Source organism: Cloeon dipterum, chromosome X, assembly GCF_949628265.1.
Source record: "Cloeon dipterum chromosome X, ieCloDipt1.1, whole genome shotgun sequence".
In the NCBI taxonomy this organism is placed as follows: Eukaryota; Metazoa; Arthropoda; class Insecta; order Ephemeroptera; family Baetidae; genus Cloeon; species Cloeon dipterum.
Genome location: NC_088790.1, coordinates 30,002,080 through 30,246,344, shown reverse-complemented (window position 1 = coordinate 30,246,344; position 244,265 = coordinate 30,002,080). Strand labels below are relative to the sequence as shown.

Here is a 244,265-nt window from a genome sequence, read left to right as displayed (position 1 = left end):
ATATATTTTAGTTTTAAAGAGAAAATTAATTACAAACCCGAAACAAATTAGACTAATTTTTTAAATTTAAATTCAGCCTAACTGAAATGGTTTGTTGACGATTTTAAATGTTTAAATAATTTAATTCCAGCCCTGAAAGTTGAATTAAAAAAGGGCAATAATTTATTTTCCAATCAAAATTTAATTAAAACAATTTTTTAAATTGAAGTCGGCAACAATTTTAATTTGAAATAAATTATTTTGAAGAGATATAATCACGATTTAATGGTTTACTGGATTATAAATAGACATTGTCAATAACGAGATTGCGATAGACGGCGGAGTAAAGCGCTGAAGAAGACGGAAAAGAAAGAGATCGCATCAAGAGCCGCGTGCGCAGATAGTTTTCCGCTCAACTCAGCAGCTCTTACGGCAGGTCCATGGTGCTATTTTATATTATTTTTCACGCGCCGGGGAGAACTCTTGCGTTATTTGTCCGTGATTTATGGCTCGTCATCCCTCGGCCAATTAATCATCTGCGCGTCGATCCCCTCCAGGGAGCAGCTAGGAAAATAAAAGGGTTGAAATTCAGTCAGTCAGTCAGTCAGGGTGCGTGGGGATGCTGGGCGGCGGGCCCGGCTGAGCAAGAGCAAGAGCAGCAGCAGCGGAGGAGGAGGACGAGGGGGAGGGGGAGGAGGCGTCGGAGAAGCACACGAGGAGCAGCGGCCTTTCGTCGTTCACGTTCAGTGTGGCACCAGCAATCAAAGCACGAGCATCGCCAAGCACCCGAAAAAGCATCCCCGGCACCAACATGTCATTCCTCAAGTCCATCTGGCGCGGATCTTCCAAGCACAAAAGTGAGTACTTTTTATTTCTGATTACGAGACGTAACGATGGGTTAAATTTTTCAATTTAAAAATAAAATAGGAAAATTATTATATCTGAAGTTGGAATTTACGGGAAAATTGAGAAATACTAATAACAAAATCGATCAAGCGCTGGTTCTATTAAAATATTTCAAAATGACTCGTTCCATTTTGAGATTTAATACCCTTCAAAATTAGGTTAATGGTTTAAAAATTAAATTTATAACTTGTTTAGTTAATTTAGGAGAATCAGGATCAAGGCTTCAAAAATGATCTTTTAAAATAAAATTATAATTTACATTTTAAACAGTTTTCTTAAATTTTTATATATTTTTTTATGTTGATTTTCTTGTCCAAAATTATTAATGGCAGAACAATTAAGAAACAAAACTAAAAATTATAAACTCGTCTCCAAAAATTTGAAATTATCTTAAGCTTTAGAGCACTTGGTGCTACTAAGAATGCACATTAAATGTAAAACACAATTAAGTTTTTAATAAACGAGACGATTTGTCCCAAAATCGACTCATGTTTTAGCTACAGAAGAATTAAAATCCATTTTAAAACTATTTAAATTCAACAATTTAAATGACTGCTCTATTAAAAAAAATCATGGACAAAATAATCAAATTTTTCATTTTTCCACTTTTAATTTAAAACATTAATCGATTTTTTTTCTTAGATTTTATAAATGGAAAATAATTTCATTTTTAAAATACTCAGAACGCTACTGTACCAATTTTTCTACCGTCCGAATTTGGCCCACATAAATTAAAAAACCACAAAAGCGATGTAAATTTTGAATGAACAATTGGCAAACTTATTTACTGTTAATGCGGGATAACTTTAAAAAATTTTCTTAATGCGGAAAATGTACCAACCAACGCAGAGAGCATGAAGTGAGCATCATGCCGCTTTTAACCTAATTATGATGTGGCTTCTGTTCGCATCAGATCGATTAGGCGGAATCTTAATAACATTAATTTGACGACTTTTTACTGCCCTTAATTGGGCGTACAAAAACCAGACGCTTTTCACGCCCGGCGTAAACAATTTTTTAGCGCTACTAATTACAGACGGAATTTAAGACAAACAGTCCAAATTGGAGTAGAAATAATATTTCCTCTGAAACAATTTACGTCTCAAATTCCTGCGAGACGCAGACAGACGCATCATCTGCGAGTGTTTATTTTTGCGTCTCCGCGAGATGTATTTAATTGAGCGACCTTTCGAGTCAAGAGGTTAACGCTTGCTGGCCTGATTTCGTGCCCGAGATTTTGACCCTCTATCCCAACGTGAATGGCAATGTCAAATGACGGTCTTTTGATTTCCTGCGGGTGCAATGCCAGATTTGCGCACCCGACCGGCCAATTATTGATTTTTATTTATGCCTTTTCGCATTCGTCGAGGATGAATAAATCTCCTCGGGCTCGTAAATAATCTAGGGTGGCTGCTATGGGCTGGGCCTCGTTTTTCTCCTCCATCTGCACCCGCGATTGAATTTCCAGCACTCGACAGGCACGTGAGTCTCGCTGCTTGATTCTGAGAAAGACGTGTATCGCGTTCTCAATCAGTGAAATTGATACGCTAGCTTGCAAAGTTGTGATATGGGAAAGATTTCAAACAAAATCACGACAGAAAAATTTAGATTCAATGGATTTTTACCAGCGGGGGCCGGATGTGCGATAAAATTGGTCGCACTGCGCAGATCCAAGATGGCGTCTGAATGTGGGAAACAATGGATTGCCGTACGAGTGTCAAGAGTTTGTTTTTACGATCCAAAAGACACAATTAGTTAAGAGTAATGCAAATTATTGACCAAAACTTGCTTCTTTTCGCGCATTTTCACGTGACAATTATTTCGCGCCATTTTTTTTATCTGCGCGTAGCACAAATCTGGCCCCCGCTGATTTTTACGATGATTTTTCCCTTGATTTTTATTCTTCTTATCGTTATCTCTCTAACGGTGCGCACAGAAGATTTTTTGCTAGTTTTTGCAATTGTGTGACGCTGCTCAACGATTTGGTGGTTTAAAAGCGAATTTTATTATTTTTGCACGCCAATCTTTGAACGTGAAATATTTTAAATAATTAATGCCTGCATTCCTGACATTATTTTTATTGAAAAATTATCATTTAGTTAAAATTTTCCTCTACGGATCTAAAATAAATTGTTTTATTCAAACTTTCATCATTTAAAATTTTTTAAACACCTGAAATTTTAATTAAATTAAGTAAATTGAAATATCTGAGTCAAGTTTTCTATGCTTCACGATCATTACCATTTTTAAAATGAGCATTTAAATAAAAAACCGAATTAAAGCATTCTTTTAAATAAATTAATTATGAGCGAAACAAATGCGTGGTAAACCATCAGTCAAAACCAAACAATAACCTTCCTATTTAGGATGTGTTTTCCTTGGTGCTTAACCGTTTCCAGAATTTGTCAACTTTTTCCTTGTTATTCAAACCAACAACGTATATTATATTATGTTTATTTATTTTTTTATTGCGGTTGGGAGAGCGTGTAATGCAAAACCGCATTGTAAGTAGCCCTTGCAGTGTCAAATGCTCGAAAAGTGTGTCTCCTTTCTTTCTCTCACTCACTTGACGTTATATTTTTCTGCTGCGTTATCGCGTGGAGAGTGCGCGGAGACTGTGGAGAGTGCCATGCGGTTGTTTATGCGCGCACGCGATTTATTTGCTCTGCCGGCGACCAAGTTTCCTTGCACGGAACACACTCACACACACACTCTGGCATAAATGTATGCTAATGATGGATTTTTCCTCTCTTTCTCGCTCCGCTCCGCTCCGCACCGACATGATTTATTTATCAACCACTCTCCCGCAACGAACGAACGCGCTCCCACGACCACAACAGGTAGCGAAAATCTCTACTTTGTAGTGAAAATGTGCAGCTTTGGTTCAATATTTGAACATGACGATAATAATTGCAATGTTTCGTAATGTGCTTTTATTTTTGTAGCCTCCTGGGGAGTGCACACACACTCGCGCGCGGCGTGATTTTTGAATGAAAGCGCGCAGCATTGACCCATAAATTTTGCGCGCAAGGGGCCGTTAATGAGGGCCATAATTGTTTGTAAACGGCCGTAAAACTTGAAACCAGCATTATTGGCACTTAATAAACAGGCCGGCGAGGCTCGTGCAATCGCGCATGCAAATTATTTTAATTTGCATGCAGTGAGCTGTAAAATTCGGATCAAATTTAATTTTTTCCTGCAAAACGATGAGATATTTTAAGCTCGAGGAAAGCGTGAGAGGAAATAATCTATTTTTGTGTGAATTGTAGACTCTTTATTCCCGGAATAATTATTTTGTTTGCTTAAGTGGAGCATTTTTTTGTTTTAAATTATTTATTAGCTGAGAAAAAGAAATGTTTTTGTCATGGAGTAGAATTCATTATTTGTTTTCTTACCAAGTAGTCTTACTCTTTTGATTGGACGCTGTTGAGTTTTCGGCTTTTGGCTGGCTGCTCAAGAGAGCGTAGTTAAGAGCAAACAAGACCGCGAAGAGCAGTTCCAATACCGAGAAGAGAGCGTATTTCCAACTAATCTTAGCCCACCAGTCGATGAGTCGAGGCCACTGAAAGAAATGAGCTCAATGATATTTACTCAACTTTTATTCCATCCACTACACGAGCGAAATATCAGATTATTAAAAAATAATCTGAAATAAATTGCACAAAAAGGATTACATTAGGAATTTTTTATTTTACGAAAATATGGCTTTTGGTTCATGGATTGACTCTGTACAAACCCGTTCAGGCCATCTAACCAAAATAAAATTACCAATGCGCGACCAATCAAAATGAGAGAAGATAATTTTTCTTTTCACTTTTTTACCGGGGGCCTGGTTGCGATTTTCCGCCGGTCAGAAGTCAATTTAGCGTCGAAATTTATATGGTTGTTTCAATATTGACCCATTTTGAAGCTGCGCAGTAAACATATGCTCATCTTAAGCATGCGCAGTATGTTCAGATCGCTTCTCCATCTCACAGAGAGGCTGAAACTCATCACTGCGCATGCGTGATCCAAATTAAAACCTTCTGCGCAGTCGTAATTCCCACCGGGGTCCGGATTGCGATCTGTGTTGGTTCCCGCCGGTCAGAAGTGAATATGGCGTCGAAATAATGGAGGCCAATCGGGAGACAGTCTAGCGGCTAATCAGAAGCTTTGAAAAAGAGGCGTGCTGACCTAATAATTTCATTCCTGCGTATTTTGTTACATTTCTATCAGCCTGTTGTGCCATCTAACGGTCGATTCGCCAATATCCATTGTGTTAAATCTATTTTCATGATATTTTACGTTTTTAACTTCCCGCAGTACTCTACCAGACGCCATTATTTCTGCGCGTCGCTTCACTTAAAAAAATTAATTTTTAAATTCCCAGCATATTTTCTCTGTAGAGCTGGGAGCAATTTTAATTAGAATTAATTTGAAGCACGCCAGGCCCTCTGTAAGCAATTTCCGTGCTCTTGTGGCTGGATGGTGGCCAGGCATTTGCATATCAAGTCCGCTCTTTAGCTTTAGCTTTAGCAGCGGCCAGAAGCTTACTCTCGGCATTTGGTATGCAAACAATCGCGCGGAGATCGGAGCACCCTTTCCGCGTGTATAATCATCTTTCGAATGAAATTAAAACCTCTTGGCACACAGAGAGAAAAGAAGAAAGAGAGCACACAGGGTCGGGAGAGTGAAGTGGCGCGGTGCGAAATGCACCCTCTCGGCGGGCGCGGGGGTGCGATAACGCGCATTCCGTGTGAAGTGGTGGCGGGGAATTTTGAATGAGGCCTGGCAGGCAGGCGGGCAACCCTGATCCCGAGCAGGAGTCATTGACGGGGTGCGCATGGGTTTGGTCTTCGCCCTGTCTGCGGTCGCCATGGCAACGCGAAATTGGATCGAAGTAGCGAATGCACACGTTGACTGAGAGAGAGAGAGCGGCCCATTTTATATTATTTTCCTCCTCGCCTCCGCCTCCACCGCCGCAGCCGCCTCCACTGCCCCCTCAGCCTATAAATACAGCAGCGACAAATAATAGGCAATGAATGAATTTTTCCCCCGCGCGTCTGTCGAGAAAAGGAGACGAAAATTACGCCCCGATGCTCGAGTGCCTCGCTGATTTACTTCTTTTTCTCTCGCGCGCGCGAACGAGAAGGGTTTCTCATTCCGCCTGCTTTCATACGCTCGTCGGAGCGCGGAAAAGCGTTTTCTGTTTTCGGCCCTCTTGATAATAATGACCTTTGCTTGCGGCGCGTCAAAAGTTGGTCCACAAAGGCACGTTCGTGGAATTTGCATAATGCGGTGCGTGCAATTTGAGCTTTGCGCTTCGAGGGTGCGTGTTTTGTGCAAATTTGCGAAATTGCAAGGCCGGCATTCCTTCGCTGCCAGTTTCAAAGCAATTTCCGAACCATTTCAAAGGTCTCATTTTCTTGCCGCTAAGAGTTTCTTGCGTAAGCCTATTTTTTCTCCAGTTCAAGCCGAAGATTTGAATATTTTTTAGTTATTTTGTGAAATATTTGCATTGTTGCTAAATTTTGTTGCAAATTGGGAATTGGGGTTTGGAATTTTTTTCGTGATATAATCCTTAAATCAGGTTACAATTTAATGTTGGTCAGTTTTAGCTTAATGTTACACAATATTAATTAAATAATGTATATAGTGTCCGTCCAGAAACCTCGAGTATTAATAGTCATAAATATTAAATTAATAACTGGTTGTACAGAATATATTTTAAATTCAGGATTCGCAATATTATATTAGCAAACACACGATTCTTTAAAATTATATTTTTAACTACTGTATTGTATAACAGAATCAAAAAAATTTATTTATTTAATTTAATAAATCAAAAGGTATTAAAATTTTCAGGAAGTAAAGTATCTGTTTTTTTCTTGCCTTAGTTTTCAAAATATTGTCGGTCTAAATATCTCTTCGTCTCAACACCGTAAATAATTGATTGCGATTCATTTGATCTGAGTTCTTTAAACAAATAAAATTTCGAGAAATAATTTTTGGACGATCTTTTTTATTTTGTTCTTCAATCTCCATTTTTACATATGTCTGTTTTCTAAGGAAATGTCTCCTTTTTCCTTTCAAAATCCTTTTCGTAATTTGGTTAAGTTTCAAGTTGCAAAGGACTGAAAGAGATCGGTTTACTTATTGTTGAACAAAAAGATAAAACTCATTTTGTTCTCCTGAAAAGTTCCAATTAAATGCAATGAAACTCCGACGCAAAAGTTTTGGAGAGCAGTTAGTTGGACAAGTTAGTTGAAAACAGTTGGCGTGAACGCAGACTCGACAACAACTATACTGTATCCAGCAGGAAATTTCCGTGATGAAACTCAATCAACACCCGGGTGCGTCCAGGCGAAAACTGATGAATCGATCGGGCAAAAAGGGACCTGTGACATATCGCGGTCGGTGCGCGGTCGGTAGACCCAATTACGTAATTAAAGCAGCAGCGACATCAACCCACGGGCTTTTAATAAACACACAGCAGCCATGGGTGTGCGTGCATTCCGGACCGCTTTTAAAGTGGAGCTGTACTGAAAAATCCTGGAGGGCAAATTTTATCTTAAATTGAGTCCCTGAAAATTGGGAAAGAGGATTTTTTTTATTAAATTTTGCATATTAATAAAGCATATTGTAAACTCACGATTTATATAGTCAGAATGTTGATTGTTTCTAGTAATTAGAAAAATCAATAAAATTAAAATTACTTTTTAAAAAAACTTACAAAGAAAACAAAAATATTTTTTTATTTTTTAGAGTAGCTGAATTGTTGTTGCATTTAATAACATTTTTTACATTGTAAGGATAAGATCGGTTAATTTCAACACTCAATTTGAACTTTATGTGTACAAAACTTAAGAATGTTTTCGTAAATTCAAGATTTCAAAAATTTTAACAATTTTTAACATCACGTCAGAATTAATGGCTACCACAATTATTTCAAAGACTGGTTTCAGGATTGTTATTTGGCAGTTTTGGCATTTTATTTGAGCTCTACAGTGGTTAAAACCTTTTAAAAGACACCAAATTCGATGAAATTGGAAATTTTCGAAATTTTTAATCTCAGGGTCCCGTCAGGTACAGACCCTGAAGGTTGAATTAAACCTTTATGGGTCCATCCTAGGCCTTCTTGGTGTTTTTAAGCAAATTAAATGCGAAAAATTATAATAAACGAACGATAGGCAAAATGCGCATGCGCGGTCGAGCAGGTTTTTTAATTTTCAAATTCGAATTGCAGCAAAACTATCGCAATTGCACCTTTGAAACTTGGTGCGCATGTGCAGAATTCCACGGGCTACATTTCAGCCTTGAACCCCGAAAAAATCTGAGGGTGCTATCATCCCTTAATTTTGAATTTTTGAAAAAAGGTCGCAAAAGGTGACCTTGACCTTCGACCTTCGAATTTTTTGTAAATTAAAAAGTGGTTCAGGATCGAAAACTAGGTTAAGCAGTGAAAATTTCAAGGTGATACCTCAACCCAGTCAAGAGTTACAATTTATTAGAATTTGACTTTCGGATTTTACCGAATAAACAGGAAACGCCCCTTTCCCGAGCTTCAAACCTGGAATTAACACTATCACTTCAAGCAAATTTAATTTCCACATGGTCGTCGCGTCAAATCGGTCTCCAAATTCGCGGAGAACTGCTTCCAGAGTTAAAATTTTCCTCATTTCCCCAAGCACAACGCAAAATATGCACATTCTTAATTGTTGGCTGCTAGAATCCACTTTAATAACGAGCCGGTGATGAGAGCAGGAGAGCAAAGCGCAGCAGCCGTATCCACACCACACGCTTTATTGATCAGCGCTCTGCTCACTCAGCGTAGCGTGAAACTGGCTGTGTTTAGGCTCATGTTTGTAGCTGGAACGCGCGCAGAATAACTAAATTTGGTGTGTGTCTCGCTGGTATCGCCGCCGCCACCGCCGCCGAAAAGCTTTGATTCGAGAGCACGCCGCTCCCTCGCGACGCCCTTTTTGCAGTCTGCATCCCTTGCAGGCCGGAGCGGAAAATTGCCTCTTGCCTGGCGACAAATTGCATTTCGGCTTCGGCAAAATGTGCTGCTGCTGGAGGAGCTGGATAGGAGCTGTTTCCGCTTCAGTAGCAATTCTCTACGTTTCTGATGACAGGATTATAAATAGTGCCTGGCAAATTGCACCACTCACTTTTTCTTTCCTCTCTGATCTTCCTTGTCGAGTCGGAAACATCAAACGGGAGCAGTATATTTGCGATTTTTTTTTATTTTGCGACTGATAAAAAATATGCATATTTTTATTTTTAACACGTTTATTAGCTTTAAAAAATAAGGTATGGTAAGCCTAATCAAATTAACCCCAAATTTGATGACAAGGTTATTTTTTTAATTAAAATTTGGGATTTTTTTTAAAGTGCTTTAAACGTTGTCTCATTAGAAGCGTGGGATATTTTTGTTTTGTTTCTTGAAAGAGTAGGAAAACATGTTTTTCTCAATGAATGTATTTTCCTCATTCAGCTCTTGAATTAATTGTTTTTTATTAATTTATTATTTTCGTATTTTAATATATTTTTATAATTGATAAGGTAATAATTTTCCTTGCCAGTATTCAATTTTTTTAGTTCAAAAAGGAAATAAATATTACGTGACATTCAAATTAAACCAAATTACCTCAATATAGTTATATACTACATATGATATTAGTCCGACTAAATTAATTAATTTGTTAAACGCTATATTCGTGCAACACACTATTTAATCAATAATTTATTAGTTTTTACAAGTGTTAGCCACTTACACAGTTGTTTCACCCTAAATTTTTATTACTGCTCAAGAAAATTGTTAATAAATCCACTTAAAAAGGATTAATACAGAAAAATCGTGGAAGATCCTTGTTGACAAAATGCATGAATATTCAGTCGAAGCCAAAACTGTAATTTTTTTTATAAAAGTGGCAGAAAAGTTAGCTTGTTTATCAAATAGTGTCAGTTTCAACCTGGAAAACGTTGCCGAGGGTATATGTGAGGGAGCAAATAGCTTCAAAACACTTTTTCAATGTACAAATAAATATCCATTCAAAATTATACAGGTGGTCAAGGATTTGCCATCCATGAAATGGTCCGACACAAAGGACGTAAAGGAATTTCAAGAGAGTAAACATGTTTTGCTCTTTGAGGAGATTATTTTGAGCAGGTGAAAAACGCGATCAATTGTCGTATCATGAGAGGATTACTAAATACAGTCGAATGAGCAATAAAGTGTTTGGAAATTTCCACTGGGGTTGGTACTATATTAAAGGGATTCACAATAGATGAGGACTGTCTCCTTACTTGAAATCCTATTTTATATCACAACAAAGAGCTTCCTTAAAACGCTGTTGGACAGATCTCGACCAGAGGAATCGAAATCTGCCAAGAAAATGTGCTCAAGCGCTGGAAATTTTTATTAGAACAAATTGTTTATTAAATTGTCATCCTGTCTCGAGATCCAATTTAAATTTTATTCTAGTCTCACAAGCAAAATAAATAAATTCAAAATTCACTAAAAGCTCAGGAGAAGCTTTGGCAAGTGTATTTTTCTCCTTGGTGCACATCAAAGAAGCTCATTCTTGCATGATGCAGATTGCAACTTTGTTTGAAGATATCCAAGTCAGGTCACACGTGACGCTGAATGCATATAAATATCGCTTTCTGTGTGCACATTATTCAAACATTCGAGTATATAGTCACATTTATTTATGTGTGTCACTCGGTAAACAAATCATGCACCGACGAGCAGGCAGCCGCACGGGTGGCGGAACTCGCGGATGCACTACTATAACTATATAGAGCTCTTTACTCTTTTCATGCAAGATTAGATCTCGAGGCAAACAAAGGAACTTGTTAGTTGGGCTAATAATATTGCGACGGCAGCTGTTGTACCTCGAGGAGCTGCCGCCGCCGCTGCCGCCGCCGCCGAGGAGAAAAGTTGCTTATTTAGCCAGACACCGGGAAAATTGATTAAAGCAGCCGGGCTTGCTGCGCTACACCGTCTCCTCCTCTTCCTGTGCCGCGCCGAACGCTTTCATTGAGTAATAACTTGTTGTAATTACGCCCTAAAAGCTTTATGGAAGCAGAATTTTTAAAAGAGACAGCAATATTCGTTTGAACGGATTTTGTCAAAGGCAAACTTTGCCTTTTGGAAGAAGAAGGATAAATCGGTTTTATAAATGGGTGAGCAATGTCTACTTTATATGAAAAAAAAAACATTTATTTACTTTGCTGGAAGTAGAATTTCTCTCAAAGACTTCAACGAGACGGAATAGTATTAAGTTATCTAGTTTTTTGTAATTTTGTGCACCAATTTGATCAAGAATAATTATTTACCCTTGGATATGTTCTGCAAAATTGGCACAATATTTCAATATTGTTCTATGAAAATTAGGAAAGAGCTTAAATTTACCCAGGTTGCCGTTTAAATTTTTGAAAAAATCGGTAACAAAATTTGCAAGCAAATCAAGCAGCACCGTCTCAGTTTTAAAAATAAGGAATTAGGGAAATTAAAAAGGAAAATCGTGGAAAATGCTTGTTGCCAATGCATGAAAAGATCCCTTAGGATTAATTTGAAGCCAAAATTGAGCTAAGTAGCATTGTAAATATTTGAGAAAAGTGGCTGCAAAGTTAGAACTGTCTCCTTACGTGAAATCCTATTTTATTTCACTAAAAAAGAGTTTCCCTAAAAAGTTTCACACGCTGTTGGACAGATCTCGACGAGAGGAATCAAAATCTGCCTAGAAAATGTGGTCTAGCGCTGGAAATTTTGGAGAAAATTGGAAACAAATTGTTTATTGACCCGCCACTTTAAAAAAATAAACGAAAAATAATCTCCAATTTATTTTCCCTTGCCAAGATTGAAATACTGCCCTGCATTATCAATCTTGTTGACGTGCCGGCCGGCCGGTGAGCGGAGATTTGCCTTTCAAATTAAATTTTTCCGATGAAAAGCGCTTGCTCGTTATTTTCACACAAAACGCGGTCATCAGCAGGAGCGCGAGCAGCAGCTGCTGCTACAGTATATTATTCTTTCACACCGTGTTATAAGAGGCCGAGATTCTTTTTCCGCGCTGCTCGCTCAAGCCATCACGTTGATGAGGACGAGTCTGAAAAATTCATTCCTTTCAGACACGCTGGAGGCAAGCGTTTTTCCACTCTCATATCGTCATAGAAAATATTTATATATATACCAAGCGCTAGAAATTTTGTTTTGTTTATTTTTCACCACGCAGGCAAGGGAATAAAAAAAACTCATTTGCGGGTGGTTAATTTTTTAAAAAGGCGCACAATGGAAAAGCGCTGAAATGTGCATCGTAAAAATTTTTCAGCTTTGTTACGTTTTTTTTTGTTCATTTTAATGCATGCTCGCTCTCGGTAAACAAAGCAATTTGTTTGTGCCTAAAAACAAACAATAAACATGTTTTGTTCTAAATTCTAAATATTTTTTTTTTTTGATCGGCTCATTAATATAGAGAGCAGCTTTTAAAGTGGAATGATAGTAGTTTTTATTTAAAAAATTATTATTGCATGAAATTTTAATCGTAATTGACAGTTTTTTCATAAACTTCTTACCAAAAGTGCCCGAAAATCCATTTTTTTACTACCGGTTACGCCCACTTTTTAGCAAAGGAAATTAATTAATTGCTTCCGGGGTGAGGAAAATTTTGAAAATTTAATAGTGAGAAGATAAAAAATAGTACTTTTGAGTCTTGAAAGCTATTTTTTATTTTTTCAAAAATTGCAGATTTTCTAAAGGGGTGTGTGTTTGGCCTGATTAAAATTCAGCAGTTGATCGTAGCGTCAAAAACTGCCTAAATTCAGAAAGCTGATTAAATTTCCAGTTTTTTTCCTACAGAGCAAAATTTTCTAAAATTTACAATTTTCGCACAAATTTCATCTGAAAATTTAAACTGGACGTTAGAGAACCTTTAAAATTTTTCGGGAAGAATAAAAATACCCAAAATTAAGTTAATTTATTCGAAAATCTTATTTTTCGTTTTGATTCTTGATAAAATCCGTCCAATCTAAATTTCCACGGTAATTCGCACGAGCTTAGTTTAAATTAAGATAAATCCAGCGAAATTCACACGTCTTGAAAAGCGTCCCTGGGCGAAAATATAAGCATGCTAATTACCGCCATTAAATGCGGGCCGTAATTTTGGCTTTACGAGCACGCGGCTTTAAATATTAGATAACGTTTGCCCCGGCGGTATCAACGGTTCGTCGGCGGCCGAGCTAGTTGTGCATGAAAAAGCCACAAAGCCCGCACGGCGCGCCTGATTAAAATGCACAGCATTCATTTATTTATGAAGGCGCATGTCCAACACCTGCACACCGTTAATTAGACTTTTCGCCAGCTGCTGCATGTGCAAAGCAAAGCAAAACAAACAAACAAACAGGCTGCTTTCGCAAACATTCTCGTCAGTCACAATCTGTAATTTGCAACACGTGCCGCCGCCGTGCGAGATTTTAATTGAGTTGCAAAACTGCTTCTTCTGCATGCGCATTCGGAAATGTGCGAAAGCAGGTATTCGTTTCAAAACGTGCCAACACGCATTATCTTATTCATCTTCTCCTCGTGGCGCGCGCATATAATTTGTGCGAATAAATTGAGCGTTTCTTCACACTTGACTGGCTGTGTGCCCGCGCGTATTGTTTTCTTGAGTTACAGAGAGCAGGAAAACGTGTTTTGCTCAACACACAATGCAATGCAATGCATTCCTCATTCCTGACTCTCGAGACAGCTCTTCCGCGAGGAAATGCTTTTAATTATGACATTTAACTTGTTTAAACTATTCAAATTTTGAGATAATTTAATTTTAAATAAAACAATTTTATTCTTTTGGAAATAAATGAAACCAAGCTTCATTTCTGTTGCTTTAAAGTGGAATGATACAGGGCAACAATTGAAAATTATTTAAATTGTTGGATGCCAAAAAAACAATTTGTTCAACAATTTGCAATAATAAAAAATGACCTTCCTACAGTAAAAATTCAAATTTTGCCAATTTTCTCAAAATTTACAGTGCTTGAACATATTTTCTTGGCATATTCCGATTCCTCTCGTTGAGATCTGTCCAACGGTATGCCACTTATTGGGGAAACTCTTGGTTTTGAAATTAAATCGGATTTCAAGTAAGGAGACAGCCCTTACCATTTGAAAAGCACGCTAACTTTCCAGCCAATTTTCTCAAAAAATTACAGCGCTTCTCAGGTCAATTTAGGCTTAAACTGAATCCTAAGGGGCGAGTTTATGCATTGGCAACAAGCATATTCCAGGCTTTTGCAGTATCATTGCTTTTTAATTTCTAAAAAACGAGAAAAGAAATTAAAACAACAATGTAAAGTAACAAAAATAAAGCCTAATTTTATTTATTTTAATTCATATAAACACAACCTTGAGTGGCCGATTATTTCAAAAATTGTATTTATTATTTAATCGATTTAATGCACTAACTTACTTTTATTTTATGTAAATTTATAATTTTAGATTTTAGATTTGACAAAAGATAAATTTTACCTTACCTTGATTTTTTTCTTATTTAATTTCTTTTAAAAAGGAAATAAATAAAACGGGAGATTTAAACAAACATAATCATGTAGAGCAAAAATTTGCAGTTACATAGAGATAAGTGCCCTGTTTTTCCAATGAATTTCCATATGTATTTAGACACCCTTCCAAATTATCCAAGTGAAAAATATTTATAATTCGAGAAAAACGTTCTGCTGATTACGCAAGGGGTGGAACCAACCCTCGTTTTGCGCAGGCAAATCATTTTGCGCGAGTTTGAGTCGCAAATAAGGGCCCCAGCTCGTCCTCACATCAGCAACACGAGTGGCAATCCGTCAAAACAATCTGCTGGTCGTGATGTGCATGCGTGACGAATTAACAAACACTATAGCATATAATATTACGTAACGCGCGTACCCTTCGCGATTTGGATTCATATTCATATTCATATAGGTGAAGACGCGCACGCCAGCCTAGCCAATGCATAATTCATCTCAAAAAATAAATGCAAAAAGCTCGATCTCCACTTCTCATGTCAGCAGTAGCGGAGAAAGTGAAGTGCACGAAAACGAGTTTTCTCTTTCTTATTAACAACTTACTGCAGTTTGCGTAGACGCTTTACATCGGAGAATTGGACTGGTGCTTCAATTGAGTGTGTAATGAAAGCGAGAATCAAAGGGCAAAGTCGTGTAAGTGTGTGTCAGTGAGTGAGTGAGAACCCTTTGGCGAGGAGACGACTTACTTTCATTACTGTCGCCAGCGAAATGTGAATTTTCATACAAAGCGCCCGCCTTGTCCTTGCTTATATTCTTGAAAGGCCTCCTTTTGAGATAAATGGGGAAATAGGAGCATTCGCTTTAGGAAAAAAAGAATTTAAAGGAGTTGTGCGTTAAATTTAATTTAATTTAAAAATTAAGAGCGCAAGAGAAAGGGTAAAAATTAAAATAAGGAAAATTAGGGGGCGTGTCTAGTTAAGAATATTTTTTACCACTCAATTTTTACCAATTTCTTGCGCAAGAAATGCAAGTAATTATTTTATTCCATTTTCCCCCTTGCAAAAATCTAAAATTTGCGGCCAGAGTGGTCAAAATTTCCTCTACTGAACAGATTTTTTCTTTTAAATTGCCGTTTTCTGCCTCAACTTCTCCAAAAATTTATCTCTGACAATTTTTCAAGTCGAGGTCATGAGCTAATAATTATAAAATATTGAAAACTGAGGTGCAAACATTTTCTCCAAGAAACTGGTTAAATAAAAAACTCTCTTTTTACCGCTTTTTGCAACCCTGTTGAAAGTTTAGAAAGAGTTTTAAATTAAAAGCGTTGCTTACGCAATTTAACAGAAAAAAACCCACATTTTAATTAACTAGAAAAGAGCGAGAGAGAGAGACGTATATATTTTCATCAAAAGAGCAGACGTAAATTATAAAGCTGCTGCTTTTTTGCTGTCAAGAATAATCACAAACAAATTAGTCCTTTTCGTTTTCATCTCATATTCAGACGCTTTTATTACAAACTTGCAACTGAATTTTGTAGCAAAAATCGTCTGTCTCTTTCTCTCTTTCTCTCTGCAGACGCTCGGGGCTGCTTTTGTGCGCTCTCGCTAGCTTTGCCTCCCACGCTCACTCGCTCTTTTGAGGCGAATTCAGAATTAAAAAAAGCGTTTTCGCCGCAGTAGAGGCGTGTAATTTGCATGATAATGAAAATGGTACAAAGGAGGCGAGTGCGTGCGCCAACGGCCCAGATGCGATACGCATTATATTCATCAATAACAATTTGGCCGCTGCGTATCGCTATCCACCCCGAGTTTCGTAATCCCACCACGCGGAATAATGAGCTAATTTAATCTCCTTTTGATGAAACTTCATCTATTATATATTATTTTATTACTTTGGAGTATTTAAAGACCGTCTTTGACGAGGTTTCTGTGCACACCAATCGATTCCTGAGGTCCAGCGGGACGTGCGAACATTTTTTCCCGCCAAAACATTATGAATGCGACAACTGCGCATGCGTCAGAGGTGGCTAGATCTGCCAAAGAAGTCATTCCTACAGGCGATCTCTCTGCAAGTGCTCAAACCAGCTCTGACGCATGCGCAGTCCTCGCATATATCCGTTCATATATTTTTGGCGGGAAAAAAATTCGCACGTCTCGCTGGACTTTTTTAACGAAAAAAAACATCCAATTTACCTAATTCGACCCTCAGGAATCGATTGGTGTGCTCAGAAACTTCGTCATTTGAAAAACTGTCCGAAAATCTGAAAAACGGAACAAAAATCGTTATAATTTCCTACTATATTCAGTTTAAAACTGCAGTAAATGCCTCTTTACCCAAAATTTTCATTTCTGTGCCAGGAAATAAGCCAATCATTTCAATTTCCCATCCTCTCTAGCAGCTGTTGCAACACAAAATTTGCAAATATGCAAATTATTTCTACCCCGACGGCGTTTAAAAAATAAATTAAATCAACCACACGTGTTCGATTGCTTTATTTATTCCCGTTTTGCTTGATGGTGTTCATTAAACAATTATGCACCTTGCTGAGCAATTTACACGGCCAATTAGCGATGGCTGAACAAGTTGCTTTAATCACTTCGCCATTGAGCGAGCGAGCGAACGACCTATAAAAATCGCACTCGTCTGGCTATAATTACACACGCATTTTGAGGGCATTATTATTACAACTTCTTATTCTGCTGCGATGGGGTTACGGGCTGCATATATGAAATTGCGAGTTCCTTAAATTTCCCACGGCCAGATGGCGTAGCACGTTTTTACGATGTTTCCAGCCGTAAGGGAGTTCGTGACTGTGGTCATAATTAATATTTGGGACGAGCCCTGTGCACTTTAGGCCCTTGGAAATTGTAACCGTGTAGTATGACGTCAATCTGAACACGAGTTTCAGCTTTATGGAGCAAAGGGTCGTTCGAAAATTTATGATATTACATATTTTTATGATATGTAGGTGGTAATTTCTAAAGTTTAAATATACCGACTCGTTTTGGCCATATATAATGATTAAATTTTACATTTTAGTGGATTTCCCCGCAAAAAGCTTTATTGCATATACAGATTTGGTCGTAAGGATAAAAAATATAGATAGGTAGCGGTGTAAATTTTCGAGAAAATCGGCCTTAAAGTTAGCATTGTTTCAAATGGAGAATTCTCAAAGGAATTTTGCAATCGTGATTTTCACTGAATTTCTTCATTTCCTCCAAGAAAGACTCACACTGTCAAATAGATCTCAATTAGAGGATTCCAAATCACGTGAGAAAACATGGTCAAACGCTGGAAATTTTGCAGAAAACTGGCAAAAACCATTTGATTGGTCAACAGAGGGGGGCGTGGCACGCTCTTTCCCGCTGTAATAATTTTTCTGTGATGATTCCCGAATATATTAACTTAATTTTGGGCATTTTTATTTTTCCCTAAATATTTTTAAAGGTAATTTGACGGCAAAAACTAAATCCTTTTGTTTAAAAAGGGCGTATAAGAAGAAAAATTAAAAAAATTGGAATTTGGAGCACTTTCGGTCAGCATTAAATGAAAAAAATTGGACAATTAGGGTTAAATTTTCATGTTATATATTTTTTAAATTAAAAAATCCCTATTATTCCTCTTTAAATTTCAGAAATGCGGAAAAACAAACGAATTCTTCTTTCAAATGATCAGTATTTATATATAAAAATTTTTTGAAACCTAAAATTCATATTTCTTCCGAAAGGGTTTGTGAAACTCGGATAATTCAAATATTTGTCGAGTGTTTTAGCCGGAAACTTTGCAATATCAGTCTGAAAAATTGTCCACAACATAAAATCACTTTTTCGGCAGAAATAAAAAAGTCAATTCCGCAGTCAGTTGATGGACGACGGGAAACGATTGAAGTTAAACAAAAACGGACCAAATTTCCAATAACAGAGATACAAAATTACGTAAAATAAAGCGAGCGAGGCATGAAATATTTGATGATGTGCCCGAGCGGCAATAACCGAAATTGAATCTGCTTTCATTGGCGGAGTGCGAGACTGCGAGGCGAAGGCAAATTTGCCGTGCATAACGACCCGCGCCGGGCCAAATGGGCTGGAAAGGCAAAAAAAATATTATACATAGAACAACGCGGACAAAGTGCAGAGGCGCTTTTCGGGGAGAACATCTCGGCCCCAAATGGCTCTCAGGGCAAATGTAAACACATAAAAGTCGGCGATAAAAGTGCAGGGTGCAGTGCAAGCGGGCGTATCGATTCGAGAGCGTCGTTTCGGATCCTCTCTCTCTCTCTCTCGCTCCCCCGAGCCCAGCCGGAGAACAATGACGCACGGATTTGCATTCCATATGTACTCCGTGTGTTAGTTATTATTTGTTCGGACGCTACATGGCGCCGAGCCAAGTTGGAGCGGCGCCAGTTCGAATTTTATTCACATCCAATCAAGTCCGAAACGACCCCAAGAGATAAATAGAAAGAGCCACGTGAGAGAGATGTGCGGATTTTTCATCTGCCAGTGTCAGAGACTGTGAGTAATGAAACTCGGCCATGAAATATTAAAATATACTGGCCAACCCCTTATCCGTCTTCATGACGTGCCCGCCGAGATTTGCCTTGCAAATTTAATTTTCTGATGGAAAAACAGGAAACTGGGTTATGAAGACTACGAGCGAGGATAAAATTTACGTAAAATATTTCTTGGAGAAGGATTTATTTTAATGCCGTTTATTTTTAGAGAAAATCGTTAAAAAGAACGGAATAAAAATTATATAGGCTTTACTGCTTTGATTTTTTTCTCTCTGGAAAAAAATTAAACTTTTCAACCCGAACTTTTTGTCCTCAATTTTATTTTTATCCTTGGAAGGGTACGAAAAACGTGAAAAAATCGTATTATTTTCAAGACTAGCATTTTCCGTTGCGATCTGTGTTGGTTTCCCGCCGGTCAGAAGTAAATACGGCGTCGAAATTTATAGTTTTTTTAATATTCACCCATTTTGAAGTTGCGCAGTAAATTTGTGCGCATCTTAAACATGCGCAGTATGTTCAGATCGCTTCTCCATCTCACAGGAAGGCTAAAACTCATCACTGCGCATGCGTGACCCAAATTAAAACCTTCTGCGCAGTCGTAATTCCCACCAGGGGCCTGGGTTGCGATCTGTGTTGGTTCCCGCCGGGCAGAATTCAATATGGCGTCGAAAGAATGGAGGTCAATCCAGTCGGCCAATCAGAAGCGTCGAAAAAGGGGCGTGCCGACCTAATAATTTCGTTCCCGCGTTTTTTGTTACATTTCCATCAGCCTGATGTGCCATCTAATGGTCGATTCGCTAATTACTGGCTGTTCCAATTTTATTTTACGTTTGTTGGATAAATAATTTGACTTTTCTGCCAGAAAACCGACTAATTGGAGTTTAAAAATGTAGGACAAAATTAAAAGTGAACAGACAATTCGAGGTCTAGGTCAAAACAATATAAATCTTTAAATAAATTGCTTGTTTTTGGAACGGAAGGAGGAATTTGTATATCTACCACATCGAATTGAGTAAATGGCCGGCCTTGCAAAGGCTGTTTCACGAGCAGAGTGAAATCTTATTTGCCAGGCTTTCGAGACTATTACGTATTCAAACGGTTGATGGACAAGGGTTTCCGCTCATTACAATTTCCAATGAAATTCCACGCGAGGCCGGACAGTTAACGCGCCGCTGCAGCCTCGAATTACGCCAGATCAACTTTTTGCGCTTTGTGCTCCGTTTTCAGTGAGAGAAATTGAGACGCGAGAGAGGAACAGGTCCACGCATAGTAGTAGCGATGAGATAAAAGTGGAAAATCAGCGTGCGTCCCCCGCGAGCGAGGCTGATTGAATGCATAAATAATCAGAACACGTGGCTGCGGCAGCGGCGGCTGCGGCAGTGCTTTCGGAAACAATGAAAAAGCACCAAATTTATTCTGCTAGCTGCGCTCTCGTGTTTCCAGGCACTGATTTCGAGGGATTATTTATGCGCATAAATTTATACACGAGAAATAACACATGCAGCGAAAGAAAAATGATACTTTCCGCCGGCTGACACTTTTGTGACTCAGCTTTGAATGCGTATGTCTTTTGGCAAATCGCTCGAGTTGTCTCTGAAATAGACTCGACTTGACAAAGACTTCTGCATTTGGTAAACTTGAAAGAGAAGCGATGTATATCGATCCCACTGCGTTTATTTTCGGGTAAAAATATATTCCGTGATTCACAGCAGCAGCTAGAGCGATAAAAAAGGTGCAAAAGCCTGACACACCGACAGTCAAGAGTGAAATATATTGCAGCTTTTCGCCGTAAAATACAGTTTAAATCGATGGCTATAAATAGTATATTCAACGCTTTATTTTCACACCAGTTAATTAAGGTTTAAAAAGCCTTTCATCGATTTACAATCGTGCAGAGAGAATTGTGGCTTTATATTCCCAATTTTTTATTTTATTTGAGATGGAAACTTTTTAAAATTCACTTTACAAATTGGTTTGAAATGCGCTAAATTGCTCCACTCGTTTTAAAAAGTGCTGCAAACTCCCCATTTAATTGTTTTTCGGCCTTTTTCATTATTCGACCTTAAAAATGGTTATATTTTGCAAAAAACAAATCAGATTTCGAACATTTATGTATTTTAATTTAATTTATTTCATTTAAAACCCCTCATTTTGGGCATTCGCGCTGACTTTAAACATTTTAAGGATTTTAAGCTTTATATTTGTTTCGGAAAAATGCACAAAATCTCGGAAACGTAGCAAAATACGGAAAAATGAGGCTTTTAAGGGTTCTTTTCATCTATCTTTTCTTTAAAAATTTGAAATAAATTATACAGCCCCCAAAAATTTTTATTTAGACAAAATGAAAAGCTTAAATAAACTCACTTGAATCGTTTTAGCTGAAATGTAAAATTATTGAATTTTTCAAAACTATTCAACTTTCACAACGTACTCATCAGTTAGAAAATCAGTTTAAGAGCAGTCTGATAATACATATTTTTTTGAATTGCTTGCGTGTGTAATTATTTCTTTTTCTGTTTTAATATCAATCCAGATTATCAAACTAATAATTTAAATGCAAATTTAGACGATTTTGGGATTTTAAGACAGTTTTAAATTAAATTAAGTTGGTAAAAACACACTGAAACTAATGATTTCAAACTAAAAAATGAAGAAATTTCATTATGTGGCAGTGGAAAAACTTTAAAAAACATTTAGAAAATAATCTCTCGATTTAGGCCTTCGGATTCACCCTCTGCGTTTCTATCAGCGGCTGATTTTGCGTCGTTTTCGAGTATGTATCCTGCTAATACCAGGGGCCAAACCACTAAATCGGAGGCTCTCGAGGATTAGTGCCCTCTGAGCGGCCTCGTCGGCAAGAATTTGGCAACGGTTCACTAGAGTCTCCCGGGAAATGCGCCAAATTAGAAGAGCAAAATACCCAAAGTTGAGAGGTGCGTTGACCTGCGATCTTTTCTTTATAAAATCCATTAAATCGATGGAAAATCACCGGCTCTTCACGTGTGCACGCCATGTGCAGGTGCCATTTATTTTGAGCGTTGGCTGAAATTCCGAATTCCGACATTCCGAGCCAAGCAGACAAGGTCGCTCACGTGTCAAAAGCGTGGCTCGTATACACTATATAGTGAGCTGTTTCAAGATCAAACGTACGCAAATTTCCTCACCGGTGCCAAAACTTCGAGAGAATAATAAACAAAATATGCGCTGACCTCGTTGATAATGCATTTCCATTTCCCTCTGCTGACGCACGGAATTAATTTATTAATATTTTTCTGATTTATGGGAAAAAAAGGTCAAGTGCAAGGCGCACGCTTTTTGATAACACGAACGCGTCACCAAATGTTTACAAACATTGCCGTTGGAGAAAAGGGGAAAATAAAAAGTCTCGGCTTTTGTTTTGTGGTGAAATTTCATCTCTATCTGCTCTTTGCTCCACACGCAAAAGACTTTTATGGCAGAGCAAGATCACTAGGTCAAGCTGACGCCGAGAAAGAATATTTTAATTTGTGCAGACGCAGTTTGCAATAATTGTTTTCTGCGTAGGCGAAATGAAATAAAAAATAAAATTGCGAAACACTTAACAATAACAATACCATTTTGTGTTTAAATTTAGAAATAAACTAAACGTACTGCGCATCTTAAGCATGTTAAGTATGTTCAGATCGCTTTAAAATCTGACAGGGAGGCTCGAATTTATCACTGCGCATGCTTGGCCCAAATTAAAACCTTCTGCGCAGTCGTAATTCCCACTGGGGTCCAGGTTGCGATCTGTGTTGGTTCCCGCCGGTCAGAAGTCAATATGGCGTCGAAATAATGGTGGACAATCAGGAGACAGTCTAGCGGCCAATCAGAAGCGTCGAAAAAGAGGCGTGCCGACCTGATAATTTCTTTCCCGCGTATTTTGTTACATTTAAATTGGCCTAATGTGCCATCTAACGGTTGATTCGCCAATTAACGGACTAATCAGCTGTTAGTAAAGAAATAAAAACAAAAATATTCACTGTGCAGAAGCTATTTTGTAAGCCAATTTCATTTTACGTTTGTTTTCTGCGTATAGGCGAAATGAAATAAAAAATAAAATTGCGAAACACTTAACAATACCAATACCATTATTATTTTGTGTCTAAATTTAGAAATAATCCATAAACTGATCGGCTTATTCTCAAGTGTGTGTGTGTGCCTTGTTTCCAGAGCTCTCCGAGGACTTTGTGCTTGGCAAGCAAGAAGCAGAGTCGAACACGAACCTCGAAGGTGTCTCGTTCGACGTCAAATATCTGGGCAGCACCTTGGTCGAGACCCCGAACGGCGAGGGCTCCACCGCCGAGGCCATAAAAACCGTCATCACCATGGTGAGCGCTTGTACTTTCCTCCCCGGAAAATCGCGATTTTTATTTTTGACGTGCTCCAATAATTGAGATGGATTGTTTCCGCTCGCTCAGCAAAAACACTCACATCGACAACAATAATTGCTTATTTCGCGTGCGTCAGTTATTTCGCAAGTGAAGTGAAGCAGTGAAGTGCTCTGTGCTCTGCAGAGCGCCAGCAGGCAAATCAATTACCCACTGAAACGTGTTGTTTGCCAATTTCACAGAAGGAACCAATTACGCACTATGCGCTTCGTCTCTCGCGCAAAACACTCTCTTGGCGGTTGATAATTAAGCGAGACACGAGGAAAAGCACCCAAATAAATTCTCGCTGTTTGCCATTTCACGCTTGAGCCGATTATAAAGAGCAACAAAAAGACGCATTTGCTAAAACGTGTTCACACGTTCTTATTTTTTGCTGATTGTGAGTGAGCAATACGAACAGAAACAGATTTTTGTACTTATTTTTCTGTTAAAGACTAGTTTTTTCTCAATTTTTAATGACAAATAGAAAGCGAAAGAATAAAAAAGTCTTTTAAACAATTAATTCTTTAAAAATTTTCGTTTTCCCGATAATTAGCCTTTGCGTTTAAATAATCTTTTCATTTTATTTTTCAACTTAAAGGCTACAAATTATTTTTTTCATAAAGGAATGGGTTTCAAATTTGGCCTATTCCAAGTTAAAAAATAAAATTCCATTAAGCTTAGACGGTATCCAAAATTATATTATTTAATGATTATTTTGAGAACGCTTCTATAATAATTTATAATTAAAGCGAGGGTATTGAGCTACACTCATCAAGCTCAATCGAATTAACGCATTAATTTAGTTCATCGGTTTAAATCAAAGGTCATTACGGGTCAATTTCTGGACATTTCGGCTGTTATTCCTAATCATACGTGTTTATATCAACAAATTTGGCGTAGAACTCTCTTAAAGACCGCCTTTGACGAAGTTTCTGAGCACATCAATCGATTCTTGAGGGTCGAATTAGGTAAAGTGGACATTTTTCCCACTCAAATAATGCAGCGCGACGCGCGAACTTTTTTTCCCGCCAAAACAACATGAATTCGAGAAGTGCGCATGCGTGAGAGCTGGCTGGATGTGACAATGAAGTCATCCATACAGGTGGTCTCAATGCAAGAAGTGCTAAAATCAGCTCTCACTCATGCGCACTTCTCGCTCTCATATTGTTTTAGCGGGAAAAAAAGTTCGCACGTCACGCTGCACTTTCTGGTCAGGAAAAATATCCATTTTACCTAATTCGACCTTCAGGAATCGATTGGTGAGCTCAGAAACTTCGTCAAAGACTGTCTTTAAATTAACATTTGAAAATCATTTAATAAAATTTTTAATTTTGCATTCTTTAAAATTCAAGCTCAATTTACCAAGGAAATAAATCCAGCAAATTACTGATATTTAATTATATTAGTTTTATTTCTTAAGGTACAGTTTATTTTTATTCAGTTCTTTTTTTAAATTCCACTCTCTGCTCTTTAGAAATAATTTATTCCTACTAAATTTCTGCGTGTTTTTAATCATTAAACTTCTGGCGGTTCCCATTCATCCTTTCAAATAAATTAAAAAATAAAACCTATAAATCCCAATTTCTTTTGTTTTCAGGCGAAGGCGAGTGGCAAAAAGCTGCCAAGGGTGAGCCTGACGGTCGGCCTAAACGGCATCAGAATGGTGGACAACGCCACCGACGAGATCCACTTGGACGTGTCAATTTACAGGTGAGCCGCGTATAAGCAGAACATAATTAGTTTCAACTAACTTTGCATTTCGCAGGATATCCTATTGTTCGGCCGACGCCACTTATGACCACGTATTCGCTTTCATCGCCACCAACAGCAACGAGACAATGGAATGCCATGCTTTCCTCTGCCCCAAAAGAAAAGTGGTATGGGTCGCGCGCGAAAGACAATTAAATTGTTTTTATTTTGTTATATTCGAATTGCAGGCGCAGGCAGTCACCTTGACCATTGCACAGTCGTTCACCATGGCTTACGAACTGTGGCAGATTTCGCAAACAAAACACGACTCGCTGCCGGAGAAGACGGACAATAACTCTGACGATAGGCAGAACGAGGACGACCCAATCAAAGGTATATACAATTCAATGCAATTTTCGCTCTGATCACCCAATCAATTTCTATTCAGAAATGGTCAAAATCGAGGCCATCCCGAAGAGTCGCAGCCATAGTCTTCTGATTGACCTTTCATCCGAGGTGCCCTCCTGCGCCGAACCTGCAAACTGGGTGAGTTTTTTTTCTCAACAACGCGTCAAAAAGTATCATAGAATGTGTTCCGATCGATTCCTGAGGGTCAAAATAGGCGGGGAAGTTAATTTTTGCGGTTTAAAAACGTTTTGTGACGTGCGAGAAGCAAAACGCACGTTGTTTTGGCGCGCAAAACGTTTGAATCCTTTGGTTGCTCTACTGCGTAAGCTGCCAATGCCAAGCACGAAGCATGGCTGTGACGTCAGAGGGGAGACGCATGCGCAATAGTGACCAAAAAAGATTCAAACGTTTTGCGCGCCAAAGCAACGTGCGTTTTACTTTGCGCCTCTGCTCGCACGTCACAAAACGTTTTACAACCAGAAAAATTATTTATCCCACCTATTTCGACCCTCAGGAATCGATTGGAACAAACGAAAATGTGTTTCAGTAGGTCCTTAAATTTATAGTACAAGAAAAATGCAAAAAATTAGTTTTTTTGTAATAAAGATGTATTTTTTTCCCTAAAAATTGCTCCTATGTGTGTGTGAACCAAATTTAACGCAAAACCGATTTTGTGGTTCTAGGTGTGCTTCGAGGAGGACGAATTCGAGAACCTGAACTCGAGTTTCGCGCGTCTGGCGGCGAGCCGGAGCAGCTCGTCGAACACGCCGGTGAGCACCCCTTTGAACCCTCCTCCGCGCTCCATCAGCCTGGACCCGTCGCCGTCGTCGGCCGGCACCAAGAACCCGTGGAACGAGCAGCACAACAGTATTGACCTGTTTTGCTCATGACAGAAACGCGCTCAGTGGACCGACTTCAGCTGAATTTGAGGAGGAACTATTCATGTTTTATTTCGGAAAGAAGTCAGCAATGCGTTTATTTTTACTCGCGAGTGTTTCAAATTTTATTCAGAGTTAGCGGAAGTTTCTTTTGAAATTTCGGAAAGATGGAAAGAAGTGTTGTATATACATATCCACCGGCACACATTTCTATATATTGTATCTAGCGGAGACAACTTTTAGAGAAAGATCAAATTAATACAATTATATTTCATCGTGTTGTATATAAATGTGTAAAATTCGACCACTGCGAAATGCGGAACCAACAATTTGAATCTACAGTAACACCAACATTCCTACGTCTATTTTACGGAATTTAATTGGAATAAAACAAAACAAAAATCTCGTAGTCGATGGGTAAATAAGAGAAAGGGTAAAAATTAAAATAAGGAAAATTAGGGGGCGTGTCTAGTTAAGAATATTTTTTACCACTCAATTTTTACCAATTTCTTGCGCAAGAAATGCAAGTAATTATTTTATTCCATTTTCCCCCTTGCAAAAATCTAAAATTTGCGGCCAGAGTGGTCAAAATTTCCTCTACTGAACAGATTTTTTCTTTTAAATTGCCGTTTTCTGCCTCAACTTCTCCAAAAATTTATCTCTGACAATTTTTCAAGTCGAGGTCATGAGCTAATAATTATAAAATATTGAAAACTGAGGTGCAAACATTTTCTCCAAGAAACTGGTTAAATAAAAAACTCTCTTTTTACCGCTTTTTGCAACCCTGTTGAAAGTTTAGAAAGAGTTTTAAATTAAAAGCGTTGCTTACGCAATTTAACAGAAAAAAACCCACATTTTAATTAACTAGAAAAGAGCGAGAGAGAGAGACGTATATATTTTCATCAAAAGAGCAGACGTAAATTATAAAGCTGCTGCTTTTTTGCTGTCAAGAATAATCACAAACAAATTAGTCCTTTTCGTTTTCATCTCATATTCAGACGCTTTTATTACAAACTTGCAACTGAATTTTGTAGCAAAAATCGTCTGTCTCTTTCTCTCTTTCTCTCTGCAGACGCTCGGGGCTGCTTTTGTGCGCTCTCGCTAGCTTTGCCTCCCACGCTCACTCGCTCTTTTGAGGCGAATTCAGAATTAAAAAAAGCGTTTTCGCCGCAGTAGAGGCGTGTAATTTGCATGATAATGAAAATGGTACAAAGGAGGCGAGTGCGTGCGCCAACGGCCCAGATGCGATACGCATTATATTCATCAATAACAATTTGGCCGCTGCGTATCGCTATCCACCCCGAGTTTCGTAATCCCACCACGCGGAATAATGAGCTAATTTAATCTCCTTTTGATGAAACTTCATCTATTATATATTATTTTATTACTTTGGAGTATTTAAAGACCGTCTTTGACGAGGTTTCTGTGCACACCAATCGATTCCTGAGGTCCAGCGGGACGTGCGAACATTTTTTCCCGCCAAAACATTATGAATGCGACAACTGCGCATGCGTCAGAGGTGGCTAGATCTGCCAAAGAAGTCATTCCTACAGGCGATCTCTCTGCAAGTGCTCAAACCAGCTCTGACGCATGCGCAGTCCTCGCATATATCCGTTCATATATTTTTGGCGGGAAAAAAATTCGCACGTCTCGCTGGACTTTTTTAACGAAAAAAAACATCCAATTTACCTAATTCGACCCTCAGGAATCGATTGGTGTGCTCAGAAACTTCGTCATTTGAAAAACTGTCCGAAAATCTGAAAAACGGAACAAAAATCGTTATAATTTCCTACTATATTCAGTTTAAAACTGCAGTAAATGCCTCTTTACCCAAAATTTTCATTTCTGTGCCAGGAAATAAGCCAATCATTTCAATTTCCCATCCTCTCTAGCAGCTGTTGCAACACAAAATTTGCAAATATGCAAATTATTTCTACCCCGACGGCGTTTAAAAAATAAATTAAATCAACCACACGTGTTCGATTGCTTTATTTATTCCCGTTTTGCTTGATGGTGTTCATTAAACAATTATGCACCTTGCTGAGCAATTTACACGGCCAATTAGCGATGGCTGAACAAGTTGCTTTAATCACTTCGCCATTGAGCGAGCGAGCGAACGACCTATAAAAATCGCACTCGTCTGGCTATAATTACACACGCATTTTGAGGGCATTATTATTACAACTTCTTATTCTGCTGCGATGGGGTTACGGGCTGCATATATGAAATTGCGAGTTCCTTAAATTTCCCACGGCCAGATGGCGTAGCACGTTTTTACGATGTTTCCAGCCGTAAGGGAGTTCGTGACTGTGGTCATAATTAATATTTGGGACGAGCCCTGTGCACTTTAGGCCCTTGGAAATTGTAACCGTGTAGTATGACGTCAATCTGAACACGAGTTTCAGCTTTATGGAGCAAAGGGTCGTTCGAAAATTTATGATATTACATATTTTTATGATATGTAGGTGGTAATTTCTAAAGTTTAAATATACCGACTCGTTTTGGCCATATATAATGATTAAATTTTACATTTTAGTGGATTTCCCCGCAAAAAGCTTTATTGCATATACAGATTTGGTCGTAAGGATAAAAAATATAGATAGGTAGCGGTGTAAATTTTCGAGAAAATCGGCCTTAAAGTTAGCATTGTTTCAAATGGAGAATTCTCAAAGGAATTTTGCAATCGTGATTTTCACTGAATTTCTTCATTTCCTCCAAGAAAGACTCACACTGTCAAATAGATCTCAATTAGAGGATTCCAAATCACGTGAGAAAACATGGTCAAACGCTGGAAATTTTGCAGAAAACTGGCAAAAACCATTTGATTGGTCAACAGAGGGGGGCGTGGCACGCTCTTTCCCGCTGTAATAATTTTTCTGTGATGATTCCCGAATATATTAACTTAATTTTGGGCATTTTTATTTTTCCCTAAATATTTTTAAAGGTAATTTGACGGCAAAAACTAAATCCTTTTGTTTAAAAAGGGCGTATAAGAAGAAAAATTAAAAAAATTGGAATTTGGAGCACTTTCGGTCAGCATTAAATGAAAAAAATTGGACAATTAGGGTTAAATTTTCATGTTATATATTTTTTAAATTAAAAAATCCCTATTATTCCTCTTTAAATTTCAGAAATGCGGAAAAACAAACGAATTCTTCTTTCAAATGATCAGTATTTATATATAAAAATTTTTTGAAACCTAAAATTCATATTTCTTCCGAAAGGGTTTGTGAAACTCGGATAATTCAAATATTTGTCGAGTGTTTTAGCCGGAAACTTTGCAATATCAGTCTGAAAAATTGTCCACAACATAAAATCACTTTTTCGGCAGAAATAAAAAAGTCAATTCCGCAGTCAGTTGATGGACGACGGGAAACGATTGAAGTTAAACAAAAACGGACCAAATTTCCAATAACAGAGATACAAAATTACGTAAAATAAAGCGAGCGAGGCATGAAATATTTGATGATGTGCCCGAGCGGCAATAACCGAAATTGAATCTGCTTTCATTGGCGGAGTGCGAGACTGCGAGGCGAAGGCAAATTTGCCGTGCATAACGACCCGCGCCGGGCCAAATGGGCTGGAAAGGCAAAAAAAATATTATACATAGAACAACGCGGACAAAGTGCAGAGGCGCTTTTCGGGGAGAACATCTCGGCCCCAAATGGCTCTCAGGGCAAATGTAAACACATAAAAGTCGGCGATAAAAGTGCAGGGTGCAGTGCAAGCGGGCGTATCGATTCGAGAGCGTCGTTTCGGATCCTCTCTCTCTCTCTCTCGCTCCCCCGAGCCCAGCCGGAGAACAATGACGCACGGATTTGCATTCCATATGTACTCCGTGTGTTAGTTATTATTTGTTCGGACGCTACATGGCGCCGAGCCAAGTTGGAGCGGCGCCAGTTCGAATTTTATTCACATCCAATCAAGTCCGAAACGACCCCAAGAGATAAATAGAAAGAGCCACGTGAGAGAGATGTGCGGATTTTTCATCTGCCAGTGTCAGAGACTGTGAGTAATGAAACTCGGCCATGAAATATTAAAATATACTGGCCAACCCCTTATCCGTCTTCATGACGTGCCCGCCGAGATTTGCCTTGCAAATTTAATTTTCTGATGGAAAAACAGGAAACTGGGTTATGAAGACTACGAGCGAGGATAAAATTTACGTAAAATATTTCTTGGAGAAGGATTTATTTTAATGCCGTTTATTTTTAGAGAAAATCGTTAAAAAGAACGGAATAAAAATTATATAGGCTTTACTGCTTTGATTTTTTTCTCTCTGGAAAAAAATTAAACTTTTCAACCCGAACTTTTTGTCCTCAATTTTATTTTTATCCTTGGAAGGGTACGAAAAACGTGAAAAAATCGTATTATTTTCAAGACTAGCATTTTCCGTTGCGATCTGTGTTGGTTTCCCGCCGGTCAGAAGTAAATACGGCGTCGAAATTTATAGTTTTTTTAATATTCACCCATTTTGAAGTTGCGCAGTAAATTTGTGCGCATCTTAAACATGCGCAGTATGTTCAGATCGCTTCTCCATCTCACAGGAAGGCTAAAACTCATCACTGCGCATGCGTGACCCAAATTAAAACCTTCTGCGCAGTCGTAATTCCCACCAGGGGCCTGGGTTGCGATCTGTGTTGGTTCCCGCCGGGCAGAATTCAATATGGCGTCGAAAGAATGGAGGTCAATCCAGTCGGCCAATCAGAAGCGTCGAAAAAGGGGCGTGCCGACCTAATAATTTCGTTCCCGCGTTTTTTGTTACATTTCCATCAGCCTGATGTGCCATCTAATGGTCGATTCGCTAATTACTGGCTGTTCCAATTTTATTTTACGTTTGTTGGATAAATAATTTGACTTTTCTGCCAGAAAACCGACTAATTGGAGTTTAAAAATGTAGGACAAAATTAAAAGTGAACAGACAATTCGAGGTCTAGGTCAAAACAATATAAATCTTTAAATAAATTGCTTGTTTTTGGAACGGAAGGAGGAATTTGTATATCTACCACATCGAATTGAGTAAATGGCCGGCCTTGCAAAGGCTGTTTCACGAGCAGAGTGAAATCTTATTTGCCAGGCTTTCGAGACTATTACGTATTCAAACGGTTGATGGACAAGGGTTTCCGCTCATTACAATTTCCAATGAAATTCCACGCGAGGCCGGACAGTTAACGCGCCGCTGCAGCCTCGAATTACGCCAGATCAACTTTTTGCGCTTTGTGCTCCGTTTTCAGTGAGAGAAATTGAGACGCGAGAGAGGAACAGGTCCACGCATAGTAGTAGCGATGAGATAAAAGTGGAAAATCAGCGTGCGTCCCCCGCGAGCGAGGCTGATTGAATGCATAAATAATCAGAACACGTGGCTGCGGCAGCGGCGGCTGCGGCAGTGCTTTCGGAAACAATGAAAAAGCACCAAATTTATTCTGCTAGCTGCGCTCTCGTGTTTCCAGGCACTGATTTCGAGGGATTATTTATGCGCATAAATTTATACACGAGAAATAACACATGCAGCGAAAGAAAAATGATACTTTCCGCCGGCTGACACTTTTGTGACTCAGCTTTGAATGCGTATGTCTTTTGGCAAATCGCTCGAGTTGTCTCTGAAATAGACTCGACTTGACAAAGACTTCTGCATTTGGTAAACTTGAAAGAGAAGCGATGTATATCGATCCCACTGCGTTTATTTTCGGGTAAAAATATATTCCGTGATTCACAGCAGCAGCTAGAGCGATAAAAAAGGTGCAAAAGCCTGACACACCGACAGTCAAGAGTGAAATATATTGCAGCTTTTCGCCGTAAAATACAGTTTAAATCGATGGCTATAAATAGTATATTCAACGCTTTATTTTCACACCAGTTAATTAAGGTTTAAAAAGCCTTTCATCGATTTACAATCGTGCAGAGAGAATTGTGGCTTTATATTCCCAATTTTTTATTTTATTTGAGATGGAAACTTTTTAAAATTCACTTTACAAATTGGTTTGAAATGCGCTAAATTGCTCCACTCGTTTTAAAAAGTGCTGCAAACTCCCCATTTAATTGTTTTTCGGCCTTTTTCATTATTCGACCTTAAAAATGGTTATATTTTGCAAAAAACAAATCAGATTTCGAACATTTATGTATTTTAATTTAATTTATTTCATTTAAAACCCCTCATTTTGGGCATTCGCGCTGACTTTAAACATTTTAAGGATTTTAAGCTTTATATTTGTTTCGGAAAAATGCACAAAATCTCGGAAACGTAGCAAAATACGGAAAAATGAGGCTTTTAAGGGTTCTTTTCATCTATCTTTTCTTTAAAAATTTGAAATAAATTATACAGCCCCCAAAAATTTTTATTTAGACAAAATGAAAAGCTTAAATAAACTCACTTGAATCGTTTTAGCTGAAATGTAAAATTATTGAATTTTTCAAAACTATTCAACTTTCACAACGTACTCATCAGTTAGAAAATCAGTTTAAGAGCAGTCTGATAATACATATTTTTTTGAATTGCTTGCGTGTGTAATTATTTCTTTTTCTGTTTTAATATCAATCCAGATTATCAAACTAATAATTTAAATGCAAATTTAGACGATTTTGGGATTTTAAGACAGTTTTAAATTAAATTAAGTTGGTAAAAACACACTGAAACTAATGATTTCAAACTAAAAAATGAAGAAATTTCATTATGTGGCAGTGGAAAAACTTTAAAAAACATTTAGAAAATAATCTCTCGATTTAGGCCTTCGGATTCACCCTCTGCGTTTCTATCAGCGGCTGATTTTGCGTCGTTTTCGAGTATGTATCCTGCTAATACCAGGGGCCAAACCACTAAATCGGAGGCTCTCGAGGATTAGTGCCCTCTGAGCGGCCTCGTCGGCAAGAATTTGGCAACGGTTCACTAGAGTCTCCCGGGAAATGCGCCAAATTAGAAGAGCAAAATACCCAAAGTTGAGAGGTGCGTTGACCTGCGATCTTTTCTTTATAAAATCCATTAAATCGATGGAAAATCACCGGCTCTTCACGTGTGCACGCCATGTGCAGGTGCCATTTATTTTGAGCGTTGGCTGAAATTCCGAATTCCGACATTCCGAGCCAAGCAGACAAGGTCGCTCACGTGTCAAAAGCGTGGCTCGTATACACTATATAGTGAGCTGTTTCAAGATCAAACGTACGCAAATTTCCTCACCGGTGCCAAAACTTCGAGAGAATAATAAACAAAATATGCGCTGACCTCGTTGATAATGCATTTCCATTTCCCTCTGCTGACGCACGGAATTAATTTATTAATATTTTTCTGATTTATGGGAAAAAAAGGTCAAGTGCAAGGCGCACGCTTTTTGATAACACGAACGCGTCACCAAATGTTTACAAACATTGCCGTTGGAGAAAAGGGGAAAATAAAAAGTCTCGGCTTTTGTTTTGTGGTGAAATTTCATCTCTATCTGCTCTTTGCTCCACACGCAAAAGACTTTTATGGCAGAGCAAGATCACTAGGTCAAGCTGACGCCGAGAAAGAATATTTTAATTTGTGCAGACGCAGTTTGCAATAATTGTTTTCTGCGTAGGCGAAATGAAATAAAAAATAAAATTGCGAAACACTTAACAATAACAATACCATTTTGTGTTTAAATTTAGAAATAAACTAAACGTACTGCGCATCTTAAGCATGTTAAGTATGTTCAGATCGCTTTAAAATCTGACAGGGAGGCTCGAATTTATCACTGCGCATGCTTGGCCCAAATTAAAACCTTCTGCGCAGTCGTAATTCCCACTGGGGTCCAGGTTGCGATCTGTGTTGGTTCCCGCCGGTCAGAAGTCAATATGGCGTCGAAATAATGGTGGACAATCAGGAGACAGTCTAGCGGCCAATCAGAAGCGTCGAAAAAGAGGCGTGCCGACCTGATAATTTCTTTCCCGCGTATTTTGTTACATTTAAATTGGCCTAATGTGCCATCTAACGGTTGATTCGCCAATTAACGGACTAATCAGCTGTTAGTAAAGAAATAAAAACAAAAATATTCACTGTGCAGAAGCTATTTTGTAAGCCAATTTCATTTTACGTTTGTTTTCTGCGTATAGGCGAAATGAAATAAAAAATAAAATTGCGAAACACTTAACAATACCAATACCATTATTATTTTGTGTCTAAATTTAGAAATAATCCATAAACTGATCGGCTTATTCTCAAGTGTGTGTGTGTGCCTTGTTTCCAGAGCTCTCCGAGGACTTTGTGCTTGGCAAGCAAGAAGCAGAGTCGAACACGAACCTCGAAGGTGTCTCGTTCGACGTCAAATATCTGGGCAGCACCTTGGTCGAGACCCCGAACGGCGAGGGCTCCACCGCCGAGGCCATAAAAACCGTCATCACCATGGTGAGCGCTTGTACTTTCCTCCCCGGAAAATCGCGATTTTTATTTTTGACGTGCTCCAATAATTGAGATGGATTGTTTCCGCTCGCTCAGCAAAAACACTCACATCGACAACAATAATTGCTTATTTCGCGTGCGTCAGTTATTTCGCAAGTGAAGTGAAGCAGTGAAGTGCTCTGTGCTCTGCAGAGCGCCAGCAGGCAAATCAATTACCCACTGAAACGTGTTGTTTGCCAATTTCACAGAAGGAACCAATTACGCACTATGCGCTTCGTCTCTCGCGCAAAACACTCTCTTGGCGGTTGATAATTAAGCGAGACACGAGGAAAAGCACCCAAATAAATTCTCGCTGTTTGCCATTTCACGCTTGAGCCGATTATAAAGAGCAACAAAAAGACGCATTTGCTAAAACGTGTTCACACGTTCTTATTTTTTGCTGATTGTGAGTGAGCAATACGAACAGAAACAGATTTTTGTACTTATTTTTCTGTTAAAGACTAGTTTTTTCTCAATTTTTAATGACAAATAGAAAGCGAAAGAATAAAAAAGTCTTTTAAACAATTAATTCTTTAAAAATTTTCGTTTTCCCGATAATTAGCCTTTGCGTTTAAATAATCTTTTCATTTTATTTTTCAACTTAAAGGCTACAAATTATTTTTTTCATAAAGGAATGGGTTTCAAATTTGGCCTATTCCAAGTTAAAAAATAAAATTCCATTAAGCTTAGACGGTATCCAAAATTATATTATTTAATGATTATTTTGAGAACGCTTCTATAATAATTTATAATTAAAGCGAGGGTATTGAGCTACACTCATCAAGCTCAATCGAATTAACGCATTAATTTAGTTCATCGGTTTAAATCAAAGGTCATTACGGGTCAATTTCTGGACATTTCGGCTGTTATTCCTAATCATACGTGTTTATATCAACAAATTTGGCGTAGAACTCTCTTAAAGACCGCCTTTGACGAAGTTTCTGAGCACATCAATCGATTCTTGAGGGTCGAATTAGGTAAAGTGGACATTTTTCCCACTCAAATAATGCAGCGCGACGCGCGAACTTTTTTTCCCGCCAAAACAACATGAATTCGAGAAGTGCGCATGCGTGAGAGCTGGCTGGATGTGACAATGAAGTCATCCATACAGGTGGTCTCAATGCAAGAAGTGCTAAAATCAGCTCTCACTCATGCGCACTTCTCGCTCTCATATTGTTTTAGCGGGAAAAAAAGTTCGCACGTCACGCTGCACTTTCTGGTCAGGAAAAATATCCATTTTACCTAATTCGACCTTCAGGAATCGATTGGTGAGCTCAGAAACTTCGTCAAAGACTGTCTTTAAATTAACATTTGAAAATCATTTAATAAAATTTTTAATTTTGCATTCTTTAAAATTCAAGCTCAATTTACCAAGGAAATAAATCCAGCAAATTACTGATATTTAATTATATTAGTTTTATTTCTTAAGGTACAGTTTATTTTTATTCAGTTCTTTTTTTAAATTCCACTCTCTGCTCTTTAGAAATAATTTATTCCTACTAAATTTCTGCGTGTTTTTAATCATTAAACTTCTGGCGGTTCCCATTCATCCTTTCAAATAAATTAAAAAATAAAACCTATAAATCCCAATTTCTTTTGTTTTCAGGCGAAGGCGAGTGGCAAAAAGCTGCCAAGGGTGAGCCTGACGGTCGGCCTAAACGGCATCAGAATGGTGGACAACGCCACCGACGAGATCCACTTGGACGTGTCAATTTACAGGTGAGCCGCGTATAAGCAGAACATAATTAGTTTCAACTAACTTTGCATTTCGCAGGATATCCTATTGTTCGGCCGACGCCACTTATGACCACGTATTCGCTTTCATCGCCACCAACAGCAACGAGACAATGGAATGCCATGCTTTCCTCTGCCCCAAAAGAAAAGTGGTATGGGTCGCGCGCGAAAGACAATTAAATTGTTTTTATTTTGTTATATTCGAATTGCAGGCGCAGGCAGTCACCTTGACCATTGCACAGTCGTTCACCATGGCTTACGAACTGTGGCAGATTTCGCAAACAAAACACGACTCGCTGCCGGAGAAGACGGACAATAACTCTGACGATAGGCAGAACGAGGACGACCCAATCAAAGGTATATACAATTCAATGCAATTTTCGCTCTGATCACCCAATCAATTTCTATTCAGAAATGGTCAAAATCGAGGCCATCCCGAAGAGTCGCAGCCATAGTCTTCTGATTGACCTTTCATCCGAGGTGCCCTCCTGCGCCGAACCTGCAAACTGGGTGAGTTTTTTTTCTCAACAACGCGTCAAAAAGTATCATAGAATGTGTTCCGATCGATTCCTGAGGGTCAAAATAGGCGGGGAAGTTAATTTTTGCGGTTTAAAAACGTTTTGTGACGTGCGAGAAGCAAAACGCACGTTGTTTTGGCGCGCAAAACGTTTGAATCCTTTGGTTGCTCTACTGCGTAAGCTGCCAATGCCAAGCACGAAGCATGGCTGTGACGTCAGAGGGGAGACGCATGCGCAATAGTGACCAAAAAAGATTCAAACGTTTTGCGCGCCAAAGCAACGTGCGTTTTACTTTGCGCCTCTGCTCGCACGTCACAAAACGTTTTACAACCAGAAAAATTATTTATCCCACCTATTTCGACCCTCAGGAATCGATTGGAACAAACGAAAATGTGTTTCAGTAGGTCCTTAAATTTATAGTACAAGAAAAATGCAAAAAATTAGTTTTTTTGTAATAAAGATGTATTTTTTTCCCTAAAAATTGCTCCTATGTGTGTGTGAACCAAATTTAACGCAAAACCGATTTTGTGGTTCTAGGTGTGCTTCGAGGAGGACGAATTCGAGAACCTGAACTCGAGTTTCGCGCGTCTGGCGGCGAGCCGGAGCAGCTCGTCGAACACGCCGGTGAGCACCCCTTTGAACCCTCCTCCGCGCTCCATCAGCCTGGACCCGTCGCCGTCGTCGGCCGGCACCAAGAACCCGTGGAACGAGCAGCACAACAGTATTGACCTGTTTTGCTCATGACAGAAACGCGCTCAGTGGACCGACTTCAGCTGAATTTGAGGAGGAACTATTCATGTTTTATTTCGGAAAGAAGTCAGCAATGCGTTTATTTTTACTCGCGAGTGTTTCAAATTTTATTCAGAGTTAGCGGAAGTTTCTTTTGAAATTTCGGAAAGATGGAAAGAAGTGTTGTATATACATATCCACCGGCACACATTTCTATATATTGTATCTAGCGGAGACAACTTTTAGAGAAAGATCAAATTAATACAATTATATTTCATCGTGTTGTATATAAATGTGTAAAATTCGACCACTGCGAAATGCGGAACCAACAATTTGAATCTACAGTAACACCAACATTCCTACGTCTATTTTACGGAATTTAATTGGAATAAAACAAAACAAAAATCTCGTAGTCGATGGGTAAATAAATTATTATTGTAATAACATGGTACTATTAATCTTTTATGTGTGATAATAAAAACTAGGAATCTTTTGATCCATATAAATCAAACCACGGGTCGTTTCATTTCAGATTTTTTCCATGAACTTTATTCGTATCAGTAATAATTTTCAATATAAAGCACAGCATCAATCAATTTAATAAAAACAGTTGTTGTTTGTATAGTAATAGTGTGTATGTGTGTGTGTATTTATTATTAAGTATTTATTTTATTTTTCCGTCACGGAACCCACGAAGCAATGCATTCACACGAATGTATAGAAGAATTTTGGTAACTCACCTCGTGAATGTACATTTTTTTGTGTTAGTTATAATATTTCTGAAAATCAATTTATCGAAAACAACTGCTTATAATAAGGACACTTCAAAAAGGACCGTTCAACTTTTTTGCTCTCTTAATTCGAGTTGTAAATATTTTGTTGCTTACGAGTTAAAAAATTCCTTCAAACAACTAAATAATTATGTAAATCAGTTCCATGCAATATATATAAATATACGAGATCAATCAAATGCATTGAGTATACAATCCATATTAAAAAGGGACAAAACAGCCCGAGAGTATAATTATTCTTCTCTTAATGCATAGCGGAGGGTCATACAAATAAGCTGAAAATCATCTCATTATTATAATTGTTCTGCTTTCTTGATCTCGTTTCGAAGCAGATATAATATATAATGCGGTTTCAGAGATAGATAGAGAGAAAGAGATTCCGGGTTAAGTAGTATGACACGGAGATAATTAGTTGGAGCAAAGCAAAACTTAAATTGCTTCGCTTATTCAATAGTAGTAGGAAAGTTTGAAAGAGAGAAAGGCGAAACAGGCCTTGTTGTGTAAAGGGTAAAGTTTTTGGTTGGCATTTATATATATTTTTAATTGATTTCGAGAGAATATCATGTAAACGTCGTAAAATTCCCTTATCAAGAGTCAAAAACCATGCAATACGCTGGGATATATAGTATATATAGTAATTTGTTTCAAGAGGAGAGCAAAGCCACAACGGTAGCAATAATTATAATTTCAAATAGTTTCGTCAACAGTGACTTATTTTCCAGAAGTACATATACGTACAAATCGAGATATATATTTTAATTGTTATTATATTGCCGTGTTTTTTTTTTATAAGTGAGAGCTGGCTTTTAGATTCAATTTTGAACTCGCATGGTCGTGTACAATTCAATTGGCTAATGTTTTGCAAAAATCGTTGGTTTTTAAGGTAGCACCACTGCTCATTTAATTGAAAGTTTTGGCAGCCTCCACTTTCAATTCTAGCCAAAATCTGAAAAATTTACAAATCTGAATCATGTGCCATATAAACAGTAGGTCAAATGATAGATGATGAAGACTTCAAACAGGAAATTCAAGAAGAGGCAGCGGGGGCCAGATTCGTGCGACGCGCAGGTATGGCGTCCGGTGGAATATGGCGCGAAAAAACGGTCACGAACTAAGTTTTCGTTAATATTGTGACATAATTTGCATTACTCTCAACTAATTGTGTCTTTTGGATCGTGAAAACAAACTCTTGACACTCGTGCGGCATTCCAAAGAGAGCTTTTTCTTTCCCTCATTCGGACGCCATCTTGGATCTGTGCAGTGCGAACCAATTTTATCGCACATCTGGACCCCACTGGATTTCTATTGCTCAAATAGTTCATACCGCGGGAAAAAGTCCGATATCTAACTAGAATTAGTCCAGTGGTAAAATTCTCCGGTCTCAACCGTGGCAACACTCGATTCTGACCACAGTCACGAGATCAGCGTGACGTTAGCTTCAAAATGAGCCCCATGATGCGAGTCTGGACAATTTTACCGTTGGACTATTGCTACAAAGTGGCAACTTGGGAGATCGGACTTTTTACCGCGGGAAGTAGAAGTCGGTTAGAAAAATGCTATAAAAAGTGTTGCAGAATCGATTTCTAGGTTTCTCAAAAGGGGTTGAGTCATAATTTCTGCATAAAATTGGATTATAAATTACCAAAAAACCGGAACTTTTTATAGTTCTGCATCCTAAAAATTGAAAATTAGGATTACTTCTAGTAAAAACTGAACAATTTCAAATTATTTGGAGAAATCAACCTTCTGATTGGAAAATTTCCCCCAAAACTGACAAATCAACACTGGCACAAAGTTCTGGCGGTGGAAGTTACGCAACAAAAATTGAGATTTAATTATTAATTATTATTTTTTAGTAAGTAATTGTGTCAATCGCAGGATAAGAGTAAAGCGCAACAGTATTATTTTGTATATAATGATTAGTGGAAGAAATGTTTATAGCAACGCGAGAGGGATAATATTATATTTTTTGCAGGGAGATAGTCGTGAGAGATCGAAGAGATGATGCTTTTGCGGTGGTGGCCCCTTATTTTCTCGTGTTTGCAAGCCCGCCCGGCAGGCAAGTATCACAAGTTGTATAACTGCGCTAAAATTAGGCGCCCGCCCGCCCGCTCGCACGGAAAGCAGAGATTGAACGGGATTATGGAGGACAAGCACGATTCGCTCAACCAAAATGAATGGCCTTCTCCAATGTGCGCGTCCGTCGTCCGAAAACGAGTTTTGATTCGTACAGAGAAGCTCGATTCAGATATATTTATATTATTATTATTTAGATACATTTTAGCAAAACATTGACTTGCTGATACGGTTTAAGACTGCACTAAAAACGTGTTATACGTTTTATATATTGACTTGAATTTATCTAAAGCCGCACGATTTAGCCAACCTCCACACTCGAATCGAGAAGGATATTTTTTATATTCGCCTTTCGGATTATTTTACTTTTGGCGAATTATCCTTATTAACAATTCCTCTACCCAGGGTTGCAAAAACGAGTTGTTTTCTTGTCATTTCTTCTAAATTAAAAAGTACAAGAAATTAACTATGACTAGAATTGCATTCGAGTTAAAAAAATATGCAATCAGGGAAAATATCGGGAACAATAAATTAAATCATTTAAAAGCCTAGATTTGCTTTTCTAGACACCTATTATATTTAATCCTAACTCATCATAAAATATTGTCAACGCAATTCACAGGTTGCAGAAACCCTCAGTGTTTGAAGCCGCCAAAAGATGGCGCCACCGTAAATTTAAGTAATAAATTTAATTTTAAGGATATTTCGCTGCGATTTCAGTCTTAATCCTGCCAATGTGCATTCTTCACTTAATTTGCTTTCTCTTGACGAGCTGAAATCCAAAATCGATTCAGCCAATCGCCGTAGAATCGTGAAAACCCATTATTTGAAATAAAAAATATTTTCCAACGAATCTACGGCGAATGGCTGGACTGATTTTAGTTTTCAACACGTCAAAAGAAAGAATATTAATTGAAGAATGCACAGTGGCAGGATTAAGACTGAAATCGCAGCGGAAATGCCTTAAAATTAAATTTATCACTTAAGTATTCGGTGGCGCCATCTGTTGGCCGCTTGGATCACCAGCTTACGCAACTGGTGAATTGAAAGAAATTTTAACAGTTTACAAATCTGGCAACCCTGCCGTTTCTAAATCAAATTCTCCAGCGCGTGCGTGACTGTTGTTGTTGTTTTAAATGGAAGAATTCAAGGTTTGATTAAATCTGCTACTTTTTTGGCTGTCAACGTCTGATTCGACTGCTGACTGGTTGCGTCGCGTCGGCCCACCAGTTGTGCGTGTTGTCAGCAAACATTTACATAAATTTTGGACTGCCAAGAAAATAAGGGGCAGACCTGGCGTTATTTTAAAATTTTCCTCCTCACATTATGAAATATTTGTGTGTGTGTAGTAATAATAATTATTATTATTAATTTATAATTATAGCTCTCTTTCTTTTTGTGTATATATATTAAAAATCACACTCTTTGAATTGATGAAACTGCATCTCGAAGAACGAACCGTATAGGAACTGATCATAAAAAAGCAGTCGCACGAAAGGGAACGCAATCGAATCGAATCTAATTTTTTTTAGTCAGGGAGAGAAAAAGCAGGAGAGAGAAATTAGTTGGCGCTCGTCGGCACTTTGTAGAACTTCTTGACAAACTCAGTGAGGCTGAAGACCTCTCCGCAGCCCTTTCTGGTGTCCATGCTGATGAAAGAGTCCAGGTTCATTTTGTCCGGGCCGCCGGTCTGGACGAGGGGCCACGAGGGCGGCGGCTTGCTCCAGCTGCCGTCGGGCCGGCGCATGTGGCTGCGGTCCGAGGAGAAGGTCTGCAGGTAGACGCTGGCCGGGAGGACGCGGAAGTAGCGGTAGTAGGCCGGCTTCAGGATCTGGTCGGTGCGGAACGTCTCGGTCACGTACTTGTGGAAGTAGGTGGGGAAGGGCAGCTGCGAGTCGAGGTCGTAGACGACGCACCGCTCGTCCGGCTGGTACAGCAGTATCACGTGGTAGTCCCAGAAGACCAGTTTCTCCTCCTCGCGTCCGGCCTTCTGCCGCCACAAAGGCACCATGCGCGCCTCGTTGGACACGAACACCACGTGGCAGCGGGACAGTTCGGACGGGTGCTGCTGCCGCACCAGCTGGCACAGCTGCCACACGTTCTCCTCGCAGTAGCACGACGCGTACGGACACACGGCCGCCGCCGGCAGCACGGCCACCAGCGCCGCCTTCTTCGGCTCGCTCGAGGCCATCGACGATGTGGGTCACCCTGCGCCTTCAAACACTGGTAGGTAGCTCGCGCTCAATACGCTGCTGCTGCTGCTGCACGCATCCTGCAAAAGGGCGGGAGTGTCCGTTGAGTCCGTGCAGCCAGTTGGACAGACAAGAATTTTCTTTTTTCAAAATAATGGCACACTTACGCGAACGGAAGCGGATCGAGGCTATTTCTACGGCTACAGAGACTAATTCGCGGTGTGCCTTAGGCCAGCTTTTTACATATTTACTCGAGCACCGTCCTGCAGCACAGATCTGTTTGGCTCTTTCCGCGCATTGTATTGACTTTTGCACTGCTGCCAACCGCACCAACCCCAACTAATGGTTAATCAAAGAACGGTAGAACTGGGAAACAACCAGGACATGTGGAGACGCCAAATTGTTTTGGAATGCAAATTAAATTTATTCAGACTTGCTAGCGTCAAGAACTCAGCTTATGAGTAGGCGTGTCTGGTATGTTGCATCAACAATGGTAAAAATTCTTCAGGCTATTTAATCAGACTAAATTCAGTTCAAATCCATCCAATGAATTAAAAAATCATTTTATTTAACTTTGTTAAAAACTCTGAACCATCGCAATCCCTTTACTGACGAGTTCCTACTCTTTTTGTCTTAACAGAGAATAATTTTTTATAAATCATATTAATGTCATGTTCAGTTCCGTTGGCAGCACTGCTTGAGCACCAATAAAAAGGGGAACTCTGCATGACTGCAATCGTGTACTAATGCTGGCGCACTGGCGGTGACCCAATTTCTCGCCAGAGCGGAGCGGAAAATTTATCAGATGGTTGAATAAATTGCGCAAACAAGCGTGCATGAGACCTTTTCATTTATAATTCATTACACGTGAGGTGAATAAATTAATTAAGTTTAAATAGGAGTGCGAAAAAACGTTTTTCTGCTCGAGGAAAAATTTATTTCGACACGAAAACTAATAAATATCACTTCCTTTTTTTCTTTCTACCCCTTTGCTTGCCCGAGCCTGGACTTGTTGACTGCTGAGTTGGCAGAGCTTTCTTCGGCGCACTTTAAATTGATTTAAGAGTAATTTTTGGTAAAAATTTAAACAGAAAATTACCTTTTCCCCCTTCCTGCTGATGCGGCACCCTGCTTCTTTGGCTGGGACAAGTGTTCCTGGACCAAATCAGCGAGTTTTCCCTCGTGTGCCAGCATCGTGAGGAATGTGCAGATGAATTCATCGTAATTGTGCGTCCTTCTACCATCATCAACCTACAACCGGAATTAATTAATAAATAATTTACAATAAATTTTAAATGAGCTACCTTATATTTCCTTCTTTTCTCGGTCTCCTCCTTGATATTCTGTTCGCACTGCTGGATGCCATGGTCCAGATTTTTCAGCAGCACCAGCAGATCTTTCGGCGCGAAAGTGTGCGGGCCAAAGAGTGTCGGGTACTTGGCCACCAGTTTCGGATCCACTTTGGTCATCAGGTTGTCTTTGCTGCCGGCCTCGCTGTCGTTGCTGTCAGATGGCCCAGCTTCTGGATCTTCCATTTTGGCGGCCTTCAACTCTAAACAGCCATCCGACGTCTCACTTATGCCTCTTTTCCCTAAAAACATGTTGATTTTTATTAAAAATTTTAAAATGAGGAGGATTAGTCTCTGTGTAATTATGCTGAGTTTCTATCAGAATTTAAAATTTATTTTTTTAAATCGTAGCTAAGAATAAAAATCGAACTAATATTTAAAAAACGCCACTGGTCTGTCGACGTGGCGAAATTGAGCAAAAAAATCGTCGGCGCTAGAGTAAACGCAACAAGCAGTCCTCAGGTCACACGACCTGATGAAGGTCGGTGACAGGCAATGATGAAAAATCGTCACCTAGTGTCGGCAAATGTGCTCGAAATTACTGAACAAAACATGAACAACCGGCCTGGGAGCGGATTTCAGGTCAGGGTACCCTGAAAAAAGGTCTTTTGGGTACCCCAGGTCGAAGCCCCGTCCAAGACCTGGCCAATGAGGGGTCGTGGTAGACGATCAGACAAATGGCCGAATTTAAACAAAAATAAAACAATTTTCGCATCGTCATTGCCGCGTCGTGCAGCCCAAAAAAAGAACAAAATTAAAATTAATTTTTCCACGAGTGCGAAGAATCTGAAAATCGGTTTCCAGACCGGAAGCAGTCCTGCACGTGCAATGGAGCCGGTAAAATCCTTCAAATTTGCTCTTTTTGGAAAAAAAATTGCGAAATTTCGATTTTCCATTATATCATTACAGAGAAAGTGCAAAAATCACGTTTTTTCAAAGTTCAAAATCCATCTCTTCCTCGAATTTTATCGGATCGGCTCGTATTCTGTCTTAAGACGATTCCAGATAAATTTAGCGATAATTGAATAGCAATTTTTTCGAAATTTTGCCCTGGACCGGATTTATGGCCGGCAGAAGTTGCGGATGTCGAAAAAAAACGCTAAAATCCGCTTCTAAATAATATCAACGGCTCAATCAAAGTTGATACAAATCGCACAAAATGTATTTTATTAGATGCCTAGCTGAGATGGCTAGGCGGCACATCTGGGAAAAATCTGATCAAATTTAGTTTTTAAAATTTCAACTTTTTCGAAAAAAATCAATAAATTGTCCGACTTGGAAAATCGCACGCTCTACCGAGGGGCATCGATTGGTCCAGGAAAAGGCATCGTTGGGCCCCAAAAAGAACATACAAAAAAGCAAAAATTATAATAACTAGAAATAGTTTAATTTAAAAAAATCAAAAAAATTTTAGACTGTCAGTTAATTTGTCTATTTACATTTAATTTAAAATTTTTAATATTTTCATGGAAAAATACTCATCAAAACTTGATAATCTCAAAGAAAATGGAATAACTAAAATTATAAACTCAATTTCAGAGGCATAAATAAGATTTCTCTTAAATATCTTACAAAGCAGGATCAATTTACTTGGCACTGGTGAGTTCATCGAGCCCGCAGAACCGATATCAGAAGAGGCATCAGTGCTCGAAGCTGGAGATGTTTGAACAGTCAGCGGAGTGCTAAAATCTATTGATTTGTGAGATTCAGAATCACCTTTCTCGGCTTCTGGAAAATAGGGATTATTAAATGGAGTGCAAACCTCTTCTAGCAGTCCTGCTAAGAGTACCTTTCGAGGCCCGACCACCTTTCGAAGGTTTACTTTTGTCTGCATTTTGCTTGGCTTCGCTCACTAACGTTTTCAACGCGTCCAAAACAATTTGTCTGGGACCAAATAGTTAAATTACTTAATTCACTTAAAAACTAGCCCTTACCTATTTGTCTTCAACATTTCCAATTTGTTATTGAGAGCGATCCTTTTGTCGGGAACAACGGCCATCAAATTAAACCTAATATCCTTGCACTGCTCTCCGTTTGCAATGCCGAGTCGCTCTGTAATGACTCTCCTAAATTTCTCTGTCCAGTCTTCATTTTCACCCCAAGGTCCTATCAATTCACAAAATGAGAAAATTAAATAATACAATTTGCTTGTTTTCAAACCGTGGTCAATTGGATAAGGTTTTAATCCATCCAGTTCAAAAAGTTTTCCATCTATCGGGACGTAGCTGACGAAGTGGAACGCTTCGCCGGTAAATCGACCAGTGCTGACGCTCGAGGACTTGTCGTTCAAACGCCTGGCCTCAGGAATTGCGTGAGAGTTGTGTGCTCTTGCTAGCTCGGGCACGTTCCCAATCGCATACCCCTGATTGATTTTTTAGCCAAATTATTTGGAACTAAATTGATCAGAGTTGCAATTCGTTAAGAATTTTAGACTGATGATTTTTTTTTTAAATAAATGCTGAAATGTTATTTGTTTTTAGTTGCTTTTTGTTGAAGCGAATTCGCCAAAACAGCAGAAGGAAGTACAGCCACGCCGCAATCAGGTCGTAAATTGATTTTCATTCTTGAAACAAACCTTATTCTCTGGGCTCATTCCAGCAGTGTGCTCCTTGAGTCTGCTGATTGTGGAGCCAAGGCTGAGGTTGTTATAGTTCATTAAAACTGAAAGAAGAGCGTGGGTGGCACAGCTGTTTGGAACCATCTGAAGATATACAAAAAATTATATCATTTATATTTATTTTAATTAGGAATTTACCTGTTGAGCGAAAAAGATTTTATTGACGGCTTCGTCATCTCGCACGAATGTTTCCGCCTCCTCGACGATTTTCCTGCGGGATCGCCTCTCCTCGATCCACCGGAAGAGGAAGATAAATCCGTAGACAGGACCTTCGATGGGTCTTTGCACGTCGTAAATTTCTTCAACTTGCACGCCTTTCACGCCAAAATCCTCCAGCAATAGCGTGAATAAACCTGCAAAAAGCAATTTTTGAGAATTTTTTTATTTATTCTGAAAAAATTAAATTAAATGCGATACCATTCCAGGTTTTCTAGTGAGAGAAAAATGTCTAGATAATTTTTTACGCCTTTTTTGGGACCTACTTTCAAAGGAATTTAATTTTTAAATTTTCCCTGTTTTCATCTCTTTATTTTAATTCATCCAGTTGCGATTTATTCAACGGAGTTCGCGAATTACGAGTAAAATTCACTTCAGGTGCAACAAATGTTGGTTTTCTACAAAGAAAAACATTTCTAAAAGCATGACAATTTAAACGGTACACTAGCAAAATTTTTAGCAAATAATTATTCTCAGAATTTAAAATTCGCAGTGCACAAAAATGAACGAAATCGCACTGAAATATGAATATTTTTCTTTCCAAAACCGCCTGTCCAGGTTCCATTTTGAATTGGCAACAGGAAAAGGATGCTCTGATGATTTTACCAGGATCACTCTCCAGCTCCAACCAGCCCTCCGTCAATTCGTGGATGTTGACCGGCATCCTTGTTTTCGTCCTAATATCCAGACATTAAAAAAGTAGTAGCAAATCTGCCTCCGGCCAGTATGACCGTCTTTCTTAACGAAATAGAAATGAAATTCTTGCCAAAATGACAAGCGAGTTTCAGTTCTGTTTCAGTTCAGTTTGTTTACATACATAATTCGCATCTCGCATCTCTGCTGGCGCGTTTTTCGAGGACGCCGCCGCAGCGCTGGGAGCGCTGGCGTGCAACCAAAATAAATACATACGTCAAAAGGGGGCGTGTCGCTTTTTAGATCCCGTTTTGATCGACTCGCGGACTCGCAGGAGATCCAAACTTTCGAATTTCGGTCGATTCGAGGGCCGCAGCGAGCCGATTCGGCGGCATTTTGATGCGTTTTCGGCGGGAGTAGCAGCGCAGCAGCACGATGCCCAAGGAGAACGCGTCCAAAGTGTTCCGCCTCAAGTGGGACAACCACCTGCAGAACCTGAGCTGCCTGTTCGACGCGCTGCTCGAGGAGCAGAAGTTCGTGGACGTGACCCTGTGCTGCGACGGCGGCATGCTCAGGGCGCACAAGGTCATCCTGTCCTCGTGCAGCCCCTTCTTCGACGTGCTGCTGAGGGAGCACCCGGCCAACAACCCCATCATCGTGATGAACGACGTGCCCGTCGCCGAGATGAAGAAGGTGCTCGAGTACATGTACAAAGGCGAGCTGAACGTCGTGCAGGACGAGATCGAGTCGTTCGTCGAGACGGCCACCATGCTCGCCGTGCGCGGACTGTCCGACAAGCTGCTCAGCAAGGGCAAGCCGGACTCCAGCGTCGACCTCGAGGAACCCGTGGACTACGAGCCGGACGTCGAGGACATGGACGACAAGGACGACGACACGCCGCCAGGACTGGAACTCTTCTCAAACGACGACTTGAACGGACTGGAAATTCTGCCCATACCCAACTCGTACGCCAGCTCCAGCCTGAGCACGGATTCCAAGGACTCGACTTCGAATAACCTCCTCGTTTCATTGTTACAGGTTTGTTTTTATTATGTAAATTTAGAAGAGTTTTAAATATTTGTTTGTGTTTTCCAGGGTAATCCGGACGTGACGCTATCGAAAAAGCCCTCATCTCACAAATCGATTAATATGAAGCCCTCGGACGTTTTGTCCACCTCGATGATTGAGCAACTGATGGTGGACGTGAAACCTGAACCCTTCGGACTGGACACTACGGCAGACTTATTAGGATTCCAAGCACTGCATCACTTAGACGGACCGTTTGATGACGACGATGACCCGGCGAATATATCAGTAAAAATTATAAACATGCCCAATTTTTAATTTAATTTTATTGATTTGCGTGGCTTATGTCGAGGAACAGATGGTCGAGTCCCGAAAAGGGACGTCGGCATTGGAAAAATCGCGAAAAGTTACCCAGGGACCGATCTCAGGGTGGGGGCACCCTGATAAAGGTCTTCAGGTGGTAGGGCTCGGTGAGACCTTTCATTTGAGACTTCGTGACGTAAAATCCATCAATCCATTGAATTTAAACAAAAATAAAACCCACAAGAACATTACGAGAAAACCGCAAAAAAATATTTTTAATTTTTGTATGGGCGCGAGAAATTTAAAATTTGGTTTCCAGGCCGGCGTCAAACGTACGCGTTGGGTGAAATAGGTGGGAATGCATTTTAAGTCCCCTTGTAGAATAAAAATAGCAGATTTTACATAAATCGGATATTAAAAAAATCGTACTATTTCGAAAAACGGTCTGATTTAGGAAAACTGCACACGGGAGGACGTGCCCCACCAAGGGGCATCGACTGGTGCAAGAATATTCGGCCTCTGGCCCTCAGGACCCCCGCTGGGCCCCGAAAACCACAATTTTGTAATGTCCAAATCATGATTTTACATTTAAAAAAATCAATTACTCGGCTCCTATGGGTCGCAGAGGCGAAACCCAGTGTTGGTTGGACTCGTGGTAAAATTCTGCGTTGAATGAACCCTGAAGCGACCCCTGTGCGTCCCCTCTGGCCCAAAAGCCCCTCTTTCTGATTTTTATTTTATTTACAATTTGAACTAATTCCAGCTGGACCAGGACGTGAAGATCATGCAACCGCAGCAGGACTCATCCTCAGAGTTCCGGCCGTTCAAGTGCGACTTTTGCCACCTGGCGTTCTTCAGGTCGGCGCACCTGAAGCGGCACCGGCGGCTGCACACGGGCGAGAAGCCGTACGAGTGCGAGTTGTGCGGCAAGAGCTTCGCGCGCCAGGACAAACTGAAGCAGCACGTTTTGCGGCATGGCCCGACCGGCGCCGCCGTGCTGCAAAACAAAATCGCGGCCAAACTCAAAGTACCTGCAGCCAGCTCATCGGTGCGGCCAGTGCGCAGCATCGCCCCCAGACCCTCCTCCGACGGCGGCTTCCTCGCCGCGCCGGGCTCTTCCTCCTCCTCGGCGGCGGCGGCGGTGGCAGGGCAGCCGCAGGCCGCGACCGAAAGACTGCTCAGGTCGGTGCAGGACCTCGGCGAGTGCACCATCCAGCCTTGCCCGCCGCAGGCCCGCCAGTGACTCGGAACGCGTAGTGCGTGTTAATAGACTTTGACGACTGTTTTTTGGGCCCTCCGACCAAATTCAACCAGCTGTCCTGATTTTTCGATTTATTTATTTTTTTTTTAGTCCAAGGCTGAATTTTGTTCCCACCTGATGGTCAGTGAATGATTTTGTTCCTGTCAATTTCATAATTTTTCTGCAATAGAAGTAAATTACTTACGTAAATAAAATTTAATTATTTTAAATTCTTTAAAAAATGCTTAAGCAAAAGGGCTTACAATTAGTGGCCAAAGCCGCCGAAAAATGGCGCCTGAGGTTAATTTTTATTTAAGGGCGCCTTTGCTGCGATTTAAAAGTCGATCCCTCACTCGTTTAAATAATTTTTTTTTATTTTCTGAACATTAAAAGAAATAATTTTATAATTATTTCAAGGACTAAATGCGCAGCAGCAGAATTGAGTCTGGAATTGCTGGGGAATTACCTTTAAATTTAAATAAACCGCTGGTGCCTTCTTTCGGGGGCTCCGAACACTCTTTTTGAATCCACCAATTGATGGCGCCAGTGGTATCTTTCGATTTTAATTAGCTTTCCGCTGTGATTTAAGACTCAATCCTGCTGCCGTGCTTTCTCCTTCAAGAATTATTTCTTTAGACGTGCTGAAAACAAAAATTCAGTCCAGCCATTCGCTGTAGAAAAGTTGGAAAAGATAATTTTATATCAAAAAATAGTTTTTCACGATTCTACGGCGATTGGCTCAACCGATTTTGGTTTTCGGCACGTCTAAAGAACACTTAGTAAGTGAAGAATGCACAGTAGCTAAGACTGAGAGTGAAATCGCAGCGGAAGTACCTTAAAATTAAATTTATTACGAACTTAAATGATGGCGCCATCTGTTGGTGGCTTCAAACACGATTAGGCTTTCTCAATTGGTGATTTTTTATAATTTATTTTTTCAACCTACTGTCTTCTGTGACCAGTGGCCAAATTTAAAAATAAAAAATACCAACAAACCCAGGAAAAAAGTTCCCTTCAAAAACCTGAAATATTTATTTATTTATTTATTTTGTAACTTTCGGTTAAATTAAATTACCTGGTCTCCTTTGCGTTAGAAGGCAGGATTAAATCTGAAAATGGGCGGTGGTTACATTTGAAAAGCTCTGATTGTGAGAAATAAAATTTCAGCACAAATTGACGAAGTAGTATTTAAATTATTTTGTTGGATTTATTTATACTCGGGACAATTTTACAAATCTCAAGTAAATAATATTCTGATCGGAGGCCCTACCCTTTTCTTCCATGTGGCGAGTGAAATAAATGGGACTTGCAAGGTTTTGTTACTGTGTACTAGTCTGACGGCGTCACTGCCTTCCATTCGAAGTTGTTCGGTTTTGATCTTCATTCAGACAAAAAGGACGTGTCGACGAACGCGAGTTTTTTCTCAAATATATTCTAGCAGCCGAGCTTGTGTCTTGGACGTTGTGAAAGACTTTGGTATGTACATAATCATGAGGTAATACATATTGTGATTTACGTGGTTTTAAGTTCTTGTTGCATTTTGCAAGTTTTAAAGGAAAATACTCTCGTGGACCTGTTTGCCGTTTGTAAAATCTAAGCTTAGCCATTCTAATTTTAGTTGTTATTATTATGATCCAACTCATATCAATAATTAACGCGCCCGTCACTTGCTATCTACTTATTTTTGTAAATAACCACAGAAAAGATCCGCGTGTACATACTCAAATTTAATTCACTTCGGGGATGTTACCGCTCTTTTGATGTTTACAAAACCATTGCAATAGGATCGGCAGGTGTTAAATAAAAATTCAATTATGCCATACAAAAAACCCTTTTTTTACAACGACCCTCGCATTTTGTGCCAAACGCCAATGTACCTGATTTTGAACAGGCATAAATTGTTTTTATTTTATAATGTGGTTGGAATTTATGACAAAAATAGGCTGTTTACTATACTGAAACACTGTTTAGATTTTATTTTAAATTGGTCGAAGAATTTAAAACTCAAGGGGGAGAAGAGTTTTTTTAGAATACTTGAATCATTTTACTTTGTTACCTCCCTGATTTTATCCATTTTTTGCTAAAATTCAGTTGAAGCTATTTGTAGTTGAAACTATTTTTAAAAAAGCCTTCAATTTTGGAAAACTGCGAAGAGTCCAATTAGGGTCTTTTCCGAAAGATTTTAACTTCACCGTTCTAATGGCCCGACAAGCATAACTTGCAGATCGAGCCAATATAGAACCCGTCAGGCGTCTTAAAAGTGGCTACTTATTGGAATTTCATGATATCAATCCTTTAGGACTACCCTGACGCCAGGTTTCGATTTCTTACTTGTTCTAGATGGTCTCTTCTGACTTTAGGGGTGACTTCTAGCATTTACCTAGTGTCAGAATCAACCTAATAGGCAATTCTAGTCCCGTACTTTGTAGAAATCCCAAGAGGAAGAGGTTTTTCTCAAATATAATTGAATTTCATAAATTAAAAAAACGTACAAATTTTAAAATGCAAAAATACTTAGTGGTTCTAGCTTGATTGCAGCTTCAGATATCCCATGGGCCCGTCGTTCCAGATTTCACCCTGCTCAATACTCGGGACAAATCCTTTTGCGAAATTCGGACCATCTCCTCATGATCACCATCAACATATCAAAAACTAAAATAGCATGAATCTCTCCAGAAAACACCAAGAGATGAGAAAGAATTATTTTCAAGTCAGTCCACCGTTCTTTTGAATGAAAATATTTTAATTTTCTAAATTTAATGGTTTTTAGATGCTGACGGAAAAACACTATATCAACAGATCAAATAAAATTCAATTGGACACGAAAAACCTTAATTATTTGAGTTTGTTAAATTTCCTAATAAATTAGAAACAAATTAGAAGTGGTTCGGAATGCTCAAATTAAAATCACACAGGTTACTTATAATTAAAGAGTGAATATATTTATTGCTCCTTAAGTTCGCGCAATCTTCGGACAGCGGAGCGAACAGAAACTGCAGCAGTGGTGCTGTATACCCATGCTCCTCCGGCCACAGTCCTCTTGCACCTCCTGCAAGACCAGATTCCCACGCAAGACCTTTTCATGGCATCCTAAAAAAAACAATCAATTTTAATAATCAAATATTAAAATTTCATATCATTTTCAAAAATATGAGCAAGAATATTTAATTTCTGTGACCAGTTTAAATCAAAACAACATGATTTTGGGTTGATATAAATTGCAACCCTTGAATTTGGCATTGTTTCAGCACTTAATTTGATTGACAGCACTGGCCAAGCAGTTTATTATCAAAATTGTTCGTTGGTTAAGTTTAAAATAAGTTGCTGGAAGTGTTTACATACCTTGCCACAGAAAGAGCAGGTGTACTTAGAGTGCTGAGTAATTTCCATCTTCTTGACGGATTTACGCAGCGAGGCACCATATCTGGTGCCGTATTTTCCGCACACTCCAACCTTCTTGGTTCTCTTAGCCTGAAAATTAAGATCAAATTGAGTTAAAAATACCTAAAACGTGTTCCGGCATTGTGATGTCAATGACAACAATGCTGGCTCGAAAGGAGCGAAATTGTTGGCGAGTTTTCCAATGGAAATAAGACGCAAGCGGTTCGACAACGAGTATAAATCGACGCCAAAAATATTAAATAACAGAATTATAGCGAAATTATAGCATTATCGAGTGATTAAACAAGGATGATTGGGAATAAAAATTCTGGTACGTACCATGTTTGAGCTGTACACAACGTCTTCACACGAGAAGGAGTGGGAAGTGGGAGGGGCACAGCGGCAGCAGAGCAGAAGCAAGAAACAAATGACTGCCGAATCCAGCTTGGCTACTTGCACAATATTCTTTAGTTTCAGGTAGCTTTCTAGCAGATAATTCAGCAAAATTAATCACAATTTTACTTTTAGCTTCGCATTTTGTTGAAAAACAACGTATGAAGCAAAATTTAGGAATTTTTTACAGCGCCAGTGACTTGATTTAAGCGGTAGAATTTGAACGGCAATGGCGGGATTCAAGCACCGCAAGTCAAGTCGTGCAGCTGGCCGGCAAGCGTGCTATTGCTGTTGTGCTGTTGGAGCTGTTTCTGTGAAAAATATACTCCAAATGATTACTTCAGTCAAATTTTTTCCAGTTTTACGATGCAAACAAAATATTTTAACTCCCTTTCACACGAAAAATGTATAAATAAAATAAATTCAATAAAATTTATAAAACTACGCAATTTTAATGTATTTATTTTGCAATTTCTAATTATTTGGAAAATAGTTGAACAGCTTAAATAAATCATTTCTGGTAACAAACGGTACAAAAAAGTAATTAAATAAATATACGAAATAATTTAATAAAAAAACATAAGCAAAGTAGGCTGATTTCCAACTAACATTTTTAAAAAATTTAAATTATAAAACCAAACGACTTGTCGCTTTTCCAATTTGATCCTATTTATGTTAGCTATTTATTGTGTAGTAGAACGATCTAAAAGAAGGTGGCACTGGGTATGTGCGAATTATTTTGTTTTTCAATTAACTCAAAGGGGCGTAGTCCTCATTTTGGCAGGACCCAAGCGCTGGCCGGAGATACCCAGCAGGCAACAAATAATTATATTGATTAAAAATTCGGCAAAAAATAACGGTTAAATTACGATTTATTTACATATAGCAAACAATGATTTAGTGAAATGAGTGAAACATGAAAGTCTAAAGCTGTGCTTGTACTTGGACCGGAAATAAGTGGTGATACGCGATTACAGTTCGCATCCTCATTAAAAGTCACACTCTGCTTTTCGAAAGAGAGATGAAAGCAAGTATTTTCGCCTTTTTGCTGTTCATTGGCCAGTCATCAGCTAAAGATTTCTGCAATGAAAAACTCCGAACATATGTGACGGAAGCCGAGGAACTGATAAACGGCACACTCTTGACCACCGATGGCGAACAATATCCCAAAGGCACCTTTTGGAAAGAGGAAGAAGGATTCTGGTGGGCCTGTCCCTGCCTGCTACACCCCTGCATACGAGTTTGCGATCATGGTAAGAAACAATAACAATAATTTTTTTCTTTTTTTCAGAAAAATGACAAAAATATAAATTTATGGCAGGGTGCACACTTTAATTTTTAATCAAATCAGCGGGGGCGAGATTCGTGCGACGCGCAGATATGGCGTCCGGTGGGTGGAGTATGGCGCGAATAAACGGTCACGTGAAAATGCGCGAAAAGAAGCAAGTTTTGGTCATTTTTGTGACGCATAATTTGCATTAATCCTAACTAATTGTGCCTTTTGGATCGTAAAAACAAACTCTTGACACTCGCCACGGCAATCCAAAGAGAGCTTTTTGTTTCCCACATTCACACGCCATCTTGCATCTGCGCAGTGAAAAACCAATTTTATCGCACATCTGGCCTCCGCTGCTCGAATTTACATTACAATTAGTTTTCGCCAATAAATGCAAGATATTTTCCAAACATCTAACTTTCCTTTCACCAAAATCGACCGCAAAAAATAATGAACAATAAATAGAGAGATTAAATTCAATTTTTCTACGATTTATATGACTTTTTAATTTCAGCATTCGCAACAGAAATCTTTCAAGTTTTATTAGAAGACGCGCCTGCGCCTATCCCGTGGGATGAAATCTATTATGCAAATAAAACTGCGTCCAGAGGGAGATTCAAATACGTACACGAGGCGGTGTGTGAAGACATTGCATATTTTTTAGACAAAGGTACATTCAAAATACTTGATAATGGAGAACTGGAGTTAGAGGGCCAAGAACAAAATTTGGATGCCACGCATTACTGTGTTCACCATGTGGTATGATAGAATAATTAACCAAAATTAGATTGCATGTTACGTATTATTTTTAATACTAAATTGCAGGAGGAAAATGCTGCTCATGTAATCCATTGCATAGAACCAGAGGAATATCATCCACCTTTGAAGTTCAACCTGTATCCTCCATTTTTCATACTGAGCTCAATTTTTCTGCTTTTGACCATCTTGGCATTGGTCCTCACCCCAGAAATCAAGTCGTTTCACTCAAAGTGTGTGGTCTGTCACTCTGCCTGTCTGGTGGTTGCTTTCATCGCCTTGACACTAAATTATCTGCACGGCAACCCTGATGAGAGAGTGCTATGTGTTACGATCGGTGAGAAATAATAAAAAAGGACAATTTTTTATCTGCCTAATATAATGATTTTTTAGGATACACTGCACTTTATTCGTTCCATGCCTCCGTGTTTTGGCTAAACTCTTTGTGTGTTGACATCTTCCTTATTTTCAAAGGGTTCTAATTAAAAGGAAAACTATAAATTCCCGATTTCTCTAGCTCTAAGACTTTACAGGGTCGTTCGCACTCGAGGTGGTACTCGCTTTGTGAAGTTTACGGTCTACTCGCTTGGAGCTCCGATGGCCATTACGATTGTTGCTCTGATTTTCAATCTGATAAATGACGAAGACTCAATATTCAACTCGAGATTGGGAGAAAACTCATGCTGGATGGAGGGTAATCGATTTTTTTTCACAATCTTTCACACTAATAATAAAAACTTATATATAGATGGCAGTTACGCCCTGTGGATGTTCTTTCTGGGACCAACTCTAATGCTGCTGATGGCTAACTTGGCCTTATTATTGTTTACCGCTAGTGCCTTTAACGTGACTCGCACGGAGCCGGAATCGGTGCGCGCCTTGAAGAAAACCATGCAACAGCAAGATTCCAATGTCCATAATATGCAACCCCGATGGTTGTACGTCAAATTATCAGTACTGGTCGGCTTTCCCTGGATCATTGAGGTCCTTCACCCTATTGTCGGTGGTGCCGACGCGTACTGGTATATCCCGGATGTTCTCAACGCCTCCAGGGGCGCTTTTGTCTTTTTTCTCTGCGTGGTACAAAATGAGGAAGTTATGAAAAGCTTAAGGGGCACATTTTGGAAGCAGCGAGGCGATGGAAGTTTGGAAGCTAATACCAGTAGTTCGGAACCTGCAAAATTGGCTGCAACTCAAGTTTAAAGAACGTCTTTGACGAATTTTCTGAGCATACCATTTCGATTCTGGATATTTTCCCGACCAAAATGTGCAGAAGCACGACGACGTGTGAATTAATCAGTTGTTGTTACCTTTTCTCACTATTTTTTTCCTATAAAAAAGTCGTTCATGTGATGATAATGTGCAATGCGACTTTTGTATATGTTTTTAGAGTGAGAATTAACCGAATATACAAACAAACCCTCTACACTCCACACTCTCCGAGAATATCACTGCAGAATCCACAATAAAACTGATGCTTTTAAAAACAAGTATTCCTTTGGAGTTAGTTGCACCCTTGAGAGGTAGTTGACTGATTGTGAGGGCAATAAGTTTCGGCCTTTTTTCACGCGACAAATTGCAAAACAACGTAATATCGAACAACACAAAATATCTGTCAAAAACGCTTAGCAACGCTCATATTTCACGAGAAAAAGGCGGAATTAACAGAAAAAATAAGCTTTGTAACCAATGTGTATACAAAGGGACTGCTTTATTTCGCGACAAAAAATGATATTCTTTAGCCTGTAAAATGATTTCCCACGTCTCTCTAACAATAAGACTGACTTTTAACATTCAATTTCGTCAACATCGCCTGCAAGCAGTTTTTGTTAAGCGCAATGGGAGAATTTGAACAGAAGTCGAGTTCAGGGTGGTATATAAGCGCACAAATGAGATTCTCTTTCGTTGCAACGACGCGAGTCAAATCGGAATTGGGAGGGTGGCGGCGAACTGGCGAGAGCGAAAGTTGCTGGCTTGTACCTTTAAACATGCGTGAAGAATTGATTGCACGCGCCGGGACGGCTCTATGTCTGACGTTTTCAATAAAAGAGCTGTGAGGGCTGTGAGGGGGAAGGAATACAAGCTGGTCATTTTTCTTGGCTTGTATTTATTTATTTTTTTTTGCCCGTGAGCACACAATTTAGGCAGTTTACTAACAACTATCAAAAGGTGAATTTAAATCAGACCAAACACAGACCCATTTAAAAAATCTGCAATATTTGAACAAATTAAAAATAACTTTCAAGACTCAAAAGTACTTATTTTTATCTTCTCACTATTAAATTTTCATTATTTTTCTTCCCACGGAAGCAATTAATTTCCTTTTTTGCTCAAAAAAGAGGGCGTAACCGGTAAAATTCAAAGAATTGAATTTTGAGACAATTTTAATCAGAAGTATATTATGCAAAAATGGTCGTTTTCTCAAAATAAAATTTTTAAAACAAAAAATCACTGATCATTCCGCTTAAATTTAACAACTGCTCAACGAGGGTAAAAGTGAAAAGTCTTGTAATTTATTCCCTTCTTAAGAAAAGTATGGAAGGAAACCAACAAGTATAAAGAAAGGAGGCGTCCCGCGCGCAGGCCTTTGTGCTATTCGTGTGGCGGACACATGCACTATACACACACACGCGCGCGTTTGTTTTGTTGCGTATTCTTGGTCGCGAGCGCGCGGGGCGAGAGAGCAGCAGAGAGCACAGTGTCTTTCTTGTTGGACGAGGAAGCGGACGGACGGCGGGCACACATCGCTCTCTGAGGAATGAACTGTGCTGGCGTTTCCACTCACGCGGCTCTCTGCTCTTGCCAATTCGCCAACTTCTGCGAAAAGCAACACACCCTTCTCTTTCGCCCTTACCTGTGAGTTAAAATTAACAATTTTTATTTATTTATTTATAATTCACTGTTGTCACCTTCACGCGTTTATCGCTGCCGTGCTTGCCGAATTTTATCGTTCGCTTTAAATTTATCTTAAAATGCTCGCGACAAAATTTTCTCGCTGTCCTTGCGGCCGGCCAAAAAGGGCAGCAGGAAGTACACAGAGCGGATTAGTACAGCATTATATGCCTTTTAAATTTAAATTGTTCTTGACATTTTTAAACTAGAAAGATTAAAAAATATGCTTGACTTCCGCTGATTAATTTTTCTATTTAAATTTATTTTTTATCTCGTTTAAAAGCCATTTATCAGGAAGTAAATGAAACCACGTGAAAATCTAAAAATAAAATTCGAATAAATTGATTTGGTATTCAGATCTTGCACGCAAACAATTTAATTAATCTCTCACCCCCTTGCTGATTGTGAGAGGGTGCAAAAATTGCGTGTGTTCGTGTGTCTGAAGGGTTCCATGATTATAAAAGGCTGCAGCGGCGCATTTTAGCGGTCAATAACCCGGCACAAAAGCAACCCTCGCCCAACAAAGCAGCGTCTGTATATTATGGAAAGCGATTTGTGCTGCGCGGCGAAAAAAGCGAAAAAAGCAGGTTGTGCGCCAATCGACGCGTTTCACAACAAAACAGATGAGAATTAATCTGAAACACTCGCGCAACCGCAAATAAAACTTCCATTGATGAATTGAATTTTGTTTTAAAATAAAATACTTTTAATTTTTTATTAAAAATATAAAAATATTGATTTAACTTTCTTATTTTTAGCATTTATGTTAACTTATATTAAAATTCTTAGAAATAAATAAATTTTTGACTCCATTGCTTCTCACGTTAACAAATAATTTAAAAAATTATGTATGTTCAGGGGTTATATTTTTAATTTTCTATATTCATTCAGTTAAAAGTTAATTTAATTAACGTGAAGTCCTTGTCATAGAAATAAAATTTTAAAAAATTAGAGAAGTAAATTTATGGCTTGATAGCACTTTGGCGTGGCTGGAGATGTGGCAAGCGAATAACGAACCCTTCAAAGGTGCTGAAATTTCGCATCCGTTTGCCATAAAACCGGGATTGGCAAACAAGAAAAGAAACGGCCGCTTTTTTCATATTGTAGATACGAGAAATTTGGGTGAGAACGCCGACTCTTTCACACTTGGCGATTGTCAACGCTAAATTTATTTACTTTGTCGATTCTAAGCACTCGTGAATCATGGCTCTCGTGACGCGTTAGACATTTTATTTCCGAGAAAAATTCTAAAATGACAAAACTATACGCAATTTAATTGTTTCCCTTGGTTTTTTTCTTATATAAATATTATTTTTAAATGAAATCATCCACTTATTTTTTACTGTCGGATTTTTTTTTAATTTTTCCAAGAAAACAATTGGAACGATTCAGAAGACATTTTCCTGTTTAGATTATAAAATAGGAAGGACATTTATTTTACTCTTTCATTTTCGTGGAAATATTTGCTCTCCAAAGGATAATCACACCGAATAAACTACTTTATCATCATCATCAGTGTGCCAAAATTGTGGCATCATTCATAAAATAAACTCGCGGCAGATAAGAGAGTCGCGGGCTTTCAAATATTTGCTAGAAAGGGATAGTCTTAATATACAAGAAGTAGACAAGTTGCAAACCGCAGCTTGCGTCGGGAAGCGGTCGGGGCTTCAAAGCTTGAGCGTAAAATTTATCTCACTGCAACATACACTCTCGTTTTTACAAATTAATTCCGAGGTTTTGCTCTACTCCTGAACCCGAATTTCGTAAATAAGCAATGATTAGGCAATTTGTTAAAATTAAAGAAACTTAACATGAAAAGTTTACAAAGAGTGTAATTGAATTAATGAATCTGTGCAGCTAGTCAAGTCATTACAGGGCATAATTTATTTTATTTTAAAATTGTTTAAAAATTGCTAACCCAACAGAAAAAGTAAAATTGAATTGCAAATACTGTAAAATTAAACTAAAAATAATAAATGATATGTATTAATTTTAAAATGCAAATTATTGTTTACAAAAAACAATTTTTAATATTTACAAAACAATTAAAATTTGAATATTAACTCTGTGGCATTGGCGCACAGCATTTAATTTAAAAGAGATCGTACCAGATTATCGAAAGTCAGTTAAAATAACGGCCAAGAAGGTATAGTAGTAGTTGTTATTTTTCGCCGGCCGGCGGCGATGCTCCCTCGCATTTTGCAAAAACAGCTGCCCTCCGCATGCGTCTGGTCTGCTGGCTGCTCGGGTGTCGCGAAAGAAGCCATGCATCAATTCGCCTTTTTTGTTTCCACCTCTAATTTTTCTTTCTCTCCCTGCCGTTGCCTCCGCGCGCACACGACAGGAAGTACGAAAAGCTGTATGTCGGTTTTGTTTTCTGCATTTTATGAATTCGCGACCTGCTGCAGGTCGACTCCCCTTCGCAATGGCTTTTATACATGTATTATGAATACAAATGGGAGAGAGAGAGAGACAGGTGTTTTCGTTTCTTGCTCGCGCCTGTCTGCGTAAAAAAAACATGCAGCTTGATCGTTTAATGATAATCGTTCGCGTCCTGACCTGTACAATATAACGGCGCGCCAACTGTCGGTTTTGTTTGACCTATTTTTTTCATTTTCTATCGAAAATATGCTATCAAATTATGAGAAATCGATAGTGGAATAATATTTTATTTACTTTGTCGAGTTCAAAGAGGATTGACTGAAAAATCCTGGAAAATACTTGTTGCCACTGCATGAACTCATCCCTTAAGATTCAGTTGAAGCCAAAATTGAGCTAAGAAATAGTGAAATTTTTTAGAAAAGTGGCTACAAAGTTATCAATGTCTCCTTACTTGAAATCTCATTTTATTTCTTAAAAAAGAGTTTCTCTAAAAGCTTTCACACGCTGTTGGACAGATCTCGACCAGAGGAATCGAAATCTGCAAAGAAAATGTGGTCTAGCGCTGGAAATTTTGCAGAAAATGAAAACAATTTGAATTGTTGCAAATTTTAGAACAAATTTTACATAGATCAACTGCTTGTTGCAACCAACAATTCAAAAAAATTTCAATTGTCACCCTGTATCGATCCACTCAATTGAATATTTTGTTAAAAAATAAACAAGCACTTTAACTTTAATTATCTAACATGAAAAACAAATGAAACGCGCATCATTCGACGCTGAATAGTCTGCAGATTCTTCAAAGTTTAATAGTTCGCATACGACTCAGGCAAGATTTAAATCAGTTTGAGTTAACTTTTTACATTTTATCATATAAAGGGATTTAAATTTTTACTAAAACACATTGAAGCAATTCTTGAAGCGGTATTACTGGATTTCCAACCAATTATGTGATCAGCAAACAGCACGGAAAACTAAAAAAAATCGAAAATTTTGAAATAAAATATATTGCAACGTACTTTTTTAATGTAAAAAATAAAATAAATGTGTGTCACAAGTAATAGGAGCAGAGAATTTTATAATAAAAATAAATCAGAATATAGCCCAGCAATTTTGTTTAATTTTTAAAATAATTACAAGTGTCGCAGGTGGAAAACCGCTTTGAACGAAACACTAGGCACATTTCAAGATTAAGTAAAAAGTTTCCCACCGCTTCTACAACTTTTCATGTTTTCAAATTTGTTTACAAAAAATGTATCAGGCTGGTTGCGTGGCAGTATTTTTTTGGAACCTGAAGAACTACTGTCAACACGACTCTCAATAAAATCTTTATTATCTTTTTGTTTCATATTCTATACAATCTGGGTATTTTGAAGGAGCAAAATCTAACCTTTATTTTTATCTGTAATACAATGCTACGCAAAAAGTGGTGGACTGTTAGGGAAAGATGTTATTAGGCAGACAAGAAAGGATCAGATAACCTTTTGTGCAATATTGTGCAGCCTTTACACGTGAAATAGACGCAGTTAAATGATCCAGGGGCGCGCGTCACACTAGAAAGCACCTCAACGCAGGGTGCACGCAATCCAATATGACAAAGAGTGTCGCGTTCCATCCTCAATCTGCCGCTATACCTGCGATTTGATAACTACACTTCTATTTATTTATTTTTTCCCTCGTAGAAAAACGGTATCTATTTGTTGTGGAATAAAAGGATCAACCGGAGCAAAAATAAACCGCTAAATATTTCAGGGGATTATAACGCAAAAAAAGCAGTAAGTGTCCATAGATCTTGATAAAAGTTTGTTGTGAATGCAGTTGCCTCAACATTCCAACGTTGATCCTTCAAATACCTGATTATTGTCTATTTATCAGGGGTTCAAAGGTAATTATTATATGTTTTTATCAAATAAATGTTAACTGATTTAAAGTTTTTTAGGTTCCAAAATTGACCAATTGGAAGGTCGCAATAAGTAATCAGGGTTGAAATGTTCATATAAATCACCACAAAATATATCAATTTGATACTGTCAAAATGGGTTTGATTAATTAGAAAATAAACTTTTAAAAAATGGCGTTATCATTTTTCTGGTCGAAGGAATAGCTCCCGTAATTTATGGTTTATGAGGTTCACATCTCCATAAATTAAACAAATTTTAAACAAATTTAAAAACGCCATAAATTCCTGAAAGTGATAAAATTTTATTTAACTTTATATTTTTGGAATCTGCTCAGATATAGATTAAAGTGGAATGATGCAGGGCAACAATTGAAAATTATTTGAATTGTTGGATTTTATATCGATAAACAATTGGTTCAACAATTTGCAATAATGAAAAAGGACCTTCCTAAACTTAAAATTAAAATTTTGCCAATTTTCTCCAAAATTTAGAGTGCTTGAACATATTTTCTTGGCATATTCCGATTCCTCTCGTCGAGATCTGTCCAACGGTGTTTGCCACTTATTGGGGAAACTCTTGGTTTTGAAATTAAATCGGATTTCAAGTAAGGAGACAGCCATTACCATTTGAAAAGCACGCTAACTTTCCAGCCAATTTTCTCGAAAAATCACAGACCTTCTTAGGTCAATTTAGGCTTTAACTGAATCCTAAGGGACGAGTTTATGCATTGGCAACAAGCATTTTCCAGGATTTTCCAGTATCATTCCTCTTTAACCAAATGATATGGAGTTTTATTTTTGTGCTTATCACCATAAAATCAAGCATAATTTTGACTATTTAAGTTTTTCTTTAATTTGTAATACTACTTTTCCGGTAAATTGGGAAGAGGGCATTTTTTTTAAAAGGAGACTTTCGGAATTCCTTAACACCTGAAGCAAAATTTGTATACTCCTCCTTCAATTAATTTTTATTTTCAACACACATTCATTTTACTACAATTTTAAGTGCTTTCCAGGGCACAAAATAAGATGTGTCGATAACGGTTACTTTTATAAAATCTCGGTTGCGGGTCATCGTATACAATAGAACCCATTTTTCCCTTGAAATACTGCCGCTAGCGCCTGAAAATGAACGTCTGTCTGGAGGGCAGATGTTTTCCGAAAGGTTGCAACCGAATAAAAGACTCTCAAGGGGTGACAAACAGTATCCGCTCTCACGCCCGCGTCGCGTACTCGTCAAAGGTCTAACCTGTAGAAAGCAAGGTGCTCCGCTACAATTTGAACCGCTTGATTGCGCGTATTGTAGGCGCGCGGATCGCGCCTTTTTGCCAACTTTCCCAGCATAGGCGTGCTGCCCAGCTGTAGATTCAAGGTGATCGTTCAATTGTGACAACAAGTTTGTTGTTAACGGAAATAACACAGCTGTTGAACCCTTTAAAATTTGTTTTTCTAGCAATGGAAGTTGAATGTGGCCCGTACTTTAAATCGTGTTGTTTAGGGAATGGAGTGTGGGAATATCGGTGATTTTTTGTTCCGTAACATAAGCCAAATTCATTTTAAAAAAATTGGTCAATTAATTGACGAGGCAATAATTTATGCATAAATTATATGAATTTTAAAAATTAAATTATTTAGGAAAGCTTAATTTTTAACAATTAAATATTATTAATTTTTTCAGGTAGCAAATTTATAAATTTAAATTATTTTGATGGAGCGGCTACAAAATTTTTAAAGATTTGCAGTACGAGCAATAATATTACAACGAAACAAGCATCTCTTTCATACCTTACGTGCCCATAAGTAGGGGTTTTTATACAAAAATAAACATATATTTCATTTTTATCTTGCAAGAAACACAACAAATACCATAAAAAATTACAGCCACTAAAGGAAACCGCGTATTTACCACCCATGAAGTCCAGGTTTGTCCTTCAGCGTGGAACTTGGACGGCCTAGAAGCTAACAGCACTTTACTGTCACACACGTAAATTAAAAATTTATTTATATGTTTACAATCTGGGGTGCGTTCACGGAGCAAAAGGACCAGGTTTTCCTTTTCCCCTAGCTGATTTATGACACGATTTTATTTTGTTGGTTTTCCAATAGAAAATATAATTCTATACAAACGACGCAACCTCCTTTAGGCTAAACTTGGTCAATTTTTTCTGGTCGTGCTGTTGACAAAAGACAAACAATGTAGTTTTGTTCTCTTTTTATCGATAGCCATGCATGCAAAGATTGGAAACTTTGGTCTTCTCTTGTGGCGTCGTCAAGCAGCATTTTCAGAGAGAGGGTTGACGGAAGGTCGCGTTTTCAATTCAAATTCTTCCCTTTTTAATTATGAGGAGAGACGCGTGCCAACGGTAAATTTTTATAGAATTTTTATTGCCGTGGGAATTTCTGAGAAGGAGATTTTGATACCGCAAAAGCCCAGAAAATAATTATTGCTGCTAAAATGCACTAATAATTAATCCCTAAATTGAGCTGAAAATTTTTTTTAGAAGAGTGGTTGCTTTTGAATTGGTGAGAACCGTCTCCCTACTTGAAATTCTATTTTATTTCACAAAAAAGAATTTCCATCGGTAACAATAAGTGTCAGACACCATTGGATAGATAATCAAAGTGGTTTGAGCAACGATTGAAAATTGGCATCAATAAAAAAAATTGTTCCACAATTCGCAACAATAAAAAAGGACCTTTTGCTAGAGTTAAAAATCTATTTTTCAAAATTTCCAGCACTTGAGCGTATTTTCTTGGCAGATTTCGATTCCTCTCGCCGAGATCTGTGCAACAGCGTGTGAAATATTGTAAGGAAACTCTTTGTTGTGAAAAAAATAGGATTTCAAGTGAGGAGACAGTCCTCACCATTTGCAGCCACTTTTAAAAAACATGTACAATATGCTATTTGGGTCAATTTTGGCTTTCATGCATTTGCAACAAAAGCATTTTCCTGGATTTTCCACTATCAATCCTCTTTAAACACTCTAAAATTGAATAGTTTGATTAAATAAATGATTAAAAACTACTGATTTTGAAAAATTGTCTCTAGAATAATAAAATTTCTGATTGGAATCGTCTAAATGCGATCTAAAAGCTTCTTCTCTTTAAAAACACACATTCTACCAAAGACTGTTTAAAGCACCCAGCAACCTTTCTGAATATAATTTTGAAATATGAGACAGTTTATTTAATTACTAATTTTATAGTGAGTCAGTCATTGCAATAAAACATGAAAAGTACATAAGTACGCATTACATCACCCTATTTCGTTATTGCAACGCGGATAAAATTGTGATATTTTTACAATTCTTGTGAATCACGTTCACAGGATAAGCGTCATTTGATACAAATATTTACGTTTAGACTTTATACCACCCATGCAGGGGCCGGGTTGCGATCTGTGTTTGTTCTAACCTGCCAGAAGTCAATATAGCGTCGAAATTTAGAGTTGTTTAAATATTTGCCTATTTTGAAGCTGCGCAGTAAACTTGTGTGCATCTTAAGCATGCGTAGAATATTCAAATTGCTTCTTCATCTCACAGGGAGGCTGAAACTCATCACTGCGCATGCGTGACTGAAATTAAAACCTTCTGCGCAGTCGTAATTCCCACCGGGGGTCCAGGTTGCGATCTGTGTTAGATTCCGCCGGTCAGAAGTGAATAATGGCGTCGAAATAATGGAGGTCAATCCAGTTGGCCGATCAGAAGCTTCGAAAAAGAGGCGTGCCGACCTAATAATTTCTTTCCCGCGTATTTTGTTACATTTCCATCAGCCTGATGTGCCATCTAACTGTTGATTCGCCAATTACCGGGTTAATCAGTTGTTTGTAAAGAAATAACAACAAAAATATTCATTGTGCGGACCGGTATTTTCATGAGACATATTTTACAATTTCATTTTACGCGTTTGTAGCTTTCCCTGCGTACTATAACACACGTAGAGCGTAAATCCCGCCCCCATGTGACTTCAACAATACGTTTTTCTTTTACCGTTGTTGCAGGTGGTTGACAAAGAAAAGTTCCGTTGGACACGATCAGGGTGGCTTTCAGACAAAAAATTCTTTACATCCCTTCAAAAAACTACCCGATTTTAAAGAAAAAAATGTTTAACGGTACACAAGACTTACGACACTCTCAGCTTTTTCTTTCATTTGTTAAAAAAAATTCGGCTGACCTTTGAAGAGTAATATATATTAAGTATTGCTCCATCGGGCATGCTTGGCTTCTGGAGCATTAACTGAAGGTGCAGGTCGCGCACTGCTTTTTCCCCTTCTGGAGCGAGGACTGCTCGTGAACCGTGAAAAATTATTTACGGCCCTGGATGAGATAATAAAACGAGAGGGAAATCTCGCAGATGCTGGCCAACCCTTTCGGAAGAAGTTTCCCTTTCCTGTGAAACGCATCCTCACGTCAATGCGTTGACAGCTTTTTATTATTCTTAATTTACGATTCAGGCGACTCGATAGTCGACACACTGACGCCGCCGGCGCATTTCCGGCACTCGCCGCGCACTGGAAATGCAAATTAATCATGCATATTTACGCAAACAAGATACGACACTGGAATCGTTAAATTTTCTGGAGCTGGGTTTTATTTTTATTTCGAGGCGCGCAGTGATATGCAAAGAAGCCATAGGAAATTGGCTCGGTTTGTTTTGTAATCTCATTTATTTGGCCAATTGACACAGATAATTAAGGCTTCTGAATATCTGCACGCATTCGTTCAAACTAGAATTACGCTTAAAGTGGAATGATACAGGGCAACAATTGAAAATTATTTAAATTGTTGGATGCCTTAAACAATTGACCGATAAACAATTTGTTCAACAATTTGCAATACTAAAAAATGACCTTCCTACAATAAAAATTCAAATTTTGCCAATTTTCTCCAAAATTTCGAGTGCTTGAACATATTTTCTTGGCATATTCCGATTCCTCTCGTCGAGACCTGTCCAATTGTGTATGCCACTTATTGGGGAAACTCTTGCTTTTGAAATTAAATCGGATTTCAAGTAAGGAGACAGCCATTACCATTTAAAAAGCACGTTAACTTTCCAGCCAATTTTCACGAAAAATTACAGCGCTTGCTAGGTCAATTAAGGCTTTAACTGAATCCTAAGGGATGAGTTTATGCATTGGCAACAAGCAATTTCCAGGCTTTTCCAGTATCATTCCTCTTTAAATTTTTGGATGCCATAAACAATTGATCGATAAACAATTTGTTCAACAATTTGCAATAATAAAAAAGGACCTTCCTACAATAAAAATTCAAATTTTGCCAATTTTCTCATAAATGTACAGTGCTTGAAAATATTTTCTTGGAATATTCCGATCCCTCTCGTCGAGATCTGTCCAATTGTGTATGCCACTTATTGGGGAAACTCTTGGTTTTGAAATTAAATCGGATTTCAAGTAAGGAGACAGTCATTACCATTTGAAAAGCACGCTAATTTTCCAGCCAATTTTCTCAAAAAATTACAGCGCTTCTTAAGTCCATTTAGGCTTGAACTGAATCCTAAGGGACGAGTTTATTCATTGGCAACAAGCATTTTCCAGGCTTTTGCAGTATAATTCCTCTTTAAATAAAATATAATTTTAAGAAATGACTCAGCTTGAAGAAACATAATTTTTCTTTAATAAAAAATGGTTTAAAAAGATCCTTGCAAATTATTTAATATTTTTTCCGGAGAAAAAATGGGCAATTTTTATTTTATTGTTTTCAATTTTATTAATTGGCACGAAAAAAACGTTACAAGTCGAGCCAATTCATGACAAATTGTTGGTGCTCACTCAGCTGCTTCATTCGTAGTCTATATAAATTCAGTGTGCACAAAGATAATTACAATTAAATCAGTTGCATGACAACAATCATACCTTCTCTATTGTTCTTCGCTTAATTTTTGTCTCTCAGGTCTTTTTACTCACGCGAAACTTGGTTCCACAAAATCACAGTCTCGGTAATTGATTCGCCTTGATAAATAAGTTTTCAAAATATAAATAACTATATTTTTACAATTCACTTGATTTTGATTTTACTATAAGTTAAGAAAGTTTTAAAATATTGGAATTAAAAAAAATTAAGCCTCTCGTCAGCAACTTTAATTCAGGCCGTCAACTAATTTCTTAATCTTTTCTTTAATTTAGTATGGCATTTGATTTAATTTAAATATCAATTTTATTGCTAAGAAAATTGGAAAATTAAAGGCAAAGTTTTGCTTAAAAATTGTTAACCATTTTATTTGTTTAAAATATTGATCTTAATTCATTAGTAATTTAATTTCTCTCTCTAAAATTTGTGTTTAAGTCATAATTATATGCGATAAATAATTAAACAAAAACCCGTTGCAATTTTCAATTGAAAAATAAAAATACTTCTTAAATCTGTATACAGCCATATATATTAAAAAAACCTTGATTTTATCTTATAATATTGACCCGCAATAAATTTAAAAATTATTAATCCTAAAGGATGTTTGTGTCACACTTGGCAACTTTATTAGATATTAGACTTTTGATATCAATCTGCACCAAGAAGTGCAATCGGAGGAAAGAAAGAAAGTCTAACAATGCAACGTGCGAGACTTGAGAGAGGCGAATGACAGCATTATTTATTTCCTCTTATAATCCAAAAACCAAAGCGCGTCATCTGACGCGGCTTCGAGGGTCATCAACCGATCAAAGGACCACCTAGCCGGCGCTGACTTTATTTTTTTTTGTCCGCCTCGTCCTTGATTTATATATATTTCGTCCATTCAGCAACTTTTCTTAAAGCATGTAGCGGCTCCTCTTGTTTACTAACAAGTGGTGGTGGGTGGGTGGGAGGGTGGGTGCTGTTTGGGCGCCCGCACCCCGCACCCCCCACCCCACCCCCGCCGGCCACCCGGCTCGATCGATCTCGCGCGCGCGCCATCTTGGTACCCACCACCGGCCTTGGGGGTCGATATTGCCTGCCGCAACGGGGCTGTGCGCTGGCTCAGTCGGTGCTCGGCCACCGGACCGAGAGCAGCACTGGGCCACTGGACCAGCAAGCAGCGCCAGCCGCCGCACGCAACCTTTCGCAGGTACCGTCACACCCTGACAATCAATAATCTGCTCCACCTGATTTAATTTATTTGATTGATTTAAATGATTTGTTTTGAAGGGAAAGGGTTGGTGCCACGGGGGGAGAGTTGATTTGGGGTGAATATCGATCCGAATGCATTTCGGTGCATCTGGGCCACTGGTGCACCGGAGAATTTCTCGTGGGAAAATTAGAGATTGAACAATTCTACCACGGAATACCTTCTCAAAATGGAAAAATTTCCGGATTTTTCCAAATTAAAATATTTTTTTCTGGAATTTTCATGACGAATTGCCGAAAAGGCCATAAAGAAACAGATCGTTTCTAATATTTGACATCTAGAATAAAAATAACAGACAAATGATGATCAATTTTTAACGTGAGACTTTTTCATAAATTCATCAGCAGAGAGGAAAAGATAAATAACATCTGAAAACGCTAATAATCATTCTAAAAAACATCTGCAATTTTGAAGCGTTTTATATTTTTCCGAGTAAAATGTTGGCTATTATTTTGAAATATTGAGTTTTGGATGAATCACGTTTTATACCACAAGATGATGCATGCGGTTTTTTTTAATATTAAATTTAGCTGCTCTTGACACAAATATTAAATTCCCTGGACGTCAATGCAGTGTTGATATCCGCCACTCGTCAACAACCAACCTTCTTCTTTTAAGAAAAATTACCAGTTTACTTTTAATTTTATTCTATTATCTCTGACGCACTGATTTAAAATTTACTGCTGTTTTTTTTTTACCAAACCTTCGGGAATTCCGGCTGAAATTGACGATCTCATTCTGTCAGTAAAACATTAAAAGATAATTTTTTTTAAATTCATTTAAACTCTGAAATAAAATTTGGGAACAAGTTTTCTGGTCTGGAATTTGCTTATTGTAAGTAAAAAATGCGTTTGCGAGCACTACAGAGAGCGGCGCGAAAAGTACAAGTTGGTTATCCGGGTCCTCCCAAACGCCCGTTTTCATCAGTGGCTCGACTTCTCTTCGTCCTCACGCTTTTTAACTTTTTTTGTGACCTATTTTTCCTTAAATAATTACCTTCTCAATTTTTTTAGCTTTTGTCCATGTTTTGGTAATTTATTATGTTTTACGATGTAATATTTTATTAAAATATAGTAGCTGCGTTTATTTTTAATTTAATTTTAATTATTCTTAAATTAAATTGTTTTATTTTATTTTTCTATGTATCAATCTATTAGTGCAATTCAAAATCTTTTTTATTTTATAAATTGATCTTGCCAAATGTGGAATCATCGAATTTATCTTTGTATACCTAATAAATTTGTGTGTCCTTAGTGCAAAAATAGAAACGAAAAAAGAAATTTAAACTTGTATCACCTTCAAAAATAAGCACTGCATTAATACGCAATTGAAAATGCTTGGGTTACACTCCGCGGAAGGGATGACGACAGATGTATGACTTTTTCCTCCTACTTTTACAAGAAATGGCGTGATATATTCGATTTGACATTGAGATGTGCTCTCTTTGACACGTTACGCATCATTGTGGAGGAAAGCAAACGCGTCAAACTATTATTTAGCTACAATTAATGTAAAAATCTGTGCAATCAGATTGACAATATCTGTTAGCTCTGCAAACACGATCGGATTGAGCGAACCAACAATTATAAATTTGTAAAATCTTATCATAATTATTATTTGAGCTAATGAATCAGATTAAACGAAAGCATTTTAATTATCTGTTTTAATCAAAGCAAGAAAGAGGAAGCTTTCAAAGCGCTAACCGACTGTTTGCTTATCTTATCTCTTCATTTCCAACGGCGATGTGTCATTCCTTAACTTCCAGGTTGCATAATGTTGAGTCTTTTTCCTTAATCTGCTCTCTACTATTGATCTTTCTGCCCGCCGCGTTATTTCGAGAGTATATATTTGCTGATCTAAAAATATATCGCGCACTCCGCTCATCCTTTTATAGCCCAGGTGTACGTGTTGTCAAAAGGGGTTGAGCACAAGCAAACATCGCTTCCTCTCTGCTTTTACCCAAGATAACATTCACGCCAAATTACAAAATTTATCATCGCCGCACTCACACACTGATGGGGGTCACCGCAGGCTGTAACGGGAATCGGTGTAAATCAATTTAATACTTTCCAGCGGGGTCCAGATGTGCGATAAATTTAGTTCCCACTGCGCAGATCCAAGATGGCGTCTGAAGTGGGAAACAAAAAGCTCTCTTTGGATTGCCGTACGAGCGTCAAGAGTTTGTTTTTACGATCCAAAAGATAGAATTAGTACAATTAATGCAAATTGCGTCACAATATTGACCAAAACTTGCCTCTTTTCGCGCATTTTCACGTGCAACCGTTTTTCGCGCCATACTCAACCGGACGCCATAGCTGCGCGGCGCACGAATCTGGTCCCCGCTGATATTTTCAAATTTAATACAAATAAATCTATGAATTTTTTTTATTTCTGAAGTAACGTCTACAAGCAGGTCAAATTAATTAAAAAAATTGCAGAAATTTTTGGATGAATTTTAAAATAAATTTAAATCAGTTGGGGATGTTATTTTAAGATGATTTCATCCCTACTATTATTCATATTTTTATTTATCAATTTTTTAAAAATGGTATGTACGATTCTATTTTTTCCAACTTTGTCATCGCCAAATCTCGAGTTTGAGCCGTTAGAATCACAAAAACTGCACATCGTTGTCTCGTCTCAACCTCCCCTAGACAGCCGTTGGGTTTTGGGGGTGATCTGATCGCCCAAAAACTCAAATTTGCCTTTTAGCTTCCCACCAGAAATATAAATTATTACATTTTCACATCCTATGGTGGAATTTTGGGGTAGTTATTTAATTGAAATGTTGGATCAGTTTGTGTATAATAGTGGCAAAATTTTTATTGCTCTTCCAATGCACGGAGTGGAAGGGGTGGTAGTTGATGACCCTCAAAACCCTTCAGCTTTCTAGTAGGGGAGGTCGAGACGGTTTATTTTAAATATGAAAATTGATAAAAAAAAAATCGAGGGAAGAGAAATGATTGAAATTTGATCGCGATAAAAATCCATTTTCTGTAACTGCAACAAACTAATTTGAATGAGGAATTTCCCAAGAGCAAAATGGAACAGGCAAATTAAAAAAAAACAATTAGTTTAAAAAAATTACTTTTATTTTAATTTTGTATAATATTAAAATTATTTTTTTATCTAAACAATATTAAATTTATGCAAAATTGGTTGTTTAAATTTAAACAAATTTAAATTTTTGAATAGAACCTGCAAGTTTTAGTCTTTAATAAATTTATCATTAAATAGAGGAACAAATTAAATTCTTAAGTTATATATTTTCGAAAATGCATTAGAACCAATTATATTAAAATATAAATCATAGATATTTACAAGATGTTATAATAAAATTTATAATTTCTAACACATAAGGCAAAGAAGATAGTTTAGAAACAGAATATAAATAAGATAATTTGCCTTGGTCACGGAATCTGAATAAACCGCATAACGCGTGACAAAAAAGGTCCACATTGATCGGCAAAAAGTCAGTGATAAAGTCAATGAGCATAAAATGGCACGGCTGAGTTGTCGGTGTGGCAATTAAGCAACCACTGCCAATGCCAAGGTTCGCCCCGCGCCTCGCGCCTCGCGAGGGAGGAAGGCGCTCGAAATAAGTGGCCCTGAGTGAGAGAGGCGTCCAAGGTCAACCGTTTGACACAAACACACACGCCAGATTTTCGTTCGTTTGTGTATCGACAGTGGCATCAATAATTCACGCGCGTTGGCCGTAAAAGGCAGCGCGCGGCATTAACCTTAGGCAACCCGCACAATGCGAGGGTGCATTGGACTCCTGTGTTTCACAATTGGGAGATCTCGTTTGAATTTAAAATCCGTGCGCGCTGCGCGGCGGCTCTCTATTTATGGAAATGCTTTCGACCCCAAGATTGAGATCTGAAATAGCGTTGTATTTGGTCAGCCGGCGGCCGGCGACGCGTGTGACCGGCATTAATTTGCAGCGGCGGCGTGCTTCCCCCGGCGGTCATCTCTAATTTCGTCCTGCCCATACGCGGCCATCTGCCAGCTCGCGCGGGGATGGCGGAATATTTGGCAGGAAACTTCACTCGCAGCTGGAATGCCGCTTTGAAAAGAGCCAAAGTGGAGCGCCAACTGAAAATAGATTTAAAGCGCTGGCTGGTGCGAGACTGGCTGTTTCACTTCGCCAGCTGGTCCGGTTCCTCCGTTGCCTAATTATTTTAAGCGAAGGTATAAAACCAAACACACTCTCCCGGTGATCCACTTCATCCGGCAGATCATCCGATTGAATACGTTTCGAAATTGGGGTTTTGCATTAAAGAGAATTGATGGTGAATTTTCCGCAAAATAGTTCAACACATATTCAAATTAGGTTCTGAGGATCATGTAGAGTTAAAAAAATTCATAGGTAGCCGTGTGAATTTTCGAGAAAATCGGTCTCAAAGTTATCATTATTTTAAATGGAGAATTCGCAATGGAATTTTTCAATCACAATTTTCCCTGAATTTTCGGATTTCCCCAAAGAAAGACTCACACCGTCAGATAGATCTCGATCAGAGGATTCCAAATCATGGGAGAAAACGTGGTCAAGCGCTGGAAATTTCGGAGAAAACTGCCAAAAACCATCTGATTGGTCAATAGAAGGGGGCGTGGCACGCACTTTCCCGCTTTGGTACACGAGGCGGCATTTAAAATGAATAAAAATTATTTTTCTGCGATGATTCTCAAATAAATTTACTTAATTTTGGGTATTTTGATTCTTCCCGAAAAAAATTTAAAGGTTCTCTAACGGCCAGACGAATTTTGTGCGAAAATAGTAAATTTGAGAAAGATTTGCTTAATAGGAAAAAAGCTGGAAATTTAATCAGCTTTCTGAAAATAGGCAGTTTTTGACGCTACTTTCAACTGCTGAATTTTAATCAGGCAAAACACACCCCTTTCGAAAATCTGCAATTTTTGAAAAAATAAAAAGTAACTTTCAAGACTCAAAAGAACTATTTTTTATCTTCTCACTATTAAATATTCATAATTTTCTCACCCCGGAAGTGCTCAATTAATTTCCTTTGCTAAAAAAGAGGGCGTAACTGGTAAAATTCGAAAAATTGGATTTTTGGGGCACTTTAAAAAAAAGAAAATAAGTTTGACAGCGAATTTAGTGGTCGGTGTTTTCGCAAAAGCCGGTGTTACTCATTGTCAGTATTCAGCTGCAGCTCGTTCGCGCGGAGGGTGGTGTTAAATTTCACAAAAGTTGACGCACACACAGAACACAGAACACACCGCTCCTCCGTTTTACGCGCAAGCCGCGGCGATGCAAAAAAGAAAAAAGACAGCGCAGGTCTAGGGCAGTGGGCTTTGGTGCGTTCAATCCAGTTTCCACCCCGCCACGGGTTACTGACTCTTCTAAAAACAAAATCACGTGATCAGCAGCTTTCGCGTTCTCGCTGCTCGTCAAGCGAAGGCAACAACACACTGATTTAAACTGGATCTTTGCAGGAAAATACAGGGAATTTTTAATTAAAATTTGAAAAGCTTAAATTTTCACAGGCGATTTTTTTAATAAATTAAAAAAAAAATGAAATTAAAAGAGGATTGTTACTGCAAATTCCTGGAAAATCGTTGTTGCCAATGCATGAACTGATCCCTTAGGATTCAATTCAAACCAAAATTGACAAAATTAGCAGCGAAAATTTTTAAAAAAAGTGGCTGCAAAGTTATCACTGTCTCCTTTCTGGAAATCCTATTTTATTTCCCTAAAAAGAGTTTCTCTAAAAGGTTTCACACGCTGTTGGACAGATCTCGATGAGAGGAATCGAAATCTGCCAAGAAAATGTGCTCAAGCGATGGAAATTTTAGGGAAAATTTCAAAACATTTTGCAGTAACAAAATTCTAATTTTGATTATTGCAAGTTTTAAAAAAAATTGCAGCAATTTTCAAATTAAAACGAAACTTTTCAGAGCTAAAAATGCAAATATTTTCTTCACTGATGTCGTGAAATGCGAGCACCCAAGAGTCGGTGGTTGGTTGGTTCACTGAACTGCGTGCGTGCGTCTCTAATTTTAACTTGCGCGCCTTATTTTTAGAGCCCTCCGAAATCCTAAAAATGCACAGTTCAGCAATTTGGATTTGAGAAACAAACAAAAAAAAGCGTTCGACGCAGCGGTTTTTGTTTAATGACCGTCAGATGTGTCGCGTCGAATTTACATATGCGCGCGTTCCGCAGCATTAATGGCTCCTATGGGACGTGTGAATAATACAACTTTTCTCTCTCTCTCTCTCTCTCTCCTCCTTTGCCGCGCGAGAAGATGCTTGTTTTGTTTCAAAGCAGGCAGGCAGGCAGGCGTCTTGCTATTTGACGTCATGTTTTCTCGTGCAACATAATAAGCAGCCGCCAACGGCAAATTTTGCAAATTGTTTGCCACCGTCTTACTTAATCTTATCTCGCCGTAATTTAATTAGGAATTTGGATAACCTATTTTATTTTAAGGCGTTCGTTAGGCGGAGTTACTTACTTTTCTTGGCGAGCACACAAAAGATATCTAGTTTCCGACACAGGACAATGAGAGCAAGTGCTGAGAAATTAAGTGTTTAATGAAGATTACACTTTTGTAATGTTGACTCGTCCTTCTACTAAAATAAAACGTTGTTTTTCAATTTTTACCAGTTACTTCTTCAGTTTTCAAAAATTTTCTAATTATTTGCTCATGGCCTCGACTTGAAAAACTGTCAGAGATCAATTTTTGGAGAAATTTAGGCAATTTAAAAGAAAAAATCTGCACAGTAGAGGAAATTTTGCCCAGTCCGACCGCAAATTTAAGATTTCCACAGGGAAAATATGGAATAAATTAATTTCTTGCGCCAGAAATTGATACACAAGCGCTAAAAACCCTGAACGAGACGCCGATAAATAATTAAGAATGTCGTTTTTAAAGAAATTAATTATCCTTTCAAAGTTCATTTCTAATTTTATCTGTTTCATTAAAAAAATGATTTGGAAATAAGGTTTTCTATGTCATCTGGATGACTATTAATGATGAGAAATTTAGTTTCGAAAGTTTTGAAGCTGTTGTTTTTACCCCACTTTAGAAATTGAGATTTAAATATTCAATTCGCGCTAAGGATTTCATTTTAATCTAAAAATTAACCATTTTTCATGATTGAGATTTCTAGCTCTTTTTAATTTGCATTCATTGCACTCCACCATAAAAATACACGTAAAGCAGAACCTGTGGCGAACCTAGAAGAAATCCAATTAATTATAATTAAAACCATTGATAAAGCGAAAGCCTAGGCTTTTTATATAGAATTACAACTATAAAAATTCAGCAAACTATTAAAAACGTAATTGTAAACCCATTTTTAATGATCAAAATAACTATTTATTAAAATAATCAAGCATAAATAGTAAAATATTAAATTCAACTTATAGATTTAAAGAAATGAGTCAAGTGAAAAATATTTTCACAATGCAAGAAACTTGATGCAATTTCGTAAAAGCAGTTGACACGTATTGCCAGCTAATTTATAGTAAAACTGTATTTTTTTTTTAATTTCTTGGCTGAATATCTGGAGCTCGTTTGAAAGTTCAAATTCTCCGATACTTTCAATTAGAATGATGATAAATTTAAATACGAAAGATTTTAAGCTGTCTTGGTTGAATGGCTTTTTTGTGATTGGTTGTTTTTTCCCCATTTGGAAAATTGTGATTTAAATTTTTAGTTTGCGCTACGGATTTCATTCTAACTAAAGAGAAAACCCTGCTCTATGATAAATAGTTATTAAGATTTCCAGCTCTTTGTGTCTGTATGGTTAAATCATTAAATTCATTGCTATTACAAATATAACTGTAGCAAACGGAAGCTTGTGATATATAACTACTAAATAACTACTTAAATATTTTAATGAGTATAAAAGTAAAATAAAATAAAATTATTTTTAAATACATATCAATTACTATACAAAAAGCAGCGATTTTTGTAATTTTGATTTTATCTAAACTAAAAAAATACTCGTTTTTCAACATTTCCCCCTTTAAATAACTAAGAGTTTCACCATCCTGGGAATTTCTAGGCACTTTACATTCAATTAGGGCAAAACTTAAATCCTATACTTAAAAATAAATAAATTTTCGGCTAAATAAAAATAATATTAAATTCAATAATTACTAAAATAAGGCAAATCCAAAAAATGTGGCATCTCCCTCCGAAAATTCTCAAGTTTTTTGGTCATCAAATCATTCCAAATTAACAATCCTGCAATAATTCATCTCACACCTTCAGAAACGCCTAATTTTCAACTCGCGAAAAAACCAAACGAGTAGCAAATAAATAATAATACCAATTCAATTATAATTTAATCAGATACAGATCGGCAAATTCTATTGTTTTGTTTAGCATAAATAACAGTGGCTTTGTTGAGCATCACAAGAGGCGAGGAACGCGCGTTCAAAATGTTTGAGCAAGGCCTGCGAGTGAATAGGCCCCGGTATAAATTAGCATGCCTGCCGCGCGGCCTGCATAATAAAGGCTCTCGCGCGAGCAACACGCCGTAAATCAAATCAAGCAGTCAGGAGCACTTGAGATGCTGCGCCGAGATAAAGAAAAAAAATTGGACTGCCGTTCGCGCGCGCACACCAACATTTGTTCCGTTGGGCGACCCATGTTTTGTTTGTTAATTCTCTTCGTGTGTGGCGCAAGCCTTTGCGAAAGATCGACACACAAATTTTTGGAAAATAAAATAAAAGAGCACCGCGTGGCGTTAGAACTGATCGTTGAATGCAGGCGCCGACCCTGAGTCATCGATGCATTTCAGAAGCACGTCCACAATTTCACGTGCCACTGATGACGATTATACATATTGGGAATTCAAGCCTGCGATGATTGTGTCTGTTTAAATTAATCATACAAAATAAATAACGGAAGCATCGTCATTTACGTCAAAGGACATTTTTTTCATGAGATTGTAAATTTAATTTTAATTTTGTTACTGCTGAAATGTTTTGAAATTAAAAAATTATCTTAATTAAGACTGGATTAATTATTAATTTTTATTTCTAGTAATGAAAATTCCTTTTTTTATAAACATTGGCATTGTAGCATGAAATCCGTGCTCACATTTCAATTTAGAAATTAATAACACCATAAAGTAAGGTTCTTTCCTTTGATTTGATATTTTTTGACAAACGATGACAATTTCCCAATTGCATAGCTTTCGTTTTTTATTCCACTCCTCCGTAATTTAAAAGTACATATTTTACTTTTAAATTTTACACTGTCTTAGATTTTTGGAGTCTACTCAATAAGGAAAATTCTCCAACTTTTCAGCAGGGGCCAGACGTGCGATAAAATCGGTTCGCACTGCGCAGATCCAAGATGGCGTCTGAATGTGGAAAGCAAAAAACTCTCTGTGGATTGCCGTAAATTATACATTTTTTTGCATCCAACAATTCCAATAATTTTCCTTTTTAAATGGATTTAAAAGTTACCAACAATTTCATTAATATGCAATTATTTTCTAGAAAAATTCATAAAGCACTGTACATTTCACTTTCCGCCTTGTTTTAAATTTAAATTTCCGCTTTAAACCGAAGCATCGGATGTTTTGCTGCCGCATCTTTTCCTTTGGTTTAGCGGCTTTCTTTCTCGACCACACGACAACAGAGTTGAAACGCAATCCTATCTCGCATTTCCTTCGAAACTAGACGTCAAGTCACCATACCGAGATTTGCATGGCTGAAATCTGCATTTGCGAAATGACGTTCGTGTTTTCTGTCGTGAAACCCGAGTCGTTCTCTCGCTATTGTCACGCGCATTGCGTGCAAGGTCTCCTCATCCACACACGTAACACATCTCCAATCTCAAGTCCGAATTTACTCGCGAATCGTAGAGAAGAACAAGGAAAAGCGTGTAAATAATGCATGCATCGTGTACATCGTTAGAAAACAAACAATAGCGCGCGCGGTATGGCAGCACTCGATCAAGGCCGCTCGTTTCTATAAATGTATGATTTTCATCATTCAGTTTATTTCGTCTGGACAGGAAGCGAACCGGCACCGATCAATATTAATAGCAGATGTCTTTTGGCGTGAGATTTGCGATCTAAAGGGCTGGGATTTTTAGATGCTTTTCTTGTTAATTTAATTTAAAATGATTTGCCAATTTATTTCATTTTCTTTCAGGCTATAATATTCTGAAATATAAATTTCCCATCCCCAATTTCATGGAAAAATATAAGGCGATGTAAATTCGCCAAAATAAATATGAGCAGTTATTTGCGAGATTGGAGGTCGATTGGACGCGATTTTTCAGCGTAGAAATTTTTAGGTGGCAGTTATATTTGCTTAAAGTACTTGTTAATAGATGGTGAAATTCCAAATTTGAAGCTCGGGAATGGGGGCGTTCCCTATTTTTTCGGTATCTCAAAAATACCCGAAAAACGAATTGTGTTAATGAATTGTAAACTGCAACTCTTGACTGCATTGAGGTATCACCTTGAAATTTTCACTGCCCAACCTAGTTTTTGATCCTGAACAACTTTTGCATTTACAAAAAATTCGCAGGTCGAAGGTCAAGGTCACCTTTTGCGACCTTTTTTTGAAAATTCAAAATTAAGGGATGATAGCCCCCTACGATTTTTTTGGAGTTCAGGGCTGAAATGTAGCCCGTGAAATTCTGCACAAGCACACCAAGTTTCATAGGTGCAATCGCGATACTTTTGCTGCAATTCGAATTTGAAGTTTGAAAACCTGATCGAGGCCGCTTTACCGCGCGTGGACTTTGAGCAGCGATTTCACCTCTTGTTCTTCAAGTTGATTTTTTTCGCATTTCGCTTGCTTAGAAACACCAATGGGGCCTCGGGTAGACCAAGGAAGGTCAAAATCGACCTTCAGGGTCTGTCCCTGACGTGACCCTGAGATCCGAAATATCGAAAATTTCCAATTTCATCGAACTTGGTGTCCTTTAATAGGTTTTCACCACCGTAGAGCTCAAATATGCAGCCAAAACTGCCGAATGACAATCCTGAAACCGGTTCTTGAAATAATTGTGGTAGCCATTCATCCAGACGTGATGTGTGAAATGGTCAAAATTTTGAAATTTTTAATATATGAAAAGATTCTTCTGTTTTGTACACACGAAATTTATATTGAGTTTTAAAAAAACCGATCGTTTTTTTTACAAAGTTAACAAATTTATTTAGAGCAATAACAAATAAATTACATCTTTAAAATTTTTACTTAAAAATGTAAGGAAACAAATTTTTTTAGTTTTTAAAAGTAGATTATTTGTTATTGCATTTAATAACATTTTTTCATAGTACTAAGCATATAAGATCCTTTATTATCAGCACATATTATACTTCATATGTGCAAATAAGAAGTATCTTTTCATAAATTAAAAATTTCAAAATTTTGACCATTTCACACATCACGTCTGGATGAATGGCTACCACAATTATTTCAAGAACCGGTTTCAGGATTGTCATTCGGCAGTTTTGGCTGCATATTTGAGCTCTACGGTGGTGAAAACCTATTAAAGGACACCAAGTTCGATGAAATTGGAAATTTTCGATATTTCGGATCTCAGGGTCACGTCAGGGACAGACCCTGAAGGTCGATTTTGACCTTCCTTGGTCTACCCGAGGCCCCATTGGTGTTTCTAAGCAAGCGAAATGCGAAAAAAATCAACTTGAAGAACAAGAGGTGAAATCGCTGCTCAAAGTCCACGCGCGGTAAAGCGGCCTCGATCAGGTTTTCAAACTTCAAATTCGAATTGCAGCAAAAGTATCGCGATTGCACCTATGAAACTTGGTGTGCTTGTGCAGAATTTCACGGGCTACATTTCAGCCCTGAACTCCAAAAAAATCGTAGGGGGCTATCATCCCTTAATTTTGAATTTTCAAAAAAAGGTCGCAAAAGGTGACCTTGACCTTCGACCTGCGAATTTTTTGTAAATGCAAAAGTTGTTCAGGATCAAAAACTAGGTTGGGCAGTGAAAATTTCAAGGTGATACCTCAATGCAGTCAAGAGTTGCAGTTTACAATTCATTAACACAATTCGTTTTTCGGGTATTTTTGAGATACCGAAAAAATAGGGAACGCCCCCATTCCCGAGCTTCAAATTTGGAATTTCACCATCTATTAACAAGTACTTTAAGCAAATATAACTGCCACCTAAAAATTTCTACGCTGAAAAATCGCGTCCAATCGACCTCCAATCTCGCGAATAACTGCTCATATTGATTTTAACAAAGAATGTATGAGGAAATATTGAAATTCTTCTACAAGCCCTTATAATTCTGCACGTGACTTTTCTATTTGGGAAATTTTCTAGAAAAATCAAGATTCGTGTCTCGCTGAATGTAAATTTAATTTTTTTTTCTGACAGTTTGAAATTAATCACCAGAGGGGCCGGATCCACGTGACGCGCAGATATGGCGTCTGGTAGATCACGGCGGGAAAGTTTTTAACGTAGAATGAAATTTATCATGAAAATAGCTTCAGCACAATGAATATTTTTGTTTTTATTTCTTTACTAACAGCTGATTAGCCCAGTAATTGGTGAATGAACCGTTAGATAACACATCATGCCATTGGAAATGTAACAAAATACGCGGGAATGAAATTATTTGGTTGGCACGCCTCTTTTTCGAAGCTACTGATTGGTCGTTGGACTGTCTCCTGATTGTCCGCAATTATTTCGACGCCATTATTCACTTCTGACCGGCGGAATCTAACACAGATCGCAATCTGGACCCCCGGTGGGAATTACGACTGCGCAAAAGGTTTTAATTTGGGTCACGCATGCGCAGTGATGCGTTTCAGCCTTCCTGTGAGATAAAGAAGCGATCTGAACATACTGCGCATGCTTGAGATGCGCACAAATTTACTGCGCAGCTTCAAAATGGGCGAATATTCAAACAATTATAAATTTCGACTCCATAATATTGACTTCTGACCGCGGGAAACTATTAATTCGGCAAAAAATAATCAAAATTAGACAAATGGTATGAAAATCCCAACCCTGAAGCACTAAAATAAACATTGTTAGAGCAATACACAAATTTAAATTCCGTCACCACGCCGTTGTGTCTCGCGTTCGGCACGTAAGAATTATTACAACCACATAGTAAAAATTTACATACGCGCCGGGCGTCGTTTGAGCAAAAGCAGCGCATTCCCACAGGCCGCGGAATGCAATGTTGACACTGGAGAGCAGGACGCTAATTGTTTTGCTTGGCTGTTTTACGGCCGAACGCATGGTCCAGCGATTTCCTCCAAGATGCGTGCAGTAAAAAGATCTTTTTCTGCTGTTTGTTTGCATTGCTGACCTTCATAATGCCGTCATCCTCTCGCACAGCGTGTGCGCGAATTCTGCTTTCATTGCATTCTTAGAACAGTCGGAACGTGAAGTTGCACACACGGAAAATTGTTATTCAGATATAGAATGACAACACTATGAATATGAATGTGCATCAACTTTCACCGCACAGATCCCAGACTACACGGCTAGTCAAGCTCAAATTTCATTTATAGTGCAACAAAATTTTGACTTTCTGCTGGATGTCAATGATTTGTATAAATTTAATCAATTTAATACTCCTTAATTCATCTAGCAATTTAAATATTTAAATAAAAACTATGATATGGAAAGTAAAAAACATGTTATTTAAAGATATCAATTATTGTTGAATTAAAATAATTCATATTAAAAATGTATTTGAATTTTTTGATTGTCCGCAATGATCTGAAGCTTAGAAAAAAATAGTCAATCGTCTAAAATTCACCAATTCCAGTTTGCCATTTGAAAAAAAAGTCTGCTCAAATTATTAGGCATCAGCGATGTTAATTATGAGGCGCAAAAAAAGGAGCACCATGTAACTAAATTCTGTTTCGATTCAAGATCGACAACTAATTAAATTGCATATAATTTCCATCATTTATCAAACAACCAAATTTATTTAAAGGAGCAATAAAACTTTCAGTATTGAGTCGAACGAGCAGACAAATTAAATAAACAGGCAGGCCCCTATATCTCCATTCCCATTAATCAAATTATACAAATAATATATTTGACAGTGTGGTTTTATGGCACTTTTTTCTCTTCATCTTCTCGGCCGCGTGCAGCCCAAAAGCAAACAACGGCGGCACGCTCACTCTTGTCAGTCACTCGGCAATGCAGATGTCCCTTTATTTCTTCCACAAAGCTGATCATTATTATTGGGCACACAGACGCTGCATTCAAACGCGTCTCTCTGCTGAATTTTCGGATATTAACACTTGACAAATATATATGTCAGTTATTTTTTTCGCAAATATACGGAATGCTAAACGTAGCCCGCGGCTCTTGTTTTCACTTTCGACAGAAACAGTAGATGACTGTTGTGACGCAGCTATCTGTCAGCTTGCTCACAGATGTTTCATCGTTTTATTTTACTGATTCTGATGGGAGCTAATGAATGAAAGACAACTCTGAATGATTCATTTACTCAAACCGTGTTTATCAAGGTTTTTGAAATTATTGAAAACTGATCGAGATTTTTCATATTCAATAATTTAAAAATAGTTATCCATTTCAATTTAAAAATACTTCCATCTATGAAAAAACAATCTAAAGCTTAAGGAAAAGTAAACGTTTTAAATTAATGTTTCTCTTTATACAGATAAAAATAGAATTGATAGAAAATTCCACTTGGGAATGTTGGAGTGCAGGTTATTCATGTACCTTTTTCAGGAAAGAATTCAACTGACGTTGCACATTTTTTTCTCTGTTACCTGCTACCTGAACAGAATTTTCCATTAATTCATAAAATTCTTCAGACCTGAGTTCTCTATTAATTCTCATGTTGTAGGTAATTGGGATGAAAATGCCTGTGCACGGTCAATGCCCCAAGAAAAATGGTAAAGCGATATAAAAGGCCGACAAACTTTTGTATTTTATGAGAGTGCCCAAGTAGCGTGCCCCACTCCCCGGCATATCAGGATTTTTCCATTCCTAAAGGTCAAGTATGCCAGCCTCAGAATACCACCTGATAATGGTTCTTCTTAATTGACAATGAGATTTTTTAATTTTGAAGAAAGGGCCTATTTTATTAATAAAATATCAGTGTCATTGAAATTAGATAACAATTAGATAACAATCAAAAAGTTGTTAATTGCTTTAAAAATGGGTCAAGCACACATGCGAGGGAAAAGGCATGAGATTTCTTCCCTTAAAACGCGCTCTGATTGGTCCTTGAAAAAATTCGCGTGTTATGGTGCTGTTCAGGAGCATCTAACCCCAACCACAATAAAAATGATTGCACAATCATGGATGTCTAAACAGTTTCAAAATTCACTAGTCTGTTGCAACAGTGGCGACATCACCGCGGTTAATTGACGAAGCCGTCGAAAAATATTTTAAAATATTATTCATAAAAATTACGCATTAAAAATAGGATCGATTGTTTTTTCTATAATATCTAATTTCATAATTTAGAATTAACCCTAGAAAAGGTGCAAATTTTAATTTTTTGTTGAACTGTAATAAAAAAAACCTCGAAAGGGCGTAATATACGTCTCAACCAGCGGGGTCCAGATTTGTGCGACGCGCAGGTATGGCGTCCGGTGGTGTGTGGCGCGAATAAACGGTCGCACTTGAAAATGCGCGAAAAGAAGCAAGTTTTGGTCAATAATTTGCATTACTCTTAACTAATTGTGTCTTTTGGATCGTAAAAACAAACTCTTGACACTTGTACGACAATCCAAAGAGAGCTTTTTGCTTCCCACATTCAGACGCCATCTTGGATCTGCGCATTGCGAACCAATTTCATCGCACATCTGGCCCCCACTGATTCACTATCAATTGGTTGTTAAAAAAATATCTAAAAAAGCCGCCATTCATTCAAATAACAAAAAATGAAGAATAATAGCCTCTACCTATTAACACCAGTTATTGTAACAAATTTTAGACATGTTATTACTTGGACAACCAGTTTTAACATAACAGCGTCCACATGTGAAATATAAACGAACTCTTTCGTTAAAAACCATTTAGTATCGAGTGTAGATCGCGTGCATGCATGAATTTCTTTTCGTCTTTCCTCAACCGCGAATGGAGATAGAACTCGCACGAGACTCGCGCCTAATTTCTTGCTCGGTCGTGTTGCAGAACCTGATGAGAAAAAATGCTGAACGAGTGCGAGAAGCGAAATGCAGAGAGACTCCGTTACAGGGGTATGTACAACCAGGAGCGCGGCGCCGACGTCGAGTTCGAGGTGGGCTTCGAGGGGCAGACGTGGCGGCTGACGGCCCACAGCCACGTCGTGGCCAAGAGCAGTCCCGTCCTCAAGTCCATGCTCTCCGGCGCCTTCCAGAGGGACAAGAGCACGCCGCTCCCCATCAGGGACACCGAGCCCAGGGCCTTCGAGTCCCTTCTCAGGTATGTCAAGGTTTCTCTTCTTCGTTAATTGATTAAATTTTCCTTTTAATTTAGATTTTAAATTATTTAATTTCGATAAAATGGGTTGCTTTTATTTTTAAATATTTCTTTTAGGCAAAAAGCTTTCGAAATCTTTAAAATTATTTTAACCTTTAAATTTGTTGCTACAAAATCCTACTATTTAAATTTTAGACATTTGATTAATCCATACTATACCATTCATTAATAAAAAGAGAAATTTATCTATCTTAAAACTCAAGCAAAAATTAAAATTATAAACCAAAAAAAGACTAGTCATAATAAACCTTGAGCCTTATGAAGTGACAAGATGTAAATTATTTTTTAACTCGTGAAAATTCAATTACAAATGCGTCTATTTTTAAAAAAGTGCTGTTTTTAAACCGCGTATTTTCCACGTATTTCAGGTATTGCTACGGCCACGCGCCGGAGTTCAAGAATGTGTCCACGGCGCTGTCCACCTTCCACGTGGCGCACATGTACCTTTGTCCCGGCCTGGAGTGGGAAGTGGCCGCCTTTTTGAACGAGCACGTGCAAACGAGACCTGAATGTGCTCTTGAAGTCTTCTTGGCTGCCGGTTTCTATTGTGAGGTAGGCGTCTGAAAATATTTAAACACTTCTTCATGTTTTTAAGAATTCTTTTTTTCTAATTCTCTGAACTAATTTTAATTAATTAAAATTCATATCCATGACTCGCTTCTGAAAATACTTTTAATTTGCAGACGAATGAAATTTTCGAGCCGTCAGCGCCTCCGGCGTACGAGCTTGTGATGAGTGGCGAGTCTGAGAGCTCCAGTCTGATCAACGGTCCACATACCCTGAGCGACGAGCAAGTTGGAACCTCCGATGGCTCGACTCCCGACTGCAAAATGTTCATGGGCGAAGCCAGCAGACGACTCAGGCACAACTGCTTACAAACCATGGACCAGTTCGCGAACGAGATCCTCGCACTTGAACAGGTAAAAAATAATTTAATTGAAACAGCTTAATATTTAAATCTTTTAATTAAATTTTTTTATTTAAAGACCGTCTTTGACGAAGTTTCTGAGCTCACCAATCGATTCTTGAGGGTTGAATTAGGTAAAGTGGATGTTTTGTCCATTAAAAAAGTGCAGCGCAACGTGCGAACCTTTTTTCCCGCCAAAACAATTTGAATGCGAGAAGTGCGCATGCGTCAGAGCTGGTTTGAGCACTTTCAGAGAGACCGCCTGTACGAATGACTTCTTTGTCAAGCTCTGACGCATGCGCACTCCTCGCATTCATATTGTTTTGGCGGGAAAAAGTTCGCACGTCGCGCTGGACTTTTTGTCTAGATAAAATATCAATTATACCTAATTCGACCCTCAGGAATCGATTGGTGTGATCTAAAACCTCGTCAAAGACGGTCTTTAGCTCAAATTTCAAGTTCACTTATGTTTGAGAGAAAAAGCAAAATATTTTATTCATTTTTTATCGAGCAAATAACTTATTTTCATAGAAAAAATCCAATTTTACTCACAGAATTTTTAAAATGTTATTTAATGAAAATACTCATAAATTTCCTATTTCAGTTTGAAGATTTGGATCTGGAATCGCTGTTGGCCGTGATCAGCAGGGACACATTTGCCGTGTCCTCCGAGTTGGCTCTGCTGAACGCCGTCGAGAGGTGGGCGGAGTGCGAGTGTCGACGCCAAAAACTGTCGCACACCGCGGAAAACTTGCAGGACGTGGTCGGTGGCTCTGGTGTCATTTGCAGCGGAAGGGTTGCACGCCTGCTTCTGCTCAGCACCCAGGAATTCGCGGAAGGACCAATGGGGTGTGTAATTTTTTCTTGATTTAAAATTTACGACGGAATGAACAAACTATGCAGTCAGAGGGAAAAAGAGCGCGACGAGATCTGGTTAGACGCCAAGGTTATGCAACCTGCCTCGCTCTGTTGACGCGCAAGATGCATAACCACCTTGCAGATTTGACTGTGACATTTAATGCACTGATTGCGAGCAATCAAGTGACGTAGTGATCTTAATTGTGAAGGCTGAACGAAGTTTACCGTCAAGGTTTAATTTTTTCGATCATTTTTGCTGATATCTCCGAGAAAAAGAGAATTTGACGATTTTGTACCTTCTTCAGGTCGCGTGAGACCTGAGATCGCGTTCGGGACTGTTTTTTCAATTGTTAATAACAAAAAAACATATATTGACTAATTGAAATAGTTTGGTTTGCAGGAGTCCGTTGTTGAACGATGCAGAGCAGAAGTTGTTCCTGCTGTACCTGCTGGGCAACGGCGGTGCGGACCAGGAGGAGCTGGACACTTTGGGCTACATCAACTGGGCGCAGCTGTCGCGGTCGCGGGAGGCGTCGACGCCTCAATACCTGCCGATCGCGACGCAGCAGTACCCTGGCAGGTGCGCGATCAGACCGTGCAAGTCGCGCAAGCCGAAAGGTTGCTGGCGGTGGTTCTCGCGCAAACAGCCCGACAGAAATAACAAGAAGCAGCACCAGCACCAGCAGCAGCCGGCGTCCCTCAGGAAAAAGGACGAGCAAATTGGCAAGTCGGAAAAGCCGCTGTGCTACTCGAAAACATGTGATTGTATGTTAACCGTTATCGCCTGCCTCTTCGACTGAAGAGAGAGAAAACACCGTTCTGGTTCTGGACCCTGGTTTCGATCTCTTTTTTACGATTTCGTGGAGAGTCACATTTGGATTTCCGAAGATTTGGCCAAATTTTCTGCTAATCTGTGCACAAATTTTTTTAAAGAAAGAGAATTTCACTCTCTAAATTGTATAAATTGACGCTCCCGTGATTTTCGACTGCGAAAATTATGAGGAACTTGATTAAATTAAATTTAAACTCTCCAGAAGTTTCTCTAGAAAAGAAAAACTCGGCGACCATGACAAAAATATACTGCCTGGTGCCATTTTTTATGCTCTCGTCAGGATCGGTGCGAAATAAGAAATTACTTACTATGACGACGAGCAATTTCGAAGATGCACAACCCGCTAGACACGCAAATTCCTTTCATCGAGAGCTTTCTTTTATTTTATAGTAGCATATAAAATTTATTAACTCGTTACTGTGAAATAGCCGTTGTTGAAACCCTATTCGTATATATTGTTCCTATATGTAGAGTAATTACAGCCTCTTTTTACTGTCCAAAGATTTGTTGCACACACAGCTGGAGAGAAGCCTCATCAGTTGACTTGCAAGGCTTGTTTGTGTGTCTTTCTATGTACACCTGGCATTAAAAAATGTTTTCGAGAGAGAGGCTACATATATGCTAGTCAGATTGTTTGAAAAGTTGCCCCCTAGCCAAAGCACTCAAATTGTTCAAGGTTTATACTAAAGAACGTTAATCGCAACCGCACCAAACCATAAAATATGTTGTAACCGAACTCAGTAAGAGCAGTTTGTTGTATTTCGTAGAGCCACGCTTCTTGGAAAATAATTTACGAGGGATCCTCGTTTTGTTCTGATTTTTTTTTACTGAGAGCATGGATCAGTTAAAATTTTTAATTTTAACATCTTGTACGGAAAACTAAGAAAACAAATTTTGTAGAGAATTTGAAATGAGTCCAAAAATTATAATATTGTTTTATTGATTTTAATTTTATCTTTAAATATTTTTTTTAAATTTAATTTTTAAAACATTGTCTTGGACAAACAAAAATTTATCACTTTGTTTTTAAACTTGTGAGAAAAATTTTATTTTAAGTTTTTTTTTGTGTTTTAAATATTTAATAAATTAAAAAATTATAGTTTTAAATATTGTCCATCAAATTAACAATTAAATTAAATTTCTGAAGCGTACATCAGGATGATTTCAATTTGGCACCTTCTGATATAGCTGAAAATTATTAAACCTCACAAACAGGAACAGATCAAATATCATAATTGCCATAATTGTAGCTTAAACCAATTCACCGGTTGTATAAGCCGTTAGTGTTCGAAGCCGCCAAGAGATGGCACCACTGTATATTTTAGAAATACAATTTATTTTAAGGAACTTCCGCTGCGAATTCAGACTGAAATCTGCCACTGTACATTCTTCACTTATTATTATTTCTTTTGACGTGCTGAAAATCAAAACCAATCCAGCCATTCACCGTAGAATCGTTGGAAAAGATTTTTTAGTTTCAAAAAATAGTTTTTCACAATTCTACGCCGATTGGCTGAACCAATTTTGGTTTTCAGCACGTCAAAAGAAAAAAAAAATAAGTGAAAAATGCGCAGTGACAGGATTGAGTCTGAAATCGCAGCGAAAAGACCTTAAAATTATATTTATTATGAACTTATACAGTGGCGCCATCTGTTACCGGCTTTAAACACCAAGGGCTCGTACAATTGGTTGATTTAAATTTATTTTCGATAATTTTCTGCTGATATATTCACGTCTAAAGAAAACAACGAATTTAAAATCAGAACAAAACACGGATTCCCTTGTCAGCTCTCAGATAGTTCAAATTTTAAGATTGTTGAGGTGCTCGCTACACCTAAAAACTGTTTTCTCCACCAAAATTAACATCCCCTTTTCTACTTTTGTACAAACTAAAAATTTCTACGCCAAAAGAGTGCCTGTTGAATGTGAAGAATGAAATATCACATGTTCATATAGGCCTATATTCCCTTTTACTGATTCTTTTCACCCCATAGTTCCTCCTGATATATAGAAGTTGTACTTAAAATGTAATCTGTGCTTTAAGAAAAGCCATTCCTGTGGATTGGTTCCAAAATACATATAATTGTGTCCTCTGCGCAGGGCTCAGAGAAGCTTATTAATTGTGGCTGTTATGTCAAACAGGACACGCAAAAGCACGAAGCGCGTCACCTGCCAATTTTGTTGCATTTATTAATACCGCGAATTTATCAATGTCTTGTGTAGAAGCATAAGATCATGAAATAAAATTAGATAAAAATATTAATTCAGGATTTCATTTTTGAATTGAAAACACGTTTGGTTTTTAATAAAGAATTTTCTTTGGAATTTTATTTGATAAAAATAACAGGACTGCCGTGAAAAACCGAGATTTACAAATAGGTAAAATTGCTCTGAATATGCATTTATAATTTCTGTGCGCACAAATACGGTGGTACATTTCTCAACGTCTAAGGGTGTTTGGGCAAAACGGATTTGTGCCTTATTTCTCTATTGTCGGGTGTGTCTGCGTGTCTCACAATGATTTACGACCAAATCTCAAGGATTTTGGAGGAGAAAACTGGCATGAGCTCAAGCAAACCAAACTAAATTTACACCACAAATCAGCAACTAAAAAAAATTGTCGTTTTTTTATTTTTGATTACAAAATATTCATTTGTACGGGTTTACAGTGTTATATCAAAAGGGAGGCGCCAAGCCAGGGTTTTTTCACTCAATTTTTACAAACTTCTTGCTCAAGAAATTAATTTATTCCATTTTTCCCCGGTGAAAATCTAAATTTTGCTATCGGAGTGGTCAAAATTTCCTCTGCTGTGCAGATTTTTTCTTTTAAATTGTCGTTTTCTGCCTCAATTTCTCCTAAAATTTATTTCTGACAAATTTTCAAGAGCAAATAATTAAAAAATTGTTGAAAAAAGAGGAGCAAAAATTGCCTGCAAGAAACTGGTTCAAATGAAAAAATCGCTTTTTACCACTGCACTGCATTTTTTAATAAAATGCGGGGTTTTTGCAACCCTGCGCCGAGCCCGTTCAAACCGGCACCAAATTTAAAATTTAGGAAATGAGCTCAGCTTTTTGGACTTTTAAAAATGTGTGCCTCATTTTTTATAAATTTCAGAAAAGGGTAAATTTTTCCTTTTGAGAAAATCCTCTTCAAACCATGGGAGAAATCACAATTTTTGTCGTTTTCGTGTTAAAGAAATATTTTCGACTCCAAATTTCGGGTTCTAGCCATTAGAATTGCAAAAATACCTTCTGTTAAACTCGTCTTGACTTCCCCTGACCAGCTGAAGAGTTTAGGGCGTGCTTACCATCAACCCCTTTCAACCCCCTGCTATAATTTTTAAAGAAAAAATGAAATAAATAATATGCATGTTTCTTCAAGGCTTGATAAAATTATATTCTAATATAATCTGCGTTTTATAGGGGGTTTAATTGTTATATAGATATTAAGGGGTGAAGGAGAGCACCCTCTAAACCCTTCAACTGGTCAGGAGAGCTCAAGACGAGTCGATCGGTAGTCTGTTTTTGCAATTCTAAATGTTAGAATCCGAGATTTGGAGCCGGCAAAAATTGCAAAAAAGGAAAAATTCAGGTTTTTTCAAAAATTGAAATGGAATTTGTCAGAAATTAAAAAATCACTCTGAAATTAAAAAAAAATGAATCGTCATGAGAAATAAATAATATTTGGTGTTGGTTCAATTGGGCTCTGCGAGAGGAATCCAAAGCACACGTTACTTTTGTAATTTTACCATGGTGAGATGAGATAATGAGGTCTCATGTACCTTTTAAACCCGCTAATAAAATCAATATAATATAAAAAAAAATAACTCGACCTCATGCCAAATTCGTCCTCTGATCCGTGAAAGATCGCCTTATACTTTAAACGTACGTCTTCCTCCTAGTGGCAAGAGTTAAATACAATATAGAATATGCTTCAATAAATATTTACAATATACATATTAATTACAAACCGCTCAATCTGCATTTTACGTGTCTCTGTGTCAACATATATATATTTTATTATTCCGTTCAGCGCGCATTTTGATTCTTCTTCTTTATTCTATCGTAAATATCAAATTTAGTTAGCCGAGTCTCTGCTTGCTTTAAATTTTTATAATCATCGCGATCCGCTTTTGATAAATATACAAAACTTGTGTGATAGAACAGCCTTTTCATGGGTCTTTCTCACGAGTTCTCGCTCTCGCCCCGAGGGTGTGTGAGCGAGACGAAGTAATTAGTAAGGGCACTGCGATTGTCTTTCTATCGTGTCTGCTGCCAAAACTAATCTCTGGCCGCCGCCGCCGCCGCTGCCGTCCTTTGTTGCAACTCGCTGCTCAGCAATCCCTCGTCGCCGCCGCCGCCGCTCACCGTCGCGACGTGCAAGTTCTCCTGCCTCCAGTTGTTCTGACCGTCGCCAACGGCCTGAAAAAATGAATCATTTTGTGGGTTTTAATTTATTCTAGACGGTAAAAATAAAATTGTTCGTTTTTCTTAGTAAATCAATATTTATGTATGGAAAATTTTGATTTATTTCTTGTTGAATGTCTTTTCCATTTTTAAAAATTGTAATAAATTTTGTCATTTTAATTTAAAATTTTAAAACTGTCTTTGCCAATAATTTACTTAACTTATTAATCTAGTATAAATACTCAAACTTCTGCCACAATGAAGCAATAAAACTAAAATTTTGATGTGTATGTATTCCTTTCCGCATATCTGACTCACCAAATTAATGTTGTCCATATGGAGCTCGCGCAAATATCCCGGATTCTCAAACGCCACCCTTCCGCCCGCGTTCGAAGGCACCTTTTTGTTCCTGACGAGCCAGGCGGCGGCCATGACGACGATCACGGCGATGACCCCGATCAGGGCGGTGCACACGGCCACCCCCACGGGCCACGCGATCCCCGCCAGCCTCGACCCAGCTGATAAAAAAAATCATTCAAATTTAATCATTATTATTTTTTAATTTTAAATTTTACCGAGGCTGCTCGACGTGGTGATGTAATCGTCGTTGTTGGTCTTGAAGCGGACCGGCCTGGAGAGCATGCTGGTTCCGTACTGGTTGCCCGCCTTCACCATGCACTCGTACGTCGTCGACGGTTTCAGCCCGTGAAGACGGTATTCGGTGCCTGCAGAGTCGTTTTTCATCGCTAGCCGCGAGCCCATTTCACGCCAGTACACCCTGCAAAAATAAATTATTTTATTTCGGCTGAATAAAATCCTAAAAATTTAAAATTTGTAATTTTATCTTCTAAATTAGCAATTTTCGTCTGATCTTGATGAAATTTGGTTTTTAAAAGCTATTAAAATTATTTACAAGACAAATGTTTGGCCAAGCGTTAAATAAAACGAGCCAACAATCGATTCATCATCTCTGTGCAGTAAAAATAATTGTTGTTGAACTTTGCTGCTTTCGATCATATATTTTTTAAAAAATGATTATGCTGGGAGCGCCAACACCAGCTCCGCCATGTTCGTGTCCATCCTGTTTGTCGCTCGTGAAATCACTTTATTTCACGACTGGTACATCATCTGTGCCATATTTTTGCAGTCTGCGCTGTTCACTAGTGTGACGCAAAACGGAAAAATCGGCCACTACCTGTCAAGTATCTCTCTGTTTATTATCGTTTTTCAGATCTAAGTGATATACGGAAATTGCAGCACAGCAAAAATGGCCGCTTCTACGTTTTCAGCTAGCATCGTTTTATCGTTTATTAAATTGAGCATCGCAGGTTACACGAAATAGAAATTAATTGGCTAAAATCAACGATATAATCGATAATTATCACTCCCTTGGCAGTTTATCTCAATTAAAAGATACTCGCACTATACTAAGGCTGATGGAAATGTAACAAAATACGCGGGAATTAAATTATTAGGACGGCACGCCTCTTTTTCGACGCTGCTGATTGGCCGCTGGACTGTCTCTTGATTGGCCTCTATTATTTCGACGACATATTGACTTCTGACTGGCGGGAACCAACACAGATCGCAATCCGGACCCCGGTGGGAATTACGACTGCGCAGAAGGTTTTAATTTGGGTCACGCATGCGCAGTGATGAGTTTCAGCCTCCCTGTGAGATTAAGAAGCGATCTGAAGATACTGCGCATGCTTAAGATGCGCACAAGTTTACTGCGCAGCTTTAAAATGGGCGAATATTCAAACAACTATAAATTTCGACGCCATATTGACTTCTTACTGGCGGGAACCAACACAGATCACAACCCAGGCCCCCGTGCCAATAATTTCAAACTTCATTTAAAAAATAAAGTCTGACGCGCGGAATACCATAGAGATAAATTATCAATGCAGCGCTATGATCAGAAATTTAAAAACCCTTTGCCTCGTGGGACAGAAGAATTGGGATAAAAAAATTAACACCAAATACGAAGAGCACCTCATTAAAGCTTTGAGCCAGGTGCTTATTGTGTGAAAAATTGCACAATCTGAGTGTGTGTGTGTGTGTGTGGGAAGAGGGGACGCTGATGACCATAATGCGTCAAAAACGTGTAGGTGGAACAGTTCTGTTTCACACTTGATGCAGAAACCTATCTATCGCTCTGGTCTAACGGAAGCTGTTAAACGCAACATATCTATAGAGGCCAAAATGAGGATGTTGGTGCTTTTATCGATAGCAATAGTGCTGATAATTGTGCAGTTTCAGGTGAGCCTTTTAATTAATAAACCAATTTTGTTAATAAACCAATTTTAGTTCGTTCTTTGCGGCGGTAGAAATTCTCACCAAAGAAAACGTTTTCTTTCAAAAAGTCAGGATTCATTTGCAAAAGTTTTCAATAAATATTAATGAGGTCAAATGTTAAGAAAACCTGAAGCATTCGAAACGACCTTTTATTATCAAGTGTTGTGGAGGTTCAAAATGTTCGTCATCTTTTATGCGGAAACCAAAACGACATTCGAGTGATTTCAAAACGAACACCACTCAGTATGAATTTATTGTGAATTATCAGCATGGAGCCAAATATTTTATTTTATTTTCATTTTAGAGGACATTTTCAAACAGCTGTAACCAAAAACGACAACAGGGATTATGAAAATATGGCTGCTACAACCCCCTCTGAACCAAACCAAAATTATCCCATTGAAACAGAAACAATTTCCTCTGATCAAGGCATCACGTCCTCTGAGCCGACCAATTCGGAATTGACTACCGCCACGATTTTAAAAAGTAACACAACGACAGCTAAACTAAAAAATGTAGGCTCAAATTTATAACAAGAGATGATTTTGAAAAACAAAAAATTGGTTTTTAGCTAGCTTGTGAACTGTCTCAGTGCGCAAACTTCACTTTCATCGCAAACCAGGTTGCAATCAATCCTTTTAAGAATTTAAAAACATGTGTAGTTCAACTCTTAAATCGTTATTTTTATTAAGAAATTTCAAATACTGTATATATTCACAAAATTAACACAAATTATTTCAGGGCGCATCATCAGTGATCGGCGCAAACACGAGTAAGAGGAAAATTATGCCTTTAATGATTCTTAAATTTTCGCAATTTGAAATCAGGCAAGCTAATTGTTAGAAACGGAACGACGTTTCTGTTTTCATCAGCAGTAGCGACTCAAGTTGACGCGGCCAGGAACTGCTTCTCGAGCAATTTGAGTTTAATTTCTATGCAGGACGCCTTGAAAATGAATCTTGTTCAAAAATTGCTTCAGGGTGTGTTTGTTTGTTTAATTTTCCTCCTAATTTATTTTTATAACGATTAAAAGACTTTGGCACTGATTCGGCCGTCTGGACAATTGGCTCCAACGAAGGCAACATGTCGTGCCAAAATTACGATTTGAGTTTCGCCTGGTGCAACCAGAAAAGAGAAATCGTCCTTCCCGCGATCATGCAGAAAATGGACAGTTTGGAAATTGTTCAAAAAGGACTCACGACGTCCATGCTGAACGGTGCTGCCGTCTTGAAAACGTCAGATTCTGATTCACTTTTTCCATTTTTGTGTGAGGTATGTAAATATATTTGATTTATTTTTTAAATTAACATATTTAAAAACTGATTTAAAATTAGCCAAAAGATGATTTTCAAGACTCCTGCCTCGCTCTTAAGTGCAACAAAGACGTATGTTACAGTTTAACTCTGACGTGTATCCATTAATTTATTTTCGAATTTTTAGAGCACACAATTTGACGCAAACGGGAATATAAAGGGTAAATCGCGAATTTATTTTACAATGGCTATACTCCCATAAATAGGCAATTAACAATTAAAATGGGCTAAACCGAATTACTTGATTACTAATTTATTCCCCAAAATTATTTATATTCAGATGGAGAAAAGTATGGGAAATGGACACGTACCTGCGACAAATTATACCTTTTCTCTGGCAAGCTTGTTAGTGTTAATTATTTGAATTTATTTTTTGCAAATAATAAATCCTCAAAGGGCACTTGGCAGCAGAATTGGGACTTTTGTTGCAGATTGGGAATGCACCCGATATGGTTTAGTTCGGCGTACGACTTTGAGTGTTTGAGCAACACGACCAAAGCGAACTGGACGCTGAACTGGAATTACTGGACGGCGGGACGCGCAATGGGCACCTGGGGAAGGTGGGCCTGGTGCCCAGGCGCCGTCAACCTTCCCGACTCGCTTTCCTGGGCTCCGGGGCAACCGGACAATAATCAGACCAACGAGAATTGCCTACACGTGCAAGTGACCAAAAATTCGAGCGGAATACTTTTGTCAGACCGGAATTGCAGCCATAAATACGTCATGGCTTGCCAGGTGAGATGAGAGTGTTTTGTGTATTTGAATTTGTTGAGAGATTGGAGGTTTTAAGGGTGACGCGATGATGGCGTCTTACTGCAACAAACCAAACTGTCCGATGGAGTGTAGTAGAAATGCAAGATTTTCCTTGTCTAAATTAGGGCTCATTTTTTAAAAATATTTTTAAAACGTCATAGGAATCGATTTTTACAAACGGAACATTAAATGGTTTGCGATTTGAGCCTAAATTTAGTGAAAATTGTTTGAGCTTCTATTTTAGATTTGTTTGTCCACGGCCAGTGGAATGCCGGTTGTGGAAAGGATTTTCTGTTTTCGGCTGCTGCTGTGAATTTTAATTTAAATATATATATATTTTCTCTTTTAAAAATTATAAATTATTAGTTGGATTGGTTGGGAGCGTGGAATTATTGCTGCTCCGTTGGAATGAAACTGGCCTCGATTGAAGCTATAGAGGAATTGAGTTGTCTCACGAATATGGTTGCGAAATATCCCAGAGCAGGTACAAAAATGATATTTTGAATTTAAAAATTGTACAATCTCTTCTCAGTCTACCCTGATCAATGTGGACGGGATTTCTGGACATCTGGCACCAACCGCGGTTGTCCAGGCGCTCACTTCTGGTGTTCAGAGAATGCAAAATTAAACAAGGAAGAACTAGCCAACTGGAAAAACGGGAAAATGCCCTCGGAGCTTGCTGATCAATGCATTTTTATTAATTTGTCGAATTCGACTTTGAGTGAGACTCATTTGGGCGCTGACACTTGTTCCGAGCAAAAACAGTTTCTTTGTGAAGTCATATTTTCCCTTTTTTTATTCTTCCGCATTAATATTTGTCGTTTCTGTGTCGCTTAGGCTTTACAACCGGGCACAAAATCGGTGCAAATTGCGCGCTCTTGCTCGGAAATTTGGAATGTGACTGAAAATGAAGTGAATGATATAATCATGAATCCAAGCGGCGACGTCGTCAACCAAAGGCGCAATCTCAAAGTGCGGTCAAGCAAATTAATTGCGGAGGTTTTTTTTAAAAAATAAAAAATTGTGTTCGCAGTGTTATCTAAGGTGCTGCGGGAAAAAAGGACACGTTGTAAATATATTTCTCGAGCTCACTTTTTAAAAATCAAATTAAATCTGATTATGGAAAAGATAAAAACCGGGTCACTGGTGACAGATGAAATTTTGCGCAACTTGGAAGACTTGACGGCCGACGACCCGCAAGCCATGCAGAATGGCTTTCAGAATTTTGACTCCTGCACTTCCATTCGTAAGCTTTTTATAAACACAGTTGCAAATCATTATTTTTTTGCAGAGTCCACTGACGAATGCAACACGATGGCCCAGATGTTCCAGTGTGGAAAGAAAAATGATCCAGATCTGACTTTAGGTCTCGTCACTGCCATCAAAGGAGACGCCACTGTGACCTTTTTAAGACTCAGTTCATACAGAATATAATTTTTTTTAATTTGTATTCGCCAGGTTTTAGTAACTGCTACAGGGGGAATTAAAACCGGCGGGAGACTATGTCCTCTGTTTCCAGTGGCAAATTGTGTACCAAACGTAATTTGGACTAATTTACAGTAAGATTTACTATTAATGTTGTTCTTGTAGCAAACAAATATTGATGAACTTAAAAGCACGGGATCATGTAATCAATTTACTGCTTTTCTTTCATCAGACGCAAAATTTAAATTAAATGTCTAAATTTTATTTCAGCATTGGGGGGAGGTGTCTTGACAACATCCTTTGGCAAAAAATACTTTATGAAATATAACCCAGGACTTGTAAGTAATTCGAAAAGTAAATAAAAGCTTCAAAATAACATTATTTTTTTTTTTAATTTAGACCGACGCTCAAGCAGAAGCAGACTACTGCTGTGTTCTTGGCAGCCACCTGGTCATTTTCGAAAGCGTAGAGGATTTCAAAGCTTTAGCGGAAAGCTGGCAAGGTGAAAAATTATCTGTGATCAATTTTATTGGGAGCTGGAACGAATTATATCACAGATTCTATCGGCGACTTGGCTTTCATGGGACCGACTTTCGACAACGGCGATGGCACCGACAGCTGGTGCTTGAACTTTAAGAAGCTGCCAGCAGGATTGATCAAAGATGTCAACACATTTTATCGCAACCAGTTGAACTCGACCCTAATAATGTTGACGTATGGCGCTGGATTAAGATTAGTTCAAAAAGAAGGTTGGGCTCACCGAGTTGTATGTGGCCCACTTCCCTACTAAATTATCTCAATTTTGATCAAATTATTCAAATAGTAGAAAATATTTGGATTCTAGACATTTTTCTATCATGTGTGTGATTGATTTTGTGTTTGGTTTTTTTGCTTGTCAACAAAATAATAATAATAAAAAACTGTGTGCCACTGGATTCCCCAATTAAAGGGCTAAAAATTCTTCTATCTGATCTATTTGTGGATATAAATTAAGAAAAATGAAGAAGCACTCAAAACTAGTGTTTATTTTAGGTGGATTTTTGCTCAAAGAACCAGAAGATTTTTGTGCATTGTAAGATAGGTGAACCCTGCAAATTATTTTTCAATTATTTTATTTTCGACGTGATTTTGGGCAGATTTGGTCTCATTGATTATTATTTACGACTTTTAAATGATGGGACAGGGTTTGAAATTCACTATAGCCAAAGTTGCATTTGTTTGCTTACCACCCGGCTTTTTTCACCACTGATTTTTAACGGATTTTACCAATTTCTTGCGCAATAAATGCAAGAAATGAATTTTTTTCATTCTTCCCTTGTGAAAATCCAAAATTTACAGTTGGAGTAGTCACAATTTCCTCTACTGCTCAGATATTTTTGTTTAAACTGCCATTTGTTGCCCTAATTTCTCCTAAAATTTCTTTCTGACAATTTTTGAAGTCGAGGTCATGTGCAATTAATTAGAAAATTATTGAAAGCTGAGGTGCAAACATTGCTTGCAAGAAACTGGTTAAAATTTAAATAAAAACGCTTTTTTGCAACCCTCTGACAGTAACCAACCTAAGGGAAAGTTTTCCATGGCTGCGGTGTTTAGGATTTAATTAAATTTTGCCTAAAATACAGTTCTTGGTGATTTCTCTTTTGAATTTGAGGTTATTTTTCAATTTAATATAAATTCCTCATCAAGAGACGATAAAAATGACACAAGAGAAATAATTCAACGAAAGAAACTGAAATTTACTGTAACATTTTTAATAAATTTTCTTGCGTATTTCAGTTTTTTAGAAATTAAAATTTAAACGAAAACCATCATCCTTTATCATCCTGCATCGTCCTTTAGTTTGAAATTTCACAGAAAAATGTTTTCATTATATTGATTTTTCATCCCTGTCAAAAGGGAATCCCTCGATGTATAATATTAAAAAGTCGTGGCTAATAGGAAAATAATCTCGTGTACCATTAAATGGAAACTCTGGGCTTATCCATCACGGATCCTTTGAGAGAGCGAATATGTGGAACGCTATACTCGGAAATGACATCTTTTCATGCCAGTCGAGCTTATTCCAATATGCCCTTAGCATAGGGAGAAAAAAGCAGTCTCTTTGAGCTGGATTTCGAGTTGCTTTTCACGACAGACAGCATAAACAAGCAGCTCGTCGGTTAATCAGCGAGATATTCAAAGCACACCACACACGCACAATGCAGTTTCGATATATTCATATATCTATTTGTCTCGGACTGTATTTGCCAACGCGAAGAGCGAGTTCATTTTTTCAGCCGGCGCGCATGCAAACGCAAACATGAATTGCTCTCTCGCTGTGTAAACAGACCAACCAACCAACAAACAGCAGCCCCCAGTGAACCATTAATGTTTAGCACGCATTCATGTAGGAATACACAAACAATTGGATATTATTTGGCCAACTGCGTCCCACCTGTACATCAGCGCCAAGTCTGGGTTGCGCGTCGGAGCCGCCCACGAGATCACTGCGAAGTTGCCGCCGATCAAATTCGCTTTCAGAGAGTGCGGTGGGCCTGGCAGTCGGTCTGAAACACGTCAATTATCATTCAAAATAATTTTCGCAGGCAAGAAATTATATGAATATTGAGATTAAAAATTATCTCTCCTCTTATGCGTGGATTTGGAGTCTATTTAGCAAAATTTAAACTGATTTGAACTCTTTTAGAAAACGTGGTTCTTCATTAAACTTTTTGCTATCATTTTATTACATTTTAATGATAAAAAAATTTGCAATTTTGCGTGGTAGGCAATGAATCTGTCTCTGTGAATCAATAAAAAAATTATTTGTAATATATGCGGAGTCTTGCCTTTAAAAATCATAGAAATTATTTAAATTAAAAAAAATCTGAGATGATTCTCGAATAAATCAAATTAATTTTCGGTATTTTAATTTCCCCCAAAAAAATTACAGATTCTCTAACGGCCAGTTGAAACTTTCAGACAAATTTTGCACGAAAATGGTAAATTTGAGAAAAATTTGCTCAAGAGGAAAAAAACGGAAATTTAATCAGCTTTCTAAATTTAGTCAGTTTTTGATGCTACTTAAAACTGCTGAATTTTAATGAGGCCAAACACACACCCTTTCGAAAATCTGCAATCTTTGAAAAACTAAAAAATAACTTTTAAGACTCAAAAGCACTATTTTTTATCTTCTCCCTATTAAATTCCCATAATTTTTCTCCCAGCGGATGCAATTAATTTCCTTTGCACCGGTCAAATTAATAAAAATTGGAATTTAGGGCACTTTTCATTAATTAAATCCAATTTTTTAAACTCGCACCTTGTCCTTGTTGGAAGCAGGACATGATTTGCTGTCCGTAGACGAGCAGGCAGTACTTCTGGTTGTTCGGCGTCGACGCGGAAGTGGTCGTCGGGATGTCGATGGTCTCCCCACGACACCAGTTTAGACAGCTTTGCGGCAGTCCGCGCTGAATGCAACACGTGCGGTGGTCTGATCCATCTAAATTTCATTCCGATTTAATAATTGTTATTTATAAAAAGGGGTAATTCGAATTACCAGCGGCGCATTTGACGATTTTGGGCAAGTCGTCGACGCATTCGGGCTGGTCGAGCACCGAGTCCAGGTCCAAAAAGGCGCCGGCTGAGCAAGCGTCCAGACAGGCAGGATTCACGTTTCTTGTATCGCAGCAGTTGCTTGCGTTAATCGGCAGAGAGTCCTGTTTAAAAGATATATTTTTGGGGCCAGTGGCAAATTTTAATTAAATTAAGCTAATCCAGCGGGGGCCAGATTGATGCGACGCGCAGATATGGCGTCCGGTGGAGTATTGTCAAGTAAAATGCGTGAAAAGAAGCAAATTTTTGTAAATATTGAGGCATAATTTAAATTGCATTACTCTTTCGGATCGTAAAAACAAACTCTTGACACTCGTACGGGAATCCAGAGAGAGATTTTTCTTTCCCACATTCACACGCCATCTTGCATCTGCGCAGTGCGAACCAATTTTATCGCTCAACTAGCCCCCGCTGGTTCCAGGCTTTTTTATCCTTTTTTTTTAATTTTCAACAATTTTTACTCATTTCCAGTATCAGAAACTCACAGTAGGACGAATTTTGAGTGTGACCGGCTGCGTGGCACTGCCCAAAAGATTCTCGGCGTGGCAGAAGTAATCTCCCTCGTCCTCAGTCTGCGTGCCCTTGATGGTCAGGGTCATGACCTTCGTGTCCGGCACCTGCACACCATATAAATAATAAAAATCCCTCCAATTTCTTGAATTATCGGACAAAACGCACCCCTTTCAGCACCTTGACGGTCACTTCGAACCTTCCGCCCTGGACGACGGGAACCCTGCCATTGGCGTCCTTCCAGAAGACGGTCTGCGGCTCTGGCTGGGCTTCCACCTTGCACTCCATCACCCCAGTGCCACCTTTCAGGGCGAGGGTGGGAGCTGACGAGGCGCTCAGGGTCGGTGGATCTGGTTTGATAAGTGATCGGTCGCACGTTTGTGAGATATTATTTTTGGAGAGATGGATTTATTTTTCATCTATTCAAAGAACTTAAAATTTATATTCCTTAACACAATCATTCGAATCTACTTTCAGAGAATCAAGAAACTTTCTAGATTTGAGATTTGACAAGTCTGATGAGGAAAAGGCAAAAATTTATTTGAAAATTAAAAAATAATTAAGTTATACATTCTAAAATTTAAATTGAATATTTCCTTTTAAAACCTAAGTATTTTAATTTTCTTGTAAAGATTAAAAAATATTTTAAGCGGTACATGATTTTATTTTTACGTTATAATAAAATATTACTGTTAAATATTTTTGTTACTATAATTTAGAAAAAAATCAAAGTATTACTTTACTATTATGAATTTGCAGTATTTTACTAAAATTGTTAGATTTTTATTTCTCCAACCCTATTTAGAGCAGAATATTAAATGGAGAGCCAGAGAAACTCTCGTTAAAATTAACAATATAAAAAATTTACATTCTTGAGAGGAACGTCAAAGAAATTCTCGTAGATTTATTTTCAACATTTTAACAATTTTTCCTCAAAAAGTCAATTTATTTGAAATTTACGACACCAAAATTTCCAATCCAAAATTTAATCCGTTATAAAATTGAAAATAATTTATATTAATAAGACTTGTACCACATTTTTTCCGGAACTTAATTTTTTTTAAACTCACAGCTGACAACGATGTTCTTGGAGGCCTGCATTGGCGTGCCGAAGCCGTTGTCCGCGTAGCACGAGAGTTGTCGCATGTGTCTGGTGATGTTGGACAGCGTGACGACCAGGTGGCGCGTCTCCTTGCCCGTGTGCACCAACATGCCGGACACGTAGAGCGACACGTCCGGCGCCGGGGTGCCCATCGCGATGCACAGCACGGTGATGCTGCCGCCCTCCACCACCGCCCCCGGCTGCACTTTCGGCGCCTGAAAAGCATTAATTCGAGTTTTATAGAGTTGTAATTTACGGCAGTTGCAGGGAATGCAGGGGTTCGAGGAGCAGTGGTTTTAAGGGGTTGCTAGAATTCGGGTTGAATTGAAAATTATTGCTGGTGATTAATCAGAAATCCTGTCAAGGGGGAATCGCAATGTAAATTCAGCTGCTCTCAGCTCGTTTCTCGTCGCTTTATATTTTGATTTTTGCGAAAGGTTGAATTTGGAACTCAATTTCTAAGGCTTTTGAAACATCAAATGAGCACGAAATTACACAGATTTAATTTATTCCTATGGACAAATGAATATTTTGCTGCACATGTGGTTTTCTACGTGTTACGAAAAGTAGGTTTTTTGTTGCTTTTTACAAGACCTTGATAAAGAGACCAAATAACCGTTCTCATTTTGGTTTTAAAAAAAATCAATTTAAATCTATTTCCAATTGGATTAAACTTGGTCGGTTTTTTGGTAGTACAAGAAGTTTTGAAGAAAAGCAAAACTAAGGCTTATTGTCATGATTTTTGGTAGCCGTTTACGGTAAAAAAAAGCGTTGAAATTAAGCTCAACAAGAGTTTAAATTGGACCACATTTACTTTGTTACAATTTTTAGTTAATAGTTGGAAAAATAAATGTGTCAATAGAGGTTAAACCATGCCTAAAAAATCCTTCTTTAACCGTCTTAATAAATAAACTAATTAATCACTGATAAATTAAACTTTTTGTACCTAGATAATTAACCCTGCATTTCTTTTTTAATTGTAATTTTTTCCTTTTAGACTGTTTTAATTATGATTTAAATGCAGGGCTCGGAATCTCCCGGGGAGTTGCCAAAACTTGCAGTACAGTGTTTTTTTCCTCAGATTTCACTAATTTTTTTGCGGTATATTTGCACTTAATACAAGAAACTCTAAATAAACCATAAAATTAACTTTATCTTATGTCAAACGCTATCTGAAATTCAGGGTTCTCATTTTTAGTATTTTTAAACGATTTTTTCGCAAATAAAAAATTATTTATATCAAATTTTACTACAATTTTGCCTTATAAAAGTTGAAAGGAGAGCTAAAAAGGCTAAATCCAATAGATTCAATTTTTTTTCAAAAACTTGGGAAGAACTAGCAGCAAAAAACAGGATTTTCAAAAAAAAATGAATTATTTTATAAATGGCCTCAAAATAAAATGATTCGTAGTATTTGGCAGGCGATTGCTAAGGCCTGGAAGACTTAAATTAACTTAGAGCCGGTGCTGCAAGAAATTATGAATAGTTACAACTTTTAAACTGTCTCAATTTTTTTTCTTTTATTAAATTGCAAGGATGGCATTCCAAAAATTCTTAAATGGATCGTTTCTCACAATCAGGTCAATCAATTTGGAAAGATGAATTCATTAAAAATTGTATACGTCCAAAACAGATTTTCTTTCATTAAAAAAAATCAGCAACCTTTTATATTTTACTTTTGAAGTATTCAATTGATCAACTCGTTAAAAATAAATAAAGTTTCTCTGCGTTTGCAAAGTGGAATCCTCGCTCTTCATTTGAAAAATAACAGCTGCTCCACTTTATTCTCATTTTTTATTTTTATTTTGTTTTCTCTTCTGCGTAAAAAAATTCACTTTCAAGTGGGACAGAAAGAGTATAATTTCGAGCAGATCAAAGGGGGAATTGCAGTGAGTAAAGCTCCACCATTGGTGCACAGAGAAGCGCTTTTGAATATTCATGAAGAGAAGAAAAGGGAAGAAAAATGTCAAACATGAAAGTGTGGGCGCGTTCATATTTTTGCCTCCAGAGAAAGAGCGCGGCTGTTTTGGTCTGTTGGAAAATGTTTCTGATCGCGATAAAAGTGCGGGGACTAAACGTCCACGGGGACCCGTCATTTTCGATCCGAATACGCACTTTGCCCACGGAGATACATAAAAAAGGCTTAAAAAGAGGCCTCGCACGCGCCTCTTGCCGCCGTTTTATTGCAAATAACTTCACCCACCGCCTAGAACAAATGTTTGACTAGCTAGCCCTCAGCTACTATTTTACATCCGACGAGAGAGTAAACGTTTTCGAGACCACTAACTTGGAAACTGCCTCTTTTCTTGCGGAATTTCAAATGCAAACCCTTTTCTCCTAATTGCTTGCTTTTCTATTCTTTTTGCGTCTCTTGCGGCTTGCTGAAAGTTTTTCAATAAGACTTTTTTCATCTCCTGCAATAAAATGAGCCTTTCGAAAGTTGAAAAAAGCGATTAGGTTTTATTTTATTGATATTTAAACTGCTTTTATGTTGTCGTTGTCAGATTATGTTTTGCTTTGTCTCGTGCTTTGATTTTTATATTTCATACGTCTAAATGAGATATTAAACAGCAATTGGATATGAAAAATAGGAGTAATTTTTTATTATTATTTATATTAAATCACCGGGGGGCTGGATTCACTTGACGCGCAGATATGGCGTCTGGTAGAGTACGGCGGGAAAATTACAAAACGTGAAATTAAATTGGCGTGGAAAATTTATCATGAAAATTCCGTCAGCACAATGAATATTTTTGTTGTTTATTCTTTAGTAACAGCTGATTATCCCGGTAAATGGCGAATCGACCGTCAGATGGCACATCAGGCTAATGGAAATGTCACAAAATACGTGGGAATGAAATTACTAGGTCGGCACGCCTCTTTTTTGACGCTTCTGATTGGCCGCTGGACTGTCTCCTGATTGGCCTCTATTATTTCGATGCCATATTGACTTCTGACTGGCGGGAACCAACACAGATCGCAACCCGGACCCCGGTGATTTATCTGTATTTGCGTGATTGACTTTGGAAAAAAATAAGACTTTCTTTAGGAATACACGAAGCAAGATGTTTTTCGGTCAGGACGGAATTTTGAATATAACTTCGTGCTTGTAGAACACCAATGAGCCAAATTTATTTTGAACCTATTCATTCAGAGTACAAAGAACTGTTAATTTAAATTTCTGAAATTTGTATTTAATTTTGTGATAACATTAGCGTAGTACATAATTTTTTAATATAATTCTGCAGTTTGAACCAAAAATTTTATTAATTTAGTTTCAATTAATAACTGGCTTATTTAAACGTCAAAAAATAGTTATATTTGTATGAAAATTACCAAATAAAAGCAAGTGGTGTGTACTGCTGTGATTGATATGTGAAAACTTGATGTTTGCGATGTTTGCTATTTGAAATCTAAGAATGGATTAATTGTACTTGATAATTCCTTGAAAATAGAACTCTGAAGTTGATTGGAAATTTCAACTGCATTTGACGTTACTGCAGAGGTCCAGCCGCTATTGATCAACAGGATAAATTATGTGATTAAAATTTGTGTCTGAAACATTTACTCATAAATTTACCATTGAAACACGTTCTGATATGAAAACGATAAAATAAAAATAAAAACGCTATAATTTTAAATTGGAAAACTATTAAAACTATGAACTATACAAAAAAAGTTTATCTTTTTCCACTAGGAACAAATTTTAAACAAAAATCTTAGAGAAATCACATTAGAAATTTTTTTTGGATAAAAACAAAACAAATGACCCCAACTTAAAGTGGATCAATGCAGGGCATTAATTGAAAATTTTCTGAATTGTTGGATGTTCTACAATTTGTAATGAGCAAAAAAGAATATTGCTCTACAGAATAAATTCAAATTTTTAAAATTTTCTACAAAATTTCCAGCGCTGGAGCAAATGTTCTTGGCAGATTTCAATTCGTCTCGTCGAGATCTGTCCAACAGCGTTAGAAACCTTTTAGGGAAACTCTTTTTTAGGGAAATAAAATAGGATTTCAAGAAAGGAGACAGTGCTCAACGTTAACTCAAAAATTTACAATGAATTATGGCTTGAACTGAATCTAAAGGGATGAGTTGAAGCATTTGCAACAAGGATTTTCCATGATTTCACAGTATCTATGCTATTTAAGACTTTTCAAAACAATTATAAATAATAACAATCAACAATCTTAAAATTTCCAGTTTGATTTGGATCGCTTCTGTTAAATATTCGGTTACACAAGGAAATTCTCTCTCTACTTGCAAAAACACTGCCTGCGTTCACATCCTCTTTCTCAGAAATGACAGGCGAAACATTGTTAGCTCAGCAGCCGAGTGAGTCTCATTTCGTGAGAACCTCCAAATTTGGAGCAGTAAAGCACTTAAGCTCTTGTGCCGCGTCTTGAATTTTCTTGTTTCCTCCGCGCTAAACAAATAGCATACACACTTGCTCGCGTGTTGTCTAAATATTTGTTTGGGAAAAGTGAGATTTCAGCGCAGGCCTGATGAGAATTGATAATAATCCGCAGCGCAGAATCAGCCGCACACCAGACAAAACTGGTATAATAACAAAAGCGCAACACACACACCGAGTCGGTTCTCGGAGTGTGTGTTAATTAACTGCTCGCGGCGGCGGCGGAGGCGGCGGCGGCGGAGGAGAGATAATGCGACACACACAATTATTATACCGATGAAATTCGCATGTTTGAAAAGCCGCCAGAAGCGCCGGAGAAGAGCAACTGGCAGGTAATTAATCAAAAAGCGCCGAATATCATCTCGTGCGTGGGGTTGGCGCGTTAACCGAGCCAATTTACGCCAGAGTGCGTGCACTCACTCACTCGCGCGCAGGGTCGAGGCCCGATGCAAATCGAGCCAACTCGCAAAGTTGGACGCTCCTCGCTCTGCTGCGGTCGAGCCGCCCCGCCAATCCAATTATGTTTTTAGCACTCGCCGCCTGACAGCTTCGTCGCCAGATTAGCGAAAAGGGCGAAAACTGCTGATCTTAGCAAATCGATTTTACTCTGTGACACACGGCTTCCTTCAGATATTTTTGCCTTCTTTGCTTGCACTCATAACAGAAATAAAAGAATATTATTTAAATTGTTGGATGCAATAATCAAATTTGTTCAAACAAGGACCTTGCTTGAATAAAATTCTAATTTTTCAAGCGTTTGAGAACATTTTCATGGCAGATTTCGATCCCTTTCGTCAAGATCTGTCCAACAGCGTGTGAAACCTCTTAGGAAAACTGTTTGTTGTGAAATAAAAAGTAAGGAGACGGTGCTAGCTTTGCAGCCACTTTAAAAAAATTACTTCGCTACTTAATTAGGTAACTTTGGGTTACTTTGTGCAATATCAACCAGGATTTCCCATGGGTTTTCAGCATCAATCCTCTTTAATGTGTCGCAAGAAGCAACAGTTAGTTGATCAAATCAATCTCAATAAAGTTCAATAATCAAATTAAGAATAAGCACAACAGTTAATCTCCACTATCCGACAGTCTGCGAGCTACGGAGCTAAAATTACCTTTTGGTAAAGTAAATCATGACTTTGAATAAGAATTATTGAAAGTATTCAACGCTTGATTACCATGAAATCCTTCCTTGCCAATTTTAAACCCAAAATTTAAACTTTTCCCAACCTTTCGGATATATTTAAGTTTTTTTCAGAATTCTACAGGACATGTCAATTTCTAATCATGCAATTTGAACCATACTTTCATGAAAACTCCAATTAGAATGTTATTTAATTTGGTTCTTGATTCAGCCACGTTTGAAATTGTATTTTTTGTAACATAACTTAACTAAAAGTTATATTTTATTTTAAATATTTCAAACAAAGAAAATCTGAAAATTTCATGATAATTAAAGTTGTATTTAAATAATATTGCAATGTTTTCTAATATTAAAATAAAATTCCAAACTGGCTACAACAAATATTATTTAAAAAAATATTTGTAGTCTAGTTTAACCGTTTAAAGTTTGTTATACTAATTAACAGAATTAATTCAAATAATCCAAAAGATTTTTCTAACCTCGACAATGGCGGGCATGGCAGGGTCGGTCCACACGGTGAGCCTCTCGGAGGAGATGCTGGGCCCCTTTGCGTTGGTGGCGATCACCTCAGCTTCGTACTGCGTGTTGGGCTTGAGGTTGGCCATGGTGGTCGAGGTGACGGTCGTCTCGGTGATCATCCACGGCGCCTGCAGCTCGCCAGGTAGCACCTCGCGGTAATGCACGCTGCGAACACATTCCGCAGCCGCGCCATATAATTAAATTCAGCCAGCGAGCGAGCGAGCAGACAACTTTATTGGGCCGGATTCCATCTCTCTCTCTCGAGGAGGACTTGGCACTCAGCCTCTCCTCGCCGTCGTAAGGGGATAATTCCTCTCTTAATGGCTGCTCGACCCGACGGTGAGAAGAGAGAGAATTTCACACCCGTGCCGCACACCGTTATTGGCGGAAGACTTTAGTTAATTTTCGCCTGATTACTAGGAATTACTCGGAAGTAATTTCGCAAGTTTATTATAAGGTGCATCAGAGTGAATTTTAGCATTTCTGGAATTATGTACCGCGCGTCTGCTGCATGCCGCGACTTTATTAAATTCTGTGCAATACGAATTAAACACATTTTATCATTTGAATTGAAACCGCTGAATTAAATTATTTCTTCTCATTTAATTGTTTTTAGTCATTTCATTTAAAATTTCGGTTAGGAAAGCACGCGGAAGTTAATTTTTATGATTTAATCTATTAAGGGCTAGAGTGGCATTAATTTTTTAAATTAGTAAAATGAATTTTAAATAATTTACAGATAATTTAGAAGCTTATTGAAACTGAACTGAAAAATTTCTCTCTTTTTACCATTAATAAATTTAAAAAATTAATAACTTTTTATAATTGAATTTGAATTTTCCTAACATTTCTCTTTAAAACTCTTACAGTTAAAATATAAACAAATTTTCTATCAGATTAAGACCGAAATTTGGTTCAAATCAGCGGGGTCCAGATGCGGGATAAAATTGGTTCGCACTGCGCGGATCCAAGATGGCGTCTGAATGTGGGAAACAAAAATCTCTCGTTTGGATTGCCGTACGAGTGTCAAGAGTTTGTTTTTACGATCCAAAAGACACAATTAGTTAAGAGTAATGCAAATTATTTCACAATATTGACCAAAACTTGCTTCTCTTAGCGCATTTTCACGTGACAATTTTTTCGCGCCATTTTTATCTGGCCCCCGCTGGTTAAAATCAAGCCTCTGAAAAATTCCTGCAGTGTAAAATCGGTAAAATCATTAAATGGACGACCAAATTTCGGTCACATGCGAACCACGTAAGCCGTTTGAGCGTCGTCGTCGCAACCCCGTGGGGAGGGGTGGATGGATGAATAAAAAAAGGCTTGTAACCTAACGATCGAGCAGCTTTTTACGCCGAAACTGGCAATATTAGCGACACGAGGGGCGCATACTGATTTTCGCCGGGCATTCACGTGGCCTGATTAATATTTCGAGCGCACGACAGCTAAGCCATTGAGAATGCAGCGAAAGTGACGTCACGGGTGATTAAAAAAGTAGTCGTCGTCGTACCTGTACTTGATGAGGTCGGCCGGGTGGCTGAATAAGGGCGGCTGCCACGTGAGGGTGAGGAAGTTGGCTCCGCGGCCGCCAATCGCCAGGCCCCGCGGCTGCGAACTCACGCCTGCGACGCCACCGTCCGCGATCTCTGCAGCACAAACTTCCGTTTTAAATCTAGACAAACTTTTGCCACGCATAAATTGCTCCAGGGAAAACTTTTCGCGCCCTTTGTTCAATTTAAAGGCTGACACAACTGATCTCGTAATTTGAGAGATAAAAGGCAGGGATTAACTCCGTCAAGTTGATTTAAATTAATTTTTTAACAACAATATGAAAAGGGAAAACAAGTTGAAATTGTTTTACGCCATTCTTGTTTAAGTTAAGATAAATTTTGTCGTGATTTCAGCCGTTTTAAGGGAAAAAGCAGGGAGTCCTCAAATTTTAGACTCATGACGGAATTTTTTGCTTCTAATTTTTGAGCTGAAGAAATTTCAGCCGTTTTAATAAATTAATTAATTTAAAGATTGTCTTTGACGAAGTTTCTGAGCACACCAATCGATTCCTGAGGGTCGAATTAGGCAAAGTGGATATTTTTTCCGACCAAAATATCGCAGCGTGACGTGTGAACCTTTTTCCCGCCAAAACAATGTGAATCCGAGAAGTGCGCATGCGTCAGAGCTGGTTTGAGCACTACTTGCAGAAAGACCGCTTGCACGAATGACTTCTTTGTTCAGTCCGAACCTTATTAAATTTTGCAAAAATAAAATTTCAAGAGAGTTTAAGATTTATTTTTATTCTGTCTGCAGCAAAAACTTCATCAAAATTAAAGCCATGATTTAATTACTTAATTTTTCGTTTTCCTTAATTTTAAATTGAATGTTTCGAATGGTTATAAATATAAAACAGGCTGTAAATTTTAAGTTTTTAGAAAGAATAAAAATATGAAATATATTGGATCATTGCGTTTCGAGCTTTACGTATTTCTAAAAAAATGTTTCTTCATGGATTAAATTTTCTGTAGAATCTCTTTTAAATTGCTTTATTTTTTTAAAATTCCCAATTGACTGACCTTTTGCAGTAATATTGATCCTGATGACGGCCGAGGGCATTGACGTTCCGTGCTGATTGGTCGACAAGACGTAGAAGACGTACACGTTGCCAGGAGTTAGCGATTCAATGGTCGCGTTCGTCGACGTCACGTTCTGCACCTGAAATTTGAATTGCCAAGCATTTTGAAAGAGAAAAAATTGAGAAATCCGCAAGCTAAAGCACTAATTTTGTAAATAAAAACATTTTTGTCAAGTTTTATTTATTCAACATCTTCCGGCTGCCATTTCTCCGGTTTAGGGCAAAAATATTTGAAAAAAATGGCTTCTCAATCAACGTTAAAAATTATTATTTTTCCAAACGGAGAAATATTAAGTAGTTTTAATGAATCCATAGCACGCAAAGGATTACTGCAAGTCTGGAAACCAATTTTCAGGTTTTTCGTGCCCATAGAAAAATTAAAATTATTTTTTTTTATCTTCTCGATGTTAACAGGTGAAATTGGTTTTATTTTTGTTAAAATTCGGCCGTTCATCTGATCATCGACCATGAGCGCTCATCGGAAAGGTCTTGGACGGGGCTTTGACCTGCGGTACCCTGAAGACCTTTTTCAGGGTACACCGCGACCTGAAATCCGCTCCCAGGCTGAATTTTAATGCTTTTTCAGTAATTTCGAGCACATTTGAAAATATTTGGCTAAGAATTTTCCCCCTTGCGTATAACCGACCTTCCTCAGGTCACGTGCGACCTGAGGACTGTTTTGTTGGGGTTTTTTCGGCGCTTTTATTTGAGTTTTTTGGTCGATTTCACTACTTCGACAGACAAGTAAAATACTCCGTTTTATTTTCACAGTTTTTCACGCATCATTAACAGAATAAAAAGTGATGTGCGACGTTTTAGACCTCGCTCATCTTTCTTTACAGTCTCTAAGCGTAATAAAGTGACCTGATTTCAGCAACAGCACCAAAAAATCGGTTGATCACGACTTATTTAGACGAATTTGGAAGTGTTAGAATAAAAATCCGCGTCAATTTATGGTCCTGCATCCGTTCAATCATTGAAAGTGCAGAGAAAATCATTCATCTAAATTTCAGAGTCTTGGAATGACGAATGACGGGGCTGAAAATGCAAACCAAGAGCGATTTCTCATTTTGCGAGTGCCGCCGCGCAAGGAGGAATCAAAGGAGTCGACGAGAAAGAGAACATTAATAAAAATCGTCAATCAAAACGGGCGAATTTATTTGCGAGGCCGGCCTTTGATTCCCCGCTGATCTGGAGCGCGAGTCGCTCGCTCGGCAGCCCAGGAGAGCCGAAAAGAAAGAATCATTTATATCGATTAGGCAGTGACACAAAAGAGTCCCTGCAGATGAATTATTTTGCCGGCTCAGGTACGCGGCGGCGGCAAATTCGCTGCTTTTTGTGCCGGCGCGATGACCCGGAGACAAAGAGCCTAATCTGATTGCTCCGGCGTTAATTGTGCTATTCTGCACATTCAAAAAGCTGGCTCGCACACACACACGTTTTTTTATCTGCTAGCGGAATTATTCGGTATCATAACTCACTCAGCCGGCTCTTTTTTCTCTCCCTCTCTGGCTGCTGCCAGGGAGATTTGCTACAACTTCATTGTGCCAGATTAATTTAGTTCCCCTTTGAGAAAATGTGTAATTCAAACGTAAAAAAAGTGACGATGATGATAAGAAAGGAGCATTTTGCGTGCGGCAAAAAGCGGCGGGCATTTCGATGCGTTCGTATGCCTCGTGGCCTTTTGTTCTCGGCAAAAAAGATGAAAGCGGGCGCACGCGAGTCGCAATTAATTATTAATTCCTCCCAGTCGAGATGAAGGCGGCGGCGGCTGGCTGCGCTTCCGCATCTCAGGCGCGCTGAATGAGCCAAGGAGTTCTCTCAGAGAAGAACAAAAGAAGCAGCCAGCCATTCGAGCCGCCTATTGGGATTTCTACTTTATGAGGAATCTGTAAAAGTTTCTCGGCAGCGGCACGCCCGTCCATTACGTCGATGCAAGTCTCCCCTTCTTTAAAAATACGCGACTTATGATCGGAACTTGGAGGATGAATATTTTATATTATGCAGCAGCATTTCGATGCAAAAAAAAACGGGAATTAATAATCGTCTTGGCCGAAGGATTGAGAATCCATTATTCGAATTTTTTCGCTTACTTGAAAACAAAATGTGATTTGATATCAATTTAAATAATTTTAACTTTAAGTAGTAATAAAATCAACTTATAATTTGCAGAAAAATTTCATAATTATTTTTTAAATAAATATTTTTAAACATTTTATTGATTTAAATAAATAAAATACTGATAAATTCATTATATATACCAATTGAATCAATTTTTGTTTTGATTTGGCGTGCAAAAAGAGATTCCTAGTTCCTAGGCATAAAAACATCACGCTAATGATATTTAAAATTTGAGTCGTGAGACGCGTTTCTCAATCTTCCAGAAAAGAACTTCATTGAGGATGGTATATCAATACTTTAAATGTATAAAAATCCCGACACTGTTGAACAATTTCCGGATATCTCGGCCCATCTGCAAATTTGCCATTCACGGCTTTACAAATTGGTGAAAAATGTTTTCCCGCCAGGAACACTTCGCCCCTGCAATTATGAATTTCCGAATATTATCTCTCCTGCTCGAATTTGTATTATTTTATCTGCTTTCGATTGCTATTTTGGAAGTACAGGGTTGCAAAAACCCCGCATTTTTTTAAAAAAGTTATCTTTAACAGTTTTCTTGCAGGCACCTCAATTTTTAATAATTTTCGACCTTGACCTGAAAAATTGTTATAACGAATTTTTTTGAGAAATTTAGGTAGCAAAAAATGACAATTTAAAAGAAAAAATCTGCAGAGAAGAGGAAATTTTGGCCACTCCGACCGCAAATTTTAGATTTTCACTGCGGAAATATGGAACAAATTCATTTCCTGCATTTTTTTGGAAGAATTTTTAGATTCTTGGTTAAAAATCACTTTTTAGTGGTCATTTTTATTAATTTGTTTCACTTGCGAAAGTAACAATTTTATTAAAAAGGAACAGCGTACTACTCGTAGCACAAAAATGCCCATTTAGCCCAACTTAATTGAGGGATCGGTGAGAAGTTTTTAAAATCTATCTATTTAAATTTTAAATTCAGATGAGAGTAATGTTTGGTTTCTGCTATCGAATTGGATTGAATGCATGAATTTTAAAAACATTTAAAACAAATTTGTAAACTTTTAAAAATACATAAAATTGCATTATTTAATAAATAAAAATTTAATATTAAATTTAAGCAAATTAAAAAATTTATTACTATTTATATTTATCTCATAATGTGGTATCCCTTTTTTTATAAAATATTTTACATTTTAAATTATAATACAGAGGTTTTAACTAGATATAGTTGTCTTTTTTAGCTTAATTAATAATGACAACACATCTGGTTTAAATAATTTTCTAATTATATTAGCTCATAATCTCGACTTGAAAAATTGTCAGAAATAATTTTTGGGAAAAATTGAGGCAGCAAATGGCAATTTAAAAGAAAAAATCTGCTCATCAGAGGAAATTTTGACCACTTTACCCTCAAATTTTAGATTTTCAACTGGGATAATGGAATTAATTCATTTCTTGCGCAAGAAATTGGTAAAAAATGAGTGGTAAGCAAATTCAACCCTTTAAATTTGTCTAAAATTTTACCAATCATTATTTTTCAAACGGTCATAATTTTTTTCCTACTGAAATACTGATTAATAAGGAAAAAATCATATGTAATTATAAATTTCCAGCAATTTCCTCGAATTTTGTTAATTTTAGCTGCTTTTAAAATGTTATTTTCGCAGTTTTATACAGCATGGTGATAAATGATTTGCATTATTTTGCACATTTCATGTTTTCGTGGCGATTAAAAATTGGAAGGTCAGGAAAAAACTGTCGTTTGCCTAAAATTTACAGCCCAAACTTCCTAGTTAAAGATTCCAGTAGAAAAAATTGTAGAATTAAGTTTGAAAAGTTAACCACAATGCTGCTGCTTAACTGAAAATCAGAATATTTCCAACGCAGCTCCCGTTTGTCTATCGCTGCTCATTAAAACGCTGGTTGAGCGAGCGCAGAATATTCGCTTTTATCCGTTTTGCGGATCTGCCATTTGAGCTTTTGTGTGTGTGTCTGTGTGTGTGCGGTGTGCAGCTTGTAAAACGTTCCGTGTACACATTATCTGCAGCCGAGCAGAAAAGTTGCGGCTTTGCCGCTGTCTGTACCAGTCATTGTTTCTGATTTGTATTCCTGCCAAGAGCTAACAAAGGACTTGTGACGGCACAAAAAGAGTTAATTTAAAGTGGAATAATTGGCTGGAATCTGGTGTGCTTGCGCGGCGCTCGGCTGTTTTTATCGAGAGCATGCACAAAGCGGCATAATGACACAAATGAGCCTGTTAGGCGGCCATTGTCATACGCGGAAAATGAGTTTCGCCGCTGCACCGCACTCTCTTGATATGGATGGATTCGCCGCGATCGCGCGCGCTATTATGCTCATCCCGTACAAAACACAGACAGCATCAGCCATCAGCAGCACTCGGCCAATTGATAGCAAGCCGAAAGTGCCGCCTAATTTCGCATTCATCAGATTGCACTGACAAAAGGATGCAAAAGTGGTTCATTATCGAGATATACAATCCGAAATAGAAACTAAAAAGCACTCTCAGCCATTTATTCTGTATTCAGATGGATTTATAATTTTTATCTACATGCTAGGAATACAGAAATGAAAATTGTTTGACTTGTTGGATGCAATAAACAAATTTTTATAAATTAAAAATGGACCTTGCTGGAATAAAATTCAAATTTTTCAATTTTTTCCTGAATTTCTAGCGCTTGGACCACATTTTTTTGGCAGATTTCGATTAATCTCGTCGAGATCTGTCCAACAGCGTGTGAAATCTTTTAGGGAAACTCTTTATTGTGAAATAAAATAGGATAGTAAGGAGACAGTGATAACTTTTCAGCCAATTTTCTAAACAAAATTACGCTGCTACTCACAATCAGGTAAATTTTGGCTTTAACTGAATTCCAATGCATTATACAGTTCATCTCAACAATGATAAATAATTCAATTAGGACTAATAAACATATCTAAATATCAGATTTTGAAAAATTCTCGTAATATTCAATGATTTTGTTGCTTGATTTTAATTTCTCTCGTCGCGGTCTATCCAATGGTGTGCGAATTATGAGGGAAAATTCCCTAAATTGCGAAATAAATCGTGAATTTACAATGAGGAGGCAGAGCTCGCTGCTTGATGAGCCGAATTTCTGAGCCATTCAAACTGCAACCTTGGAAAATTTGGCGCTCTACCAATTTTCAGTTAATATTAATATTAAATAGGACCGAATTTTTAAATAATTTTTGCTATAAAATCAAAAGAAACAATAATTTCCTTTTCAAATCCAAAAAGACTGGCTCCAAATAAAATATCTGCTATTTTATATCGTTTTCTTCCTAATTATAATCGTTTAGGGATCGTTTCTTAGAAAAAGACAATAACTTTTTACATAATGTCATCACAATTAACAAAGAAGATGTAATCATTATGTTCTATTTGCAATTCATGGGATCAGGATGATGTGAACATTGTCAATTCAGTATTTTGTTAAAATTATTTAATTATTTTCACTGATTCATAAGCCAACAGTGATAATATTTATGCAAATTGCAACCACTGAGAATGAGTGAGGATGACCTACTTTTTTCTAAGATAAAACTAAAATAATTAAAATTTTACTTTCAAAATGAAGAGATAATAAAAAAACAATGAACTTATTTCTTAATAGTATTTAACAAAAATTACGAAAAAATTAGTAATTCACCAGTTGCATAAACCCTAAGTGTTCGAAGCCGCCAATTAACAGATGGCGCCACCGTAGACTTTCGATTTTAAGGCACTTCCGCTGCGATTTCAGACTCAATCTAGCTATTTGGCTTTTTTAATTAATTTGCTAATTTTTGACGTGCTGAAAACCAAAATCGGTTCAGCCAATCGCCGTAGAATCGTGAAAAACTATATTTTGGAATAAAAAAAATATTTTCCAACGTTTCTACGGCGAATGGCTGAACCGATTTTGGTTTTCAGCACGTCAAAAATTAGCAAATTAATTAAAAAAGCCAAATAGCTAGATTGAGTCTGAAATCGCAGCGGAAATGCCTTAAAACCGCTTAAAACAAAATTTTTAAGAAAGTCTGTGGTTGCGCCATCTGTTGGCGGTTTTAATAACTAAGGGTTTATGCAACTGGTCAATTGCTAAATTTAATAATTTTTAAGTTACTATATTTACAATTACAATTCATAATTGTAAGTTAAAACATGTGCTTTATATTATTTTACAAATAATAATTGACCATCTGTGAAAATGGAAAGAGGCAAAAATGAGGTGCACTCAAGCCTTAAGTACCGGCGGCGCAGGGAAGGCGTAATATACAACATACGCTGAGTATGAGAGCGGACGCGGGGTGGAGAATGGAGACTGGAGAGCAATCTCGTTATCTATCTGGCTGAAAAGCCAATATCCAGCCAACCGATATTATTGACGTCTTCATTCATGCGGGCGACGGCGAAACAAGGCAGAAACACGCCCTGCCCTGAAAACTCTTCTTATCGCGTTACACATTATGAGAATTTTCCAATCAATTTCCTCCCCTGCTCCTTTAGCGGGGGAGGAAAAAAAAGAAGTGCGTGTGTCGCCCCTGGAAAATAATGCGAGCCATCAAAAAGCAGCGCCTAATCTCGCAGCAGCTGATACTTTCCATCAACATTAACGTGTCCCTCGCTCGCTCGTTGCCGAGAAACGCGCCGGACGGACGGAAAAGTGTATTTTATATTTTTATATATAAAAATTGGGGGACAAACCTTGGTCCTAGCGTCGGTGTCGTTTTCTGCGAAGTAGTGCACCTCGTAACCCGTCGGCTCGGGGCCGTCGTGTTCCGCTGGCTGCTCCCAGATCAGACTCACAGAGTGGTTCGTCATCTGTACCAAATGCAACTCTCGCACTGCGCCGGGAAGAGTGCCCACTCCTGCGACAAAAATCGGAAAAAATTATTTAAAAAACTGATGTTTGTCCAATAAGACAGAAAAAAGCATAATTGTACGTGTCTTGAAATTAGGGAGTTAAAATTGATGTGTCATTTATTTTGTCTGAAATTAATGACGAAACATGACATTTTTTAATCGTTTTATCATTGGAAAAGTTTTACTTTTCATTTATTCTATTCAGTGTTGAATCTTCTAACAATATTAGTAAGCCACCATTTAATATATCTCTTAGTTTTAGTGATGAAAATATGATATACCCAAGTTCCAGCAAAATTATTTATTAATTTTTTTAATAACGTAGTCAAATACAAAATAAGGATTTATATATAATAATAAAAATTATTCTTAAATATTTAAAAAATTTAATTCAATAATTACATGAATACTTTTGACTTTAAATTTATAAACACATATTCGTTTACAGTCGTTTTGTATTATGTTTTAAACTAAAATCTATAACGTTAATTTTTCCTAGATTAATAAAGTAAAATGATAATTGATTTTCCCGCATAATCTTTAACACATAAAGATCATATACAGTTAAAAATATAAATAGGTTTTCGAGAAAATCGTCCTCAAAATTGCATTGTTTTAAATGGAGATTTCTCAAAGGAATTTTTCAATCGCGATTTTCACTGAATTTACGCATTTTCCTGAAGAAAGTCTCACACTATTAGATACATCTCGATCAGAACGTTCCAAAACATGTGAGAAAACATAATCAATCGCAGGAAATTTCAGAAAAAAATTGCAAAAACCATCTGATTGGCCAACACTTTCCCGTTGTCGCTTTTCGATGATCCTCGATTAAACTAAATTAACTTAATTTTGGGTATTTTGATTTTTCTCAGGGAATTTTTAAGGTTCTCTAACGGCCAGTTGAAATTTTCAGACGAATTTCGTGCGAAAATAATAAATATAGAAAAATATCCTCAATTGGAAAAAAACTGGAAATTTAATCAGCTTTCTGAATTTAGGCAGTTTTTGACGCTACTTAAAACTGCTGAATTTTAATCAGGCCAAACACACACCCCTTTCGAAAATCTGCAATTTTTGAAAAAATAAAAAATAACTTTCAAGACTCAAAAGCACTATTTTTTATCTTCTCACAGTTTAATTTTCATAATTTTTCTCACCCCGGAAGCAATTAATTAAATTCCTTTGCTCAAAAAAGAGGGCGTAACCGGTAAAATTCGAATAAATTGATTTTGGTGAGAAGCATAATAAAAATGGGTCGGTTAAGATTAACTTTTCATGTGATATCTTTTTTTTTAATAAAAAGTCAAGTTGTATCATTATTCCATTTTAAATCTAGTGAAAAATAACTCCCCTGTTTGTCAGTTGTGAAATTACTCACCATCTTCAAAGCACTGCAGAATGTTTCCGGTGTACTGCTGGCAGGCCTTGGCTGTTTCTGTCACGGTGTTATCAACGACTCCCAGACACAGACTCAGACATTTGGGGGGAACTCCGCGGCGCTGGCAACACGGCTGCAAAAAGAGCAACAAGAAAGAAATTCAATTCCGCACGGAGAAACAAAGTTTTAATCACATTTCACGGATAACGAGGGGCATGCCTACGCGCTGTGCATAATCTCATTAAAAGGAAAAAGATATTTCTGCATCCATGCAGCACACTTCATCCTCTCTGACTAATTAACTGGAAAAAGGCAGAATCTGTCCCGTCCCGTATTTATAATGAGTCGGCAAATGGACGCCCTGCCCTGCTTTTTCCACTTTCCGGCGTAGATTCAGACGAGAATTACACCGGATTATCATTACGAAACGAATATGAATGCATTTCATATTCCATTTGCACCGGATGAGAGAGCTTTCATCAAATATGCGGCTTGTTTTAATGCACGGTTCGCTAAAAGGCTGGAAAATTGAATTTTAAACTCATTTTTTTGTCCGCTGGTAAAGAAATCTAGATATTGTTCTAATCCACTCAATTTTAATACAATTTAATAATTCCTGGACGCATTTAGGACGCTGCCAATGCAAAAATATATAATTAGAAAAGTTCAATCACCCATTTAGAGCAATTTAAAAATTGTTATCTGCTGTTTTCTATTGATACTTATTTTTTATAATTATAGTAATAACTAATATTTTCTATAATTTGTAGTTTGTTAAATTTTTGGGCTTTTCATGTTAGGAATTAGGATTAGTTTTTTCCTGGATGGTAAACGAAAAGAGCAGCGATCAGAAGACTCAGAGCTAGTCGAAAAGACATATTTTTAAAGATAATTTGTTGAGGTGTATCGCATTACTTCAGTTTAAATAACTTACATTTTTATTATTTTTATGAGCTAGCGCATAAAATGTTACAATATAAAAATATTTTCAAATACTGTTTTCGATATCAAACAAAATTTTTTAAATATAATAAAAAACAAAATATCGCTATTAATAAATAAAAAAGTTAAAAATAAATGCCAATTCTAAATTTCTTTGAAAAAATAAATTCCTACTACAAATCTATAACATTCAAGCTGCTGGTCAACTATCGATATTATTTCAGGAAATTTAATGTATCTCTTAAGAACATTAAACTGCGTCCACTAGAGAACGAAACATTTAGCAGATTCTACTTTTGTTTGAATAAAATGTAGAAATTGAAAATAACCTTTAATGAGACATTACAACTGTCAATTTCACAGTGACAAAAAGTAGATTTCAAAATTTTTATTATAAATTAAAAAACTCTTTAAATTGATTTTGGAAAAACAACTTTATTTTAAATAATGACATTTTTTATTTTATGTTATATATTTAGAAGTGTCATTTTTAATTTAAGGTGTATTATTTGAAATAGTTTTTTCATCCAATATGTTATGCGCAGCCTATGATAATAATAAAATCATTAATTATTTAAACAAAGGAAATAAAACTAACTTGGTAGTCGTCTAATAGACATTCATATATACATGTGGTCTGTGGTCGTAAATTTATCATTTGTCCAAAATTCGCAGTCCTTTTATTTTATCATTCAAGTAAGATTTGCTGGCATTCGCATAGAAGCCGCTGAAGTGGTGGTCCGAAATAGTTCGCCTCCGCAGACGCACTTGTGGCTCTCACTTTGCCCGAATTACGGACTGAATCGGATATACAGGGGTCATTACGAAAGGCCAAGTGGCCGATAAATTGCTGCTGCTGCGCCGCGACTGAGAAACTTAGCCGTCCCGACCATCCACTCTTTGCGGCATACGGCAAAAAACTCGACGCAAAGTCCCATCTTGGACGCGTTCTTGAATGGTCGAACTTTGATTGCGCGAAACGGCTCATTGCGCCGGGATTGTTCCTCGAATAATGGACCCAAATCCCGGTCCGCCCTGGCAGTGTTCTCCTGTGAGTTATGCATTTATGCCTCGGTCGCCATTGGATCATTAAAAAGGAGCTCGCTTGCAGTTTTGTCCAGGACTAAGGGAGGATAATTTATAGAAATTCTTTTTTTTAGCAGTTTAAAAAAGTTTCAAAAGAAATAATTGATATTTCCACAAATGAAAAAATATGAAAATTCTTTTCTGCTTTAAAAATTTGTTATATTTTGTAAGATTTTTACCTCCAAAACAAATTCTATTCAATCAAATTCGATCCATTATTTTTCTTCATTTCGCAACCAGGAAAAAGCTCGAAACAAATTACAAATTCCAGATTGGATAAAATCATTCACCAGTTGCTTAAACTCTTAGTGTTCGAAGCCACGAACAGATGGTGCCACTGTATAATTTATTGGTAAATTTAATTTTTAGGCACTTCCGACGCGATTTCAGACTCAATCCTTCTGCTGTGCGTTTTTCACTTAATATGCTTTCTTTTGACGTGCTGAAAACCAAAATCAGTTAAGCCAATCGCCGTAGAATCGTTGGAAAATATTTTATACTTTAAAAAGTAGTTTTTCACGATTCTACGGCGATTGGTTGAACCAATTTTGGTTTTCAGCTCATCAAAGGAGAGAAAATTAAGCGAAGAAAGCACAGTGGCAGGATTGAGTCTGAAATCACAGCGGAAGTAAATTAAAATTAAATTTATTACTGAAGTATACGGTGGCACCATCTGTTGGCGGCTTCAAACACTTATACAACTTGTGAATTCCAGGCTGTTAATATTTTTAAAAGAAAATTCTGTCCTGAATACGACCACTGAGTAGAGGGTGAGCATTCAAACACTCGTAGAATATTGATTGTTGATTGGTCTGGAATGTGCTCCGCGGTAACCAGAGCGTGATGAACTCGTGAAAAAGGCCTGGTGTCATTCATTAGTTTGTATTTCGCTTCCGGTGACACACTGAGACACTAATCATGGGACCAATTAATTTATAAAAAATATTTTAACTAAGTATTTCTCATTTAGAAGGTGCTGTGGTAAATATAGGAAACTCATATCACGCAAATTCTGATTTAGTGTTAATTTAATCTTGATATTAAAAATAATAAAATGTCGATTAGCTTAGATGAGACATTACAATTTTAAATTTCACTGTGAATTATATATTTTAGTTCTAAAATAATAAATGTATAAATTGATTAAAATTAAAGCTCTAAATCAGCATTTAAATTTTATAATTTATTTTTATTTGGCGACGAATGAGTGGATTAATGGTTCATTGGAGTGAGCATAGCGGCAAAAGCGATTATTGATTCAGGCCTTTCTCGAAGTGAACGCGAGCCGAATTTCGTATAGGTGAGCGAACGCACACTTTGAAAAGAAATTTACGACTTACTCTGCACGAGGGCAGGGTATAGTTGGGCACTTGAACCCGCCCGGATAATTTCTATCGGATCCGGACGTGCGCCGGCAGTAAATCAAAAAGGACACATCGCTTGTCGCGCGCAAATCGACCATTCCAAGTTTTTTTCTTTTTAGCGCGAATTCAAACTTTTCCGTCGCGCTCTCCCAGCAATCGAAATTCTTCCGGTGCAGCGCGCGCGACACTTGTTTTGCGTTTAACGGCTTTCCAAATAAATGGAGAAAGCTAAAGTTGCTTTTTACGATGAATTTAGCATCGTTTCCCGGATTAAATTGAACGACGCAAGCAGCTGCTCGCCAGGGAACGCAATAATAGTGAGAAATTTTTATAATTAAAATTTACAATTTCCATTCTGATAATTGCTACATTTTTTTCGTAAGTTTCTCGATGGTTGGTGTTGTGGCTTCGCTCTTTTGGCAGAATAAATTACGAGCCTCAATATATAGGTGCTCTACCACCAAATAATAAAATTAGAAGATTTAGTGTCCATAAATTTCTCCATGATTCAATTTTCGTTGTTAGAAAAAGCATAAAAATCTCAGCGCCTTTTGTTTGTGTTAAACTCTGATGTTTTAGATTGAATTTTCCTACAATTTTGAGCACTTTTAACAATCTGAAAACAAATATCTGCGGATTAATTTCAAATAAATTTTAAATTTAGTGAATCAAAAATACAAACAAGTTTAATAAATAATAAAAGGAAGACAATTAAGATGTTATCCAAATTCAATCAAATCTCCTACATGGAATAAATTAACCTTTGTTTGTTTTGATGGAAAGCTAGGATGCTAAAACTCGAAAAATTTGCTTTTTTATATTTCTTTTCCAATATTGTCTTAAGAACGTATTATTAAATTCACAGCCAAATGATTTTGGTAAAAATTTCCAGACAAAATAATTTTATACCGAGAGGAAAAGCGAGATTTGGCAAACAAATTTGCTATTAGAGGGTCCTTGCGGAAATTCGCTAAAGCACGTGCGGAATGCCTTAATTGCTCGGCCGAAGGGCTCCGATGGGGTTTGAAATTGTCTGGAAGATGGATTGGGTGTGTCAAGAGGCGTGATTTTCCATCAGGGGCGCCATCAATCAAGGTGCCGAACGAGAGCAGGACATAAAATTTGAATTACCAGCGGCGTTAAGGTGCGCGCAAAACGAAATGTGTATAAAGTGTAGAACTGGCCGCTGCTGCTTCACTTTTACAGCGGCGTCGTGTGTTCTGTGTATGTGTGCGGCCGGACGAGAGCAGATTTTACGCCGGCTTTATGGCTTTCCGACCGATAACATAAAAATCACATTACGCGCGATACACAGAATGGAAATTTCCTCCCATTAATCCGCGGGGTGACCGCGTCCAAGAATCGGTTTTCAGGCGCCGCGAGTTTTATTGCGTTCAAGTAGACACTTTTATCGCTTTTTAAGTCAATTAGAAATATTTTGTTTTTCTTTTCCGACAAAACAATAAAAAAATTCTGAGAAATGCTTTGAACATGATAGAAAATTCCTGGAAAACTTGCTAAACGGTCAAATTTTTTTCCTTGTCTTTTAAGGAACGTGTGAAATTGAATGGAAATTGAGCTTTTGTTTTTGAGAGTTTGGTTTTGAAACGACAAACGCGATTTTTTTTTGTAAATTTTTCATTGTTAATTTGGAGTAAATGCGTCAAATTTGTTAAAATTTTCCACCGTTACCCTCGTACTAACCACCCCTAACGAACTGAAGATTTTTAGAGGTGCTCACCCCCACCAATATCATCCCCTTGATAAAATCTATAAAGCAAAATAACTCTGTTATGGAAATAAGTACTAAACTAGTAAAAAATTATTTTACACTTGACCAAGACTCACCCAATAATGGCAGTTTCTTTAAATTTAAAAGATAATTACTAAATTTGGTGCTAAAGAATTAAAAAATCTGGCGTATCAAATTAATTATTTTTTAACTTGAGGGTGGTAATCAGTTCAGCTAATATTTTCAAGGCTTATTCTCGTGTTCTAAAGGGCAGAGTCGTAAAAAATGCAATATTTTTTACTCTTCTGGCCTCTCCAAATGAAATGCGAGATTTTAGAGGTGTAATAACAAAAGGTAAAATTATTTTCTTCAAAAGAGACTAAAAGAAAGAAATAAGCGCACGAATAAAATTTTGATTAGGAAAGCCGTCAGGCAAATGTTAGAAAAACTAAAATTTCAATCATTTAAATTAACTTTGCATCACAAAGGATGATATTTTGAGCCTGGCAATTGTTGTATGGATTTCGTCACTAATTTTCTCTTTTCGGTTTTTGCTCCAAAGGTTAAAGAACCACTATCCTGCATTTTTTAAAATTCCAATCAATTCCTCGGGGTAAAAATAGGTGGAATAAATATTTTTTCCATTCGAAAAATGTTTTGCGACTTGCGAGAAATGACGCAAAGCAAAACGCACGTTGCTTTGGCGCGCAAAACGTTCAAACCTTTTGTTCACTACTGCGCATGCGTCACCCCTCTGACGTCACAGCTCTCTCAGCTGCCAATACCAAGCACGAAGCATGGCTGTGACGTCAGAGGGGAGACGCTTGCGCAGTAGCGAACAAAAGATTCAAACGTTTTACGCTTCAAATCAACGTGAGCCTCTACTTGCACGTCACAAAACAGTTTTCGATTGGAAAAATTAATAACTCAACCTATTTCAAACCTCAGGAATAGATTGGAACATTTTTCATCTCAAAATGTCACAAAATTGGTGTCAAATGCCAAAAGAGATTAATTCTGCTCTATAATTACCTACTAATTAACGCAATCCCTGATAATTTAAATTTGAATCGTTGACACCCAAGGGAGAAACAAAAATCGATTCGCATACACTCGTGTACTTATATAATCAGTGCGTGTGAGGGTTTGCGGTGGATGAAGCGCTGACCGCACTGCCCACCGACAGATGCAAGCATGATTTGTCGCTCGGCACGCCACACGCGCAATTATCCGCTAATTCGCGCGATTAATCTGGAGTCAGCTAATGGTTTGGGTCGCGATTAAGCCATAAATCGGCGGCGGCGGGTGGACGGCGGGTGGACACGTACCTCGTGGTTGCGGCCGCCGGCGCCGCAGCGCAGCAGCGTGTGGAACGAAGTGGCGCACACCACCGACAACACGTGCAGATCGTTGATGCTCAAGTTGTAGCTGCACAGCGGCTGACACAAGGCGCTCAGACCAGCAGACTTGCAGCACTCACTCATGTTGTACACGTTGTACGACTCCTCCTGGAATTATAAAACACACAAATTGCGTTGAAATGAGTTTTTTTGTACTGCGAGAAGTAGAAAATTTTATTTTCATTTAAGTTTATTAATTTATCAAAAAAAAACCGGGGGCCGGTTTGCGATTTCCGTTGGTTCCTGCCGGTCAGAAGTCAATATTGCGTCGAAATTTATATTTGTTTGGATATTCGCCCATTTTGAAGCTGCGCAGTAAACTTGTGCGCATCTTAAGCATGCGCAGTATGTTCAGATCGCTTCTTCATCTCGCTGAGAAGCCAAAACGCATCACTGCGCATGCGTGACCGAAATTAAAACCTTCTGCGCAGTCCTAATTCCCACCGGGAGCCCGGGTAGCAATCTGTGTTGGTTCCCACCGGTCAGAAGTCAATATGGCGTCGAAATAATGGCGGCCAATCAGGAGACAGTCCAGCGGCCAATCAGAAGCGTCGAAAAAGAGGCGTGCCGATCTAATAATTTCATTCCCGCGTATTTTGTTACATTTCCATTGGCCTGATGTGCCATCTAACGGTCGATTCGCCAATTACGGGGCTAATCAGCTGTTAGTAAAGAAAAAACAACAAAAATATTCGAAATTTTAGTTTATTGATGAGCATTTTTAGCAATTTTAAATAAAAATGTTCCATTGCAGCACTCACTTCCCTCTTTATCAGAAACGCTTTGGCGCACCCTCATCAAAATTAGTCGTTGGGGGTTTCTCATCAATTTTTAATCCGTGCCAATGGCCCGGATGCCCGGCCATCGCGATTAATTGACCGCGCCGCTGAAAAATCGCCATAAGTGGAGGGAGCTGAATTTTTCATCGGTCGCAGCACGCCACCCGAGGCAATTAACTTTAATAACACTCGTCTTGCCCAAACAGCCGATCTGTTTGCCGTGCACACATTATTAATATTGCCTATAGCAGCGGCCACCGGGGGTCAACATCATCAATCAATCCTGATGTGCGGCTAATTGGGTCAAGTCTGCACGCCAAAGGCTTTTTTCCCTTCGAGCGAAAACCTTGGTAATTTTCGGCATCAAACGTTTGAAATTCTGTCATTTATTTTATAATCTTTTTTGTCACAATTAAGAAACAGTTAAAAATTCCTTTTATTAGATTGCTTAAATCACATATATTTTTTTTGGTCGAAAATTGTTTGGAAAATTTGCAGTTCCGGTGGAGTAACACGCGAAAATGTCACATGAAAATGCGCGAAAAGGAGCAAGTTTTCGTCAAAATTGCGACATAGTTTGCATTTTTTGTATTAATTGATCCTTTTGGATCGCAAAAACAAATTCTTGACACTCGTGCGAAAATCCAAATAGAGCTTTTAACGCAATTAAAATAATTTAAAATATGAAAACACAAAAAATTTGTCCTTTAATTTGAATTTTATTTCTAGATTTATTTTAAAATTGAAGTATTGTTAAACATATTGCAAATTTAAAATTACTGGCGGTATACTAGATCTACTAATTAAATAAATTTAGTGGAAATCACAGCTCCTCAAAGGCAATGATGTTTATTTTTCTTCTGGCGGCAGGTTAATTGCTCTCGTTTAGAATTCATAAAAAGTGTGTGACACAATTATATTAAATATCAGGAAGTAAAAACAAATCTACAATTCACCATGCTCAGCAAATTAAAATCCGCGATCGTTAACATTTTCATAAATCAAATTAAAAAGTTATTATTTTACCTCACTACAGAAAATAACGCAGATAATTTAAAAAAACAGCCTTCAAAATGACAAGAAAACGGTGGATTTTTAAAAATTTCGTACTTCTTGGTAAAAATATTCCAAAATAAATGAAAGAAACACACCTTATCGATCTGTTCCTCCTTGCTCTGCGTCAGGGTGGTGAAGACGACTCTCTGGCTGGGCTCGCCGAAGCCGTAAACATTGACCGGCTCGACGTAGGCCTCGTACCTGGTGTCAGGCGCCAGGTTCAAGATGAGGAACGGCGACCCGTGCGTCTCGAAACTATTGTAGAAGAAGCGCTGGTTGACGCCGGGCGGCGCCGACTCGTTCACCTCGCGGTAGTGGACCACGAAGTATTTGCCCGAGGCAGGAAACACTTCCGGCTCCGACCAGGTCAGGATGGCCAGGTCGTGCTTGACGTTGCTCACCTGGATGTCCAGAGGCTCGCTCGGCAGCAACGCGTACCCTTGCAGCATGCACGACTTGTACACGTCCACGTACGAGATGCACCTGATTTTTTTATATAAAAAAGAGGAATAATAAATTTAAAAGAATCAAATCAAGAGCTTTATTTTGATGGGGATTAAATATTTTTTTTTTAATTTTTGATGTGGAAAAAAGGGCATGTAAATAATTTTAAATAATGATTGTTGCAAATTATAATTTTATGATGAGCGTTCTGAATAATTTCGCATTCAATAGCGCCGCCAGAGAAATGCATAATATTGTGCCTTGTGCCTCAAATTATGATAAGAATAAGTCTCTATGAATGATGTTAATTTATCTAGCTCTACATACAAATTTATAAATATATTAACCATCTATGATTTGAAGATAGAATTCAGAAATATAACTATTAAAATTAATTACCATTGATCCACATGCAAATTTATATTTGAAACCTAACTTTTAAAATTCTCAATCACATTTGTATGTTTCTGATTTTTTGATAGAGCAAATGATGTATTTTTTTTTTAAATTTAAATTAAAATAAATTAAGAAAATCGTGGTTTTTAAATTAAATTAATCAAATATAAACATAATCATTTAATATAAATATATATTAATAAATTTCTAGAATAAAAATTTCTAGTTTATACTATGTATTTTTTAATTGAATTAAAAGAACAGCAAAATATTACCTCATATGCGTGTAGTTAAGAGTAGTATTCTCGATGGCACCTCTGCAAAGGTCTGCGCACACCAAATCCATGCCCCTGGCCCTGCAGCAGGCCGAGTGGTCCTCGCCGCCGTTGAGGCAGGTCAACGCCTGCTTCGTGTACTTTGCACACGAGTACAGTTCTTCCAGAGCCTGAGTCGATTCCACGCCAGGGCCGCACAGACTCCGTGCACATCTGCAGCACACAAATTGAAAACTAACATCTGGCTGAAAATTAGCATTTTAGTTCGTGCTCTGGCAGGTCGAGTGTCATTCTGCATTTTATGAAAATTGCGCTCGAGTAAATTAGGACGAGTGCATGGCAAGCAGGTGGAATTTTCCTTTTTTTTTAATACCTCGCAACTGTGGGTATGCAGATCAGCGACACCGGTTGCCGTTTTATTTCTGCACTCTGCGCTCGCTCTGTTCAAATGACGGCGCATTTTGTGCCCTGCCAGTAAATTTAAATTTAATACTAAGATATTTTGAGCCAATAAAAAAATATTACAAGCTGTACTTTTATTTGTAAATTAAATTAAGCTTTAAAAATTTTCAGAGATTTTCGTGTATAAATTTGGTTTTTTAATTTATTTTGTTTCGTCAATTTATTTAAGCTCCAATTTATTTTGTGAAAAAAATTGCAATTCATTTATAAATATTTATTTTTCAAGTGAAATCAGTAATTCGTATTGTTTTAACAGAAATTCACATTGGGATTTAGCGTATTTTGATATTTTTTTCCAATTCGCAGAGCTACTTTTGCATTGTCTAAATAATTTAATGAGTGGTGCATTTCAGGAGAGATAATTGCAATTTTGAAAGTCTTTATTGCAACACCAAAAATGAATTCAAAATTTTTATATAGATAAGAACTTAAAAAATTGAGCATGAAAGAAAATAAAACAATGGTTAAACTTAATATTTTTTATTTTTGAAGCTTCTATTATATAGACTTTACAATAAATAATTTCTTTGCATTCTGATTTTTTAAACCGAACCGCTAAACGAATTTCTCTCAAAATCAACAGTTAAAACATTTTTTCTTATTAAAAATTTATCGCTATTTTCTCCTGGTGAAGAAGAAATTTTCATTTGCAATTGACCAGTTGCATAAACCCTTAGTTATTGAAGGCGCCAACAGATGGTGCAACCACAGACTTTCTTAAAAATTTTGTTATAATCGGTTTTAAGGCATTTCCGCTGCGATTTCAAACTAAATCTAGCTATTTTGCTTTTTTTTAATTAATTTAATTTTTTTTGACGTGCTGAAAACCAAAATCGGTTCAACCATTCGCCGTAGAAACGTTGGAAAAGATTTTTTTATTTCAAAAAATAGTTTTTCACGATTCTACGGCGATTGGCTGAACCGATTTTGGTTTTCAGCACGTCAAAAAATAGCAAATTAATTAAAAAAAGCAAAATAGCTAGATTGAGTCTGAAATCGCAGCGGAAGTGCCTTAAAATCGAAAGTCTACGGTGGCGCCATCTGTTGGCAGCTTCGAACATTTATGCAAATGGTGAATTGCATTTATAAATTTATTCATAATCATAGAGAAAAATTGAAAAAGGGGTAAAACAAGGGAACTACTTGGTTTTGAGTGATTTTTATTTAATTACAAATATTTTAAAACATAAATTTTCCTTACTTTAACGGAATCTTGTGTTCCTCCTCGCAGCATTTAAGCGTTTCCGGCAGTGCCGGCGCAGGGTCGACGGTCGTCGTCCTGTGCTTCTTCTGGCCAGGCACCAGGGTCAGGGTTCGAATGGCAGGCGAGGGCAGACTCTTTCCGTGCCTGTTGAACGCCGTCACCGCCACCTCGTACATGCTGAACGCGCTCAGGGAACTGACCAGACTCGAGTTGTACGTGCCTGGAACCTTCATGAATTTTTCTCAAATTAATTTTTGTTTAATTCATTCTCTTTTGGAAGATAATTTTAAGATTTAAGTTAGACCCATGTATAGAATTAACGCTGGCAGGACAGGCACGAATCTGAGAAAATTGCAAATTAGAAATTAATCAGCGGGGGCCAGATTCGTGCGACGCGCAGATATGGCGTCCAGTGGAGTATGGCGCGAAAAAACGGTCACACGTGAAAATGCGCGAAAAGAAGCAAGTTTTGGTCAATATTGTGACAAAAATGTAGTAATTGTGTCTTTTGATCGTAAAAACAAACTCTTGAAACTCGTACGGCAATCCAAAGAGAGCTTTTTGTTTCACACATGCAGTCGCCATCTTGCATCTGCGCAGTGCGAACCAATTTTATCGCACATCTGGACCCCGCTAAAATAAATTAACACTGAAAAGCATAAAAATTATTTTAAACAAAATATATAAATGTTTAAATTATAGCATTTTTTATATTATTTATAATTATGAAAATTTCCTACAATGAAAATTTAAAGATAATAATTTCATCTTGTTTCTGAAAATGGTTGGTTTTAATTATGATTTTTATTTCTCATATGGGTAAATTTTATTTTCTCTAGGCAAAACTCTACGAAACAGATTAAAATTGAATGAATTTAGTGTTCAAATTTATGTTATATTTATGTTACTTTAAATTAATATCCAATCAAATCTAAAAGAAAAAGAGACGTTAATTTTAAATAGGACTTTTCTTCACAGATTCGAAACTTCTGTCTACAAATTATGCTCCGACTTTATAAAAAATGAACTTTAAAATTTAAACTAGAATAAATGAGTTTGATTCCTACTTTGATTTTGAGGGCGAACGGTCCCTGCGTTGAGGCAGGGGTGGAGAGGGCCGCGAGGTCGGCAATGTCGCTCTCGGTGGAGCTAACGGGCGGGTTGAAGGCGGTGACGTGTTGCACGCTTATCTCGTACTGCGTGACCGAGTCGGAGTTGTGCTGCGGAAAGCGCCAGGACACCTGTAGCGTGTGTTCCGACAGCGGCTCCACTCTGACGAAGCGCGGCACGCTCGGCAGGATTTCTGCAACCATTCCATATACGTCCATCCAATCAATCGTTCGGCAAACGGAATGGAAAAGCGTTGGCCCGGCTCCCCCCATGTACCATGTAGCAGCCTTTTTGGGCAGAGTGTGGCTGACAGCCCGACAGCACAGCCGATACAGAATTTATTGTCTCCGACAGCGCTAAATTTTTTTCTAGATCGAATTCGATTTATGAAGAAAAAAAATATTTTCAAATAAATTAGCTTAATTTTGGGTGTTTTGATTTTAACCAAAAATATTTTACAGGTTGTCTAACGGCCAGTTGAAATTTTCAGATTAATTTTGTGCAAAAATCCTAAATTTGAGAAAAATTTGCTAGATAGGAAAAAAACTGTAAATTTAATCAGCTTTCTGAATTTAGGCAGTTTTTGACGCTACTATCAACTGGTGAATTTTAATCAGGCAAAACACACACCCCTTTCGAAAATCTGCAATTTTTGATAAAATAAAAAATGCCTTTCAAGACTCAAAAGTACTATTATTTATCTTCTCACAATAAAATTTTCATAATTTGTCTCACCCCGGAAGCAATTAATTTCTTTTGCTCAAAAAAGAGGGCGTAACCGTAAAATTTGAACTGGATTTTGGGCACTTTTGGTCAGAAGAAAATACAAAATTGGTCAGTTAATGGTTCACTTTTCATTTAATATTATTTTTTAAATAAAAAAAATCACTAGAAGAAAATTCAAGACTCATAGAGCCCACATTTTCGGTAAAGTAGGGCCTAGTTTCGCTATAAAAAATTCATTTAGATCCCTTAGACCCCTGCCAGATCGTGTGTACCTTTCCTCTTTCCTGGACAAACACTCAATTAAGGGTTTCCAGAACTCGACTCCACTCGATAGATCAATGTACGAGAAAATATCAGATAATATACAGTTACAAGAGGGTCTGATGTTCTGCAAAGAGCATGCCCGAAATGTCCTTGTCGCGCAAGGAGCGTGCACGTGCAAATGATCGTCTGGCGCGAAAGGTGAGACGCAATTTCAACTTACCGACTCCCTTGGCGATACACGCCAAGGCCCTTTCGGTGTATGCGTCACACGAGTAGTGAGTTTTGATTTTGTCCGTGCTGGGCGTGTAGTCTCCGCGACACACGTCGATGCACAGGTCGATCACGCCTTCCTTCGCGCAGCACGCAGTGTGGTCCCGGCCGTCTGAGGACAATTAAAAGTCACGAATTTCTAATTTAAATGAGTTCAGGACATTGATTTTTATTAGAAAAATAGTTAAATTTCAAATTTGACATGAAATATAACTCATAAAAATTGTATTTCTATTGATTTATAAAATTTTTTAAAACTAAACGTAATTACATTGATGATAAATTACAATTTTTAATTTTTAAACACTTTTTAACAACGGGGGCTGGATGCTCATTATAATTGGTTCTCACCGGTCAGATTAAAGATGGCGTCTAATAGCGGGCAACTGATTAATTGTGCGCATGCGTGAGAGCTGGTTTGAGCACTTGCAGGGCTACCACCTGTACGAATGACTTCTTTGGCACATCCAGCCTGCTCTGACGCATGCGCACTTCTCACATTCATATTGTTTTGGCGGGAAAAAAATGTTCGCAGGTCGCGCTGCACTTTTTGGTCGGAGAAAAATCCACTTTACCAAATTCGACCCTCAGGAATCGATTGGTGTGCTCAGAAACCTCGTCAAAGACAGTCTTTAATTAATTATATTTGGTTTAAAATCGCTTAACTAACATATTTCCATCGTGGAGTAAATCCCAGCCGATGCCATACTTACGCATCGCATGAATCTGAGCTTTTGAATAATAACCTTACTACTCTCATTTTTTTTAAATTTGTAATTCTCCGAGTCGAGCAGCGAGCGAAGCGAGCGAGTGAGCGAGATGCACTTAAGGACGCAATTACGTGTTCTATTAGAATATTGGATTTATATTCCCCTTTCGGGAGCGGCGGTGCGGAAAAATTGGCGGATTAATTCCTGCTTCGTTGCTGCTCGAGTGGCTGCTGCCGTGATTCTTCGTCCGCCTGAGAGCTAATGGACTCGGCGCGCAGTTCCGTGGAAAAAATGACAGAGCTGATTCTGCTGCTCGAAAGCCGTCAGACAGCGAATTTCCAATAAGGGCTCGTGCAAGTCAATGTGATCATCCGATTCGGGACACAAGAAGAGCCATCCGAAATTCGCCACGTGCCTGACAGCCGCCACCCGCCATTGTATTGTTGCACGTGTGCAATCGGCTGGAAGCTGGAAGGGCGCGCCATTTGACACTTTTCCACTAGTTGATGCAGCACGGATTTTTTTAATTTTGTGACAGATTGAGATTTTGCAGCTCTCTGATGGGTGATTTAATAAAAGACGTCTTCTATTTCAAATATAAAGCCTCCAGATCGAAGATGAATTATATTTTTATGTTTTACTCCAAATTAGGAAAGAGAGGAAATCATTTTGTTGGTTTTAATCGATTCCTTAGGGTCGAAATAGGGGAGAAAATTAATTTTTCCGGTCGAAAAATGTTTTGTGACCTGCGAGAAACGGCGCAAAGCAAAACGCACGTTGCTTTGGCGCGCAAAATGTTTGAATCTTTTGGTCGCTACTGCGCATGCGTCACCCCTCTGACGTCACAGCTTTGCTTCGTGCTTGGAATTGGCAGCTGAGAGAGCTTTGACGTCAGAGGGGCGACGCTTGCGCAGTGGTGACAAAAAAATTCAAACGTTTTGCGCGCCAAAGCAACGTGTGTTTTAATTTGGGCGTCTTTTTAAATGTCAAAAAACAATTTTAGATCGAAATAATTATTTACTCCCCCTATTCCGACTCCCAGAAATCGATTAGGATATAAAAAATGTGGATTCAGTAAGTCTTTAACAGCCGTAATTTTATTTTTAACTAGTATTGATATTAAATGAACTAAAAATCAATTTTATTTAAATTTAATTTTTGAGACTACATCACGAATTAAAAATCTACGTAAAATTGATTAGTTATATATTAATTTTTGTCCCTTTTTTAAGTTTTATAACTTTTCCACTCACCAGCCATGCAGTTGAAAATCTGGGCATGGTGTTCATTGCAGTTCTGCACGTCCTCGCCGGTGTTTCCCTTGACGATGTTGCCGAGGCTGCAGAAGCCGAGGCAGTTCTTGGGCACGCCGGCCGCGTCGCAGCACGAGGTGAAGTTGTGCCTGGACATGTCCTGCGTTGGCACCGGCGTCACATACGAGCCGTCCTTTTCCCTCTCGGAAGGCGCCACTTCCGACACTGCATAAACAAACAATGCCATTTAGTGCGAACGGCCAGGCCATGAGAGGCACGTTTTTAGTTTTTTTTTATCCCCAGCATCGACGGTGACAGAGAGAGAAAAAAAGAAACAGATAGAAATCGAGTGAGCGAACACCCTGCTCTTGCCGTTGGAGAGGCAGGATCAATTTTTATCCCATTTAAGAAGTATCCAGAGCAGACATCGGTAGCATTGGCAGCAACACACACACACAACTTGATCACGGCTGTGTGATTCAATAACTGCTTTCGAGAACATACACACATCGTGGGAAACGACGCCGAATTGATTGATGTCGGTGGCGTGTTTGTGCAGACACGATTGAATGCATTGCAAGCGGTGCAAAAGGGGGAAGAGGCGGAGGCAGGGGAGAACCGCAATTGTGATTAGAAAATAACGATTCACTCGCGGGGCGCTTGCAAAACGAGAACGAGGTCGCTGCTGGAGCAATTTAGATTTAGAAAGGGGAAAATTTACATACAAAATGGTTTCAATTTTTTTATATTTCGAAGGAGTAGTTTCTTAAAGCTTTGATTAGTAATTTTGCAGATTTTAGAGAGAAAAATTTAATTAAAAGGCTGTATTTTTTAACATAAAACTGATTTTTGAGGATAAAAAATTGATAAACTGACTTCATTTTAGTACAGTAAAATCCATGAATGATTTTTAACGATTTAGAAATCATTTTTGGAAGCCACTTAAAGTCAGAACACCATCTTTATGTAATTTTACAGCGATATGAGTTACAGCCGAATCCTGATAATGCGCATTTCAGAGGAAAATAATGCGATTCCAGCTCTTTGCATTCGAAACTATATTAAATAATGTTAACAAGAAAATTGTACTTCGTTTTTTGTTTTGCGGTTCGAAGCAACAGATTGAAATGTAAAAGTAAAGCCCTCCAAAATTGTGAATTAGCTGAGGTTCCATCTGTTGGCAACTAACAACACAGTCGAAATAACAGTTAGGAATCTTCTAAATGACCAATTACACACAAAATGAATTGAAATTTTTTGGAAATTTATGGATTTGACGAAATTTTATGACTTTTAGTTAAATTATAATTAAGATCGTGGTTTGAATATGGATCAGGCAACATAACCATGACATATTGGCATCATACGTACAGTAATTTTTAAAAATGATTTGACATCGCATCATACAGCAATTCAGTAAATTTAAAAATTTAATTTTAACGTGTTTTTACTCCAACAATAAAACACTTTTAATAAATATAAGTTTTTGCTATTACATTATATTATTTCATAGAAAACAAAATTAAATTTAAAAGAAATAGTTTAAATATTTCATAGCTATAAATTACAAATCTCAAGATACTCAAAACAAGGATTAAAACAGTAAAATTAAATTTTAAGACAATACTTTTTACTTAAAAAATTCAATAATCCAATTGATATATCACATTAATTTAAAATTATGTATATTTCTTTCCCATTAACTGGAATTGGACCATCACAGCACTTGGGAAAAATACTACAATAATAAATTAAGTCAAAAAAGGGTTAAAGACCGTCTATAACGAAGTTTCTGAGCACACCAATCGATTTCTGAGGGTCACATTAAGTAAATTTGACATTTTTTCCGACCAAAAAGTGCAGCGCGACGTGCGAACCGTTTTTTCCCGCCAAAACAATTTGAATGCGAGAACTGCGCATGCGTCAGAGCTGCTTTGAGCACTTGCAGACGAGACCGCCTGTACGAATGACTTCTTTGTTACACCCAGCCAGCTCTCACGCTTGCGCAGTTCATATAGTTTTGGCGGGAAAAAAGTTCTCAGCCTTCGCTGCACTTTTTTAACGGAAAAAATATCCTCTTTGCCTAATTCGACCCTCAGGAATCGATTGGTGTGCTCAGAAACCTCGTCAAAGACGGTCTTATTTAAGCAGATCAAAAATAAGTCTTGAGATCGGCCATTTCGGCGCAACAGCGGTCCGAAATCGAATTGTGATCCGCTGTCAGTGGCACACACACACAAACAGGGCGGTGAAAGGAAGTATATCCGTTTCCACGGCGATTCGCTTTCACTCTCTTTGATTGCGTCCGAATTATTTGTTGCGGCGGCGTTCAAGAGGGAGAGAAAGACGGACGGACGGACGGAAGACTCACTCACCATTGAGCACGTGGAAGGATCTGAACTGGCCCTGCTGCTTGGACACCTCGCACGCGTACAGGCCGGCGTCGGAGGGCTGCACGTCTCGGATAACCAATACGGAGTGCGTTCCCTCTGCGAAAAGCAACAAAGACGCATTAATCAGCAGACCCCAGCAGTGCGAATTATACACAGCAGGCCAAGAGCCATTTATATTTTGAATCGGGCCCGGCAGTTAAAGAGGGTGGGAGGGAGGCATTACTGCGGGGGTGGCAAAAGCAAGTAGTGTGTTTGCCGCACTCTTTGGATAGTCGTTAAAAGCAAATTATCTGCGCCGGCAGACACAGAGAGCAGTTGGAGGTTGGAGAGGCTCAATGTGTATGTGCGCGTTTAGAAACTTCTTGAGAGTCTGCTGCCAACGCATCATTCACGCTTCTAGAAAGACTATTAACTGCTGCTATTTTAAGATTATATTTACATATAGTAAACAAATAATGGTGAGTGCTTAACGAATTTATATGAAAAGATATATTTATCATGATTTTAGACGCTTGAATATTTTTTCTGAGCTTCCAATCTTCACAAAATGTTTAAATTGAGCACCAATTACGCAATTTCCACCAAACTTAAAGTCGTCTAAGACATCTAGAAACTCGATTTCCATTTAAAAATCTATATACCGACGAAAAACAGGTACTGAAAGCCGTTTTAGTCATCTGGAGAGTCCGAGTAAAACTCACAATTTAATTTTTATGGAATTCTTTATCCGGGAATTATGTTTAATCGATGCCAAAGTTGTCTTCGTTGTTATTTTAAACCACATTTTCGTCAGTTTTTATTTATTTTCGGTAAAATCTGCGTAGAAAAATACACTTTTATTTTAATTTTTATTTAACTTATGTTTATCGTTTTTTCTTTAAAAGATAGATTGTTTGCGCAGTTGCCATTTAAATCGGAAAGGTGTGAAATGAACCGACTAATATTTAGCACCCTAATTCACGTTAATTTTATTTAAAAAATATTTAAATTTTACCAATCAACTCTTGAATTGATTCTATAAAGTACATTTTACTGCAAAAATGCTCCGAATTGAATATTTTTGGTTATTTCAATGGCCGTAAATTTATTTTCAACATTTTTAAATTTGCTTGACCATATTTACAAAATAAAAACCTTTCCTGGAAATGTCAAATTATGAGCGTTTGGCTTGAAAAATATTCAAAAGAATAGATGTAATTTTCCGTTGAAAATGTCCTTACTTTTTGGTCTGTATTTCAGACCAAAACGATCGCTTTCGAGCCAGAATCATCAGATGTTGAGTTATTTTTTTAACTTTTGATTTATTGAATTGCCGACCATTTTAGTTATATATTTGCAACAGTTTAAATTACGTGCATTTCATTGAAACGTTATAAAGAGAGCCTAAAGTGTAAATTTTTTTGTCATTTTCTGGCAACAGCAACAAAATATATTTAAAAACATGTACAATTTTAGTTTTATTTTCAAACAGCTTAAATTACAGTAAGGTCGTGCATTATTTTATTGAAACGTTTTAAAATACATACTCTAAAGTGTAAGAATTTTGACATTTTCTGGCAACAGTAAAAATATTGGTCTTCTAACAGATATTTAAACACAATAATCGTGTCCTTTAGGAGCACCTCATCTTAGAATAATATACGCGCGGCGTTTCGCTCTTGCTACTCAATGCTGAATTAACTCACTAATTTGTTCTTTTCCGTTGGTGCTATATTTTGTCCAATACACTTTGTAATAAGAATCATATTTGCACTTATCCTGGGTGCGAAGGTTGAAGATTCAATTTTATTAACGTGCTAGGTTTGTTTGAAGCCAGTTATTTATTTGATATATAAAATTAAAAATATACACATATATTATTTTTTTAAATTAAAAAGATTTTAAATGTTATTTGTTATTTATTTAGCTTTTTATAATAATGTAAAACTATTGAAAGGGTTATTATATCAATTTTTTTTAATTTTACTCGTTTCTATCAAAATTGAGTATTTTTACTAAAAATAACTCGGAATTTTTAGAGGGAAATATTATTAAAAAAAGAATTTGAAGAAATGCTTATCATATTATCTCTTACAAAAATTAATATCGTAAATGAAGAGTGATTTTCATAAATTTTGAGAATCATTTGAATTAATCATACCCTAACCTTAATTACATAGGTGTTTTTGACTTCTTATTTTATCTTTTCCACCTTGCAAAGATGTTTAAAAATGTTTAGCAGGAAAATAGAAATGAAAAATGACAGTTCTGACAGTTTTTAAGAGGCATAAAGGGGAAGACCGTTTCGCCAGAAAAAAATAATATTAAAACTACCAGACTAAATTATGTCACTAAATAAGAGCAAAACTACCAAGCGCGGAAAGGAAAATATGTGTTTTTCTTTGGCTTCCAGTCAGTTTAGTATTTTTTTAGATGGTTTAAAATATGATTTAAATGGCTCAAAATCGAATTTGATAGTCCCGCATCAATTAGAAGCTCAGAAAGAAATAGAATCGATCGTCAAAAATCCACAGCAATAATTATTATGAACATTTGTACACAAATAAATTTTTAGTAGGTCATATCCAAGTGTCAATATAAGCTTTGAAATATTCCCAGAAAGCGAATCAACTGAGAATTAACGCGGAAAAAACCTTTTTATCCTTCAAATGTAATAAAAAGGAGATTGACATTCAAATCCTGTAATCCTTTGCCGCCCTCCAATTAAAAGCAGCAATAAAATTGGCCACTGCGCCGATAGAGGTGGGCCGAGCAAACAACAAACACAAACAGCCCGAATTCGTGTGTGTGCGCGCTGTCAAATTTGAAATCCCGGCCAGCGACACGTCGGGCACGTTTAACAATCGCTTTTCGGGCAAATTGGCGACACGATGTTTGTATTTGTTCAGGGGTGGGGGTTGGGGGGTTGGGCCCGCCGGTAAACGCTTTATATATAAAATTTATTTACGACGCATTGACTTTACCCGATTGATTCGCCCTCTGCCTTCACTTTTATTGGCCGACATGCTGCATTTGATTGTAAATAAAACGCCGGCGGCGGCGGCGCGACGTCGCTTTTATTTGCGATTGGGAAATCGACCGTGCGCACACACGTTGTAGTCGTTGTACAGGCGGCTGCTGAGCTGAGAGTCGCCCTAGCTTTTCGCGAATGCCAATTTCGGTGCACCCCCAGGCTCAGTTTATTGCTCCCATTAGGCCCATTTCGCGGGTGAGGACACCCCAAAACTTCTTTATCTTAACGGATGATTGCCGCTTTATTTATTGTATCTAAATAACCAAATTGAGATGGAATTGTATTTAAATACTGAAATTAATGAGCTGACAGTTTGGGAGAAAAAAGACCGATTGGTTTCACGAGAGAAAAAGAGACAAAGACATTAATTTGCTGTAAAAAATCAAATTTGCCCAAAAATTTCATCTTTTTTTCATATATAAAGATGACAAAACTGCTCCTAACATTGCGAAATTAGTTTACAAAGGTGAAATATGAATTTCGTGTACTTGATTTTCGATATTCAAGCCTTCCATGCCTATTTATTTGTTCACTTTGTTGAAAAATGTTGAAAATAAATGATTAATTTTGTGGTAATTTCTTTAGGAGCAGCTGATTATCCCAGTAATTGGTGAATCGACCGTTAGATGGCACATAAGGCTAATGAAAATGTAACAAAATATGCGGGAATTGAATTATTAGGTCGGCACGCCTCTTTTTCGACGCTTTTGATTGGTCGCTGGACTGTATCCTAATTGGCCTCCATTATTTCGACGCCATATTGACTGCTGACCGGCGGGAACCAACACAGATCACAACCCGGCCTCCCGGTGGGAATTACGACTGCGCAGAAGGCTTTAATTTGGGTCACGCATGCGCAGTGATGAGTTTCAGCCTCCCTGTGAGATTTAGAAGCAATTTGAACATACTGCGCATGCTTAAGATGCGCAAAAGTTTACTGCGCAGCTTCAAAATGGGTGAATATTCAAACAATTATAAATTTCGACGCCATACTGACTTCTGACCGGCGGGAACCAACACAGATCACAAACCAGGTCCCCGGTGATAAAAACAAAATATTAAAAAGCTTTAAACTACTCCAAATAGGTCAAGTGTAAACTATTTTAAGTGTTGTGATTGTTGCATGAATAATTTAATAAATGTTGCGATAATTTGAATATTTATTCAAATGAATTTATCTGTAAAATTGAGTTTTCTGGCGTCATTGCGTAATCATTTTATCTGCTCGCTGGCGTGGCTATTTTTAACTGCATTATTTACCACTCTATTGGCTCTCACAAATCCGATCCTAACTTTTAAAACACAATTACTCGCGCAGAGAGGGAAAGAGGCGATAGCGACCAATTTCAATTTACAATTCAAAGCAAGAGCATTAATTATTATTCAATTCGATGAGGATTTTCGATTACGGCGTGGCGCAAAAATTAATTTATCTCACTAGCACTCCTCTCCATTGTTTTACACATCAAAAGCTTTGTGGAATCGGTGAAAACCAATAATTATTATTGTTATCATACTGCGTATTTCTCTTTATAAAAATTATTTAAAAATTTATTTGTTATATCTTTAGAACAATTAATTTAAATGAATAATTTTTTAAAGAAAAATATGTAGGAAGTCGTGTCAATTCGTGTATTTTATTTATCTATTTACGATTAATAATGACCGTAGAGATATGAATTAAAATAATTTTAGATTAATGTATTTATTCGAATGAAATACTCACGTTGGTCTGTGACGGCGCTGAATCTATGGTCGCCCGTGACCCTGGCGGTGTCAGCAGTGAGAATTTCCCTTCGGTCCTTGTCTCGCTCAGTGCCACGAGTTTGCCTCAGTTTGACCCAAATCACGCCTTGGCCCGGCGTCTCCGTCGCAGAATTTCTGACAGAGCACGTGATCAGAGCCTCTTCGCCAGCCGTCACGATCTGGTGCGAGGAACTGTCGCTGCCTGAAATCACAATTCAAATTCGAGAGTTATTCATTTGTTTAATAATAAAGATGACTGGATTTTTTAAAATTTATATTGTAGAAAGTAAGGAAATGCTTGTATTTTGTTAGGAATTATTTTATTTATTAGATCAAAGCCAGCGGGGTCCAGATTCGTGCGATGCGTAGACATGGCGTCCGGTGGAGTATGGCGGGAAAAATGGTCACGTGAAAATGCGTGAAAAGAAGCAAGTTTTGGTCAATAATTTGCATTACCCTTAACTAATTGTGTCTTTTGGATCGTAAAAACAAACTCTTGACACTTGCACGGCAATCCAAAGAGAGCTTTTTGCTTCCCACATTCAGACGCCATCTTGGATCTGCGCCGAGCGAACCAATTTTATCGCACATCTGACCCCCGCTGGAAACAACTCTATCCAATCCATATCAATTTTAATTTTTAGTCCCATTTATGAAAAAAATTTATTTGTTCCCTAATTTTTCTAATAATTTTGTCATTTGCATGTTATAATTCATTTCGGTAGCCTTTCATTTTACGAATCTATTGCAAAATGCAGAAATTCCATATAAAAGGGTTGAATTTTTAGTGGTTAATTTCGCGGAAATGAAATATGACATACTTGATGACCCTTTAGTGCAGAAAAAAGGTTTTTATGTGGCGGGTTTTGTAGTTAATATTACAGTTTTATGCGGCTGCACTTGATTACTTATGGATCGTCCGTGGAATTATTCAATTTATGGCCCGACCGGGCGGTTTGGCGGCGGCGCTTAAAATTCCGGCCGGGTAAAGGGCATAAAATGTGCATGCAATTCGGGAGATTTATTTATGCTGCAGATAAAAGATTATTTGGTGCGTGCGGCGCTGCTCCCCTCGAACTTGAGCAACAATTTTATTTCTTCTTGAAGAAAAGCCAGCCAGCAGCCAGGTGAGACTATTTTGCGGCGCGGAATTGGCTCGCTCGCTCTCGGTGCTATTCCATTTACTCGGGGATTATCGACCCCTTGCCTTTGTTTCGACTCGTGTGTTTATTCAGCACCGACCGACGAGCCAAAAATAAATCTCATGGCGACGGAATTAATTAAAAGCGCGGCACCACTCCCTCGGTTTTTCACTCAAGAAACTCGAGCTGTGCTGTTTGCGCGAGTTTTGATCCACTTGACGAAAATATTCAGCTTTAAAAGTCAGCTGCCGACGGCACACCTGGCTCCTTAAATATAGGAAATCGATTAATGCTGTCCAAACTGCATATGAATTTTTTATGTTCACCCCTGCTCATTCTTGCCTTAGAAGAAAGAAAGAAAGAAAGAAAGAAAGAGAGTTCTGCAGACGTACAGCGAAAAACACTCGGAGCTGAATTTATTTTTTTATTTTTTGCATGACGTCAATCTTGAGAGAGGAAATTCGCTCGAGGGTGTTTAACAAATCAAATCTCAACGAGGCACAGTCAACAAGATCGTCAGCGTAAATTAAACTGATGTCGTCAGTTTTGACTAATTTGTTTTTTCGCGGTCCCCGCAGGGACCAGGGAAAATTAATTAATCTGTTTGCAGACCTGAAGAAGAACCTTTATAATTTATTTGGCTGTAAAAATGATTTGAAACCCTTTGCTTTGCTATTCTTGGTTCAGAGATGTTAATTTTTATAATCATGCACCCCACCGTGTGTTTTTAAAGCGATTTTTCAGTTTAAACACATGAAAATTTAGCAGATTGCATAGCAGCAGCACAGAGACTTTAAAGTGGATCGATTTTAAATTATTTGAATTGTTTGATCGAAAGTCATTATCTGTTCTACAATTTTCAATAGTAAAAAAGGAACTTGTTAACAATTAAAATTAAAATTTGAATAATTTCCTCCAAAATTTCCAGCACTTGACAATATTTTCTTGGTAGATTTCGATTCCTCTCGTCGATATCTGTCCAAAACTTTCAGGGAAACTGTTTGGTGTGAAATAAAATAGGATTTCAAATAAGGAGACAGTCAAGAGACTGTAATTTTAAATAATTAGATAAATATCTCATTTGAATTCACTTCGTTGGTTAAATAAATTGCTCCTAGACAATTTCAAGAAATAGGAGAGCGAGGAAAGGCATTTACGCGTTGCTGGCTGGCTAGAGTACATATTTGCCGTGGGCGCAAACTAAGCCATCTTGCGGAGGAGCTAATTCCGAGGCGCGTGTTTCATCTTCAGGCTGACACACGATATTTGTCTAGCTCAGAGTTTGCCGGCTGATGGGAATTAAATATGGTGGGTGCCCCGGCACGGCTGTTCTCCGGATTAATTATCCAAGACCAAATTAGACGCGAGCTGCGTGTGTGTGAGAGAGAGTGAAGCGGTTAGCTCATTATATCCCTCAAGGTTTCTTATCAGCAGTTTCCAACTCGGCCCGATGCACTCTCGCGCCGAGAACTTTGCCCGTGCAAAAGACTGTTACCTCGCGCCAAGTGCCAAACTTTGATAAAAAGCGATTCAAAATTTATCCAAAACCTGTTGGCCAGGCTCACCAGAGTGGAAAGTCTGTCTCGGCGGTCTCGAGATTTCGACGTGATCCACTTATTCACGCAGCGCGCGGACGGCCCCCAAAATTCGATCGCACGGCCTATCTCGCAACGCCGCCACCGTAATTTGCTTTCCTGCCGTGTCACGCGAGCTCTTTAAAGAGAACCTTCCCGCCCGGAGACATAATAATTCACGAGAGAGGCCGGCTCAAATTCAGGACAAATTCGTGCGACACGCCTGCGAATTCAACCAAGCGATAACGATAACAATTGAGGCTCTGAATGTACAAGAGCTCTTCCACGTTTTATCTAATGTATGTTGGTGAAAAGAAATAAAGAAATGGTAGAGTAAGGTGGGAAAGATTCAAACTTAAAATGAAATCAACGTGGAAAATTTATAATGAAAATACAGGCCAGCACAATGAATATTTTTGTTGTTATTTCTTTAATAACAGCTGACTATCCTGGTAATTGGCGAATCGACCGTTAGAGGACACATCAGGCTGATGAAAATGTAACAAAATACGCGGGAATGAAATTATTAGGTCGGCACGCCTCTTTTTCGACGCTTCTGATTGGCCGCTGGACTTTCTTCTGATTGGCCTCCATTATTTCGACGCCATATTGACTTCTGGCCCATGGGAACCGACACAGATCGCAACGGTGGGAATTACGACTGCGCAGAAGGTTTTAAATTGGGTCACGCATGCGCAGTGATGAGTTTCAGCCTCCCTGTGAGATAGAGAAGCGATCTGAACATACTGCGCATGCTTAAGATGCGCACAAATTTACTGCGCAGCTTCAAAATGGGCGAATTATAAATTTCTGACAGGCGGGAACCAACACAGATATCAATCTGGCTTTCGGTGGTGTGAAATAAAGTTTTTTAACAGACGTAGAATTGTTACGTAATCTTTCTTCTATTAAGTTTAATTTTATTTCAAATTTAATTTAATAAAAAAATTTAATCCTTTAATTTGTCAAAGCGCCTACCAGTTTTGAAGTATGCAACGCGCTGGGCACGACAGTGAAGCGCGTTGCATAACAACTAAAACTCTCTCTGTCGCGTTGGCCGCTTGACACACACACAACAGGCCGGCACACGCGGCGCACTATGATATCGATTGGCCGTGACAAGCTGCGTGCTTTTTGTCGGGAAATTGTCGTCGCCAAAAAGCCCTTGTGTGGCGGCGCGCGCGTTTTTGCGGGGTCGGCAGTATTCGTTCGGCTGCTGGCTCGAGTGTCAGCGGCAGCGGCGAACGAACGATGTTTGCCATTATGTTCAGGGCAGCTGCGGAGGAAACAAAATTTCGCGGTAAATAACCTGCGGCACCGACACAACGGCGGCGAATAATGGCCCGGTGATTGATGTCGGCGGCGGCGGCGGCGTCTTTTCGCGCGAATTTTGCATGATCGCTTCGGCGGCCGGCAACAAACACGCGCGTCTTCGATAACCATTTGTCTAGGCATCGCTCTCCACTTTGTCACCGTGAAAAATGATGCAATATTTGTTGTGTGGATACACGACGCCGCCGATAAATCAAAGTGGCGAACGCGCGCATCCTCGATTCCGTTATTAATGCGTTTCCCCGGCCGCCGTCTTTCCTACTCGTTTCTTCGCAAGACCAACTTTTAATAAGCCACTCTCTTTCCCAACTTTCCATCCTCGCCAGCAGCAAGTTTGCCCGCCCGTCCCATGTATAAAATGTACGCCGAATTCCATTAATGACGCCCTCGAACCGGATTATTTTTGACCCACCGACGAATTATTATTTGTTTTCGCCCGCCAACTTTTCCTCCGTCTCTTTCTTGGCGTCGTAGCCGTTTCTTTAGCCGCTTCATCTTGTCGGAAATCGTTCAAGCTCAGTCAAAGCTGCTCTATATTGAGAGTGTTTTCGGTTCATTAGATTCTTATTTAACCTTGTTATTTGTGATTAAAACGAGACGCCAAGCTGAGGGGACGTTGATATTTTTAATTACACTGTTAATACGGATTAAAAAAATTGTTATTGATTTTTTTTTAAATTCTAGCACAAAAAATTCCTTTTTTTACTTTCAGACTGGAAATTTAAATGAGTGTTACATTTTTAACTATAAAATAATTCCCATTTTATTTTTTTTTAGTATTTTCCAGTTTACATAGCAATATATAGTGTTTAAATAAAATTAATTCGATGAAACACGCTACAGCAAACCTTACATCTATGTTTTTTTTATTTAAAATTTACTTTTCTTTTAAAAATTAAAAATTTATCGATCGTTTCTCCTATCATAGACATTTAAAAAATTCATCGACTATCCCTATTGTTGAATTATTCACCTAAAATTGTTATTTTCAAAAATTTGAAGGTTTTTTTCATAATTTTAAGCGCGATTAATCCAGCGGGGACCAGATTCGTGCGACGAGCAGATATGGCGTCCGCTGGAGTGTGGCGCGAAATAACGGTCACGTGAAAAGAAGCAAGTTTTGGTCAATATTATGAATGATAATTTGCATTACTCTGAACTAATTGTGTCTTTTGGATCGTAAAAACAAACTCTTGACACTCGTACGGCAATTCAAAGAGAGATTTTTGTTTCCCACATTCAGACGCCATCTTGGAGCTGCGCAGTACGAACCAATTTTATCGCACATCAAACAATAAAACCAAGGCCGGAAAATATTTGATTTATTTAAAGAGTCTGGATTTTCCCAGAATGGAAATACGTAGAGCTTGAGAGAGAAACCGTTGATTTTTTTTATATTTATTGCCATTTAATTGTTTCAAGTTAGTTGATTTCATCAGATTTTAATCAATGATTTTTAAAAAGAAAATAATAATCTAAGGCTTCTCCTTTCTACACATCTAGAAAATACGTAATTACAATTTTCCTTGTCACGTTTCAGCGAAAAAAATAGAAGGAAAATGAAAGGGTAAAATTCTTTGACAAAAATGTCACAAATGCCGGGGACAAGGAAAGATATTTAATAACTCATCATCAAAGGCTCGTTCTTCTCTTTTTTCTTTGCCTCTCTCTCTCTCTCTCTCTCTCTCTCTCTTCGCACCTACCTGCACTTTTGCAGGCGAAAGTTGATTGCTCAAAAGTCCGGAACAAGCGCCGAGAGTAAAAAGTTTGCAGGTCGTCACTTTCGCATTTCACGCCGCCTAATGTTGCAAACGACAAGAAAATGGGAAAATAAAGTGGAGTCTCGTCTGCTGCTCTCCTTTACATCTGCACAAATGCCGGCCGGCTGTGGGAAATGTCAAAACAAGATTGCGTATGGCTCGGCAGCAGCTGACCCTCCTCGAAGCTGTGGATGCAACAATTCCTGTTTTTATTTTCATTTTTTCCGCCGGGTGACAATCTGGTCGAGAAAGTTTCCACTTTCATCGGAGAGTGGAAGGGAATTTTTTGTTTGTTTGTAAAACATATTTTACAGATTTTTACGTGAAAAAAAATAATAAATTTCTAAGGCAAAACTTTTAACTTAATACTCGAACTAGGGCTGTAAATTTTAGACGGTTTACTATTTTTTCTGCGCTTAAAATCATAGCGGGACCATCAAATGTCTAAATTCCGTCTCTTCTGAATATTTCATGATAAAAATTCTTGAAATTATATTATTTAATTAAATAAGAAACATAAATTAATAATTTTTGGCCTCAAACTTTCAAAATAAAACCGGCTAGCGTCCAACGGTGGGTATTTTTTGCAATTCTGATAATTAGAACCAAAGATTTGGCAGTGACAATATTTGCAAAAAATAAATCTTTCGAATTTTTGCCAACTTTTCAATCTCTAAATCTCGGGTTCTAATTATCAGAATTTCAAAAACTGCACACCATTCAACTCGTCTCAATCTCCCCTAAATAGCCAATAGAATTTAGAGTAGATTTTTTTAATTTAAGAGCGTTTTGAACAGTGAATAAATTTGCTGAAAGTGCACAATGACGCGATTTTTCTCGTTACTTTAATAAACGGGGTTGAAGGGGGTTGAGGGTTGTTCACCCTCAAAACATTTTGGCTGTCTAGGGAGGGTTAAGACGAGTTGAACGGTATGCCGTTTTTGCAATTCTGACAATTAGAATCCGAGATTTGAGGTTGTAAAAATAACGATATATTCGAAAATTTGTTATTTTTTCTGCATGCGGTGCTATTAAATTTAGAAAGTTTGAGGCAAAACAAATTTTAAACGACGCCACGTGTCTTTTGCAAGAAAATCATATGCATAACATGTGGTTACAGATCAAATTCCGCCGTAAATAACGAAAAAAATAATAATAAATAAACAAAGTCGTCTAAAACTGTCTAAAATATTTGATTTTTTTCCCGAAATTATTTGTCTAAAATTCACAGCCCTACAAAGAACCTTGCGCACTTTCGAATTATGTTTCATTTAATTTTTATTCTAATTATAATTTAACAGTTTATGATATTTTGCATTTATTTTAGAAATTTAACTAATAAATGATACGGAGGTTTCGTCTATATTCTATTAATTAATACAACTAACGACTAAGGATAAAAATATATTAAACAATAATAATAACGGTCTTTTAAAAATCAGCTCAAAAATAATAATAATTTGCACTGACCAATTTGGGTCAGTTAAGTCATAATAATCATTTCTCCAAAGCTCCAATTTCTCACAATCCCTTTTCTGCAAAAGTGCCTTGGTCCAATCAAGAAAGGAATCCGCTCTTCACGGAAGAGACCCGTTCTTTCGGTAGAGATAATAATTATTATTGCGCGCGATCATCGGATTGCCTGTGCCGTCATTAAACAAACGACGCGCCTACTTGGGCTCGTTCGTGGAGATTGAAAAGGGGCCACTCGAGAGAGAGAGAGCTGACGAGCGAAGAGACGACGAACGAGACCGTCAATTCGCCCCGGCCGGCAAGCACGCACCCGCCGCGCGCTGATGGCGGCAAATAACAATGAAAAGCAACGGGCCAATGGCGCGGTGTGTCGTGTCTACACCAATATAATTTAATCCACGAGCCTGGCGTCTCTCGCTATTAAATTTGTCTTCGGGCGCCGCTCTTCCTTTTAATTAAACTAGCCAATCGTGTAAATAAAACGTTCTATCGCCTCGCCTCGCCTCGCAGCAAAGAGGTGCGAACAAGAGCAAGATCTCGTGTGCGGCGCGCGTGACCAGAATCGGAATGGATCAATTTTTGAGGCTCTGTTTTTCTCTCTTTGTTTAATTATTCCTCAACTGCGGAAGGAGGCCTTGAAGAGCATGAGAGTTTTGTAAATTGAGGATTTTATAGGCAGACGGAAATTACCAGACTGGAGATAAGTAAAGAATTTAAGGATTTTCCTGGGGAAATTCGAATTGATGACTCAAATACAGCTTTTTGAAAAGTTACTTGTCTGTTACAACCAGAAAATTGCATTTTTATCTGTTCAATAAATAGAAAAATTTATAATTGACTCTGCAAACAAGGAGAGAACACCTATTGATCTTTTTGTACAGAGTTTCTAATCCAATGACAATTTTTTTAGGGATTTTTTTACGGTTTTCAAGTTATAAACATTACTAAACGCTTTAAATTTCAATTTTTGACGTTCAATATTCACAGAAATCATATTTTTTATTAAAATCAATTCCTGTGGGTTGAAATAGGCGGGGGAAATATTTTTTTCCGATCGAAAAATGTTTTTTGACGTGCGAGCAAAGTCGCAAAGTGAAACTCACGTTGCTTTGGCGCGCGAAACGTTTGAATCTTTTGGTCGCTACTGCGCATGCGTCATCCCTCTGACGTCACAGCTCTCTTAGCTGAAATACCAATCACGAAGCATGGCTGTGACGTCAGAGGGATGACGCATGCGCAGCAGCAACCAAAAGATTCAAACGTTTTGCGCGCCAAAGCAACGTGCGTTTCGCTTTGCGCCCCTTCTCGCACGTCTAAAAACACTTTTCAACCCTCAGGGATCGATTTTGGAATAAAAAATATGGTTTTATGTCTTTATATCTCGCAAAAAATAAATTCTTAAAATTTATAAATTATATCAATTTAATTTTTCTTGAACAAATGTTTCTACTTATTTTTCCCTCATTTTAAATTCCAGCTCAAACCTAAATAAATTGGTCTAGAAACTGAGGGAACCAGAGTAACCATCTTAAACTCTAGACGCTTGAATTAGCTCGGCAATCTTCTTGATTAAGCCACTTTATGCGCAATTAGAGTCAAAATCAATTTAGCCGCAAACACGTTGCATCCGTTTTGGCGCTTCACGAGCTCATCAGCTTAAAGTCGCGAGTGTCGCACAAGTCGCTGTCGACGCTCATGAATATTAATGTCAGCCCAAAGTTAAAAGGTTCAAACTTAACGAGTTGTGTCATCTTTTGAGCAATCAGCGGCACACATCATGCACTTCCAAAGGTCGGTTGTCGCTTTTATTCAATTCGGTTGCGAGACAAAAGCATTTGAAACGTCGGAAACTTAATTAACTCTGCTTGCGAATTTTGACGAGGAATTTGAAAGGACCAGATTTATGGAAAAACGAAGTAATTAGACTGCTTGTCACACAAATAACACCCGCCAAATTGGCTCGTTTGTTAATGAGTGATATTCACGACAAGATAAAACACTCAACTTCCTGTGTTTTTTTTTATTTCTCAGAAGGAAACTGTAGGAATTATTTTTGTTCTAGTTTTTGGTGAAATTCTTTCATCGTGGACAATGGAGAAAATGTAACAAAATACACGGGAATGAAATTATTAGGTCGGCACGCTTCTTTTTGACGCTTCTGATTGGCCGACTGGATTGGCCTCCATTATTTCGACGCCATATTGAATTCTGGCCGGCGGGAAACAAACACAGATCGCAAACCAGGCCCCCGGTGGGAATTACGACTGCGCAGAAGGTTTTAAATTAGATCACGCATGCGCAGTGATGAGTTTCAGCCTTCCTGTGAGATGAAGAAGCGATTTGAACATACTGCGCATGCTTAAGATGCGCACAAATTTACTGCGCAGCTTCAAAATATTCAAAGAACTATAAATTTCGACGCCATATTGAATTCTGACCGGCGGAAACTAACACAGAACGCAACTTAGCCCCCGGTGCTTACAAAATGACTAAATCTCTCGAAATTCCCAGCAACAAACCGATTGATTAACCTCGTCAAACTGAAAATCCTCAAGATTTAACGAAAGCTGGCTTTGAATTTTGATTTAAAGTCATTTTTTTCTTGATAATAATCTAACAAGGATTTTTAACCTCCATAACAAATAAAAAATTATATTTTGATTCTTCTCGTAACTCGCGGAACAGAACATGATGTCAATTACATCACTGAAAACTCAAACATTGAATCTTATTAAGAGTTACCCTGCCAGCCTGGGGCTTGACAAAAATTTGGTAAATTGGGAGGGAAATGAGCTTGTATATCTAATTCCAAAAGCCATGCAGCAAAAAAACAGTCCCGCCGGGCTAGAGTTGATTAAATGAAAATGTACTGCTCCTTTTATAAATTGGAAAAAATGGGAGCTCGTTCCGGAAATTAGTTTTTTCACTCTGGCTAATTGCAGGGGAAAAATATAATTAATATGCTGTGTCGCATTCGAGTGCATCTCCGCAAAATTAATCACAAACACGCCGAGCGCAGCCGGAAATTCAAAAGCATTCCCTTTTCAGCAGATGGATGGAGGGAGTTATTTATTTTTTTTTCTCTTGATATGATTTGCATGCATCTGACTCTCTTTAAGAATGCGAGATCAAAAGCAGACGCGAGCGAATCAGTTCAGGCCACGAATGCGGATGTATCACGTGATCTGTTCAAAGCATTTTTAGATACTAAAATATACTGCATAGCCTTTTACTCTGAATATGGTGACCGAATCAATACCCGGCAGGTGTACAAAGTTCAAAAGTCTGCCCAAGATCGGAGCCGGAATGAAAACAACGAGAGCAATGTCGAATTTAACAAAAGCCAAATGGCTTACCTTGTGCAACCTATTCGTTAGTGAACAAATAGTGCCTTAATTTTTTAATGTTTATAAATGGAAAAACATTTTCACAATAAAACATAAAAAAGACAAAAACAATTTTTTATGATGAATAGATTCTAATTCTAATTTGCTTTAATTTATTTTCACAAAATATTTGATTATGTCTTATAATTATCTTTCAATGCATCTATGAAATTAATTTAGGATTTTGTATAATAGGATAAAGGGTAAAATATATTATCAAAATCAAACTTAAAAAGGCAAAAAAAGCATTTTTGTCTGCTGGATAGATCCTAATTCCAGTTTGCTTTATTTTCTTTTCACAAAGCATTTATTTAAATTTTTTTCAATTGTTGTTTTAATTTTATTCAAAAGCAAAACATTCAATTTTTGCTTCGAATATACATAATTAGAAAGGCAGCTGCTCTTTAAATATATGGATGCAGTTCTTAAACAAATAAAGTATTTTAGAAATTGACAGCTATTATTTTCATATTAGTAAAAAATCTTTGAATTGTTCCTATGTTCCAAGAGGGCTTAAAGTAAAATCACAGTTTTTTTTTAATAATATTTCTGAAACTCAGGAAAAGCATCCTCTCTGCGTCAGCGTTGACAGGCTGGCGACAAGAAAAATGGCCCGCAGGTCGGTCCCCAAAGCACATTAAATAAAAAGCGGCGGATATAATTAGCCTCCGGCTCTCAGCACGAGTTGTTTTTGTTTAATTGCTTGTTTCATTAAAGCGGTGGCAGCCGTTCCGGCTCTCGGCCACTACTACGCGCGCTTGGATACACTCCGCCGGCGGCAGGCTAATTTTTCCACGCCTTTTAATTACACTTCTCCGAGCAGAATTTGTTTATGGGCCTTGCCCTAACGAGCAGGGCGAGCAGGGCGAGCAGGTCGTGAGGAGCGCAACTGATTTGCATCCCCTGAGGACCCGAAGGGGTCGGATTTCCTGACGTCGTTATGAATTTACTGGTATAGACGCGTAGATGAGGCCTGTGGAGTGGGCTTAATTATTTTATTTAGGAAATAAGTAAATTCCTTGAAAAAATTAGACGTGTTTAATTTAAATCAGGTTTCGTAATCGCAGTTTTTTCAACGCTAAAACTGTTATTTTTTTAACATCGTCTGATTTTTTTGTTTTAGAGCACATTAGAAATATTTTAAAAATTGATTTTTTGTTCATACAATTCACCAGTTGCATAAACCCTAAGTGTCCGAAGCCGCCAACAGATGGCGCCACCGTAGACTTTCGATTTTAAGGCACTTCCGCTGCGATTTCAGACTCAATCTAGCTACTGTGCATTCTTCAATTAATTTGCTATTTTTTGACGTGCTGAAAACCAAAATCGGTTCACCCAATCGCCGTAGAATCGTGAAAAACTATTTTTTGAAATAAAAAAAATCGTTTTCAACGTTTCTACGGCGAATGGCTGAACCGATTTTGGTTTTCAGCACGTCAAAAAAAGCAAATTAATTAAAAAAAAGCAAAATAGCTAGATTGAGTCTGAAATCGCAGCGAAAATGCCTTAAAACCGCTTAAAACAAAATTTTTAAGAAAGTCTGTGATTGCGCCATCTGTTGGCGGCTTCAATAACTAAGGGTTTATGCAACTGGTCAATTGATTAAATCGTAAAATTAACATAAATATTATAAATGGATATATTTAAAACATCGCCAAAAAATTTTAAGCAGATTTGAAATAAATTTGAACCTCATCTGCAAGGAGGAAAATTTTTAAAAAAATTCCCTTGCTCAAAGAATTCTTGGAGAGGAAAATTTAGAAGAAAATTACGCGGCACCGTGAATAGTCGTCGTTTTCGGGGCCGACGTCAATCAAAACTGCCATCGCCTGCGATACGGCCGCCCCGCTAGAGGAAGAAAATTAAGCCTTTGTGAAAAACAAGGCGCGTACTTTTCTTTGAGCCGAGAGACGGGGCACACAAAAGAGCAGGAAGCACCGTCATATATAGTCGACGTCAAGCTGGGCGGCTTTCGGTATAAAAAATTCGCGAGTGAATGAACCGATTGCACGTCGGGCTGTTCGCCGCTGATTTCGCAGTCTTGAAAATCGCGTCAAGGGGATTTATTCGCGTGTGTGCCGCACATGCACGCACTCTGGGGATTTCGGAACAGCCTTCATGAATTTTTCCACTCGGCGCACCGATCCATTCGACTGTGTGTGTGTGTACGCCGCATTATTTCTTCATACGCTCGCCCAGGGACATGAAAAACGAACGGTCCGCGTCTCTTCGCAAACAGTCAATCTGTCAAAATAACTGTTTGTTGGGAATATCATTAATTATGTGATTGTAAAATTTGATTCGTTCCAATCTCGCGGGATTTGGAAATACGTTTTTTTAATCATTGAAGCTGGACCCATTTCATAATCAACAAACACCGCCAGTAATAAATTAGATATTCGCTTTGAAAAAATAAATAAAAAATAAATAATTTTTTTAATGGTTCGCTCAGTCAAGTAAAGTTGGAACCAAAAGCAACTAAATAAACTAATGTTCAGTGTCTTCAAATTAAATCCCAAAGAAAATTAAAAGAAACAAGGCAAGGGAATTTGTCTCTGAAATTCGATTTTAATCGGTTTTAAATCGTAAAACTGAATATTTAATTTTCTGTTTTAAAACTTATGAAATACAAGGAATATTTCAGGAGAAAATCCCTAGACTGCAATTTGATCAAATTTCTATTCTCTTACAAGCCTTGCATGTCTATAAAACCGAGATTTAATGTATTAAATTAATATTTTTAAAATCTCCTGCTCGCTGAAACACATATTAAAAACGAATGAAAAATATCGAAAAATTCAAAATTTTGGAGAGAAATATTTGTGAACATTGAATTAAAGGTATATAAAAAATAAAACATTTTGGATAATATTACTTTAAAAATAAACCTCTAAATAAATATGTCGGGTATTTAAATATAATATATTTATTTTTTTATATTTGGCAATTTAACCTTTTTAATTCATTAATTTTTTAAAATATTAGTTTTAAAGATTTTCTAGCTAATCTGGAGCCTGGTGTAATTTAAGCCTGCTTGTTAGCAATATATTTAAAATATAATTCTTTTTGGTGTGGCTGTAGAATTAGTTGATAATTTTAATTAATCGAATGCTCTTACGAACGGATATTGCTTTCATTGATCAGTCTGTCAAACGATTTATGCAGTTTTACCTAAAAAATATCATTGCAGTATATTAAAATTATGACATTTAATAAAGAGAGACTTGTGTAAATATCGACCGCTCTAGATTTCATGATTATTTGATATAAGCTCACGTTCATTTTTGAGCATTTTTCGAACCAGAACTTCCGCGTGCAGATAAAGAGCAAGACAAGTGCGCAAATTCATAAAATTATCAAAGCGGGAAACCAAAATTGCTTTTATAACTAACTCTTGCTTTTCTGTCAACATCAATTTTCCACAAAAGCTTTGAAACCCTTCTCATGCAGCCACTTTTTTGTTATTTTTGTACCGCTCAGAGGAAAATGAACAATGGAAAAAAATTGTGGCGAACGGGAAAACATCAATGAACTGAATTCAAACCAATCAGATAAAATTATTTACAATTTACAAGCTATTTTTAGATATTTCTACTTAATACAAAACTCTGATTACAATGATATTTCGACTTTTAGTTTTAATTCAATTGATTGTTTTAAAATGATTTATTTTAACCACCGCTGGCCAGGCTGTGATCTGTGTTGGAAAAATGAAATAACATTTGAATAAATATGTTTTTAATCAAATTACAAAATTTTCAATTTAATTTAGTTTTTAATTTTGTATTGAAATAATTTTTTGTTATAAATAAAGCCTGTCAGAAGTCAATATGGCGTCAAAATAATGGAGGCCAATCAGGAGACAGTCCAGCGGCCAATCAGAAGCGTCGAAAAAGAGGCGTGCCGACCTAGTAATTTCATTCCCGCGTATTTTGTTACATTTCAATTGGCATGATGTGCCATCTAATGGTCGATTTGCCAATCACCGGGCTAATCAGCTGTTACTAAAGAAATAACAACAAAAATATTTATCCTGCTGAAGGTATTTCCATGATGAATTTTCCAAGAATAAAATTCATTTCGTTCCAAAATTTTTAATCTAAAATTCATTTTTAAAATTATTTTTGGCGTTCTAATGGGATGGAGCTTGTTTATTTTTTTTTTTTAAATAATAATAAAAGACCTTAATGGATAATTTTACACGTCCCTGTATATTCAGCACCGGAGCGTGCAGTAATAACGACCCGCGCCTTTAATGCTTTAAAGCCTGTTATTTTTTTTTGCTTTTATTTCCAGCGTATAACAATAATAGCTTCATTCCTCCGCCGCCCGCGCACCATAGTTATTATTTTTATGTGCAAGCAAGCCCAACTTTTTGTCCGCCTCGGCTGGCTGTCATCGTGTTCGTTCTCCTCCGAAATAATAACTTTGCGCTCGAATGCCGCGACATTAAAGCCTCTCTCTCTCTCTCTCCGCCGCGCCGAGTTGTCTCGTCTCGCGAATAAACCTCGGCGCGTCATTGTAAATGCATTAACTACTTGTTGTTTGCAACTGCTGCGCGCGTGGTTTAATAATGGAACGACTTGCTAACTCTTTATCATTGCTGTTCCGCGCGAGATGAAGCCGAGATTTATCTGCTGGAAAGAGTAGGAAAAGAAGAAATTTAAACGCTTCGCCAGCTGCAATGCGCAAACTTTTTTGATCTCGCGCCGCGCGAAATATTGCAATCTCATTTACATTTTATCTCTTGCGAAACTTTTCTGTTTGGTTTGCAGCCGAGAATATCAAGCACGGGCTTACCACGATTTCAATATACTTTGAAATTGGAATTTAATGTCTATTCTTAGAGCCAAATTGTGAAAATCAAATAAATTCATTTCTTCCAATTCTTAAAAACTCTGCATCATTGGTATAAAAGCTAGTGATGTCCATTTTCCCCTATTTTTTCGATGAAAATCAGCGGGGGCCAGATGAGCGATAAAATTGGTTCGCACTGCGCAGATCCAAGATGGCGTCTCAATGTGGGAAAGAAAAAGCTCTCTTTGGATTGCCGTACGAGTTTCAAGAGTTTGTTTTTACGATCCAAAAGACACAATTAGTGCAATTACGTCACAATATTGACGAAAACTTGCTTCTTTTCTCGTATTTTGAAGTGATTGTTTTTCCCGCCATACTCTACCGGACGCCATATCTGCGCGTCACATGATTCTGGTCCCCACTGATGGAAACTAAGTAATTTTAAAAAAAATTAAAAAATTCATTAGTTTAAAACCAAATGTAAGTTAACGAAAAATGATTTTAACCACAAGAAAAAATATGTTGGCTGTTATTTTGAAATACACTTGAAGAGCTTCTCCTCGTTGCTTCAAAGGCAGCGAGCGGCGAAATACTTGTCAGCTTCTCGGCTGTCACTCAAGAGTTTTAATAAAGGAGTAGATTACACACAAAGTCGCATCAGGGCTTCACGGTGCGAATTGGCGCTGCCTGCAGAGAGAGCAGGATGAAAAATCGAGTATAATCCGGATCCGTGATGTAAGCGAGACGTTGGTTTTGCGAGGGGGCGCGCCTAATCCCACCTCATTTGGAGCTTACACCAAACTTTCCTTCCTCTCACTTGATGCAATTCCAGAAACTTTGCTGAGAAGCTCCAAATCGGCTTGTTAGCTCCACGCATCCACTGCCGGAAAAGAAGTTAATCAATTGCTATTTGGACAACAGGTTTTTCCCAAATAAAATGTTTCTCACTTCAAAATAAATCTTGAAGTTGATTTCTATTATAATAAAATGAATTATCATAATTTTAATAATCTTTTTATGCAAAATTAGCAATAATTCAACGTTCGATCATGAGATAACGACTGCGTGGTGGTTCAGATGAAAACCATCGTGATGAGCAAAGTTTCTGCACGAGTAAATATGAAGATTTATCTCGAACGGGCTTGACTGTTGTATTGGCATTGGCAGAGCGAAATCTCTTCGTTCTTCTTATTTTTTTTTTTTTTTTTTTTGCTGCTACTACTCCCGCGCAGAACTATTCAAGTGAAGTGAACAGTGCACGGCGTAATGGCCGTGCTGAGGAAGAATGGTCGCTTTCTGCAGCACTCACCATAATACGAGTACAAACATACACTCTCCCAGCATCCCACCGGAATGCACGTAATTTCATATAATACAAGACTGCATATTGAATCTCACTCCTCGTATGTGCTACGTGGAAAAATGCTAGAGTTGCAAAATGTAAAAAGGCGCTGCACGCTTCATCTATTCCGCCCTCATTTCCGCGCAATCACTATTTTTACGAACCGCATCCAGCAGACGCAAAGAAGTTTTAATGGCTTAAGCCAGTCGTTAGACGCTTCGAACCGTAACAAATTTATTTTTAACTTGGAAATGATGAGAAATTCTAACATGTAATGTTTGGTTTTATTAGAAGGCGTTAATGTTGAGCAAAAACACACATGCTGGTTTATTTAATGATGAATTGAATAAAAATAAAGGATATGTGTTTCTTAGAACTTGAAAAGAATGTTGTCATTTATGACCTGAATAAAAATAAGCGTTAAAAGCTTCAGGAACTGCCCCTGACCGGATCGTGAGGGCCGAATTTTTTAAATTTCCCAATTCAATATTTTGCTGTCAAACATTTCAAGTCCAAATTAGAAAAAGGACTAGATATATATTTAAATGGAATAATGATCGATAGTAAATTTTTTAAATTATATTTCCATAAATATAAAGATCTCTCACGGCGGTTCAATCGATTTTAAATTCTATAGCTGAATCTACCGACGAGTCCAAGATATTTTTAACCAATTTTGGTCTATTGCTAATAGCATCAATTATTCAAGTAATTTTAAATTGTCGCCCTGTATCGATCCACTTCAAAAGGCTGAATGAAATTGTTGCAAATTTGTTTTGGAAGCAAATAAAAAAATAAACACTCCAGTGGCTAAAATTAACTGCCAGGCCGAGTAAACATTTCGGGGCTGAAGCCAACGCGGTGGTGAGTGAGTGGGCGAATATAAGCGTAGCCGGGAAAACTGACAACAATACGCGCGCGTCGGCGTATATAAATAAATCCGTCAGATTCATGGAGCGTAAAAACTGTTGGGCTCGCATTTTCGCGAGAGGAAAAAAAAACACGTCTTTGCCTTTTCTTGCTCGGCTCCGCCGCTCTCCGCTCTCCGCTCTCGGCGCGTGGTGAGCCAGCAAAAACGTAAACACACACACACACAAGAAAAGGGAAGACGCGCAATTTCACGGCTTGACTAGGCCGGCAAGTAGGTCGCGTGCCGTGTTTGAACGTTTGAAGTTGCGGAGGCACAGTGTGACACTTGCTGAAACAACTCGGCCCGCAGCACAATATGCTTTTTGTGCTGTCGGATCGATCCCGGCGGCCCTCTAACGCCGCCGGAATTTGGCACACAAGCTCTTAATTTCGTGCATGCGTTTTGCTTCTCCCTAAAGTGCACACTGCACTCTGTGAGGGTCGCAACTCTTTTTTAACCAGAATCAGATCGATTTAAGCTATTTAAAAAAATAATAAATGTCATCTTCATACTTGTATTTCATACATTCAAATAATCATTTCAATATAATTATAAATTTATCAGATTGAACAGGAACATCATATTAGGACAATTAATTAATCATATTTCGATAAAGTAAAATAGTCTACCGACAAATTATTAATAATAATTAAAAAACCAAAAATTTATTAAATGTATTTATTTGAAATTTTACTTTTTAAAGAGTAAATAAATTAAATTACACAAAATATTTTTAAAGAAAACAAAATTTTGAAAAACAAAATAATTGTTAGTGTTAATAATTTACAGATAACAAAATTTTTAAACATTTTACAAAATTTGTAAAAATAATTTAAATAAATACTAAACTTTAAGTTTGAATTGGAACCGGATTCACGCGACGCGCAGACATGGTGTCTGGTAGAGTCCAGCGGAAAAGTTACAAAGAACGGAAATTTAAATTGGCTTGGATAATTAATAATGAAAATAGCTCCAGCACAATAAATATTTTTATTGTTATTTCTTTAGTAAAAGCTAATTAGCCCGGTAATTTGCGAATCAACCGTAAGATGGCACATCTGGCTATTGGAAATTTAACAAAATACGCGGGAATGAAATTATTAGGTCGGCACGCCTCTTTTTCGACGCTTCTGATTGGTCGCTGGACTGTCTCCTGATTGGCCTCCATTATTTCGACGCCATTTTGACTTCTGACCGGCGGGAAACCAACACAGATCGCAGTCCGGACCCCGTTGGTTAGTTTGACATCTTGTTTATTCAAGGGAAAAAAAATATTTTGGCTTTTTAAGCCTTTTTAATGGAACAAAATAGTCTCATTTTCCTTTTTAATCATCATTTTCACCACAAGTTTAACAGGTTAAATATAAAAATTGCACGACATATTTCTATATTGTTCCTTTTCCTTTTACAAAAGATAAAAATTACTAAAAAATTGCAATTGATACACCAAGGTCTTAGGACTAAAAAATTAATCAAAATCAATTTTTTTGTGCCGGAAATATTTCCACTGGAACTTACAAATTCCCAAATTTTACCCTCATGAGCAAAATTAATCAATTTTGACTGATTTTTATTGTTCAATATTAAATTTTGAAGGTTTTCATAGTTCAAAGTGGCTTAAAAATCATCCTTATTGTAATATTAGGGAGATTTAAAACTTAGAATAAATAAAGTACAGTCTAAAATTCACTGAGTCAGGTCATACATTTACAAAAACTAAAATAAAAAGAATAATTTCTTGCCATTATATTTTGTGAATATTTGGTAGTTCCCTCGAGAGGAAAGAGTTGAGAGCGGCAATAAAAGATAATCCCGAGTTGGCTGGCTGGCTGGCTGAGTCGGAGTCGCATGGCTCCACGGAGTGCCCTCAGCAAAAGTGCTTATGCCGAGTTGCAGCTCCGGATTTGGCACCGATTCCAAGCGCTCTCGGGAAAATGACACAGCGTGAAATTGCAAGAAAATCGAGCCGCCGTATACGCGAATCCGATAAGAAAATATGCGTGATTTTTTGCTCGTCGTCTGCTGGTAAACACGCAAATAAATTTGATCAATTCGCGCGCCGCTGCGCCCGTTCGCCTCTTCAGAAATGAGAGCGCAGCGTTGCTGCAACTCTGGGTCTGTATTCGATTCGCAAGGCTCGTAAATCGCAAGTCTGGGTTTCTTTATAAACTGATTGCTGCTATGGTAAAAACTTGATCGAGCCTTTTCTTTTCAGATTTGATTAAATTGCGCAAGACTAGACCAATTTATTATTGCCTTGCGTTTTTATAAAATTGACGTGCGTAAAAAGGGCATTGGCATTACATCTGCGGAGCAAAATTACAGGAATAAAAGGGTATTTTTTCTTTCTAATGAAAGAGGAGCTCTCTGAAATATTTATAGGTATATAATAATACTGTCTACAATCTGCATAAAAAATAAATAATAGTCCGTGATTAATAAATTTTAATGTTTATTGGTTAAAATAATTTTTATTAATAAAAAATGTACAAATTGTCGGAATTTAAATTAAAAATGAATTCAAAAATCACTTAACCAGCACTTTATTTTTTACCAACTCAAAAAATTTTAAGTGTTTTGTAAATTTTTTACTTTTTTCCACTCCAAAGCCGAGAGTGTTTATTGATTTGTCCGGAAAATCACCACTTTTCCAAATTTTAACCGTCACCAATAGATTAGCCATCAAATTTTAGTTGAGAAACCATTTTGAAACTCACGAAAAACACATTGATTTACTTAATTATCATTTTAATTTTGGCCATCAGAAAATTTGATATTTTCGCACGTGAATCTCTCTTTGTAAATAATCATAGAAATTATTAAAATGAAAAACAATTTCTCTGAGATGATTCTCGAATAAATTAACTTAATTTTGGATATTTGGATTTCTCCCAAAAAAAATTAAAAGGTTCTCTAACGGCCAGCTGAAATTTTCAGACGAAATTTGAGCAAAAATAGTAAATTTTAGAAAAATATCCTCAATTGGAAAAAAACTGGAAATTTAATCAGCTTTCAGAATTTAGGCAGTTTTTGACGCTACTTAAAACTGATGAATTTTAATCAGACTAAACACACAACCCTTTCGAAAATACATATGCAATTTTTAAAAAAAAAATCTCTTAAGACTCAAAAGTACTATTTTAAGTCTTCTTATAGTTAAAATTTTATAATTTTTCTCATCCCTGAATAAATTCCTTTGCTAAAAAGTGGGCGTAACCAGTAAAATTCGAAAAATTGGATTTTGAGCCACTTTTTGTCAGAAGTTTAAAAGAAATACAATCATTTCTATCCGAAATTTTCCACTCCATTTGATTTTTCTGATACATTTTGCACCCCAAAACTAGGGTTGCCAAACACCCTGAGTAATAAAATCCTCGAAAATTAATTTAATAAAAAATATCCTGATCTTCATCTAACATTTACCACAAATGACACTAAATTTAAGTTCAATATTAATATGAAATTTCCAACAACCCACACGATTCGAGCTGAACATTTTCCTCAAACTTCCCTGCGTGCGAAATTTCGTCAGTCGGCTCATCATTTCCGAGAATAAGCACTTATGCTTCAATAACGGTTTGCCGCACAATATGGGGATGAAGAGAAACAGCAGCTTTAGTGTGCTGTCAAGCGGCGAGATAAATCTCATTTCTGAAGTGAGCAAGGTCAAAAGGAACAGCTGCTGGTGCGGTGCTCGCGCCGCATTATTGTACTCGGACTCACGCGAAACAGCATCGACCTGCACACACACATCTATGTATAATGCTCGCAATCTAGCGTCGGATTTCACTTTGCAGTTTGCACGACGTGCTGGAAACCCCCGGAAGATTAGAAGCGGCTTAAACGCAAAACCGTGTGCAGCAATGTTTGATGAGTGGGCCGCTCGGCAAACAGCAGAGTGGATTAGACGAGGGCGACAATTTCTATTTGCCTTGTGTGCCTCCCACATGCTAATTCAACTACTCGGGCCTAGGCTGCCAGCTCCCTCGGCATGCATTAGACATGAGAACGGCACCAAATTGGGGTCAATACACGCGGGGGTTCGCGTTTCAGCCTCTGCTTTTAATTGGCTATTTGATGACGCAAGTGGTAAACACGCGGTCAGAAGGGAAAGAAGCTGTTAATTGAATGTACTTGGCTGATAGAATCAGTAATTAAATTGTTATTTATATTTAAATGATTAAACTAGTCAAAGAAATTGATAACAAACATGATTGGAATTGGCAGCCATGTTAAAAAGCGGCCATTACGCTGTGACGTCATCAAAATTGGCGTCAGTTGAGATTCTGGAACGTTTACTTCACTGGTTTTTCGATTTTTTGCCCCTACAGATTGTTTTATGTATTAAATAACAATGGTAAATATTGACAATTTATTAATAAGCAGCAGGGGGCAGATATGGCGTCAGGTGGAGCATGGAAAAGAAGCAAGTTTTGGTCAATATTGTGACACAATTTGCAATACTTTTCTTTTGGATCGTAAAAACAAACTCTCGACACTCGTTCGGCAATCCAAAGAGAGCTTTTTGCTTCCAACAATCAGACACCACCTTGGATCTGCGCAGTGCGAACCAATTTAATCGCAAATCTGGCCCCCGCTGTTAATAAAGATAAATCTTTGAGCAGTGGCAGCAAGTTCAGCAAATTAATTTTTTACATTGTCCGTAATTTGTTCTTTAAACTATTGCTGACACGCATTTTAAAAGGGTGCTGAATTAAAAAAAAATCTAAAAGATAAAATTTACACAGCTATTCAAATTCTATTTTAATTTTAATGAGTTTTGTCAGCACTAATTTCAACCCAAAAAATATTATTTTAGTGCTCACGCTCATTAAGCCGAAATTTCGATTTAGTAAGCACGAAAAGCGAGCTCTGCTGAGTCTATAAATACCGCTTTGAAAATTGCTCCGCTGAAAATAATAAATCCACCCTGCGCAGAATGGAAATTTTCCACGTGAACACCCGCTCGGCGCCGATGCCGCAGGGCATACGCTCGCCTCCGACGAGGAAATGCCATAATACCGAGAGCCAAATTCGAAATGTCGCTGCGTTGAAACGTTATATAGCCTCAGTGCACGGTGAAGCCGACAAACGTGGAGTAAATTCGATAAAGTAAGCGTCCATGTGCACGGTGACGTTCATCACGCCACCAAGCAATCGTTTTAAAAAATTAGACTAAAATCTATAACATGACTCACGAAGAGGATTGATTTGAATAAAAAATTAAGTACTGCTGAAAAATGTGTGCAACATTAATTAATGCGAAGTATATTTAACATTTTTCCTTAATTCAATAAATAAAAGAAAGTGATAATGAATTTTTTCTATTGCCTTGATTTTACTTTAAATGCAATTTTGTTATCTTTTGTACTTTCAAGATATTCAAAACTCTAAAAGAATTAAAACAAATGTTCTGTAATTTTGTACTAAAAAATTATTTATTTTACTCAATTCATTTCACCTTTCTACATTTATTTCCTACAAAATCTAGAAGAGGGAAAAGGACGAAAGTGATAAATATTTGTAATGATTACACAGACTTTTTCTTAATTATTCTTTAAGAACATAAAAATTAAATTTACAGAAACCCTAGCAAAATAAATATTTAAAACTTAATTGCACCAACAATGTATTTAAACCGGCGTTTTATATTAATTTGAATAACCAAGTGACTTTATTGTTCATACTTGAACGAAACTGTGCGGTTTTTTGCTAATTTTGTACATGAAAAATAGTTCAGACAATAAACGTTTATCATATAGACCCAAAATTTAGGCAAAACATATCATTATCAGATTTTGAACATCTGCGTATTGTTTTTTAAGATATAATTACTCGTTTTTTTTTACAAATTACCCATCCAAAAATATTCTGTACAAATTTCCCTATTTTTTTTTTTTTTTTTGAAAAACTTACTCCATTAGATACGTGTTTTAGGGCAATTATAATGTTTTCTTCTCACGAAAATGAGTAATCACGTGGCCCAGCTAATCAGGAGTGTTAAACAACGTTTAAAAGCAAATTATCTAAAACATTTCTTGGCATTTCAACACATCACTCCACAATTATTTTGATCTCTATTACTGTGTGTGACATTTAAAAATCTTTTTTTGTACGATGCCACCGGTGGACGTGTTACTGCTGACCAAGAAGCGGCTGCAAAATCTGCGTAGGAAAAGGCTCGGTTTAGAGCAACTGGCTGTTCGAGTGATTTTGAAGCATCTGATATATTATTTAAAACATCCTAAAAAACTGGAGAAACTGACAAGTTTGCGTGAGTAATCGTTTTGATTCTAATAATTCAAGAACGGATTGAAAATCTTTCATAGCTGGCGTTTTGCGAGACAAAATTTTGCAAGTTTTAATGAAGAAGAAATGTTTGAAAAAGCAGGGAGAGGAAATGGAGTTTGTAATTTTGATAAAGTTCTTCCGATTGCTGCTGAGCCCAAGAACCCGCTACATCGAGTTGAATGGCATTTTGTCCTTTTGTCCTGACCGCTATAATAACGGCAAAATTGAAAAGGTAATAACCGTATTATTACAATCATATTCGTGAAAGTATATACCTTTAATTCCAGATGACTCAATGGTGCGTCAAACTTTTAAAACAAATAGAAACTCTGGCTCCGGAAGTGGAGACTCTCGTCATAAAACGAAACAATCCATTTTGCGTAGAGGGTTATTATTCTTATTTAAGAGATGCAGAATTTAATCAGGAAATGGTGCAATCACTGCTGAAAATGAAAAAATTAAAAAGGCTTAACGTCAGCTTGTATTGCTTAAATTTTACCAATTTGCTGAAAGTATGCAACAATCTTCCGAGACTACAGTTCATCAATGTTGGATTGTTATATCACTGTGGCAAAGACCAGCCAGCCCCTGAAGACGTATCAAGCAGTTTATGCAACCTGAAAGAATTGATTTTCGAATTCCCGTCTATCGATTGGTTGGGTTGTTTGTGCACCCGAAATCTTCCTAACATCGAAGTTGTTGAATACGATCCGAACAAAATAATGGAGTTGATGGACTTCAGAATGGTTGGCAATAGACATCACGGTTTGGACTTCCATGGAGCCTCAAATCTGCGACATATTTGCGTGAAACAATTTAAGGATGAAGCAAAAGAAATTGAAGCAATGCCCATTTTATTTCCAAAAGTCACCTGTCTCATGGCAAGTATTTATTTAATGGAACTTTTTTATTTTTAATCCTAATTTAAAGACCGTCTTTGGTGAAGTTTCTGAGCACACCAATCGATTCCTGAAGGTCAAATTAGGTAAAGTGGATCACTTTTTCCGACCAAAAGTCCAGCACGACGTGTGAACTTTTTTCCCGCCAAAAAATATTAATTCGATAAGTGCGCATGCGTGAGAGCTGGCTGGATCTTCCAAAGAAGTTATTCGTACAGGCAAGTGCTTAAACCAGCTCTGACGCATGCGCACTTCTTGCATTCATATTGTTTTGGCGGGAAAAATGCTCGCACGTTGCACTGGACTTTTTGGTCTGAAAAAATCTCCACTGTAACTAACTCTACCTTCAAGAATCGATTGGTGTGCTAAGAAACTTCCTCAAAGACGGTCTTTAAAGTATCTATTTTTTAAATTTTAAAGGTTAAGAGCATGAATTATACCTATTCGGCTGTGGATGTGATGCCAAAATTCGACAATATTACTCAGCTTCATTTGTTGAATCTTATGAATCTTATAGGCAACAGAGTAAATATTGAGAAGTATTTGATCGCCTACGGACAAAAGCTGCAATCCCTTTATTTGGGCAATGGTAAACTAAACACAACAATAGATCTGGAAAAGATTTTCAAGTACTGTCCGAAACTTGAAAAATTGTCACTGCTCAACGTGTGTTTACAAAAGCGATCATCAGAAATTAATTTTTTTGCGGAGCTGAAGGAACTCGAATGGGTATTTTACTTGTAAGTATCAGACTTGCCTATTAATTACTAAACTGATTTTTTTGAATTGAAAGAAATAGTTACAATTCCACTCCTGATTCGGAAATCCCAGAAATTATGGTATTGTCCGACATTTTGTCGGCACCAAAACTTGAAAAAGTCATATTAGAAGCGAAGATCTTCAACCAAGCAGATCTCTGGGTACTCAATTATTTGATTGAAAATGATAGAATTTTAAACAACCTACACACTCTGCACGTCTATTTTACTTTGCCAATCCATAAAGGCGAATTAAAATCATTGACTAATGTTATGAAGAGTGCGGGTGCATTTCTTCCGAAATTGACTGATTTCAAGTAAGTTAATAGCAGGTTTTTTGTCATAATTTGATGGAAACCTTTTTTCTATTTCTAGATTCGGAGAAAGAAATCAATTTGAAGATCCACTCCTGCCATGCCTATCGACTCCACGTGATTTCAGTTATATCGATGAATGTGTTTGTAAGATGATGGATGTTTTTGAAAACGAAAAATGCTAAAAGTATATGCTAAGAGTATAATTACTTAATTTTAGTTCAAAAACACATTAATAATCTCTAAATTATTGTTTATTTGAAATTTTAAAAAAATACAACGTGTAGTATCTTTAAACCACGCGACGTGCAGACATGGCGTCTGGTAGGGTACAGCGGAAAAGTTATAAACCTAAAATGAAATTGACTTGGACTGTCTCCTGATTGGCCTCCGTTATTTCGACGCCATACTGACTTCTGACAGGCGGGAACCAACTCAGATCGCAACCCAGGCCCCCGGTGGGAATTACGACTGCGCAGAAGGTTTTAATTTGAGTCACACATGCGCAGTGATGAGTTTCAGCTTCCCTGGGAGATTAAGAAAAGATCTGAACATACTGCGCATGCTTAAGATGCCCACAAGTTTACTGCGCAGCTTCAAAATGTAAAATCCCAAGATATGATTTCTTTAGTAACAGTTGATTACGCAGATAATGGTTGAATTGACCGTTAGATGGCACATCAGGACAATGGAAATGTAACAAAATACGCGGGAATGAAATTATTAGGTCGGCACGCCTCTTTTTCGACGCTTCTGATTGGCCGCCATTATTTCAATGCCATGTTGACTTCTAACTGGCGAGAACCAATTTAGATCATCCCCCTGTGCTTGAAACTCTCCCTTTTCACGCATCAATAAAAAACCTCCACATATTTCTGCTCATGTATGTATCCCCTGTAGTGGAAATTCCTGCTCTCGCCAAGTTATATTTGATCAATTTTCAGCGGATGGTCAGCGTCAGTTGAAATTATCCAGCGGCAAAAAATACATTTCCACCCACCCACGCACAACACACATAGCAGATATCTGGCTCTCTGAAGTTGGCTTCGATGGGGGGAAAAAACCACCCACCAGCGACGCCACCGATTTCAATTTTCCAACAGGCTGAGCAGCTGAAGCTCGGCACGTGCAATCACGCAGAGAGGCGAATTGATTGCGGCCGCAAACGTCGTAAATTGGAGCGGCGAGGAAACCAAATATTAGCGGCGAGGGGCTTTTTAAAATAAATATACTGTTAAATTAACCCGGCCGCGCGGCACTTTGTTGTGCACTGGTGTCGCGCCACCGATATAATCATGTGGCACTTTGACATGACATTTTCATTCAAATGCGGCGGCGATCAGTCGAACATGACAGTCGCGCAAGGCTAATTTGATTAGTGCCTGCGCTGAAAAATCGTCCGAGCGGAAATTCAGAGTGCAGCGCGTTAAATGCACCGCAATTTTCGAATTTCAGTCGTGCGGAAAGGCTGGCACTCTCATTAGTCGGGTGGATTTGCGGTCGCGATTAAACCCATTCAACATTGAAGTGAATGAAAAAAGATCGACTGAATCCTCTTATTCAATTGCACCAACTAACGGTTGTCTTTTTTGTTCAAAACGAAGGGGAAATTGTAAAATGGTCGTTAAAATTTGAGTTAAATTAAAAAAAAGCAGGTGTTAAATTGTTATTTAGCTTTATATTGTAATGAGAAGATGAAATAAGCACCAAATAATTATTTTGAGACATTAAACCATTTTTAAAATCGTCTAAATCCACCAATTGTATAAGCAATTAGTATTTGAAGCCACCAACAGATGGCGCCACCGTATACTTTCGCAATAAATTTAATTTTAAGGCATTTGCGCTGCGATTTCAGACTCAATCCTACCACTTTGCATTTTTCACTTAATTTTTTTTTCTTTTGACGTGCTGAAAACCAAAATCAGTCGAGCCCATCACCGTAGAATCGTTGGAAAATATTTTATATTTAAAAAAAATAGTTTTTCACGATCCTACGGCGATTGGCTGAGCCGATTTTGGTTTTCAGCATGTCAAAAGAAAAAAAATTAAGTGAAAAATGCACAGTGGCAGGATTGAGTCTGAAATCACAGCGAAAGCGCCTTAAAATTAAATTTATCACTGAAGTATACTGTGGCGCCATCTGTTGGTGGCTTCAAATACTATAAGAGCTTACGCAACTGGTGAATTCCTTATAAATTTTGATAAATTAACAAAATAACATCAGTCACTAAGTGAAAATGCCGCGGCTTCTTCTCCTTTTTTCCCTGCAGGTGAGATAACAAATTCCCTTATCAACAAGAGAGCAAACAAACAAACAACAGAACAAACAATTCGCTTTCTTTCCTGTCGAGCGGCGCGCATTCGTTCGTCGGTGCGGTCGAGCGCAGGGGATAATTTCGGTCTCTCAGCAGTTTTATAAAGCGCCTCCGCGTCCATTTGGGCCCGCATTCTGCCATAGCACGGGTGGAACTGCGCTGGAGGGTGCAATAATTTATCTAGACGCACACTCAACCGCCTAGCTTCCACTCGCATTCACCTGAAGATTGACTCCGATTTGCAGCCAGCCGAGGGCCGAGAGCCGCCGACACAAAGAAGCGGCGAAAAGGCGAATCAAATCGGACGGCCCTTTTAGCAGGAAAAGCCACAGCTTGCCAGCCACTCGGATCGTGCCATTTTTTTCTTTTTCACTTTGAGCAAATCCGTTGTATTGGATTTATTGGCTTATGACGAAATAGACACACCTAAAAATTATTCAGACGGAGAAGAAATTTATTTTAATTTTTGTAATTTCCGGCAAATAACGATCAAAATTCACCAGTTGCATAAACCCTAAGAGTTCGAAGCCGCCAACAGATGGCGCCACCGTAGACTTTCGATTTTAAGGCACTTCCGCTGCGATTTCAGACTCAATCTAGCTACTGTGCATTCTTCAATTAATTTGCTATTTTTTGACGTGCTGAAAACCAAAATCGGTTCAGCCAATCGCCGTAGAATGGTGAAAAACTATTTTTTGAAATAAAAAAATATTTTCCAACGTTTCTACGGCGAATGGCTGAACTGATTTTGGTTTTCAGCACGTCAAAAGAAAGCAAATTAATTTAAAAAAAAGCAAAATAGCTAGATTGAGTCTGAAATCGCAGCGGAAATGCCTTAAAAACCGCTCAAAACAAAATTTTAAGAAAGTCTGTGGTTGCGCCATCTGTTGGCGGCTTCAATAACTAAGGGCTTATGCAACTGGTCAATTAGAGCAATTCGGGTTTCAAACTCCATTTTTAACGAACGAATAATTATGTAGAATTTTGGTTAATTTACAAATTTTAATAAATTTTGCAGGTTCTTGAAAATAATCCTAAGTAAACGGTGGCAACATCTGTTGGTAGGGGAATTTGGAGCACCCCATTTTTTCCCATCCCTTTTCGAGAATAAATCTATCGCGTCAGAAGGCAGCTAGGGTGGCAATGCGATTTTATGGAGCCGTATAAAAGAACTTTGCAAACATCAAAGGGCGTTTAAAATGCGAACAAGCTGCTCGGCGCGACATGATTGGTTAGCCGAGCATAACGTATTTTGCATCTCGAAATGGAAAAGAGAGGCCTAGAGAAAAAATATGAGTGGAAGGCAAGAAACGAGAGAGAGCTAGGCAAAAAGAAAGAATCGTCCGCGCGCGCGGCGCTTTATGTTTTATTCATATCGTAAGGAATTGTCGACATTTTGCCAGCTAGCAGATTGTTTGTGCTGCACACGCACGCCGCAGAAACAGAGAGATAAAATATAAAAAAAGGGTTGGTTGTTTTGTTGGTGAGCGCGCGGTCGTTTGTTGTGTTGTGCGTCGGTCCCTCCGCCACTCAATATGCACGAGTTTGGTCCAATTTTTCACGTCCGCGAATTAAACGCACATAAATATTAATTTGCTCGTTCGAATACATGAATAAATTGGATGGAAGGAATTATATTTTTGATTTCTGGCGTCGAACAGGTCGTTCAATCCGCGTTCTGCAGCAGAATGGCCATGTTGACAGCGCACGACGCGATCGACTGCAAAAACTTTCTTAATGACCAGCTACCAGCTTTTCTCGACGACTGACACTCACCACAAAAAGCAGCGGCAGATCAATGCGGAAAACGCCGTAAGCCGAGAAAATAATTGGCCTCGAATTCACTTCCGTCAAGAACCAATAAACCTGCGGCGAATGAAACAAAAAAATAAAATAAATGGAAAAGTATTCTCGTTGTGTGCGGCGTAGAGAACGACTTGTTTTGCTCACGTTTTCCCGCAGCCTGCCACTCGGTACTGAGTGTGACATATTGCTCAGGATTGCCGACGTTTTTTCCACCTGCAACACACGGCCCAATAAATTTTCACTCGCCCACCGCGACGAGCGCAAAAACGATAAAGGCGCTTTTCTCTTTCTAAAATTCTTTTATTTCAGTCTGGAAGTTAAAAAGTTAGGACAGATTTATTAAGCACTGCAGATTCTTCGTGAATTTAGAGATTTTTTGGAAAAATGATCAAAAAATATATAAAAGATAGGATACGCAATTACGCATAGTGCGATCATACTCCAATATGAATTAACATTTAAATTGAAATGAAGAAAATCCCCAGGCTTCAAAATTTATACTTTTGAGATTTCAAAGAGTCAGTTTAATTTTTTTGATTAATTCGAATTATTCATAAAATGGTAAAAAATAAAAATTAACATAAATATTAGTCTTTAAATAAGGAAAGATAAATATTTGCTCACATTTTGGCTTTAGCCTTAAAGCATATACCAATTTAATTCGTTATAAACTGGAATTCAATTTTTAGTTGAAGCCAAAATTGACCAAAGTAGCCTTGTAAATTTTTGAAAAAAGTGTCTGTAAAGTTGGCCTGCTTTTCAAATTGTGACGAGTGTCTCCTTACTTGAAATCATATTTTATTTCACTAAAAAAGAGTTTCCCTAAAATGTCTCATACGTTGTTGGACAGATTTCGATGAGAGGAATCAAAAGCTGCCAAGAAAATGTGGTCAAGAACTGGAAATTTTGGTAAAAATTCAAAATATTAGAGTGTTTATTGCAAATTGTAGAACAAAAAAATTATTTATTGTATCCAACAATTCGAATTATTTTCAATTGTCGCCCTTTATCGATCCACTTCAAACAATAGGGATGTTTCCTTCGACCGGGTTTTTGGTATTAAAAATACTAGATTTGCTGGCCGATTTTTTTATGTGCGTGAAACCGAAATTTGCGACGACGAAACAGCCGAAATCGGCCATCAAAGAGGGGGGCGTAACCGAGGGAATACAATATATGGCAGAGGACCACGCCCCCTATGAGCAGCGAGCAGTGCACGATTATTCCTGCCGTATCCGTGCCGCCATATTGTATTCCGTCGGTCACGCCCCCCTTTCCGGCTGTTTCGACGCCGAACATTTTGGTTTCACGCACATAAAAAAATCTAGAAAAGTATTTTTTAATTCAGAAAACCTCAAAAGTCAAAAGGAAACAGCAGGGACCAGATTCGTGCGACACGCAGATATGGCGTCCGGTTGAAAATGGCGCGAAAAACCGTCACGTGAAAATGCGGGAAAAGAAGCAAGTTTTGGTCATTTTTGTGATTTAACTAATTGTGTCTTTTGGATCGTAAAAATAAACTCTCGACACTCGTACGGCAATCCAAAGAGAGCTTTTTCTTTCCCACATTCAGACGCCATCTTGGATCTGCGCAGTGCAAACCAATTTTATCGCACATCTGGCCCCCGTTGATTGCATAAAAATAAATTTAAAAAATATCGTTTTTAAATTGAGTAGATCAAATAAATTTTGTTCAAACCTCAAGGGACGTTGTGATGCATCCGTGAAAATAGGTGGCGACGAAGAAAACATCAATTGCCAGCCAGACGAGGGTGGTGTTCAAGTTGACCTCGTTGGACGAGTCGTAAATGAAGTCTATCAAGCGGGTGAGCACCAAATAGACGACAACGTGCACGTAGATGTTGTAAAAGAGCAGGGCGAGCAGCACGCACATGCCGAACAGTTGGTTGAGTTGTTCGACGGCGTCGCACAAACGGCTCCGACAGCCCCGCAGCTCGGACATGCTGGCCAGTATTTGCTTGCGGCTCCGCTGCTGCTGCTTCCCTTTGAGGCCCGCGTCCAGGCCCAATAATTGCTTGTTTATCTCTGTGTATCCCTCTCTCATGACCTGTCAATCGATTATATGTATATAGAGTGATCGGGTAATTAGTGCTGACCGATAATTATTCAAGTGGGATGATCAATTAGAGGTCGTTGCTGGTTCAAACGGCCGCTTTGGCTCTTTGTCAAATTGTAAGGCAAATAATAGAGTAATAAACTAATTTTTTATATGTATCAATTTGAAACTTTGGTTGCAAGTTTGATTAAATATTTAACTTGGTTTTTAGCATTACAATTTTTAAATTTGATAAATATATTTCGCTCAAATTTTATTCAAGAAGAAATGTTTGTCATGAGATTTACAAAATATATATATAAATACCGCAACTTGCTCTCTTGCTTGCATAGCACTTTCAACCCGATAATTATTGGTTAATCAAATACAGTAATTGTGCAGTAAATTTACAATCCATAAATTGAAATTTTAATTATGCTATCAATTGTAAAAAATTGTGCAGTGAAAGAGTCTAGCCGTTTTCTATTGTTAACCGTCAAGTATTTTCATTCTTAAATTAATTGACCAGTTGCATAAACCCTTAGTTATTAAAGCCGCCAACAGATGGCGCAACCACAGACTTTTTTAAAAATTTTGTTTTAAGTGGTTTTAAGGCATTTCCGCTGCGATTTCAGACTCAATCTAGCTATTTTGCTTTTTTTAATTAATTTGCTAATTTTTGACGTGCTGAAAACCAAAATTGGTTCAGCCATTCGCCGTAGAAACGTTGGAAAAGATTTTTTTATTTCAAAAAATAGTTTTTCACGATTCTACGGCGATTGGCTGAACCGATTTAGGTTTTCAGCACGTCAAAAAATTGGAAAATTATTGAAGAATGCACAGTAGCTAGATTGAGTCTGAAATCGCAGCGGAAATGCCTTAAAATCGAAAGTCTACGGTGGCGCCATCTGTTGGCGGCTTCAAACACTTATGGTTTATGCAACTGGTGAATTGCAGACACATTACGATTTTGCCTATTTTAAAAACGTATTAACAACAAATTTCCATAGTTTAGCCCGTCTATTTTAGACCATGTTATAGACAATTCTATATCAAAATTTGACGTTTAAAAAAATTTACCATTTTGAAAAAATTTATTTTCGTTTGTAACAACATTTTGAAGTGAAAATGTGTTGGCTTTGAAATATCAAAACCTGAAATGAACACAAAGCAGAAAGCACCGTTGCCTCTAACAATGTTTATGGTCAACATTATGTTAAAAAATTGGTTTTTTTATGGCTTCCATTTGTCACAAGCAATTTTCGCCAGTCAAAAGTTTTTCGTAGAAGCAAACAGAACAAAGGAACAAAAAATAATTAATGTCCACCACAGTACTCAAAATTTAGAGCAAAGAGTTTATCTCATAGGTCAATTAATTATTTCGTATTTAGGTCTAATCGTCATTCTACTGAACTAAGAATATTTTATAAAAATAAGACTCAATCATATTTAATGGAAATGCAATTTTCTCATGAATTTCTTTTCTTTTAATAATTAAATCTCAAAAGATTTAAATTTTCCAAACATTTTAAATTTTTACTTAAGACTCAATATTAATTTTATTTCAAGGTGTTCAATCTTCATAAGATTGGAATTTTTTAAAATTATTGATATTTATCAAAGTGAATGATGGATAACATATACAAATTAGATCTTATTTACCTCTGATCATCTCTAAAAAAACGTAGAAATTAATTAAATGAAAAAAATGTTTTTCTGAGATGATTCTCGAATTAGTGAACTTAATAAATTTGATTTTTCCCAAAAAAAGTCCATTTGAAATTTCCAGATGAATTTTGTGTGAAAATTTGAGAAATATTTACTCCTTGGAAATAAAACTGGAAATGAAATCAGCTTTCTGAATTTAGGCAGTTTTTCACGCTACTATCAACTGCTGAATTTTAATCAGACCAAACACACACCCCTTTTGAAAATCTGCAATTTTTAAAAAAATAAAAAATAACTTTTAAGACTCAAAAGTATTTTTTTCCTTCTCACTATTAAATTTTCTCAACCCGGAAGCCATTAATTTCAATTGCTCAAAAAATAGGGCGTAACCGGTAAAATTCGCAAAATTGGATTTTGAGCCACTTTCGGTGAGAAATATATGAAAAAATTTGTCGGTTAGGGTTAACTTTTTATTTAAATAAAAAAATCACTATCATTCCACTTAAATAAATCAATGGCTGCTCCTAAAAACTCAAAAATTACCTGACAAAACCCCCAAAATTGGAGGTTGACGCCGGACAGGACGAAGCAGCTGACGCATTTCACGAGCGGCTCGAGAACAGCGGCCGTCAGCGTCCAACCAGTAAAGTCTTCGAGGTCCTGCACCTGCACGTAGGCCACAAAGGTGGCGAACGTGGCCGCAGTCATCACGACGCAAGTGACAAAAACCTCGAAACTGAATTTCTGAGTGTTCACCAAGCGCGCCCTGACCTGGACGAGCAGGTTGGTCAGACGGGCCAGTTCCCTGCGGCCGAGGATCAGTTTTGCCGTGATGGCGCAGATCTGGGCCAGGGTGACCAGTTTGGCGATCACCGAGAGCATGTTTCCGACTCGGTCGCCGTGGTGCGGCGTCGAGTGGCTGACCACGTCTCGCAAAAGGCCGTAACACGAGTAGACCGACTCCGCAGCCGCCAGGAACATGCAGAAGAGGCTCCACCCGAGCAGGACAGGGTCCTCGGCGAAGTGGCCCTTTTGGTCGCGTTTCAAGGGCATCACGCAGGTGATTTTGCACAGGAAGTGGACCAGCCTGAAGCTCATTCTACCGAATGTTGGGTCTTAATAATGATAAGTGGCCGCCACCGTCGTCAGCGGGCCATTTTCCTAATTGAGCGTCGTTAAAAACTTTTACATCAATGTGTCACAAATGTCACAAAAAGTTTTGGTAAAATTATTATGTCTAATTTGAGGTCAGAGTTTGAAAATGTTATGTATTTTATAGTTCTTGTTCAGAGTTCACCACTTTTGCAAGGCTGAAAATTTCATTTTTAGTTTTAGCGATTTTTCACTTGAAATTTTTTTATTTTTTGCGTTCTTCGCACCGCCTAATCTCAGGTTTTAACCATCAGAATTGCAAAAACTACCCACCGTTAGACTCTTCTTGACCTCCTCTGAGGATTTGAAGGGTTTAGGGGGTGTATAAACCCACCCCCTTTCATCCCCATTGCTTCAATTTTGATAAAAAGCGACCACCGTTCCTGGCGCTGCTCACTGTTGCATCTTTAAATCTGTATGGAAACTTAGGGGTGGAAAGAAACCACCCCTAAACCCTTTAGCTACTCAGAAGAGGTAAAGATGAGTCCAATGGTTGGTAGTTTTTGCAATTGTGATGCTTAGAACCCGAGATTTGGAGGTGCAAAAAACCCAAAAAAACGAAAAAAATAAGAAATAATCAAATTTCGTTATTTTTGCAGCTCCAAATCTCGAGTTCTAACCATCAGAAATTTAAAAACTACCCACCGTTAGACTCGTCTCAACCTCCACTAACCAGCCAAAGTGTTTAGAGGGTGCTTACTTCCATCCCCTTTCAACCCCATTGCCACAAAATTGCTAATAAAATTTTTAGCTTGCTTTCCCTGGGCTTAAAAAAATTAAAATTGTCCCAAATTCCTTCCAAATTAACATCCCTCCCCTTTTTTAAAACTAAAATGACAATTATTTTAAAGTTAAATGTCAATAATTATTAAAAAATAGAGAATTTTTTTTTTAATTTTTTAGGGGCTGATGAAGTATAGCAACTTAGGGGTAGAGACTAAGCACCTCAAAACCCTTCAACTGGTCAGAGGAGGTCGAGACGAGTCCAACGGTGGGTAGTTTTTACAATTCTGATGGTTAGAACCCGAGTTTTGGAGTTGCAATTATAACAAAAGTTGAAAAATTCTACTTTTTTCGAGTCTCATAGTGAATTCCATTAAAAACAAAAAAAAATCTATCACTTTAAAGTTTTCTGCAAAGTTCAGACTAGTCATGGGACATCTTTTAAGCCCATTTTCTAAATTTCAAAATTAAATTCAAAATCACATTTAACTTGATTTATTTTTAAAAACTTAAATATTCCTTTAATTAGACAGATTTTCAACTTTTTATTGATATAATTTACCTAATTCTCCGTTATAAAATTAAGGAAAAAATACACACTTCCACAAACTTCATATTTCGAAAAATTCCCTGTTCTTCCCTATTTTTTAAAATATTAAGAGATAAATTGAGTAAATAAATATAAAACTGGAAAGTGTACCCATCCATACTGACTAGCAAAAGTCTCTTACTAAAAATATATATAAATTATACAACTACTTCGCCAGCAGATCACAAACCAAAACATAATAAGATAAGTTCTTGTACAATATTATAAAATCAGCTTCATAAACGTAAGCCATTTTTGCTCTTCAAAACTTCTAAGCTTACAAGTGAAGCCCCGCTTTGCAAAAGAGGCTCACTTGATTAAAACTAAAGGCTTCAGTTGTAAGCAGACACCAGTTAAGAAAAGTTAAACGACTCTTTCCAAGCGAAAATTTTATTTTCATGCGATAAGTTGACTTCAGAGGTGGTAGGTAGGAGAAATTCTAATTATAGTTCAGAAATAGAACCAGAGATGCAAAAATCAATTCCATTACTCGCCGTGAGAGCAGCCGAGTGGAACGCGAATGTTGTATCGAGATCGTAATTACATTACCGCATTAATTGACACGTGAATTGACTATAGCCACTGCCTCTGGCACTAATATTCAAACAATCTCCAATCGTGCGATATTGATCGAACGCCAACCTGCTCGGTATTAGGTTATATTCAGCGGGGACCGGATTCGTGCGACGCGCAGATATGGCGTTCGGTGGAGAATGACGTGAAAATGCGGGAAAAGAAGCAAGTTTTGGTCATTTTTGTGATTTAACTAATTGTGTCTTTTGGATCGCAAAAACAAACTCTTGGCACTCGCACGGCAGTCCAAAGAGAGCTTTTTGTTTCCCAGATTCAGACGCCATCTTGGATCTGCGCAGTGAGAACCAATTTTATCGCACACCTGGACCCTTATAATGATTAAAGTATTTTATTTTTAAATTATTCTAACTTGTTTTTCCAATTTATGTAAATTTCTGGATGGAATAATTAAATTTGTTACATTTTTTTCAAGTAAAAACTAATGAATTCATGTTGTTTAATATTCTGTGGCCAGGAAGTATTGAAAATTAATTAATTATTAGCTGCAATTAATAGCAGATTATAGAAAAATGATTCTACAACAACTTCAGTATTATATATTATATAAGCTTTCATATAAATCTATTTAATTGGGTCAACGAAATTAACCGAGAACACGAGTCACGCTACCCTTCAATTATACTCTACATTTCGGTTGGCGTCTGAGTCTGAAAAGTAATGCACACGCGAGATATGATATTGCCCGAGGGCTGTTCTTAAACTTACTTTGTAATTCCGTTTGTAGCTGTGCTTTATGAAGATAAATAGACAGCAATATTTACCGCGGTTATTTGCACGAAACGCCGGCAAACAAGCACTCTCCACACTCGCACGAGCAAAAAGTTTTCGCATTAAAAGTTTTGTTTGTAATTCACCCGCAGCGCAAGCAAGGCACTGCATATCGCTCAAAATTGAATGCTGCTCTCTCTGTGAGGGAATGGGAATGGGATGGCCATTTAGTCATTTCAAATGGTTTTTACCGCCGCCGCACGCTATGCCCTATGAGCAAAAGGACGGGAATTTTACTCCAATTAGAGGGTTGTTCGTCTTCCAATTACCAATATTTTTTATAATTTTAGAATTAATGCTAGTTTTTTTAACCCGTAAATTTCATCAGGACCAAAAAATTTTAATTTTTACAAATGTCTCAAAAATAGCACATAAACAAATTAATTTGGGTATAGCAGAAAAAATATCAAGATGCTAATGAAAAACGAAAAATATTTGTGGAAGTACTGGAGATGTAGGTTTAATCGTTGTGCAATTAATACTAATCTGACAGTAAAAACTCGAATACAAAATTTGGTATTGACATTATTTGGAAAAAATGTATAAAAAAATATTTTAATACACATTTTTTCCTTTTCTCAATGGAAATTAATTATAAATTAACCATTGGGCGCCAAGTTGTGATATGTGTCGGTTCCCGCCAGTCAGAAGTCAGTATGGCGTCGAAATAATGGAAGCCAATCAGGAGACAGTCCAGCGGCCAATCAGAAGCGTCGAAAAAGAGGCGTGCCGACCTAATAATTTCATTCCCGCGTTTTTTGTTACATTTCCATTAGCCTGATGTGCCATCTAACGGTTGATTCGCCAATTACTGGGCTAAAATCTGCTGTTAGTAAAGAAACAAAAACAAAAATATTCGTCGTGCTGAAAGGTATTTTCAAGATTAATTTTCCAAGCCGATTTAATTTTACGTTTGATACTGATAAGAATTTCCCTGAAATTGCTTTTAGCTAGCCAAAAAGGCTGTCTATTCCTCTGCTTCCCAATTTGATTTTCCTAAAAAAAATATCGAGCCAACATTCTATTATTTGTAATTTATGGACGGGCCCTGCTGGGGGAGCAGCAACGAAGGCAACGTCACCGCACTGTTGATTCTGCGAGAGGGACGCGGCAAATAGGGCAAAAGGGGGCGACCGAAATTTATTTACGACACCAATAACCCGGCGCGAATATCTTTTTCTGTCGCCGGCCGCATGATTGATTAATATCTGCGTGGCAACCACGATACGCCAGCCGAAGGAAAAATTAATGGAAGCGCCTGGAGGGAGCGTGCTTATGCAACCGGCGCGCCAGTCGTGTCCCACACATTGCCTGCATCCATCACTGCATTATTTGGGTCAGCCTTGCACTTTTCTCCTCCTCCCCCCGACGGATATGCATCCTCGCTGCTTCTTTCATGCAAACGCGCGTTTTTCCACCACCCTCACCCCCCGATGGCGATGAATCGGCGAAAGAGGAAAGAAGGCGCGCGGACAAATGAGCTCGGGGAGGACTTTCATCTTTTTCTCTCCCCAGATGGACTCGATGATGGCTGCCATCAAAATGTCGCAGAGAAAAAGTTTAATCCGCAATTTGCAGTTTGGCGAAGGATAAATTTTTTCTTCCACCCTGACAGAAAAGACGATTTATTTCATAGCCGGGTTCAGTAAATTAACTTTCAAACGATTTTTGCAACAATTTTATGGTTTTAACCACCGGGGGCCGGATTCGCGGCGGGAAATTAATTAGGTTTGCAAAATTTATCATGAAAATGGCTTCGGCACAATGAATATTTTTGTTGTTATTTCTTTACTAACGGCTAATTAAGTCGGTAATTGGCGAATCGACCGTTAGATGGCACTTCAGGTTAATGGAAATGTAACAAAATACGCGGAAATTAAATTATTAGGTCGGCACGCCTCTTTTTTGACGCTTCTGATTGGCCGCTGGACTGTCTCCTGATTGGCATCCATTACTTCGACGCCATATTGACTTCTGATCGGCGGGAACCAACCCAGATCGCAACCCGGACCCCGGTGGGAATTACGACTGCGCAGAAGGTTTTAATGTGGATCACGCATGCGCAGTGATGAGTTTCAGCCTCTCTGTGAGATGAAGAAGCGATCTGAACATACTGCGCATTCTTAAGATGCGCACAAGTTTACTGCGCAGCTTCAAAATGGGCCAATATTCAAACAATCATAAAAAAGTTAATTTAAGCATCTGAACATCTCTGTGTAAATCTCTGGCAATCTTTTTTGAGGTAAATAATTTCTGACAAAAATGAAGTCAATTTTAGATTTAAATTTTGCAACATTTTACATAAAACTGTAATTTATACAGGAATTTTGGAATTAAATTTTGAGAAGAAAGGATAGATCCTAATTATTGCTGGAAGATTTTTCTGGTTCATCCTGAATTGCTTTCATTTTGCGGCTAACATTTAATTTTATTTAGCTGAATGAATAGAAACTGGTATTTTAGAAGAAATTAATTTATTACACGTTCGTCAGTTAAAAAAGCTAGAAAAATTCCATCAAACCAAATAATTCATTACGAGTAATCCAGCAAAAGTTTGCATAATATATTCCCTTCTTTCAGGACACAGTGCGGCACCCCAGAGAGTGCATCTATATACGAACGCCGGACAAAGTGCTCTTGGTGCAAAAATTGCACCCGCGGGGACTGGTTCTGTTCTGTTCTGTTCAGTGCGAAGGACACGCGGCCGGCAAACGAGTGGTTTGTATGTGTGAGTGCAATTTGTACCGCGCGATGGTGGCTCAAATGTGCAGTCGAGCGGTATTCGCACTCTCTGTGCTCTTCGTACAATGCGACCGGCTGATTGTCGTGCATCGTGCAGCAGCTGCATTTTTTCTGCAAAACGCGTTTCGCGCCAATGGGAGTGAGATGATTGAAGATGCGGTTGCACACTCTCCCTTAACGAGATGTTCTCTGATTGTACGCGAGTTGTGTTCAGCTGCGTGAAGGAATCCAATTTTTCTGCACTTGGAATATTAAGTGAAACGAGTTTTATTTTATTCACTCTGCACTCTGGGTTTGCTCCATATTTGGATCAGTGGGAGTACCTGGGATTGTGAAATCTTTGAATAAAATGCTTATAAGTAAGATCAACAGGAGGATTTATTTAATTTTAAGGTGAAGAGGGAAAATCCTTAGAGGATTAAATTCTGATGACAGATTTCAATCAGTTGTGTTGACTTTTAAAAAGCAGATTCTGCATAAGAAGACGAATTTGTAGTTTTTTAAATTATCCGGAAGGTTCCTGATGGTCGGTTCTTGCCCAGAAAATCACCAAAGGCTAAAAAAATTGCTTGTTGTCAGTTTTTTTTCATTTTAAATTTTGTAAAAAAAATTTACCTTGACTGTTTGAATTATTTTCCAGCATAAGTGAAACTTTTATAAGCTTGGAGCAATTTAAATACATTTTTTCCTCAAAATTTAAATAAAATAAACAATTTCTAAGGAATTCCTGTGGTTTTACAAGCACTTTTCGCACTTGACGTTTGGTGCCGGTCGATTTTTTGCCAAATTAAAGTTGGCAAAAGGTGTGGCGGCGACGGAAAAATCGAGAAAATTGGCCCCGAGACCGATCTCAGGGTGCGATGCCCTGAAAAAGATCGTCAGGGTAGGTCAGGTGGTAGGGCTTGGCGAGACCTTTCGTCTAAGATTTTGTGATTTGAAATCTATCAAGCTGTTTAATTATTAGAAAATTAAAACCGTGTTAACGACATTGCATAATTATAGCGCCTTGTGCGCGTCAAAATAGTCGGCGGCAATGGAAAAATTGCGAAAAGTGGCCAAAAAGCAGGTTACTGGTCCTGAGGAAGGTCATTGACAGGCGAAGGTTAAAAATCTTCGCCAAGTATCGTCAGATGTGCTCCAAAACTTTGAAAAATCATTGAAAACCGACCTGGGAGTGGATCTCAGGTTGCACGGTACCCTGAAAAAGGTCAACAGGGTATATCAGTTGGTAGGTCACGTCAAGACGATTCTTTTGAGACCTCATAACCTGAAATCCATCAATCCGTCGAATTTTAACAAAAAATAAAACAATTTTCGGCTTTGCACTTTCCGAGTCTGCTTGCTGAAAATCGTCAAAACCGAAATTTAATTTTTCTATGGGTGTGAGAAAGCTCAAAATCAGTTTCCAGATCGGCGTCTGGTCTGTGTGTGCGATGGCATAAAATTTCCACATAAATAATGTGTGCTTGTTTGGCACGGAGTAAAAATCCACTTTCTCAACTCCTTGAGTTCCGCTGGGTCGGAAAACGTGTGCTCGCGGCCGGCAAGGCAAGTAGCTGCTGCTGCTGGACCAGACTTTTATTTATATTATAAGTACTGGCGGCGGACGCTATCTGTCCGTGCAGGTGCGGCCAGCACCAGCACCGCGCGCGAATAATAATGAAAAGCGAGTAAATCTTTTTACCGTCGTAAATCCAACGCGTGCAACAATGAGCCGACGTGCCCTGGCCTTGTTTGCGGCATTAATTTTTGCACCCCAAGCAAGCAAGGCAATTGCTTCCGCGAGAGACGCTGGGCGCAAAAGCTGCCGCTGAGACCCTGCCTGCATGGCTTGCGGTATTTGCGGCTGTTTATATTTATTATCAAATTATTCAAAGGGAGCGTCACTGCGGTGTGTGGGAGCTCGGCGCCACCACACACACTCACACACACACTCACTCACACACAGCTAATCTGAGGCAATATTTGGCTTTGTCATGAGAAATATATCAGAAATCCCTTTGATGGCTGTGCAATTGAGATCTATTAATGCAGACAATTTGATGAATAGGAGGAAATTTAGACGATCGAATTAATTTCTGAGCTTCCAATCGTTGCGGGAGCATCCATTGAGCACAGATCAAGCTATTTTAAAACATTTGGGCCAGAATTAAATCTGGGAACTTCTAAAACCGTCGAAATTGACCAATAATTTGTAGTTAAGTGCATGATTTTGCTCCGCTAATAAAAATTTTCTCCACAGTTTTAATTTTTGAGGACAATCTGGTTTACTTTAATTGCACAGTTGAAAGTTTCTATTCAATTTCCCAAAAACATTTGAGAACAATTTTTTTTTAATTGACCAGTTGCATAAACCCTTAGTTATTGAAGCCGCCAACAGATGGCGCAACCACAGACTTTCTTAAAAATTTTGTTTTAAGCGGTTTTAAGGCATTTCCGCTGCGATTTCAGACTCAATCTAGCTATTTTCCTTTTTTTAAATTAATTTGCTTCTTTTTTGACGTGCTGAAAACCAAAATCGGTTCAGCCATTCGCCGTAGAAACGTTGGAAAAGATTTTTTTATTTCAAAAAATAGTTTTTCACGATTCTACGGCGATTGGCTGAACCGATTTTGGTTTTCAGCACGTCAAAAATTAGCAAATTAATTGAAGAATGCACAGTAGCTAGATTGAGTCTGAAATCGCAGCGGAAGAGCCTTAAAATCGAAAGTCTACGGTGGCGCCATCTGTTGGCGGCTTCGAACACTTAGGCTTTATGCAACTGGTGAATTGGGATTGTAATTTATCTAGAAAATATTTCCAGGCCTATAATAATGACAGGCTTCCTGCTCGAGAGGAAAATTCTTGATTTTTAAAGCACTACAATTATCTATCTTAGATTTGCATGATAGAAGCACGAAAAATAAGAAAAATGCCAATTTTAATTTTTCTATGGGCAGCAGAAAGCTCAAATTTGGTTTGCACACCGGCAGCATGAATGCGGATGCTGCGGAACCGCAATGATCTCGATTCGGGTCGATCCGTGGAAAAATTGGCGAATTTTCTATTTTTGCGTGCAAAAAACCACGTTTTTCAATTTTTAAATCCCGATGGCTTTCTGAGTTTCCATCGGATCGGCTCGAAATCGGTCTCAAAATGATCGCAGATAAATTTTCCTTCATTGACACTAAGGATTTTTCGAAATCTTGTCCCGGAAAATTTACACGATTTTCCAAAGTTGAAAAAACCCGTAAAAAAGGGGTTTAAATCGGCTTTGCTAAAATTGAGAACCATAACTATTTACTAGAAATTGTTGCAGGAATTTATTGTGCAACCCCAGACGAAAACGTCGTAGTTTTTAGATTTTCCGGCTAAAATGCATTCTAGAACCGTCTGCACTTGATGGGAAAATTTCTAAACGGTATGAATAAAAATAATGAGAGAGTCTGTTTTTAGGTCATCGTTATCACCAGAACGTACTTTATTAAAACATAGATTTCCAGGTCAGCAACCTTTTTCAATCCCACTTGCGTGTGAAACGCGCTTTTTCATTTCCGTTTCGCACCTTCATATTTCGTATCGCATCCGAGCGAGAGACCTCATTCCACTCACTAATTGTGACCGCTTGCTTTTGACTCATTGTCAGTTCTGTGAATAGCAACTCATCTTCATAGAAATCCCCGTGTATGAACAGAACTAACAGACCCCATTTCCTGCCCGGCAAAAGAGGCAAAAATAGGAGCCTGGAATTGGCACAGAAACGCCGATTCGACGGAATTTCAAAGCAGCAGGAAATATTATGTGCCTCTTTTGTCACACAGGGAGGGCTCTTTATATTTTTCATATCGGTCTCGTATGTGCAATATGAAATTGGCTCGAGACGCCCGAGACGCCAACTATGCAAAGCGTCGCCTCTTCGTCTCTTGTTGGCCGTAAAAAACTCCGATAGGGTCAATCTGATTGCGTGTGTACTTTCGGCGCTGCCTATTATTGTGCAGTGTGTCTCTGGTCCATGATTATATACACACAACGCTTCTTTTGACCACTTGAAAGTTGCCACGTGATGAATATTTACCCCCCGGCCGACGGTCGCATTAATTATTCATCGAGCTGCCACCGCAACTCGACGAAGGTGAAGAGCATCATTTTGGACGCCCACCCGACCCTTTGTGCGCGGCTGCTTGCGGTCTATATGATGCTGATTTTGGAATTTGCAAACTCGCTCTGGGGGCTTCATTGACGACAAAATTACTCTTGGCATAAATTAATTAATTAATGCACGAGAGGACTCCTGAATATGAGTGATTGGACAAGTTATTTGCTGTAACAGTTGCGAAAGTTAATTGTTTATTTAGGAAATTGCTAATTCAGCTTAAAAAGCATTTTATACTCTCTTTTAAATATTAATACGAATCAAACTTTTCCTGCAATCGAAAGGGGAAGTTTTTATAGAGGTTTAAAGACTATATTTTTCACTTTTATAAGTGTATTAAAACATTCAGGGTAGAAATTCGCAAAAATGGCTTGTTCAGATTTATGAGGATGCGTCTTTTGGCACCAAATTCGTCTATTTATCTCGAAAATTCTAGGATGAGATAGATTTTGAACGCGATGAAACATTAGTACGTGGTCAAAAAATTGAAAAAAAGGGTTTGTCAAGAATGACTCAGGGTCAGGGTATCATACACAGTTGCGAATGATTGGATTTGATAGAACTCATCAATACACGTTGTTTGAAACCAAAAGTTTGAAAATATATATGAAAACAGCTGATATATGAGGGTTTGAAGTCAAAAAATTAGCCTTTTTGACATAATTTCGATTTTTTTTCCAAAATTTTCAACTTTCAGTCGGAATTTTTCAGTTTTTTTTTGCTCTAAATTGAATCAATATGACACCTAATGAAAATAAACCGAGTTTCAAGTCCGTAGGTGCCATAGGAAAATTAATAAAAAAAATATGGGCAATTTATGTCTCGATCACAATGCTGAGGGCGATAAAAAATTATCTATTAATTCGATGAGTTGATGGATTTTAAGTCATGAGGTCTTAAATGAAAGTTATTGGCAAGTGGATTCCACCTGACCTGCCCTGATGACCTTTTTCAAGGTAACGCACCCTGAGATCGGTCCCAGAGCAACTTTTCGTGATTTTTCCAACGCCACTATTATTTTCACGTGAAAAAAGACCGCCCACAACAAACCTCAAGTGCGTTAATAGGATTATGTAATGCTGCAAAATCCTGGAAAATGCTTGTTGCCAATGCATGAACTGATTTCTTAGAATTCAGTTCAGGCCAAAATTGACCTAAGGAGCGGTGTAAATTTTTGAGAAAAGTTAGCACTGTCTCCTCACTTGAAATCCCATTTTATTTCACTAAAAAAGAGTTTCTCTAAAAGGTTTCACACGCTGTTGGACAGATATCGACCAGAGGCATCGAAATCTGCCAAGAAATTGTGGTCGAGCGCTGCAAATTTGGGAGAAAATTTGAAAAATTTTAATTTTTACTTTAGCAAGGTCCTTTATAATTAGAACAAATCGATTATCGATCAACTGCTTATTGCATCCAACAATTAAATTAATAGATCCACTTTAAAGGCCACTTAAATGGAACAATTGACGTCGTTTTGTTTATTGTTGTTAATTTTTAACATTTTGTTTAATCAAACACATACATCTTGCGACAATCAACGTGACAATTATTGAAATAAAGTCGATCATTTGAGTAAGCCAATAAAGACGTTTTTGTTAATGTGGTAGTTTGAGTTGCGAATAAATGAGAAGGTCGACTATCCAACGACAGTTATATTAAATTAATAATCTATCATGGGTAAAAGTCAGAGCAGTAGTATAGTTATAAATAATGTCATTTTTTGATTGAATATACAAAAAAAATCATCTATAAATCAGAAAAGTAATTAAATAATTATTAATTAATTTAATAAATAAAAATAATAAAATGTAATAAGACAAATAATATCTTTTTTAAATTGTTTCATAGTTAAAATTGGAAAAATTATTTAATAAATTACACATAAATTTATAATAAGTTTTAAATATTAAGTATTAATAAAGATAAATTTAAAAATCTCTCAGAGGGAATTTTCAAATTAAATTGCTGCAGCAAGGTCAGTTTTTATTTAAAATTTCACCCTTTCCTTTTTTGAATAGCTCTTCCAGCGAATATTCAATTCTAAAGGCGTGAAAAAAACCATAATATTTGCTCGCTGAAACGGAGTTGAGGGAGAGTGTCGGGTCAAAAGTTCACTTGACCGGATTAATTGTGAAAAACGGTGGGCCATTCATATAGTTGCGTGCGCGGCGATGGTGTCGCATCTCGCGCGCGCGTGTGGGGTGTCGGGGGGGTCGTCAGCCTCCCCGCACTGGGGTGTGTCTGCGTGCTCAAGTGAAAAATACAACGGTCGCGTGTCTGGGGAAGCATCAGCATGCTCTCCGCATAACACAGCGGTTTGTTTTTATTTATTTCCCGCGCCGAGTTGCACACCTTGCGACTCGCGTAATGAGATTTCCTCGGCCGCGTGCCTCCCCAGACACAGACATAGATCTTGAGGCAAATGTTTTACATATTATACTCGCCGGCCGGTGCAGCGAGTTGGGAGAGAGGAAAAAATACATATAGCGGATTTGCATTTATTTGCCAGCCGGCAGTTTAAGTGCTTTTGGGGCTTTGCAACTCGCGGATATTCAACCCCTTATGCCTCTCGCGTTTCTGCGCCTGAAAAATGGACGACAAATTGATTTCTGCTCTGGTGCACGCGTGCAGCATTTAAAGCGCTAACAACAAGTGCAGCGTTTTCCAGGAAAATTATTAATCGCTGAATGCTTTGGATAGAGAGAGCTTCCAGTGGCTTCAATTTCTACTCACAAATCAATTAAATCAAAAGTACTCTACATCTCAATTCAATTTGAATGAATAACTAGGTCAAATTTCTTTTCATTTTTGTAATAACATTTTTGCAATAAAATCATTGGCACTTTTTGAGCAAAATTAACGCCAAATGAGGATCTTCGAAAAGTTATTCCAATTTTCGTGTATTTTACGGGCAATTTGTGGGAATATTTTCAAATTTTTAGCTCATGACCCCGAATCGAAAATTTGTCAGACAGAAATTTTTGGAGAAATTGAGGCAATTTAAAAGAAAAAATCTGCACAGTAGAGGAAATTTTGATCACTCCAACCGCAAGTTTTAGATTTTCACTGCGGAAATTTGGAATAAATTCATTTCTTGCGGAATAATTTTTAGGTTATTGTTTTAAAGTCACTGTAGATGTCATTTATATTAATATGTTTCATTAGCGACAGCTTTCATGTAATTAATAAAGGAACAGCGTTTTACTCATAGCACTAGAAGGCCCATTTGGACCATCTTCATTGGAAAGAGCAGTTTCTTGCATTTTAACAATAATTATAATGCCTGCCTTAAACAGAATTTTGATAAAAAAAAGAAACGCATTTAAAAAAATTCAGTGCAGTGGTAAAAAGTGTTTTTGTTTTTAATATATACCAGTTTCTTGCAGGCAATGTTTACACCTCAGTTTTCAATAATTTTCTAATTATTAGCTCATGACCTCGAATTGAAAAATTGTTAGAAAGAAATTTTTGGAGAAATTGAGGCAGAAAATGGCAATTTAAAAGAAAAAATCTGCACAGTAGATGAAATTTTGAGCACTCCGACCGCAAATTTTAGATTTTCACATGGGAAAAATGGAATAAAATTCATTTCTTGCGTTTATTGCGCAAGAAATTGGTCAAAACCGTTAAAAACCAGTGGTGAATAAAACTGGGCGGTGAAGCAAATGAGAAATAAATTTTATGAAATGAAAACTGGCGCAAATTTCTGTGCTTTGCGTGGAAGAAAGTTCAAAAAGAAAGTAATAAATACAACGTTCCATACAAAGATATTTTTGGTGACATTTAAAAATTCTAACAGTTCAAAAACCGATCGCCTACATATCTCAGTCCTAGAAATTTTCTCCAACAGTAAAGTAAACAGACGAAAGAGTCGTGTCGTCGCGTCGTCTGCGCTTGTCAACAAAGCGAACGAAACATCTCTCAGCATCTTTTTTCGCATAAGAGAAGACGTGAAGATATGCCGCGCGCGCATTTGCATCGAATTTGAATGCGGTCGAGTGCCAAAAAGTGGCGCATTTCACGGCTCCCTCAAAGGCGAAAAGCTGCTTGCGTGGCAATATGTAAACAAAGAGAGCAGGCTCGTCGTTTGTGTTGCCACTGCGGTGAAATTGCTCGCTGGGCTCGCTGTCATGGGGTGTGCGGCCGGCGGGGCCGTTGCCGCGATGATTGGGTCCCGGTCAAGCGGCCAATATATGTATCCATGCCCCGCCGTTCGCTTCGCTTCGCTCCTCCGGGGGTTTTGTTTTTTACACGCGCGCGCCTCCGACCTAATCCTCAGCGCTGCGCTCGAATTTATATTGGTCTATGGTCTGCTCCCTCGGGCGCGCTGGACCAGAAAGCAGAAAGTCAAAGTCGAAAAAGAGGCCAATCAACCAGCGCGCGGCGTCGATATGCCCGCCCAAAGAGTCTGGCGGGAATTTTAAATTGGCCCGCAGATCATCAAGTCAAAGGACGATCGAGGTCGAATTTCTGCGTAGATAAAAAGGGTTATTTTGGTAAATAAATGAACAAAAAAGGTTAAAGCAGGTTTTTAAAAGTTTTAAAAATAAAACGGGAATGCTTGATTCTTAGTTTAAGGTCAAATGGCCGTTTTTATAAAAATTTTGGACGATTTTTCGAGCTTTTTAAATTTTAAGCCATGACCACCTTGAAAAATATGAAAAGCCACTCAAAAGAAGTTCCAAGACGCGTGTGTTTTTATCTATAAATCATGGTTTTAGAAATTTCTTTCAATAAAAAAGCCCTTACTTAGTGTTCGAAGCCGCTAACAGATGGCGCCACCGTATACTTCGTAATAAATTTAATTTTAAGGCATTTCCGCTGCGATTTCAGGATCAATCCTGCCACTGTGCATTCTTCACTTAATTTTCTTTCTTTTGACGTGCTGAAAACCAAAATCGGTTCAGCCAATCGCCGTAGGGTCGTGAAAAACTAATTTTTGAAAAAAAATATATTTTCCAACGACTCTACGGCGATTGGCTGAACCGATTTTGGTTTTCAGCACGTCAAAAGAAAGAAAATTAAGTGAAGAATGCACAGTAGCAGGATTGATTCTAAAATAGCAGCGAAAATGCCTAAAAATTAAATTTATTATTAAAATATACGGTGGTGCAATCTGTTGGCTGCTTCAGACACTGATGGCGTATTGAAAATTGTATTTAGATTGTCCGCAATTTTCTAAAAAAAATAAGAGTGATCATATTTTTATGAATCCTGATTTTCCGATTGCTAAAATGGCAGATAGAAATCAACTACAGTTTCTTTTCACCAAAACAGAAAAAAATCTTTTTTTAAACAAAAATACGCAAAAATCTAAGATAAATTGGCTTTAAAACCAAGAATTTTCCTCTTGAGCAGGAAGCCTATCATTATTTTAGGCCTGGAAATATTTTCTAGATAAATTACAATTCCAATTAAAAAAAAAATTGGCCTCAAATGTTTTTGGAAAACTGAATAGAAACTTTCAGCTGTGTAAGTAAAATAAAAAAATCTAATGGGAAATAATTTTTTATTGTAATCCGCTGTAATTTATTTATTTTTTATTTTTGGCAAATTTTGTAACAATTTGCCTTCAAATAATAAATTTCTTCCTTTGTATTTTCCAATTCATGAGAAAAAACGTCTGCTTGAAAACTCTATCAGGAAGTGGAAAAAAGACTTGACTCAACATGAGATGTTTTTATTTCCATCACTAGACTGGAAATCAATTTCAAAGACATCTCTCAGTTTGAAAATGACATTTTCCTTGATGAAAATGGTTTCATCTCTCGAAGCACTCCTCATTTCACGGCAGTGTCACTTGATCAATTCTTCCAATAATTGTATTTTCCACCGCCTTCGCCTTTTATTACATTATTCAGCGTCTAATGCAATAAATTCCTGCAACAATTTCCAGTAAAAAGTTTTCTTAGTCAGATTGTCTATTCCAGAAGCGCAAAACTTCATTTCCGTTGGTTTAATTTCGGTCTGACGCAGAACATTAATTAGCGGCAAAACTACGCTCGGAAAGGCCGCAGTTTTCTAGGAAAGAAAGCAAGAAACGCGTTTTATTAATTTTCGCGGTGATCACTGTGCAATATGTGGTGCAAAACACGCCCTCAGCGCGCACAAGTCGGAAAGTTTGGCCGTAATTTTAATATAACAACGCACAGAGAGAGCGCAGAGAGAGATACCGCACACGCAGCAGGCTGAATAACTATTTTTTGCGCTCGCCAGCGAAAACACGAGAGAGAGAGAGAGAGAGAGAGAAAATCAGAGGCTGCTGCTCTTGCGGGGCACGCGATATTTATATTTTGTATTACACACACAGGCTTCGTCGTCGTCGTCGCCGGCGTCGCTTTGTGCATGTATGGCTCGGAGCGGAAAACACAATTTTATCCTCTCAAAGCGCCATCTAAAATGTCAAGTGGCTTAATAAAAATACCCGCCATAACCGAGATTGGCAGGCCGGAGCTAGAAAGAGGCTTTTCCCCATAGTTCTTCCCTAATACGAAATATAATGGCGTGCGGCGCCCAGAGGAGAGAGAGAGAGAGAGAGGAAAAAAATGGCTGACGTGAGGGTCTGCGTCTCTCCATCGCAGATATTTATTGCGGATGCGGCCGCCACGCACATTCTGGCTTCATTATGCATTCGCTGTGTATCAATTCGCGCTTAATGCACGCTTCCGCGTCATTTAGCGCGACAATGTGCCCCGTCGTCGGATTTTATCTCCTAGCTGTTGCCAGCAAGCTCGAAACTTGATTTGCTTGCCGCTTTTGCTAAGCGATCGATATGGAATAAATTGCACAAGTTTCTAGTCGCAGAGGCAAGTGCATTTACCAAATTAAATTGTTTGCTCACCGCACAAACTGATGGTGTTTTGAATGACTGTTTACACCCCTTAGAGGGGGATGATAGTGAATTTCCCCGCAAAATGCTTTAACACATTTACAGATTAGGTTCTGAGGATCGAAAACAGTTAAAAAATACATTAATATGAGAATTATTAAAATGTTAACAATTCTCGAAAAAATTACCTTCATTTTGTGTATTTTGATTTTTCACAAAAAAAATTAAAGGTTCTCTAACGGCCCGTTGAAATTTTCTGACGAATTTTGTGCGAAAATAGTAACTTTGAGTAAAAGTACTCAATTGACCAGTTGCATAAACCCTTAGTTATTGAAGCCGCCAACAGATGGCGCAACCACAGACTTTCTTAAAAATTTTGTTTTAAGCGGTTTTAAGGCATTTCCGCTGCGATTTCAGACTCAAAATCTAGCTATTTTGCTTTTTTTAATTAATTCGCTAATTTTTGACGTGCTGAAAGCCAAAATCGGTTCAGCCATTCGCCGTAGAAACGTTGGAAAAGATTTTTTTATTTCAAAAAATAGTTTTTCACGACTCTACGGCGATTGGCTGAACCGATTTTGGTTTTCAGCACGTCAAAAAAAGCAAATTAATTGAAGAATGCACAGTAGCTAGATTGAGTCTGAAATCGCCAGCCATTGACATTACCTTTCCATGTAATTTGATATTTTTACAAAAAGATTATCACCGTATTTCCAGTTTCCACTATTCTAAGATTACTAATGAACATTGTCGATTACATATATTATATGATGAGAAATATAATACTCAAGTGAATCGGAAAGGAATATATTAATTTAGAAAACCACACGTTTAACAAATGCAATAAAATTCAAAAGTTTTAATAATATTTGCCCAAAAAATATAATAATCATAAATATAATTAATAAAAATAAATCATGGTCAAATAAAAGCTCTATAAATTTCGTAGAAAATTGGCACTTTGTAGAACAAATCCTAGAAACTACCATTTTGATAAATAATTATTTATTGTAGCCAAAACCAAAATTTTGCCGTGTTTTCCTCGTTTCAAGCCCTCTCATCACGGATAGGGCCAGATAAAACGAAAATCCGTAGCTACGAGTGGCTTAATTTAATGATGTGGCTGCTGACACGCGGATTGCCGCCGGAATTAGATCACGCCGAGGGTGGGTGGGTGGCAACCCGAAATCGCTGACTTATACACGTGGGTCTGTCTAATCGCTTCACATAGACGTGCGTGCCTTCTCCGATTTTACACAATTTTCAAGGAGCGCGGGTACTCACCGAGGGCGGCGCGAGCAGTCAGCAAGCCGCAGAGCACGAGCAGCACGCCCGACCGCATGGCCGGAAAGCTGGAACAGGCCGAAATTTAAAATGGATTAGACAGGAATATGCATGAGCGGCGGTCGGCATGAATTTGATACCACTTACAATTTGTTTGCTTGCGTCGGCCCAGCCGCAAGCAAAAATAACTAGATATTATATTCGAATTTCCGAACAGGAGAAACGTGCGCTTGTTAGCTTTAGTGAACAAGGATAATAAATGTAAAATTATTTGATACACCTGATGAAAAATTAAAGCGAAATTCTCGTGTTCTAGAACGGAAGCCTTTTTTTACTGACGCAGGCTCCACTAATTTTCTTTGCCAATGGTTTAGGAGATTTTGCGATAAATCAAGGGTTTTATAATATTCAAATACCAGAAATTCAATCCGCAAATCATGTGTATCTAGGCTTGTAATCAAATTAACACAATTACTCTTTCAAATATTTGCTAAATTTTTTAATAATATTTTTACTTGACCTACATAAGACATCGTAAATGTTGACGTTGACACAATTATGTTAATTTTAGCACATGGATAAATTTTGTATGAATCGCAAAAATATTTATTCCTTTGAGAAATTTGTACGTTGTGACTACGATATAAAAACTCATTTACAATTACGTAATATTTATAAAAAATAGAATAATTGTATTCAATTAAATTAGTTTAAAATTAAAAATTTTTAAAAATATATTTAAAATAAGCTTAACAAGAATTTTTTATTAAATCCGTCTTGATAAAAAACATTGTGCATTCAAATTTTAGGTTTTAGTAGTCTTATTTACATAAAATACGTACCGTTTGACTCTTCTTTGAATTAACTAAGGAACTGAATTAGTTTGAAACATACAATTACTCTACAGCGTCGTGCTAAGGTGTTGAAACGGACGAAAAAAAGGCTAAATTTCCCGTTATTGAGGGGGTTAAAAGGGGGTAGAGGGTTGGTGGGTCTCGTACCCTTTTAGTGCACTTGGGGACGTCAAGACGGGTCTAACGGTATGCGGTTTTTTTAAATCGGATGAATAGAAGTCGAGATTTGGTACATCATAATTTTTAGCAACCTTAAAAAACATGGATTTTCGAAGATTTCATTTTTTATTAAAAAAAATGAGGGAAAATGCCATTCCAAATTTTAACGTTTCTCACTTAATTTTTTATGCTCTACAAAATGGCTATGATAAAAATAAAAATATTTTGATAAATTCATTTTCAGATTTGAATCAATTTTTATGACGACCCTTGAGATAAACATACAAGTTTTTTGCCTCGTTGAGACGAGGTAAATGTTTTATTTTTAATTTTTGCTCTGGGACGACCCTGAGCAAAGTTAAGAAGTACTTAAAATTCCCAGATTTTGACCTTTGAACGCCCGCAAAACCCGCAAAAATTGGAAAGTTGCAGTTTTATGAACTGTTTTTCGGTCAATTAGGGAAAATTTTACGGAAAAAAATTTCCTTCAAAATCCATCGACCCCGCCTGGACGAAAATTTTCTCAAATAGAATTTTTATTACCAGCTTGGGAAACTGCTAACTGAATTGTAATCTTCCTAACTCATTCTCAGTTTTGGCTAATTACATGCTCATATTTTTTAAATTACATTTATTAGAACATCGGGTAAGGCTCTTAATCTAGCTTTCACAATAATTAAATTTAAAACAGAATCGGAAAAATAAATATATTTATTTGAAACATTGAAATATATAAAAATAGTACAAAATTCATAAGTTTTTGTAATATCGAACTGAAAATACAAAATTATTGTATATTTAATTAGTTAAAATATAAATGTATCTTTTTTATTATTTAAAACTTGTAATTTAGTGTTTTCTATCTCTCCTAATAAGTAAGATTCTTCTAGCTTTTAAACATATGAAGCATATAGTTTAATAATATTGAAAAACACGCAGAAAACTGCACAAACGTTGAGGCGTTTCATTTAAAATTGGATATTTTGAAAATTCACGGCAAAATAAACCTGACCAGACAATTATTGCTTGCGTCATTTTTGAATTGAAAAAATTCCAATTAAACAGTATCAAAATCAGCTCAATGCAATGAAAAATAGACGGGCCAATATCTGCAAATCAATTTATGACTGTCATAATGTCCAATAATACGAAGCACATTTATTGCATCGATTGCTTTGTTGTTCACGAATTAAAAATGGACGTTTTTGAGCCGGCCAGGCAGGCTACAAATTGATGGGCATTCATTCATATTCCGAGCCTGGCATTTATCGCGTCAAATCGATTTTTTGCATCGCAGGAAAAATTGCCGGCGTGCGGCAAAAATATTCAAAGTGGTCTATAGATTTAATTTATATCCGCGTCGCGCGGCACTTTAATGAAAATAATTTAACAGCACGCCTGGTGCGCAATAATAGCTTAGAATTTATTATGCCAGCAGCGGCGGCAGCAGAGTGGAGAAACAACCCCTTTGTTTTTCACCCCTCGAGTCATAATTTCGGCGAATTTCGCGCGTGTCCAAAAAGCGTGCGGTCGGAAACCTTTCAAAGCAGCAGCGGCGGCAGCACGAGCGGGAAATTAATCCCGACACTTTGAAGCGCAGGACTTTGATTTGCATGCAGATTCAATAAAATTCCAATTCTGCTTGCATAATAGTAAAAGATTAAGGCGCCAAATCTCGTGAATATTCATCTTTGAGAGTGTGCGGAGACGCTCCCCTTTCATCTTTATTGCTTTCAGCGCCAAACGAGTACTTATTCCAACCGGATTTTACACACAGCCATATGCAGTTAGACGCCGATGGAATTTAATCACGGGTATATATGACGCGCGGAATATTATTTTGTTCTATAATCGTAACATAAAGAGCAGAATATATAAAATGAGGAACCTATTCAACAAATATTACCAATTTTTTAATAATTTAATAGCATCATTCTTATAATTCATTCCTCAAAGAGAGGAAAACGTTAACTAAAATTATTTCTAATAAATTAATTTATCGTTTCTGTTTTTAATCGTACCTTTTTTTAAATTTCCTCTTTTAAGTAAAATTATATGTCACACAGGAGCAAAATATTCAATACTTCAAATTATAAAAAAATTAATTAAACATCTTGATATGACTAAATGTGACTTAGACTTTTCAAACGGAATTTTACACCAAATTTAACTATTTTTTTTAATTTTCCAAGGATATAATCAAACCTACTCAGTAAATAAGCATATAACTTTGTTCCAAAATATCAGAAATCATCTCTTTATTATCACCGGGGGCCCGGCTTGTGATCTGTGTTGGTTCCCGCCAGTCAGAAGTCAATATGGCGTCGAAATAATGGAGGCCAATCAGGAGACAGTCCAGCGGCCAATCAGAAGCGTCGAAAAAGAGGCGTGCCGTCGTAATAATTTCATTCCCGCGTATTTTGTTACATTTCCATTAACCTGATGTGCCATCTAACGGTTGATTCGCCAACTACCGACCTAATCAGCTGTTAATAAAGAAATAACAACAAAAATACTCATTTTGCCGACGGTATTTTCATGATAAATTTCCATGCCAATTTCATTTCCCGCCGTAAATATCTGAATTCGGCCCCAGGTGTTTATAATAAAATAAATTTCAAATCGTTATGAAACCCATTAGCAAAATGCATCAATCTTTAGCCTTCATTAAAATAAAAACCCACAACCATCTTTTGAGCTTTTGAAAGCAACACGGACTAAAGAGAAAAGTGCTTTTCAAGAGGAAATTCATTCAACAAAAGAATGCGGCTGCCTAGGAATTAATTAGGCGAGTTCGGATATTCGCTTGCATCGCGGCAGTTTCCTATGTATAATAATACACACAGCGCCTGCTGAAAAGAAAATTTAATTAAGCCCCGCGCATTTTCCTCATTTGAGCCTTGAAATGGCATCAAGATCTTTTTTGCAGCTTCCTGTGCAAACATATATTTTGAAAAGCAGCCGCCCTTTCTTTTCATGAAAAGTTTTAAAGAGGAAATCAAGTATGCAAAGAAACTACTTCGTCATTGGAAGCAGAGCCGTGGAAGGAAAATTCTTAGTAAAAATGGTTTTAATACAGAGTAAAGTTTGAGTTGGAATATTATGGTAAAATGATTTAGTCACCGCGAGAGCGAGCAAACTATCTGGACTGGAAATGAGCAAGAATCAGGCTCATTTTTATTTATTTAATTGACCAGTTGCATAAACCCTTAGTTATTGAAGCCGCCAACAGATGACGCAATCACAGACTATTTTAAAAATTTTGTTTTAAGTGGTTTTAAGGCATTTTTGCTGCGATTTCAGACTCAATCTAGCTATTTTGTTTTTTTTAATTAATTTTTTTTTGACGTGCCGAAAACCAAAATCGGTTCAGCCATTCGCCGTAGAAACGTTGGAAAAGATTTTTTTATTTCAAAAAATAGTTTTTCACGATTCTACGGCGATTTTGGCTGAACGGATTTTGGTTTTCAGCATGTCAAAAAATAGTAAATTAATTGAAGAACGAACAGTAGCTAGATTGAGTCTGAAATCGCAGCGGAAGTGCCTTAAAATTAAATTTATTACCAATAGATATGGTGGCGCCATCTGTTAGCGGCTTCGAACACTAAAGGCTTTTACAACTAGTGAACTAGTGTATTGATTGAGCAAAGAAACCGTGCACAGACGGACGAACAAGATGATCGATCCCACTTTCTCTCTTCTCGTCGCAGAGTGTCTGTGATCATTAGCTCCTCATTCTCCGGCTCATTGTTGCGAGCTGCTTGCGGAATTGCCACGATTAAAAAGCCAATTTAGCATGCATGCTCACAGTCAGAGTAAAGGCTGAATTCTGAAGGGGGCGTCCGCGCGCAATCTTTGATCTGCCGGCCGATTGCACACATATTAAAGCAACTAGGTCGGCGTCGAGGGCGAGCCAATTATCAGCTAAAAGAATTAAAGAACCCTCTCTCTTTTTCTCTCTCTCTTTGCAGACGGCGGCGGCAGCGGTGCACCTGCCGAGCGGAATTTTCTCATTCGAATCCAGCCAGTCAGATTATAAGAAGGCGAGCGCCGCGCGGTTTAATTCTCCGCCGCCACGCCGAAAATGCAAACGGCACCTGCTCTCTCTCTCTCGCTGCGATATTAACCTTCTTTTCCACGAGTACCGTCGCCGCCTCCGAGTTATCAAAAGAATGCGAATTTTTTTTCTCTCTCTGGGTAATAAAAACGGAGAAAGAGCTGCCGGATTTTTGGCTTTCGCGGCGACTTATGCATTTTCTAGCAGGCCTCGTGTGTAACTTACTTTTGTCTGTTCCTGTATGTTGCCAGACTCGTTTACAACTATATTTACTGCGAACTTTCCACCCTCGGCTCTGCTGACTGAGGTAGTTTCTACTTTAATATGTTTAATCTTGTTTTTTTACAACTATAGGCAAAATATTTTTTTTAGAAAAATAAAATAATTTTTTTAACCGTGCAATCGATGCACTTGACAAAGTTTTGCTTCTGAGAGTTATAATGTCTCAACAATAAGTTTTCTAAAGTGTTGGAAGCAATTTCTGGCGCGAGAGTGGCACAACTTGTGACGGTCGTCAAGCCAATAAAAACACACGCCTGATTGTGAGTGAGATATTGTGACGCTGTTGCAGAATAAAGCGATATTTTTGCCAACAGAGAATAGTCGAAAATTATTGCACCTATTATAAAATTAAAGGTGTTAAAAATTAAAAAGTTTTAACAAAAATTTATCTAAAATCTTACACTTTTAGCAAAATTATCACTGATATAAACCCTCTTGAATTAATAAAAACTACCCCAATTTCCATCGGCTATTTAGGGGAGGGTGAGACGAGTCGAACGGTGTACATTTTTTGCAATTCTGACAGTTAGAACCCGAGATTTTAATGTTTGCAAAAAATTGAAAGGATTATTTTTGCTAATATTGCCAAACCTCGGGTTCTAACTGTCAGAATTGCAAAAAATGCACACCGTTAAACTCACCTTGACCTCCCCTGACCAGCCAAGGGGTTTAGGGGTGCGTACCCCACCAATTTCTAACTCTGCTAAAATTCCAACGATATCCAAGTTTTTATTCCTTCGATATTATAATGGAATTGAAATTGTATAGCAATTTAGGGGTGGAGGGTATGCACTCGGTTAATAATCTGAATAATTTTTTTCATTTGCTTCTCTGTTTTTAATAATATTTACTCTGCCACATCCATTTCATTTTTAGCTAAAATTAATATATTTTATTAGATGGAATCGCAAAAAAATTTATTTATTTTTAAAATCACACGTTTAACAAATGCCATACAAACTCACCAGTTTTTGTAATATTTACTGAAAAAATGTAATTAAGTATAATAATGTAATAATTAAGTTAAAACACGAATTGTTTTAAAATAACTTTATTAATTTATTAACGAAGAAAATTATTAAAAAATAATAAAGTTAACAATCTTTATGTTACAATTACTGTAAACAAGACTTGCTATTAAATTGATTTAGTAACTTACAGGATAAGCACTAAAACCATTCAGCTGGTCAGGGAAGGTCGAGACGAGTCTAACAGTGGGTAGATTTTGCCATTCTGACAGTTAGAACTCAAGATTTGGAGGTGCAAAAAAACGAAAAAATCGTAATTTTATGAGTATCATCTTGAAAACAAAAAATAAAATAAAATAACACCGCACTCTGATATTTTTACACAAATTCACAAATGTTTGAATGGAAATTTTCACACAAGGGGAAATTTTGCGCTTATTAGCTCAACAATGTTCCTTGTCACAAGAAAAGGGCGAAGTTATATACGACAATGAAATTTACGTGTTTGTTGAGCGCAGAACCAGAACGAAATTTCCGTTTTGTATTTTAATTGGGCTTTTGTTTTCTTTATTTTAGCATTTTCCGTGTCAAACAATCAACTTAAAACAGACTTTAACGCACCCTTTCTCCATTGCTGTCCCACATCAATCGATTTTAAAGTGCATAGAAGTACATTACGGGCAAAAAATGAAGAACATTTTGCATTGTAAGAATGGCAAGAAAAGGTAATTCATTTTAGAGTTGAGAAATATTCTATAAAATTTAAACGACAATTTATGAAAATTTTAGTATTTCCCCAATTTTTAGAAAGTATCTCCAGCCAAGGATTTAAAAAAATTCAGTGCTTTACTTTAAAGAAGAAGAAAAATTGTCAAAACTCGTCAAAATTGCTTATCATTGAAAACAGACACGATCAAAAAAAAATTTGCTTGGCATTTGGCACACACAATATATTTTATTTAGTGAGGAGAAAGGAAAAAGTGCTGGGAAAGAGACGAATGTCAAAATATCAGAACCCGATAATTCCAGACGAGTGCTTCTTGGAGAGACGCAGGAACACTTGACTCGCAAATGGAGGCGCAGAGAAAGAAAAATATTATTAAAAACGCCTTTCCTCGCTCCGTCTGCTCGTCTGCTGATGCTGACTTGAATCTTACAAAAGTTATTAATATTTCTGCGTCGTCTGATGAAAGAATTTCTGGGAAAATCCGCCATCCCGCGCCGCAGCCGAGCGCGAATTGAATTTCTTCAACTCTCGCGCTGATCTGTTTAAGGTTTTCGACGCCTGCCTCCATCCGCCTCTGCCGCGGCGAATAAAATTATATTCCCCCTGCGCCGCTCTCCATTATTTGGCAGTCGGTTTCGTCGCCAAGGAGAAGAGAAGAAGAGAAGAAAGAAAAGAGCGGGTTTTCAATATTTGATCTCTCTTCTTTGGCATCGATCAGCCGCACACGAAGAATGCATTACAAAATGAGTAGGTAAATTGCGAGGGCGGCTGCCCTTATTCTCTCTACACCCTCTGGGAAAAAGAGCAGATTATACGGTCTCGCTTTCATCCCTTTTCTAGGCCCGGCGCTCTGCTCTCGACACTTTGTTGGAGCAAGCCCGAAATAACGCAATCCGAAAAGGAAAGAGCAGAAGAGCCCAGGCACCGCGCGCGCGGTTTCTTTCTACCTTTTCGGCAGCATATGCGAACTTGAGAAACAATTTCCGAGTCCATTAAATTGATTATGGCCACGTGGCTTTCGTGAAGGAAAAAAAGAAGAAGCAGTGAATAATTTATATTCATGAGGCTGGAGTGCACGTCACCTTAGGGATTGTAAACAATAATTCTTCATCTAGTAATGAGACTTGACTTGCGAACACTCATATTTTTTAGTTTCAAAAATTTAAGTTTATTATGGGCTGACAGGGCAACTCTGCCCCAAATCAGCACACATCCATAAAGTAATGATACAATTATGTAGGAACAACATTTGGAAGGAAGTAATTAATGGTAGCTTGAGAATATTGCTTCTTCAATTTTCTTCTTAAATGCACTTGAATTCTCGTTCATACACAAATTTGGTGAAAGACTATTCCAATGACGATAGCACTGCACTTGGAAGCACTGTTCAGGCACAGTAACATTTACACGCGGAGCCAGAAGCCTCAGTCGATGAGCTCTGGACCTGCCTATCAAGTCAACATCGCGCATGGGGGTAACATAACATTTTAAATATTCAGGGCAATTATTGTACAAAATCTTATGTGTTTGTGTTAATACATGCAATTGACGTCTGTCTGTAATCTTTAAGATACGACACTTTTTATACAAAGATGACAAGTTTTGCCCGCGTTTGACGTCAAATATATACCTCATGAGGTTGTTCTGTAAAACTTGCAGCTTATTCAGTTGCTCCGCGCTAAGGTTACAGAACACGATATCACCATAATCAAAATGGGGTAGCATTAGAGTTTTTACTAGTTTAATTCTTATTTTTTCTGGCGTGACATTTCGAAATTTTTCTACATTTTTAAGTGAACCATAAACTTTTTGAAATATTTTAGAAATTTGACCCACCCACTTTAGATGCTTGTCAAAAACAACTCCTAAATTTTTTACTTTGTCACTATAGTCAAATTCAACACAGCCAGTTTCCACTTCATCACTGAATTGAATTTCAGTGTCGTTCATTTTAACTTTACTTAACTGCGCCAAGTTTAGCTTTGAGTGCGATCTCTCAGAGCCAACAACTAGCACCTGCGTCTTGCGCGGATTGAGCTTTAAACCGTGCTTTTCCGACCAGGCGACCACGTCGCACAAAATACTGTTCACAACCGCAATAGCGTGCTCCAACTCCTCAGGCTTGCAATTAATATACAATTGAATATCATCTGCGTACATATGGTACTTACACCGATTTTGAAAGAGATACACTACGTCGTGGGTATAGACGGAAAACAAAAGCGGACCGAGCACCGACCCCTGAGGAACTCCGGCCTCGATGCGGACCCACCTTGAGAATTTTCCGTCCTTGTCACGAATCGCGTGTTCTCTCTCACTTAGAAAGTTTTTAAAAAAATTTAAAACTGAATCAGAAAAATTTAGCTGCGCCAGCTTCCTGAGCAGCAGAGCGTGATCGACCAAATCAAACGCCTTCGAAAAATCAAGGAAAACCATAAGGGTTACCTCACCACGGAAATTAGAAATCCGCAAGTCCTCAGAGATTTTCAAAAGCGCTGTGGTCGTGCTATGCTGCCTGCGGAAGCCGGACTGGAACTCGTCTATCACGTTATGTATATTTAAGTACGTAATCAGCTGGTCGTGGACGATTTTTTCAAGCACTTTAGACGCAGTGCACAGGACGCTAATAGGCCGAAAATCATTACAAGCAACCGCGTGTCTAACTTTAGGTAGAGGCATTAAAATAGCTTTTTTCCACTCGGACGGGAAGTGACCTGTTTGTAAAGAGGCATTTACAATATTTGTTAACGATGGCAAAATTGAGTCAGCTGTCAATTTAAGCATTTTGGTACAAATTGCGTCCACTCCTTCAGCAGAGGAGACTATTCCGCGAAGTGCGTATTTTACCTCCAGTGGAATGACATTTACTTCATCTACTCTAAAAAAACGTTTATTTTCACCGGGGGCCGGATTCACGCGACACGCAGATATGGCGTCTGGTAGAGTACAAAACGTAAAATGAAATCAGCACAATTAATATTTTTGTAGTTAGTTATTTATTTTCTAAGAGCTGATTAGCCCGGAAATTGGCGAATGGACCGTTAGATTGCACATCAGGCCAAAGGAAATGTAACAAAATACGCAAGAATGAAATTGTTAGGTTGGCACGCCTCTTTTTCGACGCTTCTGATTGGCCGCTGGACTGTCTCCTGATTGGCCTCCATTATTTCGACGCCATATTAAATTCTGACCGGCGGGAACAAACACAGATAGCAATCCGGAACCCCAGTGGGAATTACGACTGCGCAGAAGGTTTCAATTTGGTTCACGCATGCGCAGTGATGAGTTTCAGCCTCCCTGTGAGACTAAAAAGCGATTTGAATATACTGCGCATGCTTAAGATGCGAAAAAATTTACTGCGCAGCTTCAGAATGCGGGAATATTCAAACAACTATAAAAAATTTAATTTTAGCATCTTGAAAGCCCCTTTGTTTAAAAACTTGCAGTGTTTAAAAAGAAAATACAATCTCAATCAGATTCACACGCCACTTTAATTAAATTAAAATGACAAAAACATAAATTTACAGAAATTATAAACATCAATTCATCAGCTTAACTCTAGTATATAGTTTACGACTCAACTAAAATCACTTAGAAGACGGAAACGTAATCTGCTTGCACCACGAGTCGACCTCCTTGAGTAATTTGCAATGCAAATGCGGTTTGCGCCCTTATTCACTCACTCTCTCTAATAAGTGCAAAAACAGAGCTAGAGAGAGCAACTCTCGAAACACAGCACAACGCTGAGAGAGTTGCTCTTGTCTAAATCCAGGGCGAGGAATTAAGCCTCGCCGCGAATCCGTCTGTATTCTGCAGTCATCATTATCCTCGGAGGAGAGGCAGGCGTGCTTGCTTGCTTGCTTGCATCTCTCTCTCTCATCGGCGCAGTATGTTTTGCTCATTACGGATGCACTGTCTGCGAGGAAAAAGTCGAGATAACGCCGACAACTAGGAAGCGCTTGCGACACCCCCGCAGCTGCTGTGGCCAGGCGGCCTCGTCTCGTCTCGTCTTGCTTTTCTACGTTTCCATGCAAATTCCGAAGATAGTGAGAGCAAGAGTCAGATATGCAAAGTGAGAGCTTCCTCAATTACACGGAATGAGCGAGCGACACTGTGCGGGATGAAAAGGAAAAGCTCGTTTGATGCGCTGCCTATCACGTACTCCTCTGGCACGACGAGTGTGCTTCACTTTTCTCTTATTGTAGCAAAACTTTCGGCTAGATATAGAATTAAATGAATATTTTTAATTGCTTTTGCTTGGGAGCACTGCCTTCTAGATAGATTAATGCGCGTTTCAAGGGTTTATCTCTTGGCGGTATTCATAAAATTGTACACTGAGACGCTTCTATGATTTCAGATTCTCCTCCAATTAAATTTACAAAATTAAAATTTTCTTGACCACATTTTCTAAGCAAAATTTGATTCTTCTCGTCGAGATCTGTCCAACAGCGTGTGAAAACTTTTAGGGAAACTCTTTGTAAGGAAATAAAATGGGATTTCAAGTAAGGAGACAGTGCTAACTTTGCAACCACTTTTCTAAAATCAAAATTTCACTGATACTTAGGTTAATTTTGGCTTGAATCATGCATTGGCAGCATATTTCCTCTTAAAAAAACATCGAAAGATAAGCCTGTAATATAAAATCTGATTTCTCTGTCTGCTTCCCATGAAATTATGCCAAAAATCTAAATAAACATCAACGTCAAATTTAATGATTTTCCTGCGCTTTGCGAAACGTGTCATGGTTCCTTCTATTTTTAATTTTCCGATGAACTATGCGGCCCCGTTTCGAAATTCCCGATAATAGCTACGCCTCCTCACTGGTCCATACAGAATCTGGTAAACGTGTTTTTTATATCTATAAATTTGCCACAATTTCAAAATATTCAGTCCTTTTTCGAACGGTTCACGAGTGGAAATCGATTAATCATCGGTTCTAGTGAATATTCATCCTTGCAGCTATTTTACTGATGGCACTTAGAAAAATAAATAACATTTTAAAACAAAAAATCATCGATTAAAAATACTACTTACAATTAGTAGTGGTGAAGTATATAGTTTTCAAACATTATTATTTTTTCACCTCCAGAAAACGAATTTAACATTCTTGCTCTTAGAAATTATTTTAATTTAGACAGCTTGTCTTATTTATGTTTTTTAATATTTATTTTATTCTTTTAACTGCTCTAAACAGCACTACAAATTTATTAACAGGATATATAGCGACTTAAATTCAAAATACAAATAATTACTTTTAATAAATAATACTCTTTAAGCAAATCCGTTTCACAAAAGACAAATCATTATAGATTCATCCTACTATATAGATATATATACACATAATATGCCAAGTTGTCACTTTTAAGAAATATAAAAATAGATACTACAACACAAAACAAATCGAGACCAAATCAATCTTTAGAGTGGTCATGAAAAAATGGTTTCATTGTGATTTATTCTGACCTATATGTTTAGAAAAATAAAAATGAAACAAAAAAAATCGAAAATATCAACAGAAGAGGTTGTTAGTTTGAAGCGTTTGGTTATAAAAATTTAGTTTTTGAGCGGAGAGTTGGCATCCATAGCAAGAAACTCACATTTTTTATTTTAAAAAAATGATGATTCATTTTTAAGTTTGACGAGAGTACTAATAATTATTAAAAAATTTCCTTTATTAAAATGACCTCAAATTTGATATTCAATCCATTGAGCTTCAAAAGCTATTTTTAATTTAAATTTGGACCTAGAAGTACAGGTTTTCCAGCGGGGTCCAGATGTGCGATAAAATTGATTTCTCTGCGCAGATCCAAGATGGCGTCTGAAAAAGCTCTCTTTGGATTGCCGTACGAGTGTCAAAAGTTTGTTTTTACGATCCAAAAGACACAATAAGTTAAGAGTAATGCAAATTATTGACCAAACTTGCTTCTTTCCCGCATTTTCACGTGACCCTTTTTCGCGCCATGCTCCAACGGACGCCATATCTGCGCGTCGCACGAATCTGGACCCGCTGCAGGTTTTCTACCCAAAAATTTGCAAATATTTTTAACAGCATTTAAAGATGAATTTTTTAAAGATTTTTAGCAGATTTCCATTAGTAATTAGTTTGATTTTGTCAATTTTGCTCCAACAAATTTAAATTTGGAGTCAAATTTCAGTTTGTTGTGTTCGAAATTCGGTGCAAATTCCGTTGTGGCTGTTGGTAAATTAGAGAAAATGTTGGGCATGCGGCCGATTTAATGGACATGCGTGTGCGTTGGCAAATCCTGGTGGCATAATTAATCCACTCGTCCCTGTGCAAGCCACTCACGCCGGCATAATGCGTGCTGAAAGCCGACGCGTTCGCGCCCGCCACGCCGTTTATGTGCTCTGTGTATATTTCGGCCACAAAGGGAAAAAAGCACATCACGCCTTTTATGCGGCCGTTTGCTAAATTTTAATCAGGAAAAATGAATATCACGGCGGCGACGCGAGAAGAGAAGAGAAGAGCCTGCTCTCCTCTCTGTGCTGCATTTAACTGCGACTGAGAGGAATTAATGAGGCTTGGCACGTGCATGCATAAGGGCCGAGGGGAAAAAATGTTTGGTCAGTCCTTTGTCCAGGCAAAAGCGCTGCTTCGCTAAGCATTCTTCGCAGAATCTGCCAGATCGCGATGGAAGTAAATTTCGTGGAAAGGTTTTTGTTGCGGTTTATTTATTTGAGGAAGTTCGACATGAATTCCATACAATTTTCCAATGCGGAGAGCACTTTTAGTCGATTCAAAGAGTAAAGATATTAGTAAAAAATAAATTATAAAAAAATTTAAAATTGCAACAAAGCAAATTTAAATATATAATTACTATTAATTAAAATTATATTATTTTACTAAATTTTATCTCATTTTTAGCAATAAAAGTTATTATTGCAAAATCACCTTTTAATAGAACGATTAATGTTTCATTTTTGTGTGGATAGTTTTGTAATTAAACAATATGTACGTATATATTCATCGACCATTTATTGGTAATCATCGAAATTATAATCACTACTTTCAATGGCTAAAATGTAAATGGTATTTTCAACGATAGGAGATTAACTGAAACTGAATATTACAAATTTATCTAGGCGCACGAGCCTGCTAAGAAAATAATTATTTTCCCTCTAAATGAAGCGCAAAAAAATTAGATTCATTCATTGAATCATTCCTGGCAAAAATAGTCAAATAATCAACACAATAATTGTCAACTGTGAGGTGAGAAATGAAAATGAGCAAAATTTATAGATAAAATGTAAAAAATTACACCGTGAATAAAATTGATAAAATTAATTCCTTCGATCAGCAAATAAAACTCAAATTTTTCGCTGAAAAATAAAATAAAATTTCCAAAAGGATTCAAACAGATATTTAATATTTTAGTTGATTCCAATGTATTTTCCTTAAAGTGCATTGTGTTTTTTTTAAAAAAAGACAGAATACAAGAGTTAGGTGTTTGTTTTAAATTAGATTTAACAGCCAGGACAATATACTTTTATTTGGAATTTTTTATGAGAAACTTCTGATGCAGACATAAATTGAAAATATAAAGCGAACTAAGTTATAATATATTGATGAATATTGTGAGGAATGTGAGGGTTCATACGTGTGTTGGTGCAATTTCTGTAAAAATTTTCTTTAGAGCGCATCGCAATCGATAAAAAGCACCGTGTCAAAATGTATATAGTGTAAATTTTTAAGACAGCAAAAATGATTTTATTTAGAAAATTGAAATTAGCAAAAATTATTTTATTTATTCAGTTAAATCTATTTTTTATATTAAATGAAAAATTGTATTTGTAAAATAAATAAAAACAGAAATGTGTATTTTTGTAATAGTTTTATCCATTTAATTAAACAATAAAGCTTAGATTTACGCAATAAAGTAACAGTGTCAATTTTTGAGGAAAGTGGCTGCAAAGTTAGCAATGTCTCCTTACTTGAAATCATATTTTATTTCACAAGAAAGAGTTTGCCTAAAAGGTTTCAAACGCTGTTGGACAGATCTCGACCAGATGAATCGAAATCTGCCCAGAAAATGTGGTCAAACGATGCAAATTTGGGAGAAATTTTAATTTTTACAATGCTTTTTATTATTGCATCCAAAGATTTTAATTAATTTCAACTGTCACCCTTATTTATTTTCTAGCAAGCTCCACATTTCATCGAATTCTCTGTTTCTAATTTTGTTCCGCATTGAAACAAATCATTTAAAACCCAAACTTCGGAATAGCCACACAATTCCAGCTTTATTATTTGTTTGTTTGTTTGTATAACTGCAGTGAGCATACTGCTTTATGTGCGGTTTCATACACACATATTTAGCGGCGTGTGTGTCACATGCAGCAGCGCGGCCAGTGCTCATTATTTCTGCTCTTTATTCCAATAGCCAGTGGCTTTCTGGTATTGAATTACGATGCGGCGCGCGCCACGCCACCCAGATAATAATATCTGCTCGAATTATTGCAATTGTCTGAACGCTGATAAATTTGCATGCATGCACGTGGTGCCGGCGGTCGACGGAGAGAGAGAGAGAGAGTCTAATTCAATCCCCGCTGTACATAATAATGACTGCCTCTCGGCTCTTGCAATGTGTGCGAATTCACTTGAGCGCAGGTGAGTCGAAAATTCAGCCCAGCACTTTGCGCCCCCACCCCCACCCTCTCGCTCTGGCCGCGTGTAATGGCCGTGCGGCTAAATCTGTTTGCCCCTATTGTTGCAGACACTATGCTCCCCGATACACTCCAACTCGTTCCAGACTATATATTATATATATATACCCCAGAAGCTTGTTTGGCAATTACCAGCTAGCCAGCCGAAACTTTTGGCAGTAAATTATGGAGGATTCGAGTTGCCTTCTGCTCTCTCTCTCTCTCTCTCTCTCTCTCGCTCGAGAAAGAAGAGTATAAATGTGTGTACACACTCTTGGCATTATTGTTGCAGCAGTCGAGGCAGCTCTTTTAACCTCCCGCTCCTATCATATCACGGAGTTTTCGGGAGAAATTTATTAAACGAGAGAGAAGCTCTGATTTTGATGCGAAAGGGGGAAATTTGATGTCGTTTAAAAAATGATGTTGCATAAAAAGTTAACCCTTAATTGACAAATTTTTTTCATATAACTCTGACCAAATGTTCCCCAAAATTCAACTTTTCAAAGCTAAGGAAATTAGATGCTTCCGGGGTGAGAAAAATTTTGTTAATTGTGAAAAGAAAAAATAGTACTTTAGTCTTGAAAAACCTTTTTTTTTAATTTTCAAAAAAAGGCTTGGCCTCATTTAAATTCACCAGTTCATAGTAGTGTAAAAAACTGACTGTTATTCAGAAAGCAGAAAGGTTTTAATAGTTTTAAAAATGATTTTTACCATTCTTTAAACACTCCAAAATATGGAATAGGCCAAAGCTCAAGTGCCAATCAAATTTCCGAGAGAATCAGCTTCAAAGTTTGCGTTAATCTGTCTCTCAAAAATTAGGAAGATTTAACTAAAAATTCGAACACTGATCGACCGTTAGTGATGAGCATAATTGGCAAGAAAAGGAAAACCGCCTGAGAAACACCTAAATTTTCACTTTCTAATTTATTTTTTGTCAACAATTTAGGTTTGTTTGTTTGTTAAGATGTGCACAGTTTCACCGCAACCAGTATGAATTGTTAATTGGCAAAACAAATGATTTTTTTTACATCGATATAACAAAACAATAAAATTGTGTGTTTTTGCATTATTGTAGAGAATATTATAATGTCATTTTATTTGCCTATTATTTCTCCGTGATTTTTGCGTATTTGCTGATTTGTATGGGACTGAAAACTGACTTTTTTGCGTTCGTTGCAAGGCTCCAATTATTATTATGTTAAAACTTTGTCGAGTTAAACTTTTATTAAGATCCAACTTTCTTCAAAGTAATTTAAATTTACTTCACACAAACATAAAATAAAAATAATTTAATTTTACGAAAGCTATAAAAATGTAATTTATAATAGGTTATAAATTATTACTGCAAGTAAATTTTATTAATAGCTTACTAAAAATTTACTTGTATAAAAATTATTACTAACTTTTAAAATAGAAATATTTGAGCAATATTTTTATATTTTTTAATAAAATGGTTTATTAAACGCAATTAAATTATTTAATTCACTTTTTTAGTTTAACTGTAATTTTTAAATAATGAGTGTCATTTTATTTAAGATATGGAATATCAACTCAATATTGAAAACTGTGAAGGTTCTACGGTTAGTGTATAATTCTCCTTAAGCGGATGTAAAAAAAATTTTAAGCAAAATTACTAATTATAGACCAAACTAATAAGGTTCGACATCTTTTGGCAGCGGCTAAAATAAATATTAGAATTAGACTCTTTTTATTCTGAACGCTCTATGGAAAGCAATTTTTGTTTTGAAATAAAAATTGTTTAATTCGTTTAAAAAATTGAAGTCCTTGATTGAAACGGCTGCTAATTTAAAAATAAAAACTGCGCCTCGGATCTAATATAAATTAAAAGTCCCATATTTTCAATACTTAAAGACCGACTTTGATGAAGTTCCAGAGCACACCAATTGATTATCGGGGGTCGAATTAGGTAAAGTGGATATTTTTTAGACCAAAATGACCAGCGCGACGTGCGTAGTACAAGCAGAACTTTTTTACCGCCAAAAATCTAAACTTTTATTTAGATCCAACTTTGTTCAAAGTAAAAGAAAGGGTCTTACAGAATTTTCAAATGATTGAAATGAAAATATACTACAATTGACTACAATTTTAACCACAATGTACATTTTAATTTTTTCATTTTCTGCAAATTAATTATTATATATTTAATTTAATAATTTACTAAACGCAATTTTTGTGCAAAAATTTAATTTTTTAAGTTTAAATCTTTTTTATTTTGGGCTGTATTTTTAACGGTGTTTTGTTTATAATTGTGCTGCAATATCGATACGTTGTGAATATCTATAAAGATATTATTTGGCATATATTATACAGATTTTCATAAGTGGCTGTAAAAATATTGTATGGAAAAAAATAAAACAAAATAATCACTTTTGACACTTTGGCAGCGGCTAAAATACAATTTATATTTTTAATATTTTTACTCTAACTCTATGTACCTAATGAAATTTTTTATTTGAATTAAAATTTGAAGTTCTGTTTTGAAAGGGATGCTAATTTAAAATAAAATCTACGCTTCAGAATTAATTAAAATAAAAAGTATAAAATCTTATAAAAGCCCACAATTTCGATACGTAAACCGTTTTCGCCAAATAAATTGAAACTTAAAGTACCATTGCAAAATTAATCATGGAATAGAAATAAATTATCTCCACAAAAATTTATATATTCATCAAAAGTTTTTTAATCACTCTGTGCAAAAATTTACGACTGTTGAAAAAACCATTAAAAGTGGAATGATACTGGGCAACAATTGAAAATTATTTAAATTGTTGACCGATAAACAATTTGTTCAACAATTTGCAATAATAAAAAAGACGTTCCTACAGGACGATTTTCGCGATAGGATTAAGGGTAATTGTCAATTTTTACCGACTTCATTTGCCCATCCTGAATTTTACATATGTTGTTAGGGATGTTTCATAGTGTGTAACCTGAAATTTTGAGCAAAAAATTCGGGGGCTCTTTTTGGGAAATCGCGATTTTCGAAAATTGAAAACTTCAGATAGTAAATCCGAAATATCAAGTTATCTTCGGTCCAGATTGGAATTTTGATAAGATTTTTTCACCTGTAGACGTAAATTTTTAAGTAGAACAAGTTTGCCGTTGGTCAAAATTTTGTAGGTCAAAGGTCAAGGTCACAAATTCGCATGCCAAATGTTTGGTTAAAAATATCGCAAAATACGCCCCCTCGGATTTTTTTCATGAAAACGTAAAAAATGTAGCCCTGAATGCGTAGAATCGAATGGTTAAGAGAAATCGATGGGCACTCTCGTAGATCGCGAGATATTTTGAATTTAAGGATTCGTGTCGAGCGTCCGGCACGACGACAACATCATCCGCCGATTTTACTTTCGTAATTTACGTCGGAATATGATCTGTAACCCCACATGTTATGCATATGATTACCTAGAAAAATAAACAAGCTTTTCAGTGGTGTGCTTAAAATTTTTTTTTAGTATCAAACTTTTCAAGTAATAGCGGCGCGCGAAAAGAAAATATAAAATTTTCAAATATTGACATTTTTGCAAATCTCAAAACTCGGGTTCTAATCATCAGAATTGCAAAAAATAACCACCGTTGGACTCGTCTCGACCTACCCTAACCAGCTGAAAGGTTTAGGGGTGCTTTTACCCCCTACCCCTAAGACACTACACTTTTTTTACTTTTTATGAGGGGGTTGAAGTATATAAACTTAGGGGTATTTTTCCAGCCAATTTTCTAAAAAAATTACAGCGCTTCTTAGGTCTATTTAGGCTTTAATTGAATCCTAAGGGACGAGTTTATGCATTGGCAACAAGCATTTTCCAGGCTTTTCCAGTATCATTCCTCTTTAAATTAATAATCAAAGTTTTCAGTTGAAATCCCGTTCTGCATATAAAAGTAGCAACACACACATGTCCTGATTTATTTACAATAGGAAAAAAGTCATTTAGACAAGCAGCAATGTGCATAATTGTTGTCTGCATTGCAAACACGACTCGCAGGCATTGTGCAGCAGCAAATAATTTTTCATTCTCATAGTGGTGTGTGTGTGTGATGCTGACGCGCGGCCCGCGAGATGTTAACGGCACGCGCGTGAACTGCAAGCCGAGCACAATTTGCATCGGGCGCGATTAATCACGTCGCGCAGATGAATGGGCGTCGAGAGAGAGATGCGCCGCCGGATAAACAAACGATACACACGCTCGCGCGCGCGCCGCGAATAACGCTGATGACACCCATCAATTAGCCGCGTGCAACTTCGGCGCCGCCATTTGCAACCATAAATAGCCCGTTGGGCTCCAATTTCGCGAGTTGAGCGCGCATTTTTGGCGTTTTGGACGGGCTGTCGGCTTTTGACGTTTGACGAAGGATCAACTTTCGCCTTGAACAAAAGGGACATGCATGGTTCGCAGTCTTGAGAAAACTTTACTCCAGGGATTTAAAGAAAGTTTTGCAACTCTGCAAAGTGGAGTATGCACCGAGGAAACGCGCGTGTACCATGGGTTTACTGAGGGAGCAACGTTGGAATAGTTTCAGGGCATATTTTAAAATTAATCTGATATGAATTTTTAACTTCCAAAGCAAATTGCTTCGAAACAAAAGGTTTCCCAGGGTTGCATTTGCTTACCACCCGGTTTTTAAAGGTTTTAACCATCAATTCACCAGTTGCATAAACCCTAAGTGTTCGAAGCCACCAACAGATTGCGCCACCGTAGACTTTCGATTTTAAGGCACTTCTGCTGCGATTTCAGACTCAATCTAGATACTGTGCATTCTTCAATTAATTTGCTATTTTTTGACGTGCTGAAAACCAAAATCGGTTCAGCCAATCGCCGTAGAATCGTGAAAAACTATTTTTTGAAATAATAAAATCTTTTCCAACGTTTCTACGGCGATTGGCTGAACCGATTTTGGTTTTCAGCACGTCAAAATTTAGCAAATTTATTTAAAAAAAGCAAAATAGCTAGATTGAGTCTGAAATCGCAGCGGAAATGCCTTAAAACCGCTTAAACCAATATTTTTAAGAAAGTCTGTGGTTGCGCCATCTGTTGGCGGCTTCAATAACTAAGGGTTTATGCAACTGGTCAATTCATATGAATTTATTATAAATTTCCCCTGTTAGGAATTTTTACTGAATGAAGAAAAAAATTATTTACAGTTTTGAAACAATAAATGAAGATGTGCGCGATCAGTTGTAGAAAAAGTGGCTAATCCTCATCCTAAACTCGCAAGTCGACAAACAATAGCTAATAAATTAAACAAAAGTCGTCTTTAAGTTGGCTATCACATTGGTGAAAAACTTCCTAGTGCAGAAAAGTTTTTCCTAGATCGCATCTGCTCGAATTTGAAACAAAAAAAGTAGAATTGCGCTGCGGCTGAAGTGAACACGACGGTGCGTATCGATTTTCCTTCCTTATCTCGTCGACGACGTCTTTTACTTGAAGGCAACATTGGCACTCGCTCTTGCACGCAATTCGCTCATTATTTTGGTCGCTGCTGCTGTGTATATTATTCCTGCAACGAAATCGATTTCTTGAGAGCCTTTGAGAGGTTTTAATCAGCGCTCTTCGCAAACTGTTGTCTTTTACACCGAATATATGGCTTGAAATCAATTACTCTGTAGCTGATTGGTTTGTAAAACACTACAAGTGCGTTTCCTTGGCTATTAATTGCTCGATTAATTTGGAAAAAATGTAATAAGCAGGAAAACTGCGTTGGTTGAAGAAAAAAACTATTTAAGAGAGAAAATAAAATAATTTTTACCGTGGAAATACCAATGAACCGTCTTAGCTGATCAATAAATTTATATAAATTTATGGCACGGCTGAAAATAGGACTAAATTGGTTAATGTAAATGACTGGCGAGTGAAAGTCCTGATAGCGCCATTGGGGACACGAACCTCTAGCGTAAAATAAATGCCAGTCTGCACGGCATCACCGCGACAACCAGCCGAAAAGGGTAAACACTGCGTCCCGCGCCGTGGTTGCTGCAATTGTTCGAGAAGCACAATCACGCGAAGTTTTTGAGGAAGCGATTTTTTTGGCCTTAACGCCCATGAAAAATAAATAAATATGAAATTTCCATGTCAATGGAACAGGCCAAATTGTTGTTTGATCAAATTTCCCAATCAATGTAGCAGCTATTTGGTATTAATTAAGCACACACCAAGAATTACAGCCTTTGACTCTTGCTGAACAGCGCAGATTGTTACAAAGAAAAAAAGAATTCTCAAAAATGGAATAAATCTGGGTTAAAAAATTTGTTTCTCAAAAAAATTGGGAACTAAGAGAATTTCTATCTTTTTTCCCAATTTTTAAAATGCATATTGGCACAGATATAAATGATTTTCCAATAGAGGAACCTCTTTGAAAAGTCAAAAGTAAATTTTTCTTCCTTCCAAAGCCAAAGACAGCGACTTAATTAAATTAAAATCGATTTTATTTGCACCAGTTCCGAAATTTACCTAATCTTGTGAAACCGCGATCCCCAAAACGGATGCCACAAGAATGGGCGGCTGCCGAATCAGAATCATTGGTCCCGAAGGCGTGGGCGCAGGCGACGAGTCTCAGCCAGCTTATTCCGTGCCAGCAGGCAAACAGGACTTAAGGCGAACTGCAAACACGAGAGGCCTGCATCCGCGCGCTTTGTCTCTTTCTCTCGTCGGCCAGCTCTCAGAGTAATTTCGCGTGTCTCGCTCGATTCGCGCACGAGCGCATTATTATCGAGGATGTAAGCCGCTCTCTCTCTCTCTCGTGTCGGCTGCTGAACCGGCTGCTTTCCGCCGACGGACGGAAATAAAAAAAGCAGTGGTTAAGTCCCGCACACTAATGGCCCTGATGCTTTGGTGGCGAAACATTCCCCGACGCCGCCGACGCCGAGGTGAGCGAGCACTTTCCTCGTCGCACATAACTTCTTGGTTTTAACTTTGAATGGGCGCGCGCCAGCAGCTTCTTAAACTCTCCGCGCGCTGCCCGGCTGGCCACTCGGATGAGAGTTTTGCTCCCGTGTTTCGGCTAATAGGCCTCCGAACTTTGTCCGAAGAGAAATTGTGCGTGAGATGCACGCTTAGGTTTTTTCTGGTGCGCAGAAATTTAGACAGTTGAATTTTTTAGCTTCCAACAGCTCGGCACAGGTAATAACCAGCGGGGGCGCAGATAGAAAAATGGCGCGAAAAAATGGTCACGTGAAAATGCGCGAAAAGAAGCAAGTTTTGGTCAATAATTTGCATTACTCTTAACTAATTGTGTCTTTTGGATCGTAAAAACAAACTCTTGACACTCGTACGGCAGTCCAAAGAGAGCTTCTTGCTTCCCACATCAGACGCCATCTTGGATCTGCGCAGAGCGAACCGATTTTATCGCACATCTGGCCCCCGCTGGCAAAAACTGTGTTTTTTTTTCAACCAATTCGCGGAAAATCAAACAAAAAATTAACTTTCGTGTGTATAAATATATTTCTTACACTTCCATTTAATTCGTATCCGTCAGAGAATTACAAATTCTCATATTAAATAGAAAAAGCGGAATTTCCCCCTTTAAAAAAGATGTCATTTTGGAAAATTTGATGGTGTGCAAACTTTCCCCACCACTAGTTGGGATTTAAAACAAAAATCTTTTCAGGCTACACACACTCATCCCGGCTTTACCCCATTTTTGCGGCTTGAACATAAACTCCGTCCGGAACCCAGGGGTCAAGTTTGGGTTTATTTATTAAACGAGGCTGGGAGCAGCCATTCACCCGAGTTTTATGACGACTCGTGTCCGTGTAGTCCTAGTTTCGTAAAAATACAATTTTCTTGAGAAGTGAGAGTGACGACGGATGCATGAGACGACGAGGAAAGAGCAGAAATAATTATCTAGTTAGCGCGGTCCAATTATATACGCGGTGACATCAGCGGCAACTCGAAAATAGCAGAGAGGTCCGTCTAATTAATGCAATGCTTAATTAAAATAATTCAACAATATAATAGCAACAACAATTCCAGTGGCAATGCACGGCACGAGTGGGAATGTAAAAGTGTTGCTGCGGGGCGGCCTCGCTCATTAATATCGCGGGGCCGACTTTGTTCGTTCGCCGCGGCACCTACATGTTTAATGATCGCACGTGTATACATATATGTATATACACCTGCGCGCGCGACTTTTCTGCTCGCGGATAATGAGCCCTGCCGAAACAACAGCCGCTACTTCTATACTTATATTCATCGTCGAAATCTGTCACCGTGATGTTGCGGAAACTCTGTCAACGCGCGCATATTCAGCAGCCTCTCTCTCGCATATATAAATTATGTATTTACGCACGCAAACTTCGGCAAAGAGCAAGCGAGTTTTGCCACAATTCGATGGCAAAATTTAATTATATAGCCCTGGATGCAATTTCAAACTCTCGACTCGAAGCGTGTATAAAATCAAATTTATATGGCATATATACGCGCAGCCTGTGGACTAAAGTTTGTGCCGCTTCTGATTTTAACGCGTGTATAGATGAATTTATAATTTTAGCAGCTGGTACTAACAAAATGTTGCAAAGCAGAACGTCAAACAAAAAGCAATAAGAATGTCCTAGGATTTAATTTCAAGAAGTAACGCACATAGCTGGAATCTCAACCGTTAAATGGATGGGAAAAAAAGGATAAAAATTAAATGTAAGTTTTGACTTTCCATAAAACGGTAATTTTTTTCTCAATTAAAGGTTGCGAAAATTTTTTTCAATAGGAAAAAAGCTGGAAATTTAATCAGCTTTCTGAAAATAGGCAGTTTTTGACGCTACTTTCAACTGCTGAATTTTAATCAGGCCAAACACACGCCCCTTTCGAAAATCTGCAATTTTTGAAAAAATAAAAAATAACTTTCAAGACTCAAAAGTACTATTTTTATCTACTCAGTATTTAATTTTTATAATTTTTTTCCCTTCGGAAGCAATTAATTTCCTTTGCTAAAAAAAAGAAGGCATACAACCGTCAAAATTATTAAAATTGGATTTTGGGGCACTTTTGGCCAGAAAGTATATGAAAAAAATTGGTTGGTTAAGGTTAAATTTTCATCTGATATCTTTTTTAAAATAATAATCGCTATCATTCTACATTAATCACTGGTTTATAGCATTTTATCTGTAATAATTTCGCCTACCTTAAACCAGCTACAAAAAATAAAAACACAAATTTGTGTTGACAGTATGTTTGTGTTGCGAAAACAAATTATTAATATCAAACAGTTTGCCAATTTTGCAATGCGCAAAAAAAGCACCACTTTTCTGCGAAAATAACCAGCTGGAAAAAATCACTAGCTTTGATTTTTCCCCATTTTTTTCTTAATTTAACCCCGAGAAAATATTCTTGACACTTTATCCAAAAGCTAATCGTAGCCATCAACGTTAATATTTAACAAACACCTTTCAATGTACAAATAAAAAACGATTCCTGTTGCAATTTAAAAATATACAAAAACAAAAAATGCCGCGAAAGAGATGTGAAATTTTAAATTCTAAGTTTAGAAATACGTTGCATATTTTCAGAAAATTATTGCATTAAGCTAAAAATATAAAAAAGTGATAATAAAAGTTTTAAAGAGTCAGAAATCTTGGAAAATTACGATGAAGTGTCAAAATTTTTGTCTCTTGGACAAACCAGCGGTTTTTGTTCCTACCATCTCAAAATAAAATTATAAATCATGTACTTTTTCCAGTTATTACAGTTTTCTTCAACGTGAAACTGCTACCCTGAAATACGCTGCAGATGCTCGTGTTAGTATGATGTGGGAAAATAATAACCAGGTCGGCGACCCTTTTCAATTGAAGAGAGGAAGACCGTGAGCGCAGAGCACGGAACAAACAATCTTATAAATTATTCACTTCTAAATCTTGAGGTTAAGGAGCGGAGGCGCGTGTTTGCCGGAAAAGTAATTTTCTCCTGTTGGCGCGGGCTTCTTTTATTCTTATTTCATTCGCCGGTCGCTGATCGCTGAATTTCGAATCCGCCCTCTCTTTCTCTCGTTATCTGTCTATCTCGATTCATAAATAATTTACACACTCCACCGCGCCAGGGCGACAACGTCTCCTTTTGAGCGCTGCCACTTTCGGTGTAGAATCAAGGAAATAGCAGGCAGGCATCAAGTTCTCGAGAGAATCTCGTGAAAATTAATTGTGCGGCTGAGGGAAAGAAGCTTGTAATTAAAACTCCCAGGCGCCTCGCACGCACTTCGCTAATGTGAGGGAAAATTCCCTGGGATTTAAGAGCCTTTTCAAAGCGCCCGAGGAGAATGTATAAAAAGTTATAGCACCGCGCCGCAATGCAAACGTTTCTTTTTGGACGAGTTGCATTAACCGGAATTAAGGCAGCTTGCGCGAAAAGACAAATAACACGAGTCTCTCGGATGAAAAAACGCTTTTCTGACGCCGAATTTTTCTCTCCTTTCTTTACCGCGTATAACAGCTGAACAGAAAATATGCCTTTGTATTTTTATTCATCACGCTGATTCAGCTTGTAGGGCGTTCAAGATCAAAAAAATTTCTAAAAAAATAGTAATTTGATAGCAAATAGAAGCTGTGAGTTTTTTTACTAATTCATTTAGTGTTTTAAGCCGCCAAGAGATGGTGACACTTTATACTTTAATAAAAAATTTAATTTTAAGGCACTTACACTGAAATTCTAGACCCAATCCTGCTACTATGCATTCTTCACTTCATTTATTTTCTTTTGACGTGCTGAAAACCAAAATCGGTTCAGCCAATCGCTGTAGAGTTGTGAAAAACAATTTTTTGAAATTTAAAATCTTTTCCAACGTTTCTACGGCGATTGGCTAGACTTATTTTGGTTTTCAGCACGTCAAAAGAAAGCATATTAAGTGGAGAATGCAAAGTGGCAGGATTTAGTCTGAATTCGCAGCGGAAGGGCCTTAAAATTAAATTTATTATGAAAGTATACGGTGGCGCCATCTGTTGGCGTCTTCAAACACTAAGGGCTAATTTTATTAATACTTATAAATTGTTTATTTAATTTGTATCAACTATTAAAACTTAATATTTTAATGATTTGTTTTTATTTTATTTAAATGAGATTTTTACCTTCATAAAATAATTTTTAAAAAATATTAAACACATTTTTAGACACAAAAATTCTTAATTTTTCATCTCTTCCGCGGAATTTTTAGTTATTGTAAAAGCAGTGGTTTTTATTTTTAAATTGCTACTCGGGAATCGCTCTCCTTAACCAATAATTCTGCAAAAAAATTTCGCTTCGGCCACAAGCGTATGGATAATTTTTAAAAATTGTAAAATTAAGAAGTGCACCAAACAAAATGTGTCAGAATTCCATATATTTTTCAATAAATAAAAATGCAGAGGCTGAGAAATAACTTTGGTCGGCGCTGGTGGCGAAAAATTTCAATTATTATTCGTTTCCGTCACCGCAAATGGCAGCTTGAGCGAATTTCGAACATCTGGCGCGACACGAGTGCGGTTTTTAAACAGGCGGAGCTTTCAGAGAGACGGAATATTTGAGGTTTCGTCTAATTTGAAGCCGGTCGGTCGGGCCCATGGTTAAAAGGGTCTAGGCTGACGAATTGCCCCAGTTCCATCATCACTTGAGCACGCGATAACCGCGATTGTTCCCTTGATTAAAATGGCTGCTACCCCTTTTGTCTGCTGCAATAATTCGATCCCTCCCGCCCGCAAAGCCTCGGAGACTCGTAAACAAAATTTAGCCCGGCCAAATCGACACGAAGGAAAGAAAGAAAGAAAGAAAGAAAGCCGTGCCCGCAAGTTGTAAATACAAATATTTTGGTAATGCGTTTATTTCTCCGGCAGTGTCGGCGGCGAGGATCATTCTCTCCGCCCGGCTCGTAAACTTTGAATAAGGCTTCTCTCGCAAACTGCAAAGCCAAAAGATTCGTTCGTTTGCGCTCGCTGCCATAAAGGCTTTTGGCACACAAACACTCTGCTCGGCGCGTTCACAATTTCGTCGCATCAGATAGCAGAGAGGCAAATTTGTCGCGATTGTTTCACAAAAACCACTCCTCCAGCCATGATAAAAACCAGAAGAGACTGTTTTGAGCAGCTATTTTTCATACGCAGAAAGCACTTTCTTCTTTTTGTTATCATTCCACCTGCAGGCGCTTGGGAGAGTTATGCAACCTGCTTGTCACTTCAGCTTAACGTAATGCATAACTTTTGATTGCGTCGCAAATTTTGTTTTAAAATTATCAGACACGAAATTATTCTCGTAATATTATTTGAGAAATAAAAATTTCAAATTCTTCTCAAACATTCAATTTGCAGATGTTAACAAATTTATAACTCACTACTATTTTGCCTAATTGTTACATTAATTTTGTGAAAATTATTTTTCTTATTTTAATTAAATTATTAAATTTACCAAATTTACTAGAAATATTATAAATTTTCGAATTAAATTAGATTGCTTTTAAATTCGATGAATATTGTGTATAACCGGTTCAAATAGATGGTCATTTGTATAAATCAACCCTTTGCCGTGAAACCTTCTGCTGCAGCGATCAAACAAGGCGAAAATTCTCCGCTCCTCCGAGTGAGGGGGTTCTCGAAAGCCATCAAAAAGCGTGGAGCGTTGCTAATTAAATGCGTTTCTCGGCAGCAAACAAGCTAATTGCCGCAACACTACACTGTGAGCCTCGAGTAAAAAGCGAACATTGGACGCGGCGAGAGCGTGGCTTTATTTGCATTTCATTGAAATGGCCGGCCGCCGCTTGTTTGCACTGCACACGTGCGGATTTCAATTAAAACTTGGCCGCACGATTTGTTGTCGCGTCAGTCGTACGTGTGCATGTCCACTGGCCGGAACAATGCGCCCGCGACTCCCGCCTAATCACACCATGCGTCTAGACGTCTCATAATCAGCAGTCGCGGCTTGTGCCAAGAAATAAAAAAAAAGAAATGCCCGCGTTGAATTCTACTTCTTGTCAGCGCTTGCACTGCTTTCACGACAGTTTAAGAAGAAAGAAAATTGATTTATTTTTTACCGTAAGATAACATTAAATTTATATTAATTTATTTAATTAAATTAATTTAAATGTCAATTTATTTCATTTAAATAATTTTTATTTTTGAAGACAAACAAAAAATTTAATTTTAAAGAGTGCCAGAAATTTTTATATTGTTGCAATTAAGGATAAATTTTTGTGAATAAATTAATCTCGACGCACTGCTTGAAGGAACATATCTTTTAAAAATATATCTTCTTCTGGGGTCTATATGGATTAAAAATCATTCATTTTTGAAGAGATACAAGCACAAGCATATTATTACACAAATCACAAGATAGATTAATGCCGCAATGAATTTAACATTGAAAAATTGACATTCAAGTCTGATTAAAATCACTTTTTTTCTCATATTTTATTATTACAGATTGATATTTTGTCCAAAATATTGTCCTGCTATGTGCAAATCTTCGAGGTCAATTAAAACTTCATTATTTCGTCTCTTATTAAATTATTTTTTTAGTGCAAAAATTATCTAAAAAAGGAAAATTAACGAAAAACCTTTTTTTAAATTTGAATTTTCTCCTGAATTTCACCGGGGGCTGGATTGATGCTATCCGCAGATATGGCGTCTGGTTGAGTATGGCGGGAAAAATAAAAAAATTAAATTTAAATTGACTTGGAAAATTAAGCTGATTGGCGAGTCGACCGTTAGATGGCACATCAGGCTAGTGGAAATGTAACAAAATACGCGGGAATGTAATTATTAGTCCGGCACGCCTCTTTTTCGACGCTTCTGATTGGCCGCTGGACTGTCTTCTGATTGGCCTCCATTATTTTGACTCCATATTGACTTCTGACCGCCGGAAACCAATATAGATCGAAACCCGGATCCCCGGTGGGAATAACGACTGCGCAGAAGGAACAACTATAAATTTCGACGCCATATTGACTTCTGACCGGTGGGAATCAACACAAATCGCAACCTGGCCCCCAGTGCTGAATTTAAAATTAGAAAAAATCCAATATTTTACATATTTAACCCTGATTTTTTAATTATTTAGACATTCATAGATGCTTTTAAAAGTTTAGCACGCTTTTATAAATTAAATTGGAGTTCAAATGGGTAAAAATTGCATGATTTGTGCTCAATTAATGGTCCTTTGTCAATTGGGAAAGTCAGAAAAAATCAGTAATCGATCTAAAACCAATTTTTGCCTGGCAGATAAGCAGTTTTACCTTTTGTTGAAAAGAAAATTAATAATTTGACTCTTAAAAAATAAAAATCCTTTACTCAAAGAATAACCAAAGGTGTTTTTTTTTTATTTTATTCAGCGCCCACCGCATTTTCATAGTGCCGCTTCAGTCACGTACGCACTCCTCTCTCCGGCATAATAATTCAATAAAGCGGCTCTGCAGAGTTTATGATAAAAAAACAGTAACAACAACACGGAGGCTAAACTTCAAGTGCGCCGCGCGTTCGCTCTCATTAACCCACAAACTCTTGAAACAATAAAAAAAACCACTCGCACGCGTGCGCAAAGTATAAAACTGATATTCAACCGCAGAGGCGGCGTTATTTGCAATGCAAAATCTGGCTTTTGAATTAATTTCTCGGCGTGAGTGGCAGTCATGGCAGCCCGATGGATGAGATGCACGCATTTCGCGCGCGGTTGACATTTGCATGTTGGTATTACAAAAGTTAAATTGCGCCGGTCGCACAAAGGATGTCCGATCGATAGATTGCATTCTCACAAGTAATTTGCGCGCCGCGCAATGAACCGTCTTCCAATACGCTGCTGCCGACATTTGTCTTTTAATTACACACCCGTCTTTTGCAGGAAAACAAGGAAAGACAGAAAAGCTAACAGTTGTTTTTATTGTAGAACGAATGTCACTAAAAATAATTTAAAAGGACGCTTGTAATCCTTTTTTTTTAATTGAAATTAAATACCAAAGCGGTTTATTTTTATGAATTTCCACAGAGCAGGAAATTTCTGTAGTTTAAATTAGAGACGTTCAAGGATGTCGCCAATTGCCTTTTTTCCTCTCATAAGAGCCCCTTTGGAACAGCGAAAAACCGATGATTTGGTCTCTACTCATAGCTGAAGAGTTCGCCTGTCGATTTACGATCACAGAAACATACCAACACGTGCATGGTTAAATTTAATTTAATTTATTTTGAATTACTAGGTCTAGACTGGCAATTACTCTTCGCGGAAAACCCTTTTCACAACAAAAAGGGTTTCATACGCTGTTGGACAGATTTCGACGAGGAGGAATCGAAATCTGCCAAGAAAATACGGTCAATTTGGAGAAAATTTGAAAAGCAAAGGTCATTTTTTACTATTGCGAATTTTAGAACAATTTATTTATTGAACAACTGTACTTATTGCATCTAACAATTCAAATTTGTGCCCTGTATCGCTCCACTTTAATTGGTTCCAATTTATTTCATTCATTTTTATGTATTTTAAAGTGAATTTAGTTTAGTTAAAAACATATTAATTGAGCACCAATGATTTAAATTGGCGATCAGTCTACGCGGGAAACCCTTGGCCGACACTTTGTATATTTCAGCTGCTTTTACGTTTCTTGATCATAATTTGATAGCGGTAAGTGAAGACCCTAAAGACCAAACAGTCGGTTTCCGTTAATTGGTGAGCGATTTGCAAAAGGCCTTTGGTTTGGCGCTCTATAATTATGGGAGGAACTTTTGGCACTTCCCTTCTCTCGTTAACGCTCTCTAATTTCGGCTGAAAAATTATGACGACCTAATATTTTCTCGTTCTTCTAATAATTTTCCACGCAGATTTTTTTTAATCGGTTAATTTGCAGCACTCAATTCATTATTTAAATTTTCTCAAATAAAATTAATAAATTTTATTTATAAATATTATACCTGAGAATTCATTAAGTACCTTTATTTTAGTTAATGGTATTTTTACTGGTATCTGTCAGGAAAAAAATGAGTGTAAATATTAAAAAGTAATCAAAATTTTATACTTATAATGAGAGACTGGAATTCGGAGACACAAAGCTACAGTATAAATTATGACTGCTGCTAAGTAGATTATTAATTCAATTAAAATATCGTAATTTTAGCATCTATAACTATAAACGATCATTTTATAATTTCAATTAATTATGTTTTTAAATTAAACCTGAGAGTATAAACGTCCAAGTAAAAACCACAAAAGAGCAAAGCTGAACTATCTCGTCTATATATGTAGTTCCTAAAATTCACATATATTTCCTTTTTCTGCTTTAGAAACAGATTTAAATATTCCATTTGGAAAAATATCAAGGGCCAAAAATCCATTTTAATTAGAACAGTTGTTGTAGCCACCAGAACGGTAAAAGAGATTTTTCATATTGCAAAAAAAAATTTCATTCCAAAAGACGACAATTTGAGCTTTTGCCACTTTATGTAGCGGAGGGTGAGTGTCGAGGTTGGCGAATCTTTTATTTTGTTGCTCAGCAATGAGTGCAGCAGCTAGGCCGGCGTTTTCAACGATCGCTGATTCAGAATTCTTTACGGCTAATTCTGCTGTGGCATTAATTTTGCTTTGGCGGTGAGTTCTAATGAGGCCGAAACAGCCGCTGTACAAAACGAAGTTTTTATTTCAAAATTTCAATAATAGCGGACCTTTCCTTAACTAATCCGCGCGCAGAGCTTAGCCATTTCGCTCTTTTAATTTCTTAAAAAAATTACCTCCAGCATGCGCATCACTTTCTTTTTATTCTAAAAAGATCTAAAAATTACTTTAAAGTCCTACTTTGCAGAGCTGATGTCACAATAAATTACGAAATGTCGCGTGCGATGCAAACTTCATAGTGGTATCAAACATTTTTGATCAGTTATGATAATTTTTCTGAGTGAAATAGATGACATAATAATTTATTTCCACTCAAATCAAGTTAAAAAAGATTTTTTTCCTACCTGGTGGCGCTTCTGGTCCTGCTGGAAGGGTTGCAAACGGCGACAAGCGACGCTGTTTCGTCCGATTGCGTCTGTGAGAAGTACGAGAGATTGGCAAAGCGACTCGGGAGCAGCGGGCACGTCGACGCACCAACTGGTGAGACAAGACTGATTGTGAGCGGCGTCGCGCGGCGCCCTCGCCTGCACCCTCGGAGGGGGTGCTTTCCCTCCCTCCCTCTCTCCCGTCGACAGGCGCCCGAGGGCCACGCACGCTGTTTTGTCAACTCATTATCGCGCTTTATTATTCAATCTTTCCAGCAGAGTTTCGACAACGTCGTCCGTCGGCAACACACCGCTTATTGGTGATTACTGTCTGCCACCAAACCGCCCCGAAAGAGGGAGTGTGCACCGCGGGAGGATTTTGCGTGGTGTGCGGTGTGCCAGACAGATTTTTAATTGCTTTCCTTCAGACGATGCCGCCGACACGTGGCTCTCCACTCTCCAGCCAAAAAGTCTGTTGCTATTAATCAAAAGCATCGGCTTCAGACTCACGCTTCATTCCCGCCGAAAACCAAATCTTATGCAAAATATTTGAAGGAAAAAAGAGAAAAAATGAGATTGTTCCAATTAAAAATTAAATTTATTCATTTATTCTATTTCTTGAAGCATTAACTTGCTTGTCCATGTTTCTCCCGCTTAATTGTGGCGATTTTTCCAGCAGTGAGCGAATAATTTTATTATTTACTAAATAACTGTCAATTTAACAAAAAAACTGCAGACCAAAAGTGACCCGAAATCCAATTTTTCGAATTCTACCGGCTACGCCCTCTTTATTTTTGAGCAAAGGAATTAATTGTTTCCAGAAAAATATGAAAATTTAATATTGAGAAGATAAAAAATAGTACTTTTGAGTCTTGAAAGTTATTTTTATTTTTTCAAAAATTGCAGATTTTCGAAAGGGGTGTGTGTTTGGCCTGATTTAAAATTCAGCGGTTGATAGTAGCGTCAAAAACTGCCTAAATTCAGAAAGCTGATTAAATTTCCAGTTTTTTTCCTATTGAGCAAATTTTCCTCAAATTTACCATTTTCACACAAAATTCTTCTGAAAATTTGAACTGACCGTTAGAGAACCTTTAAAATGTTTTAGGAAAAAATCAAAATACAAAATTAAATCCAGATTCATCCCAGAAAAATTATTGCGGCAATTTTTATTCAAATTTTTCCCCAAGAAATCATTCACATCTGTTTGAAAATAAATAAACCACCCCAACACTTTTTTAGCGTCAAGAAAAACAAAAGTTGCCACTTTTTCGCTTTCTTTCTCGTTAAAAATTTTAATTATTATGGTAAGTAACGAATAAGCGGCGGAGCTGCGCGCCTCAACGCTGCATTTTTGCATGTAACTCAAGACTTTGTTCGTTGCGCCTCTGGCGAAACAATTTACTTACTCATTCGCTAGGAAGGAAGGGTGTAAAGTATCCTCGCTCCTTCTCTCTGTTATTTATTCACAGTGGAGCATTTTGTTTCCTTCAGAGAAACAACTTGTTCTCACGCCCTCTTCGCAGCTTCCTTTTTCTTGGCAACTATACACGTGCTTTCTTGCAGTGGTTGCGCTGAATGCTGAATGCGCTGCTCTCAGGTGCTCGCTGCATTGTTATAGCAGGGGGGAAACACCCCAGCAGTAATTTCATATTATTTTCTATTATGAGTATAGAGCATGTTGCCATTTTGGCTTCAATTAAAACTCCATTTAGCAATTATGATACTTCGCATCTCGTGTGCGAAAGCGTTTACGCAATTAAGATGCTCTGTGATGTAGGTAAATGCGGAGAGTAATTAAGAAAGCTCTTACTGGAAACTGAAAGGCAGTGAGCATTTTTCTGCAAAAACTTTCCCACGAAGAGCTCTGGAGTTAGATTAATCGGTAATTAAATTTTAATGTCAATTACGAGGCAAAATACATTTTAAAGAAAAAAAAGGTTCTTTAAAATTAGAAAATGTTACTCAACGGGGTCCGCGTTGCGATTTGTGTTGGTTCCCGCCAGTCAGAAGTCAATATGGCGTTGAAATTTATAGTTGTTTAATATTATTCACCCATTTTGAAGCTGCGCAGTAAATTTTTGCGCACCTTAAGCATGCGCAGTATGTTCAAATCGCTTCTTAGTCTCACAGGGAGGCTAAAACTCATCACTGCGCATGCGTGACTCAAATTAAAACCTTCTGCGCAGTCAAAATTCCCACCGGGGTCTGGGATGTGATCTCTGTTGGTTTCCCGCCGGTCAGAATTCAATATGGCGTCAAAATAATGGAGGCCAATCAGGAGACGGTTCAGCGGCCAATCAGAAGCGTCGAAAAAGAGGCGTGCCGAGCTAATAATTTCATTACCGCGAATTTTTTTACCTTTCCATTAGCCTGATGTGCCATCTAACGGTCCATTCGCCAATTACCGGGCTAATCAGCTGTTCGTAAAGAAATAACAATAAAAATATTCATTGCGCTGTTTTTCCAAGCCAATTTCACTTTAAATTTGTAGCTTTCCCGCCAGACTCTCCCTGACGCCATGTCTGCGCATCACGTATATCCGGCCCCCGTTCCTCAGTAATTTCTTAGACACTTAGTAATTCAGTCGATTTTTTGTTCTTATCAAATATGAATGAAACGATCATTTTATTCCATTTTAAGCAAATTTTGGTGGTGAAAAATTACCTGTTGGAGACAAAGAGGGAAAATTGTCTGAACTCAAGTGCAATTATATTCCCATTAGCGGAAAAGTTTCGCGTCGGAGGCAGAGAGCAGACTTGAGCAGAGCTCCAATTCTTGAACTTAATTCGTCGCGTTGCGCGCACCACGTGTGTGATAATTTTAATTGGCGAACGATCTCTCCGCCTTTGAACCCGTGCCAGCGAGCGAGAAGAGAAAGAGAGAGAACCGCGAACTCTGACCCACTTGAGAGTCACTGTAATTTAGCAGTATGCAAAACAGGTGCCGGTGATTAAAACTGCACCCGGCGCGCATATTGATGACAAAATCCCGACACACGAGATAGCGCAGCGCAGCCTCTTTCTCTGTATCTCGTCACAATCTGCTTCCGCTTCTCCGCGTATTTTGTCATCGTGTCGCTCGCTCGCTCGTGCTTCTGGCGCTTTTCCTGCTCCCTTCATTGCATGCAAACGCACACTTTAATAATTGCATGCACGCGTCCTTTTGCTTATGTATATGTTGTGTGCAGAAATGCCAGCCACGCTACACGTCGTTCGCACTGACACCAGCTTAGAGAAAACGTTTCGTTTGCTCAGCTTCTTCTCGCTCCATTTGTTTTCTCTCTAAAGGTATAGTGTGAATGTGAAATCTCCCGTGTTTGATTTAATCACAAGAGTATACACAATCCAAAGTAAAAGAGTTTCTATTTCTTAAATTTAAGAAGCAAAAGGATTGGAATTAAATCTACTAATATTAAAAATTCGAAGTTAATAAGTTTTTTTAATTTTTGCCTTGTTTTAAGTTATAAATTTTCTCTTTTTCTGTCGTATTTAATTGACCAGTTGCATAAGCCCTTAGTTATTGAAGCCGCCAACAGATGGCGCAACCACAGACTTTCTTAAAAATTTTGTTTTAAGCGGTTTTAAGGAATTTCCGCTGTGTTTTCAGACTCAATCTTGCTATTTTGCTTTTTTTAATTAATTTGCTAATTTTTGACGTGCTGAAATCCAAAATCGGTTCAGCCATTCACCGTAGAAACGTTGGGAAAGATTTTTTTATTTCAAAAAATAGTTTTTCACGATTCTAAGGCGATTGGCTGAACCGATTTTGGTTTTTTCAGCACGTCAAAAAAAGCAAATTAACTGAAGAATGCACAGTAGCTAGATTGAGTCTGAAATCACAGCGGAAGTGCCTTAAAATCGAAAGTCTACGGTGACGCCATCTGTTGGCGGCTTCAAAAACGAAAGTATTATCCAACTGGTGAATTTAGCATAATTTAAATTAGGTCTGACTCCATTAAATCAAATTGAATAACATTTTTCTTCTTTGTACTACGAGGCTTTGATGAGAGTAGCATTTCAAATGCACTTACGTCACACCAGAAGCGGTAAAATGTAAAATGCAATCGGATCTAAAGTAAACATGGGGCGCAAAAAATGAGCATCGTTCAGCAAGAAGTACATCTCTCAAATTTATAGCCGTCATATTGCGTCGATGTTTCCGTGTTTATCAGCTGGAAAAGAGCGTTAAAAGTAACGAGCGAAATTTTGTATACACGCCGTGAACTAGGAGAGTGAAGCGCGAATTTCTTATGCGTACTTTAAACGGCCGCGCGTTGGCAGAGGAATGATAAAATTTCCTGCCGGCCGGGCGAGAGAAAAATACGACACCATTAGGGCCGCGTTGTAAATGAGCCGAACCATTCGGCAGTAATTTTTCTGGAGAGCTGCGCGAATTTGGCACAGGAAGCAATGAAAGTTAATAAAGTGCGCTGACGGAAAAGCTCTGCTTTTTTGCATGAAAATCCACTCGGCGTCTGACACGCACTGGATTATCAGCAGATGAAGCCGAGTTAATTACGCAGAAATTTGTCAAGCGTCCTGAAAAGACGCTCTTTGGAGGGCGAAAATTCAATTACAGGACATTCGTGTCGAAAAAATATCTTATTTTAAATTATTGTCCAAGAACTAAAATTTCAGTTGGAATTTTTATTTAATTTGTTCATAGGATTATTTCCTGATTGTTGTTCCTGTAGACTATTGATTAATCCATTAAATAGAGGAAAATCCAACAAGCGCAACTAACAATCAATTTAAAAATTGATGCAAACCCCAGAACTGACAAGGATTTAACATTTTAGATTGAGGCCAAATTTAGCAAATGCAAGATGGCGTCTGAATGTGGAAAACAAAAAGCTCTCTTTGGATTGCCGTACGAGTGTCAAGAGTTTGTTTTTACGATCCAAAAGACACAATTAGTACAAGTTAACGCAAATTATGTCACAATATTTTCGCGCCAAACTCCACCGGACGCCATATCTGCGCGTCGCACGAATTTAGTCCCCGCTGCCGTCCCCTTAAATATTCCAACCTTAATAATTTAGTTTCTTGTCTATGTGTTTTCATATTCTCCTCGGATGCATTGAAATAATCAAACAATGCCTTGTATGTTCAGCAGCCCACGCAGATAGAGTTCAATTAAAGCCGATTGAATGGGCGCCGCGCGAGAGGAAAACATATTTTGATAAAGCAGAGCAGTGTCCGCGTGCCGGCCGCCGACGCACCACAAGTTACGCCGAAAACTTTGGTCCAGATTGTGCTCCATTGTGATGATCTGAACAAATAAAGCGGCGCGCGCGTCTTGGAGGCATCCCGGCGAGGAGGAAAAGGCGGAAGAGCGGAAGGTCCTGTGCTCGCAGTCATCTGGCCACTGCTTAATTAAATTCCATCTCTCTCTTCCATTCACAATCGTCGCCGCTGCCGCGCCGATTCGGCCGCACAAACCGTTCGTCGCCATATATGGAGGGATGGAATTCTAAACATCTCCCCCCGCGCTGCCAGGGTCGTTCTTCACTATGCAATTCGGAATTTTCGCGCCTCTGGCGCCAAATCGATGGTCTTGAATAAAACTCATGGTTTGTGACCTTAGAAAAGGGATTTTTTTATTTAAAAAATTGTATAACATGAAAAGTTATGATAGTTGTCCAATTTTTTATAAAATTCTGGATAAAAGTGCCTCAAAATATAATTTTTCGAATTTTACCGGTTATTACACTCTCTTTTTTGAGAAAACGAAATTAATTGCTGCCGGGGTGAGAGAAATGATAAAAATTTAATAATGAGAAGATTAAAAATATTACTTTTAAGTCTTAAAAGTTTTTTATTTTTTAAAAAAATACCGATTTTCGAAAGGGGTGTGTATTTGTCCTCATTAAAATTCAACAGTTGATGATAGTAGCGTCAAAAAGTGCCTAAATTCAGAAAGTGGATTAAAATTTCAGTTTTTTTCTATTGAGCAAATTTTTCTCAAATTTACTATTTTGCACAAAATTCGTCAGAAAATTTCAACTGGCCGTTAGAGAACCTTAAAATTTGTCTTGGGAAAATTAAAAATACCCAAAATCTAGTTAATTTATTCGAGAATTCCCTCAGATTTTTTTTTAATAATTTCCATGATTTTCAGATGTAAACTCGGAGCCGTACGGCTACCACAAAGAATTTTTATTGATTTAAAAAGAGAGATTCATTGCATACCATAAGCGAAAATTTAAAATTTTTCTGATAAGGAAACGTAATTAAAATGATAATTAAGTGATTTTGTGAAACAAAGCGAGAAGCGACACTAGCGACAGCGGGAAAGTGCGTGCCACGCCCCCCTCTGTTGGCCAATCAGATGGTTTTTGCCAGTTTTCTGCAAAATTTCCAGCGCTTGACCATGTTTTCTCACATGATTCGGAATCCTGTGATCGAGATCTATCTGACAGGGTGAGTTTTTCTTTGGAGAAATACGCAAATTCAGTGAAAATCGCGATTGCAAAATTCCTTTGAGAATTCTCCATTTAAAACTATGCTAATTTTGATGCAGATTTTCTCCAAAATTTAACTTACATGATTCTTAGGACCTCTGAATGTATGTTCAAGCATTTTCCGGGGAAATTCAAATTCATGTTACTCAAAACTTAGACAAAGAGGTCAAATTAATTTCCAAATGTTCATATATTTCGCGTTTGAAAGTGCTGGAGTGGGTGCCGCCTTTTGTTTTTGCTGGCGCTCGCTCTCCTTGTCCAGAAGGCGCAACCAAACATCTTAAGCTCCGGCGTGGCCATAAATCCGGAAGAGCACAAGGCCCCTTGCCGCGGGGCTGCTCGAAACACTTGCTGCTCGTTAGGCAGTGGCAGTAGGCAGCGGCAGGTATGGCAAACTGCAAATATATGAAAAGGGGACGCGCGCGCACAAACAAAGTACGCCGGCAGCAGACATTATACATACATATATATAACGGGGTGAAAGGGAATGGATAGGCGTTAAGGCTGCGCATAAAGGGCCTCTTCAAAGTCGTCACTCGAGGTGTTGTGCTCATTACCATATCAACGCCTGAGTGTCGTTACGCCCACCCGAGAGCAAGGACAGCAGGCCCAAGGGTTAATTTGGTGCGAACGCACCGGCCCGATTAGTTTGTTTGCACGCGGCTTATTGATTGATCCGGCCGCATATAAGGGTTGGGAACTTGAAACGGATATTTTTTACAAAATATACAGTGTTGTAGTTTTAAATTGATATTACAGTGGATATTTACATAGAAATTCTGTTTTTAATTTACTTTTGCCTAAAATTATTCTCTCAAAGTTAAAATAGTTCAATGGGAAAATAGTTCTGCACTTTTTGGTCAGGGAAAATATCCACTTTACCTAATTCAAACCTCAAGAATCGATTGGTGGCTCAGAAACTTCGTCAAAGACGGTCTTTAAATGAAACGCATAGATGGTCTGAATCTGAAATTTGCAACCCTTAAATTGTGTTCATATATTCCGGCCAATTTAAGGGTTAGTTTGTAAGAGAGCGAGTCGAGCGAGCGGCTATTGTCTCTGAGGCGATAAATCACGCCACTCTGCGTCTCTCGGGTTATTCCGGCGACGTGTCAGCCCCGCCGAGAAGGGAAAATCCCTCCCTGCTGCCTCGGGTGCTCGGGGGTGACGGCCAGTTCTTTACTATCTCTCGTGACTGCGCTGGAATCCGCGCCAAACGAAATTATGCCCGCCCTTTTCAGAGATAAATGCTCGTGTAATTAGTCATTGCGCTAGCTGCCGACTACCGCGCTCGACCGCGATTTTGGGATCTGCCAAAAGTGTATGGCAGATTTTGCACGCCACACGCCACACTCTGACACGATGATCTCCGCGAAAGCGAAATTGGGCGAGAAATAAACCACTTGTTCAGCAATAATGTTGTGAACCGTGTTTTAAATCGATTTAATTGGAGATATGCCAAGGTTTGCAACTCTATATTTTGATGAAGGTATTTTTATTTATTATTTTAGGATTGGGAATTTTAAAGGAAAAAACTGGGGTCCGGGTTGCGATCTGTGTTGGTTTCCCGCCGGTCAGAAGTCAAAATGGCGTCGAAATAAAGGAAGCCAATCAGGAGATAGTCCAGCGGCCAATCAGAAGCGTCGAAAAAGAGGCGTGACGACCTAATAATTTCATTCCCGCGTATTTTGTTACATTTCCATTAGCCCTGATGTGCCATCTAACGGTAGATTCGCCAATTAACGGGCTGATCAACTGTTACTAAATAAATAAAAACTAAAATATCAATTTTGCTGAAGCTATTTGCATGATATTTTACGTTTGTGACTTCCCGCAGTACTCTATTAGACGCCATATCTGCGCGTCGCGTGAATCTGGACCCCGGTGCACGGTTCATAATTTTGTAATGCACTTATACCGTCTAAAAACTGTCTTAAAAGCACGTGAACCTGTTCCAAAACTGACTAAAGAGCTTCTGCGGAGCTGAAGAGCGTTCGGGAAACTCTTTTTTTGTCATTATTTTCAAATAAATATTAAATGTCGTAAATATATTGTTATTTGTTAAAATAGTTTGTTTTTTGGTTTCTTGAAATTTCAATCGGAAATTCTCCATGACATAAAAGAAGGAAATTATTATTTTATTCCGAAACAATACATATTATTTATCAGATTAAAAGTTTTTTAGTCCTTTTTAATTAAGATCATTGTCAATGTCTATATTTAATTTTCACTTCGCAGTACATATATCCTTGCATTTAGTAGTTTCCTGTTTTTAAATAAAATTTCTATGAAAAGTGACAAGCTTTTTGTTTAAATTATAAAAATCTAAATTTAAAAATAATAGAAAAACTAGCCAAATGCATCTAAAAAGTTTTATTCAACAGAATAAAATTACCACCATCCATTTAAATAGGTATTTTATTGGGCGAAACTAAAAAATAATTAATTCCATCTCAGAAAAGAAAACATCGAGAATAATCTATGCTTTATTTTACAAGCACCGGAGAAGAAAACGGCTGCCAATGTTGTGTTGTTAAAATCTGGCAAACTCAACCCGTTCAAACAAAGCGCAAAGTCACCAAAAACATTTGGCATTCTTTTGCGAAATGCAAATTTTTGCTGATGACGAACATCTCACGCCGCCAAAATGAATATGCACAGAGTAAAAAGTAAATTTTTCCGAAAATAATTGCACTGCTGCGCCAAAAGGCACACAATCTGCGGCCGGCATGCTTGCTCGGCGTTTTTACTGATTACTCGAGGAGATGCAGAATCTTTGGTGGTTATCATGCGGCGTGCAACACATTTCCAGCCGCAGGGCGCGCAATAATTGCTGCGTTTCGTCCTTTTAATCTCCAGGCCTAAACGCCGGCAGTGCGTGCTTATTTTTATGACAATTTTGAACGAAATTTCATCTCCTGGACGAGATCAATTTTAACCAAGCATTTTATTACAATTTAATCTGATTTATATATAAAAAACTAATCGAATGGTAAAGTCCATAATTTATATGATATTAATTAAATCTATCAAATGCATACCATTAGTTTTATAAAAATAAAGGACTAAAATTGAGTTGTTAAAAAATGTATTATATTGATATAACCAAGCCTTGGTAGACCTAACCCATTTAAATTAATTTAGTTGCGGAAACTATGAAACTTCAGAGTATTTATGTTTAATTGATAATATATTTGTATAAATGTAAAATGTAATTCATTAAAAATTTTAATGTTTAGACTTTGCTGTAAAATAAGAATAAAAAATTTAATTAAAAGTAAAATTAAAATGGGAGCAATAATTTCAGACTAATACTTATCTAGATTAAATGCTTTTATTTTAATTACTTAAAATTTGAATTGAAACTAATTAGATTTAAAATGCCATTTATTTGGTGTTAATTTATCATACTTTCCCATATATTTATTTCATCTTAAATTATCATTAATAAAGATGAAAAACAAATATTTAATGGTTTTTAAGGCCACTAAATAATATTTTTTAAAAAAGATTGGGCTTACGGCGATTGCAAATTTTCTGTACCATTTATTTCCCGGAATTTCCCTAACTTCTTTCTAATTTCCATCTTCTCCAAAACCATCTAATTGTAAGAGCACGAAAAATGAATAAGAAATTAATAATTTAGCTTCACTTTTTGTCTAGTATGAAAATGCTAACAATTTTAGAGATTTAAAGCTATTCACATAAATATTGTTTTTATTTATCCAAAAAGGTAGTCGATTTCAGATCAAATTTTTCCACTAATTCTAAATTGGATCTTTAGAAATCAGTTTCAAAAAATCTGTCTAGACTAAAAAGTAAACAAGCGCGGGAGTTAAAAAGTAAACATCTGAATTGACTGGCATTGATTGTTTGTGTAAACAGAGGAGGCTCCTGTGTCAAGTGGTTTTCTGACTCACACTCTCCTGATTGAAACGAGAGCACTGCACTCTTCCATTTATATACAACCACTATACTCGGGGAGTCAAAAGGCCAGACGGGCAAAAAATCAATTAAACGTCGGGCCGCTGATGCCTCTCGTCGCCACCATTTCAATAATCAATCCTGACTCTCATCTGAACCAGCCTGCCCTCCATCAGTCCGAAAAAAAACTCGGCGTGATGCGCGTCATCTTTGCTCCTGGAAAGTGGCTGCTTAATTGGAAATACGGGAAATACGCAGTTCGCCAGGGACAGGGAGAGAAAGGGAATAATTTCTTTAATATAAAAGCAGCGCAGTCGAAGTCTTGGTTGGCTCTCTTGGCAAACATCACTTTGCGTTATTAGGCCCATTGTTCGCTTGCAAGCCAATTCCTCGTTGGTCGCTCCTTGGGGATGTCTCTCCGGCTCTTTCCACTCTGCGGTCTCCGGTGCAATGCACCCGCTTCCTGAAATATGGAGGACAATGAAGCTGCCTAGCTGCCGAGCGGGCGATAATGAAAGCCGCCTCCTCGACTTCTTGCAAGAATTACACACGCGACGAGAGAAGGAATTCTGATCTACACTGAGAGAGAGAGAGAGAGAGAGAGAGAGAGAGAGAGAGAGAGAGAGAGAGAGAGAGAAACCCTCTACCCTTTAGCTCCCGAGCCCGCGCCGTCAACTATAGAGACACGATAATAGTTGCCGTGCACTTTTTCATTAAGTTTGAACGTAACTTGTCTCTCAAGTGCTTGAATCTGAGACGATCGACGCAGCTATGGGAGGCAGGAACGCAGAGACCCTTTATTATTATTAAAATGTAGCTGCAGGCCGGCGAAGAATTTTATTAATAATGACCAAGCAATCCGGATACGTTTTACACTTGAAATTCATTATTTGTTGGAGTCAGTCAGTAATATAGTTGCCCAAAATTTAATTTAATTTTAATGAAATGTAATTTTTCTAGCTGAAGAAACGAAAAAATAACTGAATATATCAAAATGCGATTCATAAAGCAAGAAACCATGCCAAAATTTGTAAAATTGTCATTTGGAGCTTTTGAAAGACCTAAAAAATTTGCTTACAAATCGGAATGCGATGAAAAATTTAATATTTGTTGAGGCATAATTCGGCAACGATGCAAGAAATGTAAGACATTTATCCCGAAGGCTGAAAAGAAGTGGCGCACGCAGAAAATGTTAACTATTTGAGGCATTGATAAAGAAGAAGCGAACTGCGATTCCATAAGCCTGTGACCGCTCGAGTACAAAGGATCGTCCAGCGAGCGAGGCAAGAACGCAATCTTTGATTTCCTGCAGGTATAGTTGAAAACATTAATTTTCTATTAATAACTCATTTTAAATAGACATTAGCCCTGCTTAAACGCTGGTTGATTTTTTCTGAACAAATCGTAACAGTTTTTTTTCTAATTAAATTTTAATATAGAAATTCCAACTTTTTTAGTTAAGATTTCTTAACTTAGTGTAATTTTTGTTTCTATATCACGAAAGAAACGAAATTCATCCTCATTGCTAAAGGAGTCCGTTTCTTTCAATATAGAAATTATTTATTATTGAAACAAAATTATGCAAATACATTTTTCATCTTTCGTAAACTTTGAGAAAGGACTAGAATAATTAAAAAATTGGAAGAACGCTTCTAACAATTTATGAAATGATCAAAATTTATGTTATTTATCCGTGATAGTGACGAATATTTCCCTTTATGATATTTCCAGCGACTGCATTCTTGCCTGCGCGATCCAGATATTCTCTTGATTTGGAAGGAGAAGTTGAATGCCGATTTTAAATTCCTAGTGAGAGGACAAAACACTCAGTATCCTGTACTCTGCAATTCAGCCTGGAAGATTCCTTCGTGTAGCTCTCATTCCAAACGGTAATTATTTAAAAAAAGAGACAATAAATAATTAACAGTAGATTTATGAAAAATTTCAGGTCATAACAGAAGCTCGAGGAATATCTTATTAAAAAAGACGCGTGGAGTTAAAATAGGATTTACTGGTACGTTCTACTTTGAAATTTTTCGTTTCACATTGGTTATAACGCTATTTCTATATATGGATAAAATATATTAAAGCTCAATTTCTATCTACAGATCCTGCCGCAGTCGAAGCTATATACCTTGCAACCCCGAAACCAACACGAAAGAATTGGAAAAGAAAACGGTATTAGATGGCGGCATATATTGCTGATGATTTTTGCGTTATTTGTGAAAAGGATTTCACAAATATTAAACACCACGCGGCATTTATACACCTTTGTCGCGATAGAGATCCGGAGGAGGGGCGATGCTACGATATTCATGATTTTGGTGACATACAAATCATGGCTCCTCACGGAGTAAAGCTTGAACAAGAACTGGGAAAATGCTCAATTTGCCAAGGAGTATTTTACAAGCATCGTGTTGACAACCATCAGTGTACCAAACGAAGGGGAATTCCTCCTGCTCCAGGTCAGGAATGCGGACCCGATTCTGATGAAGCAGGTAAATTCATGGAAAAAACAAGTTCCAGCGGCTTCTGTGTGATTTGTGAGAGAGAATATGGCAATGTTCGCGAACACCAAACGGGAAACCACGCCGGAGACAAAGTAGGCAGATTCAAATGTAGAAGAGTAGCAGTAAGTGATGATACCAATCTTAAGACAGATCTGTCCAAATGCAAATCATGTAAGGGAGTATTTTTGAAGCAAAAGTTCCCAAGCCATGCATGCAAAATCATCTATGATATAGACGAGGGAACAGAAGGTTTGCAATACTGTTTGATGTGCCAATTGCGATGTGTAAGTGTCAATGATCATTGGGAAAATGAACATGACAACAATGAGACTTATGTCACACATAGAATAGATGGCACATTAACCCTTCTCCCCAAAAACACCAAAGTTGAAGGAAAAAATTCTGAAATTAAATTTGCTAAATTTACACGTTCTCGGCGCTGCACCTTTCAATGCTGTCTGCCCTTTACCTACAATAACCGTCTCATACGTACATGTTTATAAGGGGTGTAATTGGCGTAGCCAATGAATAATACAAATTACTCGATGAAAATTCCAATCAGATTTTTGTGTGTCACTTGTAAATATGTCTGGCTCAAATTTCAAAATTGTGGAACCTAAAATTGCATGAAACATATCAAAATGTATCGCTATATATAGTTTTAAGAAAGAGAAATAATGGAATAAGCTTCCATCCCCGAACTGTAATTTTACCAAATCATAGAAAAATACGATCATTTTAGAAATAAAACATTTAGCTTGAAGCTTGTAAAAAGCCCTTTTTATTATGTTCTTTTACCTTTTTCACAAAATCCGCTGGAAAGGTGCAAAAACCAGCAAATGTCCACGCAACCCGTTGAGCCATAATTGAGCATTTTAAAAGTCAATAAACTAATAACCCATCGCCTTATTCTCTGTCCTGAAAATACTAAATTAAATAATTATAGCTCAAAAGAATATGCTTACAAATCGGAATCCCATGAAAAATATGATTTATTTGGAGGGATGATAAGACAAAGATGGAAGAAATGTGAGAAACGTTTGTTCTAGAAAAAGGTGGGAAAGCAATTTATTTTAATATTGACCAAGCCCTTCGTATATTTTTTTAAATTTGAACCAGATATTCTGCATTTATTTACTATAAAGCCATTTAACTCTTTCTTTATACATTATATTTTCAAAATATTAAAAAATGTGATTGAGTTTTCATTTATGGTTGCCAGAAAATTGAATTTTCTTTAGATGAAATTTTATATCTGAAGAAACCAGTCATAAATATTTAAAATGCGATTGATAAAGCAAGAAACCAAGCTTTAAATTTGTCAAACTATCATTTGAAACATAAATTTTAAACTTCCGGAAAATTTCTTCGTCTAATTTTAAAAAATAAGCTGAAAATTTTGAATACAATGAAAAAATTAATATTTTTTTATGGATGATATCACAAAGATGCAAGAAATGAAAGATATTTATCCCGAGAAGCATGAAAAGAATTTGCGGCTTCAGTAAAATGTAAACTATTCGAGACATTCGCAAAGGAGAAGTGAACTGTAATTCCAGAAGTAAGTGAAAACGCTTTAGTGTTAGGGAGAGTAAAGGTAGGAGATGTGAAAGAGCAGCCCGCGGAGGACACACAGCATTTCCTGCAGGTATAGTTGGAAATATTAATTTTCAGGTATTAATTTATTTTACATAGAGACTTGAGCCCCGCATAAACGTTGATTCGTTTTTTAAACAAATCGAGCCAGGTTTTTTCTAATTAAATTTTAATCTAGACTTGCCTAGTTTTTTAGTAAAGATATCATTTTCTT

The 244,265-nt window shown here is 37.6% G+C and overlaps 11 protein-coding genes across 18 annotated transcripts; 6 read left to right on the top strand and 5 right to left on the bottom strand.

Annotated features, from left to right (window-relative positions):
• Positions 1-683: 683 nt before the first annotated feature.
• LOC135946535 (low density lipoprotein receptor adapter protein 1-like) lies at positions 684-26,677 on the top strand. Its single transcript, XM_065494787.1, has 7 exons — positions 684-836; positions 23,084-23,241; positions 24,881-24,993; positions 25,049-25,160; positions 25,221-25,365; positions 25,421-25,518; positions 26,064-26,677. Exons 1-7 carry the CDS (start codon positions 791-793, stop codon positions 26,268-26,270), a joined length of 879 nt encoding a protein of 292 aa, XP_065350859.1. The 5' UTR covers positions 684-790; the 3' UTR covers positions 26,271-26,677.
• Positions 26,678-33,909: 7,232 nt separating this feature from the next.
• Positions 33,910-38,139, top strand: LOC135946393 (low density lipoprotein receptor adapter protein 1-like). Its single transcript, XM_065494603.1, has 7 exons — positions 33,910-33,916; positions 34,433-34,614; positions 36,254-36,366; positions 36,422-36,533; positions 36,594-36,738; positions 36,794-36,891; positions 37,437-38,139. The coding sequence occupies exons 1-7, from the start codon at positions 33,910-33,912 to the stop codon at positions 37,641-37,643; spliced, it is 864 nt and encodes a 287-aa protein (XP_065350675.1). The 3' UTR covers positions 37,644-38,139.
• A 257-nt stretch (positions 38,140-38,396) lies between these two features.
• Positions 38,397-192,111, bottom strand: tun (tungus). Of its 2 annotated transcripts, none has more exons than XM_065496189.1 (2): positions 192,100-192,111; positions 38,397-42,703 (listed from the first exon to the last, which is right to left on the bottom strand). In XM_065496189.1, the coding sequence occupies exon 2, from the start codon at positions 42,684-42,686 to the stop codon at positions 42,057-42,059; it is 630 nt and encodes a 209-aa protein (XP_065352261.1). In that variant the 5' UTR covers positions 42,687-42,703; positions 192,100-192,111; the 3' UTR covers positions 38,397-42,056. The 2 variants fall into 2 exon arrangements, with proteins under 2 accessions (XP_065352261.1, XP_065352260.1); XM_065496188.1 differs by lacking the exon at positions 192,100-192,111 and adding an exon at positions 42,855-43,011 and having other exon boundaries at positions 38,397-42,767.
• Positions 43,604-47,768, bottom strand: calypso (ubiquitin carboxyl-terminal hydrolase calypso). 5 transcript variants are annotated; one of them, XM_065493521.1, is made up of 11 exons: positions 47,687-47,768; positions 47,476-47,546; positions 46,792-47,006; positions 46,612-46,737; positions 46,197-46,398; positions 45,971-46,142; positions 45,799-45,920; positions 45,609-45,725; positions 43,992-44,278; positions 43,787-43,938; positions 43,604-43,734 (listed from the first exon to the last, which is right to left on the bottom strand). In XM_065493521.1, the coding sequence occupies exons 1-11, from the start codon at positions 47,695-47,697 to the stop codon at positions 43,650-43,652; spliced, it is 1,560 nt and encodes a 519-aa protein (XP_065349593.1). In that variant the 5' UTR covers positions 47,698-47,768; the 3' UTR covers positions 43,604-43,649. The 5 variants fall into 5 exon arrangements, with proteins under 5 accessions (XP_065349593.1, XP_065349595.1, XP_065349591.1 ...); XM_065493523.1 differs by having other exon boundaries at positions 45,627-45,725; XM_065493519.1 differs by having other exon boundaries at positions 45,609-45,764; positions 45,826-45,920.
• LOC135945690 (zinc finger and BTB domain-containing protein 14-like) lies at positions 47,806-51,217 on the top strand. The gene is made up of 3 exons (XM_065493526.1): positions 47,806-48,540; positions 48,598-48,816; positions 49,595-51,217. Exons 1-3 carry the CDS (start codon positions 47,938-47,940, stop codon positions 50,072-50,074), a joined length of 1,302 nt encoding a protein of 433 aa, XP_065349598.1. The 5' UTR covers positions 47,806-47,937; the 3' UTR covers positions 50,075-51,217.
• On the bottom strand, positions 52,988-53,874 carry RpL37A (ribosomal protein L37A). Its single transcript, XM_065493960.1, has 3 exons — positions 53,792-53,874; positions 53,414-53,542; positions 52,988-53,161 (listed from the first exon to the last, which is right to left on the bottom strand). Exons 1-3 carry the CDS (start codon positions 53,792-53,794, stop codon positions 53,015-53,017), a joined length of 279 nt encoding a protein of 92 aa, XP_065350032.1. The 5' UTR covers positions 53,795-53,874; the 3' UTR covers positions 52,988-53,014.
• LOC135946126 (probable G-protein coupled receptor Mth-like 3) lies at positions 54,649-57,360 on the top strand. Its single transcript, XM_065494187.1, has 6 exons — positions 54,649-55,098; positions 55,636-55,880; positions 55,947-56,214; positions 56,271-56,352; positions 56,411-56,571; positions 56,626-57,360. The coding sequence occupies exons 1-6, from the start codon at positions 54,867-54,869 to the stop codon at positions 57,078-57,080; spliced, it is 1,443 nt and encodes a 480-aa protein (XP_065350259.1). The 5' UTR covers positions 54,649-54,866; the 3' UTR covers positions 57,081-57,360.
• Positions 58,575-91,455, top strand: LOC135947360 (BTB/POZ domain-containing protein 3-like). 3 transcript variants are annotated; one of them, XM_065496185.1, is made up of 6 exons: positions 58,575-58,733; positions 86,274-86,543; positions 86,969-87,152; positions 87,284-87,520; positions 88,112-88,356; positions 88,754-91,455. In XM_065496185.1, exons 2-6 carry the CDS (start codon positions 86,290-86,292, stop codon positions 89,163-89,165), a joined length of 1,332 nt encoding a protein of 443 aa, XP_065352257.1. In that variant the 5' UTR covers positions 58,575-58,733; positions 86,274-86,289; the 3' UTR covers positions 89,166-91,455. The 3 variants fall into 3 exon arrangements, with proteins under 3 accessions (XP_065352257.1, XP_065352258.1, XP_065352256.1); XM_065496186.1 differs by lacking the exon at positions 58,575-58,733 and adding an exon at positions 69,988-70,110 and having other exon boundaries at positions 88,766-91,455; XM_065496184.1 differs by lacking the exon at positions 58,575-58,733 and adding an exon at positions 69,988-70,110.
• Positions 91,492-229,672, bottom strand: LOC135947359 (Ig-like and fibronectin type-III domain-containing protein 1). Its single transcript, XM_065496183.1, has 25 exons — positions 229,538-229,672; positions 196,930-196,997; positions 144,271-144,492; positions 139,514-139,627; positions 137,139-137,363; positions 135,126-135,287; positions 133,873-134,108; positions 132,803-133,032; positions 131,140-131,352; positions 130,120-130,507; positions 128,118-128,297; positions 121,666-121,798; positions 120,126-120,289; positions 113,244-113,382; positions 112,187-112,322; positions 110,637-110,841; positions 104,568-104,814; positions 103,666-103,847; positions 103,473-103,604; positions 102,932-103,091; positions 102,695-102,874; positions 101,828-101,939; positions 94,180-94,382; positions 93,923-94,122; positions 91,492-93,619 (listed from the first exon to the last, which is right to left on the bottom strand). Exons 2-25 carry the CDS (start codon positions 196,985-196,987, stop codon positions 93,479-93,481), a joined length of 4,362 nt encoding a protein of 1,453 aa, XP_065352255.1. The 5' UTR covers positions 196,988-196,997; positions 229,538-229,672; the 3' UTR covers positions 91,492-93,478.
• On the top strand, positions 95,743-100,300 carry LOC135947365 (uncharacterized). The gene is made up of 26 exons (XM_065496191.1): positions 95,743-95,866; positions 95,915-95,969; positions 96,025-96,145; positions 96,207-96,417; positions 96,474-96,524; positions 96,644-96,674; positions 96,730-96,882; positions 96,936-97,174; positions 97,237-97,287; positions 97,343-97,376; positions 97,496-97,560; positions 97,612-97,950; positions 98,006-98,068; positions 98,130-98,160; positions 98,213-98,277; positions 98,335-98,452; positions 98,501-98,745; positions 98,806-98,940; positions 99,002-99,037; positions 99,097-99,214; positions 99,260-99,366; positions 99,427-99,507; positions 99,559-99,595; positions 99,664-99,731; positions 99,793-99,895; positions 99,951-100,300. Exons 1-26 carry the CDS (start codon positions 95,810-95,812, stop codon positions 100,181-100,183), a joined length of 2,847 nt encoding a protein of 948 aa, XP_065352263.1. The 5' UTR covers positions 95,743-95,809; the 3' UTR covers positions 100,184-100,300.
• On the bottom strand, positions 174,103-176,381 carry LOC135947364 (uncharacterized). Its single transcript, XM_065496190.1, has 4 exons — positions 176,092-176,381; positions 174,537-174,605; positions 174,363-174,452; positions 174,103-174,306 (listed from the first exon to the last, which is right to left on the bottom strand). The coding sequence occupies exons 1-4, from the start codon at positions 176,353-176,355 to the stop codon at positions 174,253-174,255; spliced, it is 477 nt and encodes a 158-aa protein (XP_065352262.1). The 5' UTR covers positions 176,356-176,381; the 3' UTR covers positions 174,103-174,252.
• Positions 229,673-244,265: the final 14,593 nt, after the last annotated feature.

Bases quoted from the DNA above. Each gene is read 5' to 3' on its own strand.
- LOC135946535 (XM_065494787.1), top strand. From the start codon at position 791: ATGTCATTCCTCAAGTCCATCTGGCGCGGATCTTCCAAGCACAAAA. The intron at 837-23,083 runs GTGAGTACTTTT...CCTTGTTTCCAG, and splicing joins CGGATCTTCCAAGCACAAAA to AGCTCTCCGAGGACTTTGTG. The intron at 25,161-25,220 runs GTATGGGTCGCG...TTCGAATTGCAG, and splicing joins TCTGCCCCAAAAGAAAAGTG to GCGCAGGCAGTCACCTTGAC.
- LOC135947359 (XM_065496183.1), bottom strand. From the start codon at position 196,987: ATGCGGTCGGGCGTGCTGCTCGTGCTCTGCGGCTTGCTGACTGCTCGC. The intron at 120,290-121,665 runs GTGAGTAATTTC...TTTTTGTCGCAG, and splicing joins TCTGCAGTGCTTTGAAGATG to GAGTGGGCACTCTTCCCGGC. The intron at 94,383-101,827 runs GTGGGACGCAGT...TTATTTTTGCAG, and splicing joins GACTTGGCGCTGATGTACAG to GGTGTACTGGCGTGAAATGG.
- LOC135947360 (XM_065496185.1), top strand. From the start codon at position 86,290: ATGCTGAACGAGTGCGAGAAGCGAAATGCAGAGAGACTCCGTTACAGG. The intron at 86,544-86,968 runs GTATGTCAAGGT...CACGTATTTCAG, and splicing joins GCCTTCGAGTCCCTTCTCAG to GTATTGCTACGGCCACGCGC. The intron at 88,357-88,753 runs GTGTGTAATTTT...TAATTGAAATAG, and splicing joins TTCGCGGAAGGACCAATGGG to TTTGGTTTGCAGGAGTCCGT.
- RpL37A (XM_065493960.1), bottom strand. The intron at 53,162-53,413 runs GTATGTAAACAC...TGTTTTTTTTAG, and splicing joins CCTGCTCTTTCTGTGGCAAG to GATGCCATGAAAAGGTCTTG.
- LOC135946393 (XM_065494603.1), top strand. The intron at 36,367-36,421 runs GTGAGCCGCGTA...TGCATTTCGCAG, and splicing joins TTGGACGTGTCAATTTACAG to GATATCCTATTGTTCGGCCG. The intron at 36,534-36,593 runs GTATGGGTCGCG...TTCGAATTGCAG, and splicing joins TCTGCCCCAAAAGAAAAGTG to GCGCAGGCAGTCACCTTGAC.
- LOC135947365 (XM_065496191.1), top strand. From the start codon at position 95,810: ATGAGGATGTTGGTGCTTTTATCGATAGCAATAGTGCTGATAATTGTG. The intron at 97,951-98,005 runs GTGAGATGAGAG...GGAGGTTTTAAG, and splicing joins AATACGTCATGGCTTGCCAG to GGTGACGCGATGATGGCGTC. The intron at 99,896-99,950 runs GTGAAAAATTAT...ATTATATCACAG, and splicing joins TTTAGCGGAAAGCTGGCAAG to ATTCTATCGGCGACTTGGCT.
- tun (XM_065496189.1), bottom strand. From the start codon at position 42,686: ATGGCCTCGAGCGAGCCGAAGAAGGCGGCGCTGGTGGCCGTGCTGCCG.
- calypso (XM_065493519.1), bottom strand. The intron at 47,007-47,475 runs GTAAAATCATCA...TGCTTTTTGCAG, and splicing joins GGAGCTGGAGAGTGATCCTG to GTTTATTCACGCTATTGCTG. The intron at 46,738-46,791 runs GTAAATTCCTAA...GTATATCTTCAG, and splicing joins AAATCTTTTTCGCTCAACAG to ATGGTTCCAAACAGCTGTGC.
- LOC135945690 (XM_065493526.1), top strand. From the start codon at position 47,938: ATGCCCAAGGAGAACGCGTCCAAAGTGTTCCGCCTCAAGTGGGACAAC. The intron at 48,541-48,597 runs GTTTGTTTTTAT...TGTGTTTTCCAG, and splicing joins TCCTCGTTTCATTGTTACAG to GGTAATCCGGACGTGACGCT. The intron at 48,817-49,594 runs GTAAAAATTATA...AACTAATTCCAG, and splicing joins ATGACCCGGCGAATATATCA to CTGGACCAGGACGTGAAGAT.
- LOC135947364 (XM_065496190.1), bottom strand. From the start codon at position 176,355: ATGTCCGAGCTGCGGGGCTGTCGGAGCCGTTTGTGCGACGCCGTCGAA. The intron at 174,606-176,091 runs GTTTGAACAAAA...CGTGTGTTGCAG, and splicing joins GCATCACAACGTCCCTTGAG to GTGGAAAAAACGTCGGCAAT. The intron at 174,307-174,362 runs GTGAGTGTCAGT...AAGTTTTTGCAG, and splicing joins ATCTGCCGCTGCTTTTTGTG to TCGATCGCGTCGTGCGCTGT.
- LOC135946126 (XM_065494187.1), top strand. From the start codon at position 54,867: ATGAAAGCAAGTATTTTCGCCTTTTTGCTGTTCATTGGCCAGTCATCA. The intron at 55,881-55,946 runs GTATGATAGAAT...ACTAAATTGCAG, and splicing joins ATTACTGTGTTCACCATGTG to GAGGAAAATGCTGCTCATGT. The intron at 56,572-56,625 runs GTAATCGATTTT...ACTTATATATAG, and splicing joins AAACTCATGCTGGATGGAGG to ATGGCAGTTACGCCCTGTGG.